This window comes from Cheilinus undulatus, linkage group 21 (genome assembly GCF_018320785.1).
Source record: "Cheilinus undulatus linkage group 21, ASM1832078v1, whole genome shotgun sequence".
Lineage (NCBI taxonomy): Eukaryota > Metazoa > Chordata > Actinopteri > Labriformes > Labridae > Cheilinus > Cheilinus undulatus.
In genome coordinates this window covers 21551686-21840043 of record NC_054885.1, presented here as the reverse complement: position 1 = coordinate 21840043, position 288358 = coordinate 21551686, and the positions used below count along the sequence as shown (strand labels likewise).

The 288358-nt window shown below is 38.4% G+C and overlaps 1 protein-coding gene across 1 annotated transcript; it reads left to right on the top strand.

Annotated features, from left to right (window-relative positions):
• Positions 1-99832: 99832 nt before the first annotated feature.
• Positions 99833-234219, top strand: hs3st4 (heparan sulfate (glucosamine) 3-O-sulfotransferase 4). Its single transcript, XM_041778216.1, has 2 exons — positions 99833-100434; positions 233188-234219. Exons 1-2 carry the CDS (start codon positions 99833-99835, stop codon positions 233840-233842), a joined length of 1257 nt encoding a protein of 418 aa, XP_041634150.1. The 3' UTR covers positions 233843-234219.
• Positions 234220-288358: the final 54139 nt, after the last annotated feature.

Here is a 288358-nt window from a genome sequence, read left to right as displayed (position 1 = left end):
CAAGGATATCAGAAGCAGAGGAGCTAAATCCCTCACCTCAAAGGAATGCAGCAAGTTTGTTTTCATAAACACAGAGTAAACTAAGGGGACTGAACACAAGGTTGTGTGCTATAGAACCAACAATGCTACGACAGAGTAAAAGCCTGCAGGGACCCTCTCCAGGAAGGAGATATGAGAGCAGTGAGCACACACTACTCTTCAGTATGCAGAGGTTAATGTAAGGTTAATGTTTATCAGCAGGCGGATTTGGGATACGTGCATGGTTTACCACACATGCTCTGAGGGCTGTGATATAAAGTTTGCTCATGAAGCAGATAGTGTGGTGCCAACTTGCAGCACAAAGTGGACATAAACCTCAGCCTATACTTGTTATTCATGTTTATGATAGCACAGTTCAGAGTGGTATGTGCGGTGGCCGACAGCGGCAAAGATGCTAATTCACCAGTCTAGAAGAAAAGACAATTTAAAGAACGTGCTTCAAAAAGCTGAAAGAAGCATTATTCATATAGGATAAGTAATACCTGGTGGCCTCTGATATTTTGGGAATTACCCCTAGGTGCCAGTGTTTGTTGCACACGATAAGCAAATAAGGTTGTTAATTTGACCTGGAATTTTAACTTTAACTTAATTTTAACAGATTACAGACAGCCAATTTACATGGACTTGGCACACACAATAAAAAGGTCCAGAAATGGTTTATGATGATCTAAAACACCAACCTACTACTGGCTGCTCAGCTGGCTGAAATGTAGCCACACTTGCTGGTGATTCCCTTAGCATTGCCATCAGCCAGCCAAGGGCCTTGTCTCAAATGAGGTTGTGTGGCTTTTCCTAAAGTTGTGTTTTTTTCAGTCTTCTGTCTTCCTCTCTCTCACATTAAAAACTAGATTCCTTCCTTGATCCTGCTCCTGTGTGCCATCCACTCCTTCCCTCACGTGCAGCAGGTGTGTCAATCCTGCCTGCATGGAGCACGGATCCTGACAGTTCATGTTAAATATTCAGAATAACAGACAATGCATTTAACTAGAGGAACAGTAATATTAATGTGTTCACTTGACAAAGTTATGGTATCAGGGCATGTAATCGGGGACTGAAGCGAAAGGTGCAACAATTTTACATTTTGGAAAAAATCTGTACATATGTATGATTTTTGTATCCCACCTGTTTTGAACCAGTACACCCAAGAAGTCTTCAAACAGACAGACACACAACCAATTATAATAGTTAGATAAAGCTGTTAAAGTGTTCTGTGAGTTTAATACATTTAAAGACTACACAGACCGGTAGAAGTAGAGAACACTGACTGCAAACGTGTATTCAAGCACTCTGCTCTGATTGGTTTTATCCTGTGTTTACATGAGCTAGTCTAGGATCTTTCACTGACACACATGAGTCAGGATTTTGCATGAGGAATCACTGCACCTGCTTTCTCACCAGTGTTACAGCAATCCTCATATTTCATAAATATGAAGCATTGCTCCAAAAAGATTGTATTTTAATTTGCAAATGTATTTATTTTACTTTTGTAAATCAGGAGATATTGGGCTGTTTTCTGGTTTGCTTTCTGTTTCGTATAGTTTTTTGTTTTCCTCTTTTTTGTGTCATGTTTTCTGTCTCACTGATAGACAATAATAATATGATGGAACAAAGTTGATCCAAATCTACATTTCAAACATCTGAATATAAAGTATTAGCTGCACTAACATTAGTTACAGAAAAATAATAATAAGTGAGAGGGCTCTAGAATTATAAATCTTGGGCTTTTTCTGTTTTACCGATGAACCGAACCTTTTTGACATATCATCTTAAGAGTGAGGATTTTTAATGTTGTACTTCCTGATTCCATGTTGAATTTTTGCAGGTCAAAATTCAATAATTATATTTCCATGCATAACATTTCAACATTATCTGTAGAGCACCTTTCATACAAATGAGCATGTAGAAAAAGTGCCTCACAAAGACACAGACAGACGGAGAACAAGAACAGAGGAGCAAACTCTTGTCCTTGATACATTTACTACACACAAACATGATTCACATAAAGAACTATCACTGTTGGAGCACTTATTACAGCCTTGTCTGTGATGCGTATTCAACGCTTTTCTCCCTGGGGAACATTGCTGCGGTTTTTTCAGCTTAAAAGGAGACTGAAATGCATGTGAATGAAGTTCTAAACACGACCCTCAACCTGAGCTTACTCCATGTCCCGATACACACTCTGAAATACAGTTCTCTAGCCCCTATCTTAGTCAAGCTGAACACATCCTATTTGAAGAAGATGACAACTAAGAGGCTCCAGATGATGGAGCTGACACATCCAGAAAGCGCAGCCTGTGATGTCCCCATACTGAAGCTTGAATTTGTGCCACACTATCAGTGTAAGAGTGCTTTTGAAGTGAGTTGAAAGAAGTTAAATCCTGAGACAACTGGGCGCACTTCCTCATCTGTGACCAAAGTTGGAGTGTGTGGAGGTTACACAGCAGACCTAATGAGAATGAGAGTGTTTCACATTAGATATGGATCATGCTGTTTTCATCATACCAGCTCAAAGTGAATGTGATCATACAACAACGGTTAGTCTAAATTGGGATTGAGATGGGATATAACCAGGGACGGCTAGTATAAATGGGCTGGTAGGGATAAGTCCTACCTCTATTCTTGTACAATCAGTGAGAAAATGATTCTTCAAATCACTTCCAAGAAAATGCAATAAACTTTGGGAGAACAACAACAACAAAAAAATGAGTTACAGTATAAACATGTGATTTCTCCAGAGATGTCTGTTTTTCACACCCCAATTACTTTTATCTCTCTATTTACTTCAGCGGTGAAACGAGTGACAAGTGTCACGATCATCATCATGAGATTAATCTGATAGAATTTATTCAACAAAGCATTATCAATCAGAATTAATGTCACCTAATGACAATGTAATATATATATAAAAAAAAAAAAATAACAAAGCAAAGTGTGATAAATGTATAGGTGTACGAGAGAGAGAGGAGACAAAGGATAAGGTGGGCCATGATCTTAAAATGGCTGGATAACGTGGCTTCACATGCAACCTTTAAAACCGTGTGGCATAGAAGAAACTCTAACTCACATGCGGCTACAAACTTGGTATGGTTTCTTGACAGAAACCATGTGACCAGACTTTAATTCTGATGGCAGTCACACTGGTGTTTACGTAAACGAAGGCACAGAAATGGACACAGCGAAATAACTCAACAACACATAAGCAGAAACAACAGGACAAAAAATGTAGCTTTCAACAAGTGAACAAGCTATTTCTACCCTTTCTACTTTTTCTGATCACAGTGTGTGATTAGTCTGGTGTCCTGCTAGGTCCAGGAGTAAGCAGAGGTCAGTCCATCCACAGTTCCAGCAAGTGAAAGGTCATGTGGCATCAGGGATCAATTTTAGGACAAGAACAGAGCTTGTATTGCCCTTCTGGCCACAGGAGAAGAGTTGTGTGTCCTTCTTTGGTAACTGGTGCACTTTCTGTTGATCTTGAAGTTGGGATGTTGCGTGAAATGTAAATAAAACAAGAAGGGGATTATTTTTAAAACACCAAAACCCTGTGTTTAATCGGAAATAGCACAAAAGAATATTTTCAGTGTCAGAAATTTCATGGATTTTGGAAAAATATTTTCTATGCTTGTTTTGAATTTCATTAAAGTACCATCTCTGAAAAAGTTGAACAGTGACAACAAAAGGTAAATGTTTTCAAATGCTTAAGGAAAACCTTCAGTGGTAAGATCTAAGACTTGAACAGGATACTGGCAGATGATTGACGACATGATTGGGTATAATTATATTACTAACTTGTGTGTTCTAAGTCAGTCTGGCTGCAGAATGGAATGTTTTCATGGAGGATGAGCTTTTCTCCTGTAAGCAGACTGTTTACTCACCTTTGTTAACTGTTAATCAGGGTTGGCAGGTAAGGTTTTAACTTTTGGGATCTTTACCCTTACCCTAAAGTAAGGGAGAAGTTTCACCCAATTTTTATTTTGAGAGTTTTAGTGTATATCTTTCGACAGATGTGGTATCTCACAGATACATGCTACAGAGTGAGCATGACCCTGACCCAGCTTTTCAGAAAACATGAAGCAGGCACTAACTATTAAATGGGCTTATAATGTTCCAGAAATGCCATTTTTTTTCCTGCTTGAACATGTGATATCTGAATATGGGGTTTTGATGTGATTAAAATCATATTTAAACAGGGTCTCAACTTTAAAGGACATGGGGTTGTAGCAGTCCTCAGTACCCTTAAGTTCATGCGGTCAGTTTCCACATTGAAAATAATGAGTGGATAATTGGCTTCTTATAGTATGAAAACTTTATTGCAGTGTTTCAAGGTCCAAAATATGTAATGTCCCACTGAGCACGTTGTTCAGGTGGTGTTCTACTTTGCAATGCAGGCTGTGGAGGACAAGAGAAGATGGAGGGCAAAGGAGCAGAGAGGGAGTTTGGAAAGCAGAGTGCAGGAGCAGCACCATAGACAGCTGAGAGTCAGTGGTGCTAATGTGGGGTCTGAGTGTGTAACCTCACTCTCAGTGCGCTCTGATTAAAGAATGATTTATAGGCCTGCTGGAGAGCCCGCTCAGCAATCCGTCTCCTCAATGAGATTTTTTTTTCCTCTTTCAAGGGGTTTGGTAAATCAAGCCATCTCACAGAGGATCTCGGGTGGACAATGTCAATGTGTTACTGAGAGGCAGCCATTAAATGCTATCATCATGATAGCATGAGGGGGCTCACAGGTGAATACTGACACTTGTTTGTCACATACAGTGTTGGCCATGACAGCTTCAGAGGGAATAAATCAGCCGTCGGGCACTTTTACTCATCAGTCATTCTCACAAACTGATCATTTTGCTTTTCCTGGTCTCTAGTTTGTGCATGTTGACATGTTAAAGCTCCTGTCAGGAATTCTTATCTGGCTATGAAACAGACCAACCCTCAGTATGAGCTTAAGATGTAAACGAGACCATTTGAGAGGATGGATATTATTTCTGTATATGTATTTTAGATGTAATTGGAGGGCATATGTCATGTTTTATCCCCTGGGAAGGCAGGGCACCTTAGCATTATGCTATGTTCAGTAGAGGGCATACTGGGAGGGCACCCAGCCATGCTTTGTCCAGTGAAAGAGCATCAAATAGGGCACTTTAGCATGCTTTATCCACTGGAAGGACACCCTACGGAGCACTTTATCATTTTTATGTTCACCGAAAGAGCACCAGAGATGGCATTTAAGCACATTAAATCCATCAAGATAGCAATCTGGAGTGCACCTTATCACATTTTATGCACTGGGAGGGAACTCAGTAGGTGCTTTACTATGTAATGTTCCCTGATAGGACACCAGAGAGGGCAGTCAACTAAGGTTTGTACAGTGGAAGAGCATTTTAGCAGGCAAATGCTTTTTCTATTGAGATGGCATCCTGGAGGCTATTTTGAGCATGTTGTTTGTGCCAGGGTTAGGGTCCAGAAGGGCACTTTTAAAGAGCTTTTTTGACCATTAGGCCATCAGAGAGCACCCTCACTTGGTTCAGTTTGAGGGGGACTCAGACTAGCTGTGGCCAATGGAAGAGCACCCTAGATGGCATTTTAGCATGTTTAATCCACTGGGAGGGCAGACTGGGGGGCACTCTACCAGTTTTTTTTCCCAGCCCATGACCGCCAAAATAAAGGTGCCAGAGACAGAGGGCCCCCACTGTACCTGAAGGTGGTTGAACAGCCATGAACATTCAAGATAAGTTGTGTGCAGACAAGGCTGTCCATAAGGAGGTATAAAGTGGGAGGTTTCTGGGACCCAGCCAAACTGGGACCCATGGAGGACAACAAAATCATGGTCCATTGTGAAGTGAAGCTGTGAAAACTATATTTTATATTTGACCTGAATAATAACCACTCTTATCAAAGAAACAAATCTTTTTTTTATATGTGAAGTAAATAGCCATCTTTAAATGAAAATAACTTGTTAAAAACATAAATTGGTTAAAAATGGCTAAAATTGGTTAATAATCCCTGTCTCTCCTCAGCTGTCCTGTCAATAAAAGGCATGTAAGCTCCATAATTGAAAAATAATAGTGATGTGGTATCGATACATTGACTACACTACTGTGTAAAAGGAAACATGAAAACACTGATAATCAGATTTCCAGTTTATCTAAAAATTAGGAACCAAAAATTCAGTTACAGACAGAATGATAGTCCTGTTGTCTGAGTACTCAAATCCAACAACAGAACAATGGCTACATTCTGATTGGAAGTCATTGCAGAGTACTCTGACACACCATCTATCATTAACAAATTGTCTCCAGACTGAGTCTTCTCCATCAAATGCTGCCACGATGCCATTTGTCCAAAGCCTGCTGTGTGACAGTGATCTGAATCACAAATGCAATGGTTTCTCCTAAAACGAACAGCTTGTCATTATGTGCAATGATCATTATACTGTATTCAGCACTGGTTCATAATATGAAATTTTAGCAACCTGGTTCATGATTAGGCTGCAATGAATTTTGTATTCCACGACTGTCACCTTTTTATTAGGCGAGACACACAACTGCTGTGTGTGAGGTTTCCCAATTATCTCTCCCTGTTTACCCAATTACATTAATTAGAATGCACTGTATTTACATAACCCCTGACAAATAAGCCATTGAGCCAAACCCATTATTAAGCATCTAGGAAAATAATTACTCCACCTACTGATGCCATTGTCACAATGTAACTACATTCAGGAGCAATCTGTTACAGAAAAGTCAACTAATTGACAGCAAACTTGAGTTAAGTTTCATGATTTTTTTATTATTGAATCTCCCCAAGCTCAAATCAAAGCACATTATATGGCTTTAATTTAACATATATCAAACTTGTGACTTTACTGTAGGCGACCTTTTTCAGGCTTCTCAGTCTTAAATCTGATGTAATACCCCGAAGGAAAAATGTGAGACACTTTACAAACTGGTACTGGAGATGAAAAAAGATTTTGTAAATAAATATACAACTGAATATTTAGTTATTTATTTATAAAGTGATGTCAAATATCCAAGAGTCTGGCTGCATACTCTTACTCTCACAGACCACTCATCTCAGAGAGGAAATATATGTAAAAACTTTCTAAATAAAATCGGATTAAACTTCCTTTAAGGGTTAGGGTTAGAGTTAAGGTAAGGGTTAGGGTAATAAAAGGTAAAAGTCCAAAACCTAACTTGCTAAAAACTTTGAATAATGCAGGGTTAACAGTCTGCTTAAAGGAAAAAAGCTTGTCCTCCATGAACACATTGATAACGAGGCTCTGTTAGCTGTGTAGGCTAGGCAAATAATGTAGCTAGGTAGCTAATGTAGCTAACGTAGCTAAAGCTAAGCTCAAAAAGCAGCTACATAAGCTGTAAAACTAACTTATCTGTGCAGTTGAGTTAGAGCTAGCTATGTTAGTAGTAATGTCATGAAAATAACTGCCAGACTTTGGTTATAAATATTTTTTTTTTAATTGAAAACTGGAAATGGGTTATATTGGCAAATTACAGCACTGCCTCTCTGCAATATATAGTGTCTCAGTGAACATCTATGGGAGCAGCTGTCAGAAATGTACTGTCTGCAGTCAGACTCTCCAAACTTCCTCAGCCTTTGTTGTTCTGACCTCTGCATTCATGCTGAAGGGACGGTGCTCTCTTCACCTTTTTTTCATGTCACTCAGAGGCTCAAACATGTTTCATACAGTTTTTTGAATGTAACACTTAACTTTTCAACCATTAGCCTTGCCACCAGGTCAGGGAGGACAGATGGTCCCACTCATTCAGAAATGCTGTTTATAGAGGTGCAGAAGCAGAGCTTTGTAGCAAGAGAACTTTTAGAACCTTGAAAAGCCAGTGGATTTTTTCTGATTCCAAGGCAGTCGTCAGGCAGATCCATCTTGCAGAGCTTAAATCCAAAACACAATATTTCATTATTGAAGAAAGAGCAAAGAAACACACTGACAACTTTTCTTGGTGGGAAATGTGTTTTTACTCATCTTCTGGCTCCACTGATTGTAAAAAAACAACAACAACAACAACAACAGCTGCCTATTACCTCACATAAGATTACTGACCTCGGGTGTACATGGCAGTTCATGTGTTTTGTTGCTCTGCTCGGCCCGTGATCAGGAGGGGAAGTAGCTAATTACATTTACTCAAATTACTGTATCTGAGTAGTACTTGTACTTATTTAAAAGTTGTTTTTAAATCATTTTCTACTACCTAAGTAAATTTTAACCAGAGTAACTGTATTTTTACTTAAGTAAAATACTCTATTATTTTTCCACCTCTGTTAACTACACAGTAGCACATAGAGAGAGCTATGGGTTGGTCTGTGAACAACAGCTGTTGTGCACAGCTACTACAAGAGTGTTGACTGTTCAGTGTTAAACATTTCAGAGTTGATTTTAACTTTATTCTGGGTAAAATGGTCCTTAGTGTCGGTTATTTGACAGTGTTTATCCACCAGTTTCTTTCTTTCTCCAGTTTCTTCTTGTGTGTGGGCAAAGTTCCCCATCATGCCCTTGAGTGCTAAGATGTATTTTGGATGTTTTTAGATGTCCATACTGTATATTTGTGTGTTTAGATCAGGGGTGTCCAAACTTTTTCCATTGAGGGCCACATATAGAAATTTATAACAATGGTGGGGCCACTTTCTTATCTCACACCTTAAGGATACGAACGTTAAGTATTCTTAGTGACATGGCTAGGTAGTTGACAAGGCAAATAGCCGATCAATTTAAGGAGTTTCGGGGGGGCAATCACATTTCACAGGGCCCTGGCTACACACCTGGGATGCTATTGGTGCTGCTATTTACTGTGGTTAACAATTAGGGCGTCATAAATCAAGATATCATTTTTACTTTGGTTGCCAGTGTGTTTACCATTTACAGTGTCATCTCAGTTTGGCAACAAAAGAATAAAAAAAATTAAAAAAATAAAAATACTGTCAAAATGTTTGTTTACAGAATTACCATGGCAGCACTGCCATCTGCTGAAATGAAGAAGTAAAGTACAGTGAAGCAAAAGCTTCATGTTCTAATGTGGGCTATATTTCACTTTATTTTTAAAATTTGCAGTGGGCCTAACAAAAGTGACCCATGGGCCACATTTGGCCCCCGGGCCATAGTCTGGACACCCCTGGTATAGATGTTACCTGTTGTACAGTGATCTATGCTGGTCATGTCTCTGGTTGATTGGTGTTTTTGATAAAAGAAACATTTGCACCGTGAATGAAGCTATCCACTGAGTTTGGCATTTTGTTCTTGCCAGAGGAGACCCACTTCGCCACAGATTTCAACAGTTACTGTAGGTCTGTCTTTTGTAAAATATTTAACACTGAGAAATGTGTAGTTTAACTCTATATGGTGTGGACTAATACAGCCATATTTGAACTGCTATAAACTCTATATATGTTTAATTAACACTATCATTTTTGCTGTGTATTTGACTGTATTATAGAGGTGTGACTTTACCTGAACAACCTGGTTGGAGATCTATTGTCTTGTCGTTCTTGGCCATAAGGAATATCAATATTTTACAGTACAACACTCAGTAACTCCTCAGTATTAAAAGTGCACTTTGGATATTTTTACTTGAGTAGATTTGTAGACCAGGATGTTTGTCCAGTCACCCACCAATATGTTTTTTTCAAATGTTCTGCCCTTGCCAGTGGGAATCCATCTACAACGACAGATGTAAAATATCCCATGGAACTGATATTTAAAAAAGTCTGGCATGTGTTTGGAATCTTACCAGAATGGAGATCTGATCTCAAAACAGCTGGTCAGAACACTGAGGAAGTGAGGTGGTGTTCTGTGGGATGTTTTATTTTGGTGTGATGAACCGGTGCTAAAGCGGAGCATCTACATCTACCCTGGAAGTCCCATTTAAAACCGTTACTCCCTAAAGTATCAGGGACTTTATATGTCAAAATTGTGAAGAACAGTGGGAGGTACATTTTTAAGAACCGAACTGTGACACAAGATACTAGTGCCCTACAAAGAGGATCGGTGCTCTGTATAGAAATCCCTCATCTATTACTATTTGCCTCCATAAGTCAACTGAAAAGTTAGCTTATTGAGTGAACTATTTTAGATTTTTGTCAGTTAACATGACTTTAATAGTTGTTGCATTGGTTAATACATTTCACTTCAGGGGCCTGAATTGGACATGCATGCATGGCTTTATTATTATTATTACAGTAATGCTGATTTTCACACTACAGTTTCATTTTCTTAAGATCTAAGGAAATATATTCATGATCACTGAAAAAGCTAGTCTCAAGATTACAGTGTCAGTAGTTCAAGATCTTAAGGAATTAATCAATATCATGGCGAAAATGGTCTAAAATTAAGCATTCAACAAAATAAATTAAAGCTAGATATTATACTGTATGTCCTTCAGGCCTGATTTATTCCATCAACTCTATCACATATCATACAGATATAACAAACATCTCTACCGCAGCAGAATTAATGCAAATCTGTCCTTTACTAAAAAGTCACACATGCCAATGTGACAGAGGCTTTGATCCAGTCAATAACAATGCAAACAAAGCCAGTGCAGGCTGAACAAAGATGTTCCCACCATGTGCCTCGCTCTATATTTTTTCAGATTCGGCCTTTAACAATGTGGCCCACGTACCAAGCTAACCTGCCTGAATAACAGTTATTAACTTGGGCAGACAGCTTGCTCATCATTATGGCACAAGGAGAGGGCAGGCAATGAATACTTGAAGGTGCTTAACAGCCACAGAACATAATATTTTTCTCTGCTGATTAGCTGACGAAGAGCAAAGACGAACAGTGATGATAATGCCTGAAGATGGCCGAGGCCCTGTGTTAGAGGGGTACGGAGGTAAGCATAATAATTTAATGATCCCAAGCATTATTTCCATCATTGCATATTCCGGCAAAAAACATACTATCCTTGAGTATTTCACAAAGGCAAAGGCTTGTCTCAGAATTCAAATAAACAACAGTTTTCTGTAGAAAGCTGCAGCTCAGCATAGTGTATGTGTGATTAAACAGCCAGTCCATCTCGCATGAATTTAACAGGGAGGGTGTGCAGGATCTTCAACAACAGAATTGTCTTCCTGGAAAAAGTGCAATTATAATATTAAAGCTGTCTCTAGCAGTGACCTTTTTGCATTTGCTCTGTATGCTATTACACTCAATCAAGAAAGGTCAGCAGTTGACGTGGGCCCCATACAAAACTATTTTTTTTTAAATCTATTGTTTGCTGTGTGTATTACTGGATTTCATCATTTCAATGCAAAGCCAAATGGAATCTCCACATGTTTCTAGCATGGTGGCGTTAAAGTTAAAGACATGAAGTGTTATTCAATTCAAGCCCTGAAAGCAAAAACTGACCTAATATAACAAGGGTTGATCTTTTAAAAAGATTTACTGAACTTCAATATGACAATCTGTTAAATGTCAGGTTTTCTGTCAGACTTATCATGTAAAGAATCATGTTGTTGTCCCATGTGCACACAGCACACTGTTACCGAATGACTCCAGAGGACTGTCTGCTTTGCATAGTCATGTCAGCGCTTGAGAAGGGAGCCACTTGGTGGGCAAACGCTGAATTTCTCCTACAAATGACCTGCCACAATGAACAGCAGGAGAAATGTGCAGCACTCCTCATGCTCTTTTTCTTTAATGGTGCACATAGTCCAGACTTGCACTGGCCATAAATACCAATAGCACAGTTACAAAGTCAGGAAAATAAAAATAACAATTCACAAATCACAATATATGTATGCTGTTTGAAAAAGAAGTTTCATTATTGTAAAAAAAGCTGGCAGTAAAAAATACTGTAAAATGTTTCAGGATATCATGCTGACTTTACCATTAGGCTGCACTTTCTAAATATGACTATATAAATAAAAGCTGTTGTTTTTTTAACCATAGAAACAAATAATGTTTTGTCATAATTAACTCAATAAGCCCATGTTGATGCAGTATGAATCATGCTTTCCTGGCAATAATTTATAAAAATAAACTACCTCGGTGTTCCTAGGAAAAAGGTCCTCTTTTTTGGATGAATCATAGCCAGAAATAACTTTTTTTGTAGTTGAACATTTATTATGACAGAATTTTGTGATCTCATTAAAGAAAGACTTAACAACCAGATTTTGAAAATAAAAGTTACAGTCTTCGCTCTGTGACTCAGTCACAAGACTTATTGTTGCTCTCTGTTCCCAAAGTCCGACTTGAAATGGGTAAAAGGAGTTTCAGGTACGTGGCTCCTGCAGCCTGGAATCTACTGCAGGAGACTCTATGTCTAGGGGAGCTGGTCTCTTTAAATCTTCTTAAAAGTAGATTTAAGGCATTGGAGGATGATGCTTCAAGTTGTAGATGCTTTGACCAATGACTTTATGCTCTGTGATTTTCAGTTTGTTTGTCCTGTGTTTTTAACTGTTATATTTCATTTCTGTAACTCTGTTCATTGTGCTGCTGCCCTTCTTGTCCAGGACACTCTTGTAAATGAGATTTTTGATCTCAAAGAGGTTTTCCTGGTTAAATAAAATTAAATAAAAAAAATTAAATAAAGTCCATTCTCTCTGAAACCCCTGACATCCCTGTGGCACATCTCTATGCGTAATTATGTCTTTCAGTGCTGCACCAAGACCAAAAAGCCTGATCTCTCATGTCATAGGACAGCCTGTGTCCAGGTTAGGATTATTAAGATTTATTTTTGGGCATTTTTGTGCCTTTATTTGATAGATGAGGACAGTGGAAAGAGTCAGAAACAGGGACGAGAGCGGGGGAGAGACATGCTGTAAAAGGCCTCAGGCTGGATTCGGACCCAGGCTGTCCACGTACATGGGGCACGCCTTTAACCACCAGGCCACCTGCTCCCCAGGTTAGGATTAAATGTTCAGTTGTAAAGAATTTGTTCTATCATTATGAGAGTAATTTTTACCATTTAATGTGAACTGGAGTCAAATATACCACAGGATTTATAAACCATGTCCAGTTTAAACATAAGTGACCAAGACCATAATTGCGCCTTGTTGACATAAAATTAAATTGTATCCTGAGAGCAGCTGTTTTAATCCCCTACAGGGATAGATGTTTGGTTTTAAAAGGCAAAAACCTCTGACATTCATTAAGGTCTGAGATGCAGAAAACTAGTCAGAGGTGCAGACAGGGCTGGACTCAATCAGAGTCCGCGCAGCTGTACATGGTGGTTAAATTCTTCATCTTAAAAAAAGAGAAAACAAAATTAGACAAAATAGTCCTTCTCCTTTACTCTTAAAATCATCCAGTCTGTATCAGGCTCTTTTTGGACAGCATTTTGTGGAGCTGAGGTGAAGCAGTTGCGCTTTTAACGATGTTCCTCCCGGCTCTGAAGAAAGTTCACCGTACCATATCGAACTCAATTACTGCATAGTATTACAACCTTTCCTCACTATTACTGTAGAAAGGTCATGATAAATGAGTGAAAATGTGTCTTTTAAACACCTAAGAAGGTTAAAATTGATATTAATATATTTTTAAACATTTCCATCTTTTTTCCCAAATGTCTTGCGGGCCACATGACACCTGATGGCGGCCAGTGTGGCCCATGTACTGCCATTTGGGGATGGCTGCCATAGAGGACTTTATCATGTTTTATTCACTGGGAGGGCACCCTAGAATGAACTGTATTATGTTTTGTATCCTCTGAGAAGGCACCTTAGATAGCACTTTATCATGTTTTATCTCTAAGGGCACCCTAGAAGGCACATTTTCATTTTCATACATTGGGAAGGCATCCATAAGGGAACTATATCATGATTTTCTGACTGGAAGAACACCCCAGAGGGCACTTTACGATATTTAATCCACTGGGAGGGCACCCTTGAGGAGCCCTCTATCATGTTTTTTTCCTCTGTGAGGACAATTTATAGTTTTCATACACCAGTCAGGCATCCCGCAGGATACTTTATCATGATTTATCCACTGGAAGAATACCCCAGAGAGTACTTTATCATGTTTTATCCTCTGAGAGGGCAAATAACTGGGCACTTTGCTATGTTTTATCTGCTTCAAGGGTACTTTGGAAGGCACTGTGTCATGTTTTATTTACTGGGAGGCTGCCTTAGGAGGCACTTTATCATCTTTTAGCCTCTGACAGGGCACCTTAAAGGGCACTTTATCATGTTTTAGCCTTTGAGAGGGCACAACAGAGGGCACTTCATTGTGTTTTATCCTCTGAGAGGGCACCTTAGAGGCACTTTATTACCTCCGCCAAGGAGGTTATGTGATTGGCAGGGTTTGTTAGTTTGTTAGTTTGTTCGTTAATTTGTTAGCAACATAAATCGAAAGTTATGGACAGATTTTGATGACATTTTCAGGAAATGTCAGAAACGGCATAAGGAAAAACTGATTAGATTTTGGGCATGATCCGGATCACCGTCTGGATCCAGGAATTTTTTTAAAGGATTCTTTACTATTGGGAGATAAGGCTAATGGCAGAGGTCTGCGCTCTCCGAGTGCTTTTCTAGTTATGTTATATCCTCTGAGAGGGCACCTTAGATAGCACTTTATCATGTTGTAGCCTTTGAGATGCCACCATAGAGGGCACTTTATCGTGTTATTTCCTCTGAGAGGGCACCTGAGATAGCACTTTATCATGTTTAATCCTCTGAGAGGACACCTTAGATGGCACTTTATCATGTTTAATCCTCTGAGAGGACACCTTAGATGGCACTTTATCATGTTTAATCCTCTGAGAGGACACCTCAGATGACACTTTATCATGTTTTAGCCTTTGAGATGCCACCATAGAGGGCACCTTATTGTGTTATTTCCTCTGAGAGGGCACCTGAGATAGCACTTTATCATGTTTAATCCTCTGAGAGGACACCTTAGATGGCACTTTATCATGTTTAATCCTCTGAGAGGACACCTTTGAGGTCACTTTGCTATGTTTTTTTGTACTTTTCAGGTTCAAACCCAATTTTTTCCCGGTTTGGCTGGTTCAAATTTAGGTTCAGGAACCAGAACCGGTACGGAGCCCTGCAGGTCTGAAAGGCCTATGAGGGGGCTTCTTGGATGGCACTTTATCATGTTTCACCCACCAGGTGGCATCAATGAAGGCAATTTAGCGGCACTCTGGATTGAACTTTTAATGTTTTATTCACTGGGAAGGCACCCTGGGGGTACACAACCAAGTTTCATCCAATGGAAGAGAAACTTTATCATACTTTATCTACTGAGACAAGCCCTGCGGCACACATAAGGTGACACTAATGCGAAAATATTATTTACATCTCAGAAGTCAGTTTAGAAATATCAAACACTTTGGTGTGGTAGGTGTGTATCTGATCATCTCTGGCCTAAAATAACAACAAATATCTTGGTCAAACCAATGAAAAGCACTTCATGATAACCGCGAGCATTCAAGGCTTAAACAAAATCAGTAAGTACTCTAATGACAGATGTTTGTTTATCCTTCTTCTTCTTCTTCTTTTAGCTCATAATATTCTACTCAAGCAGCAATCTTTGATGTGCTTATAAACCAAATTTTCAAGACCAATAACTGTAGTAGTGAGCTCAAAAAGTGGTCTGGCCTCCATTATGGCTCAGGCAGTGAAGATGAAGGTGAGGCTTTGTCTGGGAGGGGTGGAGGAAGCTGGTATTTTGCCATCAGATCATCTGGCAAACATTGAAATAACTGAGATTTATTTGACACAGTAATTGAGTCCAGTCGATATCAGGAGGTAGCTCTGGAGAGCAAGCATTGGCAGGGAGAGATTTTATGGTTTGCCAAAATCTCCTTGGAGGATTTCAACAGTCTGTGGTCTGTAAGAAACGATAATCCTTTTTAGTTTTTAATAGAAGCAGAACAAATGTAATGTGGTCATCAGATGTTTAGCAAATCAGCCGTAGAGCCAGACTTTATTGTGACGCTGATCTGTCAGCCTAAGTGAACCAGGAGCTGTTATCTGTGATGGCACTTCATCTTGAACTTTTTAGTGTGGACATGATTGTTACAAGCAGTTTAAAGCTTTGTCAGAAGCATTGCACATGCTTGTTTGAGCTAGCTTTTAATTAGTATGTGACATTATTTCATTAAGATGTTAGCTTTAATGACTAAATATAATGACTGTAGGTCAGAGCATCATCTAGCATTATTTGTTTCCCTTTCTTTTTGAATGTATATGCTGCTTTCTGTCAATAAGATCCACAAAAATTAACTTGCTTGTGCATTATCTGGGGTTACTTTTGCAAATGCACCTTGTTTTAATATTTTTAATGAACACATTAATACCCCACAATTCTTATTAAAATGTATTCAGTGTCAAAGCTTCATAAAGTAAACATGCACCTCCAAACTGAGCAGCAGGGTGTTAGACATGTCCCTAATTCGATTTTTTCAGATCTTTCCTGACACACTAGATAAACATTTTCATATATCTGTTGCACATTCAACCGGGAAAACTCCCATACAGAGTGTTCGGGAAGGGCAGGACTTTTCAGAAAATTCTCAGGGGGTTCTGTCTGCCACATTCATTACGGGCCAATCAGAGCTATAAGACAAAATGAGGTAATAGAAATGTACAGCTCCATTAACTAATGTGAGCTCATTAGTGAGCCGCCATAGAAGTTTAGAAGTGGTGGAGCTTGTTGTGGGATAAAACTCATGCTGAAGCCAGACAGGAAAACTGCAAAAACATATTCTCTGCCATAAAATGAAGCCTAGCATAGTTCACACAGGACATGTTAGTCATATGTCCATCCATAATCAACTGAAGGCCAGCTGATCCCAATTATCGCCTCCCAGCTTTCACAGCCAATCACAACTATTTTTCTCAACAGTGTTGCATTTAAATATGACATACTTCTCACTAATCCTTGCTTATGTGAACACTGATGCATCATGCTGTTGCTGCTCACAAAGCTTAACCTCCTCCACCCCAGCCTCCTCCTTAATAGCATTAGGCATGTTGAACTCTCAATATGAGAGTGCAACATGCCTAATGACAGAATTTTATTGTATTCAATATGCTCTGCCATACATGTATATGAGGTTTCTAGCCATGCACTTCTTGGAAAGTCAAAACATAATGCTTGTTTAACACAGGGAAAATCTTTTCAGCAGACCCTTCTCTGGCAAGTCAAACTGTTTATCATTTTATTTTGCAGTGAAATGGTTAAATGTATGACAAGAGTGTCCCTGACTGTAAAGATTTCAGTGTGGTTCTTTGGTCTGGTTTATATAAAGAATTTTAGCCCAGTTATGTGAAAGCTCCACCAACAGTCATTGTATATCAGCTCACAGTCAGGGCCACCCATAAAAGGGGGAGAGAGGGGAAAGCTGTCTGGAGTTCATCCTTAACATATGCAGTGCTTAACAAATTTTATTGCAGAGCCTAAATACAGAACATAATTAATTAAAATAAACAATGAATATAAAAAGATCTTTTTGAAAAAGTGGTACGAGCCTTTATTATGTATTTCTATAACAAGCACACTAATTGTTAGTCCAGTAAAGTCAGAGTGCCATGCCATGACTTGCATAAAAGTTGGGGAAGCCAAAAAAAGAAAGGAAGATTGTTTGTCAGGACCTTTGACCCCAATAATAGTTTGATTTCAGACATGTTTACTACAATCTTCAAAAGCTGATCGGAGACAGACCAAAGTATCAATAAAACTTTTTTCACTGTAAATAGGATTGGATGAATACTCCACCATGTGTGGTCAAAAAAGGAAAGAGATCATCCCCAAGCCACTTCTGTGTTGTCTTGGCTGTTTGCTTATGGTCACTGTCATGTTGGAAGGTAAACTTTCGGCCCAGTTTGAGGTCCTGAGTGTGGATGTTCATTGAGGATATCTTTGTTCTTTGCTCCATTCAGCTTTCCCTCAACCCTGACCAGTCTCCCAGTCCCTGCTGTTGAAAAACACCCCCACAGTATGATGCTGCCACCAACATTCATCAGTGTTGGGATGATATTGGGAGGAACCTGAGCTAAATAACAATGAAAATATGTATGTCAAAGAGATATTCCAGTTTTTATTTATTTATTTATTTATTTATTTGTGACATGGGACAATGCACATTAATGGACATAGACATGTAAATGTACCAGATTGTAGCCATAGGCTAATTTCCATCTGTAGTCCCCGGCAGGATGATGGTATAAAAAAAAAAAAAAAAAAAAAGTACATTAAAAATCTACATAAGAGTCAGACAACACCAAAACAAGACAACATAGATGATACAGTAAAATACAGAGACCCAAATAAAACAATACTTAGCTTAGGACAGACCAGAGATAAATTGACCATTCCAGTTAAAGTGCATAAGGCTGTAATGCTAAAGTGCAAGTGTGCCGATATATTGCACATGGTCATGAGAAGAAATTGCACATCGCCCTAGGCCCAGTTAGATAAAGTACTGATATTACATAGCCCTATTGCACATAGTTAGCATTAACAGACGTGTTTATGCATATATTATTGCACCAAGAAAACATACATAAGTGCATCTATGTATGTATTATTGCACAAAATATGCATACATAGCTGTATGTAAGTATGTATGCATAGAAATATTGAGATGGTTAAACATGGTCACAATTCTGGTTTGTCCTGAGCCATACTTTCAGATTGCCTTTGAAACTTGCAAAGCTGGAGCATTCCCTGACAGAGAGTGGCAGAGTGTTCCACAGCATGCTTCCTCTGAAAGATATGACATCTTGCCCAAAGGTGGAGCGCCTAAGAGGTATTTTGCAGTCTCCTCTAACGGTTGCTCTAGTCAGTCTAGTTGACGACTCACTTATTGGTTTCTGTTTGATGCAATCATGTAGTGGAGGCAGCGCAAGCCCATGTAAAACTTTATATATCAGGCAGGCAGTTTTAAATTTTTGAAAATTTTCAAAGCTCAAGAGCTTGTACTTTTGAAGGATAATACAGTGGTGGTATGAGAGTGGTTTCCTGTCCAGTATTTTAATGCTCTTTTACACAGGGATTCAACAGGTTTAAGAGATGATGCTCCTGTAAGTGACCAGCTAGCAATGCAGTGATCAATATGTGAGAGTATCACTGAATGTAAAAATAAAAGAGCAGCACCTTCTGAAAGAGATGTTAGAATTTGTCTAAAGTTATTTAGGTTAAATTTAACCTTGTTTGACACTTTTTTAATGTGGCTCTTAAAGGAAAGAGAAGAGTCCAGAGTAACCCCTAGGTACTGAAACTCATGCACGAGTTATAATTCTTCCCTTCCTAGAAATACATTCGAGTGAGACATCTCTTTTGGCTGTTTAGAGAACATCATGCAGACTGTTTTCTTAGTATTTAAAAGAAGAAATGATTTGTTAAGCCAGTTATGAATGTGGCTCATTGCTAAGGTGAGAATTTGACTGGCTTCTTTGACATTTTTAGCTGGTGTAAAAATTACGGTATCATCTGCATGCATCTGAAAGTTAACATCTTGACAGGCATTGGGAAAATCATTGATGTACAAGGAGAATAGGATCGGTCCGAGAATGGAGCCTTGTGGGACCCCCCATGGACAGTCAAGGTAAGGAGATTTGACACTGTTGACCACAACACACTGTTTCCTGTTTGTTGAGTATAATTTGATCCAGCTTAAAGCTTCAGCAGAGAAATTGAGGTGGGTAAGTTTAGAGAGCAAGACTGGGTGGTCAACAGTGTCAAATGCCCTTTTCAGATCCAAAAATACAGCACCAACACAGTCTTTTTTATCTAGGAAATGTTTGGTTCTTTCAAGGAACATAGCGAGAGTGGTTTCAGTGGAATGGTGGGTGCAAAAACCAAACTGCATGGGGTGCAAAGGGGTGTGACTGTTTAGATGTTCAATTATTTGTGTTGCAACCCATTTTTCTATTATTTTAGAGACATCTGGTAGGATACTTATTGGCCTGTAGTTATTTGTTTCTGTTTCATTTCTTGATTTGTATATTGGGGTTACTGTGGCCCCCTTCCACAAAGTTGGGAATACTGCATTTTTTTATGGATAAGTTAACCAAATGTGCTATTGGATATGCTAAGGATTCTTTGTGAGTTTTTAAAAAGTTTGTGTCATATCCGTGATTATCTTTGGCTTTGGAGTTATTCAAAGAACTGATGATTTTGATTACCTCTGGTTCAGATATTTCTTGTATGGTAAAAACTGGTAGAGCTTCATTAATGGGGCTGTAGTCAAGAACTGATGGGACGAATAAATTAATATCAGAGGCATTCTTACCCTACTATACGGCCACCAAAGCCAAAAAGGCACTGCCACCTTTAACAGACCCAGGTTCCGTACATGCAAACTCCAGGTAGTGACAACACTGATACTACCCACCCAAGCAAGACTCCTCATTGCTGTCACAAGAAGACAACTAGTCGTGATGCGGACATCACCCATGAAACTGCAAAGAGAACATGAGAGAAGAGAGTGTGTGAATAAAACAGCAAAGATGAAGAAAGCTTATTATTGAGATAATCAGGAGGATGTCTCTGAGAAACCTTTATAAAGACAGGGAGGTGCAAAAATCTCATTTGGAAAATTTGAAAACAACATGATGAGTTTGACATAAAAACGTCACAGCAGCAAAGGCAAAGTGACAGAAAAGAAAAGTTTGGACAGAGACAGCTATTTATAGATGTCAAAAGAGATAAATTGGCAGTCATAAAAGAGCAGCAGGCCACCTCTGTGAAATAAAAGACAAGGCACAGTTGTCTAAAAAAGCAGCCAAGAAATATGCAGAAGAAGCAAAAGGAGAAGAAGCCTGAAATGCACAAGTCTATTTCTGCTCACAGGGAAATGACAAAACTTTAGAAGGAGCAGAAGAAGGCAGAGAAGCGAGGAAACCTGGAGCGGTGTCAGACCCAGAAGGAGGCGGACAGGTTGTTTGGTGAGGAAGAAAAACAGGCTGAGATGATCAAGGAGCATAACATTGGTATAATATTACAATAACAGGAATGCAAAAATGATAGCTGGTGGGCGTGGCTGTTTGGAAAAGATATAAAGAGAGGAACAGAGATTAGTAAGGTTGAATGGGAACAGTGAGGCTAACTGTAAGTTTATGATGCAGCCCACTAGCCGTCTGTCAGTGTCTTTGAAGATACCACCTACAGTAGGACAATCCCCCAAAGAAAGTGGAGACATCAAATTAACCCTTTATAGGGCACTCATTAAAAGACTTGGAAATGTTTTATTTGAGCTCCAGAATATCCCATGAGTTTTTTAAACTTTTGTCATTTTTCTATATATTTTACATTATTATGGTGAAAATCAAGGTCCAGTTATGGACATTAAAGGACCATTTATGAAAAGAAAGGTTGCCATATAGTGTATGCATGTTAAAATGTTATTTATGGAAAATAAACACTTAGAAAGTCAAATGAGCATTTACTTAGCCTTTAAAAATATTTAAATACAAGATATTTATCTTATACGCATAATCATATTTGAAGTGAATTATGACACTTCAAAGATGAATCCACATGCTGCTTTGCCACGAAACTTACGACACAGAACAGAGCCAGGTCAAATATCAACAAGCCTTCAATAAAATGGCCACAGTGATTCCTGACAGTGTCAGGGATAACAGAATTGTTGAAGTTGACTTTAAATTTAGACCTCTTTTGCAGGCAAGACATAACTGGCCCCAGAATACAGTATAAGTCTACCACTCTATTTGATCTTAAAATTTCAACAGGAAACCTAAAAGAAACAAAAATACTATATTAAAATTGAATTCTAGCAGTGATAAGAATCACAGTAAAAAGTAAAAACTGATTTATGCCATTTAAGTTGAATATAACTGCTTCTGTTGTAAAACTGACTGAAGTCACATCTATTTCACTATTTACACCATTTATTGTTCCTTATATTTCCATTGGAAAACCTTAAAAACCCCACAAATGTCCAATGTCTGAATGAATTTAAACAGCAGAAAGGCTCATGTTAAAAATAAAAACTGACATAAACTACATGAGTATAATTACACTGTTATGAGGTCATAAAAATGACCAAAAATTGCTGCAATGTAAATCATCATTTCTTGAAAATGTGTATAATTAGTAAAAATTACCACTGGAACATTCTTTTTAAAATGTATTTATTTATTTTTTAGAAACCTGTGGCAACATCTTACAACTCTACAGCGTTCTATTATCCTGTATACACTCACTAGCCACTTTATTAGGTACAATTGTTCAATTGCTTGTTAACACAAAAAGCATATCAGCCAATCACGTGGCAGCAACTCAATGCATTTCGGCATGCAGATCCCATCAAGATGACTTGCTGAAGTTCAAACCAAGCATTAGAATGACTAAGAAAAGGGATTTAAGTGATTATGAACATGGCATGGTTTTTGGCCGAGTATTTCAGAAACTGAAAACTGCAGGCTAGTTTGAGATGATAGAAAGGCGACAGTAACTCAAACACTCATTATAACCAAGGTATGCAGAATACCATCTCTGTATGTACACACATCAAACCTTGACACAGATAGACTACAGCAGCAGAATACCACACTGGGTACCACTCCTGTCAGCTCAGAACAGGAATTGGAGGCTAGAATTCATACGGGCCAACATCCAAGCTAAAATTAGACAATAGAAGATTGTAAAAAAAAAAAAAAAAATCCTGGTCTAATAAGTCTCAATTTCAGCAGTGACATTCAGCTGCTGGGTCAGAATTTGGAGTAAACTACATGAAAGCATGGATCCATCCTGTCTGGTTTCAACGGTTCAGGCTGGTGGTGGTGTGTGATGGTGTGGGGGATATTTCCTTGTCACACTTTTGGCCCTGTAGTACCAACTGAGAAGAATTAAGGCAGTTTTCAAGGCAAATGGGGTCCAAAAAAGACGTAAAACTGGATTTTGTGAGTTCTGGAGGAAACAGGAAGTTTTAGACGCTCTTAGCCTCTACTGATTGGTCAGATGTTGTGATGTCACACGTTGACTGATCTCCAGACACATGGGCTGTGTCTGAAATCACTCCCTATTCACTATATAGTGCACTATATAGTGAACACGCCATTTTGTAGTGGTGTCCGAATTCTGAGTGAGCATCATTATTCACTATATAGTGCACTCATTCTATCCCACAATGCATTGTGAAAAGTAGTGAACAACCTATGGTAACTAGCCCAGCAATATTTACCATAATGCATCGCGGTTGCTGCTCTCAAACATGACGGACGAACGAGTTGAGCACAGGAACATACATAAAAGCTTTTTAAAATGCTTTTTTGTTTGTTGGTTTTACCAAATCTGTAAGAAAATATTAAGGATTCAAAACAGAGTAACTTATTCCCCCTATGACAGTGTTTCCCAACCATTTTTCCTGGAAGCCCCCCCCCCCTTCACGCTCCTCAGAAAAGCGGAGCCCACCTAGGACCCAGGAGAGAAGAAAAAGTGACATATTGCTGCCAAAAATCAACAAAGATTTTAATTGTTCCGCTGATAAAACCCTAAAAAAAGGTCCATGCATACTTTTTTTAGCAAAAGACCTTTGTATGAACTACTTTATAACTGCTTTATCATAGTTTTAGTCAATATTTGCAAACCTAATTTTGGCAGCCTCAGAGCAGACAAAGCCTCGCGCCCCCCCTAAGATCTCTGGCGCCCCCCCGGGGGGTCCTGGACCCCAGGTTGGGAACCAAGGCCCTATGAGACAAGAGACCATCGTCTTTTTGCAAAAATAAGGGATAATTAGTGTAGATAATACACACAAAACATGTATATTATTTTGTCACTATAGAGACAACTTTTTTATCTATTAGTATAGCCTATTTAGTTTTTGTGTGAAAATACGTTGCATTTTGTTGAAGTTTTCATTGAAATTCTACCGTTAATTTTGATCCTCAGCCATTGTCAAGGAAATTTACGAGCTGTTGCTGCTAAACGTTTTAATTGTGAGACGGTGATGATGTCATCGTCCGCGGCTGGAGTAGTGTCCGAAATCATTTTTGTTTTTTGCAGTTGAGTCTACTATATAGTCCACTATATCCTGCTCACTATAGAGTGGATAGGGAGTAGGGAATGAGTGTGTCGTTTTGGACTCAGCCATGGTTCTTTGCCCCATAAAGATTTAAAGCTCTCACCCAGCAATCAGCAGATGTTTTAGACCTTAATTGCCAATCAAAAAGGCAAACAGACTTGGTCTTGACTTTTTTCACTCCTTTTCTTAAAGCTTTCTTCAGCTCTAAACTGATTGGTGGAGGGAGAACTGAAGAGGGCATTGGGAGGAGAGGTAAAAAATCTTTAATTGCCGTGTCCTGGAGAACTGAGAACTCACAAGATCAGTCCTAAACATTTCTTGACCGGATTTTTGTCCATTTTCTTACATAAAAAGAAACTAAAAAAAAAAACTCCTAACCTCCCTATGACTGCTTTGTCTGATAGTGAATTACACAACTATCTTCCATATAGACTTCATTGACCTGTAGTGATCATGTCACCTTTTTCAATAAATAGCCTCACACTGCTTCTTTGTCTTTGTCAACTCAGTGATGCTGTCCATCCATCGATAACCTTGGAGCATTGTCAACATGAATAATGTGCTAAATTAAGATCTTTAGCTGGTATTGATTATGAATTTGCCCCTGTCCTTGAACTCCCCCTCAGCACGTCTCTCATTTTATTGCAATAAAAGACGAATACAGTTCAGGTCAACCTCCAAAGAGTCCATGTATTTGTGGACGGTATTGCAGATTGAGTGCATGTCTTCATCCTAAAGCATTACTACCCTTTAAAGACAAGGAGGTGAGTAAAGCATGCAAAGCCAGCGTAATTATCTCCATGCTATATCCCAATGCTGTTGAGTGTGATCCAGCAAGCCAAAGAGAAAGGACTGATCCTCTCAGAGCATTTCAACCTGCAGAAATCTTGGCATGAATGCCCCAGCAAAATGTGGTCAGGAATGTGTGGTCAAAAATTCCGTCCCTGTCCCCCATGGTAAACAAGCTAGCACACATTCATTAATGAGCTCTTGACTGGACCTCAAATGTGTATTGACCTGCTGAGGACAAATGGGGACCATTTCCCTCGATGAATTGAAGCCATTTGTTACAGTTTAGGATTGGTTCTTTGTCATGGCAACCACCCGTGTGTAGTCATGAAATAAGAAATTGCATTTTCTCAACTGGAATTGATTTAAGAAGAAATGTAATGGTTAGGATTTTGACAGAGCGAACAGCCTAATGATTTTATCAAGGAGAACACCTTAGAGTGTCTCTTTCAAAAACTAGAGAAAAAGTCACATTTCAAAAGGTTCATCACAAGGTACCTGCTGTTATTTCGCAGTTGCTCTTCAAATACAGTAAATGGACAAAGTATACTGCCATCTGACCATCAAAGCAACCGGGACTGTGATGACATTGCCTTTAAATACTTGTGCGTAATTAAGCTTTCTCAAGTTGTACCCATTGATTCCATATAGCATTTATGAGGTCAAGCACTGATGTTGGATGAGAAGGCCTGGTTCACAATCTCCATTCCAGTTCATCCCAAAGATGTTTGATGGGGTTGAGGTCAGGACTCTGTGTGGGCCAGTCAAGATTTTCCCACATCAAACTAATCAAACCATGTCTTTATCATCCTTGCTTTGTGCACTGGAGCACAGTCATTTTAGAATAAGAGGGCCTTCCTCAAACTATTGTCACAAAATTGGAAGCATAGCATTGCCCAAAATGCCTTGGTACGCCGAAGCATTAAGATTTGCTGGAGATAAGGGGTATGGTGTGGCTGTAGACGGTTCATCTCCAACGGCCACTCACACAAAATGTTAATCTGAGACATGGTATGTCTCAAAACAGAAGTTACACCCTATTTCCAGTTTTAAATTTTTCTTTTTGTTCAATTGTATTCATAAACAAAGTCTGGATTTTATATTCATGAAATAACCACAAGGAAAATTTGAAAGACTAAGCAACATTTCATAAGTAAAATGCTCACTGGGCTTCTCTGAGAAGTCAGAAATTAATCAAGCACAACATTCAACCACTAAAACTAATTTTTCTGCTCAGGAATGCAAGTAAATAACTATAATTTGACATATTAATCAAGAAATAATAATGTGCTTTACTATTTTTTTAGTTTTTTTGTAAATCAGTAAATTTGAAAATTCATTGATAACAATAATAATTAGATTTTAGCATTAAAAATATAATTTGGGTTAAAGAGCTTTTACATATTGGTGTATTAACCATTGCAGAAACATAAGAAATGATTTTGGTAATTACCAATGCTGTCAATTTAGGGCAGCTGTGGCATAAACCTTACTTTAGTTAGGGTTAGGGTGGTCTAATAAATTTGTTAAGCACTGTAGATACGTAAAAAAAGTAGCTGCTTTGTGATCTTAGCATCATGGTAGCTACATAGCTATGCAGCTATGCCATACATAAGTAAGCCACAGAGCTAAGGCTATCTTAACTATATGGATGATGAAGATAAGTAGCTTACATAGTGGATTTGTGTGCATAGCTTCAGCTATGTCAGATATGTAGCTCCGTAAGATATGCAGCTGTGTTATCTATAAATAAGTTAGCTTTAGCTATGTGAACTTTAGCCAACATAGCTAAAGCTAACTCAGCTTGAAAGATAAGGTAGATACATAGCTGACATAGCTGTTCTGTAAGTTATGTAGCTAAAATGGCTTACACAGCTAACAAAGCTACATATGCTATGCTTTCTGCGTTATAATGTTTTCATGGAGCTATCTTCCTTTAAGACTGGTAACTCAGCTTCATTAAACATTTTGTTACCAGGTTTTGCAGATCATGTTTTTAACTTTTGGTATCCTAGCGTTAAAATCTTACCCTAAACTGATATTTAATCCAATTTTAATTACAAAGTTTAAGCATATTTCTTTTCAGACTTCTTAGATGAGCGGTCTGTAGGAGTGGCTGTCAGAGATGTCCTCAAACAGACCCCTCTCCAAAACTGGAAAACAAGCCGATACCATTGTCCCTCCTCCACCAAACTTCACAGTTTGCACAATGCAGTCAGACAGGTAATGCTCTCCCAGCATCTACCAAACCTGGACTGCCCATCGGACTGCCAAACAGATAGCATGACTGATCTCTCCACAGAACCATTTCCATCAAACTTCCATTGCACAGTTTTTGTGCTTACATTAATGCCAGTGGAAGTTCAGAACTCTTCAGCTATGGAATCAGCAGAGCTTTTACTCATCATGCACCTTGGCAGTTTTTGCCCCAGCTCTGTGATTTTATGTTGTCCTCCACTTCATGGCTGAGTTTGTTGCTCTTAAACACTTCCACTTTCTACTAATATCACTTACAGTTGACTGTGGAAAATCCTGCAGGGGGAAATTTTACAAACCGTCAAAGGTACCACGCTTGAAGACAGTGAGATCTTAGGGGAAGATATATAAATCCCTGTAACTCTGGTTAACATGGCTTTTAAATTGGGAAAAAATAAATAGATAAATAAATAAATACATAATGATATTTATCATAAAGTAGATTCAATTATAAAATTACTTGACTAGTTTGTGGCAAAATTCTTAATGATCAAAACAAATACCAGTTCCTGATATTAAAATGATACCACTGGTGAGAGCTGTCTTTGCTCTGCAGTAATCAACAGGAGGCAATGACCATTTAGAGGGTGCTTATTTCAAGTTGGATTATACTCAAAGAAAGCCTGGCTACATTGATCTAACACAGCCCAAAAAGCCAATGGATCACTGAAACACAGAGAAACAACTAATCTAAGCTTTAACCCAAACTTCAATGTTAATTCAGCTTCATCTGTTACTGATTAAACCAGGCTGATGTGCCTTCATGCTTCACCTTGTGGACTTAAAATCAGGTACATATAAATGTTGGGAAACCAGGTTCCTGGCTACGTATCAATGTCCATTGACCATTGTGTCCAAGTCCACATTATAGCTACCTCTGTCTAAATCATTGTCCTTGATTTAAGCATGTGTTTATATTTTATTCCCTTTTTTTGTACATTTCCCATAATTGCAGGAAGTTGTGTCTCAGATTGTTTGCTCTGACAAAGCCAGAGGCGTTATGTCTAAAAGTTGTCCTCCCAGGAAGGCCATTCTTGGGAACATGATATCTCATGAATGCCCCAACAGGTGTTCTTCAAACTTTGCACCAGTATTCAACCTTGCTCAGTGATGATTTGGTTTGATTTTGGAAGGTATGAATGGAAAGTCATTGTGTAAAGACTCATGTGAATCCCTTGCTTGTGATATCTCAAGAACGCTTTATGGGATTTTCTTCAAACTTTTCACAGTTGTCCACTGTTGTTTTGGAAGTACAGTCAACCTGAATGGGCCACATTTTAATCAATCACACTACCAAAGAAAACACAGTTCAGTTGACTGTTGATTTTAGCAGCAAACATTTATGTCCATACATCTTGGCATATGAATGACAATCCACTCAATATAAGAACTGTTACCTGATTAGATATTTAGATGCATGTGTGATGAATGACATGGTCTTTTTCTAGACATTTAAGATTGACTAAACAACATTTCAACTGAAAATAAGCACATTCACAGACCTTGGTGTCAGAATAAAACTGTTCCAGTATTCATATCTTGAGTTTTACTAGAACTGGATCGAATTCCGTGCACTTAAAAAAGACATCCAGTGTTCATGGCAATCCTATCTTTAGTTTCTATTTTGAAAAAAAAAAATAATTTTGAAGTTTCTATGAACTTTAAAGAGGATGTTCTTTTCTTTCCACTTTTTTCTTTGTCCAAACAGTAGAAAAGCAGACAAGCAGAAAAACTGCTATGGTAAATGGGTCCTCATTTGATGCTCCAAAATCGAACAAGGTTGGAGTTCATGAGTCAAGGCACTTAAATGTGCGACAGTAGTGCTTTTGGTGCACATTTAACCATTTATAACATTAGTTGTACTTCAAACATTCATGTCAAATGACTTTCCACCTGCACTCCAAACTCGTTTTGACTCTGGAGCATCAAATGAGGAAAGTTAGCTTTTCTGGAGCCCAAGCCAGAATCAGTTTCTGATGTGGGTGTGAAGAGGCAGGAAGGGAAACTTTTAGTCAAGGGATTTTGAAGTAGTTTGAAGTGTTGCATGTTCAAATAAAAGATTATTGATCAAATGTTATCATTAATAGCGATGCAAATACTTAGCAACATCATTGTCACACGTGGATCCAGCACATTACAAATGACCTCAGCAACAGCTTATCACGTAACTCAGTTTGATATATTTACACCATAATTTCTTTCACTCCTTTTTTTGTTATTTAGAATGGGGGCTGTAAAAGGGCCTTTATTCCTGCCATTTGAAAATAACATAAAATTACAAATGAAAAAAAAAAATGGAAAAGGGAACCCTTGTTTTACGGGCAAAGGGAAGGTAATCAGGCACTCTTAGCTCCACCCTCTGCACTAGCATGGTCATAAATAACATACTGTATGCTGCTTATGGATGCTGTTGTAAAGACTCAAAACATCATGTTTATTCATGCATGATTGTCTAGACCTTTATAGCCCTCCTGAGTCTGTTCTGCAAACAACTATTTTAGCACCTGCATGTAAGTTAAGCACATTTTGAAAATATGATCATTTTCTATAAGCAGACATTCCCAAAACATGTCAGTCTGTAAAAAGTATTCACCCCCTTTAATGTTTCCTCCTTTGATTTTATACATCAGTCATGGTCAATGTGATTTGTATTTTCTTAAACAAAGAATCTAACAAACAAAAAAACCTCTTTAATGTTACATTGAAAACAGATCTCTAAGAAGTAATGTCAATTGCACAAAAATATGTAAGGTAAAATAAGCAGCTCCATAAATATACACCCTCTTTTAAGTGACTGACCTGATTCAACAGAGGTTGAGTCAGTTGGTGCTAGTAGTTTCACATTTAGTAAAATGGAGATCACCTGAGTGCAGTAATTGTGACTTGAGTGATTGTGGTAGAAAGACATCTGTGTCTGGAAGGTCCAGTCACTAGTTAATCAGTATTCTTGGCTACACCTTGATGAGAAAAGAACACTCCAAGCAACTCAGGGTACAAAAGTCAGAGGATGAATACAAAAAAAATCCAAGGCATCCTCTGGAGTTCAGTAAAATGAGCAAGAAATGGAAGAAATATGACGTGTAAATCTTCCTAGATCAGGCCGTCCTCACAATCTGAGTGATAGTGCTAAAAGAAGAGAGACCACCAAGATATGACTACTCTGAAGGAGCTAAGACGGGAGAGATTCTGCATGCATCAACTGTTGCCCAGGTTCTTCAGCAGTCAAAGCTTTATGGGAGAGTGGCAAAAAGAAAGCCATTGTTGAAGAAAACTCATTTCATTTCAACTAGTGTTACACAAAAGGCAAGTAGGAGACTCCTAGTAAAGTGGGAGGAAATTCTTCGGTATGATGAGACAAAAAATGGTGCTTTTTGCCTTCAGACACCAAACATTGCACATTCCCACTGTGGAGCATGGTGGTGGCAGCATCATGCTGTGGGGATGCTTCTAAGCAGCCCGCCCTGGAGGGCTTGTGAAGGTAAAGGGTAAAATGAATGTGGCAAAATATAGGAAAATCCTGGAGGATAATCTTATTCAGTCTGCAAGAGAACTACGGCTTGGAAGAGTATTTATTTTCCAGTAAGACAATGACCCAAATAATACAGCGAAAGCTTCATTTACTGATATGACTTTGTAGAAATATTTTTTCACTTAGACACTGAGGAAATTTTTTGGGTTTTTTGGTCAAAAAGCCAAATTATTTTGACTATGGTTGATTTAAAATATCATCTAAAGGGTAAAACATCCAAAGGGGTGAATATTTTCTATAGGCACTGCAAACCACCTCTGTGCAGATACAGCAAAATGCCTGAAAAATAAATATATATTTATTTGATTAATTTGCATTTTCTGTAATTTAGTTGAGCACCCTTTCTTTTATAGGAATGATGTTTTAAATGTTTTAAAGACTAAGAAACTTTAACAGTTTTTAATTTATCAACATAACATAGAGAAGCTTAGAATAATAAACTATCAACATGTTTTCAGATCCCTTTGTCTCTGTTTGATTACTGTAAGATAGTGTGTGAAATACTTTTAAAAACATATCAACATCATAAAAACATATTAAGTCTATTTTCCCCTCTTACTAATCAAATTTCAGTTGAAAAGGCAACTGGAAGTAAGCAATTATCTGTGGGGCCCCTGCAGACCCAGAATTAAACCCTTCAGCTGGAGCCCTGAAGGCAACATGTGCAGCGCCTCTCTGTTCAATACCCCGGACAGAGTCATCCAACAAAGCAACACTGACACAGAATCAGCATTACGTTTAACTTTGCTTTGAGAAGCCATTACCTTGGCACGGACTAGACAGCTTTATTTAATCTTCAAGCTGCCAGCTCTGTCCCCTTCCCAGACTGGCACAGCAGGTGCTTGTTCATTCAATCTGTAGGAGCTGGCATGAGTCAGGGAATTTGATTATATCTAGAGGCCTGAAAAACCTGGCAAAGAGCAAAGTTCACACAGATGCCTATCTGCATGAGGACTGTGGAATCAGTGTTCTGAGGCAGTGCAAAAATAAACTGTATGTAAATCATATAAAACAGCTATAACTCATTAGGGCCTTAAGAATCGAGATACGTTTATTGTTTAGGTCAGTAGTATGCTTCCTGTATACTTGGTGTTCAAATTTAGTCCTGGAAAAAAAAAAAAAAAAAACAATCAAAATGTTTGCAGAATTAACACAGCAGCATTGCCTAGCACTGAACGAGTGTAAGTAAAACACAGCCAAGTACAAGTATCATGATCTATAGGCTGTATTTCCCTTTATTGATAACATTGGTTGTGGGCCAATAAAGAACACACTGACACTAACACTGAACCTACAATAAAGCCAAATGTTTGCCAAAAACTGACGAGAGATTCTGGTCCACTGTGGATTGTACCAACCTGAAAGATTTTAAAGATTCTATCAGTAAGTTTAGTACACACTCAGGGAGGTCTTGGCATCATTACCTTGATTTCTCTCGCCAACTCCCCTATTCATATGTCTTAGTTAAATATAACACTCCAATTTCTAGAAAAGTCTGGGCATTCTGTTAGATGTAAATAAAATCATATGCAATGATTTGAAAATCCCATAAACCTATTTTTATTAGCAATAGAACATAATCAATCATCAATCAACCAATCAAACTATTTATATAGCACCTTTCAAACAAATTCAATTACAGTTCAAAGTGCTTTCCAGGGTTGTACAACAGTGATTGACAAAAAGGTAAAATGGTAAAAAGATTTAGAATGATTAAAAGATGAATAATAACAAAAGAGACAGAGATAAAAGACAGAGCAGTAAAAGGAAGACTTTATGAAATAAGAAACATTAAATTTAGCATAAAAACAGAAAAAAAATAATTTCAAAACAATGATAAAAGATTTAACATTCCAAATCATTCAAAGCCTATAAAACTGGACATTAAAGAATAGATGATCATAACTAGAGTTAAATAAAAGCCTATAACTAAAATTAATTAAATTAAATTAAAATTAACAAATTAACATTTAGAAATTTCTATAAGAAATGGAATAAAATAGAACAATGATTGCAATAACCTGTATAGTCATAAAAATTATAAAGTACTACATAAAAGCCAGACTGAATGAATGAGTTTTCAGCTTGGGTTTGAAAATCTCAATATTCTCAGCTCCTCTCAGATCCTCTGGCAGGCTGTTCCACCGTCTTGGAGCATAAAAGCCGAAAAAAAGATTCACCATACTTTTTAGTTCTGCTCTGTGGAACAGCCAAAAGAGAAGTTCCAGAGGATCTGAGGATCCCTCCGGGTTCATAAACTAAAACCATCGCTGATAGGTAGTCTGGGGTGAGGTCATGTAGTGCTTTAAAAACAAATAAAAGAATTTTAAAATCAATACTGAAACTAACAAGTGCAAGGACTCCAAAAGTCTGGTCTTGGCTGTGGAATGTTGAATGAGCTGGAGCTGATTTATGGTATTCTTTGGTAGACCAGAGAGGAGAGCATTACAGTAGTCTAGCCTGTTAGTGATAAAAGCATGCATTAGTCTCTCAGTTTGGCTCAGGGAGAGCAATGGTCTAACTTTGGCAATGTTTTTAAATGATAAAATGGTGTTTTTATGACACCCCCCCCCCATTGCACATGAGCCTTAAAATGAAAATCATAATTAAAGATCACCCCAAGGTTTCGTGCTTCTTGACACAGGTTTGGTCCTATTCAGAGAAGTATGGGGGTCATAAACAACATATCAGATGTTAAAACTGAGACATTATACCAGGAAAAGTAGGCATTACTAATACAAACAGCTAATTTTCAACTCTTGAGATTATTTCCAAGAGGTCAGTAACATGACTGAGTGTGAAAGGAGCATTTTAGAGAAGCAGAGAAGTAAATATGGACAGAGGTCACCAATCAGCAAAAGCTGCGTCTTAATGTTGTGTAAAAATTTCAGCAAAATTTTCCTCAACATAAAAATGTGAAGATATTAACTGTCCAACCATCACCATTACACAATACCATATAAAGATTCAGAGAATCTGGAGCAATCTCTGTGCAAAGGGACAATGCCAAAGGTCAGTATTGGATCTGATGATCTTTGGGCTTTCAGGCAGCACTGTGTTAAAAACAGTGATGATTCTGGACTAGAAATCACTGATTGGGCTCAGGGGCACTTCCAGAAATCATTGTCCGTCAACACAGTTTGCTGTGCCATCCACAAATGCAGATGCAAATGCAAAAGAAGAAGCCATATGTGAACATGATCCAAAAACGCTGCCATCTTCTCTGGGCCAAAGCTCATTTAAAATGGACTGAAGTGAAAAAAAACAAAACAAGGAAAACTGTTCTATGCTCAGATGATTCCAAATTTGAAAATATTTTTTGGAAACCACAGATGCTGTGTCCTGCAGACTTAAGAGGAGTGGAAAAAGCCTGTATCTCTCATGTTATTGGGTTGTGCCTATGGCGTGGATAGTTTACACATCTTGAATGGCACTATCACTCCTGAAAAGTATAGATGTTTAAGAGTGTCACATGCTCCTATCCAGACGGTCTCTTTCAGGGCAGGCCTTGCATATTTCAGCAAGATGATGCTAAACTAAAACATAAAATATAGGCCTCTGAGATTTACAAATCATTGCATTCTGATTTGATTTACATTTTACATAGTGTCCCAATGTTTTTGGAATTATATTGTCCTTTGTTGTGTCACCTTGCACTCACATATGTGATTGCGTATGCCTCCGTTTGCTTCATGAGCGCTCTTGTTAATATGCATGCCTAAATACAGCACATGTCACTGCAGGACAGCACTAGAGGGCACACAAAAGAACTCAGGATATAAACAACTGTCTAATACGCAGGATGTAAACTAAACAGATGAAGAGATTTGAGGACTTTCTCTGCACCTGTATGTAAGTATAGTTAACAGCAAGTATAGTTCTGGGCTGAGTGGGTATTTTGGCTTCCCTTTTGTGTAATAAAAAAAAAGTGTTGTTCATGGCTACTTAAGCTTAAAAGAACTAGTATAGGACACTTTTGTTGTATTTTCCTTTTTTTTTTTTTCTCTCTACACCCTCTAAAACTCCCCTCCCTATAAAGTCACACGCATGCCAGAAATATGTAGGTTATTCCTGTGTTCACAGGGCACTGCAGCCAATGAATAACATGGATCTTATTTGTGTAATCTAGCAGTCACATCTGACCGTTCACCTTGCTGATACAAGAGGCATTTCATTTCTCAGGCTGTAGCAGGTGTAAAGTGCGACTGTGTCTGAAGGCACATGTACGGCATGCATGGGGGTCAAAGGTGCAGGAGCTGAGTGTTTGTGTATGCTCAGACATGGGATTGGGAGAAAGGGAGCTCATCCAGGCTGGAGGGTTTAAATCCAAACAAAGAGAGGTGCCAAAAATGGTGTGTTGGAGTCAGACAGAGAGCTGCACAGATTAGATGGGATTGTGGTCATCTGACCTGCTCTATTGACCCAAACGTGTGCACATAAAGAGATTACATCCACACAGGCTTACACTGTACAGCAGCAGTGTTGCAATGCTCTGCAGTGATACCTAAAGGCACAAATCTATGAAATATTTTAATCCTTTCAGAAAAAGCCACTGGAGCTGTTTGTTTTCTGAACATATTCTAAGCAGCAAGGTTAAGGGGGTTTTACTATTGTATTAGCAACATAGAGCTGTGGCATCAAGGTCACTAAATCGTCGGCATTTTAAGAGGGAGATTTAGAAATAAGCTGAGAATTTGCTCATCATTTAGCTGCAATACACACATGCACGGAGAAATATGATGAATATTTCTTTTGGTTCAGATATTCTGCTTCATGTGTTCTCCCAGCATTGCCTCAGGCCCCATTTCTGTGATAGACAGAATATAAATTGAAAATTTATATTGTCTTCTCCTTTAGATCCTGATTTGTGAAGAGTCGTTCTTTGAGAGGATGTGCTGGTGTCATTTGCTGTACTACTTTTTGAATTTTTCCCCTTGAATAAACATCTCCAGTCCCTGCTGCTTTGCTTTTCTTTTTTTTTTTTCCATGCATTTTTGTTTCTGCAGGTGTAAGTCGGCAAAGTCATCGCCCAATGATTTGCCTTTCTTAAACCATTACGGGCCGTGTCTCTTCTCATTCTGTTCACACTAACAAATTACAGCAGGCCGACACAGTAAACAGACATAATAAGAGGGCTGTTTGTTTTCCAAGCGTCCTCTTCTAGGCAAAGTCACGGCTGCTAAATGTTTGTTGTTGCTATAAGGTATTTCTCTGCAGACTGTGCCTGCAGGTCTGCTTGGTTTGGGCTGTAATTACTCTGTTCTATATTTCATGCTTGTTGGTTCTGCATACAATAGACACTAATCACTGAGCCACTGCACATTTCCTGCAGCTGTAATTGAATAGTGAAAAGGAGCAGCAGCATGAGCAGGGAGACGGCTGTGACTGGAGCGTACTGCAGATGGCAGTAGTTGAACAGGCAACTCCTCTACAGGTGACGAATGAGAACGTAGAGCTTCCCCAACAGTGTAGTAGTACTTTTAATCTAGTTCAGATTTATGATGTCAACATGAGGGAAAATTCTCCCTCGCTTCCAGTCTGAGATGAAATGGAACGCGTGCACAGACATTAAATAAAGAGGGGGGTGTTTTCAGGGGGATGGTGGGGGGGAAGAGGGTTTGCCTTATATTCAGCTATGCGAACACCCCATGTGATTTATCCAGCAACCTTTTAGAAGCCTGACTTGAGGGGGAGGCACGAGGTGAACTGATAACCACGCGCTACATCAGACAGGAAGGAACTGAAAGACAAAGTGTAAATTGCGGCAACTCTGGGAGAGATGAAAGGCCAAGCTGAAGAAAGTTCAAACTGGAACTTAAAACAGGGGCAGGGAGGAAAAAAAAAAAGATGATGAACAGCCAATATAGATTGACTCTATCTTGTGCCTCATTCAACATGTACACCCTGTGGCTGGGTTCCCTCATTTCCATAAAAGTCTAAGGCCTTCATCTGACAAGCTAAAGGAAAGAGAGAAAAAAAAAATTGCTACTGCTTCAAGAGAACACAAAGCATGAAGAATGTTGCATCATACCCTTATCTTGCAGACACTCCTATGTGGTTACACATGACACATCCATTCACACATTATTGCGTCGAGTACGGCCAGTTCTATAAAGCATGCACTGCAAATCACAAAGGCACAAGGAAAGCCAATTAAGTGGGAATTTTTCAGAGCCAACCAGCTTGCAAATGAGGGGTCAACGTAAATACTAAATTTTAAAATTTATTAAAAGAGCCGAGGACAGAGCTGAAGTTTGACTGTCTAATCAGTCACGGTGAAGCATAGCTGCATTGCCCTGCCACCACCAATTGTTTGTTGAGATCAGAGCATGACCTTAATGATCTGTGCAACATTGGGGTGCCGGATTACAGTGTTACTTGAGTCAGGCATGCAGCATGTTATATTTTGATTGTGTGGGCAGGAGCTGATACCCCCCTCTGTGCCCATCCGCTCCCCTCCCCTCCAGGAACCTGACGCCAGCAGCGGGACACTCTAGGGAGGCTTCGCTAGGACGAGGCACTCAGCCAAATAGCAAATGCCTCACGCACACATACACCCACACTCTGTAATTTGTCTTCCTCTTCCTCTGGACGCACCTCATGAAAACAAATGAACTCTCACCTTTGTTGCTGCAGCCAGGAAGCGTTGTTACAGGCAACTACTCATTGTAAGGATGCCCCGGCTGTTATGGCTTCCTGAGCACCGTTCCCTTTGCGGCAGGTCCAGACTTCTCTACGCTCATGATTGGATTGCACTAAAATTGGACGAGGTGAAACTAATAAAATAAAAGTGAATGATACTTTGTGACCTCTGATGTCCAGGGATGTTAAGGCCTTCAGGGTTTGTGGGAGAAATAAAAGACAGTAACAGAAAGCAAGTGTTGGAAATTCACTCGAGGGTCAGAGGCCAGATGCTGCGTAAGCACTCCTGTCGCCCAAAGATCATAAAGCACTGGGTGGCCTATTGATTTCACAGTCTTTATCAGTGTTTCCATGTGGCTGTTGGCCGCAACACTGTGGGATAGACATGTCTGTCATCTTTATGTGTACATTTACGGTGCCCAAGAGGAGCAACGAGTGTTACAACCTCATCTTTCTATTTCTGTCAAGTGTGGAAAGATATTTCATCTCAGTTTTAGTTTCTTCCATGTTCAACAGCATCCCATTTTTAAGTGTATCCATAGACAATGTTTGAATAGATATGAAACAGTCACAAGCATGAGCAAAACATGATGATATCTATACCTAATTAAATGCCAAGTTAAAGTAACTTGGCTAGTTTTAGTTACTTGACTTCAGTGGCCATTATGATAAACCACTTGCTGTATAGTGCACCAAAGCAAAGCCAAAATAACCTTTGAAAAGGGATGCCAACATACTGCACTAGTGACATAATTTGGAGCCAACAATGCCTTTAGATAGAGGAGCTGTGCTTCCAAGAACAACACTGAACAATTACTGTAAAATCTGGAATATATGTCAGTGGCAGTCTAATTTTTATAATCTCCCATGAGGGAAAGGGTTTACACTGTCCTCCTGTGGAACAATTTTCTGTTTCTGTGTAACAGTCACTCTTTTTGTGCCATCTGTTTAAGCAGTAAAGAGTTTGCTAATCTACTAGCTACAGTACAAAAGATGAGATCTCAGCCTCCAGTGATTGTTGTGATACTGACTCACAACCCACAAGTCGCTCTTCGCTTCTCTTCTTGTCTCTTCTTGTCCTAACTGAGGAGTGTTGTCAGTCAAACTCAACGGTAACAGTAACACCAAAAGTATACTCCTCTTTTCCTTTAAAAACACAATTATGACCTAATGAGGGAGAAAAACGGTCAAAAAGTGCCGGCAAACCCTGGTCTATGTTGGTCCTTGTTTTAGCTATATATACTATTAGTTGCCCCCTTTAAGTCATGATTTGAAGCAGATACTCATTGTCATTGAAAGTTTATTGAGTCTTCTTTGTGTTCTCTGACTTTGTTGGGTTTTTTTTTATTTAGTCAACTAATCTAGTGCACACAGTGCCACAGGGGTTGTCAAACAACAAGAAATAATGAGGTAAAACACTTTACGTATGCATCAAATAATTACTTATTACAGTAAGCTTTTAGCATGCTAATTTTATGTGGGAAAGTTTATTTTTCTGCAACTTTTATATATGAAAAATAAAACATTTGACATTGTATGTCCTACGTGTGCATGTGGGGGGTCGTGCCAAAATTCCAGCTTCCTCCCACTGACCAAAGACTAAGGTCAAGTTAAGCTGACTGCTAAATCAAAGTTATTTGTTTTTTCTCTTATGGTCAATTGACTGGCAACCAGTCCAGGGTAAACCCCCGTTTCTTGACCAATGACAGCTGGGATCAACTCCCTCCAGCCCCCCTGCCCCCCATGACCCTGCACAATGGTTTTAATAAAAGATAGATGGAATGGATTTTCAAACATTTGACAAGGCATGTAGGCACTGAGGTCTCATCACAGGCCTGGTGTGCCACAACAGGGGCTGTAGAGGTGGGGAGGGCAGGCAGAGACAAGCTCCATGCATGTCGGCACAGATGTGTCACTTGGCAGCCATGGTCAAGTTCAATGGCATCTCTCTTGTCAGGGCCTTTTTACCCAGGGTGATATTCCCAGAGACCACCAGTGGTTTTCTGGCCCTTGGGACATCCACAGCACAACCAGGAATTTGTAGCAAACCCTACTACCTGCCCAGTACACTTGGCCATGGTCCTTTGCTACATCAACCCTTTAATCTGCCTTTAAGGAGTGGACACTGTTATATATTTTCACTGATTATTACCTCCGCCAAGGAGGTTATGTGATCGGGTGGGTTTGTTCGTTTGTGTGTTTGTTAGCAACATAACTCAAAAAGTTGTGGACAGATTTTGATGAAATTTTCAGGAAATGTCAGAAATGGCATGATCCAGATCACTGTCTGGATCCAGGAATTTTTTAAAGGATTCTTTACTATTGGGAGATAGGGCTAAAGGCGGAGGTCTGTGCTGTTACCACTTTATACCAGGAGATGGCGGACATGAGTAACTTCACTCCTAGCAGCATTTTTGGGTGAGTTTCTATTCAAAGTTTTGGAGTTTATACAGTTTGAAAGACGCACGCCCGGTCAAGGAGACAAGGCGGAACGTAACAGAGAGAAAGACAGCGAATTGTAGTAAGAATACTCACAATGCAGGGAGAAATAGAGGAATATTCACCCTCTGCCATGACTTCCAGTCGTCCAGTGAGACCATGGGTGAGACTGTCAGTGCATTTGTTGGCACCGGCAGGCAATGCTTCCGCCATGACAGTCCACCCATAGCGAAGCCAATGCTTTGCCTCACTGTGTTTACATCCCACTAGGGAGGGAGTAATCGGCAAATGCCGTGATGGGGGCACATGGGGATGGATCCAGGAATGTTTTCAAGAATTCTTCACTATTGGGAGATAGGGCTAATGGCAGAGGTCTGCCCTCTCTGAGTGCTTTCTAGTTTTCCCATGCTTCTGGTATTATGCAAGGACATCCAGAGCATAAGCAGGGTTGGGTCAATCCTCCCTCCCACCCAGTAGTGCCCTCAGCTAGGACTTCTCACCATAACATGCCCAAACATGTCAAAAAAGTTTGCACAGAACTGTATGTCTGTGAGAAATGCTTTGTCCTTGATTTGTTTTATACTTTGATTTTTCTGGTGACCCCTGCACTATAGGGCATCAGGACGCTAGCTAACTGTCGATTTTAAAATGCAGGAACTAGCACATATGCTAATTTAAATGGTTGTCCTAGTGTAGGTACTTACAAAACACTCAACAAAACATACAATTACAGGATGCCTCAAAAGAAAGGCCAAACAATCACACACATAAGCTCAACAAACAGTTAAAAGACAAAATGGACACACATTGAAAATAACAGACTCACGTAAAATACAGTTTTTGAAAGCTAGAAGAAGACAGAAGCCCCCAGGGTCTGGCATCAAAAAGGGAACAGATATTATTCACGAGTACATCAGGCATGTTTTTAACCAATGTTTGATGTTTTTAAAGGCTAAATAGTTGTCACAGTCCCTGATATTTGCTGGTACTTTCTTCCAGGACTGAGAGCCTCTTAAAGACATTTCTCTGAATCAACTTCTCTACCTAGGTACATCAGATTCCCCCCATTAGTTTGTGCTCTTGTGTTATCCTTTTCTGTTCTTTCTGCTGAATAAATTCATTCAGTGGTGCTCATTTAAAACCTTCAAAGCCATCTGCAAAAGTCTGGTCATAGTCAGTGAGAAAAATCTGATACTGATTTATCATGTTACAACAGTGGAAATGATAAGGTTTCCTGTTTGAAATGTGCATCACACTCTAACAGACTCAATCAACTACAACCAGAGTCTGGACTATTAAAACTTTAATTCTAAGAGTCACAGTCAAACAAAACATTAAAGTAGACAAACAAAATGTGGCTAGCTGTTAGCTACCTGTTATATATATTGCTGTTGTGGTTTGGGTCCAGCTGCTCTCTCTGTCAGTTTGATTGTGGTATGGTTTACAGGACACACTGTATTATATTGAGGCAAAAAAAAACAACAAAAAACAAAAAACAAAAAAAACAGGAAGTGGTCCTCCATTTCTGAAGTCTATCAAACTTTAGAGGTGCATTTTCTACCCTTGCCATGGCTGTGTCCATTTTGTGCTCAGCTATTCTAAGTGTCTACCCACTAAACAGGATTTCTGATTATAATAGTGAATATTTAATAACTATGATTTTGAATCACAGTGATGCTGATCGTCTTCCAAGCAGGGTACAATCACTAAAAACACACCTTACACACGGCTGGAGTGGCACTTATTTACATTTCTGGGGTTTCATGGCTCGGACCAGTTAAGACCCACTAAAGTTCCCAGCTTTACTGGAGATGTAATTTCAGCCTTGAAGTATAAAAGGGCACTATTCTCTACAACCTTGTTGTTTATTGTGTATTTGATCAAAATGCAGGTAGGCTTTAAGTTCACAACCCATATTTGTTGTACAATTATGAGAGCATATTTTCATGCAGTGTCAGCCTTTTTCAGTGCAATTGAGCATAAATCCCCTCACCCTGCATGCTAGAAGGCCCTTGCACTGCTTCTGACACAAAAATCAGGTTTAGAATAGTAACAATTATTTTATATGAAATTTTCAAGTATACGAGAGCCCCTTTTGACAACTTAAAAATATAACAGTGTAAAGAACCATGTTTAAGATAAGGAGAATATAAGGAAATAATATGATATATAATTAAGTCTTTTTATCTCATAATAATGATTTTCAGTCTCATTTTAAATATATAAGAGTTGTTTAAAATAAAGGACAGGTTTTAAGTGTCTTGTAGTTTTATCAGTTTTCCCTTTGTACATTAGTTTTCCATCTTTAAGTTAAGTCAGATGTACACTATATGGACTAAAGTATTTGGCCACACCTGTTATTAATTAAATTCAGGAGTGTCAATCAGACCTGTTGCCACAGGTGTATAAAATCAAGCATCTAGTCATGTAGTCGCCAACATTTGTGATATAAAATGAGTTGTTCTCAAGAGCTCAGTGACTTCAAACGTGGTGCAGTGATGGATGCCACCTTTGCAAAAAGACGGTTCATGAAGTTATATCCCTGCTGGATATTCTGCATTCAACTGTAAGTACTATTATTAGAAAGTGGAAGTGCTTAGGAACAACAGCAACAAAGCAGGAGAACATGTAAAGTCACATCTCCAAGTCCAATGCTAAGCTTCAGATGGAGTGGTTTAGAGCGCACCGACACTGACAGTGAAACATATTCTGTGCAGTGACAAATCATACTTCTCTGTTTTGTAGTCAGATGGGCGAGTCCTACTGCATTGTGCCAACTGTGAAGTTTGGTGGAGGGATATTGATAAGGGGCTGTTTTTCAGGGTTTGGTCAAGGCTGCTCACCTCTTGTGAGAAACACTTCAAAATCTCATAGAAAGCTCTCTAAGAAGGGCTGTGAAAGGGAAGGGGGGAGGGGGGCAACTTCATATTATAGCACATGTATTTGAAAACAACCCCATAACAGTCCCTGTTGGAGTAATGGTCAGGCAGCTGAATACTTTTGTCCATGTAGTGTATTTATTTAGCTCTAAAGTATTCAAATCACAGTTTCAGGGCACTGTTCAGCACTTTTGTATGGTAAACATTAAGCTATGTAACCACTAACAATTCAGTGACCTGATTCATTAACTTGGATGTAGGTTTCCACGTCTGTTTTTTTTTTTTTTTTAATCTAACATTTACAGCGCCACCTTTGCCCTCTTTATTAAACATCTTCATCTCTTTATTATCCTCTTGACATCCTTGGGGTGGAGGGATCAACTGTTGTTGAGGACCAAAAATAATTAAAGAATGAACTCTGGACAAACCCCAGAGAACGGGCCCTCCACAGTTGTGATCTATTGATAGTATCAACGTACAGTATGTGTGTCAGTCAAGTATCGAAATAAGCGTCTTATCTGTCAATTTTAACACTATTTTTCAACAAATGTAACTATTTTTCACTTTTTCTTTTCAGTTTTGCCTCTTTTAACCATTATGGCTAGTTTTAAAAGTCAATTTTCATCACTTTTTTCTAACTATTTTTGTCTCTTTTTAATCCCATGCCCCTACCTTTTCTGCACATTTCTACTGCTTTAAACCCATTTTGCCACTTTACAACTTTTCACTTCTTGTTTTGCCAATGTTTTCACCACTTTTAATGCCTTTAGCCAAATAACCCATGTTCACTACTTTTGCTGCCTGTTTTTGCATTTTTTCAAACCCATTTTAGCAGCTTTCTGTCAACTATGACTATGACTATGTTGATGCATTGTTGCAACTTTAAACCCATTTTTGATCATTTTTGAAATACCATTCTTTCAACCTCTTTTTTGACCCATTAGTGACACTCTTTAATCCCATTTCACCACCTTTTCCACCAATTTCTGCCATTTTTGTCTTTATAAGCCCTTTTCACAACTATTTTTGCCAATCTCCAGCGATTGTTGCCTTCATTGACCCAGTTTTAAAACCCCTTTACATCATTCCTTTTACCCTTTTTTGCCTATTTTAACTGCATTTCATTTGTTATCCCAATTTTTGCCACTTTAAATCCATTTGTATGGCCATTTTTAAACCCCTTTATACACCTTTTCTGCATGATTTTGCCACTTTTTACCCATTTTAATTCTGTTTTAAGAAAAAAGATTTACATTTTTAAGAGTATATTTTATGGAATAAATAGAAAAATATTTTTGTTTTGATAAGAGTGGTCATTATGAAGGTAAATAAATGGTTATCGAAGCTTAACTTAACATTGAGGCATGATTTTTTTGACCTTCTGGCCATCATGATAGGGTTTTGCTGGCTTTGGTCAAAAGGGGAAGAGGGGGATCTGGTCCTTAAACTGACCTGATTATCTTGTAGTGTGTACTCATCCTTAGACTGGTTTTAACAATATGTTGTTGTGTGCGACCAGATTTCTTAGGTAAACGGCATGTTTTATTAAACTACCATGCATACAAGATTTGAAAATGTGTTACTTTTATATGGTTGACATTTTAAAGTGAAGTTTGGTGTGTCATTGTTTGAGATTTGTTTTCAAATTCAGAGACAGATTTCTATCAGCAGGTCGCTTCATTGAGAAGCCCGAGCTCGTCTCATTAACGACTGAAACTGAATGAGTTCAATAACCCAAGTTCATCCTTGGGTTAATTATGTCTGCGTGGGTAAATAAATGCAGGTAGTCGCCCCTGTAACCTGCAGTAGCTGCAAAGACTCACCGTGATTGACTTCCTCTGTAGGCTTTGGGGATTAGGTTGACCCTGTAGACGTGCTCTTACTGTGTACTTCACTGGTGTAATTACGGGGGGAACATCACCGCTCGATTTATTGAATACCCCAACGCTGTCATAATTTAATGTAGTGATTAAATGGCATGACTTCTGTTCTGTGCAGCAGCCGAACAATCAAATCCTGTTTTGCACCTGCACGTTAAAACGTCATTGCCATTTAACCACCAACAAAACTATCAGATGAAAGTGTCTTTTCATAAAAGCCATCAAAACGTACATCTACGTATAAAAACCATTACAGTGCTCTTATTAAAGGAGTTTTTGATTGGTTAAAACAGTCTTCTTTCAAACAGCAAATATTCTACAAAGCTTATAAAAGAAAAAAAAAAGACTACCAGCAAGAAGATGTATATTGATTCTTTGTTAATGTCTGTAACTGCTGTTAGGCAGGGCTGCCCACAGAATTGGCTGAAAATCCCAGAATAGGCCCACTCCAGTTGTGATTAATTGATTATATGAATGTATGTTTGTTGGATGTTTAGAACTGATGCCAGCATCCTGGGCAACATTAACTTCATTTTGGTCTAAAAAGTATGTCAAATATTACTGCGTTCTAATGTTGGAATTTTTTATTAAGGCTACTTTAATTTACTTAACCACTTTTCAAAACTTTTCCCGCCCAGTTTTGCTAATTCTTTTTGCCATTTCCAACCCGTTGAGACATGTTTTGATCATTTCCCATATTTTAACCCCTTGTCCACTTTACACCAATTTTTGCCTGGGTTTAGCCACTTTAAACACATTTTGGATGACACATTTTTTTCTTTTTTTTTTCCCCACTGTTTTGCCACTTTCTGTATATCTTTGTCTCTTATTTTTGGCATTTATGTCCAATTTCTGCTGCTTTCGCCCATTTCATCCACTTTTCTCTTATTTTTGCATTTTTTTTGCAAGTATTTAACCATTTTTGCTGCTTTTCTGCCATTTTTACCACTTTTTTCTTGCCTCTCTTCACGATTATGTAAATATTTTGCTTTAAATGTCGTACAGTTTTTTCTGTTTTATTTTCTGGAATCCTGATGTTTGTGTACATGGCCTAGCTTTGAAGTCTAACATTACTTTCCAAATGATTTTGTTCAGTGTGTCCATCCACATTATTAACCTGGACTGTTTCATATATCTACTGTATGAATATATTTCACATTAATCTGGGAAAGATCCCATAGAAAGCATCTGGGAATGACAGAACATTTAAGAAAATTCATAAAAGGTGATTCGACTTTCTGTCTGTTGCATTCATGAAGTGCCAATCAGAGCAGCAAGACAAAACTGTGTTATATGCATGCGCCACTCTTGAGCTTACAGGCTACAGCTTCTGCAAATTGTTAATGTCAGAGCTTCTCTGTGAATAACACTGATGCCAAAGCTGGCTGGGAGACGTGCACCTTTGCTGCTAAGATAAGCTATTGGTGTGACTCTTCCTTCAGGTTTTAAAAAGAAATGTGGTCCAGTTCCTACAGCTACATCTAAACTAGCAGCAACCATGGTAGCAACCATTGGATACATGTACTGTAACTACTGCAAACTCATTCTAAAGCAGGTTGGCAGAAGAGCGAAAACATCTTTTCTGTCATGAATAGCTTAAGTGTTGTTTTTATTCTTTATTTCGTACAAAAATGTCGTCCAGTTCTGGTAAAACTGACGCTATGCTAAAGCTCCATCCAAGCCAATCACCACATTGAAGGCAGCCATTGCAAATGGCTTCGAGCAAATCTAAACCCCACCCATACCTACCACCTAATTCTCCTCAAATGATGCTGTTTGATTCAAATAATGTTTGGTTTAGCACAAAAGTTGTGGATATTAACTTTTCAAGATGGCTTTGCCTGATGACAGACATGCAGTGTGGCAAATCTATCTGCTTTCAAGGTTACCACTTTGTTAACCATATGAGTTATTCTTCTTGAAGGCAGACTGCAACCTGTCTAAAATGCCATATCGTAACAAAGTTCCTTTAACTGGTTAAAGCTCAGCACTTCCAGCACTTTAGCCAAAACACAGAGTTGAGAAATCAGTTTGTCATGCCAAATCAACGTGTACCAAACATCTATACAAGAGTTTAACTGGATGACCCCAAAAAACAGGAGGTTACACTTAAATTGTCAGAAATCAGCCAAAAAACCCACCATTCCAATACAATAAAGCTTCAACACACTGTGTTATAAATCTGTGTTTCAGTGAAGGTGATTTCCAGAGTGAAAGTCACACCACTGCAAAATTATTTTGTGGCTTCTGTAGATTCATTACATAGATCTTTGTGATAGTTGTCTCCTTGACCCTTTCTGAGCTCTATATGAGTAATGGATATGCTCTCGATCCCATTAAGACGGCAGATAAGGCACTTAAAGGCCACTGAGTGTCGACTGCTATCAGATTTTAATCCTCTTCTCCTCTTATTGTGAGCTAGCTCCACGCCTGATGCGCTAACATGGGAGAAAAGATTAAAAGAGTCACAAAAGACAGTAAGTGCTTCTGCTTTGAATGGCCAGTGGATTTACATGTAGATTTTTAACTGCAAGACAGCTGAGTATGGAAACTGTGCTTTCTGCTTTGGCACTAAATCAGTTAATTCATGTCATTTAATGACAGTCATCAGCACAGACTTGTAATTCAAATAGTGAATTTTTTTTTTTTGTCTTTCATTTATCCTTACGGATGCCTTTCTGTCTTTTGTTCTAAGATGATGTGTGGGCTTCACTGTTGGAGGTTAAGTAAAAGGTCAGATGCTATTAAATAGGAGAGAAAGTGAAGTGGAGCAAGTATAAACATAGCAGATGCAGTTATAATGAAATTATGTTGATTGCAATAAACTTTGGATGAAATATTTTAGTTTGGAATAATGGTCTGACAAAAACACTTTTTGATTCAAGTGCCTTAAAACTAAGATTAAAGGGAAACTGACTTCATTCTGAGTTTGTTTCACTAAAAATGTTGAACAGTAGAACTGCTGGGGTGGCTGTGTACCTAAAACACCAGCAGGTAAAACTGATCCATTATTAGAGTGCTTTGATTTTCAAGCTAAAAAGTCATGAATCATCCTACAGTGTAGGCTAGATAGCAGTGCTTACTGTTGTTTCTACCATTCAAAAACTGACAATGAGTTATAATCTCTGTTTATTAAACACTTGTTTTACATGCACTTCACTAGTGAAAAATCATCAAGCAACTGATAAAGAGCTCTGATCCAATACAAATATTTAATCACAGACAATGAGCAGCTGATTAGCCACAGACAGATGATGATCAGATGATCCGTCATCATCAGATTCTTTGTCATTCATGGTGGTATCCATGCTGAAGGTTAGTCTATGACTGATCATAAGGCAGACCTGCCAAACTTCCTCCATTTGAGAATCATTGAGGCCACTGTGCTCTTGGGAACCTTTAGTGCAGCAGAATTTTTTAGTAGTCTTCCCCACATCTTTGTCTTAAAGATTGTGTAGACATCTCAGCAAAGATCCAGAAAAAAGTGAGCTACTTTTCAAATGTTTTGGCAATGTGCCTGCATACTTATGCATACTTATCACTTTTCTTATTTTCAACATATTTGCATTTTTTAAAATTCTGTTTTAACTTTATAATGATGGAGTACTGAGTGTAGATTAATGAGAGAATTTTTTTTTTTCAACTGTAACATCAGGATATAACAAAAAACATTTGAAAAAAGTGAAGGGGGTCTGAATATTGTGTGTATGCACCATATACTGCAAGAAAATGAAGGCCATTGAAGAGATTTATATGGATGCAGCTTTAGTGACAGTTTTATCAGAAGGGAGTAACATTACTTTTTTTCAGTCAGGAACACTTAAATCATACACTGAATAATTTTATTGCAAAATGGATATACAGTTTTCCTTGGAGGTGAAGCCTTCCAAGATACTTCCTGGGTTAGTTAAGCAGCATGTTTTGACTTTCCAGGGAGTGCATGGCTCGAAAACCCCAGATGGATAGATACATTTATGAGAATGTGTATTGAATACAATAAAATTACTTCAACTGCAAATAATCCATAATAGCACGAATCTGAATATGAGAGTGCTACAAGCTTTATGCTATAGGAGGAGAGGAGCATTAATGCAAGCAGGGATTAGTGAGAAGTATGTCATGTTAAAATACATGACATATATATAAAAGAAGGGTGATTGTCTGTGGGAGCTGGGAGGTGATAATGGGGTTCAGCTGGCCGCCAGCTGATCACAGCTGGGCGCATAAGTTTCTCCTTTCCTGGCTCCATTCATAGTGAACAATGATGACTGCTGCCTGTCAACCTTGCATTCTGTAGTTTACTCCATGGGGCAGCCCTCATCGTTTGTCCAATCACCTTTCAGTTTCTCCTTTTCATTTTATTAAAGGTTTGCCCTTCCTAAAGACTGTCTATAGGGTGTTGCCCAAATGGATGTGAAATACATCTCATACCATGTATATGTGAAGCAGTTTGGTGTAAGGTAAGGTCGTGTTTGCATTTGTTTCTTATCAGAGGACTTAAATATTTACCTCAGTCAGTTTTATAAATATCTCTACTAATGCAGATTTAAAACTCATGGGTGAGTCACTGAAAATGTATCTCGTCTATTGCTGACATTTTTTGATATTCAGTAAAAAAGGAATTTTAATTCTGACTTTCAAAAGTGAATCAGTTGGTTTTATTTTGACATTTTCTCTCAGACAGCATCAAGTAATAAAATGAAAACACTGTTTTAATCAGCAGTCCTTCAGAGGTTAACACATCCAAACTGTTTATTTTCCCTTTTTGCTGTGTTTCCAAAAATGCCATATCAGTGATTCATCAGTCAATCTCAAGAAATGTGCTGTTAGAGCCAATAATTCTTGTTAAATAAAAAAATGTTAGGCTCCCTTGAGTGTTTGGCATAGCCTTGTTTGTAGAGTTAAATGAAATGCAGTAAACATGATTAAAATGCCTAACCCTGTTGTTCAATTAGTGTATTGACTTGAAAGATTTCACTTGAATTTGTATGATTTAAAAGCTTTTGCACTATCTGGAACAAAACCAGCAAAAACAACAAAGTAAAAAAAGGATTATTCGCATCGACAACAACAAACCTACAGTAAACACGCTCAAATATTTAGCAGCAGTCTGTCTCTTTCCCCTGCCTTGGAGTGAGAAAGAATGGGATTGGATGTGAAGCAATGGAAGGTCAGTGGTGGTGAGTGTGCAGGTGTGCATGTGTCAGAAGTTAATAGAGGCAACGGAGGCTCGGTAACAGATTACAGCAGCTCTGTCAAAGGAAGAAGGGAGGCAAGGCCTGCAGCCCATTCATCAGCAGGGCCCTGTCTCCTCCTCAGCCTCAGTCTCCTTAAGCCATGTGATAAAGGTGCATGTCAGCTCCTCTCTGCTGCTCAACTGCATCCAGTCCCTGCAGAATCCATACACAAAGGATCGGGTGGCTTCACAGCTACTGTAGCCATAGCAATACCAACACCGCTCCCTGCCTGCTAATGTAATGTATATGGAAGGGGACTGCATGGGATTTTAACTCTCCAAAGTACTTTACTTATTTAAAAGCCATGGCATTCCTACAAATCTGCAGACTTATTTAGACAGTACCTACTGTGTAACACTGCTATCTCTATCTCACTATAGCAGATTACATATGCCTGAGTTTGAAGTATAGAAAATCCCCGATCAGCTTGACTGCTCAGGGGGACTCTGCCATTAATCTTGCCCTGAAATAGATACACACTGTCTTACTCAGTGGTGTTCTTATGGCATTAAAAGCAGAGAGATAACTTCATTCAGGCTAACAACTGCTAGGAAGTGGTTTCTGTTTGACCTAGATTACAACATCAGGGGATATTTTTCCCCCATTAGTGACACAGGCTTATGTTTGCTGTCGATTGGGTGTGTAGGTGGCAGTTGGTTGAGTCATTTTATGAAGGATAAGCCATTCAATAAGAACATGATTCTGTGTAAGAGTTACATTTACAACATGTTAGGGGAGAAGAAAGTCAGATTATCTTTCAAGCACTTAGTTAAACAGACTTTGCAAAGGTTTTCAAATGAAAGTGTAAAATGCTGTGAAGGCTATTAAAGCTTCTGTCAACCATTTTAGTTTGTTGAGAAAAAAAAATTGTGCTGATACACCTTTAACACGTACAAAAACAAACAGCTGAAGACTGACTTTTTCTAAATTACTATTTTAAGTGCCTTAAAAACTGCCATGGAGCAGGTGTTAGAGGCAGACGCTGCACAAACAGCCTTTAATTATGATGTTCTCCAGTAAAATGTCCATAATGTGTGAAATTTTCTTCTGGCCATGACACTCTTGTAAATTACATTATTGAGCGCAATAAGGTTTTTCTGGTTAAATAAAATTGAATACAGCAGGGAGTGTTATTTTGTTAAAAGCCTACTTAGACATTTACAGGACTTAATTAGAAGAGATAATACTTCCTCCTTGTTCCAAAGTGTGAATGAAAGTTTATTATCGGAGCTTTAAATAAGTCAATTAGTGTGTCTAAACAGTCTGCTATGATAGTGTCAGAGAGCGATGTAACGCACCATGATGCAATGCAGTGTTTTCACCCATCATTATTTTACTCTCCATTTAAGACAGACAAGGAATGAGGAAAAAGGGAGATGACAAGGAACCAGGAGTGTCAGACAGGAATCATTCCTTGATTTTTCCTGATCTTTTTTCACTCAAAAGATATTTATCATTTTGCTGGCATCAGGCAAAGCCTTGTATCTCCCAAATCACCACTTCTCAATAAGGGCAGGGTCTTGTTTGACTTTTTTCTGATACTGGTGCCAAACTGATACTTTTACAATGTTACCAGTACCTAAATGGTGCCTGGATCAATACATTTTTGGAGGAAAAAATGTAATGATAATTGCCTCTAAAAATACTTTTGGAATTGCAAAGGCAACATTAAACTTCAAATTGAACAATAAATTCAACCTTAAAGTTAGAACAAATTTATACAATTAAATAATAAAACCTTACCCAACTCTGATAAATTCTATTTTTTAACAAAAACTCTACTTTTAATTATCTAATGATTTGCTTTTTCAGAGTTTGGTTTTTTTTTTTTTTTTTTAATCAGCTTGTCCTACTGGAAATTCTGATGTTACTTGATAATTTAACTACTATTTCTTACTGTTATGTTGTTTTATTTTATTTTAGTTTTTTTTTTTTTTCAAGTAAATTTAAATCATTAAATTAATTATTATACCAATAGATACATATCAACACAAACTTAATTTTCCCCCTGCTCAAATCTGAGCCTGGGCCCCCCAATCAAAATGTCAAGATTCACCCCTGCTCTGAAACTAATGAAGATGCGTTACATATGCCAGGTTAACAATCAGCTGCAGGACAGAGAAATCTGTTGATGGGAAGGAGAGAAAACACTGATGATAACAGAGAAGGAATTGCTTCTCCTTCACCAATCTGATCCACATTGTCCCTGCCTTGTCTAAACGCTTGTATTATATCTTTTCTGCCAAAACAAACTCACTACAACAGCGCACAGCGCTCTCCTTCATCAGAGGGCATTGCCTGTTGATGATTTTTTCTTCCTTCCATCCCTCCACTATTAACATAAACAAATTATAATTCATCAAAAAGAGGGAGTTCTCTGAAACAGGATCAAAATGATGGCACCAAAAATATTATTTTTGCTGTTTAGGAGCGGTATTCTGTAGCACAATTAAAACACTGAAGATGAAGCTTGAATTAAAGCCATCTGTACCTCAGGCCTAAACAAATCAGAGAAATGTCTTTAAAAGATGTTAATTGAGAATGGGATAAGGAAAAAAAACAGCTGTGACACCTTGAAGCTAAGACTCAGGCAAAACTCATGCACCGGCACAGCGTTGGAGACAGTTCATAAAGTAAAGAAAATAAAGACGCTTGAGCAGAGCAGAGATTTACATAGACTTGCATAAATTACGTCAAGTCCAAGGTATTTTGTGCCTTTGATTTGGACTTGTAGGGGGACTTCGTTGGAGTGGTACTTTTGGAGGGGTACCGAAATGTGGCACTGACATCTTAGTTTTGATTCAGTCAGGTTGGAATCATACGTGTTGGCACCAGTGCCACGTTGGTATCAGATTTCAGGACTCATCTCTACTTTTCAGGGGATGAAATAAAAGCTGTATTATAAATTAATTTAATACTTAATGGTTATAGCATCATTTTGGCACCTTTTGTTGCTAACACACTAACAGATGTAATGGTAATGCAAGCATTTGCCACAGGCTAAGTGCTCTTGTGCCTCAGTGTATCTGAACAGCTGTTTGAGTGTGCTGGCTTCATCAGAGGAAACCACAAGTAACTAACCTAAAACTAGTTATTTCAGCTCAGTTTTTCACTTTAACAGCTAGCACATGGTTTTCAAAAGGTAAACAATGTGCAGACTGTACCTTGTCTTATCAGCCATTAGAAGAATTAAGTGACAACCATAAACTTACCTGGATGACAAATTTCCATTCAGCTCTTCTGGTCAGGGTCAGTTTCTTCAAATTATCCTCAGAAAGTTGGAGAAGGTCCGTAAAGCACAAGTGTTCAATATGGAAGGGAACTCTGGATGGGGAGTGATGCAGGCTGCAGATGCCTGCGAGCCATTATTTTCAATCAGACATATCTGGAAGAAGTGTAGTCTCAGTCACTTGAGTTAAAAAGCTAATTTTAGTTTTGATCTGGCTTAGTTTGTTGTTGATATCTCAGTCAAAGCACGTAGACCAAAACAGCTGAGGTGGAAGACAACGTAGTCAACAGCCGAAGCAGATTATTGCCAAACAGAGGCTTTGAGGGTGAAAAAAATGCTTCAAAAGTTTCAGTACAGTGTAAAATAGAGCCAACATTATTGTTTGGCCCATTTTTACATAATGCTTGCTAAAGTAGTATAAAACCCAACTTCAAAAATACAGAATTGTCCCTTTAAGTATTACACCTACCTCCTAGTGATTTCACTTGTCTTGGTGATAGTTCTAAAAGGTGGGATAACTCAGAGGAGGATCTAAGGATCTTACTTGCTGTTAGGGTCAGCAGTGTGTTGTCTAGGATTGATTATTTATAATGAAATGTAAATGCGTACACTCTTGACTGGTTGCCTGCCAATAACAGTGCTGACATAATAGACAACCAAGCAGCCCCACTCACAACTACAGTATGGGCAATTTAGAGTCATTTATCTGACAAGCTGGAGTTCTGGAGAGAACCCACACATGCACAGGGAACACATGCAAACTCCACAGACAGGCCCTGTCCAACTGGAACCTTCTTGCTCTTAGGCAGCGGCGCTCACCCCTGCGCCACCTTGAAACCCCCAAATTAACAAATCAAATAAGTCTAGATCTGAAGAGAACAGCCTAAATCAACTTGGATTACACAAACATTAACCTGTATGTCTACTTAGGGCTTCCGTACAAACCAGCTTTAGGAGCTTTATGCATTTTTTTTATTAATTAGTTCTTTGTGTTCTAAAAGTTTAGAATGAACTTCATTGCCTACCCATGACCCCTTGCAGCAAAAGAGATACAAATCTGCATTCAAGCACAGCTCAACTTTGATGACTCAAGAGGAACTTCTATGCTTCCCACAATAAAAGTCCTCGGGTTTTCAGCACAAGTAGACCTGATATGAAAGATTTAGGGTGAGGTCAAAAACAGGGTTCAGGGTATTGAATCTGAAGTACTGAGTGTTGTATTCAAGCTCTGCATGTCTAATATTGTGCTTAAAACTACTTTAGAATTGGTCATGTAATAAATAAAGGTCAGAATATTCATAAGGATTTATCCTTGCTGATTTAAATGGTGAATGATGATATTTTAAGAACATGACAGCCTTGATCTGCATGCTGAACCCTCATATGTACCAGTCTCTTTAATGATAATGAAAACTCTCAATGTTATTCTCTTTAATATTACATTTTTAATTTGTCAGTGTACACATTATTGCACTTAACTCTTTCTTTCCTGGATCATAAGTAAAAAGACATGTAACGTGTTTTTTTTTTTCTTAAACAGCCGGTTTGTAAAATTACATGCAACTCTTAAGCGACTAGATTGTGCTCAGTAGGACTAGATTTCAGTCATCTTCCATACAGGAGGACTCTTCAAAAAGTCAAAGTTTGTCCACTTTCTCTTTTTCTAAAGTTAAGGGAAGGAAGGGAAAGTGCAATAAATAGTTTATAAATTGTGTTCACACAACAAGTAATGGCATCGTTTCACTTTAAAAAATGATATAACCCATCCCTACGATGTATGATATCGCACACGTTCATCTTGACAGCATCTGAAAATAAAAGTAATAATTTGATTAAAATGCAGCACATTTAACAGATGCAAAGATCTGTAACACCTTTAAATAAAATCTAAAGCAAGACAACATTTTAAGATTCCTACATGACAAATATTCTGTGATTGCCATTCCTGTTGCCTCTAGTCTCACTTTCTTTCAAGAGGATCTGACTGTAGATCTGTATGGTGGGGTGTGTTAGGCTCATGTGTTGCAGACCTCTTCCCCTGGGCAACCTCAACCATGGGGTTAGAAGTGACGTCCATGACCCAAGCCAGAACCACAGTGGCATACTGAATGACACATATTTTTGGTAAGTGGCTATTTTTCACAACAGCATCCTTTTATGAATAATAATTGAAAATTTACTGAGGGGGATACATTTGAATTTTACACAGCACAAACTAAGGCACACCTAAAGAGGGTTAGGGTTAGGCACCTGAACCATAAAAGTTAAGGTTAGGGTAAGGGGGATAAAATAAAAAAATAAAAAATAAAATAAAAAAAATAAGACATCACAAACTAAGGAAAAACCAAAGAAGGATGGAACATCACTTCAAGTCCCACGGTTGAGGTCACCCCATTGTAGAGGTCTGTAACATATGAGCCCAAAACACCCCACCATAGAGGTCTGATGCCTCTCCTTTCTTTTGCCTGCAGCTTCTACAATGACGTCATTGTGACATCAGCACTAAAAGGGTCTGTAGCCTTGTGGACAAATAAAGAGAAAAAGACTTACCTAACTACACAAAAGATATTTTTATTATGTTTTGTGTAGGATACAAGCAGCTCTGACTGAATTCATTCATTTTTTAATTTCGTAAACGGATGTCTAAGGCTTTTAAAAATATGCTAATGCTGTCATTCTCAACTGTGTTTTTCTCATTTCGAATAAAGAGATTTGGATTTGTAGAGACGAGTGTTTGATGACTCACCGGAGTTATTGTACTGCTGATGTAAAATGCTGTCCTGATGATGATATTTGATGCTCTTTTTGTGAGATTGCTTTATTGTGATTCTTTTCTTGAGTTTAATTATTCTGCTCTTACTTTTATTCCATTAGTTTCCATTTGATGAGTTACAAACAAAGAAAACATCTGTCGCAATAACAAACGTGTGATTAGAAGCACATACATCTTTGCTGATGCAGTTAGTCTGAGACATATTTGAATTATGACACATTTGAATGATATGCAGACACAATACAATTTTAAGAGCCACTGATTAAAGCACATATCAGAGCTTTTTAATAGACATATATGGGGGTGTGTCGCTCTCACACATCAGACATTTTAAATCCCTTTTAGCATTGATGGAGTGAATTGAAAAAACTCATCAATATGGATATGCTTTGCTATTTAAAAAAATGAGATCAACCTGTCTGACGCATAATTTCCTCTGTTGTTTACAGACCTCAGCCTGGAATTATTGCCAGATGACCAATGTGCTTTAGACCTTGGACTGTGTTATTAATGCAGCTATTTGTTTTAATCCTCTGTCACCGCCTTTTGCCTAATGCCTTTCCATTAAGCCTGAGAAACATGGAAGTGAAGCTCTCTGCATTTCAATAGCAATGACAGACATGTTTCATGCTTTTACCACCATAAACAAGCAGCACTGACTCATTAACATAAAATAATAGCATTGCTTCTGTCAGCACAGTGACAGCAACAGACGTGGATCTAATATTTAAAGAGCATCACAGTGTCTGGTATGACAGCAGGCTTCAACACCTCATAATGAAACTGTACTTTTCATTCTACAGTCCATTTCATCGTCACCCTTCAACAATGCTGCAGGTCCTTAAGGTGCGCTCGATGACATGTACCACCAGCATGGGGAAAAATCTTGCAAAAAGTCTTGTTAGCTGCATTTTGTGCGTTAAGCACAAGAGGAGTACTTCTCTCTACAACTTGCCAGCCATGATCTAATCCAGCCACATAAATGTGCTCTGAAATGATATTACCTCCTCTACCTAACAACACATGGCCTCAGAGATGCAGCAAAGTAGTTAGAGCAATAGACGTTAGAACAGAGGAGAGGTGTACTATCCTCCAGAGACATTACTCATTTGATTCATAAATTTATTTAATTTTGCACTGATGGACATTAAGCTGGAGGAAACTATTTCTATGATGATAGGGATCAAACAGATCACATGAATTATTAATCAAGAGCCTTTATGTCCCCGGCACCCTGAGGAAAGAGTGGCTACCGCTAACTAAATTCACATCTCATTTATTTTATGGAGAGTTATTACAGTACATACTTGAAATCAAACTGTTGGTGCAAGGAGAAAAACATGGAAATAATGAAAGTCATAGCCCCAGTTTGGGAAAATAAGGCTTTCAATCACAAAGCAGAGATTTACTGCTAACCTCTGGCCAAAATAAAATAAGGATTTGTTCACCTTTTTTTTTAACTCAGAAAACTGTCCCCCCCCCCCCCGCAGCAGGTTCATATAAGGACTTTCTGTTCATTCATGAAAAACATGTCACAACTACCATAAGAAAACATGGAGCTCAAACCTTTAAAAATATAAATTTACACCTTTGCTGTCTGATGGTTCTTGAAATATTACTTCCTCAACTGTAAGTGCTATTATTATAAAATGGAAGCATTTAGGAATAACAGCACCTCAGCCATGAAGAAGGAAGATCCTGTAAAATCACAGTGGGGTCAACGACTGCTAAAGCTCATGGTGTATAAAAGCCGCTGCTCTGCTGATTCCATAGCTGGAAAGTCCAAATCTTCACTAACATTAATGTAAGCTCTAAAACTGCATGGAACTTCACAGAATTGTTTTCTATGGCTGAGCAGCTGTATTCCTGCTTTTCAGGGTTTGGGCTAGGCCCTTAATCTTCAGTGAAGTTATTGCTGCACATTCATGTGGTCTGGTAGGCGTTTACACAGTGCTTAGCAAAATGAACCAAACTGTCTGGATAGTGTCGAGCAGAAAAACATTTGTGGCGCTATTGTCCCAAACAAACAGAGATGAAGAAGATGTAGAAGAAGACAGAAAGGCTCATCCATTGGCCTGAGCAGAAACTGGAAATTCTTCTCCTTCTGCCAGCTTTTTCGCCACATAAACAACGGAGCCGCACCAAATTTATAACATTTTGGGATTTCTGCTTTTGCTTTGGTGTTCACTAACCTGACATGTCAGATGGATGTGTTTCACACATCCATCTGGAAAACCTTCAGTAGTAAGCATTTGGGAAAGGGCAGAGCCTTTAAAAAAAACTCAGAGTGTGATTGGATGAACGTTCTGTCTGTCACATCTCTACGGGCCAATCAGAGCAACAAAACACGTGATGTGGCCGCGACAGAGGTGCGCATGTGCAGCTACCGAGGAATAACGCAAACCAAACACACAATGCAAAAGTAAACACACTATAGACAGGTTAGTACAGGACTTTTGTTGTTTTTGAAAAGAAAACAACTCACTGTGGTTCTCTGTTCTTCTTTTAACAAAGAAACGTTGTAAAGTTCTGATAAAACTGGCCCTTTAGCAGCATCCATGCTAAGCTCTTCCTCCATAATTGCACCGGCCTGTTGTTGCTGCTTGCTTATGTCACGACTCCGCCACGCCTGAAAGCACTGCCTCTCATCGCTGATTGGTCCTGTCACTTTCTAACTGGGCCCAAACTGTTCAGACAGGAGCTTTGCAAGATGGATTCGACAGTGAGAAACAAGGAAATGGGCGTATTCATCTGCTTTGCAAGGTTAGGTGTTCACAAGAAGGTGCCCAGTATGAGCAGCAAGTGAGGCAGTGAGTTTTTCCATCAAGATGTTCTTTTAATATGACAAATGAATCAGTACACAAGAAGAAGGAGAGCCAAAAGAAGAGTGAGGGACTAGGATGTGCTGCTATGGCTAACCAGACACTGACCCAAGGAAGGAAAATGTTTATTTTCACAGTTTTGCAGATGACAATCATTTATGTCAAAGCCAATGGACCAATGGAGTTTTTCCTTAATTAGTCTCATGTAATATTTGAAGTCACACAGCTTTCGTAAGGTAAATTAAATCAAGTTGAATAAGTGATGACATCTTAGTCACACACTACCAGCAGCCATAAATCAGAGACTGGCTGAAGATTATTTGAGATTTACCTTTAGGGAGCAGTTTGAAAAAAAAAAATCCCCAGATCTTTTCTCAGAGAAATACTCAGAAATATATTGAAAAAACAAACCATTTTATCTCATGCTGGTGTAGAGAGGCTCAACCGTGCTGTTACTGGATTTCATCTGGACTGCTGTAACTCTCTCTTTACCTACTGCCGTCAAAAATCAATTGCAGACCCCCAGCTTATTCAAAATGCTGCAGCAAGATTTTTTTACTTGCACTAGTCAATGCAAAGCTGCACTTGCTACCAGAGTATGAAATGATCGACTGTCCTTATTACTATTTAAACACAGAAAAGAAAACCACTGCCCATAATGGACTCTTCACTCTTAATGAGATGGGACACATTAGAGCATGGCATTGTGGCTTTAAGAATGGGAGTAGAGGTGCTTTTGTTATCTGGGGAGCCTGTGCTTTTTAAAGAAATGATAGAAATTTCATCTAGATTTTCCCTCTGAAAACAACTGTAGAACAACATAAAAGGTACAATACAAAAACAAAAAATCAAAAAAAAAAAAAGTAAAAACAAAAAAAAGTAAAACACATAACTCATAAAATTCTTGATTAGACTGTTATTTTAAGACTCATAAATAAATAAATAAATAAATTAAAAAAAAACACAGCTAGAAAGTTTTAACTTGTGCCAACCTTTAATCATGTATTTTTTCCTATGTATACAACCAGTGTCACGGTTTTACTGGTATTGGATTAACTGGTGACACGCTGTTAAGCATTCTACTTTGTTCTCACTTCCTGGTTTTAAGAAATTATTGGTGTCCTATGAGACATTAATGCCGCTTGGGAAGAGTTTGCTGGATCACAAAGTACATTTATGGAGGTGAATACTAAAGAAGGAAGTTAAGTGAGTCTGCAGATGTCTGATTAAAATAAACAGTTGCTCATTAATTGCAAAAACACTTTTCAAGTAGGATTATATGTATCTGAAAGCCAAGCAGTTGAGTTTAAATTCCCTGTTTATCTAACAAAATATCATAAATAAAAGGTCAGTACTTGAGATGTATGTATTAAACATCCTTTTCTTCAAAATGTGATATTTTAAGGTAAGCATGCACCCAGACCCCCCACCATACTCTCCTAAAACACTGTGGAAAACACTGGACAGTGGTTGAAAGACACCTTCAGCAGATACACCAGCTGTAGTTTTAATCGTATGACATTGTGTCAAACTTTGATCACTAAGTTGGTAGGAAAAAGCAAAACAAAAATACAAATTCATTCTTTCATGCTTCTTTTATTTATCTGCCCTGTCTGGTAGGTCAAGCAAATTCACCTGACACTGCTTAGAAACACTAGCATTTGGCTGGTGGCGGGTGCTAATTTCCCACTTTGGTTTACAGGTGTTTATTTTACTGAGTTTCTGGAAAATAAAGTCATTTAAACAGCTGCAAATGGTGACAGATTTGAGAAAGTTTTTTTTTCTCTCTCTCTCTCTCTCTCTCTCTATAGGGTCTATGGAATCAAAGGCGATGTTTGATTTACAGTCTGAATTTAGTTTCTTTTGTTAGGCCCCTTGGCTTAATGCATTGAAATAATCCATTGTTTAAGTGCACAGTATGCATTACACTGACCCTCAGTACAACCGACTCCAGAGATCCAGCGACCCTGAAAACAAGCACTGTCATGGCGATAAAACTTCAGCCTTATTTTCTTAGTCAAATTAGCAGCTACTTTAAATATTACATGAACTTGGGAAGTATCTCATGAGAATTAGGACTTCTTTTGATGATCATACTGTTTCTATTTTTGCATTATATTGTAGAGACATGCACCTGGTGTCATAGTAAAGAAATAACAGTGTGTAAGTATTAGCTCACTGCATTTTAGAGTGTGAGGGAACATGACTTTAAACCACTAAAACAAATTGCTCCTGTCTTACTGAATTGTCATCAGGCTTCATTAGCTGTGTTTTTTCTCCTGTTGTCATTAATATGATAGCCTTAAGAGAACTATTTATATGGTGCAAACATCCAGCTATGGTGGCCCAGCTTGCAGAGGTTGATAAAAGCCTGTGTTGTATTACAATGTGATGTAAACTTGCTGCAATCAAAATTTGTTTTGCCTCATCAACGCCTAGGGCGCTTGGGCCTCAATTTTTGCCAGGGAACCATCACTGCAATTCAAAGGTTTGCACTCCAGACTGTAGAGCTGTTGTTGTTTTTTTGTTTTTTGTTTTTTTTCCCTTTCAGACAGAGTTTGGTGCTCCCCTCGAGTCAGGATGTGGATGGCGCCCTCAGCACTCGTCTGTGATGGTGATGGGAGAAGGCTGATGAAGAAGTACTATGCCATGGCCAGCGGTCAGCGGTGTTTATGAGGAGTGTCATCACAGCTGACAGCCTTCCCACTCTATGATTTATATACTTCCAATTGCAACAGGCACCTGCCGAGAAGTAACAACTCGCCCGCGGTAGAGTGCAGAATTGTTTCAAGCGAGAGGTGTCCTTGATGTCTGCAGACGTAATGACACCGTTTGATGTCTAAAAATTCAACTGCGGGAAAACGGTGCAAACATTTTGCCGGGGACGTGCTGCAGACATGTCTATCATCTGATAAAGGAGCTGTCTTATTCGTGAACGTTCATTCAGCCAGACTGTACACTCAAGTCACTTTTCATTGCAGCTACAATGCCATCCCTCTGCTGGAAAACTTTAGCTTTATATCACAGAAAAATGAATATTTGGAGTGATGCAGATGAACCCTAGTACCATCAGACTCAGCTTTTGCAATGCTGTAATATTCTGATTTGACAAAAAATAAAAAACTGTCAAAAAAAAAAAAAACCCACATAAATCCTTCTTTCAAAATTGTGCTGCCTATTAGGAGGTTGATTTATCACAGCTTTTCTCTTATATGGCTTCCTCCTGCAGTTTGATGTACCATCAAGGATTAAGTAACACACTCACTAGCACTGTAACACCGTAGCATCGAGACAGACCAATATAATTTTCCTCCTTGAAAGGCATCTTTAATTGAAATCTTCGTTTGTCATTTTGGGCACAATCACCCGTGGCACCACCATAAAACCGGCACTGACACCAGCAGAGCTGAAAAATGATTAGATAATTAGGAATTCAATCGGTGATATATTCCATTCATGATGCGTTGGACAGTTACATTCACATATTTCCATCACATTTTTTTCCTTTTAATGACATATTTTTGTTCTTGCCAGGCACAGATAAGACTAATTAGACAGTGGAGAGCATCATGAATTGACGGTGTAGCTCTGGTTGCTTTCATTCAAAACGTGTTGTGAATGTAAAGCTCTGGCAGCCCATTCAAGTTTCCTATGACCTTCAGTGTGCTGCTGATGAATGTTTGGTCCTTTTCAGTTCCTTTTCTTTAATTTGTGCACCATTAAAATAGTCCTCACAATACTCACACATGCAAGTCAAAACGACATGGAGCTGCTGTTTATAAGCAGCACTGTGCAGAACGTTTAGGTATGTTTTGGCCAAAATCTGAGGATAAAGTAAGGTATGCAAATGAGAGTAAGCCCACCTAGGAGCACCATCAAATGGGAAGGGGAATTGGCACAACCCAGGGCATGTTCTAGATGTCCTTGTATATTACCAGGGGCATGGGGAAGTAATATGCTGAAGAAATAGCAAAGTCCACACCTTTAGGGTGGAGTAAGGGGCAGGGCAGCCCACAGAATTTGGCACCTGAGAAAACCTGGAGAATGGGTCCTCCACTGTTATGATTCATTGATAATATCAATATGTGCTAGACAGTGTTGGGTAGCGTTACTTTTGAAACTGACTCATTAGATTACTGCGTTACATACTGAGGACAGTAATTTGTTATGTTACTGCGTTACCTACTTTTAAAACTAATGCGTTAGAGTACTTTTACGTTACTAAATATTAAAACCCTTTAGCCACTTGTTCCAATCTGAGGTTGTAAAAATGACAGATAATGACCACATGTCTGCATTTGAATGTGCAGACTCCAATGCCAACGTACAGCCTAATATACAGCCCATTATCTGTATCTCTGCAGCCTGAGAACACCGCTAACAGACAGGAAAACCTTTACAGCTCTTGAACATGCTCACAATCTGACAACAAGCTGAGCAGAGGCAGACAGAATCACTTGAACAATGTGCATAATGACAGCGCGTAATTGGAACGGCTGCACAGCTGATTCAATAAGAAAAAGGAGCTTTAAAACTTATATTTCACCGTTATGCTGTCCTTGTCCCTTTTATCCAAAAATCCATCGTGATGGGGATAATTCCACAGTGGCCTGCTGCCCTCTCTGTCATCTCACTGGTTCAACAAGCTAACAATGTGCGCATAATGTCACAGAATGTTTACCTTTCGCTGACACGGTGCTACGTGCCAACGTAACTACAGGAAGAGAGAAGGACAAACAGAACAGATGCCTTCCTTTTTTGTCTTTCTCTCTTTTTGAAGTCACGGAAGAAAAAGGAAAATTGGGATTTTTCTTTCAGTAACGGATTACTTTTATGAAAATGTAACTTATAACAAGATTACTTGAATTGTAAAACTAACCCGTTACGTTACTCGTTACGACAAAAAAGTAATCTGAGTACTGTAACGGATTACTTTGTAATGCGTTACCCCCAACACTGGTGCTAGATCAGTAGCATTGGTGCTAACAGTTGTCCTGGCTAACAGTTCCCTTATTTTGGAGCTGAATCGTGTGTGAGGCTTTTATTACCAACCTTATTTACTACTTCTCTTGCCACTTCTGACCCATTTTTGCTGTGTTAACATATTTTTTAGACTGATGACATTTTTACCCAATTTTGACACTTTTAACCCATATTGCACTTGTTCACATTAAGGAACACTGACATTAATTTACTAACTATCTATATCAGTGTGCCCATCTACATTGTTAACATCACCAAAAAAAAGGTTATAGGCATTAGGGGTGTAACGGTATTTGTATTCGTCCCATACCGGTTTGGTGCATGCAGTAATATGATGAATACGTCTGAGTGAGTATTAAAAAAAAGTCGAGTTCTCACTTCAATCCAGGTGGCGGCAATGAGCCTAAAAGCTGCCAGCAACCGTCATTACAGAAGAAGGAGCAGTTAGAAAACAAAAACAAATGAAGAAGAGTGATGGCGCGTGTGGAGAAAGAAGAGCTGCCGGCTTCATTTAAATCCCCTGTATAGCAATGGTGATCTGGCTCTGTGAATCATATTAACTTTACCTTCTATCAGCCTTGGAGGAGTGAGAGAGGGACTCTGCAGCTGTGCCATAGGAAAAGTTATCCTCAGATTTCACACGGCTTTAACCTCTTTATCCTCCAAGATGGGCTGTGAAAAGTTTTTCCAAACTTTGTAGTAGGTCCCATTGGTTAAAAAAGTAATCCAGTGCTGAAGTCCGCGTTGAAGTTGGCAAAAAAATACGCTAATTTGTATACTTAACAAGCTAACTTGTGGTTGTGTGATGATGCGTTCAAGTTAGCTCGGAAATTTTAGTGTTTAAAGAATGGGTATAAATATGTCAATTTGTCAGTGAAAATAACCTAGTTATTCAAAAATGTATTTATTCATTTATTAATATTTTTAATCATTGAATAACTTTTGGAGGGAGGTCGCAGCATTATTTATAATTCAAATGTAATTTATTCAGCCTATTTCTTTTAATACAATTTAATTTAAAAATTACAATTAAATTTTATCTGTTTCAATCACCGTACCAAAAACGTACCGAACCGTGACTTCAAAACCGAGGTACATACCAAACCAAAATTTTTCTGTACCGTTTCACCCCTAATAGGCATTGAATAAAAGCCTATATTGTACTATTATATGTATAATTAAGATTCACTGTTTAGTGCTTTGCTAAGAGTTAATATTGTTTAGGCTTAAATAGAATATGGTTATCTCAGTTTAACTTTATAATGGACCATGATTTCCACCCCTGACCCTTTAAGGTCAGGGGTGGTTGTGGAGATTAAAAATGGCATAGGGCGACATTCAGGCAACTGAACTGAAGGGTTGCTACAAGCCCCTGGTCATGCTGGATGCCCCAAGAGCCCGAAAACCACCAGCAATCTCCAGATTTATCACCAGGGGTTAAAAAAGTCCCTGAGAAAGAAATGCCTTCAAGCTTGAACTCTTGACTACCAGGTGGCACAACATGTGAGTGGACATGTGCTGAGCTTGATTCTGGCCACCCCCGCATGAATCCTTAGCACCCTACATGCCTATAACATTTACACATGACTGTAAGTCCATTTTCTAAGGCATAATGACAATTGATAGATACATTTTTAACCTTTTTTGAACCCCGAATATAGTTTGGTAGAATTTTACTAAGTTTTCATATTCATATTCATTGTCCAGTTTTTTTTTTTTTTTCATTTCTGGGTTACCTGATGAAAAATGTAAAGATGATGGATTTTTGAAAGTAAAAGCAGAGGACAGGGTTTAGCCAGTAGAGGTACTACCCTGTGATAACTGTAGTGCTGAGCCATGAAATTAAAGTAGTTTGGTAAAGTCTGGACAATAACAGCACACTCAAGCCAGGGGAAGCTGCCCCATGCCACGCTGAACATAGTTGTCCCTCCGCTAGCCGGCACTCACATTGCTCCAGGCCCAACTGTAAGCACAGAGGGGTCATCCTGTTGTAATATGTCACTCCTATCATATTATTTTGAGTCCTTCTGGTCAGTTATGGTTCTCTCACATTTCCATTGTTTAAATGATAGTCGAGAGGAAATACAGGTCATGTCAACATCATGCAACTGTGCCTGTTAACTTACATAAGCAACTGTACCATGCAGAAGCACACTTCTTCCACCGAAGCCAGGACCAGCTGTGCTGTAGTTTAATACAGAGCACTCAGTCTATACTGTAGAAAAATGCTGCAAATTTACAGAATTAATTTAACTTATACATCAGTGCAAAGTCTACACAGCAAAAACTAGAGTGTTGACATTTCAGGATTAAACATTTCAGAGTTGATTTTAACCCCGAAGTGTAATTTTAGCTCCTTTCTGAGTAAAATTGCCTTCAGTGTTGGAGTTACTTGTCAGTATAAATGCATTTGACGCAAAATAAAGGAAAAAATGGCATTTCTGTCGGGATCTAACAGTCAAATCTTGAAAGTGCTTCATATATTTGTTTCTGTGAAGTGTTTCATGTTTACAAGGACTGAAAAAAAATTTAAGCATCAGAAAGACATTGTAAAATGTTTGAAAAATGTAATTTGTCCTCTCATATTGTGGACTGGTTTTAATGAGTTTGCCTGATGTTATTTATGTGGACGACTTATTATTTTAGTGACATAAAACCCTGCTATGTAAAGTTGGTTTCCCTGGCAGTGAGGAGAGTTTGACCATAAGCCTGCTGCTGAATTTTAACACTCCATCTTAACCAAGGGGATTTCATTCATGACGTCAGACGGAGCTCGCTCTGTACCAGACTGGGAGTGACTAGGGAGCAGTCTGAGGCCTGTAGTCTGTTTTTGAGGCTCTCCCAGAGGAAGAAAAGCTTCAGCTGTCTTCTTGCGTGACATTTTCTTTTCTATTCAATTCAAAGTCCACAACATGTAGTGTCTGTGCAGCTGTGAAGCTTTTTTGTATCATAAATATTTTTTGCCATATGGAGTTTGAATCCTGCCAGTTACTACTGTGAAAGTTGAGCTCTGAGCTTATGGTGATGTTTATAGTTATACAGTATGGGCCCTAACCCCATGAACTGTCACTTAATACCTCTGCTGATGTTTCATTTGAGCAGTCTTTTCAATCAAAATAGTGCTCCTCCGAGTTAAATTATCAACAGAGCACCACTGTTTCCTTTAACCCTTTAAAACCTAAGCCATTTTTTAATAATTTGTCTGAAATGGGCTTATTAGCGTAAAAGCTAGTAAAATATCAACCCTGTGGTGCAGTTAAGCTCGAAACAGTCTGTTAGAGCTCTAACCCTGCCATTGGTTGCCCAGACCAGCCTCAGAGGGTTAAAGGTATTGAGTGACTTTCAGAGTAGATGTCCAGTAGATCTTACACTCGATTTCTCAGATCAAAACTAGGACAAATATAAGCAGCAAAACATAAACAAGCTGAAGGAAGCTCTGTCCTGTCAGTGTAAAGCTAAGAACAACAAATCACATGGGATATTGCCTTTTTTCAGGAAGTCATTAATCAACAATTTAGAGTTTGTAGTTTAGATACAGTTGTGTATTTAATATTTTACTTTGTATGTCACAAATAGAACACATACAAAATGTAATTGTATGATTACAAATTAAGGGAGAAAAGCTACCTGCCAGCATAACAAGCAATACAGCCATTTGCAATAATGCAATTAATGCGGTAGACTGCAAACATGATGTGTGGCCATGAAACTGCATATCTATACCAGAATTTTACATTATGGTGCTAATTAAATACCTGTCTCAGCATTTTTTTCGCTGATTTCTTGATGGCATCTGCATAATGGATGGCATAGGTTCTTTACAGAAGCAGAGAATTGTAAAAATTGAAGATACAAGGTTTTGATGCTGACAGAAAATCCGTCTCTTTTAAGACATCCAGATCATTAGGCCTAGCTCAGTAGAGCTGGTTGTTTGCCTCCGAAATTGCTCTTTTTTTGGTACCAGTTTGTTTTTTTTAAGTGTGGATAAAATTATGACAAAGGACAGAGGAAAGGAAACTGGCATTCAAGTGGGAGCTAGCTACAGTGGATAACATTGAAGAGCCGTTTCTTTGGACAGGATCATTCCTGAATGGCACATCTTTACTCTGTCTCTTACCCAACAAGTGGATAACACATCACTGTTTCAATCAAAAGCATGTCTGTGACAAAATGAGGATTCTTTATGTGTTAAAGGGGCTCAGCAAACCTCCTCGCTCAGGACAGGACTTTTCAAAATTCTTGTCTCCCTTTATCTGGCTAGATGACTCTAGGAGGTCTGCAGAACTGTGCGACTGGTGATCGCCTCCACACCAGGTAAATCTATCAAACTGTGAAAAAAATAATGTTTTTAGTTAATTGTTGGGATAGTATAAAATGTATGTAGAAATTTTCAGATGATAATTCAGTGTAGAGATCCATTTAGAGCCGTAAAGTACTAACTTTTTATGTTCCCATTCCTTTAGGCTGCCCCCCTCTTCCTGACTCCTAATAGAGATTTGAGATAGTGTTATTGTAAACAACCTCTACAGGTTAAGATGAAAAAGTAAGACTATGCTTTATTGAGTTTTATGTTACATGTAGAGTCATAAAGTTTAATGAGAGGGGCGGTGTAAAGTAAGAGTATTAATACAATTAGTGAATTTCTGCTATAATAAAGTTTTGCCTTTAATAATAAGGAAAATTATCAGCGCTGCTCTGCCTTTAGAGAGATGTTTTGAAAACTTTAGGCTTTCTGTTTTTCAACCATGTCACACTTTACTGATAAGAACTCGGCGTGTCCAGGAAGAAATGGAAAAACCAAACCCGAATCTTTATCTCTGGACATAGTGGATAAACTTAACCTCTGTCTGCCTGTTATCAAACTCCAGTGAGCAGGAACATATTTCTTGTCCATGCGAACATTTACCCTCTGGACCTCTCTGAATGGAGAGCTACTGTATATCCTGATTCTCACATCTGGACAAATGTTCCCTTTGCACTCAGTTGGTCTGTGCTATAATAAATCCTTTAAATTACTCCACACTTGTTCAGAGGGAGGAACATAAAAATCTTTTTTTTTTTTTTTTTTAGTCCACAGACTGTGGTGCAAACAGTACTTTGAAGCAGCATTTAAACATTTACCCTTCAAAAATGAAATATACAATTTCTTAGAAGGCAGTCAATTAAAAAAACTGCATTAATGTGAATATAAAACAGTATAATTTACACATCAGTGTTAAATCTCATCAAGTTAAAGGCTTAAAAAGGATCTGTCAAGGAAAAAGGAACATCTCTGACAATGGAAAGCTAATGAATTTAACAGCTGATCCATTAACAGCTTTGATTCTTAGGGGACTATAGGTGAAGCTTCTTCAGCCTTCAGCATCCTCTTGTGAATCAAAGGGAAAAACACGTGAACTACAGTTTAAGGCTGTATTTGTTGCTTTACAACACTCTAAAGAGGAAAGACTGAGGAAAAGGAAGAGGAGGTGAGCAGAAAGATGAGATTCAGGTTTGCTATGAAGGCCCCAAGGGAGGACTTGAATTTGATTTTTTTCTGATGCCTGCAATAAACTCTGACCCTCTTGTTTTTCCTGACATCTGATGCAACGTGTGAAACTAAATCCCAGCTCAGCAGAGCAGAACTATTGTGGAAACCCGCTCTGCATGTCAGTTATTGGTAAATCAGGTGGAGAATCAGAGACAGCTGCCTCCCTCCGCTATTCTATCTGTGCATGAAAATGTGCAGCACTGCTCGCGGCTCATCTGGGCCTCAGAAAGCACCGTCAGGCCGACATTTAGACAGTTTCATTCAGGAGGAGTGATGGAATTTAAATGGCAGCTGCAGCATGGGTTTTCTTTCCAGCTACGAGAACCTAACATTAAAACAAGGATAAATGGAACCAGCTTTAAATGCTCAAATCTCACTTCATCTGATGTACACAGGAAACATAAAAAACATCCTGTGTACACATATGAGGGACTAAAGCTGCTGCTCACACTACACCTGCTGTGTAAACACAGCCATAGAGTTTATGATCACGCTAACAGCCCTGCAAGGCTACACTTACACACAGCGGTGCTTTGAGTTAAGTGTGAGAACATGCTGTTATTTGTTTGCAGGTATAATACACTTGCTGTGCTCTATTTTAATGAGTTAGCATGCTAACATCTCCCAATTAGCAGTTGAAAATGGGTGTTATTTTTAAGCAGGGTGCCAAAAACAGACAAGCCAGGGAATAGTTAAATTATTTATGGTACAGTCATGGAAGAAAGTATTGGCACCCTTCGAATTTTTTTCGGAAAATATACCATTTCTCCCAGAAATTGTTGCAATTACAAATGTTTTTGGTATACGCAATTTTATATCGTTTATGTGCACTGGAACAACAACAAGAAAATCAAAAAAAAAAAAAAAAAAAACAGACGCAAGGATAGTTGAACGGATAAACATCCTCAGTCAACTTCCACACATCCACAAATACTAAAATCCCTTTTCTTGTGTATAATTTCCTGAATGGCCTTATGCATCTTTGTTTGTAGCAGTGGGGGGTTATCTTTTGTTGGATTGGCCACTTTAAAAAGTGCTACAGGATAAATTTGTTACTCACTTCTTCAGGTATGGCTACACTATTGAGCATGGCCGCATTATTGTTGTTAAATCTCTTTGCTTCCTCAAGTACATCCTGTGTGAAGGCTCTCTGAAACCACTGGAGGCTAATGGCACTGCTATCAACAAGTACCTCATACAACCCAACTTGAAAAATTCTGAAATATCCCTTTAAGATGCATTAAGTCTATTTTCAGCATAGTCACACTTCCAGCACGAATCAATTTGGACAAAGCAGATCAACCCAAACTGGAAGTCAATTTCAAAATAAAACTCCAGGTCCAGATTCATTTATCTCATAACTTAATCAACATAACTCAAAACAGGATGCAAATGAACAGCAAATCAACCCCAGACAGGTAAGGTAATATGCTGTTTGTATGTTTTTCTCTTTAACTGAGCTTTTGATCTGGTTATCCATCTGTTTCTGAGCTGGGCTGAGCTGCTCTCTGCTTCAGACAGGGGCCCTGTGGGCAAGGGCATGCACTGTCTATCAGATCAAAACCATTACACAGACTGAATGCTGCCGACATGGACCCTGTGGAAATTGAAGGTCAGAGGTTAGGTTTTGGGGGAGAAGGGATTAACAGAATATTGTCAAAAAGGCAATATTGTTTCATCGTAGACATTAAAAACAAAGATGCGTGCCTTAAAAAAAAAAAAAAGAAAATAATAATTATAATAATAATTATATATATATATATATATATATATATATATATATATATATATATATATATATAAATATATATATATATACACATATATATATATATATACATACACAGTGCTTAACAAATTTATTAGACCACCATCCAAAGTAAGGTTTATGCCACAGCTGCCCTAAATTAACAGCATTGGTAAAAATTGGTAAAACCAAAATCATTTTTTATGTTTCTGCAATGGTTAATACATCAATATGTAGAAGCTCTTTAACCCAGATGATATTTTGAATGTTAAAATATAATTATTATTGTTATCCATGAATTTTCAAATTTACTGATTTACAAAAAAAAATGGAAAAAATAGTAAAGCACATTATTATTTTTTGATTAATATGTCAAATTATAGTTATTTACTTGCATTCCTGAACAGAAAAGAAGCCCAGTTAGCCGGCTTAAATTTGGGTATAAAAAGGTGGATTCAGTTTAAAATTCCTCATTCCTGCTCAAAATGGTAAAATGTAGAGAGCTCACTGAAAATGAAAGAGCCCGCATTAAAGCACTTCATGATGCTGGATGCTCTCTGCGACAAATATGACAGGTGGTCTACTAAATTTTTTAAGCACTGTATATATATATATACACACATATGATTTTGAGTACATTGCTGTTTTTGATTGGGCCTTTTTTAGAAAAAACTTTTGTGGCCTTTTTTTTTTTCTTTTTTATACCCCAAGTACCCATTAATTGAAGAAATGGTTAGCACTTAATTTTAGTGGGCATTTATTACCTAATAATTTTACAGTAATTAGAAGTGATTATCAGTAAGTACTTTTTTTTGTTTGTTTTTAGCTACTGATATTGTAATAATTACTTAATAGTTTCTTGTAATATTGAAGCAATTCTCTTGTAATTAGGCGGTATTTTACCCTAAACCTCAACAATATTAGGAGAGTTAGGGTAAAATACCAGGTAATTACCAGAGAACTGCCACAATATTAGGAGAGTTAGGGTAAAATACCAGGTAATTACCAGAGAACTGCCACAATATTACAAGGGTTGGGTTAGGGTAAAATACCAGGTAATTACCAGAGAATTGCTACAGTATCACAAGAGTTAGGTTTAGGTGCAAGGGTTAGGGAGTTAGGGTAAAATACTAGTCAATTTTATAAGGAATTAATTGATAATTAATACATTATTAATAGGTTAATACTTCCTTAATATTACTATATTTCAGAAGTATTACTTGGTAAAATACCAACTTTTCACTAGATAATAACCACTATTACTATGAAAATAAAAATAATAATAATGATAATAATTAAGGCCCACTAAAATAAAGTGTAACTAAAATAGCTTTACAAATAGTTTTGTTTATAACAGTGCTGTTTCTGCTTTTTTAATGTATAAGGATATATGCTAGTTGTGATATATTATATATTACTTTATATAACATTTGATAATTGTTGCCATGTCATTGTTTTTATAAATGTATTTTTATTCATTCAACAGATAAAAACAGGTTTTATTTAATGAGTGTGTTGAATAAAAAGTCCACATACAGGGTTTTATCCTTCAGACACAATAAATACATGTAGAATTTTTTTTTTAAGAAATCAGAAAGATTATCACTGAGATTGACATTTCCCCCTAAAACACCCTGTTTTATTACTCATTTTAATCCTGACCAGCTGGATTTCAAACAGGGACAGCAGCATGGTGCTAGAATGATGACAAAAGGATTATCATAACATTACGAGTCTTTTTAACAGAACCACTGTAGGAAATGAGTAATCATACAGTTACACAGTCTGCCATTACAGAAGCATTTGATGCTGATTTGACCAGTCACTCTGCACCTGTTCCCAGCAGAAAAGCATATTACCAGTGCGCTTTACAAGCTGGCTGTGTGCTCAGCACTGGGCTGGAAGCTAGATTATATCCAGTGAGCTGAATAAACACCGTGAGCATCTCTGTCGCCATAAAAACACCATGTTAGTCTGTGTAACTCGGCAGAGGTTTTACCCCTCATTTAATTGTCTTTTAGTTATTGTGAACACAGCAAGAGGGGAGATTTGAAAGACAGCCATTTTTATGAGCTCTGCTTTAAGCCTCTATGAAACTATGCTCTGCCTGTGGCTGCCAGCAGTTAAACCAACCATTATGAGCAGTTTTACAGATCTCCCCGTGTAAAGAAATTTGACTTAACAGCATCTTTCAGAAAATCTTATTTGCACATTAATAATTGTGAGGGTTATTGGCCAAGTAGCCTGGCCTTACCTACAAATCATCACGATGTGGAGGGAGGGAAAAAAGACATTTACATTTGCATGACCAGCAGAATGCAGATGCATTCTCTGGCAGCACATTAGGACTGTTCTCCATTCACTGCACATGGCTCGCAGACTGTATGGCATTCTAATGTGGTCACTTCAGATGTATCGGTGTGTTCTCAGCCCCTGGGTCAGAGTCTACAGGAGAACAAGAGGGGTTTGTTTGTGTAACCTGAATGGAGTTACATCAGCGTGCCAATTTACCATTTAACTCCAAGCAAAATATGATGTCATACACAGCTTACAGAAGTACAAACCTAAAAGTCTGATTTTATTGGTTTAAAATAAATGTCTAATTTATATAGTCCTCTCACACTTGTGTATACTGCTTTATTTTTCACAAAATGTGAAACAAATAGTCTCAAAATTTCATATCTACCTACCTAACAATGTGGCCAGATTTCACGTGGCACTCACCCATGCACCCACACAGGCACAGAGAAATAAATACAAACACACAAAACCACACAGAGAGAGCCTTTCCAAAAATTACTGCCAATTCTGATTCAATAGCTTTGCATCATACACGGCACATCTCTGTAATTACATATATCTTAGTCACTAAATATGCAAATGCTTCATGTTGGAAGATTTCTTCATTCTGGAAAAAGATATCTTGATATACAGCCAATAGGGGAAAAAAGACGTCTCTTGTTCCCTTTTATAAAGTCTCTCGTCATTTTTACGGATCATTCAGACATTTTGAAAGTACAAGCTGCAAAATGTTATAAGTATTCATGCTGTGCCAAGTTTCTGATGTGCTCTGCTGCGTATTTGTTTATGTCTTGGAGACAGAATATGTGATTTATAGTTAGACTGGTGGGGGTGGCAGCAAGGGAAGCTGTTATGTTCTTCCTTTGCTGCTTGTTGTGCGCCGCTGCTGTTCTCTCTCCAGCTTGCTGTACGTTCACCCCGATATGCACCCTCAGGCAGTACGCCTTTCATTATTTCTTTTGAAACTTTCATCTGAAGTCTCTGAGGGATTAGCCCTCTTGATTCCTGACACAGTCAATGAAAAACAAGCCTCATATACAGGGAGGCTTACAGCCAGAGGAGCTCAGCCCTCCCCTCTACTCTTAATGTGAAATGAATAGTTTACACAACAAGTGGAGGCTCCTCACGTTTTCATTCGTGATTACATATTTGACATTTTTTATCAGAGAGGGTATGGAAGGTCAGTGTGGCAGAAAATCATCTTTTTATTACATTGAGGACATCTAGCTGGTGCTTCTGTGGAGGTAAAATTGACTTCTCTCTGATTTAAAGCTACTCATTAACTCATTTTTAACATTTTTATCATACTAATTATCCAAGGACACTTTATAAAAAGGGCAGTTCTAGACCACGCTTTTATTGTATACCCACTATTTAACCACCATTAGCAGATTTAAGCAGCACCTCACAGACAGAGGCAAAAAAGCTTCCTTTTACTGTAACAGAGACCTCAAGCAGAACCAGACCCATGTTAAACAGCCATCTGCTGAGACTTGTGAATATCCAGTCACCTTCCAAGTTTTCTTTTTAAAGGTTCTGCCCTCCACAAAAAAACATGTATTGGCTGTTGCCCAGATTGATGTGAACAAAACATATCCCATGCCATGGAATGTGAATCAGTCTATCTGGTGTGTTAGTTTACAGATTGTTACAACTGAATGGGCAGTCCTGTTCCCCGTGAAGGAGCTACTCCATGGAAACAACCTGCTCACATGCAATACCCAGGTTCCTTTACACCGTTCATGTTTGTCCATTTGAATTAAAAAAAAAAAAAAGATTTCTGAAATCACTTTTAATTTTAAAAATCCCTTATCTCCTGTACAAAATAAATAGCCAGTGTGAATCTTGCAGGCAGTTGCTGTGTCCACAGCAATGGTGAACTCTGTATGGAATGAACAAACTAGCTCTCATTGCTCATATTAAACTGAATGTTTCTCAAGAAAAAACACCTTCATTTTAATAAATCATTACACAAAAAATAATGTAATAAAAAAATCATGGAAATTGATAACATTACATCACTGTTCACACAACCCTTACAGTATCTTAGCTTTGTCAACTTGATGAAAACGTCTCTGGACTTCTTTTCTGTCTTTGTGTACAAGTTTTATGTCTTTAAAGGCAACATATCATGAAAAAACTGCTGTTGGGATTTTTAATGCTAGATTTTGGTTATTGTTAAAATAATTACTCTAATTACAGTTATTAATATCAATAAATAAAATTATTATTATGGATTAATACATAACAGGGTATCCCCCTGAAGACAAGGAACCAAAAAGAAGCAAAAATCAGACTCAGAGTTAAAATTAAAGTGCTAATATTATTATTGATTTATAAATGTTGGTAATTAAATCAACTGAAGGCGTAACATGAGCACATGAGTGTGTAGGTACGATAATCACAGACAACCTTTTTTTAAATATATAAAGGATTTTTTTTGATGAAGCAGCATCAATCATAATCAATAACACCTTATTAACCACAAAAAAAAAAAAAAAAAATTCTACTTAACTACAACAAGACAAAATATTTACAAAGCTAAGTGTGGTGAATGTCTCTGTGCAAGAGAAAGGGAACAAAATCGTTGAATCACATGTGACTTTAAACATGTTGGACTGAGAACAAAGGTGGAGCTGTGTGGCAAACAAATAAACTCTAGCTCAGTATGGTTACTTTGCCACACAGAAACCCAGTGCCAGGACTTTGATTCTATGGCAGTTACATTAGTGTTTGTGTAGGTGAAGGTACTGTACTGGACATAAATGGACACAGCAAAGTAAACGAACAAGCCATAAGCACAGACAAACACGGTAAATGCAGCTTTGAAGAAATGCACATAAAACACTTCCTTCAGCTGTTTCTGCCCAAACAAAGCCTCTTACTTGAAATCAGTGTGTGATTAGAGTCTAATATCCAACTAGAAGTGAGTGAAAGTCAGTCCAGTAATGCGTCTTCCACAGTTTCTTCCAACAAGTCTTTAGCAGCAGAGATCAACTTTCTGATGAGACCAAGGCTCTATTGTTTCTCTGGGGGCAGCAGATGAGTTCCTTCAAAGTCATCCTTCTAATATCTGTAGCGCTCCATGGGATGGCTCAGAGGAAGGGGTCATGAGAGCTCGTCTAGTCTTGGACCCTGCGCAGTTTCTCCTCAGGTCTTGGGAGAAAGTGTCTTTTCACACCTCGATGTGAAGTGCTGCAAAGGATCTTGGGATGCTGAGTACCTCAGTTTTTATGGCACATCATCTGAAAATTTCCCTCCAGACTGCAAAAAAAAACCCCCCAAAAACAAAAACAGACTTCTGCAGTGTTTGGTGGGTCTGTATCTTTGTTCATTGCGTTGGCCCCCAACACTGTTCGATCATTGTGCACATATATTTGGGTAATCCAGTGTTATCAACCTATAAAAAAGGGAAATTAAGCTAACACAGTGCTTTGTTCATGGCCATCCTCTGTCTGAAAACATGAAATGTGTCTGTTTAGAATCTGTGCTCTTTTAATAGTCATAATTGAAGTTGAAAACCTGCACCTCAGCTGCTGTCTGCACCCATTGATCTCCACGCAGAACCACGGGAGAGTCCACCCATTGGACTCATGAAATAGAGGTGCTGGGTAAGAAGGAGCTTATTTGCAATATGAGAGACACACACCAAAACTGTTCTGAGAAAGGCTGATCCATGTTACATTTTGACCAAAGCACATCACAATTGTTTCATTTAGATCAGAGAGGACTGCATTATAAGATGGAAACGTGGTATATGTCACCTTTAATTCTCTTTTTTCAGCTGTCATCCTCTCCCCTCCTGTTAAATTAACCAGACTTCTTTCTGATGACCGCAGATAGTCCTCTAAATCCTGTTATTAGAGCCACACTGAGCACTTTTCTTATTCACGCTGTGTTTTTCTTATCACTTATCTAATAAAAGATGGATGACCATTGCCATGCAAAATCTGCCGGTCAGAATCAAATGTTTAACAGTCATTTTGCAAGATAATGTGGATTTAACCCTATTAAGTCATTCAAACCCAACTCCTAATACACTTTGAAGGCTTTAGCTGCTTTTACTTTTTAGCTTTACACAAAAGTTAGACAGTATTTTCCCTCTCTAGAAACCCCCAGTATGAAACTATACTGGCAGCAACACTTCCTTCTTTTATTCTTGGGATTTCTTCTGTCAGTCTATCACCTTTGTTGTGTATTAACTTATTTATGGTTGCCTACATATTCTAGTCTTTTTGTCTAGTCGTTACCTGCTCATCATTACCTACCTGCTTCTCTTTGTCACATTTTCTCCTCCTATCAAAGCACAGCAGATGGCTTTCCACTGATCAACCCTGTCCTACTCAGGGTTTCTACCTGTTTAAGTGAAGTTTTCTCTGTTTGGTCTCTGTAAATGTTAAATAAAAATGAAGGAAAGTCTAAACCAGAGGTCTTGTTCAATGCATTGCACAAAACAGGGCCTGAAACTGGCGTACGCCACTTCCCACACAACAGTTGTGATGTATAAAATCAAATTTGACAGGAAAATGGGCACCGGTAAGCAAACTCTGACTCATGCATTTGAACATTTTGGAAGCAAAGGAATTTGGCAACGCAGATGATGAGGTGGTGAACTGAAGCCAGATTATATATTGATGCCTCTCACACATTTACTTGAAAAAAAATATCAAACCTTACCAACTGGGTTTGAATTTTTTCATCAAAAGGTAGTGTCAAGGGTAGACTTGGTGCTAGGATTACCCTGGGGATAGCCAAAGCACCTCCTAAAGCCGGGCACACACTGTGTGAGTTCAAGCTGACTGTTGTCATGGTAATTTAGGATGTTGTCTGACAGTTTACAGAGGAAAACATTACCCCAAAGTTGTTTATTCTGCCTGTGTTTCTGCTCTGACTGTGAAGTGTCTGGAGTCGTACGACCAAAATATCTAACATGCCTAAAACTCCATCTAACCAGTCTGGAGCAGCTCATCGGGTCATGGTCGGACCATGGTCGGCTGTCGTATGCTCCTGTACACAGCACGACAAACAAGGACTGATCTGACTGAAAGTCGGACCGACTTCAAGTGAGCTGTGCCACTCAAAATTCGTAGGTGAATCAGACGAAAATCGCAGTGTCTACCCAGCTTACCAAGCAAACAGGCCCTGTGTTTTGATTTGAATTTCCTATTTTCTTATGTAACCACAGTGATTGAGATCAGGAAGTGTCACAGTCAGCGATAAATAGATATCTGTATCAAAAAAAAAAAAAAAAAAAAAAAAAAAAAAAGATGTAGTTACACTTACAAGTATTGCAGTTCATATTTTGTGTATTGCATACCAACCCAGGACTGCAGCAAGACATAAATGCAGATTATAAATGACCAAAAAATTTTATAGATCCAAAATCAGAAAATCCTTATTGCAATGGGAGATATGTGTTTAAAGCCAAAGCAAATGTGAAATGAAAGCAAACTAATCTATTGATAAATATACTTTATGGACAAAAGTATTTGGCTGCACCTGTTTCTTACTGAATTCATGTGTTTTAATCAGACCTGTTGCCACAGGTGTATACAATCAAGCACCTAGCCAAGCAGTCTCCATTTACAGACATTTTTCTCTGAAGAGCTCATTGACTTCAAGCATGGTACTGTGATGGGTGCCACACCTTTGCAAGAAGGTTTTTGAAATTTCATCCCTTCTGAAAATTTTACAGTACACTGTAAGTGGTATTATTTGGCAGTGGAAGCTTTTAGGAACACCAATTCAGACACAAAGCAGAAGGCCACATAAAACATTGTGTGTGAAAGTCACCAACACTGCTGATTCCCAGCTGATGAGTTCCGAACTTCTGCTGGCATTTATGTAAGTACAGAAACTGTGCGGAAGGAGCTTCATGGAATAGGTTTGCATGGCCAGGAAGCTGCATGCAAGCCTCAAATCACCAAGTCAGAATCAAAGTAGATGGAATGGTGTAAAGCACACCAACACTGGACTGTGGAGCGGTGGAAACAAGTTCTGCGGAGTGACGAATCACACTTCTCTGCGAGTCAGGCCCTCCTGCCCAACATCAATGCCTGATCTCATAAATACTCTACAGAATGAATGGGCACAAATTGCCACAAAAACACTCTGAAATCTTGTGGAAAGCCTACCAAGAAGAGTGGAGGCTGTTACAGCTGCAAAAGGGCACAGACTTATCAATCTGATTGATATTTACTGTATTTCTAAGAAAATGCACACTAAATGACAGAAATGCCTCTATGTTACAACAGCTGGATGGACAAGACAATCTTCTAATCAGAAAAAAATGACATGGACATGATTTAAAAAGCTTAGTTTCACCCTACTGTGATTTTTGTCCATCCAACAATGTTACCTTACCATTCCTTTAGTGTCATTTGGGCCACAGCAGGCAGCTAATTTCAGCGAGGCTTTTAAAACTCTCTGTACGCCACCTGCTCGGCACCAAATGGCAGACACACAAAGTTAACGACGGGCTGCATGATGAGCATAGCGGAGCGTTTAGCAGCTAAAGAGCCAGATATTTCCCACAGGAATTCATAGAGACTTCAAAACAGGGTGTGAATGTGTGAAGGGAGTTCATGTTGGAGGTGCTCTCACCAGGTGGACACAAACATGACTTTAATTTCAGCTAAATGGTGCTTAGTAATCTTTGGATGTTTTTGTTGGACCCTACATTACAACAGATTGATGGGTAAATGCTGGGCCCTCCTAAATTATATCACAAACACCATTGTCTTTACCTGCTTTATTTATTCAAAGTTTTGAGCTGTACGGTACAGAACATGAGAGGACAGCATTAACATTGTGGAAGAATCTACATTGTGTTCAAATTTGGGATGGAGGAGAGACCAACACCATGCTGGATGCAGAAGAGCCTGTGCTGTTCTGTTTTCTTGAACTAGCTGTGCCCAGTGCTGTATACCTCTGTCAGATTGTTGTGATAATAAAGAGCTGTAAAGTCTTTATTGCAACTGTTATTCTTGTATTTCTCTGCAGAGGTACAGATTATGGGCTGTAAACCAGTTTTTTCAACAATGTTGGTTCATTTAAAGAGTATTGCACAGGAGGCTACAGGCTGTCTGGACAATATTACCTACATAAATACACACATAATGATGCACAAAAAGGTTTTCAGTTTTTGGCAAGGCCAAAAGTACTCAAACGTTTTACTCTTTCTAGTACGTGATAAGTAATGAAACATAATGCACTTCACCACTGACACCCATCCAATCCCAACCCCCTAATGTGTGTCTGATATGAAGCTTAGCAGAAGTTTAAGTGGGAAGACTTTCTTTTACATTCATCTTTTCGTTCATTACCATGTCTCATTCACATGTTTGCTGCTCTCGTAATCAGCTGATAATGGTGTCTACTCAAGTTCGAAACCAGTCCTGTTCTGCCACAACCTCTCTCGGTCCAATCATCCTGCGACTGTCATATTTAGAAATCTGTTCTCTTCTCCTCTGCAGTCAGTCTGTCATTTCAGTGTGACTGCCACAAACGTCCTCCACCCCACCTCCATTACATCTCATCACTGTCCAGGTCCTCAGAAATCCACTCCGTATCCTTAATCACCACCTCCAAGCCATCTCATCAGTGTCTGGGTGAAGCTCCTCAAAAGTCACTTTTCATGGCCCCACTGCCCCTGGTAAAATAAATTAATATTTATTCATATTGAATCTTTCCTGATTGAAATACAATTAACATCAGAGCTCCAAATCCTACTGAAGATAAAATAAATAAATAAATACAAATCATGGATGGTGTTACTTGTGGACAAAATTGTGGATAAACCAGCATAAAGGGAAACAGGAGCTACTACAAGCCATGAGACGCAAATAAGACATGGATAAAGCTGGTCAGCAGTGACACAACTAAAGCTTTCTGAAATTCATGCTTTTAGGAATCGTCAATGGCACTGGAGGTCCTCGAGAATACATGCTAGTGAAAAGATGCGAGCAACAACATCAAAAGAGTTACAGGGATCCTAAGTTAAGAGTGGAATATTCTATGTACAAATTTCATCTTCAACAGAATGTGACACTGTAAAAACAAATCAAAAATAAACTTTCTTATAACTGCACACTATTAAGCATTGGTAAAACATTAGTATATACCTAATAGGCCTTTGCAACAAAACAAAAGAAAAAAAAACATTAAACCAGAGGAGTGTGCCTTGCCAATATGTGTATCGTTGCAGATGTTACGAAATCAATGTGGCCAAAATGCTGTTTTAAAATACGAAACATCTATTTTGAAGGTAACATAAAAAGCCCAGCAGATGGCAGCAGTCATAGAACTGCCTCACACCCCTTCTCACACTAGGAGAAGTTGGTACGAGTAATGGTAACATAGATCATAGTGTCTTACTACTGCCAGCAAGACTAAAAGCAAAAAAACTGGATTATTATCAAGTTAGGAGTTGGATATGTGCCAAAAATTTCCTTAACTTCTGATCAGGTGATCATAAGCATCACTTTATGTTTTATTTGTAAAGACTTGAGCTGAACAGCAGCAGTGATAGTGACTTAAAGCTGCTTCCGACACTGTGATGCTGGTTAATAAAGAAACAGTGATGCTGTATTATGCAGCAAAGCAAAAACGCATTCATACAAGTTCAAGTGGGCTTATAGGAAAGTGAAACCAGAACTTTATAATAAAAGTATGGAAAACAACACCAAGAGAGGCAACAGAGAGGGTCAATTTAGGTTCATTAAGTTAAATATTACTGTATTTTCATTCATTAATGGTTGAGTAATTATAAATAGACTATTTTGATTAACTTGGATTTTATTAGATTTTTAATTAAGTGTTTAAAGTGTAAGAAATTCAAAACTATACTGCTTCAGTTATCATCTACTATTAAGACACGCTGATGTAGTGAAGTCTACGTAGGACATGTTTATAATTTGTTGATATTTGTTGATATTTGTTGTATCGTGATTCATTCATATAATTAGGCTGTAGGAAAGCCCAGCCCCATGTTTAACACATACCGCATTGCATAATGAATTTATATACTTATAAACACAATTTTATGGGATTGTTTATACATTTTTAAACCATCAGTAAATACTTAACTCATCATCTATAAAGCATAATTAACTAATTCATATTTAATTATCAATACTGCTATATTCTTGTTTTATTGTTTGTAAACGGTGTAAATGGTTGCAGGGATGAAGCTATGTTTATAAATGTCATACAGATTATTTATTAATGTTTTGATGATTTAAGCTTGACTGATGCATCAATAAAACATGTATAGCTCAGTTTTACACTCAACTGACACATCATTTAGCTTATTTTAGATGATGAATTAAGTATTTAATGCTTTTTTAATGCTTTAGTAATTCTTTATTAATGCTAACAACTATGTATTATTATTCAATTATTTTCAAATTGAGGGCTGTGGTATATTTTGTCAGTTTAGACATCCTTTTCTTTTGGGAAAAAGAGAGCTATACTTTTAGTAAACTACAGATTTAATTGACATTATTATGCTACACTTTGTTCACACCTCACAGAGCTGTTCAAAAAGCTTCAAATACAATGTTTTTTCCTGTTTTTAATACTGAAAAAAGTTGGCAACGTTTTTCAAAAGCAACATTACCCATCACTGATCAACAGTATTCAATTAAAAAGGATCTTCTTGTTTTAATAAATATACATTATTCATATTCATATGTAAATTAATTCTAGGTATGTGTTGAACATTGTGATAGTTAATAAAGGTTGCACAGGATGCCCCTTCCTCTTCATACTTTGATGATACATCGTTCAGTGATCATTAGCTGTAGTCTTACTGGTCCTTTAAATTAGAGTAAAATTTATGCTTTTGCTTTGATGGCTTGACAGGTACATTACCAAATGCATCATTAAGACTTGTAATGTAAAATACAAAGTTAATCAGCACTGTTCTCCTCACCTTGGCTCTATTATCAAACTGTTTATTGTGTCTAAAGTCAAATCAGAGTCAAAACCTGGCTAATAAAGCAGATTCTGACTCTCTAATGATTCATTCCTTTAATAAAGCAGCAGCACAATTGTCAGCAGAATTAACGTTATCTTAATCATGTCTGATGATGAAATGTTGCAATGTGGACTCTTTGCGCTGTAAAAACTGAGTTATTAAATCTGAGCTCCTTTGGGTTTACACGGCGTGTAATGACGCACTCCCTCCTCGTTCTCCTTTGAGCTTACTTTTGTCAGCAGTTTCATTACTTTGCACTTTGCTACTAAGCAGGTGGAGCTAATCTATCTAGTTTGCCCTTCAGTTATGGTTTACTGTCCAGGGTACTGGACACAAGTGTCTCCAATAATCCCTTAATTAGGCGATGATGGACTATTCATTTAGTATGCAAAGCTGCAAATCTCCCCATCCACTGAGCGGAGCCCTCTGCAGTCATACGGAGGCCAACGCTAATGATCTCAGCAAGTGGCAGCAATCCATTGGAGCGCTGCAGCAAGTGCACATTAATCTTGCGGGTGATCCAGTTGATGAATGACCCTGGCCCAGAAGCCCTGGCAGATCCCACCTTAATTATGCTGAGGGAGCCACACCTGGGAGGCACCGGGGGACGTCTTGCTAACTCAGGAGCAGCAACTCGGGAGAAGGCCTGCGGCGCACAGGCAGCTCGTTCCAGTCTGAAACGCCTTGGGAAAAAATCTGACTTTACAGCAACTCCTCGGAGGACATTATAGCAGAGACTGACTTCCAAATCACAAACTGTGAAAAGGGCAAATGGATGTCACCAAATCCAAACTCTTTACATGGATAGGTCATCAGAGAAATGCATATTTGTGGTTTGTTTTAAGCCAGTTCACTCAAGACATTCCTGTTTCTGTAGTGACGCCTCCATCTGAATATATTCCCCTCTGCTCTAATTGTAGCCCCCGTTATTTGGCTGCTGTGCTCTGACATGTTTAAAGGAAGGAAAAAAAAGGCTCAGCAGGGCCAAGTGTTGCATCAGAGTAACATCAACACCCTAAAGATAGCACGCTGGCACAATGGGAGGATGAGTAAAAAAAGAAAATATGATCAAAACGCATGAGTAAACAATATGAGGAAGATGGGAGGAAAAACAGCAGACCCTCTGCAAAATGTTTGATGTGGGAAAGACACATTACAGAAACACAAATTCCCTTGTCTTATAGGGCATGTTTAAGGTCAAGTTAAATGAGCTCTATCTTCATTTTTAGATCAAAATACAGTTTTTTTTAAAAGATATTTATAGTGCAAAATGCTGTGGAGATTTTTCAGGGGTTTACCTTCCTGGCTTGAGCATAAGGTGTCGAGGCTGTTGTGGCTGTGCAGGGAAAGTGTGGGCGGGGGGAGCAGTAGATGAGAGTTGGAGATTAGGAGAGTCTTGAAATGAGTTTTTGCTCCAAAACAGAGTATTGGTCATTTTGTGCAGTTGGAGAAAAACACTCTTGCATTTTGCCCTTGTGAGATAGAAACTCTTTTTTTTAAACCAAATGCTTAAGATGCCTCCAAAACTGCACCATATCTATGTGGTAAATATGCCATATGATGATGCTCTGCAGCTACTGTCTGAGGGCATCCTGTCTGATCCTGCTGGGAATCACTCGTTGTATGTGAGCTCCGGAGTCGCCTTGATTTATACCTTCTTCATTTTCCCTCCAGTAATGGTTGACTTGCACTCATGTCCTCGTAGGATGCTATTGAACATATGACCCTTCATAGAGGTTATTGGATTCCCTGCACAACAAACTCCACAAGGAATAATTTGTCCTTTTTTTTCTATTGCAGGGAAGCTGGTGTGATGCATCTCAGAGAAAAATGAGTGAAAATTATATTATGTCCTGTCAGAAATGAGATTCAAGAACCATCATTGCTTGGTTTTAATCATACAGGTTGAATCTATCTATCTATCTATCTGTCTATCTATCTATCTATCTATCTATCTATGATCCATTGATCCATGTATCTACCTATCTATCTTACAATACAAGTCAGTGGTCGCATCCCAAACACCCAACAAATTGGTTGAACTGCATCCACGTACAATAAAGTTGGGATTCAAAAGGTCAGCTGGAAATGGGACAAAGCCCAGAGGAGTTCTCTTAAGGGCCAGCCGAGGTTTAATACACATCCATCACTTTTTATCATCTAATTAGTCGACCATGTGGCAGCCTGGACAGCATTGGAGGGGAGCAGAATTATCGATCAGGTAAAGGATGGTATCTATCATTGCACCTCAGCATTGACACCGCAGCCATTTGAAAACAGAGGGAAAGACAATATGACCGCAGCGAAGTACGATTAGAATCAGGAATGCTGCTCCAAACAGTGGCTGTTAGTTCGTTAGTTCTCCTCTGTGGGGCCATCGACTAATAGACTCACTGCTCTGACTTTGCAGTGTGATAACTATACTGGGGAAACAAACAAGAAAAGTTTGGAAAAAATAGGATTTGAAATTTAATAACAAAACAATGTATTGCTGTAAAAGGACAGTAAAGCTAAAGCTAGAATTTCTCAATTAAGGATCATCGCTTTTGACATGCATCTTTGACAGTGATAGTGAAAAAATACTTTGAAGACTCTGGAAAGGAGACTTTCTTCATCAAGCTTTGCCATCGCCAGCTCTACCTTGCATGAGTTCTGTGATCTGGCTTTCAAGCCACTGCTCCCAGTGTTTCCGGAAATTTCAGTCCTGGTCATTATGGCCTAAACAAATTTAAAATAGTTGTCAAATGTGATAATTGCAGTCACATATTAAATGTGTGTTTATTGAGCTTAAAAAACTTACTGGTATACTATTCTGGAAGAGGAGCTTCTATCCTGATGTTTCAACTCCCTTCCCACAGTGTCCCTTCATTTTACTTTTTTCTGGCTGCATTGTGGTGATTACAGCTGCAGTGCTCAGCAAGAGCTGACTTTTCATGTAAAAATTTGTTTCTCTTTCCCACTTTCTCATAGGCAGAACAAGACATTCTTAATTTTCCATTGACAGTTTTCCACTTCTGCCAAGGAAATTCTTACCTCCCTTTGGGCTTGAATTCTCAAAGTAAGCTTATTTTTTCTTACCTTAATGTTAGCTGCAGCAGGTGCCTCGGGATCAGCCGTCTCGTCTTCAGGGTTGGACTTGGACACATTTAAGACAGGCTTCAGTGGCAAGTCATCTTCATCGTCATTGTTGGACTGGTTTGGCTTCTGAAAATATTTCCACAGTTTTGCCATGCTGTCCTCCTGTCTTTCTTCTTGCTTGTTGTTGTTGTGGTGTTGGGAGCCTGCACGGCTAACATTTTGCAATACACAAGTCTCAATACAGCCCTAATTTGAATGCTACATAAAAACACAAATAACACGTATAAAACACACCTTAATTGTTTTCATAGAAAGTTACGTGGAAATCTATTTTAACCTGTTTAAATAGAATTCAAATTGTGCTATTTTCACAGGACGCCATGTCCTGAGGTCGTCCAAAATTTCGGATATCAGAGGAAAATTCCAGACAATGACCAGCATATGCTAGCTAACGGAAACTCTGCTGTGTGCTCCGAAGGAGGGGGAACATACTATCTCATCACTCTTTAATTCTGCCTGTAAAATAATCCGTGGAGAGCGATGAAGTAAGAGCCAGGATAGAAAACACAAACTTCATTTATCACCACATGTAGGACATAGATTAGCTAGTTTGGCCTCACTCTACAATCAAGAAGATTTTTTTTCTTAAGATTTATTCTTAGTGAAGGACTAAATTTAAGAACACCCCAGAGCACTCTTATGAACATTTGAGTGCTGATATGACAGGATAAAATGTTTAATTTTTGCACTCATTAGCACTGGAATATGCTAATGAGTAGGTGTAGAAGTTTAAGAGGGTGTTGTGAATCCCACAGGTTTCTCTCATACATTTTCTTAAGAACAAGTTTAGGAACAATTCTAGGAAGATATTAGTGAATGAGACCAGTTGTATTTGATGACCTGGAATTCAATTTTCCTTTCTACATAGTAGAAAATTACTAGCTAGTAGCTATTGTTATTTAGAGAATGTCTGAGAAGACTTCATTTTCATGCACTGGAGCCTAATGCACTCTCAGAATCATTGCATTGCATTGCATTAGTGACTGCCCCTCCTCCCTTACTAGAGCATTATTATTGTTTACATGCAGCCCTTATGTCATATGAAATGTGGATTGAGTTCAACATTTGAGCTAGCAATGAAAATGTAATGCTCTAACGAGGACAGCTGACAGGGAAAATCAGACATACAAAGAAGAATTGAAAGAAAGCTGTGCATTCATCTAATCTGGTTTCATGAATGCAAAACCAGTGTGTCTTATCAAGGAAGTCTGTATGAATGGAGTATAATAAAAGACAGCATGACATCAACAAAGCATTGCACCATTAAAGAGGCCTTTCTGCTCCTGAGAGAGACACGAAGGCACAAAATTGAAGTTCTAAGCCTGTAATTATATATATTCTGCAGCCAAATTGTGTAGTATAGGTTTAAAAAGACACACTGTCTTGCACTTTTTTTCAGGTGATTCTGGTGATAACTGCTGCTGCTGCAGCCTCAGGTGCTGTCTGCTGTCTGCGGTGCTGCGTTCCCCTTTACTGGGCCGTGAATGTCACGTGTCTGTCACTGATTGTTATGCCGTTGTTGTTAAGAAGAATAAATACCAATTTCACAAAAAGACACTGTCAGAATTATCCTGCGGGCCAGTTTTGGTCTGTTGGCCGCCAGTTGCCAACCCCTGCCCTATACAGTAACATGAAAGCAACCGAAAATGCTCCGCTAATGTAGTTCAGCATAAGTTCAAGCATGAAGACTGTTTCATTGCCATCCGTTTCCTCCTGTTTACTAATAATCACTGATTCATGTGTCTCTCTTTCCCCTCTCTGTTTTCCTCCACTGGTAGTCTGTTGTTTAAGTGCAACCCCTGCAATCCTCCTCCACCCCAGCCACCTCCATCACATCTCATCACTGTCCTGGTCAGCCTCCTCCAAAGATCACTCCTCTTCTTAGTTAACTCAACTTTAACCACTTTAACCTATTATACTGTCTTCTTAAGAGAATGTGATGTGAAATGAAAAGAAGTCTGAAATGGACTATCAAAGACACCATGATAATTAAAACTTTAATGGTGTATGTGTTGACACAAAACAATGACATCCACATAATGTTCCCTGACTTAAGACCACTAAAACAACAGGCTGAGGTACAAATGACTCCTGCAAAATGTGGGACTTGAAGACATTTTCCTCTAAATTCAGCCCACAAAGCTTTCTCTGCTGTATTTGGGGCAGCCTTTAAAAAAGGAAAGGCCGGGCTGTCCCAGCTTTGATAAATTTGGTTTCGGAATTGTGAATTTTATCACAGGTTTGCTCTTAAATTGGGGACACGACTAAAAGCATCTCCTCTAAGATCTGGTATATGAGAGCAAACAAATCAATACCGTCAATCTCAGCATCAATTAGTCATTGTGACAGGTGACCCTGCTGAGGTGTGCTGGCAAGTTCAGCAATTCATAAACAGCTAAAGTGACAGATTTGTTATCCAGTTTCAAACAGCCCACTCAGGAGTTTTCATAGCTATGCAAAAATTACAAGAGGAGAGAAACTGCACATGTAGGTGCTGCTGGATATGTGCACCTTCTGCAAAACTGAGCTTCTAAACAGGACCTCAGATGTTTTCTGGTTAAACGGTTTATGCAAGTATCAGACAAGCAGCTAAACATGCAAAAAGCCCTCATCAATGCTAATTAGTGTTGTTGTAAATCACAATCATGAGAAAGTGTACATTGCACAGGAACAAGCTTAATAGCTAACAAATCATTACTGTCAACTTGGACAATTAACCATAATTTGTCATGACTTGAGATGCACTGCCCTGTTTGACCTTTAGTTTTTCTCTCACTTTGGTCTAAGACACAAAACATACTCTACATATAAAATGTATTCAACCCTTTGGATGTTTTACCCTTAAATTGATTTTATAAATCAATCATGATCAACATAATTTCAAAATTAATGTCAAAATTAAAACCGATTTCTATGAGGTAATGTCAATTAAAAAAAAACACAGTGTAAAATAAATGACTGTATAAATATTCACCCCCTTCTGCAATCACCTGCAATCACAGCACTGAGTCTTTGCGGACTAGGCTTGCACATCTGGACACTGATATTTATCTCCATTCCTCTTTGCAAAACTGCTCAAGCTCTGTCAGGTTGCACATCGATCAGCTGTGGTCAGCCCTTTTCAAGTCCAGCCACAAAATCTCCATCGGATTGAGGTCTTGGCTTTGACTCAGCCAGAACATTCACCTTGCCTTTAAACCATTTCTGTGTAGCTTTTGCTGAATGCTTCAGATCATTGTCATATTGGAAGATAAATCTTCTGCCAAGCCGTAGTTCTCTAGCAAACTAAACAAGATTGTCTTCAACTGTGGCTTTGTCTTTGCCACTCTCCCATAAAGCTTTGACTGGTGAAGAAGCCAGGCAACGGTTGTTGTCTGCAGAATCTCTCTCATTTCAGCTACTCCTTCAGAGTAGTCGTAGGTGCCTTGGTGGCCTCTCTCACTAGTCCTCTCCTTGCACGGTCACTCAGTTTTTTTAGGACAGCCTGATCTAGGCATGTTTACACATGGGCTATATTCCTACCATTTCTTGATAATAGATTTAACTGAACTCTGGGGCAACTCTGTTCAGTGCATTGCATTTTTTTTTTTTCTTTTTTAATCTATCCCCTAACTTATGCTTTTCAGTCACCTTTTCTCTGACTTGCTTGGAGATTTCTTTCAACTTCATGGTGTAGTGGTAGCCAGGAACACTGATTTACAAGTGACTGTGCCTTCCAGACACAGGTGTCTTTGTACTAGAACCACTTGAGACACATTCACTGCACTCAGGTAATTTCCATTTCACTAATTGTGAGACTATTAGCACCAATTGGCTGGACTTCTGTTGAATCAGGTAGGCATTTTAAAGGGGGTGAATATTTATGCAGTCACTTATTTTACTTTACATGTTTTTTTTTTAATTACATAACTTCATAGAAATTTGTTTCCAATTTGACATTAAAAAGGTTTTTTTGTGTGTCTAAAATATCCAAATTATTTTGAACATGATTGATTTATAAAATAATTGAAGTGTAAAAAATCCAAGGAAGTGAAAACGTTTTACAGGCACTGTGTGGTACAATATTTACAAAACATATATATCTCATAGTAAATTAAAAAAGTTCAAACCTTGACATAAAAGTCAATATTAGCATGTTAGCTCCTTTTTTCTGCTCTCACCAACCATTCCTCCCCTGTCCCCACCAACACACTCCAATCCCCATCAAAATACACAGTGCATACCCAAAGTGCACTGCTGCATAGTGGGACACATATTTGCACATTGTGTTTGTGTTGATGCATCCCAGGTTTTGTTTATATGCACGGCCCTAGGCTCCAGGTCCCTGGATACGCGGAATTCATGTCTTAGCTTGGCCCTATGCATTAACCAGATTTCTGATTATGTTTGGTACGCTAACGGAAATCTAAAAGCCTTCCTCTGAGGTTTTGTGTGATACCGATCCAAATACATTTTCCAGGCCCGGAATATCCGACAGTCTTTATTGGTTGGCTGGGTGTAAACGAGTTTGGTAGAACTAAATGTGACATTTCTGGTTGGTATTTCTGTAGACTTCCTTCATTCTGTTTTGCAGTGCTCAGAGACACATTTTATGAATCTTTCCACAACAAGTGAAGGAGTCTTTGTTTTTTCAGTCTTTCTGTACAGACATTTTCAAAGAAATTCATGAGCAAAATGCCTTCAAGTGTCACTCGAAGGCATTTTGCTCATGCATTTTGTTATCTTCATTAAACACAGACACCATGAGTCTAGACTCCACTGAGGCTGAGCCAGCTCTGCACAGTACTTCTATGCCAAGAATAAAACCTATATGATCATAACAGGTGAAAAATGTAACCTGTATATTTTACTTTTATTTGATTTGAACATCTGCTACCTTTTCAATGATTGTAGCATTGACTTTTTTTTTTAAGATGAATAACAATCAATGTGGATTTACTGTGTGTGGAAATCTGTTCCTTGAATTCATACAGCCCGTTTCTAATGATGTGAGCTTCTCAAACACTGTTTCAAATAAAAAGAAGTCTAAAGTACTTTATTGTGGTTTATGTGGTTATTTACTTATTAGTACGGATGCCCTGAGAGGACATACAACTGTTCATTTTATTTTTTCACAAATTATTTACTCAAGATCACAAATAATTAACCAAATTAAACCAGCATTAAAATGTCAACCTAACAATATAGATAACAAGAGAAATAACCAAAATTCCCTCTTGGCCCAAGAAAATTAGGTAAACTAGAATCTTAAATGATTAAAAAATATTTAAGACAAAATAAGTGACTGCATAAACATTAACCCCCTTTAAAGTGAATGACCTAGATCAACAGAGGTCCAGACATTTGGTGCTAGTAGGAGCTAATTAATGAAAAGGGGGGTTTACCTGAGTTCAGTGAATGTGTCTCAAGGGATCATAGTATAAAGACAACTGTGTCTGGAAGGTACAGTAACTAGTTTATCAGTATCCCTGGCTACCATTACACCACAAAGACAAAAGAACACTTTTCTTCAGAGAAAAAGTCATTGACAGTAAAAGTCAGGGGATGGATACAAAAAAATTCAACACAATAAGGGGCACAAACACATCATCCCCACTGTGAAGTACGGTGTGGCAGCATCATGCTGTGGGCATGCTTCTCAACACCCCACCCTGAAAGGCTCATAGAGGTAGAGGGTTAAATGAATGTGGCAAAATATAGGAAAGGTCAATCTAATTTAGTCTGCAAAAAAACTACGGCTTGGGAGAAGATTTATTTTCTATCAATGACCTGAAGCATACAGTGAAAGCTACACAGAAATGGTTTAAAGACAACGAGCACAATGTTTTGGAGTGGCCGAGTCAAAGCCCAGACCTCAATCCAACAGAGAATTTGTGGCTGGACTAGAAAAGGGCTGTTCACACCCAATCACTGTGCAACCTGACAGAGCTTGAGCAGTTTTGCAAGGAAGAATAGAGATAAATATCAGTGTCTGGATGTGCAAGCCTGGTTCAGATCTATCCACACAGACTCAGTGCTGTGAATGCAGCCAAAGGTTCATTACTAAATACTGACTTGAAGGGGACTTCTAATTTTTATATGTCACTTTTTTGTATTAAATATTTTTTTATTTAATTGTTTTCTGTTTTTACTTTGACACTAAAACGGTTTTGTAGTAGTTGTTTTTTGTTTGTTTTTTTTAATCAAAAATGGCAAATTATTTTGGCCATGATTGATCTGTAAAGTCAATTGAAGGGGTAAAAAAAATCAAAGGGGACAAATACTTTTTACATGCACTGTATTTGTAATATATTTTTTTACTCATTTGAGACTGAAAACTTGTATTTTGCACATTTACATATCATAAGCTATTTTTTTCTAAGAGTTAGTTGCATTCAGGTCCTTCTATGTTTTTTCCCTTATATTTTATTTTCAGAACTCCTTTTTTATTGTCTTGGCTCTCTCAATACTGTTACATGCTGAAGCACCTCAATTAATAATTTACTTCATTGTGAATCTGAGTTCAGTTTTCCTGCATTTGGGTCTTCCATATAAGGTTTGTTTTATTCAGTTATTCTCTTTTATATACATTGACTATTTTGTAATTTTCAGGGCCCCTTTAATATTCATTTACCAAAAATGTTACAAGTCTTAAGTGTCTTTTTATGACTTTGTGGCCCTTCCCTTATTCAAAAGTTACAATACCAGTCTGAGGGAATATAAATAGCATAAATAGCATAAAATATGGATTTTGACAACCTAGAATTTAGTTTTACTGCATTTAGGTTTTACTGGAAATGTGTGTCTTTCATGCTTTTTTGCATGCTCCCACTTTTTCTTGCCTGGGATCTCCCCAAAGTCTGTTTTAACTAATGGATGACAACTTGTATATTCTGCTGCCTGTTAAGTCGTCTGTGCTGTCAGCCCCACTGAAACAAGAGTGTTTGGTAAAGGCCTCTGTACTGTGACTTAAATCACACTGAGTAGTGTAACACTGCCAACCTGCCAAAACCTCCCTACAACGGCCGTTCATCTCAGCTCAAGCAGACAGGCTCAGACTGTGGCAGAGTTCAAAATGAGGTCACTGCATATTAGCAGAGTCGATTCTCAAGGTAGCATAGCTTCAGAGTGGTGACTTTATTGAGAAAGTATAAGGGGGCTGATGTATTTTGCATTAGCAGCACAGTAACTTCATGTTTTGTGCTTCTGAGAATGGGGATGGGGAGTCCTTGGGTTTCATCAAGTTGGAATATTTTGTTGGAATCAGCATCATAGCTTTTAACTGGTTTTATCTTAACTTTCTAACAGTTAAAACATATAGATATTTAGCAAGCACCTCCCTCACATGTGGGGTTCCCCAGGGGTCCATCTTAATCCCCTTCTGTTTTCTGCTCATTTAACCAAGTGTATAGCGTTGGTTCAGGCAGACCATGGAGACAAGCGCTTTACGTGTGCGAGATCAGCTAATCTCACACAAACCCTTATCAGCTGACACTATAAGCACACTACTGGTTTATCACACTCATGCTGCCCTCCTCCACCCCAGCTCCTCCTTCGTTCTGCTTCATACTTAATCAGTGTCATTCTGCTGTCATTGATGCCTGCTCTGCTCTGTGTTTTTGCTGCTTCTTTTCCTGCCTTAGGCTTTCCTTGTAGGCAAAGGAAAAGTAGGAACATGTGCTGTTCCTGCTTGATGCTTTCAGGGAGGGAAGGGATCCAAAAACAGCCACACCACCAGATATGAATAGTAGCAATAAGTGCAAATTAATAACTGCTGGTGAAAAATATTCATAACCTTGAATCATATGTGTTTCTTGCCAAAATGGTACCCACTAAACTCCTTTTTGGCTCGTTAATCAGAATTTTCATGATCACTGTTACTCTAATGATACCTAACTATATGTCCCTTTAAAGTCTAAAGAAGGTGACATGTCTGCATTCTTATCTTTCATAACTGTCAGATGACTGTGTGCCTCTGTTTTATCTTTGGGCTTTCTCTTTGCTTTTTCAAGTTACTTAACATTTATTTCGTTGTTTACTTTTATGCATTTCATCTTACTGCGGTTTTGAACATCTTAAAGCTCACATCTTTGTTTTTTTTTTTTTTTACCTCATGTGCCTTAATTGTCTGCCTGTGAGGCACCTTGTAACTCCGGTTTTGAAAGGTGCATTATAATTAAGCTATTATCATTATATGGGCTTGTTTTTAATGTCATATGGTGATGAATCAGACATTTAAAGAGCTCTGCTCCAGCGCTAGTCCCCACCATGAAGGCAACTGTTGGTGTTTTTATAAAATGCAGTTTAGTCTTTAACCTCTGTGCTAGCTGCCTGCAGGCTGTCCTGGCTGTATCCCCAGCACAGTGCCACTGAGAACAATGCACTGAACACCACTTATTGTGTAGAGCTGGCTAGTTAAGTTTTAAGGATGAACACTTTGTTTTTTTAGCTGATGATTAACAGTAATGTAAGATACCCACTTTTGATATCAAGAATGACTTATTTTAATATCTTTGTGGCTGCATACTGAATGAAGGGAAGAAATATGCACCTTAAACATAGACTGCACCAGAGTTGACTTATCACTGCAGCTTCCTCTGAATTGCTGTGAGGTGATGTTTCTAACAAATGAGATGAATAATTTTGCATTAACAGTGAGTGGATATTGTCAGGATTGAGAACAGTAATTGCAGTGGAGCTGCAGACACATCGAATGGCTGAGGCACATTTTTAATTCCAGGTGTAAATGTAATATGGATAATTCATATCTGAATACAATCTAGACACGAGGTGAATGTTAATGTGAGTCTGCACTGAGGCTTTATGAGACTCTCTGACTTGTCTCATAGTGAGGTAGACTGTGAGGCTGTGCAGGAAGAAGGGTTTGTTTATGACTTATTTATATGGAATAAGGACTATTGTAAAAATAAATTGGTGCTGTCTAATTTTCAGAGGTCAATTGTTGTTTTAAAGACCTGTTGCCTTTTTAAAAGTAGAAACAGCTCATTTATGACAAGCCATGTAAATTATCTTCTCAATATAGCAGCTGTCAAGACTCAAACTGAACTTCAATAAACTCCATTTTTCCTGAGTGACTGCTTGTTTGTAAATGCAAATAGACACAATCTGAGCTCTCAGCTTCCACTGGGGCCGACAATGTCTGAGCGATTTATGAATGGCTCAGATAACAGACACAACAAAAGGGAAGATAAATCGGGTCAATATATTTTCCTCTGCTGCTCTGATAATAATTTATCATCAGTGTTGAGTGGCGGCGGCCATCTTAATACCACTTCACTTGTGTTTTTCACACTGCTGCGAACACTCCATGGCCCAAGTGTCTGGGCATGCTCAGAAATCTCTGTCAGGGTGACTCTCAGACAGACAGACAGGTAGGGAAGTCTGATAACAGCGGAGATTTACAAACAGGGCAGTTCCTGTTAGAGAGCTCTCTGAGTCTCAGAGTGGCAATTTACGAATGCAACAATTTCAGCAAACCCATTGAGCTCTCCCACGCTCTCTTGACTGCCAAACACCCAGTCACCATTGTGCTTCAAACACTTGTCTTCCCCCACACCCAATCACCGGCATCACTTATATACAGGTCTGGTTTGCAAATAACTTGATATTTCAGACAGAATGGGACAGAAGATTGGAGTTACACCTGAAGTCATTCAACAAAAAAGAAGACGGCCTGATATTTAAAACAATATTTTGTTTCATGGTCACAGGAGGCCTGAGGTCAGGGTACCAAACATAATAAATAATAAATGATACCACAGCCATGCTATTATTCGGTACAATAATACTACCTCGTAATGCAACATAACACATTATCCAACATAACACTGCATTATCCAACATAACATAACACATTACTTTAAACTAAATAAAGTAAGGCAACAAAATGAAATGCAACAAACGTAACCGAATATAACATAATGCAACATAACACATAAAAAGTTAGTGAAATATTAAGTAACGAAACATAACATAACATTACGTAACGTAACATTATGTAATGCAACATAATAAATCAAAATATTGTAAAACCTTACATAAAAAAGCATAACTTAACGAAACATAATGTAATGAAGCAGCATAACAAAACGTAACATAACAAAACATGACATAATATAATGACATAAAATAATGTAACATAATGTTACATACATAATGTTACATACATAACGTTACATACATAACGTTACATAACATAACAATACAATACAATACAACACAAGAACTTTATTCATCCCCAAAGGGAAATTCACTCGTCTGGGATTCTCATCTGTTTACTGTAGAATTATAAAGTCTAATAGCCGATGGTATGAAAGATTTTCTAAATCTTTCTGTCCTGCAGCGCAGGGATAGGAGCCATCCACCACCGTTGTTTCTTTGCTCACTGAGGGAGATATGAAGTGGATGATCCATGTTTCTCAGAATGGCCTCCACCTTGCTCAGTGCGCGTCTCTCCACCTCATCCTCCAATGAGTTCAATTTGATTCCAACCATGGAGCCAGCTTTTTTAACCAGTTTGTTCAGATGCCTTGCATCCTTGTGTTTTACACTGCCTCCCCAACAGACTGCAGCATAAAACAGAACACTTGCCACACCAGACGGATAAAACATCTGCAGCATCTTACTGCAGATGTCTATTTATCTGAGTCTTCTCAGGCAAAAGAGGCGGCTCTGCCCCTTTTTGTAGATGAAGTCTACTTTTTTAGACCAGTCCAACTTACTATCCAGGTGTAACATTAACTATCCATTATACCATTACATAACATAACGTTACATAACATAACGTTACATAACATAACGTTACATTATATAACGTAACATATCATAATGAAAAATTACATCATGAAACAAAACATAATAAAACATTACATAACATAGCAAAACATAAATAACAAAGCAAGACATAACATAACATAACATTATGTTACATAACAATGTTGCATAATATCATGTTACATAACATAACATAACATTACATACGTAATGTTACATAACATAACGTTACCTGGGATAATATTACATAACATAACATAACATAACATAACATAAAATAACATAACGTAAAATAATATGATGTTACATGACATAATGAAAAATTACATAATGAAAACATAATGCAATGCAATATATTGCAATAGAACATAATGCAACATAACCTAATACAGGTCAAACATGCACACTGAGATGCTGCTTGGCCTAGCAGGTTTTCCCAATGGATTGGAGCTTTGGTCCTTGAGCTTGACTATTTTCATAACAACAACATGACATTGACAAATTCTCTTTAAGTATTAACCCACATTAAACAGTTGCTTATTCTCTTGAACACTGCTTTTTTAAAGCTCTATTTTGGTCTCCCACTGAGTCAAACAACTGGCTGCCCAAATAAAGTTCACCAGCAAGTAAGAAGGCTGTGTAAAGTGGATTTTTACATTTTTCTTTCTCTAGCTAAAAATATTCCTGTGGTATTATTATAGTTAATCCTAACATAACCAACCCTAACAGCTAAAAACAAATGTGATAAAGCCTCTCAAGAGCTTGCTAAAGCTAAGGGAAACTACAAATCTGAGTCTTAATGGAGACCACTTTAAAACAGAAATGTAGTAAAAGAGAATATTAGATTTGATTGCCTTAAAGTCCCTATGATGAGTTTTTACAGGGTCATGAAACAGACTAACATTAATATTGATGTCTCTCTTTGATTTTCTAAATTAAACAAGACTTTGAGCGACTAGGTTGAATGTTCTATATTGTAATTTTAATGGGTCTAACCACAAGGGCAGTGGGGGTAGCTGTCAGATGAGATTATTTGACACAGCTATTTAAAATTTTAACTGAATATATTTATCATGAGTGATGCATGTGGCTGCAAGGGAAAATTACTTACACATGTAGAAGACAAGATTCAAGATGCACCAAGTAAAGTTCCTCACAGGAGCTTTAAGCTGAAAAAGCATCATCTATTTTTTCCTCTTAACTGGTAGCTCTCAGGGGATGACAAATTTTCTGGTTTGAAAAAGAGCTTTATGCTATATTGTTGTCCTTTAGTAACACTACAACACTGTCACACAGAGGCTGTCTTTGTGTCAGCTCAGGTTTGCATGATGAACCGGGAACAGACACTTGCAGGGAGACCCATTTAGCCATGCTACATAGATATTTCTCTACATTATAAACACAGGACTTCATATGTACAATGTTGGATTAGTGAAGTGCCAACTTGCATGAGCCATGCGTTTCAAATTATTCAGCACCCAACGCGTAGTGTGTCGCTGGCCCTCCTGGTGTGTTGGAGGTGTGTGATGTATGAGATCCTCTAACACAAGGAGACGTTTCAGCAGCGTGCAATTTTAAATCCCCATATTGCAGCAACAAAGTACAAGTTAAGGTCTGGTGAATGTGCACATTGCTAATTATAGGCTGCAGCCATGTATGATAAATCCAGTGTATAAGATGTGTAAGCATTGTCAGTGTAATGCAGGCTTGTTTTCTGCATGTGCACTCTCTTGCGTTTGGAAACATGGAGAGGGGAATTACACCCCTCATGAGTCATCATCACAATTCCACACACGTTGCTGCTGATTATTCAAGTTCATTCATACAACCTTCTGTTGCATCTATCAGGATAAAATCATTTTTTTACTCTTGTAGACCAATTTATGCAATGCTCTTTAGAAAACCAGCAGGGTGCAGACATGAGCTTTCTGTAAAATGCAATCTCTATCAAAATCAGCTCTCCGAGATGGACTTTTATTGGAAACTTTCTCCACATTCTTACATAAAAAACAGAATGTAAAAGGATCTCTAATATCCCAGCTTTGTAATGCCCAGTTTCTGCAAGCTGAATGAGGAAGGTCAGGATTCCAGGGGAGGCTTTCAGAGAAGGAAATCGGACGTTTATAACCCTACTTGTGCACGGATAGAGAGGAGGAAAAAAAGTGGGTGTACACAAGTTGTGCTGTGTGGCTCCACAGAGCTTCAGTTCAGATGAGCTCACCCAGCCGATGCGCACATCATAGGAGCCGAGGAATGTGAGAAGAGCGCGAGCACGGCGAGCTGCAGAGGGGAGTGTGGATGTGTTTTTGCGCAAAAGAGAGAAAAAAAAAAAAAAAAGGTTGGCCACTTTCTACGCAAAGTCCACAAAGAACGAGGGAGAGCGTAAAGGATTGTTGGGACTCAATGGATCTGTAGGGCTGACCGGATGGATGTGAATCCACTCTTGTTTCGCACACTGGACTACACGAGAGGAAGCCCACTTTAAACACTCTGCTCTTCGTTTTCTTCTTCTTTATTTCTTTTTAAAAATGCCAGGGTTTCCTTCTTCACCACTCTCAGTCCAGTTCAAGCCAGGCTGCTCATTTGGAAGGACGCCAGACCTCCAGCCTCTCAAATCTGCAAGTTCAGTCCAATAAATTGTGACATTGTCTGTCAGCCTTTGGAATAAGAAATCGATACCGAAGAAAAGGGGACGCGAAATTCTTCCGGAATTTTAACGATCTATCGCCCTGGCTATCCTTATAAATATGCGATTCAGCTTGGAGTAGCTTGGTTCGGTCCAGCTTCAGGCTTTTTTTTTAAGCTGGAGCGGCGCTGATAGTGACTGATTATTGCTGTTGATTTTTTGTCCATGCAAGACTCGGGGTGGAAACATGTCTGGCCACTTCTTTGAGGGGATCACTGCTATCAGAGATGGCATTTTGGTCCAGCACTTCGGTTTTTACGTCTAAAGTGCCCCGGAAAATCTTATTCATGTTCACCCTCTCCCTCTCTGTCACCTACTTGTTCTACAGCTTGATGAGCTGCTACAACTCGCTGCAGTTCCCCCTGCAAGAGAACTACGCGTATCAGGGGAGGCTGGTGACGGAGGAGACAACTTTTGTGACATTGAGGGAGAAACTTTACTCCGCTTCCCAGGGCTTTACCGAGTTCACCGAAGCCGAGGGGACCACGGCGGTGACCGGAGCGAGGGAGCATGCTGAAGCCGAGCAGAGGACCGTGGAGTGGATTAGGACTCAGGCGTCTCCGACCAAATCTGCGGCGGCGGCGATTTATCACACCAGCGCGCAGGAGAGGGAGCACCAGGAATTCAGCACCACGGACAGCGAACTCAGGGTGAACTGCACCATGGATTACGGAGTTAAGAAACTTCCCCAAGCCATCATCATCGGGGTGAAGAAAGGGGGGACACGAGCCCTGCTGGAGGCTCTCAGGGTGCACCCCGACGTCAGAGCCGTGGGGAACGAGCCCCATTTCTTTGACAGGAACTACGAGAAGGGGCTGGACTGGTACCGGTGAGTTATCAGCTGTACCTCAAATTTCTTATATTTTCTCACTCTTTGCCATCTATAAATCGTATCATTTTATTTTAAGTGAATCCACATGAAACTTTCTTCCAACTTGCATCTTGAAATCGCTTTTGGAATATAATCCTTCAAAATAAAACAAAATTCTAGAAAAAGTTTTGCACGGCAGTGCAAACTTTTTGGTCAGTTTCGACTTCAAAATCCATAAAGAACCATTCCCAGTCGCCTTCATTGATTTTCTTGGCAGAAAGACAGACAGCTTGGGAAATATGGGATAATGTATCCAACGATCTAAAACTCATAGGGGTTAAAAAGTGCTGCTTAATATCCAGATATGACTCAGTTTCACTTTCAGAGCCTGCCATGATTTGCCAGACACAATACCAGTCATTTATAAACTGTATAATGCAAAAAAGTTGGAGTTGAAATCTGCACACAAGCCTATATTGAGCACATTTTAACATAAATAATAAACAAAAACATACACTGACTACAGCAGACCTTTCTGCCACAGAACCAGCTCACATGACTACTTTAAAAACAGTTTGCACACATTATAAAAGCAGAAAAAAGACACTTGGAGGGGTGTTTATGTGTCTGGTTTAAAATCACACTTTATATGACATGTCTGATAAAGCTATGTGCAGGCAAAAGTGATTCATAACCAAATTTATGCTCATAAATGTAATAATAAAGCAATGATGCTATAAAGAAAATATTGTAGCAACTTTTTTGGTTGATTATGGCTTGATTTGACTTTCCTCTACACTCATCTGCATGTTCATTTTATATGATACCTGTTGAACTGCATAAAAAATATATTCTTCATATTATTTGTAGGTTTGTGCCTTGTTTTTGTCTTTCAGTATCCTTCAGAATTCAGCAGCAATTACCAAAACACCATCTATACTTGCATTATAAATTACTGCACATAAAACAGAGCTGTCTGTCTCCGTTGTTTACACCGCCATCCATGTGTGTGATGGTGACTCTCACTTTGCCAGCCTGACTGCTCCCTGTTTATTACAGCTGTGTTTATGGGAAAAAGAGGGGAGGAAAAAAATCAATCTGAGGGTTCATTCATGGTCAGTTGGTCATGACTGTGTTAAGCGTTGTTCTCACATAATGATGTTTGACTCTGGGAAATTATTTATTTTTTTAAGAAGTCAATGAGCTGATGATGAGAGCGCCGCTGACTCAAAGTCCCTTCTGTTTCCTCCATGGATCCGGGGCTCTGTCACGCCCAGTGTTTGGGTTTTTTTTGGGAGCATCTGCTTTCATCTTTGCTGCATAGACATGAGCTCTCGGCTGTTCATTTAGCTTGTGTTAATGCAAGCTGTTTCATTACGCTGTTGGTGAAAGGCTCATTAGACAGGAGGATGACATGCTTACATAAATAATAATAAGTGTGCTCGTGGGTTTCAGGGGCCCCTGAGTCGAGCAAATCCCTGATGGGGCCTTCATTTTTATAACTGTCCTAGTGATGCATACAGGACAGAGAGAAACATGCAGGCCCATGTAAAGTTAATTGTAATAATCATGATTTGAGAGCAGGCACTTGTGTAAAAATTCATTCATGCCACGTTTGTTTGTTCCTTTCTTTCTAAATGATGCATTATACTGCGTCTCTCTCCCGCTCAGGCTAATGTGCACTTAATGGAAGTGAAATTATGATCAGTTACAGATGTTTGCAGCTATTGGACATTGGTGGAGTTGAATGGGATCATGCCGTTGTCTCATAAAAGTGTGATTCATAAATTTGGGGCCTGTCTTGGTAAACACCTGCTCCACATTGTGATGGATGTGATAGACGGCGTATCCCAAAGGCATTGCATAAGCTCTTACATGTAGGAAAAATGCAGGTGTTCCGAGCTCTGTAAATCCAATGAAATGCATATTTGCTTATTTATTTTGTCCTCTACAAGTCATCCTTAACATTGGTTGTCTTCAGAAACAAACAGATTGTTTATTTTTGTTTTGAGGGGATTTCTTTTCTGCTAGTTTGTGTGACTCTCTAGAGGAAAGAAACCAAGATGAAGGGAACTTCTGTTGAGTTTTTTGCTGTGAATTAAAGCCCTGCCATGAAGTGAAATATAGATATACGCAGTGTGGAGTCATTCAGGCTAGCCTGGAGCCTTTGCCTCTGCAGAGCTCTGTGGTTCACTGAAGGTCATGGGTAGCAGGGTTAGTCCACAGTCAAATCTTTAAATACAGAATTAGTCTTGGAATGTTTTTTTTCCAGCTCCTCCTGCTGTAAAATACCGCTTTTCTCTGTCCAAAAGCTTTACAGTCAATTCTTTCTTTTCCCCTTTCACTTCTGTAAAGCTGAGCCAAAGTATCATAAAGAACCCGCTTCTTCCAAGGATGTTATCATTACCCTGTCTGACATGGTCAAACAGCAGTGACAGCAGCAGAAAACAGGTTATGTACGTGTTCTTTTTTGTAGGCAGCAGCAGCAAACGCCCACTCCTCTCTAACACTGACTGTGTTTGGAGGTGAAACAACCGGAAGGCTGCTGCTGAAGTGAATAAAAGCAGAGATTTGCAAGTTCAGAATATGTAAGGTTGGAAAGAAACAATACTGAGGAATTTTTGTAATCAACCAAGAGTCTAGTATCGAGATATTTGAGGAAATTAATTTGAATGGTTGTAAGATGAAAGACCGCCATGAAGCAAGTCCAAAATGAATGTGATTTAATCACAAATAAGCAAACTAAAAAAAAAAAAATCTTAATATGTTATAAATAAGTGACATTTAGCCTGATCAGCAACCATTATTTAGAGGGATGGTACTATTTCTGAAATAATATAGGCTATATTCCGTTAAGATAGTGCTAGATGAGTGCTGTTTCTGAATACAAAGCTGTCTGTGTGAGTGAAATCATCAAATCTTAAGTGTTTTTTATTCTACTTATGATTAAACCAGCATGTTTGAGATTATATCAAGCAGATGTATGCTGACTTTAGAGCTACTTCTGTATTTTTGATACTCCGTTTCCAGCAGTGACATTCCCGAATCCTTTCTCCACCTCTTTACACTCCTGTATGGCCTCTGAGTCTGCAGAGTGCACACAGCCCTGCAGTTTTATGCATGTAGATGAGAATTAAAGGGTCATTGCTCTATGCTTTTTAAGAACATAGGTACAAGCTTTCAGCTAGAGTTGAAAATATTGTCTAAAATTGACATCACAGGTGCTTGCTCCTTGCAGTAATGGTATTACACCGCAGTGTTAAAAAATTAAAAGGGATAGCACAATTAAATGCATGTTAAGGTGCTTTGACACCTGCTCTCCCTCAAACAAGCCTGTGATGGCACACTCACTTCAGTGTAAGATCACAGAAAATAGTTGTCAGTGACTGCACTTGTAGTGTTAATGGTCAATTCTTTCCTGCTGCGGTTTGTCAAGCTGCTACTGACAGCTCCACATTTCCTGATGTAGCTGTTAATGAGAAAAACACTAGAACATGTTAACAACTGTGGATTTTTGTTGCCAAAGACATACCAGAAATATCATGCTTGTCATTGATTTGCTTTAGCAAAGATTCTAGTGAGTGTACGGAGCTAAATTGTTTACAGCTGCTTCTCTGACTTTATTAACCCTCTGAGACCGGTGTTGTTTTATACGACAATAAGAGACATAGCTTGTAAAAAGTTACATAACTTTTGAACCATGAGCCACTTACATTTTTTCTATCTGGAAGCCCTCTGTTTTTCCATTCTAATGATGACATCCACGTCTTTGTAGCTTTTACGGTAGCTTTATTAGCAAGCAAGGTCTTTCATGATTAAATCCACCCAGAAACTCTGATATTGAACATCTTTTTTTTTATCCATTTTTAATGCATTTTCAATCATGTCTGCTGCTAGCTTGGCATTAGTCACCATATTGTTTTTCCAAAATGGATGTCACATGGGCTGTGACATCGAGGGCAGGCTCTTCCTCGTCATGTCATGCAAACAATGCATGTGTATCAGTGTTAATTTTGTCGACCAAAACTATTTCTAAAAACTATTTCTAAAAAGATATCTAATCTTATGACAAAGAATAAGACTAAAATTTTCAAAAGCTGTCAAAATGAAAACTGATATATATATATATATATATATGTACTTAAAAACTGGAGGAGACAGGCCTGAATGAGTCATAATGGAGACAAAAAGAGACAGAGAGCCTGTGACGTGGCCCTCTGTGTCTCTGCAAACAGGAACTGCTTTGAATAATGGCTTATAATTGACCAATATTAAAAAGTGTGAGGTCTTTTTTCTTTGTTAAAAGGTAAATATATTAAAAACTTTTTGTCCCAGAATGATTTTTTTTTCACTTTTTGGTCCCCAAGGGATAGGAGAACAAGTGTGAGCAAAAAAGTATTAGTCATTATTGTTTACTGTGTCACATAAAAATCTTTGCGCTTTAATTTCAGTTTTGTCTTTACTTTTGTCTGTATAGTCCCATAACTTAAAAAAAAAAATCAAGTGACATTAGCATAACACAAATATTCTTAAAGCCCAGGTTGTCCTGAAAAAGGGATGTAGCTTGACTGGCACCCCAAGGTTTAAGTTTTACAGACTTAAGACATTAAGGCCAGGCAAGAGAAAATGTACAAAAAAATAGCTCAGAGGGTTGAAACCAGTGGTTCTCAACTAGCCATAGGACCCACAACCACCTTCTTAAAGTGAAATCCAGACCCAAATTTCTGATATTTCTCAACCATTAACATTCATTACATGAAAAAAGTTGCAGTTTAACCCTAGATGGAACCAAACATATTACTGAACAAAGAGACTGGAAAGAACTAAAAGAGGACATGCATGCAAACATGTTATATCACTCTGTTTTGCTGTGGTAATGTAGATATTTGGTGTTTTTAAGATCTTAAGAAATTAAAATAAAGTCTTGGGGAAATCAGCTTTATTAAGAATATTTCCAAAAGCCATAAAATATATGGAAACTTGGCTGCCAAGAACAGGACTATTAAATCAGTTTATAATGAGGGCCAGCTCCCAAATGAAGGGCCTGAAAAATTTTACATGACATACAGTTAGTATGATAATTTTATACCTTTTATCATGCCATTAGTAGGGATGCTGATGTAATCCTATAGAAAAGGGTGCCTTAAGCCCCAAAATCTTCTCACAGCTAAAAGCAGAGCCAAGTGGTGTTAAAATTGGAAAGTTGTCTTAAAATGTTTTCTTAAGTTGTATTCCTTGCACACCACTATGCCAATGGGCCTTACACAAACAGATAAAAACACATACTGCTCTATCCATTCCCTGTACAACTGCCTGTTCTCTTAGTCTTTTGTTGCTGTTATTTTAAGTAGGAGACACATTTTGTCTGGCTTCCTGGCCAAGAACATGTCTACAGGTGCTGGAATTTGTGCATTAAGGTGCTGGAGTGGAAGCAGTGAATTGTCAGGCAGGTTTGAGAGGAGATGTAAACAAGGATTACTGAAGGGTGAGCAAACAAAATAGGATATAAATGTAACAGATGTTAATGAAAATAGAATAAAACTTGCACTTTTTTGTTAAAACTAATGTGGATCATCTTTAAGCATAAGTACTCTTCTTAAAAGGGCACTAAAATGACCTCAGGAGCCTGACACAGTCCTATGGCCTCCAGCTGAATAGCCTGCCTCTAGAAATGGGCCTAGGCATCATTTATTTCCACTGAAAACAGCTCTTTGACCCATGAGCTGAGAACCACAGGTGTAAACTTCTGTACTATGAGTCATGCAGCGCTGGGCTAGAATAAACTGAGTTGATTGGTTCCAGCCACAGAAAAGCCGGCAGAGACATTCTCCAATGCATGCTCTCTCGCTTTATCTGGATGTTATTACTGACATCAACCTTGGACAGAAGATAACACACATTTTAAGTGACTGCTGTGCTTTATGTTCAATATACTGATACAAGCTGGTAATGTTTGGTTTGATTCATGTCTGCTCTAAAGTGTGAGAGCAAAACAGCTGATGATGGGACTCTCTTTAAGTTCTTGTCTGGCTCATATCACTCTGTAACCTTATTTTTATTTATCCATCCCATCATTGTGTCTGGTATCTGTGTAGGTTCTTATTCATACAGGTCAAAGTTATCCAAAACTTGGTCTAAAGGGGGCAAGGGGCTCCCAAACTTTCCAGCCTGTGACCCCCAAAATAACAGTCCAGGGATCCCCACCATCCTTGGGGGTGGTTTCATTGTACAACATTATTGTTGTAATTTTAGGGTATCTTTTTACACATCAACCCTGTTTTAAATACAATTGAAGACATTTTAGCAATATTTTTGCAATTATGGATAAAATACACCACTTTAAATAACTGTAATTTTCTCTTTGTTTTTGGAAAGCTTCCCATGACTCCACCTCAGTGTCTGATGACCCCCTGCGGGTCCTGATCCCCACTTTGGGAACCACTTGTTTAAGATATCGGTAGCATCGGTTATGGCTCATATGTACATTATGATGCATGCATTACAACTGGTGATGCTGGTGTTACAACAATCCATTTCATAGCAGAAATAATATCAGTGATGGTATTGATACTTACGTACCATGTGAACATGGCATTCACTAAGGAAAGCATACAGGTACAAATAATTTATCAGTTACCAGTGTGAATCTGCTTTAGCACATAATTACCAACTTAAGCACTACTTCTGCATGTCTATACTTGCATGTCATTGTGCTTAAAACATTGAAATGTTGAATTTTGTGTTTTATTTGTAATTCTGTTGACACCACCTCCAACAGCATTAAGCAAATGAGAAAGAAATGATGAAGGTGGTAACACTCACCAGTTTTCTTTTTATTTTGGGTGTAAATAACACAGACGCTTCCAGAGTGTTTTATATATATATATATATATATATATATATATATATATATATTTGAGAGCTCTGTGTACTTGTTTTTTTTTTAAAAAAAAAACAGAGTTCATATCCATTAAAAGTGCTGCACAAATCCAGCACGCATCTAAAATTCACATCAGGATCCAAAGTTTATTGAGCGTCTGCTCTGAGCCTGAGAAGACGGGCCCAGATTGGTGATTGGTGCTGCTTCCCCATTTTTTAGCGCTCTTGGACAGTTCCTGCAGTGTGTTTTGGGCTTCCTTGAACAAGCAATTAGCAATGTAGTGCCATCATTAGCGTACACAGAGGACTTTGAACAGCCAATTGGTGCTTCTAATGTTGTCTCTATTTTCTGAGTAAAGAGGATGAGCCACCGCCGCCAGGGTTTAACTTATGGGTTCTCCTGAGCGTGCCTCAGCCTGGTGCTAACGCCCATCCAGGGATAGAAAGCGTTTGATGCATTATGACCAAAACAGCAAATGTTACTTGAGCTCTGTGCCAAAATTTAGGGAATAATAATATGCCTCATAAATTGTGCTGAAGGATATTATTGATTATCAGTTGTACATGAAGATTTCTTTCAGGGAGCGGCCTAATTAGGGCTTATTAGGGAGGCTTTCTGCTCCGTTATTGCAATTTTGTAAAATGCCAAACAAAAAGTGTTTAGATCAGTTTTAAAGACAGTGTTTGGGTGGGAAAACTGCCAACAACCATGAACAGATTACCCTAAACTGCTGTTCCAAACAAGGACAAAGGTTTAAGGTATCCGTATTAATACCTATGAAGGTAAATTTGGTTGATACTAAGTGTTCCTGGTACAAAACAACTAATAAAAGCAACTAATTTACAGTTTAAGGCACATCCAGACAAAATAGACAAAAAGAAGCTTTCAAAATGACAAGAACATAAACATCAAAAAACAATATGCTTGCTGTTTAAAGATTTGTTTTTTTCTGTTTTTAAGTGATTTATTTTTACATTACAGAATGTGAAAATTCAATTTTTCAAAGCATTTTAACATCTGAGTCATTTCTGCAGACTAAAAGTGGCAGTATCAGCCCACCATGCTGCTAAAACACCATTGTGAATAGTGTCAGATTGTTCGTTTTTAGATTAATTCCACTTGAAAAGCACGTGTGACTGGATCAAATAATACAGCGGGAGGCGTGAGTTTTCTCATCTAGTGAGACTCAATGGATCTGTGCTCTGCATTGATGTGTGAACCGGACAGTCAGCAGAGTGGGAGCAGTTCTATCAGTCCTTTGCAGGAAGGAAGAATAGCTTTCTCCATACTGAAAGAAACCGATGAGGAGCTAATGGTTTGAGAAATATGCCCTGGAATAATGAAATTTTGTCACAAAAATGCAACTTAGGGATTTTTCATTGTTAAGGCTTGAATGTATCCTAAAATGCCTCTCTGTCCCATGAGAAAGAATCCAAAATAATGAAAAATTGATGTGTTTGTATTCTGATATTTTGCTTCAGCACAATCAGCTTGTGTGTGTCTGTGCCAGGGGTGCAAAGTTGAACAGATACTGGTGAAAAAAAATCCATACAAGAGTCAGAGACACAGCTACATCAACAAAGAAGCGCAGAAGCACAGATCTGAAATGAATTCAATGTGAAATTCATCAAAAATCAATGTGGCTGTGAAACACTGATCTTTAAATTTGCAGGAACACTGCCTTTGAGTTCTTGTTCTGCCTGCGAGTGTGTGTCTAAGTGTGTATCATTACAAACAGTACTTACTTCAGAAATCCTCTTCCTGAAAACAATCCAACATGGAAGAAAGTCTCCTTCATGTACCCACTGGTAGAAAGCTTCCCAATGCTGTTTTATGATAAAAGAACAATAAAATAATGAAACGAGTGAAATACGGCTGTAGATTCAGGTTTAAAGCACCTGTAAGGAACGTAGGGTTTGAGTCATATTTGGCGCCCCCTGGTGGATATATTTTAAACCATATATCATTGCTGATTTTGTCCAGTACATGTGTTAGTAGTTTTATTATTGAGGCTGTGAAACAATAAAAAAATCTCATCATGGCTAATCTCCTTATTATGCTGTTAATTTCAAGTAATCTCCATTGTCATTAGATTTTAAAGTTCACTGTTTTGAAATTAAACTATTTTTGTCTCATTCAGGAACACTTCTGCATTCATGGTTATGGAGGAGAGTCTATGCAAAACTGTGATATCTGACATACCTGTGAAATTCCATCCCTCCATGCTCTTTTTGTCAGGAATGTGCCCTGAGAACATTAAAAAAGTTTAACCTTTGTGGTGGATTTGGGAGGGATCATGGCGGTGTGCTAGCTTAGCAAACAATCTGCTAACTAGCTAACAGGCTATGACGAGTCATATATTTAAGGGGTCAACTGATACTGTTTTTTCAGAGCCGAAACAGCCAGATTAGACCAGTCCAATAACTGACATCTGGAACCTATTTGCCGTTATTATAACATACATAATTTACTAAATGTGGAAAAAAAGTGGAATGTCATGATCAAAAAAAGCAGAAAGAGAAACAATTTAGCCCCATCTCTATCAGCGTGAAAAACACAGAGAACAACACGGAAGCAACAGGAAAACAGGAAGTGATTCCACATGCTTATTGTGTCAATAGCACCCAGGCTTAAGTGTTGATTGGCTACTATGTGATAATTTGCCAATTACACTTTTGTATGCAGGACATTTGCTGAGGCTGAGGAGAGTGAAAATAAAGCTAGTTGGGACAACACCACTTACACTGGAGACAAAGTAGAGTATTTATTAATTTGATTACTGGTAAAATAAAGTGCCGATAATTGTCCACATGCACACTATCTGCCACACACACACACACACAAAAAAAAATGGCCCGGGTTTGAATCTGGCCTGAGGCACTTTATTGCATGTTTCTCCCCTGCTCTCGTCCCTATTTCTGACTCTATCCACTGTCCTCCTATCAAATAAAAAAAGCCACAAAAATGCTCAAAATAAATCTTTAAAAAAAAGTTGAAAGGCATGATAACATGAAAAAAATTAAATGTCTCAATGAGTTAGCTTAGCTTAGCTTAGCTTAGTTTAGTGGGTTTGACCAATCACATGCCCTTTTCAAAGAATTATTTCTCAAAATGTTATACTTCTTTTTTCTTGGCATACAATATTAGTCCAGTTGTTGTCTTGGTTACATAGTTTTCTATGTTACGGAGGTTCCTGTGCTATAGGCGGTGTTAACCATATATTTACAGATGTAAAGACATCAGTTGCATATCTGAGTTGAATTGAGGGTGTTAATTGTAATCGACTTGCTGTTCGGATAAAAACCTGCTTTTATTTTGAAAGAATAGAGTGGCAGCTGGACAGCTCAGTGGTTCACATTGCAGACTTTGTAACAGGAGACTGGGGGTTTGAATCCCACACTACGACTATCCAGTGTGGGCTGTTGGGCGAGGTCCTAAATGTCCCAGATGCACATGGCTCTGGAAAAAAGCAGCTGCTAAATGACATTGTGACATTGCAACAGTAAAAACAAGGACCTTTGGGTAGATTGAAGATTATAACATGAACTTAACTGTAGAAAAAGGAACTTGGTATAGACTGACAGTTAATAAGGGAACAGCATAAAGTTGAAATTTTATAACAGAAAGTACAGATGAGGTTTGACTTGCCACTGAGCTGTCTGTGAGGTTATTAAGTGAAATCAGACACTAATGTGTGAAAGTATATGATTAATGTAATTTTGAAAATAAATGAATGCTGACAGCCTTAATTACTAGTTTATTTTATTTTTTAAATACTTCCTGCTGTCTTTTACAGTCAGTTTTATCACTTTCTGTGGAAAAGGAAAAAAGGTTTGTCCCTGCAGCATGCAGTTCTGTCTGACATGTGCCCCATAGTAGCTGTTAAAAGCATTTAAAGGAAATATATAAAAACAGTCAATATAGTCAGCCTGTATGCTCATGCTCTGGTTTGCTTTGCTTGGTCAGAGTCAACAGTATTAACTTGAATTCTTCAAAGCATCTCAATCGATAACAAAAATTTTCTTAATAAGATGATATCGATCATGGTGTCATTTTTAAAGTTATTTTAATAATTTCTTCTGTCATTTATTGACTCAGGATGTCTTTGGTGACAAAAACCTAAAGTGGAACACTTCTTTGTAAGAAGAAATCATATTTTTCTGTATTTTGCCTTTTATTTTCTTTGAATTACTTTGTCTACACTGATTAAACTACACTTCTGCACTTAACATGTGAAGTCTTTAGCAGTACAGTACGTCTTCTAAATGTGGAATATACAGGTTTCCTCATAGAAGCCCATGCATTATACATTTGCATTTACTGTTTTCCTTTGATGACCAACAATTCAGTCAGAAACACTTGTCATCATTTTACCATTTTATTGCAAAATGGATACACAGTTTTACTCAGGGGATAAGGCTCTGCTCTAAAGATGCGCTTTGACTTTTAGCACATGGCTAGAAACCCCCATATGGATAGAAACATTAATGACAGTACGTACTGAATACAATAAAATTAGTTTGAAAGCAATTGATCCGTAGTAGCATAAATCTGAATATGATGGTACAACAAGTGTTATGTTATAAAGGAGGAGGCTGGGGTGGAGGAGGTTAAGCTTTGCCAGCAGCAGTATTAATATACGGGGATTAGTGAGAAGTAAGTCATTTTAAATATGCCAATGTGATGAGAGAAAGAGCTGTGATTGGCTATAGGAGCTGGAAGGCGATAATTGGGATCAGGTGGCCACGCTGATCATGGCTGAGCATATGACTACCGTGCCTTGCAAAAATACATGCTGAACTTCATTATTTTGTTGCTTTCTCTAGATCTAGGCTTATTTGTATTATTTCTTGTTATGCACATCTGATTTTCAATTGTTATTCCAAGATAAGGTGATCAATAAGGAGATGTATAAGTAAAGGTCTTGGGAGAGCAGCTAAACATGGGGCTTCCATATTAAAGCACCCATACACGTCCTTTACATTTTTTTTACATGGTGTGTGTTATCATTCCTGTATGTAAGATGAATAATAAACACAGTTTAAGTTGTTTTACAGGGACAACTATAAGCCCCTCTAACACAAACAAATTCTTCAGCTATACACCTTACTAATTTAAAAGTAAAATATCCATCAGCCGCCATTTATATAGAGTTACTCTTATGTTCAGTCCATCACTGATCACCATGTACTCAAAAAGCTGTACATTTCTCATAAACCCTTTACTGGCTCTTATGAGAGCATAATCTCTAACAATACTTTGGTCAGGTTAAAAATAAATACATTAAAGGTTCTCAGTGTGAAAGCCTAAGCACCTACTCTGAGTAACAACTTGCTCCGTCAGTGAATGCACCACACCTGCCACCTTCTGTAACACCGAGTCGCACCGCAGACTCTGTGGGCATGACCCGGTGTTAAAGGATTTATTGCCATGCTCACCTGTTTTTGAGGTGAACACATCATTTATCAAACTCATAGCCACACAGTCAGGACTTGGCAGCACTAAATTGAAATGATATTTTAAGAAGAAAAAGTAACAGCATGTAACAACTTTATTTGGAGGAAGTTTCCTTTACAAGCTGAATGACAAAAATCTGCATATGTGTGTTCAATTTGAGAGGAAACAACCAATCTGAAAAGCATCTATGCTAAATGCTGCCTTTTCTCCTTTGCTTGGTATTGTTTCAGGAGATAAATCAGCTCACTGCAAACAGGAACCAAAGTTCTGCCAAAGTTTGCAAGCTGTAATATTTCTGTGTTATTAAAATGACACTTTAACCTCCTTTGCAATAAAATCTGAGGGGATGTTCCCATAAATCTTTGGAGTGGTGTTCTTATCCTCTCAAGCCTGCGTCTCTGTGCCGAGGCAACGAGCCTGTGATAGCTTCCAGCTCGGCGCTGATTAGTCCCAGCAGACACTGTTTTGATTCTTGCTTACTCCAAAACTCTGTCACTTTTGTTGCAGAGTTTTTTAAATCCTCTTTTTTGATGCATCTCAAGATTAGGCCTATTAAAAGAAAGTCAGAAATAAGTCTTGCCGTTCCTAAGGACGTCTCTTTTAGTTGGGGTCGTAATGTTCTCTAATCAGTAGATCCTACACAGCTACAAAACTTCTACTTCAGCCAAGGTCACCGCATTCACTCCTCACCCATCACAAAAACAGATCCTTTCTTTTGCTCTGTATTTTTGAAGAATTCACACCTTCTTTTGTGAAACATTAAAGTCTATTCATGGAGGCAGTGTCAGCGTATCATCTGATTCAGCTGCTCGGGGACTTTAGAGGAACAGCATGTACTCACAACACAGGCTTTTGTGTACCTTCAACCTCCGGTCGTAAGACAGGGCTGCAAGGAGGTGTGTAATGTAGACACGGATCCACTGCCGAGCCCAGCAGCACAAAGTCTAAATCCAGCGTTTATCCCTTGTTTAGCGCTACTTTCCCTCTCTCAGCTGCTCCACGGGCAGCTTAGCCCCTGACTCATGCCACCTGACTGGGAGCCTGCGACTCCTCTCAGTGGGGAGATTGGGAAAAAGAGCAAGGTGGGCCAGATCCAGGAGACGGGCCGGATGCCATCCCTTCCAGCTGGGGCCTGTGTGTTGCCGCTGCTTCTGCTGCAGTGGCTCCCTGTCCTGCGCCTTCCTCGATGTGGCAAAAATCTGCCGACGCCTGATAAGACGGCGCCAAGACTCACAAGGACGCACCTCCGAGTGCTCCGATGCCAGTGCTGCAGTTGTGGAATTAAACTTTTAATTAGCAGCATACCTCTGTGCTGTGGAGAGAGTGGACCGCTTCAATACAGTCTCTCATTCCACACCCTCTTTCCACTTGATTAAACTCCCAAGCATCATGGAGCTCCGAGGTTCCAGCTACCACAGGAGCAATCATGTTTGTTTCTTGTTGGAGCATCTCTTTAGGTGCAGCATAGCATAGGGAAATTACTCATTATGTCCTTCAGCTAGACAGGGGCAGCCTATTTCTCCAGCTCCTCCTCACAGACAGTATCACACAGATCAATGTGATGAAGGGTAGGCATGCTGCACACACATGTTGAATCACTGATATAATGAAGTCATCTTCTCTGTAAGGTGTCCTCTTCATGAAAAAGGCATCGCTCAGTGACTTTCACAAATGCAGCTGCATGTAGAGTGTAATAGCGCAATAGTGCTAAGTGTTGGCACTTCCATGATAGTCAAAGAGTCGATGCATTCACAATTACAGTATCAAGTTACATGAGTCAGTAATGGTTTACATGATGTATATTCATTTGTCAGTTCAATATTTTCCAAGTGTGGTCATGTCATGCTATATATATATATATGCTGTCAAATTATTTTAGATTTTAACTGCAATTAATCTCTGAATTTCTATAGTTAATTGCAATAAATGTCATCTTTCAATTGTTATTTGGACTTCCACCATCAAACTTTTAAACTGCATTCGTTTCATTTTGGATTTGGTCAGTCTTATATGAATGGATATTTATACAGACCTGCTTTTATTTTGAAAGTGTATTAAAGAAACTAACATCTTAAATATCTCACTTAGCTATTTGTTTTATATTATTAATTCAATCAGAAAAAAAAATAAAGCCAACATATCACTCAGAGTTTTTAAATGTCACAGCTGAGTTGTTCTGCCAGTTAGTTCTGTTGGGTTGAGTTTAGCTAGCTAGTGAAAGCTAATCACCTGGATCAATAATGCTTTATACATTTTCTCAAAAGGTAAAAGTGTTCCAATAAGGTAAGAGATACAACTATGGATTAATGTGAACATTTCAATAGCAAACACATTTTGTGTGGCATACAGTGCCTATAAAAAGTATTCACCCCCGAGGATGTTTTACACTTTTGTAAATCAATCATGATCAGAATAATTTGGCTTTTTATTAAAAAAATGTACAAAAAAACTTTTTGATGTCAAAGTGAAAGCAGATTTCTACAAAGTGATGTACATTGAATAAAATATGTAATGTAAAATAAGTGACTGCATAAATATTCATCTCCTTCAAGTCTCCATCAGGCTGCAATTTGATTCCATTCTTCTTTTCAAAACTGCTCAAGCTCTCCCAGTGTGCATAGGTATTGGGTGTGAACAGCCTTTTCAAGTCAAGCCACAAATTCTCTATTGGATCAGGTTATTGTTTTGCTGGAAAAATAAATATTCCCTCCAGCCGTAGTTCCCTCACAGACTAAATAAGACTAATTTTACCCTCTACCTTTACAAGCCTTCCAGGGCCAGCTGCTAAGAAGCATCCCCACAGCATGATGCTGCCACCACTATGGGGATGGTGTGTTAGTGATGATGTGGTTTTTGGTCCATCTAGTCTGATGACCAAAAAGAATCATTTTGGTCTCATCAGACTAGAGAATTTGATCATGGAGTCTCCCATGTGTCTTTGGTGAACTCTAGTCTAGATTTATTGTGCATCCTCTTCAACATGCCTCTCTCCTACCCAGGCAACAGTTGTTGGTATGCAGAGTCTCTCCCATCTCAGCTGCTGAAGCTTGTAACTCCCTCAGAGTAGTCATAGGTGTCTTGATGGCCTCTCTTCCTAGTCTCCTTCTTGCACGGTCACTTAGTTTTTGAGGACGGCCAAAATTAATTGAACTCCAGGAGATGTTCAGTGTCTTGGAAATGTTTTAGTATCCATCCCCTGACTTATACTTCTCAATAACCTTTTCTCTGAGTTACTTGGAGTGTTCTTTTGTCATTCATGGTGTAACGGTAGCCGGGAATACTGTTTAACCAGTGACTGGACCTTCCAGACACAGGTGTCTTTATACTACATTCACTTGAGGCATGTTCACTGCACTCAGGTGATCCCTATTTCACGAATTGTGAGACTACTGGCACTAGTTGGCTTGTCATTAAAAAGGCTTTTTTTTTTTTTTTTTTGGTCAAAAAAGCCAAATTAATGAAATGGGTAAAGCATCCAAGGCAATGAATACTTTTTACAAGCACTGTAACTAATAGAAGAATGTTTTGCAATGGTAATCTCTACTTTCTAAGCACCATCACAGATTTCCTTAACTCTTTCTAGTGTTATATTGATGAATCTCAGGTGAAAATGACCTTTTTGTGATCCATAAATTCCAACTGAGTTTCAACAAGCCGAGCTACACAGCGTCAACTGTTTCACCACAGCTGATTAACAGATCCATTAAAGCGCTATTCCTCTGATTTTATATTCTCTGCTAATATGATAGATCAACACTATACAGAGCAAAGTGCTGGATCACCTTTCAGGAGTTTCTTCTTCTTTTTTTTTTTTTCTTTCAGTGGTATTTTGTTTTGGCTGAATACGTCTTCCTTTTCATCCCATTCCAGGATTACAGATTGGTTTGATCTTATTTTAGGGACTTCTATTGTAGCATGAGAATTATGGAAGTAGTAATACCACTCTATCCTTTTAGCATATGGAGAGAGTGAGGGGAAAAAAAACCCTCTTGAGCAGTTAATGGGTATAGCCAATTTCATCCTGCCGTCAGTCCTGTTCAGAATTCATGTGCATTCCTCCTCTCTCTCACACACACATCTATTGCTTTCTCTTGCCCTGCTGTAGCTACACTCTGATGCTTTCAAGTGGAAGTCTATTTTACTTATGGTTAGAATTTAATTCACCATTTTTTCCCCCCTTCCATTGCTATGAAGTGGCCTCGGGTTATGGTTCACCATCAACTCTCATATCCACTTTATTTTTGTGTCCATCAAAAGAGGCTGATAAAATTCAGAGCAGCCTTCTCCTGCATTTTTGACAGAGCAGAGGGGAGGACTTAGACTTGTGTTTTTGTTCCACGACATGGACAGATTGTCTGAAAATGAAAGACATAGCTCCGGCTTTTAAATTATTTATTTTGGTCCCGAAAATAAAGTATAAGCTGAAGTCATTTTATGCTCAAAGGGATTCATCTCTCCCAAAAGATTATTTGCATGCAAGAGAATTGCCGTGATGTGCCTGGAGTCTGGAGGAACAATGATTCTGTTTGTGCCGAACGCTGCTTTACAGACGTCTTTAAATCTCTGCAAATAAGACTACCTTGGGACAAACACGCATGTCAATCATACTTGTCAAGATTCCAATTTTCCTTCCACATCTCCTGGAGCACTTGCGCCCGCTCGTGCTCCTTATTGGCTGCGAGCGATGTGGTCTCATGACACAAGCTGATGCATTTGTTCAGTCAAAGGGAAAACCCTGACAGGAATGGTCATGGAGCCAAGATACAGGGACTGCTGGGAGTATGTTTCAAATGTGTGTCCGTGAGCTGATAGGTGCCTCTGTACTGTGTTATGCTGAGGGGTGGGGGGAATGAATATGTTTGCCATTCCCACTAGTATAGGCGGTATTATCTTATGACTGCTATTCAGGAGATATATGCAGAAATACGCAGCATATGGCTTTTTTCCATCAAGGAAACCTGGTCAGTGCATAAATTAGTGCATTACACAAAGACACCACTTCAGTCCTTTTTTAAAAATGGAAAAGTTAGGACCATTTATAAGTTCGAGGTGGAGTCAAATGCACTAATGCTCCTCACAGCATCTCCACTTCTGCAACAACCTGACAGACTTAATTCAATTACGCCTGTGTGATGTGCTGAGACTCCGGAGGTGCGAGCTAATTCCTCTGTTTACACCCCTGAGTCACTGTCACAAACAAAGGCAAACACATTCATTGGCTTCCAGGATCTTGTTTGCTGTGATTGTCCCATCGCCTTTGAAGTTTCTCATCGCTTTATGTTGTTTACTTATTCATGCTCTTTCTTTCCCTCAAATCACCATGGGGTATTCCGTTAGAATAATTTTAGCACAGTGTGAGACAATGTATGAGCCGAGTATTAGATGTGTAAACTGCGCTCAACACTCCTCTTACATACTGTAGAGACTCAGCCAAAGTGGATCCACTGCTGCTTTGCAGAGGAATTCAAGGATCAGTCAAATCATGAGTTCATAACTCTGTGCTGAAAAGAGTCACAGAACGTCTTCATATGTGGTGTGTTGAAAATCATTAACACTCACTTTGGCATTTGCCAAACTCCCCTGAGACTTGGATTAAACCAACGAGATTCAAAAGGACACTTTTAGGGATTATGCTAATTGCTAGTTGTTTTATCAGAAGGTGATTGTTTACCCAGGATAATTTGGCTTATTTGCTTAGGAGATTTCAGAGAGAGTTGACGTGTTGTGACTTTCTAATAAGAGAGTTTGCTGCCCTCAACCATGAAGCCATTTCTCCCCTGCTGGAGCCGCTCTGTGTGACATACTGTATTGTCTTGTATAATGCAGAAGGCATCCACACAAACATGTAAACAATGAAATAAATAACTACTCTTTAACCCTCAGAGGGTGTATTAGCCATTTTGTGGCTTAATTTTATTTGTTGTTGTTTTTTCCTTACCCTGCATGCACATGGAGCACACTGAGATAATTGTTGAGGTTTAAGTAATCAGTTTGAAATGTAAGGTTGATTTGCTTTTTGGATATTTTTGGGAGTTTACGTAGCAGGGATTTTCATTGGTATTTCAGGGAATTTGCTCTGATTTTTTCCACCATTTTCATGGAATTTGGGGAAAAGTATTAGCCATTTTCTTTAGAATTTGCAAAGAAGTTTTGCTTTGTTATTTGAATGATTTGCTTGAAATTCTTCAGGAACTTGGATGGTGGAATCTTGGAGACATTTTCAATAACGTTTTCTGGCTTTATGGTAAAGTTTCACTGAAATATTATGGGACTGTTTAAAAATTGTCTGTGTTTTTAATCATGGTACACTCAAAAAAAGGGGAGGAAATTTTAAGGTAGGGTCATTGATTGGGGGGGTAAGACAAGGCAAGACTTCAGTTTCAACATATCTGGTTCTACTTATTCCAAAATAAGTCAGAGAAACTAAAAATGCTTTCCAAACAAGAGGTAATGCTAACAGCGTACATTTTGGAGAGTATGGTTTTTCAGTTTTTAAATTTTAATTTTACAACCTGCAACAGGTCAATGTTAAGCTCTGTACATGTTTTTTTGTATTTTCCCAGGATGATCATGACAAAATATGCCCCAGTTAAACCAGTTTTTCCAGTGTGTCATCAAATATCAAATATTTTCCCATATATATGCTTTTTTTTCTCCTGGTTTTCTAGGGTCATTGTTATGGAAAAATAAAACATTAAAAATCAAATGATATTGCATTAAAATCAAAGTTGTTACTAATTATTATTAAAATATTCAAGGTTTTAATATACCACTTTAAGGAAAATCACTTTGCATGTTAAATTCCTACAAATAATAATACATTTTTGATATTTATGATCAGGTCTGCCTTTACACTGTAAATGTAAGAATTTATTAAAATCTTACATAAATAAATGCATAAAATCCACAGTGTTAACATATTCAAGGCTGTGATAATACCCTTCAAGGGTGTGCATGTCACAAATGAAAGATATGAAACTTTGTGTTTTTTATACTACAAACATCAGGGTGTTGCATGTAAATGGGCATATAAAGAGTTAAATCACACAAAAAAGTTTGATATTAAAGACTGGTTTATTCTTCATTTATATATATATATATATATATATATATATATATATATATATATATATATATATATATATATATATATATATATATATACCACTTAGGGTCACACTGAGTTCAATATTTTATTTTACACCATTTGAGGTATAATCTTTAAATTGAAAAAGAGCTATCACAGTAATTAGTAAGGCTGGGCAATTAACCTACATCTAGATAAATACATAGTTTGTCCCACTGCAATTTTGAAATTGCAGAGGGTGCAATATCTCTGGTCTAAAATGGCAAAATATCTGTGTCATAATTTAAGTGTTTTTTGAGTGTAGTTTAAAAATACAGCTTTTTCTTGTTTTTTATATTTTTTATCATAAAATAGATGACACTAAAATTATTTTTCCATTCAGCGCAACAATTCATATCCAATCTGCAATGAATTGCAAAAATTGCAATTAAATATTTATTTCAAAATTGTTCATCTGTAAAATTATTTATTGGCAGTGTTTGTTAAATACTTGACAAACTTATAAAATAGTTGCATATTAAATCCCAATGTTAAAAAAAATAATTGCTATTAGATTATTTTCTCAGATTGTACAAAGGTGCAAAAAAAGGTGAAACTGCACAGATGTGCAGTAATACCAGTGCGTATTAGCAGATTCAGCAGATTTTTAAAGCTCCTGTGAGGAACTTTTGTGTTGTCTTGATTTTAGCACCCCCTGTTGACAAAGTGGTAATAGTCATCTTTCTGTCAATCCTGTCCTGTTAGGGTTAAAGTAGTCTAATCTGACAAAATTCTTATCCTGCTGTCTTTAACGAGTCAAATGTAATGGAAAACATAAAATAAAGGCTGTTTGAGTGTGCTGTTGACCCGTCTACGCCATGGTATCGTTAAAACTAGCTCAGGCCATAAAATATGACACTATAGAAATAATTAATCTTTATACTGATGGCCTTGGCTTGCTTATGCAATTCATTTACAGACATCTGTGTTAATGTCAGTGTGTTTTATAACCCACCTAAAATTCCTCACTTTAGCTTTATGTATTGCTTTGTTCAGGGTTTTCTAAACTGTGCCAATAAGATAAAATATCAAAAATGTCTTGTGAGCCTTTAAAAGTTGTCTGTAAGCAACATCTTCATCACCGTTGACATAAAAACCTGGGCTAAAATCCAACATGTCTTTATTTGAGGAGACCGTCAGGGACAAAAGTGTAAAAACAGAGCAGTCTGCTCTCAGGCTGCTGCAGGATTAAGATCCTTGACTTCTTCTCTCTGCTTCTTCTTTTCATAAAGAAGTTCATGTGAACCGCACCGGCTAAGTCATTGCATGCATTTTAAGTACGTCCATGGCAAATCTCCCGACAGTCGCTTTCTACTCTGATCGACCTCTAGTTTGTCTCATGTCTACAAGAAAGGAGGAGGCAGAATCCTAAGTATGAATTGATTTTTGGAGCGAGCATACATTTACTTTTAAACACCTGCAGTACACAGCGGGGCTGCGCGCTGCTGCAAACAGGCCGTCTTAATTGATTTGAGTAATGAACAAGGACGCCCTCTCCGTCTTATGACTCAAGGTCACTGTTGCATCGTGGTCCTTAAGCTGTGTCCTCTTGTCTTTATAAAAAACGACTGAGAAACCATGAAAGTATATCAAGGCTGAGGTGAGAAGGTAGCTGCTGTAACTAATGGGTTTATTTAATTCAATTTATGGCTCAGCCGCTGCATCATATGAGACATGCTGGTCACTGGAAGATTGAGGTTTCTTCATGAAAGAAAGAGAGATTAACCCTCGTTTTCAAAAGGGGCAGAATACACTCTCATGTCATGCTGGATTTTCGTGCCCAGATAGCTGGATGTATAAATCTGCAGAACTAAATGAATATAGGTTTGTGGTGAAATTGGGGCTCTCAGGCTTATTTCGTACAAGCCTGCTAATCAGCGTCACACTGTGGCTATGCTCGCCGAGCTGGGAATGTGCAGTAAATGAGAGCTTTGTCAACATGTCCACTGTTGGATGCAGGAGAGCAGCGTCTTTAGAGCATGTTGACCAAACAGATGTTTAACATTCACTGCTATCTATCCCATCTATTTTGTATTTCTATGGATTGAGGATGGCATTCTGTTTTCACCCTCAGCATACTGCAATAATTAATTAATCCTTAATACTATTATGCTTGCTACATGTCAGACCATATCTGCCTCTTAACACATTGTCTCCAATTAACATTTCCTAAATTTCTGATACTATCTGTAGAATACAAATGAAGTCGTCCCAGCAGCAGCTGCCGGCTCTGCTGCTCAGAGCAAGTCGCTCTCTCTTAAATTTGATTTGTAAAACACCTCATTTTTACAGGAATAAACACGCACGCTCTGCACATTGGGTAAACTCAACAAAGGCTTCTGGGTTTAGAAAATTAATGTGCCATGATAATTAGTTAAGCAATGCCAGAGGAGGGAATTTCACACCTTGAGTTTAATATTATGGAGCGTAATTTGTCTTGGTTGTAATGTGCATATGTTATTTCATGGTCTTGGTGTTTGTATTGTCACATTTGAACAGATGGATCATCACACACTGGCACAATAGCAGCTGCATATTTCAATGCATCATTCATTTGTGTAATTCTTGTCTACAGGAGAGTTCTTATGTGGAACTGCTGCTGTTTTGTTGGGGGCTTTCTGTGGAGTATGTATGGTTTTTATTCTCTATGTACCTGCAGGACAGTGTCTAAAAAATCTCTCCCACAGGGGCGTTAAAGTGAATCTTTCTTTGTAATATTGTGTTATGTCTCATGCATAGTTTGACCATTATGATTAAAACTCTCACTTTAAATCCTGCAGAAGCTCTGCACCATATAGGAATGCATAATAAATACTAAACGTATCATGACTTATTGATAGTAAAACATACAATCTGCATGCATGCATTTTAATTAGCCTGGAAAAATGATGATGCAGTCAGAAGAAGCTCAAGCTAGCTATCAGCTCCCCCATGTTAATCCATGCCAACTAAGTGGTTGGAATGCTTTTTGGGATGGGCGTGCTGCAAACAGGTGTTGTGGGAAACATGAAAAAGAGCAGATAACAGTGTTCCCCATTCAGGTGATACTCTGGTATGCTGACCAAGTATATCTACCTAAGCAAGAGACAGACGTCAGACATCCCTTCAATAAATGTCCAAATGTGGTGTGAGCTACTTATGCTGTCATGTTTGCTGTAATGTTGTCATGCACTACACTCCTTTTTTTTTAATGATGATTGTTGATATGTGTGACATCATCAATGATAAGCCTTCACACTGGAATATCAAATAAATGGTAAATGGACTTCAGCTAGAGTAGCACTTTCCTAGTCATAACACTTTTTCCTCCAAAGGTCACACTTACCCATTCACATCTCATTCCCTCATGGCAGAGGATGCTTTGTAAGCATCCATGAGTATCAAGGCCGCAGATAAGGGGGGATAAAGGGGAGAGCTTTCTGGAACACAGCCAAATTGGGGGCCCATGGAGGTCAGCAAAATCATGGCGCATTGTAAAGTTAAGCTGCGATTGCTTAATTTTATATTAAACCTTAATGGTAACCACTCTTATCAAAGCAACAAAAAATAAAACAGTTTTATTTATTCATGCTGTAGCAAAACATAGCCATTTCAAAATGTAAACCCCTTTACTTAAAATAAAGTTACATTTTTATTGGTAGTGTTATTGAATTAGATGGGCATACTGAACTAAACCATTAAGGACATTAATGTCAGGTTACATAGCTTAACCATGATGTGCACAAAGGCAAAATAATGGGCAAAAAGTGGCAAAAATTGGTTGAAAGTGGTAAAATTGGTAAAGAAAAAAAAAGTGGCATGAAATCGGTTAGAAGTGGAAAAAATGGTTCATAAGTGTGAAAATTGGTTAAAAGGGGCAAAAAAATGGCAACAGAGGGCAAATAGTGGCATTGAGTGGATTTAAGTTAGCAAAAATGGGTAGAAAGGGGCAAAAAAGTAGCAAAAATTTGTTGAAAGTTGATCAACTTTGGAAAAAATGGGTGAAAAACTGTAAAAATGGGCTAAAAGTGGCAACAAGGACTCACAAAAATCTGTGAAAATGGAAAAAAAAATGGTTTAAAGTAGCAATAAGAAATGGCAAAAATTGGCGAGAAGTAGCAAAAAAATTAGTTTAAAATGTCAAAGAGAAGTGGCAACAATGGCTGAAAAATGGCAAAAAAAATGTGTTAAGAGAGGCAACAAGAAGTGGCAAAAAATGAGCGTAAGGAATTGTGAAATGGACTAAAAAGTTGGACGAATGATTTCCACTTCAGACCTAACACATAGTTTTTATTTAATCTTTTCAGCTCCAAAATGAGGTAACTGTTTGTCACATGCTCATTCTGGAAGGAATAATCTGGGTTTTTGTTTTCAGGGGCCCAGCTAATTCTGTCGACAGACATAATTGGTAATAGTTAATTATTTAATCCCATTCATACAAGGGGTTAAATAGTGTTGACTGACAGGGCTGACAATGATCACGATTATTAGTAGTTCATGAGACTTATAACTAATAATAAGAGCCAATATGCACCTACAGTAAAAGTGTGCCACAACTGTCATTAAACTCAATATTATACTAACAACAGCAAAAGAGAGGATGCAAACCTGTTAAATAAATAAACGAGGCAGCATCATTACTAATTACTAAAGATGAATGTCGCTATTACTCATATGAGGATCAGCTGATCAGATAGAGTTGTGGTTGGAACATCAACAGTGGAGCGTAAAAGACAACAGACTACCACTGAAAAACACAGGTAATATGAGCATCTTTATAAAACTTACTACTGATGAATATTGACAACATCTATGGAGTGAGGTGGGGGTGAGCTGCTTTGTGTCAGAGAGGAAAAGTTATGTCAGTTAACTTATCAATAATAGGGAGCCACCCCCCCACCACCTCCCACACCCATGTAAGACATCATTTAGTGGGAAATACAACATGAACTGTGAGAAATTACTAGAAAGTACTTGTAAATTCTGTATTATATCACACTTCATATCGTTATCTCAGTGAAAAACATTGTGATCACAAATGGCATATTTTTCTTCTAAGTGTTCACACCTGGAGTCTGGAGAGTCTTTATGTAACTTACATTAGCATAATGCAATTACATTTGCTTGGCATTATTCATAAACATCTAAAGATCTAAAAATATGTTGTTAAAATCCACCTCTACAGGGTGTTTACTGCCCCACTACTTTCAGTGGAATCATTAGCTGATCCAGTGTTGAGGCTCTGGAGCACTGCGTCCTTCTATCCTGCCAGCTAGCTGATTGCAGGTAATTGACTTCACCTGGCGTCCCAGGTGTGCACCACTTCCTGATTACATGTTCTGAGCAGAAAGCAGCAGGCGCTCAGGTCCAGAGGGCTTGGATTGAGAAGTATCTTAAATAATCATTTCTTTCCAAACCAATTTTCTCTAATTGCTCTCCAGCAACATCAGCAAGTGTTTGCTTTTAAAGAACTTGGCTTAGTGTTACATTTCTTCACAAAAGCAGTCAGGTCAATGTCAATAAAAAAATATATAAAATTCCACTTCTTTCATGCTTTTCATACTTTGGTCCACATAGGACTGTCTGCAGAGGCGTGGTGGCAAATTATTCACAGTAATAATGAGACAGTGAGTTGTGCCGACACTTTGACATGCGAGAGGCTGTGCCCCCTGCCCTGCATAAGTGCTAACCCACAGAGTCAAAAATGGCTCTTTTTCTCCACGACTTCAGGGCTTTTTGTTTCCACAGTCATTTTATTCCAACGTGTGAAAGCTGAAAATCATGAAAAGCACAACACTGTCCTCACAAGTTCTGTCAATTTTTGAAAGTCTGCAGAGAAATCGTGCAGTGAAAATTAATGTAATCTTGCAGGCTCCCGTTGTTTGACACAATTATGAAGAAAAAGAATGTCAGCTTTTTGGAACTAAGAGCATGGTAAACACTGAACGATATGAGACCAGCTACTGCCAAGTGTAATGGAATATTCATGGTGAAATGTGAGGAATATGAAGGAGTCTTTTAGACGAGGTGAAGAGGTACAGTATATAAACAGAATATAAAGGAAATTTATATCAGCATGTATTCATTTAAATGCCACTCATAAACGTAGGCAGCCTTGCAGTCCTTTATTACAGAATAGCTCCTGTGCTGTGGGATGATTGAATATACGATGATTAATGCCATGCAGGAGGACTTTTGCCCTTGTTATTTTTGTTCAATCTGAAATAAATTTGCTGAAATTAATTATATTGAATATAAAGATATGTATTCCAACAAAACATATTCTGTGGATGAATGTCAAATTCAGAGACTTCGAATGCTGCCTTAATAATGTGCAAAACAAATAAAGCAGCTATTTCTATTTTTTTTTGCATAAAATTCTGCTCTTTTGAAGCATAGTTTCTTCCATACAGAAAAAGGACAATATGTATCATTCTGGTTCTGGCTGGGGTAATGTACATCATGTCCCACCCCATAGTCCAGGTTGCCCAATTGCAGAGGTTTGCAACAGATGAGCCTAAAATGTCTCACCATAGATGTCTGCAGCTAACCTTGCAAAGCAGATGGATATGCCCATTTCCTTGTTTTTCACTGGCAAATCCATCTTGCAGAGCTCCCATCTGAACCGTTTGGGCCCGGTTAGAAAGCGACAGGACCAATCAGCTACGAGGGGCAGTACTTTCAGACACAGCAGAATCGTGATGTAAACAAGCAGCAGCAAGAGCTGGTGCAGTTATGGAGGAAGAGATTAGCGTGGATGCTGCTGAAGCGCCAGTTTTATCAGAACTTGTCGACATTTCTTCGTTAAAAGAAGAACAAAGAACAGCAGTGAGTTGTTTTCTTTTCAAAAACGACAAAAGTTGAGTACTGACATGTCTAATTGCCATGTTTCGCATGCTGTGCACGCACAGCTCGATAGCAGCTAAGTCACGTGTTTTGTTGCTGTGATTGGCCCATAGAGATATGACAGAATGTTCACCCAGTCATACTTCAAGGACTTTTCAAAGCCTCTGCCTTTTCTCAAATGTTTCCTATTAAAGCTTTCCCAGATGGATGTGTGAAACACATCCATCTGGTGTGTCAAGTTAGTCTGCAGCCAGATCCTCTTGAAAAATCCCTCCATGTCTCTTCAGCTGTCCTTTCAAATAAATGCAAAAAGCCCCCAAATAATCTTTAAAATTATTTATCATACTTTAATTGTAATGTGCTTCGTGTTTAATTTCTCTTTTATATACTTTACCAATGTGGAGATAGGAAGCCCAACAACAATTAAAGTTAGAGAAAAACTTCACCAATCCAGTGCTTTACAGTTTGTGGCATTCATCAGAGTTGTCAAAAACCACATTACGTACATGTTTGCTAAAACTTGTAAATATTGCTCTCTGTTTGTCAATTTCTTGTCTGTTTTGGCTGAGAGAGTGGGCCGATCGCAGAAAAAGGCAAGCCCTCTATTCTGTAGATTCTCCTTAGGTGATATTTGCATATCAGGCAAATTTCTATATTGTTATAATGCAAACCAAAATGAAAATCAGGCTGTGCTGCTGAGATGTGGCTGCCCCAGGCCCACTCTGAAACAGAAGTAAATCCTGAACCATAATTAGCTGTTTGCCTGTTGAAAGAGATGACTTGGGTTTAAGCTTTATTTTACAAGAAGTTACAAGTAGATATTGTGGCATTTCAGTATTTCACAGTTTTATCTGTCACTTTGGTATTTGGTACTTTTAAGTTAAACTTTGATAAATGTTTTAAACTTTTTTTTTTAATAAATCTTAATTTAAATATGCAGAATCTATGCACTCAACATTGATTTTATTTTTCACTGTGTAAAAAAAAGCCTCTTCGATAGTAACACCTATGCTAAACATACATGAGCTATATGGAGCGCTGGTACTGTGAGAGTAAATTAAGTGTTAAGTCTTGTGCAAACAGTGACAGACAGATCAAGTAAATGTGGGTGGGAGTTAGGAGACCATTTGAAAGTGTGGGAGCTGAATCTTTAGTCTCTTTGCATACAGTGACAGCTCTGTGAAAAAAAAAAAAAATCTCTACAGTAAGTTCATGATCCAGGCCACAATCACTGAGCTGGTATAGAAAAATAAAATCTGGAGTTTAAACTTTTGTCTGATTTTTGACAATCTTGAAAATCAGTGTTGTTATAATTATCTTGTTTTGTATGCTCTGAAGACTACTATTTTTCCTGCTAATTCACTACAATGGTGATAGGGATGATGACCCTGTGATAAAAGCTCTTGTGTTTGTTGTTTTCTCGGGTGAAACAAACTGATTTTCAAGTTGCTGTCCAAGGAATGATCACAAACGGTGTCCATCACCCAGCAGGTTGGTTCGATACGGAGAGTGGGCGGAATCTGAACTGTTTTCTCAAATCCCAGCTGAGTTGGGAGTCAACGGTTACTACAGCAAAACAAACAAAGAAAAATCAATGACTGTGGAAGATAAAACTTCAAAAACAAGTGTGAGTCTATATGAAGAAACAATTTGATGTTTGGATGAAGACGACCACTCAGAACAATAAAAGAGGAGGGTGTTTGGATCTCTGCTAGGTCAAAATACATTACTATTGGTAATGATAATTCACTGAGATCTAATAGACCTTTAATTAAAGTGCTTAACAAAACCATTTTTTTGGCTAAAAAAGGCATGATTCAGAATTTTCAGCCATGCTATCGACTAGCCTTTTATGCTTCTGTGTCTAAGGGACTGCCTTTTCTTTCTGTCAGTAGGTTTACTAAATTTTGTTGAATTTAGTTGAAATTCATGGCTTTTACAGCATGGAAACCCTGAAAGATTATGCATCGATGCAGGGTGCTTCAAGATGTCAAGCTATCTAGCTCATCCTATCAGGATAACAATACTTGCTATGATAAGCTGACTTCTTAAAAGTTTGGTCCTTGTGGTCTCAGGTTTTGTAATTGGGTTCCTGTGTTGGCAGGGAACTCTTGGGTTCTTATGATGGCATAAGATGTTCTTATGACCTCTTAGGATGTCGTTGTTCTTAGACGTCTAGGGATGTTTTAAAAGCAGGGATGTTTTAAATGTCGGTTAGGCTTTTGTATTGTTTAGGTTCTGTTACCTTAAGGGTTCTCTTGATGTTATTTTGCTGTCTTTCTCTTTTTTTTTTTCCTTCGAGGAGGGGGGTCGACTGCTTTGTTAACCTTTGTTTTTAATAGCACTATACCAAAAAAAAAAAAAAAAAAAATCATTATTTTTATTGCATTTGACTTTACACCTCAGTGCGAACGCACTTCTGCACTCAAAATGTTTAGTATTTAGTGCAGAAGTGTGTAATTCAGGGCACAGTTTGTTTTAGTTAGCTAGCTAGCTATGATGACATGAGTTTACCTCTAATGAGTTTAACAACAACACATTTTAATTACATTGAATCAACATTAAATTCCACTGGTAATAAAAAAATGTTGTTGTCTGTTGGAATCCATTCAAACAGTTCCTAATGTTCTCAGATGGTAGCCTATGCTTGTAGTAGAAAGCTAAATAGCTAACTGGTTTGTAAGCTAGTCTGTTTCTTTAACAAGTGATTCATCGTCATTTCACATCTTTTTAGACCTATTAGCAGCATTTAAGTTTTTTACATTTAAAATCGTAATTACTTTGGCTATTTAATAACATTACTAGCATCTGACGGCTACAAAGTGGCTAGAAGCTAATGTGGTAATGTTACAAAATACAAAAAAGGGTGTTCATCTATTGTTAGCTAGAAAGCTGCTATTTGACATCAGTTAATGGGTTGTAAAAATAGTTTACTTTGAAATATAGCCATATTCTACTCACTATCAACTCTTTTAGTTTCTCATTAATTGAAAAGCATTTTTACAGCCTAGCCTACACACTAGAATAGCATTTCCCAACAAATGAGCCTTCGGTGCTGGTGTAATGTCTATGGCTGTCATGTGAATAGAAAGATTTTGAAGAGGTTTCATGTAACATTATGCCTTCCCTTATAAAAGTTTAATAATGTTGGCCTTCCTGTCTTCTCCATCTGTCTGAGAGAGGTCTTTGGGCTTGATTTCAGCCTCCTTTTTCCGCTGTTGTGGTTTGCGTGTTTGTTTGTTTTGGAGCAAGTTCAGCGCCTTAGCTGGCCTCTTTATTACCACATTCCCTAATGCCTTGATTTAATGCACTCTCAGAGGTCAGATATTGTGCTGGCAGCCACAGACCACTTCCTTCAACACCACCCCATTAATAACTGCAAATAAATCAGGGGCGCACAAGGTGAATTTCCTCACTTGCATATTGGAGCTATTTGGGAGTGCTATGGGGACATCTTTATTACATGGAGGAGATATTGCCAAGCATCTGTTTACACCTCAATCGCACGTCCAAAACGGGCGGTCTATGTCCAAATTAATTAAAGGTACTATTCCCTGTGGTATACTTACATTTGCATTCCATTAGAAAACCTCAGGGGGCTGCAAATTGATTTGAGGAAGATTCATAACAGGCTATAATGTTCACTCACTCTGCAAACTCCTGCAACAACCTGTTTGAAATGAAACAAAGGGGAAAATGAGTCACTCTGGATGAACAGTGCAGTGCCAGTGATTTGTGTTTGCTGCAGCCTGGTTTCTAAGCATGCATATCATATTTGGATTCATGCATGTGGTCAGACAGAAGAATAATTACCTTTCCAAGCAAACATATATTCTTTTATTCAGCTGCAAATATAGCAGCTAAACCCCTTTGTGTCTCCTGATATAAGACATTGAATTGCACCAAAATAAAAAAAAAGCATGCATGGGACGACGCTTCCATGCTTAGACAGTCATTTATATTGTTTATGTACCATTAATCTCAGGCAGCATTCTTCCCTTCACTTTTCACATGAAAGCATAAATTGCTGCAGGCTACTGTCATGCAACAACAGCTCCTACTGTCCACACTTTTCGCCGAGACGCAGGCGTCATATCCACATAACTGCACCCTGAGAGGGAAAAAAATCACTCTAGAGGAAAGAATATATACGTATGACACCATGGGTCATGGTTTTGGGATTTTTATGATACATAATTATGATTTTGTAGTATATTTTGCCTAGAGAAGAATATTAATTATACTGAAGTAATCAAAGACTCTGCATTAATTACATCCCCTGAACAAAGGATTCTTTGTGATGTTGAAAAACACCATCAAAGTTACTGCAGGAACTTAATGCAAATAAGATCCTTGAGAGATATTTGTGCCTAAGTGTGTATGTGTGGGGGTGTTTGTGTGGCTGGCATAAGGATAGTGGGCTCTATGGAAAGTCAATAACTCTGATGAATCCTGCTTTTCTCAAAGAAAACCAAACATGTTGGTCTGCCCAGCTGAATAATCAACATCATTAGGCATTCTATTTTTTCTCCCCCTGCTATTAAAAATGAAGAAGCCCACTATAGCTGCAAAACTTGGCAGCAGGGGCTTTATCTTGTTTCACAAGGCAGCCAATGAAACGACTTGGCGGGGGCGGGCATTCTCTCAGATGTTAAGATGTATGAATTATGCACATAGCAGCTATTCCAATATTTATCACTATACGTGATAGTCTTTATTGCGTAGAGGGAAGCAGGTGTGATTACATGGAGTTGCAAACATTCAAGTTTCAAAAAAAGGATCCAATTATCATTTTTTTTTCCTGTTGTTCAATCACAGTAATCTCATTACAACCCTGCAGTCAGCTTAAGTGGATGCTAAGAATACAACTGAGAGAGTGCGAGTGAATGGATCTTATGTTTTCACTCCCATGCTCAACTAAATTATGCACTGGAGCATTGTTTATCCATCAAACCAGGCCCTGTTCCAGCAATCCACTCACAAAGAAATTCAGAATTAATTGGCAACACCAAAGAGGAGACAGAGCAAACAGGCAACTTTTTCCCCCTCCTCTGTCCATGATGCAAATATCATCCACTGTGGGAATAAAAAAAGGCAAGAGCTCGCCTTGCCCGCCTTTTATGTCTCGTCCCCTCTCGGTTCTTATGCCAAAACTCAGTGGAGTCTTTAACCTCTCCACCCCCGGTTCCCCACGGCTCTGGCAGGAATATCCTGACTAAAACGAATGCAGTAGTGAGCGGCGATTGAGAAGCTCAATGAAGGATTGTGAATGAGCGGTGTGGTAATTGGGGTCTGCTGCGGTTCTCCATCCTCCCTCTGATCTGGGGGACAGGAAGGGAATGGGAGTCAGGAATAGGGAGGGAGGGTGGCGGGTCTTACTCAGCAGAAGAACCTATTTGAAGTAGTGACACACAGCACCCTTTACCTTCTGCTCTTATAATAGCCCTTTAAAGAGACTTGCTGAGATAGATTGCGTGTGGCTTACCTATTTTTAAAAGTTACTCTTCAGCTGCGCTATCAGCAGAGTGCTGTTCAAGCTCTGAGCCGGGAGACTTGGGGGGGGGGGTGTTTACCCATGAGCACTCAACACAGTGACACATGCTTTCACTTTGACTAATAAATCATTGAAGGTCTGATGTGCATCGATGGGAATGCGGTGTCAGTTTTGATACTTGATTAGCATTTCTGTCACTTCGCCTTACGTTTAACATAACTCCAGCTGTGCGACTCAATTCACACTGCCCATGGGCACCACTATGACGAGCCATTCCTCAAAATGACAGCCTGTCATTGCAGCGCTTCCAACAATGTGTAATTTCACTGAATATCAGAAACAAATAAGATGCGTTTGAAAGGGCCATTTGCATTACATTTGCAAAAATTAAATACAACAAATAGAGCCTTGTTCTTGGGAATAAATACTCCTTTAAATCTGAGCTTTTATTATAGATCCAGATAGACATAATCCATTGAATAAAACTCTTTGAATGTTATAAATTGATTAAATTAATTTGCATATTTTGTAGAATACTGATCATAACTGAGTCCAGTTAACTCTGGCCTCAACACGAGAACAGGGAAAATACATGACAAGGGCTGGTTTATGACTGACTGTTCAAGGTTTTCATCCACCCAACTCTAGTTTTACCATTAAGAAACTACATTTGACTATTTTAACTTCCCACTTTATTGCACTCAAACCATCTGGTTTGGGTCAGGTCAGACCTCTAATATTATATATGTATAAATAATATTTAGAACATAATACTGTACATACTATATCTCTAGGGCATCTATGAGGTCAGGCACCGATGTTGGACCAGAAAGCCTGACTCGCAATCTCTGTTCTGGTTCATCCCAGGGCTCTTTGCAGGCCAGTCAAGTTCTTCCACACCGAACTCATCAAACCATGTCTTTACAGTCCTTGCTTTGTGCACTGGGGCACAGTCATGCTGGAGTAGAAAAGGCCTTCTCTAAACTGTTACCACAAAGTTGGAAGCAAAGCATTGTTTAAAATGTCTTGTTATGCTGAAGCATTGCTTGGCATTGGAGTTGTGAGGCTTATATGCATACTGCTCGGCGTTGAATATCCATTCAACGAAGCTCCTGCCACACAGTTTTTGTGCTGTGATTGATGCCAGTGGAAGTTCAGAACTCTTCAGCTATTGGATCAGCAGAGCGCTAGCAACTTTTACTCATTGACCCCGGTCTTCTGCAAGTTGTTGTTGTTCCTAAACACTTCCACTTTCTATTAACATCACGTATTTATCTGACTTTATTGGCCCAGTCTAGTGGTAGATGGCTCTCCACTGATGTGACCTACACAGAAGGGTTTCTCAGTATAAAAAAGGAAGATACCCATGCCAGTTAGAAATGCGTGAAGTTGCACTGGTTTTCCCATCTTTCAGATTTTTTTTAGCACAGACAGATGTGGAAAATGGCTTTCCTTGAAAGAGTCTGGTGCAGCCAAAGGTTTCTGCCAGTTCAAAAGAAAATGGGAACTCACCTTCAGTCATGTTTATTTCCTTCATTCCTCTCAATGAGTTTGGTACTAGCCTAAGTTTTATCATGTTAAAGAATTAGTTGTATCAATTAGATCAGTGGGTCTCAACTGGTTTCCTCAGTGAGAAATTCTGACCAAATTTCTGATATTTTTTCAACCAGTCAGACATATTTAATGAGAAATAGTAGAGTTTGGATCTCGTACAGTTAAAAATATGAGACAGATCAAATAAAAAGGACAAAACATGCATGTTTTATTCAAGTGTCAAGGACTTTTGGCACATTTTTTGTTTTCAGGAACACATTCGCAACCCACTGAAAAGGTCTCAACAACCACTTTTGGGTCCTGGCCCACCAGTTGAGAATCACTGATTTAGATACTACCAGACAAAGGTTCCCTCTCTTTGACTTATCTGGCTGTCCACCATCGAGTTTACCTTTGCCTGAATTTTCAGAGGAGCCTTTACCTTGAAATATAACTAGACACTTTCTGGTGGATTTGTGTTAACATTAAAAAATAATCTTACAAAGAGTAAGCTCCAGACCTGCTGTATTAAAAGGAGTCCTACATAGTGTTGATGTGATTTGGTGCTATAAAATACAAATGATCTTTTGGCTGAGAGTGAGCCAATTATTGTGTAACATGAAAAAATCCAGCTCTATTCCTGTCACCATGCTTCTCCATCCGCATGTTTGCCTCAGTTTCTCACGCCACTCCTGGTTAAATATAGACTCTCTAGCATGCCAAAATCCCTGAAGATCAGCTGTTTCTGAGAGTCTGGTACCAACCGTCATGACATGTTGAAAGTTGCAAATCACACGTTCTGCCTGTTCTAGGCTTCAATGCATTGAACCTTTTAACACAGCTTCCATGTTTAACCCTTGTGTTTTATTTATATACTGTGTGACTCATTGATTAGAGGGAGACGTTTGCATGCCCAGTAATGTGGAAATTACTGCGTGTATGATGCAAAATAGCATGCAGTATGAGGTTCACAACTCCCCTCAGAGTATTATGTAAACAGCATGCCGCTGTACAGATATGGGAATTAGCATCCTGCCTTAGCGTATGGTAACCTGTGCTGGGCTGAATCCTCCCCATCTGTCAAACTGCACCATGAACCAATCTGTATGTGACACTTGGTCTTTTTAACAGTAACATTTTAATGTTTCCTTCTCAATAATGCTGACAAGCAGCCCACATTCATCCTGTTGAAGAGATTTTTTGTTTTTCTTTTAGTGAATATTTCAGAAGATTTTTAATGAACACTATAAGTGCCATTTGAGCGGAATAAAGCCTGAATTTAGCACAAGCAAAAAGCATGGGAAAATAATTTGAAAATACAACAAACGCCCTCGCACCAAAAAAGACTCAGTCGCTCATAAAATAACACCCACACATTGTTGACCCTCTTTTTCAGAGTGAACATATATTGCATATTGCACTTTGAAAAACCATTTTATTTAGACTTTTTCAACAATCTCAGTCAAAGTGGCCGTGACCTTGGATCCAACTGTAGATGAATTGAGATAAGTGTCTGCATAGGCCGCATTTTATGAGCGCTGTTAATATGGTAAAGAGAGAATATAAAGCTCCATTCTTGTCTTTGTTCAGGTGGGCTGTAGTGGACTGTATGTGGGTGATAGTGGTCACTGTTTACAGTAACACAGAGCAGAGCCAGAGGTGCCGATGGATTTAACCCTTTCATAGACCATAGCCAGTTCTTTGTAAACTCAATCAAGTCTGTAATCAAAATACTGGAAAGAAATCTACTGCAAAATTAACTTGAGGGTCTTCACAGCTACCAGGCAGCTCTGTGAGAAATAATAATGTGTGTATATGAACAGCATATGTAAGTTAAATTGTTAAACTGTTAAATCGTCCTTTATTTGCTGAGGACACGACTCTTTACTGCTCTGGTAAAGATTTAGAAAAGCTTCTGACAGTGGAAAAATAACTGAAAGTACTAAACAGTTGGATATCCACAAAAATGTTGTTTATGTTTTTGTGATTTAACTTAAATCTGGTAGTTAAAGAGTTGCCGTTTTGTGGAGATAAGATAAGATAAGATAAGATAACATGAGATAAGATAAAATTAATAGGGATCAAACAAAACATAAACAGCAAAAAAAAAAAAAAAGATTTTTCTTCATCTTTGTTTGTATAGCGCCAATCCATAACCAAAGTTATCTCAAGACACTTTATAAAGAGGGCAGGTCTGGACCGTACCCTCTGCTGTGGCCTATTATATTGATATTAAAGCCTATACCCTATTATAGACCAGCGTTCATCACAATGTGCACAGCATGAGCAGTATTTAGTCCTGTTACAGTGGTGACAAAAACCTTCCCTAACTAAACGGCAGGACTGTTTAGCAGATCAGACTCATGTTGACAGCTCTGCTGAAGCTTCACTGGAGTTGGAAAGGGCTAGAAGGAGGGGAAGATGTAAAGAAAAGCAGGAAGAGAAGATAGGGACAAGAGAAACAACAAAACACAAAATGAAAGACAAATTCATGACAGTTGTGACCATGAATGACGGCCTAGTGGTTGGGTTGTGTCTAAATATGTGGGCAGCCCCGGTTCAACCCTAACCCAGCCTGTGGCTCTTTCATCACATGCCATTCCCCACTTTCTCATCCCTTTTTTCTGTTTCAATAAAGTCAAAACAAGCCCCAAATTAAAACTTAGGGAAAAAAACACATGCCACCTATTATTAAGCTTAAGCTCAAACCTACATCATTTTGATCAATTTAATTCCTCCAATTTTTATTTTTTATTTTTCATTTTTTGAAGTGACTATAATGCACTGATATTGTTTCCTTAAGGAGACTGATTTTTTATGCTGTGCTTGTCAGCTCAAGAGAAAGCCACAGATATTCTTATTACAGAAACAAATGCTGTCAACTAGCGTAATATTAGATATCCTTCCATAAGAAATACAGAAGGAAGTATAGATAAATATTTAGAGACAGCTGTTTTAAAGCAAAACACATGGATCTGTATTTTTGCCCATTAAGGAAGTTACTGCCTTATAAAGCTTGTGAAACATCAACGCTGGTGCACAGTCAAGCTCCAGACATCCCTCTTGAATTATATGTGAGGCCGGCAACACTAGACGATTTTTAAATCTGAAACGATTTTAAAACCGTGGGAGACCACGGACTTCAAGACAATTTCCAAAGATTTTTCATCTTTAATCCTCCGAACGCACACACTAGACGACTCAGCCAGACTTTCAGATCACTGGAGACCACACACCTGCCAACCTGCCTACGACCTCGTGTGATCACGTGACTTCAGAGAAAAAAACAAAACACAGATGTCTGGCGATACCGTGCTGTCTCTCCACAACAGGCTGTCCTGGCATGCGTTACAGGTGTAGCAACATAAAACAAGGGAAAGACTTGGGATGAAATCATGGCTGGAATTAAGTTAAAGTTGTGTTCATGGTTGTGAGCGGTGAAAGTACGTATGATCTGGCTGTGACGCTACCCTGTCTGCTCGCTCTCATTGGTTTTTGTGGGTACTCCGACAGCAGCACTACAACCTAGAATTGTAAATATCAAACATGTTTGATATTTACGATTCAGGATTTTGGAGGCTATGACGCAATTTGGAGCAGTAAAATAATTGTGTTGACATCACACACATGCAGACTACTCAGACAAACAGTCATTTGCGACGAGGCTCCTCTCGGGATACGCCCCCACGATCGTCAGGGGAGGCCCAAATCGGGCTTAAAATCCTGTAGTGTGTGGCCGGCCTTACACACAGTAAAAAATGAGTTTGCCTTTTTTTTTGCACAAACTTGTTCTCCCATCTCTTGGGGACTAAAAATTGAGATAAAAAATGTCACAAAATTTTTTAAAATCACAATTTGCAGTTTGAAACAGCATGGCACAATGACACAACAGCCTACAACAGGTTGACAGCCACTCACCAAATATTTCTGGCAAAACAATATGGCAGTTAGCCTAGCTGCTGTTAGCAAAAAAAAATTATCACAGTGGATTAAAATGAATAAAATGCAGTTCAATACGGAATGCACTGGTGTAGTTTTGATTCTTAAAGACCCGGGAGAGTCACCCAAGTTCCAGGCTCACGAGGAAAGCTTCTGTAAGAGATTTGAAGGCATGGATAGCATCATTGGAACAGTGCAATGGCTAGCTTCAACAGGAAGAGGCTATGTTTATGTTTTAAAGGTTATTTAACTTTTGATTACCTGTGTCATTTCTTATTGCTGGGCTGGGAGGATCAAAGCTAATGGCTGCTTTCTTTCAAGTCATTCCTAAACCTCTCGCCCCAGTTTTTGACTCTACCCATGGTCCTATCTGAATAAAGGCATCAAGGAGCAAAAAAAAAAAAAAAAAAAAGAATAAATCCACGTTTCAGTGTGAGGAGTATCCAGATGAAGATTTTGGTGTATATAAAAGTCTTCGAACAGTTAAGTCTTAATGAACAGAGTAACAACACTAATCACAAATGCCAGTGTTAGCACACATGATGCTGATGTCTTATTGCTCTGGCATTCAGTTCATAAATGTTCTCATCAGTGTGATTACTTTGATTCAGTATCCTCAGAACTCCGCTGGAGGAAAAAAAAAGATCCTCTTTTGAAATGCTGAGCTGATCAATGTGTGAGACACAGTTTTCCATAGCAACAACAAAGCAGAGTTCCTCACTCTGCTAGCCAGCTAATCAAAATCAGCTCTTGACACTGCACAACAGATTAGCCAGAGAACTACCCTTGAATCAAGGAAAGTAATGAGTCTGGCTGTGCGCGACAATATTCAGCTGAAGAATGTTTCATGTAATTTGCCACTCTCTGATGGCGGGGAAATAAGGCGGGATATGAATGCAGATTATGCTGAAAAACTGCAGGAATCTCTTGTATGGTGATGAGAGGATACCGAGACTTTTAAACCACTGTGCAGTTGAGTAGCATTCCCACATAATATTGGAACAGATGAGTGATCAGATTTTGGGAATTAGCATAAAAAGTACTCATTTAGAGTGAATCAAACATTAATCGAACTGTTAAGTGCACTAGATAGAAATACAAGCTAACAGCGCTAACAGAAAAGTCAAAGTGTAGGTGTCTCTTTGAAATACACACAACCATGATCTCTTTTAAAAATACACTCAATGGCAGAACAATTTCTCTGATTCATGTTTTGACATAATTCATATACTTCTTTCTTTTCCTAATGACACTGAGGCTAAAAATAGTTTGAAAAAACTTGTTTCATATCAGTTTGACACTGCTAGTCTGGTTTAATCATCCATCCTGTCTTCACAGGACACATTTGTGTTTATTGTGTAAATCAGTGAGGTTGTCTAAACTTAAACAAGAAACAGCTTTTTCAGGTTTAAAGCCTTTTATTTCCTTAAATGTTCCACATATAGTTCCTGTTTCTTAAGGCTCCAAGAGCTTAGATGTGCGAGCAAGGTATAGGTCAAAAAATATACAGGAAACTTTTTGTTTAAGCCTTGAAGATAAAATAGAAGTGAGCCTCAGAAATTACTTTGGATTACACAACATTTTTATTTGAGTTTGCTTGAAGCTAAATGTTTCTTTCTTTTAATAGAACAAGAAAAGGGCAAGGTTAAAAGTTCCTGTGAAGAGTTTTAAGCTTGACCCAAGTTAACACTTTAGTGTTCCCTATGAAAGCAGAAACATCAGTGAAAAGATGTTTTAATCCTTATCAGAAGAAGTGCCTGCGATTGCTGCCATTGGGTAGGTGTCAAACAGGGCATGGACAGAAAACAAGTACAGAGCAATATCAGAAAAATAACTGCTCTGTTCACAGGGGCACCAACATCAAAGCAAATCAAAAGATCCTCATAGGGTTTTGTATTACATCCACTTTATTACCTAGACTGTTTACCAAATGGAGGCAATGGGATCGGTGTCAGATTTGATAATTGCTCAATACAGTCTGGCTGCAGACTGCCTCTGCAGACCACCACTGTCATGTCTGTAATGTCTGCAGCATCCTCAGACTCCAAGCTAAAGATGCACACAAGTCATTTTTTGCAAGTCCAAGTCAAGTCTCAAGTCTCTGGTCACAAGTCCAAATCAGTGTCTTGTTTATGTGTCATTGTTATGCAGCATAAAAGAAGAAGGAAGAAAGGAGAGCAGCCGTTGGTGTTGCATAAAAGACGCTCAAACCGTCAAACGGAAGGGGAGGAAAGGGGAAAAGAGTGACAGGGGGACAAGAGATCATGACGGAAAAATTATAACCGAAGATTGTGCAGGAGTCTCAAATCACAAGTCGAGTCTCGAGTCTTTTGCGCACGAGTCCAAGTCGAGTCTCAAGTCCCTGATGTGTGCAACTTAAGTGCAACTTGAGTCCAAGTTGCAGACTCTAGTCCCCATCTCTGCTCCAAGCAGACTCTAACCTCTTCATCTGCTCAGATGGGCTATGAAAAGTGCTTCCAAACTTTGTAGAAGGTGAAAAAAAAAAAAACACATAAGAAAAAAATTAGGGCTGAAGCCTGTGTTGAAATTGGCAGGATAGATGTTAATACACACACTGAATGAGCTAACTAACATGACATTATAATGTATTCAAGACCATGTGGGAAATTTGAAAATTAGAGGAAAGAAATAAACTAGTATTTGCGTTACTGATTAAATCATTTTTGTATATTTGAGATCTTTTTGATAGAGGTTGCAGAATTTTTCTCTATTTAAATATAATACTGAAATAGTAAGGAAAAGTACTGAATTTTGATAATTCTACTCCACTTCATCTTTAAAGTTAGTACGAACTATTTAACGTTTTAAAGCCTGGTACCTCAAATAAAGCTAGAAAATCCTCTCTTTTTGGCACTGAGATGTTTATTAAACCTACAATATAAATCAGAAATTGCTATAAAATTTCACATAATTATTTTTGTATCACATTTGATGCATCAAGCATTTCTTGTAATTGATAATCCACTGAAGGGTATTTTTGTCATTTATCAGATTGTATGCACAAGGTTACAAAGGAGATTATTGATTGTGTTGATTGGACAGAGGTCTCAGAAATTCATGTACTAGATATGACACAATTGGCTTTAAAGGGTTGATAATTACAGCGGATATCTCTATGAAATCATGATTGAATACAAGATATAAGAAATCAAAAATGTAAATATACTACATTAGATGCCTATAAATGCAGCTGGGAAAATATTATAATAGAAACTCCTCAAAGGTAACCCTTTACCATTGATAATAAAATTACTAAAACTTGATATTAATGACATTACTGGCACAATGTTGGCATAAATTAAAGACTTTTACCTACAATTAAAGTTGTAAGAAACAACAATCTTTTAATTCTTTTCAACTTTTATTAAGAAATAATGAATCTAGTGATGGTTTGACAGTGGTATAATTATCAGTGATATAATTATCAATGTTTCATAATCTAATAAAAACATATATTAAAAATTTTCTTTCTGTGTAAAGTGAAAAAGTCGTCTACTATCTCCATGATTATTGACATGAGTGTTAAAGCTCACTGCACGCGTCTGAGGTCAGTGGATTGTTTTTGATTTGCTTTCAGTCGGTCAGAATCCTCCACGGGGCTTGACCCTTGCTTTAAGGCCTACGACCTACATTGTATTGAACACAGCCCATCTTTTTTGTCTCCCCCTCTGAAGGCTTCTGACTCAGAAGCATAACAGACACATTTAAAAACAATGTTGGTAGTGGAATAAAAGAGCTCTTGCGCATGGTTTCCTCTTTCTTCCATCTGCATTATAATGATATCTTAGCATGTCCTTTGTTTTGGACACGGGTCTGCATCTATAGACTAAAACACTTCATTTAAATTGTGGCTGTATCGCAGCGGCCAGCCTGTGAAGTCAGTCAGGCTGAGATGAAAGCGCGACATAGCTTTCAAATCTTCTCATCTTTAGAACAAAGACACATCAGACTGCAACACAGAAGACTGCAGTCTGTGTTAAATCAGAGCGTCTTTGTGTTACAGCAGCTTGTGCTGTCCAGACTTTACACACTGAAGAGCATCGGATAATTAATCTGAAAGGATTGAAACCATTGCAGAGAAGCTAAATTACATGATTAATTAAAATTTATGAGACAAAATTCATTTTTACGAAGTCATGATAGTAAAGGCCTCCAACTGTCTCTAATGAAAATCTTGAATGTCAAACAGATTCCTCTTTACCAGTTACAGCGTCTTCATGCATCTGTTGACTGAAGCAACAGTAATAGCATTTTAGAGTTGCAGCAGTACATCTAACCTGCTGTTCTACTCTCTGACAGGTTTACTGGCACAACTGCATCAGCCCAACATATGAAAAAGAGCTGAGTCTGCCTGTTAGGGGTCTGATTTGTCTTAGAATGATGGACCAGACACAGATTCACACCTTCATCTATTGAGAGAGAGCATTTTAACTTCCTCTCAGGCCTTTCTTCAGCCTGCCCTGCTGCTCACACATGCTCTTGTTTTGACTGGAGCAAAAGAAAGGATTCGTGTAAAAATGTCCAATCAGGAGAGTTTAAAATACAAGTGAAGAAATATTTATTTTGTAGATATTGATGAAAGAGAATTGTGGACCTGAGCTTTGAAAATGTGATGCTGATGACCTCAAAGGAGGTGGCTGGGGTGGAGGAGGGTTGCTGAATGGTCCTGTTTTTGGAAAAAAAAAAAATGTGGGCTCCAGCTAATATGAGAATAATGAATTCATACTTCCATCATAAATAACTTATATAGGATATTAGCATAAGTCTTTATGTTAAGAATACAATATAATCTATAGTCTTTACATTTAGATTTATAAACTCTGGTCCGCTCTTAAGATGGGGTCATAAAAGCATGTTTTGACTTGAAGAATCAACCCAGAACAGAAGACGGACAGCCTAACACTGCTCCAGACTGAGAGGAGAGCGACTGTAATACCTCCTGTTTCAAGTGTTACTATTAATGGAGTCAGACAGTGATATGCTGGTTTATGGCACAGATTGTCTGCTCTCTTTTGACTGTTCACGAGACCTAAAGAGATTAAAGAAGCCTAAAATGTCCGGTAGACTATAAGACAAATAAAGAAATGTTATAAGTTCTATTTCTAATCTGACTTGATTTCCTGTCAAACATATCAACCATTATTCTTACATTTAAAAGCAAAAGATGAACACCTGTCTTTCACAGCCTCCAGTCATTTGGGCATGTGCAATGCTAAGTTATTTTTGTGTTTGTTCATGGTCAGCTCTTGAACTCACTCCAGGTTCATACAGTTTAATAGTTTGGAGGAAAATACTCCTTTTCCAGTTAACCTTTATCCCAATCACAGTGATCTAAAATTATTTCCTATTGAAGAAGCTAAATATTTAATTTGTTTCCTCTCAAGTTCAAGATTATTTTCTCTTAAATCTCCCTCAATACTTTCCAAGTAATATTAGAGTGTACAAAGGCTCTTTATTAATTACTGAAGGAAGCCTGTCTAGTTTATGTGTAAAGTACATTAATAAAAGAAAACGCTTGTTCATTCAGGAACACTCATCACATATTTAACCATTTATTGCAAAATGCATATACAGTTTCACTTGGCGGATAAGGCTGTTCCCTAAAGATGCTCCCCGGGTTAGTCAAGCAGCATGCTTTGACTTTCCAGGGGGTGCGTGGCTTGAAACCCCCATATGGATGGATATAACAATGCCTATTGAATAGTTCAAAGAAAATAATCCATAATAGCATGAATCTGAGTATGAGGGTGCAACAAGCTATATGCTGTAAAGGAGGGGGCTGGGGTGGAGGAGGTTAAGCTATGCAAAAGGCAGCATAGTTCATCAGCATATGCACCATGCTCAGCATTTTTAAATGCATGTTGAGAGAAAGAGCTAAGAGGCAATAATTGAGATCAGCTGGCCATCAGCTGATCACGGCTGGGTGTATGATTACTATGAGCTGTATGACTAAAGCTCAGACCTGGTGTTGGATTTGAGCGTATCGTACACTCACTTTCAGATTGATAAATGCCAATTGGGCATTGTTACTGACTTAAAGCTCCTGTGAGGAGTTTTAGCAGATTATGAAACAGAATGAAATAAATATTGTGACTTTTTGTGACCTTCAAAAAAAAACAGGGTAGGGTAGGGTGGCAGGGTAGGTGTTGATCATGTATAAACCACCTTTGTTAACATTTTACATAATAAATATGCAAAGTGAGTAATTTGTTTGATGTTAAATGACCAGATGAGATTTCTTGGTCTGGCAACAACACTTACACAGAGTCAGGAAATGGCTGAGAGGTACCACTTTGTCCACTGGGGGTGCCAAAATTCATAGATACCAACTGCTAGCCCCTCAAACAGGCTTTAAAGTTGTAATTTTGTGTTTTGTTAAAATAATGTCGCATAGTGCAAGCCCAAACTGCATGAAGATTTGTGTTCAGTCATTTTGCTCTTTACTGAACCATCATGACCATCATAAAGTTGCATATTTGTATAGCTTATCTTTTATGTTTTATTGAAACTGTGTCGATTGCATTTTCCCTTTTATATGAAATTAATTTGACTTCAACCAAAATATCATACAATCAATAAAGTTCCCTAAAGTCAGCTTGGTGGGTCTTTGACCAGTAAATGCAAGCAAAGTCAAAGAAGTACCAATGAAAGAGAAAATAAAACACTTACCCCATATCTTCACTCTATGTCCTTTATCATTTAAATGGAATATAATTTCATTATTGAATAATTTATTTCTAAGGACAGCACAGCTGTAGAGCTGCAGTGCCAATTTGGTCACTGCTAATAGCACTGAAGGTCATATATTGGGAGTAATTGTTACTCAAAGTCTTTGTAATGAGATTGTTGAATAGCTAATTAAAAATCCTTGTTATAGAGGTTGAGATATTCCTTTATTTACCCTGCTCTTTATGGACTTCCTTTGCTCCTGACATTCTTGAAAAGGTACACACACAGACACACACAGTGCAGCAGCCATGTCTGCTCACACGTCATGCTGGTTTAATAAGAGATAGCATAGAATTAGAGAAAAGACAATACTGGGTGTTTGCACTCCCCCATACTGGGGTAATGGCCTGGGGAAGCTGATTAAATACCAGGAGAGCTGCTGTCCGACCAGCTTAATCTGGACAATACAGTATGTGGGTGAACGCTATTCCATAGTGTTCACACCCGCCTTTACTGAAGAATGAAATTAACCACACATCCCACACACTCAAGTCTTCTCTTTCTCTGCAATTTCTTTACACATCAGCTGTCTGACTTTGTAATGATATAAACGTTAATAAAGGTTTTACGTGTTAACATTACACTTTGTGCTATTTAGGGAAGAACAGCCAATAGACACCTAAACCTCCAGGAAGAATCCTCAGGTCTCTGTTGGCAGCTATAGAAGCAGTGAGACAACAGTCCCCAGGTGGAGGTGTGAAAAAGTGGGAGGGGATGTGAGGATCTGAAAATAAATCTTCTGATGAGTAAAACGACAGAGTGAACAAATGTGGAGGGCTCACCCACTGTATGTGACTTTCATCACAGAGAGCGTGTGACGGATGATGTTCATTTAAGTAGTTGTGTTTCAGAACAGAAGTGATAATTTGATATTAAAGAAAGTGACAACACTGCTGTGTAACCATTAAATTGTGTAACAGCAGCTTTTTAGTTCTTTAACTTTTTATGTTGAACTTTTTAAAGAGGTGCTTTGGTGCAAAATTACATATGTGTTTCAAATATCATACAAGTCCTTGTGCAACAACGCAGCAAACCCTGTTAAAAGTCACATATTTGATTAAGGTTTCTTATGATACTCTCAGTTTTTAATGGCAGGAACGTGGAACATCAAAATGATGTCTTTGTTGTTTTGTGTAATTATCTTTACTGTGCAAATATGGACAACACATCTCTGTCTCCTTCCATTGTTCAAAAGTGAAACCAAAATACTCAAAAAATACACAGAAGGGAGCCTGTTTGTGGAGGAATTGGTGCTACCCCGCCCCTTTAAAAAGCATTAATTTCAAGCAGACCCTCAAAGTTAGTGAATTTTTAAAAATTGTAATATATTTTTGTTACACTTTCTCAAATCTTTTCTTCTGCACCCAATCATTCGTCTAAAAACATAGCAAAGGTCCACATTTCTTGATAGAGCCACCAATCAGGATGTAGCATCCCTTCTTTTTATTCCATCAAAGAACTTTTTAAACAAAAACACTTTGATATTAATTAATGTAATTAATGATACCAGGTTTGAGTGAAGTTTTTTTTATAACATTTGTTCCATCTGTTAACACGGAGGAGACACGGAGGCATTTCCACAAGAGTTTGAGGCATTTTTGTGGGAATTTGTGCCCATTGATTCTACAGAGCGTTTATGAGGTCAGGCACTGATTTTGGATGAGGAGGCCTGGCTTGCAATCAGCATTCCAGTTCATCCCAAAAATATTTTATACACCTGTGGCAACAGATCTGATTGAAACACCTATATTCAGAAGAGGCCAATTACTTTTGTCCATATAGTGCATATTTTATATTTAAACATAAGTTAATGATCCTCTTAATGTTCACTGTTCTTTAGATGTATACAGTGTCCAAAAAATATCAGCTAAAGTATCAGGTTTTCCACTTCAGAGGTGGAACCCTGAACAGGACCCAGCCTTTGTAGCCTTCATAGTCTAAGAAGATTGCTCAGATCTAATTGAAATTCCATGTTTGCCTTACCAGTTGTATTTGATTTCTAAACAGAGTTCCGAGGCCCTTTGTCATTTTTTACATTAATAATTGATACTGGGAGGTTTTCAATAAAGTGGAAACCAATTTCTAACATTTAAAAGTGTTCAAATGTAACAAAGGCCTTGTCCTCATGGAGACAAAAACCATATATATTGCCGTTTCATTTTGGAAAAGTTTTCTCTAAAGACGGGATCTTTTCAGGAAATATCCATGTAAACAGGGAACCACTGAAATGACTGAAAATGCTGTAGTACATATGCCAAGCCTATACATGGCACTGTAACGCTGCCACGGAAATGCACCAAAGTAGAGGAAGAATATCACAGAAAACTAACACAAACTTACATTTAGTTGCTCTTCTGGTTGTTCTCTGCATTGGATTTAAGAACATCTGGTGTGTGCGTTTCGCAGTGGTGGTAAAAGAGCATTAGATTTTTCTGTAAAAGCCACAACAAGCTCAGTAGCTTCTGCAGCACGAACACAACCCTGTAGTCCACTATTATTGTTTTGGCAGAACCAGCGCAGGCACCTTAAGGGCGCTAAGCTGTGTGTGACGTAATCGTTTCACGAAAGATGCCGATAACAGTCCACACGGAGACAAAACGGTATTCGTTTACGGATTAATGCACTCTTGGACCCGGTTTCAAAAAGTATCGTTTACAGTCACCCGAAACGCCGTTTCCATGTGGATGAAACGCCAATCCGACAAAAAACTTTTGCGTATACACCTGAATTTGTTTCCATGTGGACACAGCCAAAGTCAGCGATGTACACCACTGAGTTTCTTCCCCGGATGTAGGACTTTACAGCCAGTTCCTTTACCGAGCCAATGGGGAGTCATTAAAATTTGCAAATCTTGTCATAGCTTTTGCTACGAACTTGAAGCAATGACAACACACTTGTGCCCCACTTAAAGAATAAGCACAAAGTGAAGTGATACATTTACCCAGTTAAGTCTTAGTGGAGCCTCCCAGTCAACTGTGTAGGCTGATTTGCTGCAAGAAGCCAGTGCTTCACCAGGGTCATCAAGTCTGAACCCCCCTTCAGTCCCTCAACACTTCTAGAGGGCTGAACGGTGACTCTAGCATACTTTCAGCCACAGAAAAACAACTTTTCCTGGCACTGATATTACACGTGAAATTGCAAAGTGAACACAGCAGAAGAGGACAGAAAAAAGAGAGAGGGAGCAGGGACAGGGTGAGACGCCCTGACTGGGGCCAGCACTCGCCCCTGCCCGACTGGAAAGAGACTCTACTTCCCCCTACTCCCTCATTTTTGGAGGGAAGAGAGAATAGAAAAAGATAATAGAGTATAAGAAAGGAGAAGGACAGAGTAGCTAAGGAGTTACTATGGCCCCCAGCTGGCATTATTGGTCCTCATCCAAATCCACTGACTGGTTGGAACTGCTTCATCTGACATCTCCTTATTAACAATTTTTTCCGCAAACTCTCTCCCTGCACTCCTAGCTCTCTGTACTCAAACAGCTGACCTTAAAGCCCTTACGTTTCACTTCCACTAGATGAACCCTAACTTTCCATCTTCACTGCCCAGCTTCTGCCATAAATTCTGCTTAGTCAAACTTTTTTCTTTTATACACAAACTCATACACTGGGGAAAAGCAGGGCACTTTTGTTGGACACTTTTCAAGGAACCATTAAAACAAGGGAACTTTTAGCACTCTGCTTGACTTAAGGATTTCAAATGGATCCTATGAAGCATTTAAAAGCTTACTATCATAGGAAAATGCCCACTGTGACAATATTGTGAATGTAAGTGGGATATTCAATGCCTAAATTCAACATCCTGTATAATTTCGTGTTAAAATTCATCAACTGCTTAATTTTGCTTCTCTAAGACAGAAGAGAGTGAGGTAAGCTGGATGATAACAAGAGAAAAAGTCTTCTCAGCTCTACCAAGTATCCTGATAATCACTCCAACCCCCTCCACCCCACATGCACTTTTTTTTAATCACTTTAGCTCTGACATAATATTGTGTCCTAGACATTATATAAAGTGAAAGTGAGAAGTCACACCTGTGCCCTGCAGGTAGCAGAAAAACACTTCAACATAGAGACAGATATTAGGAGTAGATTGCTGGGAACAAAGAAAATTAGGTGTGCATCACAACAACGCTCTTCTTTCTTTAATTATTTCTGCTGCAAAGCTCTAACTATACCAGGTCAGATTACACAAATCCAATAGCTTTGTAATCACGACTTAAAAGTTGGACAATTATAGCTATTCTCTCTTTTCAACAGTAACAGCTGCATAATCACATGTAAATGAGCTTTGGGGGGCTGTTATCACTTACCTATGTGAGTGGCAGGTTGGAATCACAGAGGGGCAGTTTAACTCTCCGCTCACTTATTGTGCCATTTGGAATAACACATCGTAATGCACAGAGAAGGGTTTAATGCACCAAACACTGCTTAAGGTTAAAAAACATCTGGGGTGTGATTACACAGGCAGTAACACCATGTTCTCTAAATAATGGAAATCTAATGGTAGCCACAGTTTGGTTTTCAGCTTAGTTTGGTTCCCTGGACATACAGAGGGTGAAAGAAGCCAAGGAGTGTGATCATTTTTACTATCTTTTTTTTTTTTTTTTTTTTTTTCGAGGGAAGGGAAAGTGAGACCTGGTCTGGTGAATGCAAAGCAAGTCCACTTTTCAGTTTCTCCACTGCTTTACCTCCTGGCGATCACTTATCAGCAGGCAAATCAGCTAAGTCGTTGACCTCACGCCCTCTGGCTCTCATTAGTGCGGCGTGTGACAGTGATGGAAGGGTGGGCTTGTCCTGGAGTACGCCGCTCACACAGGGAATACATAGGTCACAACTAGTGGGTGGCCAGATTAGTGTGTACCACCAAGAGCTTTCTGGTGTGCTCTGCCGCGGGCAAGCTTTCGCCTGCCTGCTTTCCAAAAAAAAAAAAAAAGAAAAAAAGAAAAAAAAAGATTATTCCACCTTTTTTCTCTTCCAGTTTTTCTGTTCTCGTTACCCAGGATATTGGAGGGGAAACTCGAATTGGAGAGTGGCTGAGCTGAGTGATGTCATGTAGCTCAGGCAAGCACTCAAGGCATTATGGGTCCAACGTGCTGAGTGCACTGAAATGAAAAAGGATCAGCTGCTGCTGCTTCTCTGGCTCTTTCTATAGCATCACAGGCCATGCACAGTGAGGCGTCTTTAAAGAACCCCCTGGGGTCATGATGACAGTGAATATATGGTGTGGTTGTTAAGCCAGGCAAACAGGATAGTGTGCCTTTTGAAAGTACAGCAGGAGCTTTGATTTTATGAGCAATGACCACAGAAGAGAGAGGCAGACTCTCCAGCTCCCCTCTGGTCCCAAGAAATTCTGAGTTATATATATATGTACTACATAGTAACATCAAACTTAAGATAATTTATCTGGATCATTTTTTCCCATTCACATAATGAAATACCAGTAATTGGTTTTTGCAAATTGTTTTGCATTGTAAATAAATATTAAGCATAGTGTAAAAATATCTTGCAAAGCAATTACATCAAATGATCACTTTTCTAGTGCATAGTCCTCTCTAAGCTTATATGAACTAACTTATAACCTTAGTGATTGCTCAAACATCAGAGATTTGAGAATGACACAATGCTAACCATTAGCATACTGAAAAGCAAACACAATGAAAACAGACCTGATGATGATAATACAGGAACATGTATGCAAAAGAGGACTGTCTGAACAAGTTAGCTGTAAATGCTAAAGACCTCTAAAATTAAGCTAAAGAACTACATTTATAATAATGCCTCAGGCTAATATCATTCACAATGATATTAGCTGCTGGCTAGCTGGAGATGTGCTCTGACATATTTTCTGATTTCTTCCCAGAACTTTCATACTTATGATATTTACATTGTTCAGACTGATGTTGGCTAAGGGTAAGCCTCAATGGCGCAACAATGCAATGTACAGTAAAAAAATATATGATGATTACAGGTGCTGGAAAAAATCAATGCACTTCAGAGTCGCACATGTTGGGGCGCAAATGGCTGGTTAGGTTCGGGTTCAAGTCCGACCTGCATGCCTTTCCTGTTTATAACTCTATCCACTGTCCTCCTCTCTAAAATAAAGGTAAAGCCCAAAACATATCTTTAAAAACAAGAGCTGCTGCGTTAGCGACAGCATTAGCATTAGTAATGCTAGCTGTCAGCTTCTGTAATGTTTTCATCAATGTGATATACTGACGCACTGCCTGCACTGTAATGAAGCTGTTAGATACTCACTCCATCCTGTTATTCCTGAAGAAACATTTTCACTGTGGTTCACTACAATCCCCCTGGTGAGAAGGTCTGACACGTGTGTGCTAAGCGTGCTAAGATGATACAGCGTAATTTAGAAATGGCTTATTGATATCAATCCACCCTTTTTCTCATTCTAAATTTTTGTGCTAAAATTCATGGCTCTACCACTGTTTAAAGGCTACTTCCTGTTTCATGGCAAATGGAAAAAAAAAAAAAAGCCATGACTATGTTTTTTGATTTGCCTTACGTGGCAGTTGTAAAGTGGCTACAACAACAATGACAGACAATTAGTTTTCATGTTGATATTATATTTGTGGGAAATTATAACGTTTGTGGGATAATTAGGTTAAAAACTGCAAATTTGTGTTGTGTTTGTGGTTAATACGTTTGTGGGCAGTTATTATGTTTGAAGGTATAACAAACCGCCTCTTACCTAGTACCACCATAAACAAGCTGAACGTCTTTCATACGTAAAGTTACAAAGCTGGTGTTAGCAAAAACAGTGTAAAGGCTAACCATAAATGTTGAGACTTAATATTTTAACAGTTAAATGTGGCCTTATATTCCTTAGTAGCCTTGCCATTTAGCATGTCAATATGAAAACAACATCTGAACTTACCACCATTAGTGTGATGCTTAAAATGGCACCCTCAGGCTTACGGTGATTGGTGTCTCTGCTTTCCATTAAGCACTTGATGCCTTTATTTTTGCAAGACATTGGATATTGACAGTTCTCAGGAAGACTGGCAGCAGCAGTGATCAATCAGGTCATGTGGTGTCAGGGGGAAACAGCCAGTCCTGGAGGCAGCCCGTCCATCAGAGAGCATTCCAGCCATCCGAGGACACACAGTACTACGCCTGCCCCATCTCAGCACATGTGCATAAATGAAACGCTTGTTTAAATTAGTTGGTGCCTCCTTGAAGTTGATTCAATTTTTCAGAGCGCTTAGTGTCATTAGAAGGTGGTTAAATAATGCAGCAGGTACACAGAGAAGAGGAGGTTTTTGTGCTGCCACTCAGAGGATTTGCAAACATCTCTGAAAGATTTAGCAGTACGCTCTGAAGCTTTTACATCAGAACTGTTTCAGCCGACTTCACAGGAAGCTCAGCCTGCCATCGGTTTTTGTAGTTTATGAGGGGGTCTCTGTTTGGTAGGGGGGCTGTTAGGGGAGATCTAGCTTGAAGTTTAAATGAATAATCAAAAGATAAACCTAAGAGAAAATGCCCAAAAGTTGCTCATAATTACCCAAACTTACTTCACTCACCAACACTTTTACAGAGCACATTATGCAGTAAAAGTTGTAAACTCATTTTGGAATTAATGCTGCGATCATTTCACTGATTTATCCTTGCAGGAGGACGGAGGGAACATATGCCTCTGCAGGTGGTGTTTGTTATGAACCCGCCTAGCAGCACGACTATAAAACTAAATCCATTAAAATTGCCTCACTATTTTCTCAGTATCGAATGAACACATATACAAGCACCTTGTAGTTGCAGCTGAAAATATAAACACTGGCAATGAAGAAATGTTTTTGTATTTTAAAGGCTTTTAGATCCTGTATCTCTGCCATTTTGGACTACATTCAAGATATGATTCTTCCAAACCTAGAAAGAGACACTTTTCTCTAAACTGTTTTCACACTGACGGCTGGTCCTTTGAAATCTATTAATATTTGAACAACTCTTAACATTTTTATGCTTAAAATCTGCGTGTCAAATTCACATTTAACACTCAATAAGTCATTTAAAAAGAAATGAATGCTCACCAACAAGGGGCCAACAGACGACAGCAGGCCAAACAGATGCCGACAGCAGGCTTGTTCTCATTACTTGTGTGATTTTGCATTTTTCTTTCTTTCTTCTCTAGGTTGTAATATTTTAGTCTTTGTGGTCTTTATGAATTTACAACATACTTGGAAATAGAGCTTCTTTCATTGTGACTTATGCCATGTTTGATCATTTCCAGAGCACTTCCATTGTTTCTGAATTCCCATTGTTTCTTATTTTGCAGCCCATTTCTTCCAATAATTGTTTTGGCTCCTGTAACGTTCTGCAGAATTTTAATCTGTACACAAATATTTATAATAACACCAAGAAAACACCTGTTCTTGTCCTCACTTGTAAGGAGTGGAAAGAATAGCAGAGATTAATTTGCTTCTGTTTTGATGTTTTTCTAAATTTTCTTAATTCTTACCATCTGTGTGGACTTTAGTACAGTGCTGATAAAAAGTATTCATTGCCCTGGTAGGGCCCTATGAAATCCAAATTCCGTTTTAATTTTTTGGAATTCTGTCTTTTAGCCTTTCCGCTGATTTCACCATAAAAAGAGTGTCTTGTTTATGTAAATGAAAGAAATGTTCACTGATTAAATAGAAATAACCTTAAATTTATTGAAAAAAGGCCACAGTTGGCCCAGGAGCCATTGTTTGGATAACCCTGATATAAAATAATTATAACCAGTGTAACAGCCAGATATTTCCAACATTTTAAGACACATCCTTGTGTATAATCACATTCTATCTGATATTTATAATGTAAATGAAGAAATCCTTCCCTTCTCTCAAACACAGAGTGATAGTGACTTAATAAGAAAGTAACATTAAAGTTAAAAGGTTCAAAGTAAACAGGTTACCTAAACTTTTCTTTACTCTCTCAGTATGTACAAGTCCGTGCAGTTTGATGCTGCATTGTTCTACTCCTGACTGTAACGGTTCTCTCCTCATCCTCCATCCTCACTGTCTGTCCATCTGTCTCATATCAAAATGGTATGTTAATGAAGATACATATTGGCTCATTAAGCAAACAAAGGGAACTACAGTATCTACGGGAGGAATTATTGAGATAATTGATACTCGAATGTAACATCAGACTACAGGACTTTATATAATCTCGAGTCTGTCCGACTCAAGTTTGAAGCCCTAACCCTGACTTCAGCTGTGAGCCTTGTGCACAGACACACTTCTTTCTCTCCATGACTCTGAGGTGAGGTGAGGTAAAATAACCCGTAGCACAGATGAGTTTTCTTAAAAGTGCAGCATTAAGTCGCACTGTACTGCCCTGTGTTGAGCTACGTGATGTTTGCTGGTGTTTTGTGCAGCCGCTTTGACATGCATTATTGTTAGGACAGGGGCGGGGGGAGTGTTTGTGAAGTGAGACACAAATTGTGCCCTGCTTTAATTACCCCTCGGAACATATTCCCAGATATACGCTCCTCTTTCTAAAAAACACTCAGCATTTCGGTCAAATTCATTCAATATCCACAATTTTCCGCGTTAAATTGTAAATCCTATTTCTATTGCCCAATTCCGTGATTCTGTCTAAGATTCCATTAACGTGGAAATCATAGGGCCCTACCTTGGATGTTTAACTCTTTTATTGATTTTAAAAATAAATCATGGTCAGTATAATTTGGCTTTTTTGACTAAAAACCCTCTTCAATGTCAAAGTGAAAACAGATTTCTACAAAGTAATATCCAGCCAACTGGTACTCATAGTCTCTCAATTAGGACCACCTGAGTGCAATGAATGTGTCTCAAGTAACTGTAGAGCACCTGTGTCTGGAAGGTCCACTCACTGGTTAGTCAGTATTCCTGGCTTCCATTACACCATGAAGACAAAAGAACACCCCCAAGCAACACAGAGAAAAGGTTATCAGAAAGTTTAAGTCAGGGGATGGATATAAAAATGCTGAACATCCCCCGGAGTTCATTTAACTCCCTCATCAAGAAATAGGAGGATGACGGGAAATGTGTAAATCTGCCTTGATCAGGCGCTCTGAAAAACTGAGTGACCATGCAAGAAAGAGACGAGTAAGGGAGGCCACCAAGACATCTATAGCTGCGTTTCCATTACCCTTAGAAATGCACAAAATCTAAATAAAAAACTGGTAATGGAAACACCTGAATTGCGAAAAACCACTGTAATATTGCTGAAAAGGTTTTACGCTCTCATGAGGAGATTTTTCAGATGTTTCCATATAGAGATATATCGCAAAAGTGCAATGGAAACACTTTTTACACATTTACAAGTCACCACATGACATAACGTATGGTGTCACATGACCAGTTCACTCCTAGACAACATGGCGTAGTACGTTTGGACAAAAGAAGAGACGAGACTCTTCTTAACATCATACATAAACCCATAATGTATACTTGGCTTTTGCCATCCATACGGACTTTGCCTCTCAACTGCCATTGAGAATTGCGAGGCTCATGCCCAAAACTCCCTTCAAAGGACACACAGATGTAAAAACTATCCCTTTTATTTTGCGAAAAACTGTAATGGAAACACAGCTAATGACTACTCTGAAGGAGTTACAAGCTTCAGCAGCTGAAAAGGAAAAAAAATCTGGATACAAAAGTGCATCTACCAAATACTGACTTGAAGGGGGTGAATATTCATTCGGTCATGTTTTTCCCATCATATATTTTTGTTTAATTGACATAACTTCTGTTTTCATTTTGACATGAAAGAGGGTTTTTGGTCAAAAAAGCCAAATTATATTGACCATGACTGATTTATAAAATCAATGAAAAGGTAAAACATTTAAGGGGGGATTAATTTTTATGGGCACTGTATTTGCTTGTGCATTTTCTTCTATTACTGGCAATCAACTCTTTCTTTTCTAATAATTTTAAAGGACTAGGAGAAAAAGTCATGAAAGTTTAAGGTGTAAAAATATCATGGAATAACAACCTTCATAAAATGTGCGGTCTATGTAAAACCTTCCATTTTACACTTGCGGTGGCCTTTTCACAGCCTCCTCCCTGTTTTCCTGGGATCATTTTCCATGCTTGTATGTTGTTGCAAGCCCATAAATGATACATACATGTGCAGAGCTGCAGGGGTTTCTTAATAGTGACCCTGCATCGCCTCACTCCCAGTACTGGAAGGAAAGCAGAAAAAGAAAGTGGCAGCCTGTAACAGTGTTGACATTTTGGAGTGAGTGATCCACAACAGATGTCTGTTAATGGTGTGTTGTGTTTCATGATGTTTCCTTCCAGCCCGGCTCAGGTCAGCTGAGCCGCGCTCCTAGAGGTGATGCTTCACCGAGCTGCACAAATCAGCTTTCCATTTCAGCCTGCATGAAAAATCCCGCTTTAAAAATGGTTTCTCGTTGATAAGTGGCTGCTTCCAATGATGGAAATAGGAGTCATAACTTCCACTTGCATGAGTGGCAGTCACACGGGTATTGTCTCACAGTGCCATCATTGTGAATTAATGCTCTGCTGGTGCAAATTGTGCACCGTGTATCCCACCTGCAGAGTGTTTGGTAATCAGTGCTTCGGACGGAAGAAATGGGAGCTATTAAATAGAATCTAACAGATATGAAACAAAGAGTTCTCCTGCTCCGTCCACCCTTTCTGAAAAGAACAGTTAATGTGAATATGACCCTTATCATAATATGTTTATGCTCCCTCATTTATCATGCTATAAATATGTATTTTGTGATAATAACTACTATGATGAAAGAGTGCTGTTACCGCATCAGCAGAAAACTGTGACCCTGAGGTCTATTTCCCCAAATTTGCAAAATGACAAGATATGATTTGCAAAACTCCCACACTGGCTTGTTATTACTAAATGTTTAGGGAACTTTGTATGCTTCAGGTTGTTCTTTTCATGTCCTTTAGTTTGGACCACTTTTTTGTAGCCTGCATTTGTGTATACTTTTGCAGAATTGAATTATGGAAAGCCTTGCTGCATTTCAGACTTTGAGGGTGTTTTGCTGCTTGCATGTGCTGCGCGTGTCTGCTCTGGCTCCTGCCGGTGTGGCTTTCACAAAGGGCGCAAGTTTGCTGCGTGTCAGCTGAATCTCCCTGCTCTCAAAGCCCTGTCCTTTTTCACAAGTTTTACCTGAACAAACCCCCCTACAAGCTTCTTGATTCTTACTCAGTTGAATCTTTCAAAAAACAGTTAAAAAAAATTCTTGTTCAGACAGGCTTCTGAATAATACTATGCACCCTGTCATTATATTGTAAATGACTTTTATTTATTCACCAGTAATTGTTTCTGGTCAGTGTTTTTAATATTGTTTGTTTGTTTCTGTTTCGTGTGTGTGCTTCGTTTGATGTAAAGCATTTTGTGACCTCTGTCTGTGAAAAGTGCTCTATAAATAAAGTTTACTTACTTACTTACTTGATTCAGCGTATAGAGGAAGTATGTTGGGAACTATTCAAAATCAAATATGGTCCATAGCTGCCCACAGTGTGAGGAAAAAATAGGCGAGACTTCAAATCTCTAAACTCTCCGCACCTGAGTCGCCTGAACTCTCTGCGCCTGAGCACGTGTGCCGCGTCTCAGGCAGTCTGAAAGCCCTGACTTGTTAACATGCAATCAAACTGAAAAATCCAGGCATGTTGCAGCCGAGACGCATGTGTCACGCTCCCAGTCTGAAACGGGCTTAACATTTCTTGCTTGATACAGTCAGTTATCCTTACAGTTTCAGAAGGGTTTTCATCAACAGACTATCCTCCAAAAATGTGGCTTTATTTTCAACAATATAGAAAACTTGTTTTAAGGCCTTGACCTGGTAAGAAAAAAAAAAGTCTTTGTCTAACGCAGAGGTCAATGGATGGGTCAATCAAAAAGGACAGTCATTCAGAACCAGCATCCAGAGTGTATCTTTAAATCAGTGTTAACTAATTCAATGTTACATACACATCTTAATTAAAGGCCTCCTAAGAACCTTTTTTTTTAATCAAAATTTCTGAAATTATGAAGGCATCTTCCAGTGGTGGACTCAGGATGTTTGAGGGCAAGGGACGAAAATGATAAAAAGGGCACCTGCTGTATGTGGTGTGGCACCAACATAAAAAAATGATGGTGGGGCTGTTAAACAATCAAAAATGTTATAGCAGTTAATTGCATTTAAAACGGTTTTTGTTTGATTCTGGATGTCTTTTTTTTTTTTTTTTTTTTTTTTTTTTTTACTGTCTAAAACAAAGTGTAATTGACTTCCTGTTTGGATACAGCCTTGGTCTTATATGGAAAGAAAACACAGTGCCTGTAAAAAGTACTTACCGCCATGGATGCTTTACCCTTTATTTATTTTATGAATCAATCATGGTCGATATAATGTGGCTTTTTTTTTTTGTTTTGTTTTTAATCCTCATTAATGTCAAAGTAAAAACAGATTCCTACAAAAGTATTGTCAATCAAATTAAAACGTGTAATGTTAAATGTAAATATTCACTAATGCTGGACTTGCATGAGCTTTGCCATTTTTGTTTCAGAGCTATAATTCCACTGTTGCCACGCAATAGGAGAGCACAGGTGGACTGCTGGTGATGTTTGATTGCATGTTGCAGAAAATGAACTTTAGGTTTATCTTTGCTGCATTAAGGTTATTCTTAATATCAATGATATTGTAAGGCTTATTATTGGAAAAAATACATTTTAACTATTGTGTGATTTCTCTTTAAATTGATGAGTAGTTCATCAGCAAATTATTGTCTGATCCAAACATTATTTTTTTAAATCTCCATCGCCTATAATCAGTAATTCAGTGTTTCAACACAATACATAACAACCATTGCCCCTTTCACAGAGACATGCTGGCTGACTCCAGGAGTGTGTGTATCATGTCTGTGCATTCAGATTCAACTTCACTCTGACTCTAGAGAAGGAACAGTGAGAAGGGAGATGCCTGCCAATTTTTTTCTCACCTTCTCCACCCACACACACAGGTGCCCTGGGCAATATCCTGTGTCGCTCATACCACGAAACTACCACTGGGTCCCCCGAGCTCAGACAATCCATGAATATGAAAGCCTACCTTCATTATTATACTTAATTTCTGCCATTTATCCTCTGGGAGAAGGTTTGACCCGTTGTTGAAGAGCTTCAGATAAAGCTAGGATAATGAGAAGAAGATCAGCATATGGGAGTAACATGTAGAAGAATTCCTACTCCGGCTTTTAGGCTAAATAAAGCTTTTGTGCAAAACATTGACTCTAAGCGCATTAGTCAAACTGCTTCTTAAAATGAATATGTGTGTTGCTCTGATTTCTAATTGTTAACATGTTTAAGATTGCAGCCTGAGTGTCTTTCTTGCTGTCTTGTTGTGTGAAAAGAATTCTCACATTCACTGCTTCCATGCATACAGATAAAAGCAACGCAGGACATTACCCCACCAAAGGTCCAAAATACTAATTACCTGCTGTTTACTGGGCTTTGTACTCCCCACCTTTTCTTGGGACAATCAATAATTACACACAAAGGCCAGGGGAATGAAATCACCCCGATAACCATTAGCATGAAACTAGATGAAGTTCATTAGCCATTCTGCAGGCGTAGTGGGCAATATCCAATATCGGAGACAACTAGCTCTGTTATCCCTTTGTCTTTTGTTCTCAGGCTGTGTTCAAGGCGCACAAGATGGTATTCAGTGACAATTCATTACAGCCCACAACATGCAGGATAATATATTACCTGCAAACAGCAAGATGAGCTGTTTTTGATACATTTTTATGCTTTCTTCCTTGTGCATTCATTTTCCCTCTCTTGCAGATCTGATGCAGCATTTTCTTTGACCTAGAATGACATAATATCTGCAGATATCACGTTTAGATATAGAACAAAATGTACATCAGACAAGTACAGGAAGCAAAATGTAGTTATAGTAGTTATTTTTGCTTACAGTGTAAGGTGAGGCTGGTTATTTTTTGGTCGTATGTTTTAATTAGGATCGGACAAGATCACAGTTATCACCTTTGTTCCTGCAGACTACCTCAGAGCATTTAAAGATTTAACATTTGTTTTTTTTAGCTTTAACATAGCACATAAAAAACTAAATATGTACTTGTGTAATGACTTCCTAAAAACTGGAGTGAAGTCTAACTCCCTCTGGGTTTGTGTCTCAGCTCTGTGTTCACACTGTCAGGACGGCACTAGAACCCTGTGTGGAACCGTTTTCCTAATCTGCTTCCACTGAATATCTGACCATTACTGCCCCATCCCACTGTGATCATCTTCCACTCCCACTCACATGTACTGTACATGTTCATGACTGTTCATGTGAATGCCCAGACTAACAAACATTACATTCAACTCATGAATACTGATAGTGTTGTGTTCACTTTAAATTAAACAAAACACACGATAAATGATGTGCTTCACTGTGCCTGAATGGCACGAGAAGTGACAACTCAAAGAAATAACACACACCCCTGTCAACTGATGGCTCCACACATGTGGATGAAGCGTGGAGCAGCTGACAGCTACACACTGATTCAACACCTAATTACATGGATAATGTCAAAGTTATATTTACAAGCTTTATTTACAGACCTGTTTTAATGAAGCATGCAGAGTTGAAACCGCTTTCTTGATAGCTGGAAAGTTTGTGTGTGGCATTTGTAAAATTTCAGCAAAATATACTCTTATTTTGAATACCTCATGAAAATACTTTTTTTACATACTGAGAAAAGTAACTGATGAAGCTACTACTTTACTGGCTGAGAAACAAACAGATACTTTTGTGTTACCAGAATAAAAACCAGTTGAATATTCACTCCACTTCTCTTTTGTCAAAAGGCACACAGCCACATGATCCTCTGCCTCTGTGTATGTGGACTCTACTGTCATTCCACAGCCTAGTTTAAAGCCTATAACCTGTGACTCCGCAGACTAATAACAGATTAACCTGTGTGATAACCTTTGGCAGCTGTTAAATATGCTCACAATCCACTAACAAACAGGGCAAAGGAATATAGTATTACACAGAGGCTTTGTGCATTATGCACAAGCTGAGCTGATTCTGAGTGTCTCGTTGAAAAAAGCTCTTTGGCAAAGCTGGCAATACAACAAGAGGTTTTTACATTTACATTGTGCTATGATGTTGTAAAATCATGTGTAATGGGAATAATTCCACTATTTCCACAGTTAAATGCCCTCCTCTGTGCCATAACACTTGCTCATTCAGGTAGCTCACACTAACCCTCTGTGTGCACATAGCTACATGCAAACAGGAAGGAGAGAAACAGAAACTGTGCTGACCCCCCCCCCCCCCCCCCCACACACACACACAATTTTTATCCTTTTTTTAATGTATTTATTTATTTATTTTTATTTTGTGTTGACAAAGGGGGAAGGGGAATAGGGCAGAATTGAAGTACTGGTCTATAAAAGTATTAAATTTAAAGTTTACTTTAAGTATTGAGTAGATACTAAGGCTTGGAAATAAATTTTAAAAAGAATGGATTACATTATGTCCTTCTGCAGAAGATGAAATACTGGTCTATAAATCATACTGAATTTGGAATATAAGTCAAAATATTTCAATTAGATATTTTTTTAGAAATCTTTCAGCCCTGTTACTGACTTAACGTTTAGTCAACGCTTGTTTGGCAGAGCCTTGTGCTGTTACGAACAAGAATACACGTTGAACTGACTTTTTAAAATGGTGATGTGTATCATGTAGAATAATTCATTAATTGTGTTTGTTGAAAAATACCTAAGGTGGGGAATTTAAAAATTGCATTAAATTGCATTTAATCCCAGTATTGGAAAAAGAATGCTCCAGATAGATTTTCTTCCCAAATTGTTCTGCCCTAGTGGCTTCTGAGGAGTTGCACAGTTTAATATGTTCTTTTCTTTTTGGCAAGAATAACAAAAGAATGTCGATCTCCCGCCAGGTTGTTCAGGTAAAGTCACACCTTTATTTTAAAGAGAAGAATCCTTTTCTATGTGCAACTGCGTAGTCAACAGACATGGAAAGAAGAACAAAAAATGACTAAATTTTGGTAATTTGAGTAAATGTAGGTAGTTACTTTCCACCTACAAAAAAATAACTCATGACAGATTGCTTGAACTGGAAAAAAGTAATCTGAGTATTCTAATGATGACTTAGGGTTTTTCCCAATAAAAACAGCCAAATCACATTAAAATATCACCTAAACACTGGAGGTTACTTAAGTCTGATGTACCAGTGAGACATGTGTCTTGTGCATATGTTTTAGGCATGTGGGCTTAATCAAGGGGCCTGACGTGCCACACCTGAGGCCAGAGTTAAGCTCAATATATGCTGACACTCATATTTGTCACTTGGCAGCCAAAGTCAAGCTTGATGGTAATTATTTTGTCCAGACCTTTTCACCCCAGCTAATACGCCCAGAAAAAAAAAAAAAAAAAAAAAAAAAAAAAACTACTTGGCTACACTCAAAACCTTGGCATAGTTTTCATTCAGTCATTGCTCAAATTTGCTAAAAAAAAAAAAAAAAAAAAAAAAAAAAAATCTCCCCTGTTTGACACATTTTGGAATTCACTTTTCTGCATTTAAAACTATTTTAGTTTTGTTTAAGATTTTTTTTTCTTTTTTTTCAAATGAAACTAAGGCTAGTTGACTTCCTGTTTGGATGCGAACCAGCTTTTATTTAGGAACCAAATTAGGATACCTCAGATACATTGAAGTTTATGATATGAACTGATCACAGAAAAAAGGAACTTGTCATGGATTCAAAGGTTTTACAATAACGGCGTCTCTTGTGGACAAAGCTGCAACTTTTATGTCTTTGCTGATCTGTCTCACTCATGTTAGTGTTTATTGTCTTTGGCAGTCAAACATATCAGTCATGCTCAATCTTTGCTATGGAAAATGTGAAATCCCCTTGTTTGACACCAACACCATCATACAGTGGTGTCCTAGGGTAACGAAAATAACTATAAAGACATAATCAGTGATGCTGATCAGTGATAGTTTTAGATCATATAGAATATTTGTACTAAATGTATTCATTTCCAGTTTGTTTCATACCCAGTATAATGCTCCTCACAGGAGCTTTAAACCTGTGGTTTAATTGTGTGCCTTTGTTCTGTTTTTGTATTTGTTAAACCAAAGATGTTGTGTCTGAATGCGGATACTGTGTACTTCCCTCTGCCTGGACATGTTATTGTGTGTCACACCAGCCTGCTCCGGCTGCCTGCCTGCTCTAACATTACACTGCATGACTGGCTCCCTATGGCAGATCACCAGAGAGCTGCTTTCAAGCCGGGGATGGACAACACAAAGGGACCGAGCATGCAGAAAATAAATAAATGAAGAGATAAGTTAAAAATTTACTATCTCTGCTTTTTTTTTCCTCCCCCCAAATGACCAAGGGGCCTTAAACAAGCACTATAGGTGGTGAAGTAGGCCGCTGCGCAGGATCACTTGAGCCTCACTTGTTCTTAGCCGAGCAGAATGACAGCAAACAGAGGTGAGCACTGTACATCAGCTGCATGACATTTTCTAGTCAAAGGTAAACTGCTACTGTCTCTGGTTTATCACGTGTGTATTATTTATTTTTTACTGCAGCGCTTTAATGAGCCTGTGTGGGTGCATTTACATTGACTGAATATTTATATTGAACTACATCCTTGTCAAAATATCTGATTAATTAGAGTAATTATATGCACACGCTGCTCATTAAATCAAGTAAACTGGTTCAACTCATAACAGAAACATTGAACGCGCTCATCTGAATCCTCTGAAAAACATTAAAGAACAAGATCAGAAAGACTGAAGAAAATGTACCTATAAATACAAAATCTGACAATTAAATAAAATACTTTTTTTTTTAATTGATTGAGAGAAGACATTGCAAAGTAAAACACCTTTTGGTTAAATTCCCCCCATGGCTGATAAACTTGGCTTCATCATCACATCATTACACAGCTGATGATGTTGATGATGATTTTAGCTAGTGTTAGTTTTTTTCTTAATTCGCAAAGATGAATAACAGGCAGAAAATGTTTCATTATCACAAAACACAAGATAAATAATTGACACACAAAACATAATATTAATTTTATGTCATTATTCTACCCAAATAATTAAGAATACGTATAAAATAACAAGCATTATCAAACTAGAATTACAATATAGGTTTATAAATACCTGTGTGTGATTGCATGGGTCTTAAGCTATATTACTAATGATGCATTTAGGTTAAAATACATTTAACCTAAAAAAAAAAAAAAGTCATAGAAATAAACCCTTGATGGATACAGACCTGCCCACAAAAGTGACTGGGCCCCTGAAAAGCCAAGTTAAAAGTACCCTATGGCAGGGGTGTAGCTAGGGATTTAGGGCCCCCAGAAAGAGTATTACACAGGGGCCCTCTTACCTAGCTAACCAAGCAATAAATGTTGCATCATTTTTACAAATATCTCTGTATTTTAATGAAATTTGAACCATAATTTCCCCATTTATGTGGAACATTTTTACTATGGTTAAATTAAATTTACTTTCATATTTTTGCAGCGCTGGACAACACCATTTGGATATTTTTAAGGAAGGGGCTGGGGTCCCCCAGTACTTTGTTTTATTCTGTTTCATAAAAATTTAATTCTGTTGGCCAATTAATTTAGTTGCTTTTGATTCAATAATTACACTAGTTACTAAAAAAAAGTAAATAAAAAACACACTTTTCATTGCAGGCCTCTCAAGGGCCCCTCCCTACTGTGGGCCTGGCAATCAGTACCCTTTTCACCCCTGTGCTACACCCATGCCCTACGGTGTGATTTATTAATATCAATGCATGTCTGCAGGATCAGTAGCGTTGGTGCTTTAATCTCCTTTTGAAACTGAAACAAGTTAACATGCGGTTCAGAAGTTCCCTTGAAAGATGCCTCACTTTTTTCTTTCCTCTCTGACTTTTTCTCTTTCCATGGCTAAGCTATGAAGTCTGACATCACAAGCCAAATGGTTTTGTTTATGGGCCTTCCAATATTAGAAAGGTCACCCACAAATAAAGGGGAAAATGCCTGATTCAATTAAAAGAAAATATGTTTTACATGTAACTGAAACCCCAATAAATAACATGTTTAATTCTGTACTTTGATAAGAATGACTGGTGTTTAGGTTCAAAATGTGCTATAGTTTCTGGAGCCTAACTGGCACATTGCCAAAGACAGCCTTCTAACCCTTCTAAGTGTTATTAAAATGCCATTATTTAAAACCTCTCAAAGACACTTAACCCGAAGCTATTTGCCTGGGTGTGATCATTTTCCTGAAGACTCCCTGCCAGACTTGTACATGTCAGAGAGAAGATAGCCATATCTCAGAGCCTTATCTCAGTCTAACAGCTCATAACATCGACATCTGGGAGTTAAAAGTTTGTGCCTCCAAACGAGCTTTTTCCCCCATGATCACACAAGAGAGCCCCTTAAACAAAATTGCCTATCTGTGGTTCAGTTTATTGTAAAAACAATTCCAACATAACATTTGTCTCAAGAAGAAAGACAATGCTTTTACCAAAATGTAGCTTACTAGCTAATGTCCATCTGTTGTCCCTGGGCAGATGTTGCCCTCATAAAGCACCATCTTAACTGCTGTCCTCCTAAAATGAAACCAGGAAAAACTTTTACATTGAAAGTAAGAGTTGGATAACAAGTATAAAACATAAGCAGACAATTAAAGATGTAACTCTTCATAAGTCAGTCTGCTTTAGCATTCATATACTTAAGTTGCTGCTCTCCACACAGATCCTCTGCTGTCTTAAGGGATAAAGACATTTTCTGTACATAGGAAATGCTCGACTGGTTTTCTTTTATCCCTCTCTCCTCTTTTTTTTCTTTAAACGCCTCTAACTCCTGGCAAAACCTATTGGAAAGCAGTATCTGTGTAAAGTGTTAAATGTGGAGAACGTGTCTGAGAGAACCACATGTCAGGAGTAGAGAGAGGAATCTTAATTTATCACAAGGGAAGGCCTTTTCACCTCTTTATCAGCCGCTGAAGCCATATCGAAGAACTGGTACTTTATGAGCAGAAACTTAAGGTGGGCATAAATCATTTTTCAGTCATAATCAATGTTACATTCATTTTCAGACATTCCCTAGACAAGATGAAGTCTTCAATATCAATCACTTCCTTTATGTATTACTGTTAGAATCTTTGACCAGGCAGTTTAAACATCAGAGAATTATTATAAGTGTTAGAATAAGAAACACCGGCCTCAGGGCTTTTCCCGTATTTGCATCTGTTCATGTGTTGAATAAAGGAAGTTGTCCTTTTGATTGAACAAACAGAAAAAAAAGTACTAGATCTAGTGTTAATATTTGTTAATATTTAATAGAAAATAGAGTGAGTGAGTTACAGCACAAGCTAGAGTCAAAACTAATTGGAGGGTGTGACCTGTGGGCCCTCAGGTGTCCCGCATACAAGACATGAGTCTGTGGACAACATCACTGCAAGGGCTTAACTGTTCTTACACATGAATTTGGTCTTACAACCCACTTACACGGTTTTAAAGATGATTCAAACATTCAGCAAAGTTTTCTAAGAACACTTAAAGCATATTTGAGAAATGATATGATGTGCAAATGGTTCTTTTTGCACTTTGTCCTCACCTTTTGTTCAATCTATGCTTCAAACCTCAACATTTTCATTAAATAAATTTGAGTGGTTAAAAAATGTCTGGAATTTGAATTACAATTTCTCCAAAGGAGGTGGTGGTTGTTTTTGAGCTTGACCATTTGGGAACCAATGTTTTAGCATAAATTAAACCCAGTTCTACACCCACTTTTGAACTATTTAAACATTTCTTATACTTGGAGTCCAGTGTGTGGTTGTTGTTATGGTTTATTTAAATTGGGATATTACTGACATGTCATTACTTCTCTTCTCCCCCCTGTTTGGGCTCTGTGTTTACTCACAGCCCTCTAGTCTCATGCCCTTATATGGGCATGGGCAAAAGAGGTGCTTAGGAAAAAAAACATATATGTGCTTTTAGATTATGAGGACATGGCATTTATAGATTAAAGATAGGATCAATTCTGCAGAGGTCAGCAAAATCATAGTCAACTGTAAAGTTAAGCTGTGCAAAGCAACAACAACAAAAAAAGGATTGCATTGCTGTAATATAATATAGGCTTTTACAAAATGTAAACCCCTTTACTTAAACCAGAATTAGTTAGCCAGACTTCATAAAGAAAACTTTGATAGAAAGAATGAGGTAATTGTGAAAGGGGACAAAAAGTGGCAAAAACGAGTAAAAGTGGCTACCAAGGTGCCAGAAATGGGTTAAAAGTGGCAAAGTGGCAAAATGTTGCATAAGTGGCAAAAATGGGCTAGGCATGGATGAAAAGGGAAAAATGCACAAAACATGGCGAAGAAATGGCAAGTGTGACTAGTGGCTAAAAAAGTGGCAGAAATTGGACAAAAAGTGTGTTAAAATTGGTTGAAAGCAGCAAAAAGCAACAAAAATTGATCAAAAGTAGCAAAAAGTAGTAGAAAAAAAGGGTGTTGGAGGGTAAATAATGAATTATAATTGTTTATTCATTATTTTAGTAAGAATAAATCATTTTAAAATCAGACCTCAGTAATAGTTTCACTCACTACTGATGAATGTCAGCACCAGTGCTACTGATCCAACAAACATGAAATCATCTATAAATCACAGCTGTGGAGGACCCATTCTGTGAGCAGTCCTGCGAACACATCATGACTCTTATGTAGGTTTTGCTCAGAAAATTTAACAACAAATTTAAATAAAATCTAAAAGAAAATATTAGTGGATGATGCCCATTGTTGGTGAGCGCTGCATCCTAAAAACAACCACTTTGAACTTCCCCATCTTTATGTTTTGCTACTTTTATTGAAGGAATGTCTTCAGCTCACATCACAATTATGTTTGTTTCCAGGCTAGACACACACAGATTTGCTCTACTGAGCTTTTCTTAAATGGACTGTTTTTTTTTCTGAAAAGGAAGGTAGACTTTAATTTCTTCTCACTGGCTGTTTGTAAGAATATGAGTAATATTGTTTTTTTACTGGTTTTAACTGTAACAATATTACAGATATGAAATATCTTACACTTCAGTGCATTTTATCTACATGGTTCTTCACTGCCCTGAAATTTAAAACTGATGGAGGGAAAGTTAGTCACTGTACTGTTGTTTGGAAAGTAAAAAAAAAAAAAAAAAAAAAAAAAAAAAAAAAAACTAGCAAGGACAACACCAGCAACAGGATGCAATCAACATTTATTTAGTGATAGATTTTTTTTGATGAAATTATCTTTGTACTTGATTTTCTATGTAATTGTTTGGGGGAGTAGAGGATTAGATATGAGTTTATAGTATTTCTATAACAGGTTTCATGTGATGTAGCATTTCTAAAAGAAGAAATGACACCACAGAGTAGCCAACATGACTCTGTCCCAACTTTTTTGTAATGAGTTGCTGGCATCAAATTCAAAGTGAGCATTTGATTTCTGGGTTTTGATGTTCTGTGTTTCATACAGTGTCCGGTTATTTTTGGAAACAGAACCGTCATAGGAAAATCAACAATTTTGACAAAAATAGTGTTTAAGATGTGATAGAGATTTTTGGTATAATGAAATTAAAAATGTCCCAAGTTTCACTTGTTTGACGTGTTTCAATTAGAAATTAAAGGCAACAAAAAAACCCTGATGGAAGGACACTTTTCATGTAAACAACCACACTACTTCTCCGGTGGAAATATATCACTCCAAACAGATGTCCATCTTTCCCCCCAAAGGCTGTTTTCCTAGTTCTAACTCTGCTTCTAACTTTCAAAGTGAAAAAGATAATTTAGTGAGTGCCAGGGGAAGCCTCGCCTCACTCTAGTAAACCTGTGTCTTTCAAGTCTTCTCTCTTTGCAGTCTCTGCAGTAAATCAAATGAGCAAACTTCTCTTTTTCTCCTCTCCTGAGACATATTTTGTTTCACATTTTTTTGAAAATCACTCGGTTTAGTCTGGGGTTTGAGAGCGTTGTTTACTGCAACAGAAACACTTCTTGGGAGGAAATCTGTCAAGAAACAAATGTGCAAACTTTTAAGCAGAATTTAGAAACCAAATGTTTTTTTATTATTATTTTGGCTTTGCTTTGTGTAGAAAAAGCTCCTGACATCAGTGCTTTGGGTGTTATCATTGATGGCAGGTCGCAATGACCACAGATAACCTTTCAGCTGTCCATGTCTGCTTGGACACTTGATGAGAGACGGAGAGTGTCTCAAGAACAAGAAGCCGATGTTAAAGTGCTCCGTGTACCCTTCTTCTGACACTATCTCAAGTGAGACTTACTGCAAGTGGACAAGAACAGCGAGCAGAAAACACGGCAGAAAAGGGAGAGATAACATTCATCAAGGAGAAAAATAGGAGCCTCCTTCAGAGTCGTTCATCATCACCTCGCCGTGCTACTTAGAGTCCAGACGACACTGATTACTGTTTAGTAAGAGTGTTTGAAACCTGGGACCAGAATAATTAAATGATTCTATCTCTCTATCAGAAAATCCCTCCAATTTCTACATCACTGCAGAGTCACTGAAGTAATGTACAAAGCCTTCGGGTGGAATGTGGTGCTCCGTTCTGGATGCAAGAACTCCTGGCAGCCTTGTGTTGCATACTACATAAACAGTGTTTCATATTACATGTCATACAAGCTCTTCTGATATTTCCTGTCAGTATCTGCAATGAGTCTAAGAAGGATAGAACTTTTTAGTATAGAAGAAATCATTTTTATGAAAAACAGCTTGTAACCATGTGATGGATATGAACTTAACCACAGACCACCATTGTAGAAATGTTACCCCATTTTAACTTTCCTATCATTGTAGAAACACACACGAGGTGGGACTGATGCCTTTAGCCTCCTGGCAGATTACAACAATGCACCCAACTGTTAGTCAACATAACTACACCCTTATTATGCATAACTCTAACTTACTTACTTCGGCCCATTACCCCTACTGAGGTATAGGCCGCTGACGGGAGCCCTCCAGCATGTTCGAGCTGTACCTGAGGCCGGGTATATAATGTGCGATTTTGGTCAGATTGTCGTGCAGTGTACAGGGGTATACGGCGGCCAACCATGGCCTGACTATGACCCGACGAGTATCTCCCGACTGGTTGGATGCATTTCTGGCATGGTTTGGTCGTACAACTCCAGACACTTCAACGAAACGAAACGCGAGCAGAACAAACAACTCTGGGGTATTGTTTTCCTTTCTAAACTGTCAGGCAATGTCCTAAATTACCATGACAACAGCTGGAATGACTTTCCGATGCACCTCCACTACAATAAAGGAAATAAACGAGCAGGAAATATTCCTATCCACGGACGTCCAGCCAACACAGATGATGATGCTGTTTGTGTGTGTGGGATAGAGAGAGAAAGATAACAGGAGAGAGAAAAAAGGAAACTCTGCAGATTTCTGTCACAGTCCATTCTTACCTCTCTCGTATAGTGTGAGCTTGTAAATCGTGCATCGTGAAATCACAGTGTATTCCCGGCTTTAGTCTGAACCTCTGGTTGGTAGTTGGTGAGATCCATCCTTTTTCCTGTGAGCTTGGAGGTCTCCTCCCATGGTATTTTTGCAGCCGACCTCTTTTCATCTTCCCTTGTGGATTCCAGGAAAAAAATCACTCTGGTTGTGATTGTTGCTGGTATTCTGGGCATGAAAAACATTGTCTCCTCCTGTTTTCATTCTCCAGTGGTTATTGGTGGGTCACTGTAAAGGCGTGAGCTACTCAAAAACATTGGTTGTTGGACCAAGTACTTGTGCTGTCAAATCGAGCTTTTGAACTTAAGTCTTAACTCACTTATGGAGATTTTGGAGCCAGCCTCAAGTGGACACTCAAGGAACTGCAGTTTTTTTGGCTTCATCTATCATCACAGTAGGCTTCTGTTTTTTCTCACATGTTAAGTTAGACGTAGACACAATTAGTTTGAATGTCTGAGGTTTGAGTTCAAGGCAACATTGGCCTTACTCATATGGTGGCAATTTAACTCTTATGTGATGCTCATGGGAGTTCAATACTACTATGAAGTCAAACTGCTGTTTACCAGGTTAGAAGTTAAATTAATTAAGTCTAAGACATTAACCATAACAAGTCCATGTTATGGCAGTATAAAAACAACCAAAAAAAGCTTGGGAAAAAGTAATGTTGGCATTCATTACATATCAATTGCACTTTGAATATTACAGTATGTGTGAATAGTGCCAAAGGTGTTCATGAGGCTACAAAATATTTACTTCTACCTTCCAAAACCTTCATTGTCCACCACTGACAATAGCTGTACTCTGTGGTGATATTTTCACCAATACCCCTTGTGATCTGTTGAGCCCTCTAGGATTGTGAACGCTTCCTTACAAGTCTTTTGGCCTGGCTGGATTCCACAGCAATGTGGCGGGAGTGTTCGGGTTAACTAAAGTGAAAACAGTGTGCAGTTTGAATTAATCTTCAAAGCCACATGTGTGAATCATATCCACTCTGGAGGGGGCTCACCGTACAATGAGAAAGTTAAACATAACCCAAATAATGGATGAGAGAACAACATCAAAACTTTAATTTTGAATTCCACCCTCATAAATTTTAAGGCAATGTTGTCAGGCTTAAAGGGAATGCAAAACCTCTGTCGTCCCACCGAGACATTTTCGTGCAGTCGAGTTCTAAAAAATGTTATATGAAAAACTGTAAATATTTTATATAAGAGCACGAGTTTGACAGTTATTGAAAACTTTTAAACCCATTTGAAGACATGATATAAAAAGACCACATGTCTTTTAATTCTGAAATCTCTCGAGACATGGAGGAAAAGCTGCACTTCGATCCTGTGACCTCATTAATTACTTGAGCACGCCCGGCCATTACCAACACAAACATAAAGAAACACCAGTCCTGACCTGAGTGTTTCCATGCCATTAAGCATCCTGGGGATCAGAGAGGAGCGTCTAGCAGCCCTTTGCTTTTAGCGCCTTTTCACCCTGGGCATATTGCTTACAATGGCAGAACATGGTATTTTTTTTAGTCCCTGTCTTTTTCAAGGGATATTTTCAGCCGTTTGAGATGAAGAGTCTTCTGTAAAAATGTTCTCTGTCCCGTAACAGCTAAAACAGCATCATAAATAAATAACGCCACATACTGGTTTGCAGTCTACCCCCCAGTCCGAGGCAAAACCCCTGTCTTACATGCTCTTTCTGCCGAGATGACTATGTAGGAGCACATCTTTGAAGCTGAAGTGAGTTGTTTTGAGAAGCAGCTAAGATTGTTTACTTGCTCACCTCTGGTCTGTGTTTATCCATTCAGTCTCACTGTCCCACTCGGATTAGCTGGAAATCTATGTGCCAGTTTGAAGAGGGGTTAGCCTGCTTGACAGTTTTTCTATCTCTTTTTAAAATGACAAATGCACACAAAGATTCTGGAGGCTAAACTTGGACTGTTTGGCTTGCAGTTTCCCAGGTAATTAAAATAGGAGGGCAGCTAGCTCCCTAATGTCAGAGGGATTTTGTTATCAGCTCTGCGAGGAGGTACAGAAAAAGAGTCTCCGAGCACCATAGTCTTAACCGTTCATATCTCCCTCCTCACACTCAGGCTTGAGTTGCAGTTTTCAGACAAGGTTGCCATCCCGGTGCCCATGACTCGATCATTAGAAGGTCAGACGCACACAAGACGAGACAGATTGTGCAGCCACCTCTCAACAGGACTCATCTCATCTCGTTTACAGCACAGTGGGTAGCTTTCACAGTGCTATGCCCAGGAATGTGACATGGCTAACACTGACAACTGGAAATGTACATAAAACGCAGCGAGAAGCCCGGAGTTCCGTCCTGCCTGGTGGAAAAAGATCCGTTTTGAGATGCAAATTTTCCTCCATCTCACATTTCTGACAGTGTTGTCACATGGCTGGGTTCTGCTCCTGAAGCTTTCAGCCTAATGATGCTGCTGCTGATGAGGTAGAGTTTGATGACACGCTAGTTAGTGTTCACATTCTGTAGCACACACCACGGAGTGATACAGAAACAGTTGATGAAAAAAAAATCTCACATAGGTTAACCTACAGGGTAGAGGCTGTTTCACCGAGGGTTGTCAGTAAAAATTATCCTTAGATTTGCTTGGAACGGGGCATAGCAGAAAAAATCTACCCTTAAAAACTCTCCTGGGAATATTTCACCAGTTACCTTGTAGAAAAAAGAATAATAAGTGCTTGGCATTAGTAGAGCCCTCCTGAACTTTTCCATGTTTTAGTCATACAAAATATTGTAACATGCAATAGATAATCATTGTGATACGATACAATATGATGCAGTGTGATATAATATGATACGGTACACAACTGCATGCAATCTGATACAGCACAGTACAATGGGCTACGATAGGATACAATACACAACAATACCGTGATACCATATCATGCTGTTTGAAACAATGTAATGATATGATATGATATTAAACCAAACAATACAGTCTTAAACAATACCTGCCATCCAATCTAAAATGATACAACATTTAACAATATGATATGATACAACACAGTAGAACAGGATACAACATAATACATTACCATATCCTGCAATGTGATATTATATAGGATATAAAGTTATTAAATTTGTCCTCCATGTTGTTTTGTTGTTTCTCTTGTCCCTCTTTTCGTTTTGCTTTCCCCCACCCGCTATCGTTCCTACCCCTTTCCAGCATGGCTGCACTGCCCTGTATGATATGGTACTGCATAGTATGATATGGTGCTATACAATATGATAGAAATAATATGACACAATACAATGCAATACGATATCTTTACTGTTCCCATAAGAAAGTATATCTTGGCAACCAGAGCTGATCACATGTAAGCTGGTTCTGCTCAAGATTCCTGCCCCCTTAAGGTTACTCGCCACTATAGGCTAAATACTGCCATTGGTAGATGGACTTGAGCTTGTATGGTGTTTTCTTGCCAGCTGACTACTCAAAGCCCACCTATAGGTTACACCTGCCCATTCACAACCTTTCACTCTACATTCACATGCTGATGGCAGAGGTTTCTATGGCCATCAGTATTAGCTAATCCCATTCAAACACATCCATACCAATTTAAATGCCACTGACAAAGCAATGGGAGCAAATTGGTGTTAAGTGGCTTGCCTAAGGACACATCCACATGTGACTGCTGGAGCTGGATATCGAATCCAAAATGTTCCCATTGGGAGATGACTGATTCTACCTACTGATCCACAGATGCACCAACACTGGTGTTGAGCTTATGGTGATTGGCAAAGGTCTTTTTAATAATAGGCAATATCAGAGAGTTTGGTATAGACCTGCCCTCTTTGTAAAGTGTCTTCAGATAACTTTGGTGATGAATTGCAAACAAAGATTGGGATGATATGATATGATACAATACAGCTTAGTAATGATGTGATATGGCATTGTGTAGTGTGTTACAATACAATACAATACGATATGTTATGATGTGTTAAGCTATGATGTTACATTAAAATACAATATGAGACAATATGTATGATAGGATTAGTACCATACAGTACCCTACAATATGATACAAAACAGAATGGTCCAGTGCTGTAGTGTATGACATGGTATTGTAAAATACGATATGGTGCGATACAATTGGTTAGAAACCAGACAATACCATAAAATACAATACATTTATTGTTTCCAAAGGAAAGTCTACCTTGGAAACCAGAGCTGATCACATGTAGCTGCCTTCTCAGTAATTTAATTAAATGATAAATAATAAAAAAAATATAGCAATAACAAGCATTTTTTTTTTACATTTAATATAAGCAGGAACCACACACCAGAAAAATTACATATTACCCATACTCTACATTTCCTGCATGAAGCACAACAGAAATGAACACCTATCCAAAGCAAAACTAGCTTTGAACAGTTCATCTGGTGATCTTGTGTGCACAACAAAGCTATGCTTTTGGAACAATCTTGTTTGATAATTGGACACCTCTGTGTCCAGCATGAATTCCAGGTTGTAACAACTGAAAAAAAAAACCTCTATCTATGGCAATGTGTGGAAAAAATGGTCTCACGTTATTCCAGGTATCTGGTCATGTACATTACAGACAACACTGAACATATAAGAATGAAAGTTATTGATGAAAATAAATATTCAATAAGGAAATATCAACTTAAAACAATTAAATGACTACTTGCAACAGTATATACATATTTTAATGCTTATTTATGTCTGTTCCTTTTCAGTTATCAGCTCTAACATCTCCTGGTTGAGCTGTATCGTTTTCTCCTATTTTCCTGTTATTTCTCTTTGGTCACTGTTAGTGGGCTCATACTGAATGTGCTCCCCTTCTTTCAATGAGTCGTTATGACTGAGGTTACAAACCATACTTTGCTATTCATACAAGCCGTCTGGTAAGAAATATCCTCTGTAAAATGTTATTTGTTGAAATAATTCAACAATTAACACAGGCGATAATGAAACGTAACATGGAATGTGGTAGCCAACAATCAGGAATAAGTATTATGGAATAAAGTGAGACAGTGAGTTATTGTAGTTTAGTGTGAATCAGCCCTTTAAGCCAAACAGGTTTGAGCAGGTCACAACACCCTTGAAGATTTTCAAAGACACACTTGACTGTGTCTGCAGTGATGTGGGTGCTGTGTCGAGTGTGCGGGGGAGTATACTGCAGTGTCGCACAGTGGGACTAAAGTTCATCAGCTGTGCATCTCAGGGACTGTTTGATATTCAAACTTTGTGCTTGATTCAATAAATATTGCTGAGTATTTCCCTGACAACTCCATGTGAAGGATGGACAGTGTGTCAGACTGCATTTGTGGAGGCAAAGCTGCATAATCAAACCTGTCTTTTCAAATCTACAGTGAAAATGATGCTGTTATTTATAGCACTTATAATGCCATAAAGCATCCTAAGTGAGTGTTTCCTCATCTGACCAAGTCTCAGGCGGGTTTTAGTTACTGTAATTCATGCTGCATTTTATCTGGACACTGTTAATGAAGCACATAACACTGCACTGTGTTAACATGGTGACTGCATGGGCTCAATTAAAAAGCGGAGTGTCATCTGCAAAAGTGCTACATCACCAAGAACAAAAAAGAAGAAGCAGTGCTCTGTTCCTGCATACCTTTGGGGAGTAATTAAAGTGGCTGCGTATGAAGTGACTAAGTGTTTAATTATGTCGGTTGTACACTGCGAGGCACTGCTCCTTCTGGCTAAATTGATGTTTAAATAAATTTATAGTCCAGTATTTAGCAGACACTTTGTGTTATTTCTCAACCCTTTGTTTCTCATCAATTTTTCATCCCTGTGTCCAAGTCTGCTTTTTATTGTCTGGTTCGCTCCCATTTTTGTTAGATCAGCGTGACACAAACTGTCCTAAATGAATGTACCATTAAAATAAAAAGGGGTTTCAGAGAGATATGTTGCAAGCGAACAAAAAAAATACCTCCTCTGCTCTTCCAGCTTTTCTTCCCACGACCCTCTTTTTCTGTCTTCCCCTGCTTTTAGTTTTTATATGAAAACCCCCCCTCCTCTTCTGTCTCTTCCCGCTTATAAAGCTTTTAAACAAGTATAGCGCCTGCCCAGGGCACGGATGGCCCCACGTGGGAGTCGGGTTTGGTGACCTCAGGTGATTTTAAGCACCTGGCTCTCAGAGGAGACGTGCGGGGAGCACAGCGTTTTTTTTTTTCTTTTCTTTTTTTTTTTTTCCAACTTTGCTTTTAGACAGACGTGAGTGAGCAGCAGACCCACTTTCCTCCGACTGCTACTGATGAATTCTTTTTCTTCTCAAACCAGTCCCACATGAGCCTTTGATCACTGTGTCTATTTTTACAGTCTTTCATTGTCACCAAGAAGTAAAACTAATAGAGACACATAAAGACACCATTATTTTATCTTTCCATTATTTTTGCAGTATGTGAATATCTTAAGCTTATCTAGGATGTTTGACATCAGCATGTGAATTAGTGATGGTATATTTGTCTTATTTCCTGTCTTGGACTGCTTTCAGGGCCTGTTTGAAGCCAAAAAGACAGATCATCACAGTGAACAGCACATGGCTTATTTAGGATTTCCATCATTTCGATATCATGAGGTTGTTTCTTGGCATGCTGTTTGCTGCTAATTGCTAATTTTATGTATCTGGCATGGAATCATATCTGCTTTACATTTCCCAGGATGCATTTGGTCATACCTCATTTGGTTTGAGGACACATAGCACGCCCAATTAGCTTGTCTGCTTTAGCTGTCGTTCATTTTAATTATGATTATTGTCTGTTTCAAGAGTGTAAAAAAGCACAAAATTCCTACAAACTAATGATCACTCCTGATATTCCCTCCCTGAAGAAAATTTCTCAGTTGGAGCTGAGCATTACGCCTGACTGCCTCGCCATACGTGCACTGACAAAAAAGATTAAGATGTCATAACTGTCTGTTTTTACTACGTCGCCATGCTAAAGCTGCATTGGCATATCAAAGCGGTCAAGCGTGGCATTAGTTTCCCAAATTCCCCCTGTATTTGTGGGGTTTAAGGGATTACAAGGGAGAACATGGCTCATTGCTGCTCTAAAAAAATCCAGATTTTGAATTGGTAATGAAACAGCCTGTTTTTAATCTGTTTCTACTAATCTTTTAAGGTGTACTCTCCTCCAAAACTGTTGGAACAGTGAGGCCTTTATACTCCTGTATATCTGCTGCAGACTGAAAACATTTGGGTTTGATATCAAAAGGTGAATATGAGACAAGAGATCAACATTTCAGCTTTAACTTTCAGGTATTTCACATCTGGATCAGATACACAAATGATAAATTAAATTATATATATATATATATGTTTACAAGTTCTTTATTACAAGAATTCGAACTGAGAATTTCAGAGTTTGCAAAGTCTTAAAATTTGACAATAGAAATTAGAATTTTTCAAGTTTTTAAAACCCTACATTTAAAACAGTATTCAGCCAGAATTTTACAAGAAGTCAATTTGAAAATAGTGGTTAGATTATCTCAAAACTTCTAAGCTTTGGTTCAGATACATTCACAACTTCCTATGAGTAAAAAGTTCAATTTTTTTCTCATAAAATTAATGATTTTTTTTTTTAACTTGAGAATTTCTACTTTTGTCTTGAAGATTAACAATGTCTTTATTTTTTTATTTTTTTCAAGAGTAGCTGTAATACACTGTTGTAATGATCAATAGTTTATACGTACATCTAACCAGATGAAGACCCATTGAGATCAAGATCTCTTTTACAAGGGTGACCTGGCCAAAAGGTAGATCTTATGTCAAGAATAATTGTTTGTAGGCATTTTATGTTGGAATTTTTTCAATCAAAATCAATGTTTTCTTTTTCCAAGTGGGTCTTGGGGGGGCTTAGCTTTTCTTAGATACAAGTAGGAGGGCCCAAGGAAAAAGTGTTGGAAACCACTGACTTAGGAGATAGTATTATTTATAGCAGAACATCAAATTTTTAGGTAAGCGAAAGTATTGGAACAGATAGACTTAAAACAGATTAAAGTGAATGAGACTTAATATTTATTTGCAAATCCTATGCTTGCAAACCATCCAGCGCTATTTATTGTTTGAATCATCAGTGTAACAGGACACACCTGGGCAACAAAACACACCTGTCAGTCACATGTTCCAATACTTTAGCTCACATAAAAACAAAACAAAAGGTGCTATCTTCTACGTTGGGGGAGAGTGTATGTATCCCTGGCAAGACCCCCACTCCAAAAAAATGTTAAGCTGTGAGATTTTCAGTCAAGGATTACAAGCCAGTGTTTGTAACAAGTCTTCTATCCGTCTAGACAAAGATGATTTTAAAGATCATAACAGTCAAAGTTAAAAGCAAAAAGGGTAAGCCATTAATTCATTACTCATCTGTATGACACACTCATTTCTTAAATGGTGAGAAAAAGATTATTTCCATAATAGCACAACTTTAGAGGAAATTATAGTGTTTCCCTTCAGTCCTTTGAAATCAAACCTTTCCCTGATAAAATATAAAAATACATCACTTTATGTACATTATCCTTCACAGCCAAGCTCATAAATAAACTCATGAAGGTTTACAGCTCCACAACCATCCATTAAAAGCCATCTCCCTCTCTAAGCTATTGCTCATTAATGCTCAGTGAAAATTTTCATAGCGTTAGCATTTAAGCAGCAGTTAGCAATTAAGGCCAATGCAGGGACAGGCACAGCAAAGTAGCTGGAGGCAATGAGAGGTGTGATACGTCGCTTCAGTCTAATCATAGACTGTTCAGGGTTGATGTTCTTGTAAATAACCAAATAGTTCATCATATTGATCTGCTCCTCATTAACAGATTTACTCCGCTGGGTACTAGATTCCATTTTTAAGAAGTGTTGCTTCTCTGAAGTGGTCTGAATAAATGTCTGTGTGTTAACTGTTTCTTAAGTCCAGTTCATTTCTGTATCTTTATTCTGACAACATGGCAGTTCCAGAAATACGACTGTCAAACTCCACCATTCTTCTTTAGCTTATTTGTTATACTGTATGTTCAGGCTGAATGATTCTGAAAAGGAAGCATGGCAGCATTGCTGTATCCTTCAGTAGTATTCATTGTTTAAGGTAAACTATGTTGAATTTGGATGAAACAAAATGAAAAAAATAAAGAAAAGAACTTATTTTAAATTGATCTTTTAGTTGAGTGCTTACGATATCTGAAATATTTCCTAATATTTATAACAGTTCCTGAAGCCACAAAAACTCTTGATAGTTGTAACAGTCCAACATGTTAATCATGGCTGTGGAATCTAGGGGTGTGACGAGACTCTTATCTCATGAGACGAGACGGGACGAGATTTACATTTTTTTTTAATTTTGGAAAAAAATAGAATAAAAAAAAAAGAATAAACATTGTTTACAATACTGAGATATAAAGAGCTGCATCAGTAAAATCAAACTATTTCTTATCCTCTTTAAGGACATCCATATTTAAAATACTCAAAAGAAATATTCCTGTCAATAACACATCTGCTGTAATGTAGAGAAATAGATTATTTGATCGTTTTTGTGTGTTTTTTGTTCATATGAGCTTTGACAGTGTTGGACATGATGCACACATGAGCGTGTGTGTTAATGTGTGTGCGGTGGTGAGCGAGTGTCTCTGCTCTGCTTGTCAGACAACAAGCAGGGCGCGTTTAAATGGGGCTAAAACTGCAGTTTTTGGAGATAATGGACTCTATGGCGCTGAAAAGAGAGCTCGTTTCGCTAAGTTTACCGCTGAAGTATACAACCGCCTGTTGCGCTGCTTATGTTAATCTTCTGATTATTGATGATACGCGCAGCCAACAGCTGATGGATGTGTGGCTGACAGACGGTGAGACGAGAAGGAGACATGACAAAGAAGTACGGAAACAAAGTTACAAACTCACAGATACCGGGACTAAGATCGAGTCTGCGCACATACACAAACTAATTTAACACTATATTCTCCTTACGGAGACTGCACAGCAGCAACATTTCATCATTTTGGACCGTTATGATGAACTTATTACGCATTGGCGAATCATGTGCGGGCCCCAAGAATCGCAAGCGTAGGAGGAGTTGGGAGATGGAGTGTAATCTGAATAGGTCACGGATCAGCTCAGTTTCTTCTTTAGCTCTACCACCAACAGTTTTAAAGTGTCCAGGGCATCTTTGTGATCTTTTATGACTTCCAATTAGGTATTGTTTTCTGTAAGGAGAGCTGCTGCTCCAAGTGTCTGCGCAATATTGATCTCGCGAGACAGATTTTTCCTTGACGAGAAATCTGGTGACATGTTGATCTCGCAAGATCTCATGGCACGAGATCTCGTCACACCCCTAGTGGAAACACTAAATCTTCTCTGTCATAAGCTGCACATTCTGTCATCCAACTGGAGCTAATGAGTAACTCCAGCCCTGGCCCTGACCCCACCTAATGTTGCGGCCCACTAGACATTTCTAAGTTAAGAAATGCATGGCTCAGGTCCTTCCACCTCCTGTTTTTACTTCTTATTTTGGTGTGAGGAAAAAAATGTAAAACTGTTTTCATCAGATTGTGTTTAATACATGATTTTCACATAATGAGGAAGGAAAAACTAAAAAATGTCCATCCTATTTAATGCTGCAATTATTCTAAAATGCTTTGCAAGCCGCCAACAGTGTGAAACAGGAAGGCCAACAACTTTTCCCACTTATTTTGTGAAATTCATCCTTAAAATAAAATAGAGGTTAACTCTAGGGATGCATGATAAGTTTGTTTTGAACTGATAATCAATAATATCCTTTTCCTGATGGACAATAACTGATACAATTTTTTCAACTGTTGATTTTAAAGGGTTTCTTTTATTTATTCATGCACATCTATGGGTAAAAGAGGTTTATATGTTGTGAGCAAAGATATTTATGACCAGTTATAGCTGACATCAGTCGTAAACATCAAAAAAACAGCTTTGACTTTACAACTGTTATTGATCCCTCTTTTTTTTTTTTTTTTTTTTTTGCTTTAACTAGAACATTTCTGTACCAAACAAGGACATCATAGACTAACAAATGGCATACTTTGGATTTAAAGAGTTAATTTTTATAATTTTGCCATCAGTCAAATTTCAACGTGTTGCTGTCAGATTTGACATTTCAGTCAAATAAACAAGCTTAGCCTACACATGTCAAATCATTCCCTTTAAAGATAGGCAGTTATCAAATAAGTAGAGTGCATGCCTCAATTAATAATGGAGGAACTTAAATCCTGTTGCACATGACTGCAGATAAAACACACCAATGATAACATGTTGTCATGCTTAATAAATGTAGGTTTGGGGGGCCAGCCTCTTTTTTTACTGCACAGGTCAGAGCTAAAAGAGAGTTTGTGTTTTTCATAAAGATTTAAAATATGCACTGACATAAGCATTATTAAAGGTAGGTTAAAAAAAAAAAAGTCCACCATTAATTCAAAACAATGCTGTCTGCTTTACTTATGATTGTTCAGCAACATCAATGAGTAACTTAGAGAATGTTCTTTAATGACAATTTGTATTTTCGTCATAATTTCCATCATCACCGCTAATATTAGTGAATGAAGCGTAACTTCCCTGCCATTAGATTATAATGGGATAAAAAGACTGAGAGGGAGAGAGATCTGCTGATGTATTGTGCTTACTTTAATCATCAAATAGCAGCCATTCTGAAAACTTGTGTCAGAAAATAATTGTTAACAAAGATCTACAAATGCAAAAAATATACTTATAACTTTGTCTACAATTCTGATCTTCAACCTATGTTTGAAAGCAGATGTGAATTAGCAGTGCTCAAAAAACCTGGGCTCCAGACTCCAAATAGGTCTTAACAGGCCCACTACCTTTGCATGTTGCAAGTATCTCAAATCATACTGCAAGGTTTCTGATGAATTCCTGTTAACATTTCACAGTGCTTTACATGGAAAATGGCTTACTAAAGGAAAACAAATTAAAACAAAACTAGAATCCTACCCTAATATTAGAAAGTTTACCTTATTAACTTTCTCTGTGTTGATGATTGGGTGCACCAAATTGAAGTCTCGACTAAGGTGCCAAAATGGCTGGAGCCAGCTCTGTGCATGAGCCTTAGACTGAAGAAAATTGACACAAGCTGAGGAAAAAAAGTATCGTTTGTTTTTTTTTAGATAGTTTTTTTATTCATTGTGATTAAGATGATTTATTGTGAAACTTTGTATTACAGCAACAATAAAATGGCCTTTAATTGTGGATTCCCAACTTTAATGAATATTTGAATCTCTTTTCTCTGTTCTTCAACTTTGTGTTTTAATTTAAAACAGCAGAGCATTTCACTGAGAACTAGAAAAGCACTCAGAGAGCGCAGACCTCCGCCATTAGCCCTATCTCCCAATACTAAAGAATCCTTCAAAAATTTCCTGGATCCAGACAGTGATCCAGATCACTCCCGAAATCGAATGAGTTCTTCCTTATGCCATTTCTAACATTTCCTGAAAATTTCATCAAAATCCATCCATAACTTTTTGAGTTATGTTGCTAACAAACGAACAAACAAACTAACAAATAACAAACCCTGCCAATCTCATAACCTCCTTGGCGGAGGAGAATTAAACAGTGTCTGGTAGCAGTACTGCAGGTGAAATTAAAGCTCCTTTAATTGATACTGAGGTGTCAAAGATCAGCAGCAAAACTCACTTACAGCTCAACGGACAAGTCATCCGGACCTTGTGTTATTTAACTTTTACCTTTTTACTGTTCCCTCATTTTCTTTTCATCCATAACAAATGAAGAATTCCTTTTTCCGTGCTTAAGTTCATGCCATAATTTTCATTCTACCTATCAAAGCAGGTCTGTATCCAAATAGGAAGTCAATTACCTTAAGTTAAGGACACTATAAAAATATACAATAACAAAAGAACATTTTTAAAAGCAAAAAAAGCTGAATTCTTAAATGCAATAAAAAGGGTGCGATAATCTTGATTAACTACAGCATCCTTGGATTTATTGCAATTGAAATTGAAATCTTTAGGCAGCCCTAGATTTTACCCTTACTAAAAATATAACAGCTAACAAACACATTCTATAATCAAAAATTTAAGGTTTAGCTGATTGCGATAGCTTGTCAAATATATAATTATATTTTCATTTATTCTTATATACATATACCTATATAAAATTAAATGCAATATCTAAATAATGAATATGTCAGAATATTATGAGGTCATAATCTTTTCATATAATTCTTTGATGCCGTGTTGCTGCTTTCCATTTTTTATTTATTTATTTATTTATTTTTTAACCAGTTCCATGGCAAACATATTAATGAGTGTTCAAAAAGCACATACTTCAACATTTAAAGGACATATTTAAAAAGAAAAGGTATAACTTTGTCCAGATGGATGGAAAGTTCAAAGAGACAATGAGCACTTGCTGAAGTAACTCAAAAGTCTGTGCAAAATTTGTTGCTTTTTCATCCTCCTGTGACTGAATATGAAGACATTTTTCGAATATTCTTGCTAGCCAGAGGATAGGGGAGGGCTTTTTACATCACCAGGAGATTGAATAGTAGAGAATAAAACTCCTGAAGTTGTACAGGCAACATGTTTGTTATGCATATTTGTTAATAATTGGATTTGGAATAAATTTTCAAAAATAATATAAATGCACATATTTAAAGAAAACAATGTAAATTCATTATTTGGTACCTTTTAAAATGCAAACTGTCATTAGAGTATTTCATCGAAAAGAATCATTTTGCAACCTTTGCACCTCACATCTGCTGATGTTTTCATGGCCATGAAACACATGTATATATGCATCTGTTTTTGTTTTCTTTGTTTCTCTTCATATCTTTTTTTTTTCCTCCAGTAAACAGATGGCCCTGGTGTGATCCTTTCTTAATGTTACCATGGCAACCACACAGCAAAAAGGTGCAAACTTATCCCTCAGCCAGGTCTTGGTGAATATGATATTGGAGCAGGATTTTATATGAAGGACACGGACATGCAGTATATTGCATTTCTTTTTTATTTAAACATCGCCACACTTGTCAGCAGACATGTCAGTACTGTGCATTCACACGCCTTTTATCATGGCTGCCAGGCACATTTTTTCATTTTGCCGTGCCATTTAATTTCTGCCAGATGATGTGATAAGAGTTTAAAAGTTCTTTTGACAACACCATGATGGATGAGAGGAGTAAATAAGCCCTGAGGCCCTCTTCACATATTAAAGTGTGATATATACTTACAAAGGAAAAATTCAGACTATAGTCACAGGGATGATCAGTGATATCACCAACTTTTGACCCTAGGAGTGTCACACTTTAATTCCAACCATGAGTCTCTGCAGCTCAGTCAAGTTTAGCCATTTAAAGGCAGATATTTCATCAGTTCTGTTGTTTATTACAGCTTTTTCTGTGTTCAATCAATTGAGCAGATCTCCCACAAATATTCACGCCTTTTACTGTCATCACAGTAACAGAAAAATCAATGCATTCACATCTATTAGTGTCACTGCCGCAGCGGATTATTCACTTACACCAATTAGTGGACTGAGAGGGAAATGGAAGAGGCCCATCAAACAAAAGCAGACGTCTAACAGCTCCACGACTGAGAGATGGTTTTAAGTCGCAGTCTTGGACGTCAGAATGAAACATCAAAGAGCGCAGCACGTCACAGGGAAAAATACAACTGCAGACAAAACCTTACAAGAGTGCGTGCAGTTTCTAAAGCACTCTGCTTACCCTATCGCTCCCCTGCTGGGTAATGTTTAAGGTATGCACTATTCTCCCTGAGATCATACCCTCTCAGAGGGCCATATTGTTTTGCTTGAATAGCTTGCGTCTTTGTGTCTCCATCGCTATGTGAACAATCCATTACTTGGTCAAATGTTTTGGAAGAGAAGACAAACATCTATTTTTAATGATATTGTTTGTTTCCGGCTTGCTTTTTCTTTCCTCCAGAGTGCAATCCCTGCTGCGGTACTGTATCTATACCATCCTGTAATTCAAATCCACCTGATTTTTTATGTGTAAATCTGTCTTTTAATGTAGCTGAGTGATTAACCTGTAAAGCTCCAGGCAGAGGGAGAAGACTGTCTTACAGAACTGACAAAAAGCATCAATAATTCAGTATCTGCTGTGTTGACTGCTACAGGCTGGAGATCACTGTTGCATTCTTTGTTTGGTTGTATCTTCAGTAAACAAACTCAGCCTTGCGCAGTTCATGACTGATTTCACACTAAATAAGCTTTTGAATCCCAAAAGTCTAATTTTTCTGACGAAAGACAAACTATTATCAAACATTCAGGCCTGCAAAGCCGTCATTTGCAGCAATACTGATTTGATTTAGGTGCTCACAGAGTGGGAGCCAAGAAAATAGAGCAATAAAGCACAGGAAGAAGTCTAAGTTGGGGAGATTAGTGCACTTCAGCAGAACTGTCAAATGAATCCTTGCATTGGTCCAATCAATAGCAGCACTTCATTTAAATATCGATCACTTCCTGTGTAAACAATCTATAAGCCTAGCACTTGCTACTTAAAGCTCCCGTGAGGAGTTTTTAACTGGTTGGCAAACAGGCTGAAATTAATATCGAAGCCTCTATATGGGCTTTAAAATCAAACCAGACTGTGATGAACAATGGTGTTTTTTTGTAAAAAGTTGTTTTAGATTTCTACCAAACAGATGTCAGATGGTAAGTGTCACTTAAAATGGTTGACAGCATGCTGTCTTAAAAAGCCTTTTAAAATACATTATCCATGATGAAGGTTCTGGATGAGTGTTGCTAGTCAGTCCAGTCCAGTCCAGTTACCAAGTCCATTCCTTAAAGTCCGCCTTTGTTTCTTATCCTATCTCTACATACAGAGTCCCTACATGGATAGGCATTTTCTTCCTCTACATGGTGGCAGTGGTTATATTAGAGCCATTTCACTTATTTTGTTTGATTATTGTTATTATTAATAATATTGTGTAAGGTCCAAAAAATTACTAATGAAATTAAGTTTAAGTCTAACTTTGAACATGTTTTAGGAGGTGCCTCTCCTCCCAGGAAATGATATAGAGGAGCGAGGGACAGGTGTGTGGAGTTCTCTCTTTTTTTTTGTTAATTTTCGTTTCTATAAGTGGAACTGGGCTCAAGTTTTAGGTGTTGTGGACACTGTATGAGTAAGATCAATAAACCTGTGACAAAGGCAGTGAGTCTTTAATTGGAGCACGTCAGGACTGCAGGTGTTCCCTGCATGAAGAAGGGCGGCTGTCCATGGAAAAGCCACCACAGGTTATAATGGTGTGCTGTTATGTGTGAGCCTCTGAACGAAACAAAAAAAAAAGCTGGGTGAAATCGAGTCCTGCATGCTGGAATAGCTAATCTTGAGAACCAGGAGAATTCCTGGTGGGCTGAACTGATCTTAGGTCTGGGAGGGCCACTGTACAGCGGCATTAAACACTTGCCTGGAGGGGGTGGCTGGGAAGATACCTGGAGGAACAGGGAATTGGCCTTGAGCAGGCCTGGACGATGGCTATCAGGAGGCCAGAGTGGCACACGTGGGGCTATTTGAAGGATAGGACAGTAGATAGAGTCAGGGAAACTGTAGGGGAGGGGACACAACTTACATTAGAGGAGCCATAAGTTGGTTTCTACTGATTGGTGCGGTTCAGTTTGAAACGGCATTTTTGTGTGATGTCATGATCAAAGTTAGAAAAGGGGGGCGCAGGTGGCCTAGTGGTTTAAGGTGCACACCATGTACGTGGAGGCCAAGGTTCAAATCGGGCCTGTGGCCCTTTCCCACATGTCTCTCCCCAGCACTCTCATCCCTGTTTCCAATTCTGTCTACTGTCCTCCTCTGTCAACAGAGGCATACAAAGCTGAAAAATAAATAAATTAATTTTAAAAAGTTGGAAAGGTTCCAAAAACACATTCCATACCATTCAACTCTTTTGGCATCCATCTGCAGGGATGCCCAGCTTACCTATCCATCCCAAAAAGGTGAAGTGACAGAAACAATAGGTCTTTGCATTGCATGGGCTGCAAAACATGGCAGTCTAGTGTATGAGGAGTGAGTGAAAACAAGAAAAAAACTGACTAAATCGCTTAAATAAGGCCCTTCATTTCAGTGGCTGGAACAGCGGACTTGCGCTGCCCGTGACGTCAGATTTAGAGTCTTGCTGGTGAGGGTACGAGTGTCCATGGAAACGCAAACTATTTTAAGGTTTAGTGTACCAAACCATACCAAACTGTACTCAAACTGGACCACCTGATGGAAATGCAGCTTAACTGATTTGAACATGCGCCACCTATTTTGGGGAAAAGAGCCACCGTTTGTGGGATGCACAGATAAAACCACTAGGCTAACAGCTAACATTTAATCACTTAGTGAGTTACCGCTCAGTATTTTCTTCATAAGCAGTCTTTTAAAGTGCCGTGTATGACATTTGAAATTATAGGTTTAATTCAGTCAAGCTTTTTCAATTATCCCCCACTGATAAAACTAGCAAAAATCTTCCCTGCTTCCCTGACAGAAAAGTAATGTCAGAGAAGTGTAAATATGTGATCACCTCTCACCGCTCATTAGTTCAGGAGTGTGCAGAGCAGGAACTGAGGGCACATGTTATATTGGTCTTACTACTTGGTACAAATTGTACAAATTTAATTCACTCTGCCTGTGTCTATATTAGCAGTGTTAGCAGTGCATGTTAAACCAAGATTAATCAAGTACAAGGCTGCCTGGTTCCCTAATTAGATTCAAACATGGCATTCTTCTGTTTCTGGTATTTTAAATTTCACTGCTAAGACATTTTTAAATGTTTACACCCCTTACCTGTTAAATTTCATGCTGGAAGACAAAGAGAGCAAAATAATTGGAGCTAGCGGTCTATTTTGATGACAGTTGTTGAACAGTGGAAAGGTCACACAAGGTACTTCTGTGTTTTTCTCCCTCATAAAGGCCACTTGTTGTACAAAATGAAGGGCACCAACTGACGAGGGAGGATAAAGAAGTGGCTCAGAGGTCACAGGATGTGCCCTCACTGTGATATGTACATGCTATGATTATAGGAAGCACTGTGCTGAAAAGGCTAGACAATCTTTGAGGCTGCAAAGGTCAGGAGCTTTGATTTGAGCTAACTGATGTCATGCGCCAGGTCTGCAGAGCTCCTCACTCTCACAGAGCTCACAGACCGAACGGCTGACTAATTGCTACGAAATGGAAGTGACCTGATAACCCAACATCTCTTGTATCACTTTCCTGGCATATTTATCTTTAATTGGCTAGCATGAAGTTTTACATCCTGATACACCTTGTATTTGAGGTGACATGTATCTCCTTTGACTGACATTTTTCCTCAGATTTTACACAAAAAGCTGGCCCTATCAACACATCTATCAAAACACTTCTGCCTGTGCAGGTAATAGCCTTGCCGTCTCCTTTGTGCAACCTATGAAATAGCTCTTGTGTGAAGAAATGGCAGCCATTTAGACACGATTTATTCTAATGTTAAAGTACAAGTAGTTTTGGCAAGTACATGGGAGAATGAAAACGCAGGATAACCTTTAACAAAACGCAGACAGATTTATTTCCTCCGTGGATAGGCTGAATGACAATCTGCTAAAAACATGGCTGCAAGACACAAGCAGAAGCATTTGTCCTCCTTTCCTACCATCATCCTCTTACTATGCCTTGACAGATTTAAAAATACCCTTGGATTTGTAATTGTTATGCATAACAGGAAGGCCATTTCATCTCTTTATGTGAAGAGAGCTATTCCCTATAGAAATCCTCAGTCTGTTGATCAGTCTCCGCTGACTCCCTCGTTCTAATGACTATGAAACTCTCTGACATGTTCAGTCAATCTGCTGAAATAACAAGGTAAGAAAGTAATGCGCAGTACTCTTAGCTTTGGCAGAGCGAGCTTCTGCTGTGGTGCTAATGAGAGAAGATACATTACTCTTAGACTGTACGAGAGGCAGCTGGTTGATTAGCGCAACAGCAGTCACCTTGGTCTTGAAGGTGCTTTAAAGGATGCATCTCTGGGTAAAGGCCATGACTATTAGCTCCAAGAGTAAAATATCGTATCCTGCTTTTTTCCAGAAGTTATTCTTTCATGTTTTTTTGTAAAATCATTTTTTCCTTTTTTTTAAATTAGACCTCAGACATAATACAATGTCGTGTTCAAATTCTGAGACTGAGAGGGGTCTGGTTGAAGACCACGGATCTCAGCAGCCACCACTACTGTAAGACACACACATCAGTCAGAACGGAAGGGAATTTACTTACAACTTTATTCATACTCAAAGTCTGACAGTTACATTCATGATATAACCATACTACAAATATAACAGACTAAGCAACATTTATTTATTTATTTTTTATTTAACTTTTATTCAACCAGGAGTATTCCCATTGAGATACAAATATCTCTTTTACAAGGGAGTCCTGGCCAGGACAGCAGCAGAAGTTTCACTCATATGACATGAAACAGGACACATAAACAAAGGTTACATCAATCAACATATCAGCAGCTTTCAGCAGAAAAACATGTGCGCACACTGGTCAAATGTTGCCTAATTCTAGTTTTGAAATCTCCTAAACTAACACAACGCTCAATTTTAAGATGACCCTGTAACTCAGACCAAGACGATGGAGCAAAAACATTAAAAGCTCTCTGACCAAAAACAGAGCTAGTTTGAGGGATCTCAAGATAAATCCATGAGAATGAAGATTACAGCTTCTGACAGCTTTTGGAGTCAGTAAAGAACAAATGTAAGAAGGTAATTCATGTAAAAAAGCCTTTTAAAGAAAGATTTACCAATATTCTATCCTTCTATTGTATAAGGAAGACCAAGTTTCTCATACAAAACACAATGATGGGTCCAAAAACTCAGACCAGTGACAAATCGCAAGGAAGCATGGTACACTGAGTAGCTTGCATTTACAGAACATCTCAATGATCAACTACAGACAAAAATGTTGCTTGAATGAGCAACGGTGTTTGTTTTGATAGAAGAAACACAGTTTCACCCTCAGTTTCTTTGCAAAACAATCAATGTGTTGAGTGAAAGACAGATATTCTTCAAGCAAAAAGGCCAAGATATTGATATGAAAACACATTCAATTGCCTTTTTGTTTAAAGCAACTGAATGTGTTTCAAAAACGAATCAAGGTTCCAAGTCTAATCTTGGAATAAATTATGTATAGACCTGTTTTACAATTTGTTGCATGAACTGTAGCTCACTTCAGCTAAAGCTAATATAGCTTTACTAGCTACGTAGTTTATATTTCTATCCAAGGCGTAAGCCAGTGTAGCTGTAATAGCTGTAGCTAAAGCTAACAAAGCTATTATAACTACATTGGCTTATGTCTTGGATAGTAAACTGTTTTTGCTTCATTTTGATTTTTTGTGCTGTCTTAAAGTTAGGGTAATTAACCTCCTGTGTGGATTTAAACCTTTTAGAATGACATAGAATAAGGAACTTCAGGTAGATTGAAGATTGTGATATGAAAATGAGCATAGAAAAATGAACTTGTAATGGATTGAAAAGAAAATAAGGGAACAGCAAAGTGACATGTTTGATATCACTAGGTGCAGATTACTTTTGAGTTATCCACTGAGCTCTCTGAGTTTTTCATCGTGTAATGAGTAGGGCTGTCGTGATATACTGATATTGATGATAATCGTGGTGATAAAAAATACAATTTCAATATCGTGTTAAAAATGTGCAAACGGTAGTATCGTGTAAATGATCCAGTGCCACTTGAACACAGTTTGTTTTTTACATCCACCCCTGTTTTCTTCCACCCTGCTTCATCTCCCTCCTGTAGCACCCCAACAACTCCTCCCCCTTCCTCCTCACACAAAAACACTGACCCTCCACAATGACACAGCTGCTGCAGTACCTCCTTAGACAGGTATTTTGAGTGTAATTCATCTGCCAAAAGAGAGAACACAACATAAACAAAGTTAAAGATATATTTGATTAATTGTCCCATTATTATTTAATTTTTTTATTGAAATCATGATAATATCGTTATTGTGACTTTTTTTGCCCACGATAATCGTGAAGTGAAAATCTGATATTGTGACAGCCCTAGTAATGAGACACTCTGGTGGACTTTTATTTCACTCTGGCTGCAGGGAGATGATACAGTGGCTTCATCAAAGTGTGCTGAAAGTGACAACAAAGGAAGTGATCAATTCCACCAATAAGGACCTTAATCCTATTGTAGCAGCATAGTAGTCACATGTCCATGTGTCATAGGGCCAGATACTTAACTTCCAACTGTTGCATCAGTAGCGTGTGGATGTATGAATGAATAAACACTGATGGCCACTCTAGCAGCCTTCACCACCTGTGCGTGAATAGACGGTGTGACCTGCGGTGTAAAAGCCCTTTGAACAGTCAGACGACTCGAAATGCATTGTACAAGCTCATGTCCATTTATTATGTGCCATTAGAAAAGCTAAGGTCAAGTGTGTGACTTCGAAAGTAGCTGGGCCCAGTGAAATGTTTGTTGAAAGCTAATACGATAAAATTATGTTACATTAAAGTCACCCAGCAGCAATGATATCAAAAATGAGAGCTGAATATTTAAAACTCAAGTTATTTCCAAGAGGAACATCTTTACAGTTTAAATATCTTTATTCGGGAACAACTTTATGTTGATGGCAGCACAGAAGCAACATAGCACTTGCTGTATGTATGTTTTTAATTCAGTTTATGGTCATTCCAGTGTCATTTTTATCCTTACACAAGACTGAAGAGTCTTATGATAGTCTGATGTCACTGTTCAGCTCACTGAAACAGGGTTATCCATGACGTCAAATGATTAATTTTCCAGTGACATAGGCCATGTCAATATGGCTAAATGCTTACAATTTCCTGTTTGTTCTCAGTGGAGATGACACAGCTAAATGATTTTGACACAGATAATGAAAGCAGAGCAACGCCACAGATTTAAGTGTCAGCACAGCTGTTAATTATTGAAAGCATTGTCCCCGGGGGGATATTGAAGAAGACTACTGTTCAGCATATTTTAGGACAGCTTATGTTAATTGAAACAAAACAGTGACAGCTAGCTTACTGCTACACCCTTGCCAAGAATGGTGATTGTCTTGGCAGATGATGTTTTAAATTCAAATCAAATTCGGAGGTCACAAGAACAACTTCATTCATGTTATCTTACAGACTTGGCAATGTCTGGCTTGTATACATAAAAGCATTGCATCAAATAAAAATGAAACATATAGAAAGAAAAACTTGTATATAGAAAAATCTTCTGTAGGAGTCAGGGGCCCCTGCTGTAAGAGCTAACGTCGTATTGCTGCTTTAGTTGAAATTGCCAAAAGGAACAACAATGATGTGTCCTGACAGGTATTCAGAACAAAATCAAAACTACTTCTATTACAAACAGCAGTGTAGGCTTTGGGGTCTGAACACAGCTCATTCCAGCTGAGACAGAGTGTCAGTGTCACAAGCAGATTGGGCGCGGAGGAATATGTATGCAGCCCACAGCCATGTGCTCCTCTGTCACGGTCAGGCCAGATGACAGCCAGACGGGACACTCTGTCATTCAGCTCACAGCAGAGGTGGAGGATTGTCTGGGGCCAAGGAACACGCTCTTGAAATACAGCAATAAGGAGCCTCATATCATCAAAACACTACAAAACCTTCACTCTGCAAATGAAAGTTAAAAAGTTTGTAAAGAAAAAAGCAGATTACTGGCACACTAAGACCATTGAGAAAATAAAAACGCGCATTCCAACTCTACCTTAACCCGTTGTGGGGCAAGGAACCGTATATGGTCATTTGGGTCAACTTCCTTCATGACCTCCCCACAACACTTTGTGATTCAGTAGAACAAGTATAATGTTTCTCACCCAATCAGCATCTGACCAATCAGCAGTGGCCCAATGTCTCTCAAACTTCCTGTTTCCTCCAGAACTCGTTAAATGCAGTTTTACATCTCTTTTGGTCCCAAACAAACAGCCCTTCAATCATAACTAACCATGATAAGTTGATGAAACTTACACATTTTAAAGGTGAATAGTAGTGCTAAATGTCATGATAGGATTTGTTTGGGTCTGATTTCTAGCAGTTACGGCAATTTTAGCATGAAAAATTAAGGAACCATTTTGGGACATACACCCGTTTAGGGGTGTAAAATGTCGTCTATATTAAGCCATCATATGGCCAATTAATCAAAGACAAACTAAGGATATGTTTTTTGACAAATAACTCATTATAATGTAGGATAAATGAAGCCTAGCATGAATTCATGCAGGACACGGTAGTTGTTCGCCTCGCCATGACCAGCTGATTGCCAGCTGATCCTAATTATCGCCTCTCAGCTCCAACAGCCAATCACACTCTTTTCTCTCAATACAGCAGTTTATCTAAATATGACGTACTTCTCGCTAATCTGTTGCTACTGCTGGAAAAGCTTCACCTCCTCCACCCCAGCCTCCTCTTTTATAGTAAAAGCTTGTTGCACCTTCATATTCAGATTCATGCTGCTATGAATTAATTTGTTTTGAACTAATTTTATTGAATTCAATATGCATTGTTATAAAGGTTGCACTCAGGAACTTTGCACCTAACAATGGAGTCTGGAAGGTTTAATGCCATTCCAGAGGGGGACAGAGTGTATTTGGTGTGTAACTTTGGGGAAGCTGATACCACAAGTGTTTAATGGGGTTGAGGTCAGGAATGCTGGCAAGCCATTCCATCCTCTCCACTTCCAAATTCTGGAGGTAGTCTCTGATGAACCCCACTCTGTGGGGGTGAGCGCTGTCATCAGGATAGACAGTCTGTGGAGATATGGGATTACCACTGGTCTCAGAATCTCATATCGATATCTTTCTGCATTGAGATGGCTCTCCAATGATGACAAGCCTTTTTTTTCCAGTTAACAGCACAAGAGTCAAAAGCAAAATAAGCTGTTTGACACTGGCAGAGATTTGGCAAATTTTTCACAGGTGCAACCCACATACTCAGCTTTGCAGCTCATCCCACACGTGCATGTTCCCTACACATGTGGCACCTTTTTAAAGAGAAATAAACAGACTTTTGAACAGTATACGAACTTTGGTCAAGAAATAATCTAACAAACACAAAATTCCTCAACTGGGATGTCTAGCAGTAATATTCCAGGGCTTAAGTTTTGAATTTAACTGAGAACTCTGTTAAGAGGTATACAAACCTACTTGTTAGGCATTTTTATTACCTTCAGCATTCAGAGTGTGCTTGCTCACCCTCATGCCTTTAAAGATTTCCAATGTTTGTCAGCACCTTGGGTTTGGCCCCCAAAAGCTCTTTTGATATTTATCAGGATATGAACTGAGTTATAAAGAAAACAACCCCAGTTTGATTCTAGCGTGCTTTCTCTTCTTGTACAATAAACACAGCTGAAATGTTTGCCTGTGTCAGAGCACTTTAAGAACCTAAAAAATAACAGGCTTTATCAGCAGTGTCAATAATTGTGGTCATGAGATGGTTTGCCTGTCACAAGCTGCACATTAAGTCATCATGAATTCAAGGCAGGCGGAAAAAGACTTGAAACATATCTTTATCTATCATATAGCTTTCTTTAAGACAGGATAAGTGAGTCTCAAAAATGCCTGATGCATCTGTTTAAGGACCTTCTTGTTTAGGCTGTAGACGGGTAGAAAGACATGTATAGAAGTGCATTTATTTGTTGACGTGATTTTATCACGATGGTACTATATCATTTTTGCTCAAATGGAATTGAGCAAAAAAAATGAAGCTGAATGCATGTGAGGCTTATCTTAACTCCCTCTGACAGGCCTGAGGCTGGTCACTTCAAGGCGTTTTGTCTGAGATGTCAACATCCTCAGCTGTGAGAAATAATGAACATCCAGAAGGAGAATAAAGCATCATTTAATAGCCTTCTGTCTCGCTGAGGTAAAAGTCAATGTGGAGGCTATTTATAATGAGGCAATCATCAGGTGGACCTCGTGATAATATTGTTTCTCATAATGTGCACTGAAATTCTCCCCTGGCTCACAAACCCTCCCCCCCCAAAAACGAGCTGCAGAACTCTTCCTGAGCTCGTTACAAGCAGTAAAAAAAAAAAACACTGCAGAGGCATGCTGTGTGTGTGAATACTGACATGATTCATGCAAATTGCCGAAGGTTGTGCTCACGACATTCAGCTCGGCCTGTAAAGATTAGTGGTGTTGACTTGACAACGTACATTTTAAATGTGACCACGTGATCCGCTAAGCAGAGGATTAATTGGGGAGAAAATTCTTTCCGACAGGCTTTTAACTGCTACGCCGTGATATAAAAACTGTCCATTAAAAGCATTAATAACTCTATACCCCCGTTTGAGTTCATCTGAGATTATCCCAGCTGAAAAACACTCTTAGTTTTGGAATTTTCTTCGAGACACAAGTGGTGGCGGAGGCCAACTGTTTGAAATTTCCTGTTTAAAGCGTGAAGCATTAATCCTTGTTGTGTGAAAGATGACTGTGGTGTGTAATGATATTAATTACAATAACATCTGCTCAGAGAAACTGGCAAGAAATGATTGAACCATGAATCCACTTCCTCTAAAATGGAACTCATTTTTTGTTCTGCAAAACAATAGCATGAAGAACAGACAAGGATACTGTTCAAATCTTGGCTGTCGCTCTTTGAAGTTCAAGATTAAAGGCCAAACTAATGTGGACATTTGCACGTTTTTTTCTAAACCTTTAATACCAAAACTATAAGCGATAATCTGCTGCTGTAACACTTTCTGGGAAAGCTTTTCACAAGATTTTTGGAGCTGGCTGTGAGGATTTTTTTTCCCAATCAGCAATGAGAATTGATGTTTGGAGATAAGGTCAGGCTTACAGACGGAGGTTTCTGGTTGTGTCAAAGAGGCTGGATGGGGTTTAGAGTTTCCAGTCATGGGGATCTGATTTTGTGCATGGTTGCACAAAGTTTTGGAGCAAGGAATTGTTGCACATGATTGCTTGAAAGATCAGTGTCTTTTAATTGTCGAAAAAAAAAAAACCTCTCAAAGCCTTTCACTTTCGAATTCTCAACTCCTTTTTCATTTTGTGTCTAATGAAAGACTTTTGGATTCTTTTTGACCTTAGAAAAACAACCTTCCCCATTAATGTTTTATTGCTAAAACATTCTTTCTGATTCTCAGAACCAAATGCTCAATTGTCTAAACTAATTTAATGAATTAGTCCCCCTTTTGGCAAAACCTTAAATACTTTTACCTAGCTAGACATAATGTCAAAACTTGTTTGCTCATTTTTACAAAACTCTAAACACAATGTTACTCTCTTAAAGACATTTGGATGTATGAAGAGTGAAAGTAACAAACATGAAATGATCAAAGAGGAAGTGATACAAACTCGTGAATAATGAAGTGAAATAATGCATTTGAATAAAAAAACAAAGTGATAAAAATGATAAAAATAGTTGCTTTTTTTTTTTTTTTTTATTCATCATCTATCATTAACAGCACAAACATTTTCATTTATTCCACCCAAAGTTTGGGCCGGGGCCCACTGTTGAGCCCCAGAGGGACTGTAGGAGGGTTGGGAGAGATCATTTACAATACATAAAAATAACATTGCATCTTAAATGATCATAAAGATCATACTTTATTAAATTTTATTATTTTAAGATTCAGGTAACAAAACACTTTCAGAAGTTTTAACTTATGTCAACTCTTTATCATTTACTTTGGCAGTGTCATGGTTCAACTGGTGTTGGATTGACTAGTGACACTGTTCAACATTCTACTAAATTGCTCACTTATTGATTTAAAGAATTTATCAGTATCTTCGGAAAATAAATACTAAAAAATTAAATGTGTTTTTGCAGATGCCTGGGTCAAACATTGTAAATGGTAGTGACCCATTAATTGTACTTTGTGTCCCCAAAACATGTGAATATCTCTGAAAGCAAAGTATTGCAAGCAGCAACCTCTTGTTGCTGCTTGCTTAAGTCACGACTCTGCCACGCCTGAAAGCACTGCCCTCGTGTCACTGATTGGTCTTGTCACTTTCTAACCGGGTCCAAACGATTCAGACAGGAGCTTTACAAGATGGATTCGCCAGTGAGAAACACGGAAATGGGCCTATCCATCTGCTTTGCAAGGTTAGCCACACAGTGTAGCATGCCAGAAACTTGTAAGATTGTTTAAAGGCACAAGACATCAAAGACTTCAAAAGTCCAACACAGTTTTTTGAGACAGTAGAAAGACAGCATATAAAGTTATTTACAAAAAAATGATACATTTGCAAAGAATGCAGTTAAATCAGTGGCTTTGGATAAAAAGCAGACATGGTTGGGGAGCCCCACCCTGGTGTAGTCTACGTCTGAAGAGTTTCCAAAAGCTGAGAGAGCAGCGGATGTTTTCTTCTTCCTCAACTGAAAGCTGTTAACAACTGCTAGCTTGTTTAGAGGTTTATGATGATATGCAACTGTGCAGTAACAAACAGGAGTGGGGGGGATTGCAAAATAAAAGCCTAGCTTAAAGATGACTGTGTAGACCAGCTTTCTTTCCAAGTCCCTGTCCATTCGATTGGATATTTGATCAGCCAATCAATATATAAGTTCAAATTGTTGGATCAGTACACTCCTATTTTCATTACATTTCATAGAAATCTGATATCTATGCCCATTCTGTCTTCCTGCCATGAATTTACACATAGAATAAATAACAAAAGTTATAAGCCAGCAACTTCCCTTTATATCCATTCTTTTTATTTTTTATTTTTGGCATAATTGAGCAGATGCTGCTAGAATACAGTTGTTTACATGTAAAAAAAAAAAAAAAAAAAGTGCTGGATAATGATGTCTTTTATGTCACCAAGTTTCCATTGAACTCTCCAAGGAAAGTCTGCAGCCATGTGCACTCATGGAGAGCGCACAGGAGTCCACACCAGCCCTACTTATTGTACAATAGGATGCTACTAAGCCCTCACGCTCTCCAAGTCTGTAGAGACTCCCAGCCATCCTGATGGCTGTATCCATTCCTCCTAAACTCTCTGCACCTGTGAATCTGAACGACTATTACAAGATTAAAAGACTTGGCTGCTAACAAGAGGCTCTGATAGCCTCTTGTTCGCTGCTTTTGTCAGCTGTTGACTGAAGTATAACCTTTTCAGAAGTCCTCTATTCTCTTACTGCTATCATGAGAATATATGTGCAAGAGTCATTAGGCAATTAATTTATTGTATAACTTCACACACTCTGGTGTCCAACTGGGTTTACAACAGCAGACTGACAGTGAAATTATCTTCTTCAAATGACAGGAGTATTATGGGAGGTGTCCACACCCACTGCAGCAAAACATGGAGAGTTCAAGGGCTGGTCGGCTCCTCTGGTACACACCAAAGGCTGTTTTTTTTTTTTTTATATTCTTGGGTGATGAATCAGTAAAGACCCAGTGGTGGTTAAAGATTGAAAAGTCACGCAGGACTCACTGAAGGAAACCTGAACACTGACGGAGATAGACGACGATTTAATGTCCAGTTTTCCTCTGTTTTATAGAACTGAAACTAAAAAACGAGCCTGAGATTCAAATGTGGGCATGAGTTTCTATACACTCTTTGTAATGTAGCTTCAGCGTAAGATATCTTGTGTTACGGTGGGAGAAGCAGTAAAAAGCCCCGCAATGCAGTTTGCTCTGCCAAATCGTCTGATCACAGAGCTTAATTGAATACTGATGTGAAATGCAGACAGCGAGAGATAGCAGAGCAGGTTTCACAAGTAATTAAAACACGCTACTCAGCCCATATGGATAATTTGCTTTAACTGGTTTATCCTCTGTGCTCTGTGCTGTACCTGCTTTAAGTGTTGCTCATTGATAAGGGAATTTCATGGTCAGCAATATGTTTGCATCACAGCAAATGAACGCACACCTGCCAAGTACGCAGCTTTATCAGCTTTATAATTTAAAAAGTTTTCACTGGACAGCCTTCCAAAGTGAGTCGTGTCCCCCCATGGCTCCAGGATTTGAGAAATAAGTGTATAAATTTCTGGATAAACTTGGTACAAGAACAACAGGAATGAAAAAGTCAACAGATTGGTTTGCAAATATTACTCCATCAGTTGATAAGTCAGTGCTTTGGGGTGGTGTGGTGCACAGTGTGTCTCTCAGCGCATTATCCAGTCAGCAAGTTTTCTTTGGCAGAGATGTGGGCTAAACAAACACCCAAGCTGTGGCACAGCTTTGGTAGTGATGGATGTCAAATTTGCAGCCAAGTTGAACCAGAAAGCCCTTTTGAGAATACTTGTTTTCTCCAAAATTATGTTCTGTTATCCATCATTTAAAAGTAACTAGTGAATGATAGAGCTCAGATTCCTGTACATAAATAAGAAAGGTACAGCATCCCTGTCTATTTCTTTGGTACAATTAAGGCAGTTTCACTTGTTTTCTTTTTATGACAGGCATTTTAATGTCTTTTTCTTTTAATGTCTTTTTCTTTTATTCTCGTGGTTCTTAACTGGTCTAGTGTCAGGACCCATCCCCACCTCCTTTACAACAAACTAGGACATCTCAGGCACTTAAGCACTTACCAAATGTTGGGCTGCCCACGTATATGGGACATGCCTTAAACCACTATGCTGACCGCGCTCCAAAACCAGATGTTTTAAAGTCCCTATTAAAAAAAAAATAAAAACATAATATTTTGTGTGATGTATGACCGGCCACTGTGTTATGAAGCACCGGCCAAATTTCAGTCATGAAAAACATCTCTAAGTTTATTAACTTAAGCTTCAAATCATAAAAAATGAGGCAGTGAAATCCGCTCTAGCGTGGTGTGGGCGTGTCAGTTGAATGAGCTGAAGCCACACCCACTCGCAAGGAATTCGATAGTTTCAGATTACAGTTAAATAAATAAAGGTTACAGAGTGAAGTTGGGGATTAAATGTACTGTTTTCTGGCACATCTCTCTCTGTTTTGATGCTTTTACTGATCCAAAGACCACCACAGTAGATTTGGCAAACTTGCCTCACAATGAACAAAATTACAGCATTTAGCTGACATTTAACTTTTAATGAGGGCAATGACATCAGCCACAACGGACTGGATTTTATATTGTCTTAGCCCTAGGGGGGTGGGATAGTTCCCATAGCACCCTGTGATGTCATGGGGTGCAATGTTGGCCCTGCCAAAATAAAAGCAAGCTACAAGAGTGGTAAAAAAAACTTTCTAATGGTCTAAATCTAAAAATCAGTCACACATAGATCTATAGATCTCAGTGTTTTTACATGTTCACAGCAATATTATTCCAATGAATCTAGTGTGTAAAAGTTACAAATTTTGGTTAACCCCCCACCCCCTCAAAAGAAAAATGAAAAAAAAAAAGGTGATTGTTTTCCTTTTTTTTTTTTTTTTTTGTCTTGTTCTTTGTTTTTGTTTTCAAAAAAATCTGTGGATCCTTTGTGTTATTATTTTGGAAAATCTTTTTAGTGGCCCATACACACGGTCATACATTTGTCATGCCAAAACCTTGTATCTCCATTTTTTTTATTAAATGTAATTTTTATAAATGAGTGTTAGTAGTCAACTTTTACGAGTGGGTTTGAACCAATGTTAAAGCAACAAAAAGTGTCAAAGATTTTGACCATGACCATTCAGGGTAAATTAAAACCTTTTTTTTTTTTTTTTTTTTTTTTTTTTACATTCCCTGAAAAGTGATGATTTTGGAGATACAAGATTTTGGCCCAACTCTTGTACATTTAAGTTAAACAACTTTAGAGCCGACAAGGACCTGTGCCCCCTTGAGATCTTCAGCGCTTCCCCTAGGGGTCCCAGGACCCCAGGTTGGAAAACGCTGTTTTAGAGAATCTATTTGCATGGAGGTTGGCTAAACATTGTCATCTGTATGCAGAATGATGATAAAACTAAAATGAATAAATATGTAAATGTGGTGTTAGAAATAAACAGTGCACTTGTTTCCTCAGCATCACCTAAATGTTTCCATCATAAAAAGTAACATAAACTTTCTAACCCTTTGCTTTTACTCCTCATAGGCTATTAACTTTATTCCTCTGACTCTGTCTCTGACTGTGCAGGTATAGGGAAAACACACACACTGAAGGCCTGACTGTGTTGAACCATTTCTAAACCAGCTGTGCCAGTAAATTGTCTTGTGGGGCACAAAGCTCATGCTATCCTCTGGACCACAAATGTGTCAGCTATCAGTGCAGCTTTCACGCAAAACATCACAAGAAACCCAGTGTTTTTTTTAATTTTTTATTTTTTTTTTAAGTTTCATTTCTCTGACTTGCTGTCACAGAAAATGTGTTCTTATAATGCTCAGAGCAGTCTGTGGGCGCAATCAAGTGTGACTGCTCCGGCTAAGGAGTTAATGATTGGCCGTGTTTGAAATTCATTCTTTTTTCTTTACTCCACACCCAGAACATGCCCTCCTCTCCTGAATGGTTCTGTATGCAGAATACCAAAACATCACCAATCATAGTCACGGAGGCATGTTATTATGCATGTTAAATCCCTGTAACACATTAAATATTTACATAATGGGCATCATTGTTTTCCACTTAAAAGGAGCACAGAAAATGAAAGCAACATCAGATGATATTGAAAATGTCAAAGCAGCATATTACATTTTTATTTGTTTTGTGTTCCAAATAATTGAGCATAAAAATTGATGGACTGGGGCACTGGATAGCCCAGAAGTCATGTCACGTATGGGACGCTCAGAAGAAATAGTCCTTGCATGGTTCAACTCTGACCCTCAGCACTTTACCATGTGGCATTACCCATGGTCTCATTCCTGTTTCTAACACTATCCACTGTCCGCTGCATTTAAGGCAATATTAAGTGAAAATATTGTTAAAGCCACCAAATTCAATAAAGAAAGCAATGGTACCGTGGTCAGAAAAACGTCCTATAGGGGCGCAGATGGCCTAGTGGTTTGGTCGTGCCCTGTCCCAGGTTCATTTCCAGCCTGTGGCTCCTTTCCTGCATGGCTCACCCCCAAACTCTCCCTGCTATTTCCAACACTTCCACTGTACTCCTCTCTAAAAAAAAAAAACAAAAAACAAAAACAAACAAAAAAAAGGTCCAAAATATCTTTAACAAAAAACACTCTATTCTACTCTAATACTTCTATTTTTTAAATGAATAAAAGCGCTATTTTATTTTTACCAGATGTGGATCAACACCGCATCAAAATTTTTTGGGGTTTTTTCTGCAGTGAACAGACAAATGTAAATGGTTAAAGGACTGTACTTACATGGAACTTCCACAGGCTAGGCAGGGCATGTTTATTTATTAAACACCAGCCAGACATAATCAAATCATGTGCTTGACGTATTTATATGACATATTTATTTATATATTTGCATAAGCAAATATGAAATATTCAATTAAAAGTGTAAAAGGAAGAGAAAAAATACATTGTCATAAAAAAGGCATTCAGATATGGATTATATGGATGCCACCCCTCCAGGTTTGCCTTTTGACCACTCAAAGCATTTTAAAATGACCTTTCACATTCACCTAAACCCTTAAATTCACTGATGGCGAAGTCTGCAGTGTGAAGTGCACATTGGTGCCAAAAAGCCAGTCTAATTAAAGCTGGCTGCAAAAACCGAGGAGTCTAATTAGCTACCACATTCGAGTTCCTTGTCTGTTCATTCATACTTAATAAGAGTGATTTTTTTGTCATAACCCATATTTATTAAATTTATACTGTTATATCAAACTTAACTTGAAAGTTTTTGTCACTGAAATCTCTACATTAAGGGTGCAGTGTGTAATATTTACCCCAGTAGCATGTAGTGCAACAAACATGCTAAACCAGTGGTTCCCACACTTTTCTTATAGGGCCCCCCTTTGGCAGATGGAAATATTTTTAGCTGGCAAAACGTGGCAGAACTTACATACTGTGCATTTCAGATAAGAGCTGTGCATAAATCAGGGTATGGCTGATCTGCCTTGCAGGTGTATGCTTGTAAATGCAAGGAGGCTAGAGGTCAACCTCTTTGCTTTTTTCTCCTGCCATCACTGGCTTTCAAAACTCCACTTCAAAACCCAGCGGGTGATGCAACCTACACTATCAATGTTTCACAGTCTATGACGAGTAGAACCTACCAAAGTAAGGCTGGCATGCAGCCTGAAGAGGTAGGGATTGAAAAGTCAGTCTTCAACTTGAGAGTATTGGCAGTACCACCGATCCACAGCCACTGAAGTCGAATCAAACATTTGCTTCAATAAATTTAACAGGTAATTTGATAAAATGTGCTTCTATATTCTTCTATTGACATGTATTTGATCGTCACACTTCCAGAAGAGTCGAGAGTATGTGAGGCCAACAATAGAAAAAAGTCTTTAGAGATTATGGTTTAATATTTGGTTTTATTCTATCTATAAACATTTGACACATTTCTCTTTAATCTCTCCCTTTGGCAGCTTGGATTATACATGTTATCTCTGAGACATTATCCTGCATTTGTGATCTGTGTGTTTACGGCAGATCCACTGGCTGTGTCAAACTACCTCTGCTGTGGAGATTAAGGGTGTGTACGGGGGCTTTACAGGAAGTGCTCAAACAAGCTGCTCAAAGGGCTGAGGGCTATACCCAGATTCATTCAAGTATTACATCCTCGTATCTCCTCCCATCTTGAGTATTAAAAACCAGCGAGACGTTCAATGACTTGCAACAGCCATTTCACAGCCGAGGTGTTGTCTGTCCATCTTCTTGACGATAAAGAATATCTTTGTGTTTGTTTGGGGGCTGTAAGCGGCAGAAATAATGCGGAACAGCCACAATAAGCAGGTTAGAGGGCCTACACAAGGTTCAGTCAGAGTTGGTGTTTGTGTGTGCTCTTCTTCATGTCTCTCTTTCTATGTCTCCCTATATTCAGCATGAACTGTTGCAGAGCAAATTTCTCCTCTATACACAACCTTAGCCAACCTTTAAGAAGTTTGTCCAGGAAGCTCACATGAACTCACACAGCATCATCTATTTAAGGCTAAAATTGTACTTTTTCATCAGTTTGAGGTAATTAAAACTGTGCTCTTTCACAGCGATGACTGACTTGGCTAACCACTGGACAGGATGGTTGGTTTTGGATCATTAATGGTTTTGAAGACAGGCTACACAGCAAAAACTGGAGTGTTGAATTCTCAGTGTTAAACATTTCAGTGTTGATTTTAACACTCAAAGTGTTATTTTAACTCCATTCAGAGTAAATGGTCTTCAGTGTTGGAGTTATTTGACAGTGTTAAATCAATCAGTGTTATTCCAACACTGTAGAGAGTCAGTTGATCCAAGCCCCACCTACTGCAATTTCAAATCTGGGGGGCAGAGTTTTCCCATCATGCCTTAGTGCAGAGTGTTAAGCTGGGTTCAGATGTTTTTAGATGTATTTAGATGATTAGCTGTGTTTAGATGTTGCCTGTTGCACAGGGGTCACTGCTAGGATTCACTTGCACATGTTTCTTGAATTATCTTGAGTTCCTAAGTTTTTGATGCATAAACACTTTTGCACCATGACTGTAGTTGTCTTCTATGTTGGTCAAGTCTTGGCTGTGGTGACAGCTTTCTTATAACAGTGGAGTGAGGGCAGATTGTTGTCTTAGGACAAGCTTTGACTTTGAGTCTGCCTCTTAACTCTCTGGTTACTGTCAAATACCTCACAACGTGAAATGGCAGTTAATATTGTCAGGTGTGTTGGATTACCAACACCCATTTTGTGGAACTTGCATGTCTGTCTTCTTGTTATTATGAAGTTGGTGGAAGAGCAGCAGTTGCTATCCACAGTATTTCACACCTGCTGAAATTAACTGTAATACACTCCTTAGTGTTAATTTTTTGACACTGACACCAATGTCGAGTACTATCAACACTACTCAGTGTTCACCAGTGTAAATTTTTGACACCATACAGTGTTGCAGTAACACTGGTTCAGTGTAAAAAAAGTAACACTTTGAAAAGTGTTAAATTAACACTCAAAAGAGTGGACACAATACACACTTTTTTTGCGTTAGATTTTAACACTCTCAGTGTTAATCTAACACTGGCGATTTTGCTGTGTAGCATTTGATCTGGTAATGTTTGATGAACCTGTGAACGTGACATGGGCTTGATGGCAGCATGTGATGTCAGGTGATACTCTGCATGGGGGTCAAGTTATCAGAATTGTACTTACATACCCAGAAAAAAAAAAAATCTTATAAATGCATGTCTTTGTTTTGCATGTTTTTCTTCTCTAGTCCTCTACTTTGTACTCACATCCAGATCATTTTGGTTCAGTCAGGAGCACTTGTCATACATTTTTACCATTTTATTGTAAAATGGATATACAGTTTGTCTTGGTGGTGAAGGCTCTGCTCAAAAGATGATCCCTGGGTTAGACAAGCAGCATGCTTTGACTTTCCAGGGAGCGCATAGCTAGAAACCCCCCTATGTATTTTGTATGACAAAATTAGTTCAAAAGCAAATAATCAAGAGTAGCATGAATCTGAATGTGAAGGTGCAGCAAGCTTTATGCTATAAAGAAGGAGGCTGGGGTGGAGGAGGTTAAGCTTTGCCAGCAGCAGCAACACCACTGTGTTGAGAGGAACAGCTGTGATTGGCTGTGGGAGCTGGGAGGTGATAATTAGGATCAGCTGGCCATCATCCGATCACGGCTGGACGTATCAGTACTATGTCCTGCATGATCTCATGCAGCTGTTAAAGCGAAGCCTAACACTATACAAACTAAGTTTGTGTCAGTAGACAGGGCTATTATTGGCTTGTGAGCCAACATTACCAGCAACGTTAACTTACCTGGTTGGCACTTGTTTCGCAGGGATCCCCTCCTCATCTGGCAGAAAGGGTCCAGAGGGCTTTGCCCTGCTGCCTTCGTGTGATGTGCAGCTCATCCAATGGCTGCAGCAGCATGGATCTGGCACAGGCCTGGATGATAGCCATCAGGAGGCATATGCTCACATACCTGACCTGACCATATTTTTAGGATTCTTTTTTTTTTTTTTTTTTTTTTCAGAACATCACACACTTGAGTCTTGCACACTAGGTCTGATGTCCTTTATTTTTATGAACTGCAAAAATTCATAGAATGTGGCAAATTGCTTTGTACTGTGAAGAGAAAGAAGAGTGAAAATGACTCTTTGCCTCCTTTAAGTTCCTGTGAAGTAAAATCCAAGATTTGTTTCTTAACACACTAGATATGTTGGAATCAGGTGACTGTAAACAAGTGAAAACGCTGACATCTATATGTGACTGAATTTTGGATTTGGACTGTTAGAAAGTTGTTCACCTCTTTCCTGGCTTGGTTTTATTTGAGCAGGGCAAATATAGGAGCCCATGATATCACCAGTCTTGATGGGAATCACCCCACTATTGTAAGGCTACAACGGTTTAAAATCACTGAGCAGTTCATCTCAGTTCAGTCTGTTGTTAGCCGATGTCACTGCCTTCACTGAAAGCTAACAGCCAGCTTTATTGCTTAATTTTTCTTCATTCTGAAGCTTAATTTTATAAACTTAGAATGTTTTTCATGGCTGAAATTTGGCCTGGTGGTTCATAACACAGTGGCCTATCATACATCCATCCATCTATCCCTTTTCTATACAGCTTATCCCATTGGGGTCACTGGGCCTGGAGCCTTTACTAGCTGTCATTGGGCGAGAGGCGACAGCAAACCTAAAATAGAGATTTTTTTAATATTTTACAGGGATTTAAAGTTTTGTTTGTCAGAATACATTCATATTGGTTCCATACATTGGTTCTCAGTTCTCCATTCCATATCCTACTTGATATCTGCCCTGAACAGTGGTTGATCCCAGTTGACAACATGCTACCATGAAAGAGAAGAGTCACACTTGCTTGTGTTACAAGCTAACCATATTAGCAAGCTGCTTTAACTCACTGATAAGTTTTAGAACGCCTCCGTCCACATGAAAAGGCAAAGATTTTGAGACACGTGGGCTTTACAAGTCTTTGATTCAGTGAAAGTGGGAAGGCACTCACTTTGCTTTGATCCTGATGGTTATGAAATATACATGACAGAAGGGAGACATTTAAGGGAGTGGTTTTATTGTCACTGTTTTCATGATTTTTTTTTTTTTTTTTTTTTTTTGCCTGACAGCTCAGTAACCCACTCACACTCTCTTCATCACAAACTTTGCCTGTAATCCCTTCAGGTATGAGACTCCAGGAGGAGAGGCAACCCAATGAGATTAAGGTGTTAGATTAAATCTAACAGTGATTAAATAACCAACCATTATATGACTGTAGCAAATTAATTTCCCCAGTGTGGTGTCGGCCCGGCTTACACAGTGTGAGCTGCTGATAGTAGCTGCAGTCTCACTAGCTTTTGGAAATAAAACAGCTTTAACCTAGTGGCTGCCCCCTTTGTAAAGAAGTCACATTGAAAATAAAACTCCCCAAAGATAAATCCAACGATGCCAGGAAAAATCTGCATTTGCATTCCTTAAAATGACACCCTAAGAGATCTTCATGTCAGATATAAGAGACAACACTCATGTGCATCTATGAGTAAACACAGGACATCTTGCATAAAAGAACCATTTCTGTTTGTTCCCCTGTCTGCAGTCATAAATATAACTGTCACTCAGCACATTTGAGTCTGATGCAAGTGTGGCAGATGGGGTTGTTAAGCTTGTGTCAAAAGAAGGCACGCTTAAGGCACTCTGAACTGGTCATAGCTGGCATTTATATGGTGAGCAAACTGAATATCATGCTGCAGAAACAGCCCTGCTTTTATGCACATAGATAAATATCTATATATGACAGCAGCTCGCATGGCAGGTGAACAATTTTTTTTTTTCTTGCACCAACTGTCTGAATTGAGCAATCTCCGCCAGCTAAAGCACAATTTGGATTAAGCTAAAAAGCCCCACTGATAGGTCAGCTTAGCCCGTAATGGAGCAGCTTAGGCCTTGTCTGCGTGATTATAACATTCTTAGCAGCCTATTTCCATGCATCCAGATGTTACAGCACAAACATCACTGCCTTCCTTTAAGCCTAACACATTTTTAGATCACAGGGACATAAAAACATCACACTTTTTTTTAACATCTCTGCATTTGTGATATACTTGACAATAAACCTAATTGCTGCCATTTAAAATTAATGTCTAAATACTCTTTTGTAGCTATAAAAGAACTCCAGAAATACTCATTCCACTTTTGTTTGTCATGTTGAATTAACTGGAGAAGTTATTATCTCAGATATGATTTTGCTTTTTTATCTTTTTGTATTGCACTCTCAGCTTTAACAAGATTTTTAGTACTTTAAAGAGGCCTGTAATTTCAATAGTGACAAATGAAGGACTATTTTCAGTAAATTGATATGTTCCTTTTGTATTCAAGCTTGCTTGTTGATGATAACACTTAATGATTCTCAGCAGCAATCTCAGCGCAATCAATAAGCAGCTGCAACAGGCCAAGACGAGGTTAAAGGTTTTAACGGTTCCTAAGTGCTCTTGTCAATGATGGAAACTAGTTGAAGAAGAGATTACCGAAAAAAAAATCAATCTTTTTTCCTTGCAAATGACTGTCCAGATGTTTGCACCAACATGTGCATGATGGTTTAGGGATTTTACAATGCATTCTGGTTTAGAAAGTCAGTGTTTCTTCAGATCACACCCTGCAGACTTAAATCTCCAGTGCACACTACTATTAATAGTAAAAGGAATCAGCCATCTTTTTGTGTTTTCTGTGCTTGATTTCCTGCATCATACAGAAGTTTTTGCTTAGAGGATTGAAACATTAAAGGGAGAGTTTATGAGCGTGGCATGCAGGCAGCATCACTTTCCTAGCAGATAGCTGCAGGGCAGCTTACAGCTTTATGAATGCACAACATCCAGGAGGCAGTAAGATAAATATTATACTCTGGATGCACAACGTTAAATAAGGGAATTACCTGCATAAGTAATCTGAATAATCTGTGGCCATATCTGACACTCAGACACACCTATCACAATCGTTTCTGTGGTTTTTGCAAAGGTGCGAAAAACTGCCAGTTATCAATCATATTGACATGGATAGTAATAAAAAAAAAAGGAGTTTCACAGCATAAACTAGCCTGTGCTCATTAGCAAGTCTAATTTTGTGCAGGCGCAAAAGTTCAGGCTTCTCACAAAAAAAAAAAAAAAAAAAAAAAAAAAAAAAACATATGTAAGACAGTATTGTGTTCACATGTGAAACTCTTTGTCATAGAGTCAAAATAAAAGTATTCTTTACAAACAGGATGAGCCACAGCAATGCTACACAGGGATTTAAAGGCCTCTGCACACTGAGTCCGTTACTGAGCAGAAACCTTCGCCTTTCATTATTTTTTCAGAAAATATTCAATTTTATGTGACTTTCTGCATCCATCAAAATCATTTAGATGGTGATTATTGATTCTGCATGCCTCCCTCCCTTGTTTCAAAACCTCACTTTAAACACTGTGGTTAGCTTGTGTTTTATAAAACTCTCTGTCAGGATGAATGGATCCGTATTTAAAGAAGGGACAGAGCCAAAATCTCGCAGTAGGAAAATATCTGCCACATTCTATGAATTTTCAAAGTCAAGGTAAATAAAAACGCATTGGATTCAGTGTGCAAGGTTCAAGTGTGGGATGTTTTTTCAGATAAGAAATCACAAAACAAACAAAAAAACCACACATCTAAAAACTAGGGTTGCAAGCAGCACTGAAGGGCCCTCACACTCCAACTGTGAGATGGACTCATGAAATTCCACCACCAGATCGCTATTTCTCCCAGGGGAAAGTTTTGTGAGTTTTTGAGCATGTTATGGCCCCGAAAACAAGCCGCGAAGTGCCAAAAAAATAAAAATAAAAACAAGAATCCCTTGCATTTCAATAGGGTCCTCACCGAGATTTGTTCAGACCTTAAACACATTCTACTGATGTGGTCACACATATCTGTGAAAACAAGGTCAATATGGATCTTTATTATTTTCTTTTCTATTTTGGCCAAAAGGACATGATTCTACCTAAAAAAAAAAAAAAAAAAAAAAAAAAAAAAAAATCCGGCAAGACCTCTATTCCCTAGATCAGTGATCATCAACTGGCCACCTGAGGGCCACGTCAGGCCCCCCACATCTTCCAATCTGGCCCCCATAACGTTAGTAAATTCAGAAATATGCAGCTGAAAATTATATTAATGTTTAGCAGAAATATTTTTATTAAATTCTCTACAGCTAAACCCCCCCCCCCCAAATAAAAAAAAAAAAAAAAAGTTTGGGAAAAAACAAACAAACAAAAAAAACCCCACCACATTGGCTTAATGTTTAGTCCGTTTTACAGAAATCCACCTGTTAGACATTTATTAGGAAATGTAATACATGATGAACACAAACTTATTAGTTTATTCTTGATTTTGAAAATTGACTTTTTCTTTTGGCTTCGGGCATTTCTCTACATGAAAATCAAACCTGAAGTCCTATTTCTTGCACAGATTTTTCACCAATCAGGACTCAGTATATTAGAAGAAACTAAGTGATTGAGAACATAACAGCCCCAGAAATATTTAGCTAAAATATCTCCATCGTCCCCTTGCGGCTGGCTACAGTGTAGGGACTGACCTTACTTTTAGAGGCTAAAAATTTCATACATTTAGAAGAAAAAAAAAACACGTTAAAGACGCTGTAAAGTGAAAACAAATGTGTATTTAGGTTTGGTGTATGACAGGTCACTGTTATGAACCCCCAGGTGAAGTATCAGTCAAATAAAACATCTCTAGGTCTTTAAATCATGAAAAATTTGGCAGGAAAATCTGCTCTAGGATGGTGAGGGCGTGTCTGTTGAATGAGCTGAAGCCACGCCCACTCAGGAGAAATACGTTCCCTTCAAATAAAAGAAAAAAAAGCTACAATCTGAATGGAGGACGTGGAAGACAGCACTCACACCATCCTGCCTCTTGACCTAACGTTGACCTTATGACCAGAGCACAGCTGCCTGGCTCTGTGCAAGATTTCTGGTCTGTTATGATACTTTGAAAGATCCATAGGCCACTGTGGGTGATAGATCTGGCAAATTCACCTCACAATAAACAAAAAACAGCATTTAACTGACTTAACTTTTAATAAAGGCAGTGACATCAGCCTACAACAGACTGTATGGAGATGAACTGCTCCGTGATTTTGTGTCATAGGGTTAGAGGGGCGGGGTCATTCCCCACACATATTTGCCCCGCCCAGCCAGGAAGGAGGTGAAAAACTTTCTTATGGACTAAATCCAAAGTTCAGTCACGTGTAGCTCTCAGTGTTTTCACATGTTTACAGCAACAGTATTCAAACATATCTAGTGTGTTAAGACACAAAATTTGGATTTCACTGTACAGGGTCTTTAATTGGAACAAAATGTCTGTTTATTTTAGTTTATTTGAAATTCCAGCCCAAAACATCCACCATCAAGGACAAAGCTGGCCCTTGTACAAATGTAGTTGACCCTCCCTGCCCTAGATTCTGGGCACGAGATGCAGTTCTCACACAAACGAATGAGAACCAAACAGTCATGCAATTGAGACAAAGCCATCACACACTCAACCTGAAAGTGGAGGAAATCCCTGAAAACACAATATCTATTACATTTTGTTTGTGTCATTCCAAAACCTTGTATCAGCCTTTTTCAAGATTGACATTTTTTTTTTGTCAAAAAACAGTACTACTGGTCACCCTCTACATCTGTTAGTAGGTTTTTACTAATCTTAAACCAGTATAAAGTGTCTGAAAGATGCTGACAATGCCCATTCAATGTTTAATTATTTGAATTATACAGTTTTTTTAAATTCTATGAAAAGTGGTGATTTGAGAGATTGGCGGTTTTGGCCTGACGCCAGCAATTTTCTGGAAATTATGAATCATGTTTGCTGTAGTCAACAACCGTAACGTTTACAGGACATTTATCACACTACTTGGATTATTGAATCTTGCATTTGTGAGCTAATATTACATGAACAGGTGTTGCACATCTTACCTTTTTTCCTGGCTAAGAGGCTCAGTTTTTGTTTATAATGAATGACAGTGACAAACATGAACATTTAACAAAAAAGAAATCTGTTGATCTCTTCTGTTGTCTTGAAACATTAACTGATGCTAAATTTGAGACACTTCTGAATTCAGTACTGTAACCAGACTTCTCCGACTGTCCACCATGTTTTCCTGCTTTCTGTTCCCCATCTCCTCTTCTATTCTATGGCTACAGCCAACATCAATATTTTACAGTGAGTGCTGCCAGATGACCTGCCATAGCAGCTGAGAAGAATCTTACCTATGCTACAGTGCTTGATTGGTATTTCAGGTGCATTACCATGTTTTGTCTATATAAACCATACTGTATGTTAGAGATGTTTGAGTGAATACAGAGAACGGCAGCTGAAATCTCTCCTACAAAAGTAATATATATTTTTCATCTCCTTTTTTTTCCTGTTTTTGTCTTTTGGGAGCAAAACATTTTTGAGACTCTCTGAATATGAAATCAAAGTATGACACATCCCCGTACTGTATACGGGAGATATATTCATATAAGATATATACCTGGGAGCTAGATCATATTTTAAAGATTAACACATAGCGGCAGCGCTCAGGAATAGTCAGACAGCTTCCTGACCATATCAGCATGCAGCACTGTAACTTCTATGTGATTCACATCATGTTTAAATTGAAATACACCGTTTGCTCAGGATCATAAATATTATGCTGAAATGATCGAAAGTCAAACACCAGCAAGCGTCCACTATAGCCCACTCAGAAAAGGAGAGAAAATCATTGCAGTTTGTCACATTTATTCGCTTGCCAGTCGCAGCTGTAAACTGCTGACCAAACACTTCACACACATTTTGCTTTTCTGGACTCATTTTAAAGCCCTTCAAGTTGTGCCACTGTTTAAATAGCAGGATCAATACACATCCGGACTGATATTTTATGTCTGTGTGCTGCAGCATGCGTGGCCGTTATAACGAGGAGTCAAACAGGGGTCACAAAGCATCACTGGTCCTGCTGCTGCACAGGAATCCAATGAGATTTTTATTCAGTTATTACTCCACTGCGGCTTCAGTTAATCAACCCAATCATTCAATTTAGAACAAAGACATTATAATAGACAATTTGTGAGCAGGTAGATTCAGGCCTTTAGCATTATCGGTCTTAATGGATGCATGACAAAGAGCTAACACACATCATTACAGGATCTTCCTAGCCTTTTTTTCCCCCATTACCAAATGATTTAACAAAGTCCGTGCTTCTGAGCAACACCTGACATGATCTTAGTTCTGACTTAAACACAGTCACTGCTCACTTAAAGTGAAAATTGCATATTTAACACATCCAAGGGAAGGTTTCTCATCTTATAATACACCTTAGGCATGAAATAATCTTCAAAAAGTGCTAAAATTAGACACACTGATATCACTTAGCATATTTAAGAGTATTCTTAAGAACATGGTGACAGAGGCATGTGTTTTTTTAAAGTGAATATGTCTGTCTACTGTTCTGTGATATTCCTGTTTCACCTCTCCGAGTTGCTGATTTTTTAAGTTTGTGATTAAACAGTAAATTTGGCCAGGTCTGTGCTTTACAAGAAAGCTTTGATTTCGTCGAGACTTTCTTGTGAAAAAAAGGAAAATAGTGGAAAATGATCTCTTTGGATGGCAGTTTTGGGAACAGGGTTGCATATACCATGTTATGAAGAAAAGACAGCATGAACGGTCAGTGTGTTTTTTGCAGTTCCATTTCCAGGTTGAAACTGGCCTCAGCTTCAGACGAAACTCCTTATTCTGTTGGTTTTCTGTTTGTTTGTTTGTTTGTTTGTTTTTTGACAGAAAATTGAAAAATTGAGCCGTTCTTCCGTTTTTTGTTTCAGTCACAAAATTGGAAAAAAAAAAAAAAAAAAGAAAGAAAACAGATTAAATAAAATGGGTCCAAGGTTGTTTTTTATCAATTCCATTATTTTTTGCTTGATTTAATGCAATTTCTGATTAGAAGGAAACCATGTGCCCCAATGGGAAAGCTGAACATTTCAAATAAAAGCCCTCATGTCAAATTTAAGCCTGCATAGCCATCCACTGTGTTTTACAGTATAATAATAGGCCTATTTGCCCTATGCAGTGAATTGAAAATATCATCACTGGTAAAACTACTGGTGATATATTGATCTATATTAATATAAGGAGGAAAATAAATTAAATAAACAAGCCTAAAGCCTGGACTGATTGAGGTATTTATCCATGCACACAGCAGGAGTCAGATTTTCAATTCATGGTTGTATTAGTTTGTGGAAAGGTTTATTTTAAATCCTGTGTACAAGATAAGTAAATAAATAATGAACATGGAAAACAAACAAACCAAAAACAACAAGCAGAGGATAGTATAAAACACAATGACTGGCTATTATTTTGACAAGGAGGCTTTTATTTTGAACAGTTCACTTTTCCCATTGGGCCACATGACTTCTTTTTCTTCAAATCTTTTATTAAACAAGGAAATTTAAAAAAAAAATGGCATCATTTGAAAGAAACGTTATGATTTTCGTCTTTTTGTGATGGACACGGCTCATTTTGCCTTTTTTTGTCCTTCAGTCCTGGTGCTATTTGGGGCGTGTCATCCCCCCACTCTCTCCCCCTTGTGTCTTTAGTCCTATATGATAAAGACAAAAAGCCCTAAAGGCAATCTTTTGGTGGGGTGGGGGGGGGTGCTACCATACCCTCCCCTTGCATCTTTATTTATGAATCCCCTTCATACTCAAAAACATGCAGCCCAGACTGCTTGGCAAAAGAAAAACAGGAAATAAGAAAAAAACATACAGTAGCAATACATACAATTAAAACCATTTAAAACAACAAAAAATGTATTTAAGAATTTAAAGGAAAAAGATAATTGTAATTGAAAGCTTTAAAGCATTCATAAAAAACAATGTTAAAGTTTCTCCATTCTTTTTCCTCATTTGGATTCATGACAAAGTACAGAGACTCCCTCATGTGTATCTCACTGGGAATTCCAACGTAGGTTGAAAAGTGTCTGCTAGCAAAGAACTTCTCTTTTCTTTTTTCTCATTAGTATTATCACTATAATTGTTCTAATTAGGAGAGAGAATTGGTTGTTCATATCCTTGCAATGAAAAGAGTCTCACTGAAGTATGTCATCATACTTTAATGACATTTGACTTGCATCAAAATATAAGCGCAGTGAATGAATATCCCAGCTGCACTAATTTTTAACGTAAAAAAGCAGCTAAGTCTGTTAACTTGGATTTTTTAAGCTTTTTTTGCACCAAGGTAAATAATTCACGTTTCTTTAGAACAAATCATTCAAAGCATGAATTCTAGAACACAAGATATGATGATGATGATGATGATGATGATGAATCACAATATAAATGTGCATGTTGGCCAATAGTAACTAATGTGATTGATTGATACAGTCTTTGAGAACAGTCTTTAACAATTTTGATCTTAAATGGACATTGTGTTACTTTTGAAGTGATATGAGGTACTTGGTAATAGTAGCTGGCCTCTAGGGATTTCGGTGAGTATTGCCCCTTTAAGAAGTTCAGGATGGTTGTGTTGGCAGGCTTTGGTAAATGAATTGTAGTGAGTATTAGGCAGGGTTGCCAGGTCTGTGTGACAAAATGGCTGATCAAAACTAGCCCAAAACCAAGCCCAATGCTGAAATTCAAAATAATACAGTAAAACCTCTGCCACACTACTGCTTGATTGCTCGCAGACATTCTGCTTCTCTTTGGGTGGCGTGTATGTCTGTGTGCCATGTTCCATGTTTTCCTGCCTCTCTGCTGGTTGTTGTAGTTGCACTTGAGTGTAAATAGAGTAGTTTGTTCTGCTACAGAAATTAAATACTCATACACAAGACCCAAAAAATGGGTCTGCTCAACCCGCGGACATAAAATCTACCCACGGCAGTGCGTTAAAAGTATCCCAATTCCATGGGAAAACTGCAGACCTGGCAACCCTGGTTTTAGGTAAAAATGGGCCAATAAACGATGTTGGTTAAAATGTAGGCTCTATTGAAAATTTTTGAAGCATTTTATTTTTCAACCAGAAAGCCTCTGTGTTTGGCACTATTTTGCAATGCAGCATTTGGCTACGGGTCCCTCCGCCACAGTTACCTGTAATCTCCTGATAAGATGTTTGGGCATGAATGACCATTGCATACTTCTTAAAGTTGCAACGCTCACTGAAATCACTGGAGGCTAATGCCTATTGTTGGGTACCTCACACAATCCAACTCGAAAAACATTGATATATATCCTTTTTACCATTATCCTCAGCACTAGTAGAAAAAAACTCTCTCTTTTAAGTCCTTTGAACTGGAAGAACAGCATCTAAAGAATGCATTGATTTTGACACTAAAATGGCACACATTAAAATGATTTTGCCACAGATTTTATCATTAATTGACACTTTTTTTAAAGGCACTGTACATGGAAAAACTGGCCAGATATTTGAATTCTAGTCACACTTTATGTGCAGTGCAAATGCCTGGTTGATCAACTATGTCAACTTGGAATACGCCCTTGCTGACATTTTCCCACAGCTTTATGGCACACATCACCAATTTATGGCCTGTGAGAAATGGCAGAAGTAACACATTCGCCTGCCATTATTTTGCTCTGATATTCAACCTGACATTTTGTTACTAACCTTAAATCTCCAAAGACAAAAAAAAAAAAAAAAAAAAACTGCTGGATTCTCTGATCCAGGTCCTGGATATGTGCACTAATGCCTCAAACAGAAAGTGGCGAAGAGTTTGTGCAGCCTCCCTCTTTGCGGTGTCACACTGACCTACAGCTCCATAATGAATTGGGAAAAAATGGAGAAAAAAGTGACTGTGAAAGGTAATTTCCTGCAAAAGGTTCATGCTCATGTGTTTAACTGATAGTGCTGCCAAAAAATAACCTCTTGGGTATAAAACAGGGGATGAAAGACAGACAACCTCTCTCTCTCTCTCTCTCCTGTACGCCTTTTACAACTTACTCAACACACAGGAAGAATCAAGTATCAATACATCACATTTAAAATCAATTTCTGCAATATGTTGGAAAGGACAAAATCAAGGACAGATGTTTTTTAATTTGCTGTCTTTAATGACCTTTTTAATTCATTTTCTTCTGATGATGCCTTCAGCCATATGGTGAGAAAGCAGTCCCTATCTTCTGTAGCCACGTGTTTATCCAGGCAGTAATTGATGCCCTTCAATCTTGTCGTGTTGTCAGCTACAGCAGGCATCGTGCAGAGGGAGACTGGGAATGAAAAATGCAAAAAGCCTGGGATCATTATAAAAAAAAAAAAGGTATTTCATACCCTGCTGGGCTTTAGTTACCTCAGACGAACCCGTTAAATTCAAGAACGCCTTATCAAATCTCATGAATATGTCATGAAGAAAATTAGCTTGAATGAGCATTATTCGTGTAAAACAACTGTGCAACTTCACATGTGTTGGGCAGACACTGAGCATTACCTGCCTTTAACTACACTGAAATGACTGGATGCTGAAGTTTCACACATTTCTTTCCTTCCCAGGCACAGAAATCTATCATGTTCAAACTGTCATATTAATTGGTCATGCTTAACTGAGCCAGATCTGCAACGTTTCCTCGATGTAAATTTCAGCCTTTGACTCTGATGTACTCAGGTGTGACTTCCAATTACAGCCGGCTATTTTTGTGCCTTTTTTAAACTAAAACTCATTTTTTAAGGGGGCTGGCTACAAAAACGAACATTATAGTGATACATGCAAAATTATGTGATGAAGTCAACCCATCTTTCACTGAAAGACAACTGTCAGAATATTTAGGTTAGCTGATTAAGAAGAACTCCATGGTGTTTTTTTTTTCTCTCTCTCTTTCAGATTAAGGCTCCTGTGAGTTTTTCGCTTCTTATGGGATGGATTGAGATTAATATTGAGGCTTCTTTAAAGGTTTAAGAAGCAAACAAGATCATCCATGACATGATTGATGATGCCATTAATATCTATATTGTTTCCTTTTTTATGCCAGGAATCACTGCCACGGGGTTTAACAAGGCAGATTTACAAAATACTGAAGATTCATCTTTTCAGAGTATATCCTCGATAGCCAATATTCACAATAAACAGGGACGATGGGTGTAAATGGGCTAGCAAAGCTATAGCCTTCCTTTACACTAAAGTGAATTTCTAAAGATGCAGAAGTTTTCTAAATGGGTTTCTTACAACCCAACCACATACATTCATTTAGCCCAGTGGTTTAAATAAGCGATGTCCCAGGTGACCATTTTCCTATACAGCTAAACATGCATTTAAATTGCATTAAACTGACTTATCTAAAGTGGAAAAAAATGCACAGAAAACCGACAATGAATCACATGTTTGTTGTTGTGTCAGTGGGTTTATGATGTATGGCCTCCATGCTAAGTAGAGTGTGGCTAAAGTTAGCAGCTAGCTCAGCCAGCCTTCATCTTTGTGAGTTCTAATGTGCTCATTAACCTTGCAAAACAGAAGGATATGCCCGTTTCCATGTTTCTCATTGGCAAATCCATCTTGCAAAGCTCCCGTCTGAACTGTTTGGGCCTGGTTAGAAAGTGACAGGACCAGTGAGCAATGAGGGGCAGTACTTTTGGGCGCAGCAGAGTCGTGACGTAAGCAAGCCGCAACAATTGGCCGGTGCTGTAGACATTAGCATGGATGCTGCTAAAGCGGCAGTTTCATCAGAACTTGATGACATTTCTTTATTGAAAGAAGAACAAAGAACAGCAGTGAATTGTTTTTTTTTTCAGAAACAACAAAAGTCGTGTACTGACATGCCTACAGTCACCGTGGTTCACATTATGCAGTTCTGTATGGAGTTTACTCCTTTGGTAGGGGGTGCAGCTACATCACACATTTTATTGCTCTGATTGGCCCGTAAAGATGTGACAGACAGAACATTCATCCAATCACCTGTTTTTTTTTTTTGTTTTTTTTTTTCTTCAAAGGTTCTGCCCTTTCCCAAATGCTGTGTATGAATGGTTTCCCAGATGGATGTGAGAAAAAAATCCATCTGACGTGCCAGGTTAGGTAATCAATACTTTGGCTAAGTATAACTTTCAACAGCCTACAACTTCATTTCCATTGTCTAGTTCAAGATACTACCATACCATGCTGCTCCTACTAGATGCTAAACATCTGTTTACATCTGGGAAAAAGGTGGTGGGAAGGCAACAGCTACTGATAGCTGTCCCCTTGATTTGCTTATCATTCGGGATACATTCTTTTTGCCAACTTTTCACCAGTTACATAGCTGTTGAATTACAAAACCCATACATGCTGAGATGCTGGCACAGAAATCTACGGAAGAGTATTAGGGCCACTGAAAAAAAAAAAATTGAGACAAAAGTTGTTTTTTTTTTCACTTGTGAGAAAAAAGTCAGAATTCTGAGATAAAAGTCAGAATTCTGAGTTTAAAGTCAGAATTCTGAGATTAATCTCAGAATTCTGAAAAAAAATAATTGAGACTTTTTTTTTTTAATTTTAAGAATAAAGTCAGAATTCTGACTTTTTTTTCTCAGAATTCTGACTTTAATCTCAGAATTCTGACTTCTTTCTCACAAGTGAAATAAAAAAAATTTCGTCTCAAAATTTTTTTTTCAGTGGCCCCAATACTCTTCCGTAGAAATCTGTTTGACATCTCTTAGCTAAATCCATACGTGAAGCAAGGGGTTGACTTATGGGACTCAAGCCTTGAATGTTTTCTTAAAAGCCCTGCATCTTTCAGATTGGTTAAAAGTAAGTTACTTGCAAAAAAGAATAAGTGATATTGAAAAATGCATAGTCCCAGTTGTAAAACTTTACAATGTTCACTTCACCCAGCAGATATGGAAGCTCCTGATCATGGTTCAGGTGGGTGATTTTTTTTTTTTTGTTTGCTGGTGAAAAGCTGAAAGAACTTGTCTGTGATGTCATTGTACAGGAGACAGGTGGTTAGAAAGTGAAACTATTTTTCCACTTCCTGTTGGCTGCAGTGGGTGCACAGTCTTACCTCTCTATGGATCCATCTTTGTCCATGGGGTCTTCTTTTGATGGTGAGGTTGTGTTCTCTTTTGCTCTCTCTCTCCCTCATTTTCAGATTTATAGTCCAGTAATGGCACTTTCTATTATATGTTAGCACAATGCTCACCCCTGACATCCCAATTATAGAGCATAACTCAGTACAGCTGGTTGTTCGGCTCCCAAACTGCCCTTCATTTTGTACCAGTGTGGCTAAATATAAATTAAATAACAAAAATAATGGAGAAAAGAACACTGTGCTCAAAAGGGAGCTAGCTACCGCAGCTAACATAACAGAATAGGCTCATTCATGGACAGCACATCTTTACTCGGTCACTCACCCCATAAGTACGGCGGCGGTAACGGCAAGCAGTCTGCAAAAGACAAACGCACTCAAAAGCCGTGTTTCCATCAGGGGGTCCGGTTTGATTCAGTTCGGTTTGGTATGGTTTGGTACGCTAAACCCCAAAATAGTTTGCGTTTCCACAGACACCCATGCTCTCACTTGGGTGGGCGGGGCTGTGAAAGCATGCATGTAAAGTCACAGACAGCGCAAGTCAGCTGTTCCAGCTGCAGAGTTATAGAAAGGATGAGAGACAGAAATCAGTCGGGAATAAGCAGTAAACAGCTTTATTTCAGCTGAAAGTGCTTTTAAAAAAATAACTACATCTTAATGATGTTAACCGCTGTCAGTATAGATCCTCAGCTGATGGAATACATGTATAGAGACGGTTTGGGTCGTAACGCTACGTTAATATGTAAATATATCTAGTTTAGAACAGTTTATATGACTAAATATGAAAGTTTAGAGCTGTACTGTGAGAATTTGCCGCATTCAAAATAAAGTTAAAGTTCAGCTTGTGTTAAAATCAAGCTAGATTAAGTCAGAAATCCGGGGTGCGCTGATCTCATTTAAAAATAGTCTGCAGCCTGAAGTTTTACGAGCCCGTTCAACAACCACAGAGCGATGTTTTCACAGGTCATCTAACGTAAGACGTAGATTAATAACTAGTTACTGATGAGAATGAACTGTTTAAAGGCTTCATATTCACAAAACTTATGCATTAATTTAGTTTCTCATCCATCGCGGATGGATCAGGCTGATGTGAGCCTTCAGGTTCTGCTTTGTGTTCTTAAAATCATCCAGCTAAACATCAGGAAACTTGATTTGTGGCCAGACATCAATATCCATAGACTAGGAAACAGTTTGGATCTCCGTCGAGTCCAAATATTTCCCATTTAGGCAGATATTGGTCCATTTTTCTCCCATTTTCGCCCGCTTCTCACAGCAGACTTCCGTCTTTGAAGCCCGGAGGCGAGCAGCTGAGTCGTGTGCTGATGTGACGTCAGTGCAGCCCCTATTGTTGTGTGTGTAGCTCCACCTTTTTGGTACAGTTAGGTAAGATTGGCAGCCCTACGGAAGAGTGCCAAAAAGTGGGACGATACGGTTGGCTTTTTTGGGACCCTTTCTCTATGGAAACGACAAAAAAAGCGTGCTGTACCGCACCGAACTGAGCCACACCGCTCGGTGGAAACGACCTATAAATGACACAAAACGGCGACAGCGACTGAAACATGACGGACGAATGAGAGGAGCACATGAACACATATAAAAACTTTATTTAATACTTTTTGCTTGTTGGTTTTAACCAACAGAGAAAATTTTAAGGATTTAAAACAGAGTAACTCTGAGGATTACAAGACATGAGATCATCATATTTATGCAAAAATAAGTTACATTACACACAAAAATGTACACTATGTTGCCACTAAAGACACAAGCTTTTTTATTTATTAGTATCTTTATTTCTTTGGGAAGTACATCATATTTAGTATCATTTTTCAGTGAAATTCTAATGTTAATTTTTGATCCTCAGCAGTTGTCATCGAAATCTACGAGCTGTTGTTGCTAAACATTTTAATTTAGAGATGGTGATAACATTATTGCTCACAGCTGGAGTAGTGTCTGAAATCATTTTTGTGTTTTGCTGTTGAGTCCACTATAAAGTCCACTATATGCTGCTCACTATAAAGTGGATAGGAAGTAGGGAATGAGTGAGTGTTTTTGGACTCAGCCAGATTAATTTATTTATTGGCGCTAGTAAATCATGCAGTTCTTACCGCCCAATCCATAAACATAATCATGTTCATTTCCTGCTATCCCAAAGACCGATAAATAAACCCGGTAGAAGAATATTCTTTAACTTCTATACAGGAAAATTTTCTCTTTTTGATGATAAGCGTGAATTATTATGTGACTACTGAGCACATAAATAGAGAGAGTCAGTGTGAGTGAGTCAGTTTTGATCAACAAGAACAGCAGAGCTACTCATTACGGAGTCCTTCTTATAAACTTTTATTTCTGTTTTCATGGGGTTTTTGGGTTTTTTGAGCTCTGGTCTTAAACTTTTGATCTGAACAGCTTATTCCAGTTTAATTGTTGTTTTCAATAAATTGCTCACTCAATTTTTTTTTTGTCTCACTATCATTTCTTCTTTTTGCATTTTGAAGTTCTACTTAGAACCTTCTTAAGATCCAACAGTGCAAAATGCAAATTCTTGCAATGTTTCAACTGGTCTTTAAAGTTTGATCAGGAGTGTATTATGTTAAAAGGGCTCAGCTAGCCTCTTAGCTCAGCACTAGACTCTTATTTGCCTCCCTTCATCTGGCTAGTTGAGGCTAGATGCACGGAGCCCTGCAGGACTGAGCATTTTTGATATTGATCGCTTCCATGACTTAGGTGAAAAACATTTTCTGTAAAATGTCAGGATCATATTAAATGGACATGAAAAATGTTTCATGAAAGTTGCAGGTTAGAGGTCCCTTTTGAACTGTGAAGTACTAGTGTTCCTCCGTTCACATTCATTCCTAATGGCTGTCCCCCACTTCCTGACCCCCAGCTGACATTCAGGATCATGTGATTGCAAACAACCTTTGAGATTTAATAGTTACTGCTTTGTCTACATGGAACGCCAAAATCAGCACAAACATCATGAAAGCTTCATGGTTTCTCTCCAAGTTCCAACTTAGTGTTTAAACGACTCTGACAGAGGCACATTTTTTTCTTGTGTGTGTGTGTTTAGACTTCTTGTTTTTGTAGTGGCAACATCAATACAGAAATATTGAGGGCAATTGTGATCAAATTGGATGAGCATAGCCTCAAGTGCTCTCATCAGCTCATCCAAGGGATGAAAAAAACACAAGAAACAAACAAAAAAAAGTAGAAACTCATCTTTCAGAAGACTGTCAGACTGCTGTTGTTTTGTAAGAGAACAGATGAGACATTATGTAAGCATTTTTATTTTGGGTTTAATGTTCATACTGTATATTTATTTCTATGTTTGTGAAGAGAAATCAGTACTTTTTTAAACCCAGTAATGCTTAAACTGCTCTGATGTTTGAAAAAAAAAGCAATATCCTCCTTTGAGGCTCTGATTTAAGATAAGATTGCTCCCATTTTCTCTCTGGACTTTAATTCAGTTAAAAATAGACCGACTCTGCAGCTCATACTCACTGTTATGGACTAATGATGCCGGATGGTAGAGCGTTCCAAACATCCCCACAGTTTCCCCCTCATTGTGGCGCTTTATTTCATGATGTTTTATGTCCAAAGGGCGTCTGAACACAGCGTCAGATCTCAGTGCTGCAGTCTGGTGATGTGGGGGAAAAGAGGTACCTGGCTCGCCCACTGTTGGAAGTGGGACGGTCTTTAGGGGATCTCGGGAAGAGAGCGGGGAATAAGGTTTTGATCAGGACCAGCTGTCACTTCTGTCCTCAACAATTCTGTTGAAGCCCGCATTCCTGCTAGAGAGTTGTTATAATGCGGCTATTTAAGGAGTGGGAAGGATGAGTTGTGTTTTAATTAGTCTCACTGTCTCCATTCAGAAGACATGGTTTACCTGTGACTAGAACTTCATGTCCCAGGAGAGACACACAATGATAATGTAGATTAATAACTTTATTAATTCATGGCACAGACATTTGGCTTGCATCCCAGCATCATAATAATTAATAAGAAATACAAACATGATTGTGTAGGTGTGATGATGCACTCTATGATCCATCAGTGTCCAGGATACTGGGGGTGGTAGAGACCGGAGTACAATGCTACATAATTTTAACTGTCTAAAACAGCTATTGATTAAGACTCTGGTCTTAATCTAAGACTCTAATAACTCTGGTGCAGGTCTATTAGAAACATCAGCTTTGACAACATGGTTTTGAATCTGAGGTCGTCCTCATAACCAAACATTTTGAGACTAAAAGAGTCCCAGATTAATAATTCTAGGTTTCCCTCATTTGTTACTTTTAACTGGCAATAGTGCAGCCTATAGTTTGTTCCATCTGATATTATTTAGAACTTGCTGTGATAGTTTGCTCAGTCTGTGGTGAATTAAATATTCATAAAGAGAAATACCTCCACAAATAATACATACAGTCAGCACTGCGTCATAGTTGAGGCAAGGGTATCCCATGGGGGCAAATGTATTTCTTCTTGTATGCAACTCTGCAAACCCACAGATTCAAATGTTGATGCTTACAAACTAAAATGTTCAACTCTGAGTCATTACTAGTACGGACAAAAGAAGATGCAATAATAATCAGACTTTATGTTTTCAAAGACATGTCAATCACAATTATCTGGGTATCTCCAGAGTGGCCACGCCCACGTTTGTGTGAAAACAAGCTGCAAGAGTGAATGGCAAGAGATTAGGAAACAATAGCATTATGAGATTAAATGCTATTGCATTGTGTCTGTGCTTGAAATATAAACAAAGCCATGATTTAAGACACGGTTCCTACACACTTTTGAAAATCACATTTAAGGCTATGTAAGACATTTACCTGAACTGAGAAAGATTCATAGCTCTTGTGGTGCAGCAGATGGTCAAAAATTAAAGGCATGTGAGGTTTATTGGTACATAGAACCAGAGCAGAATTTTCTGATTTAATGTAGTTTAAAAAATGTCAATTGGCTTAGAGCAAATTTGATGATTTCTGGCACATTTACTGGCACTTTATAATCAAGATGCCATTTAGTAATATTTATCATAACATATTGGTTTAGTTGTGCTGAGCCGCTTCTTAACAGTTTAAGTATTAAAAGCAGAATATTGCTTGTTGTTAGGGAAGACCTATCAAAATTAGGGTGGGCTGCACATTTTTTTTTTTTTTAAGTGGGCCACTTGTATACCAGATATCAAAGAACTGGACAAGTGTTTCAGAGTTTATTCAATCACAGCTATCGTTAAATAAGATACTGCACAATATACTTTTTTAATACCTGAAAAAATAAAGACTATCTAAAGCTAACCTTAGATAAAGCCAAACATGAAATTGTATAAACAGATTGGACCAAACTAAGGGGATTCACTTGTAAATGTTGTGCAGGAAGACTTAACAAGTTGTGTTCACTTTGTAATTCTGCCTGTTGCATTGCTTACTCTCTCTCCCTGCATCAGCAGCTGGTTTTATAGGATTTCTCTTGTTTTGTACTGTGTTTATTAATTGGTGTGGTGATGCATCTCACGGTAAAATGATCGCTATTTTCTCTTAAATATAGAGAGGCCATGACACTAAATGTCAGCGCCAAAGAGATATTTTGAGTCATTATTCTACCTAGAGAGGAGAGGAGATGCGAGAGTGACTATAAACACATGGAAAGAGGCTGAGACACAGGTTATACAGGAAGCAGTGCTGTTACACGGCAACGTGAACAAGCATACACACAAAAAGAATGATTTAAGTCGTAAAAGAAAGAAAGATTGGATTAGAACACTTCTTTATCAATGTTCCTTCTAGAATTTAAGAACTTTCACTGTTAGACCTTTTTAAGACCTTTCAAGGCCTTAAATTTCAAATGCCCAATTGAAAACTTTTCAAGGATCCCTGGGAATCCTGATGACATTTCTTTCTTTTTTAATCGTCTATTAATGGTGAAATAAGAGCTCAGTGAACTTGGGCTAAAACTAGCAAAGGTTAAAAGGCTCAAATGTGGGAGCCATGTTGGGCTCCTACCGACTTTACGTAGGAATTACTCTGTGACAGCATCAGCGTAAGTCTGCCCTCCTAAAAAAAGATTCTTCGCACATTCACTAACATAGTAATGACATTTAAAGTTTAGATTCAGCTCATTTAACAAGGTTAAACTAAGCAAAGACAGTTTGTGACGTTTGTTTATGGCATCATAACATGGAGTCGTTTGCCAAGTTTGATCGAGAAATTGAACAGACACTCATATACATCTATAACTGTTGATTTTTTATGTAACAAACCCAATACTGGCACAGAAACGACATACTTACTATGCGTAATTCGTTGGCCAATGGATTTGAGCTTTCGCTAAGTGTTAAAAACCTAAACTGCGCAGTTGTTATATTTTAACCTTTCAAATCGAAGACCTTTTCTTTTCCAATTAACCACCATTCATTATTAGCATTTGCTGCATTAGGTTGATTTGGTTTATCTTTTAGACCAATTGTTCTCAAATGGTGGGTCAGGACCCAAAGGTTGGTGGATGTACAACAGCCCTAAGTCAGTGATGGGCAATTTTGGTCTCAAGAGGGCCAAATTCATTTTTCCTCACTGCCAGGGGCCAAATTTATACAAATTGTAGAATAATCTGAGTTTAGCAATTGTTTAGCTAAAAATACAGAGAAAATCAGCTTTCAACAAAATTTATATTGATATTTTTAATTTCAAATGCAAACACAAATACTTAAGTAAATGGACACAACTTTGTAATTTTATCTTATTTTACTGACATTTCTATTTGTTTTAACAAATGCATTTATTCAAATACTTTATTTACAGAAACAATCACTGTCAATCATACCTGTGATTCTGGCAATGGACTACAGTTAGACTAGTAATCAATTATTTCTAAGGATTTTTTCTTACTTTTAGTGTCATATTTCTTCATGTTTTCTTCATGGTTACAATGTACTGAGTAGCCACATTGAGTAGGAAGGCTGCCAGTTGCCAATCCCTGCCCTAGTAGACGGTACATCCTTCCATCCTTCCTTATTTAAGTTTAAGTTTTTCCTCAAGATTTCAACTTATTTATCTCCTTATCAAGACAACAAAGGTAGTTTTCCCATAATTATTAAAAAAATCTTCAAGAAATGCCCAAATATTCATGCTGTCTTGGGGAAAATAGTCAATTTAGGGTCCATACTAACCTTTCTTTTATTAAATACATTTAAATGGTTGAACTTTTGAAGAATTTGGTTTGTGATTTCTCATAAGAAGATGGTGATGGGTCCTGTTACCTGACCAGTTGAGTACCACTGCTTTAGACCAAAACGACCAGGCCTATTTTGAGTATTTTGAACACGCTGCTAAAGGACTAGCCTAAAGTATTGGAGAAACACACGGAAATAAAAGTGACTCACCTCTAGGATCATTTTTCTGCATTGGGTCTAAAGGTCAGGTTCAGGTAGGAAATACAAAACATATCCGCCTCTACTTGAGCCTGATCTCATTCCTGAGTATACCAGCAAACTCTGTGTTTGTTTTGCACCTTAACCGTGACAACACAATGCCTCCCACTCCAAACACAGACCCAGTAAGACCCTTTGCTGTGGCCTGTGGGCTTGTTGTTTATGTGTGCCAAACATGTACGCATCCACTTGTTGAGAGCTGAGAGAAGAATGATTCATTTGACCATCCTTTCTCTGATATATATGTATCTTTCTTTCTCCACATCTCAGTAAACCAGTGTCTTTGTTCTTGGTGCTGCTGTAATCACAAACATGTCACTCAGGTTGTAATAATGGGATTATTCATTGCAAACTGACCGCAGTATCTCTCACTTCAAATGTCCTGACTGACTGTTGTTGATGAATAGCTGCTTACACCCTCGATTGATATTTGCAATGAGACTCAGAGTTACACCTCAGTACAATTACCTTTTGTCATCCGCTCTATTATCAACATGGTGTGACAGTGAAGGCGCCGGGTTACCAGGAAAACATCCAAACGGCTTTATGAAAGAATATTTGTCCATGAAATAGCTGGAGCATTTATCTTTTATCATTAAATCCTGAATAAAATATGTTCCTTGTGCAAAGCAGTGATGATTCACATGAGCAATATTGATGGAAAACCAAAAAGTGACACATTTTTCTTATTCACACCTCCATATCTTGATACATTGTGTTTTGAGGCATTGTTCAAAGGATCTCAGCAGTAGTCGACACATCCGTGGCTCCCTCCGACATGCTCTCTCCGAGGACTCAGAAGCTTATTATGAGTGGACTCCTTTTAGAATAATTGATTGTATTTGACATGACATGGAGGAAGCTCGGGCGGATTGATACTCCGCAGCAGAGCCGTGATCAATCCAAATGAGAGACTTGGGGGGAGCTTTTATTTTCTCTGCCAGACTTTATTAAGGAGAACTTCTTTTCTTTGGAGAGACGCTTTTCCTTCAGAAACAGCTTGGACCTATTAGTATTCGTATGAAGTGAATTAGCACGATTCCTCACCTCATCATGCCTCAAAAGATCCTCCGTCTTCACTGCTTTGACAGAGCAGAAGGAAACATGGTGTAACATGTTTGGGCATGTTCCCGAGCACTTTTCAGACAGACATGATTATCTGTGAAGGTTCATTTCTGTCTTAGCAAACACATAGATTCGCTGTGAATCACTGTACTGCACGTTCTGTGTGATGAATCCACCTTTTAAGATACGGCTGGACATGCTGCCTACCAGAATTTTTATGTGGAGTGGGTGTGAAATGAAATTTCCTTCCTGAGTTATAGTACATGACCTCAGTAAGACTGGAGAAATTTAGTTTTAAAGGTTGATTTTCTACTGTTATATTCATCTCTCTGACTCGGATAATGTTTTTGCTACATTAAATGGATGGAAGTAAACGATTTGTTCGCACTTTTAAGAATTTTTACAGCGCAGAGAGTAGAAGGAGCAGTAGTTGTCACACCCTGCCATTAGTCTGACAGTATTACATTTTGCATCTTAATGCAAAAAAATATATTTTTGAAGCCTGAATGAAAAGTCACACTTAAATCATTGGACAATTACATATAGTACTTTCTTATCACTTCAACAGCTGAAGCATTATCTATATTTAGAGCAGACATAGCTGAAACAAGTTGAGATCTTGTAGTTCACAATACATCTTGTCTTAAAACAGGCGTGGAGAGAGAAAACACAATAATAGTGTTCAAATTCTGCTGTCGTTCTGATGAATGACACAAATAACACAGCAAAACTGATGCATCACATAAAATGGCACCATGCTGTGAAACTCCAGACACCAAGGCATTAATAACTTAGGCTAATAAGCGGTTTTGAAATCCTGCTTGTCTGAACAGAGAGAGTTGTAATGACCAAGAATTTGAATAAAACTCATATTTGAAGACAAAATGCTGAGAGCTCAATGCCTTTTAAAAAACTGTGCTTCAATGTCAGAAACACAGGTTGTAACTGTTTATTCAGACATTTTTCTTATGTGTGCTATAAATGTATTTAATAGATTTTTTTTAATCCTTTGATTTCAAACTGCATCTTATTTTTACCCCAACATCAGTGTCATTTTTAGAAGAACACATTTTTGTGACTGTTTGGCTTCAAGATTCAAAATGTAACTAAAGCATTCTGTTGGCCACTCTCACAGACCTTTCATCTGAGACGCTGTATATCTCAGAAAGGAAGCGCCGTATTTTGCCGGTACAACACATTTCCAGTTTTAGATTTTGTAATATTTCGCTATAACATTTGTTTGCTTTAGCTTCTTTAGCTTTGGCAAAATCTAACATAGCTACACTAGCTAAGTAATTAGAGTCAAGCCAAAAAAGCAATGTGAGCTTTAACAAACATAGCTTTAGCTAACATAACTACGCAGATAACATACCTACATACCTGCTATGTGAGCTTAGCTTCAGCCACGTTTGCTATGTAGCTTAGCTTTGGCAAAGTTATCTTAGCAAACATAGCTGAAGCTAAAGGAGCTATGTAGATAACAAACTTATGTAGCTTAGATAGCTACTTTGTGATCTCAGCTTTAGCACTGTAACTATAAAAAGTTATCTTTAGCAATGTGAGATTAAGCAAATGTAGCTAAAGATAATTTAGCACTGTAGATACATAGCTTATGTAGCTTACATAGCTGCTTTGCATGCTTAGCTTAAGCTATGTAGCTACTTTATATATAACTAAGTTAGCTTTAGCAAGATGGGCTTTTAGCAAAGGTAGCTAATGCTAACAAAGCTATGTATATAACGTACTCACCCATAGCTGCTTTGTTATCTTAGCTTTAGCTATGTCAGATATACATGAGCTTCCAAACATTTCTAAAGCTGATGGAGCTGTGTAGATAGCAAACCCACATAGCTTGCATAGCCACTTTGTGAGCTTAGCTTTAGCTGTTTAGCTCTGTATCTATAACCAAGAAAGCTTTAGCAAACATAGCTTAAGACAACTTAGCTACATAAATGAAGTACATACATAGCTTATGCAGCTGCTTTGTGAATGTACTTCATTAGCTTCATTATTGACGTAGCTACGTGATCTACGTAACTTATGCAGCTATGCTGGCTGCGTTAGAATGATTTGATGGAGGATGAGCTCTATAAAACGTTTTGCAATTAGGTTGTGCTTGTCAGGTTCCTGACTTTTAACTTTTATATCCTAATCCTGGCATCTTAACCTTAAAAATGCCCTCCTTTTTGAGTAAATCTTTGTAATTCCACAGCATGCACAGCCATTTGTTTCGAGTATATGCCAGAAGTGCCACTCTGCTTGTACAGGGTCTTTTTCTAGCTGAGCTAACTGCCAGCATGTGCCAATCCATATATAGCAGATCCCCCTGTACAGGAATGAGTCAGTCAGTCAGTTTCAAAATGAGCTAAACTGTGGTGTGCACAGAATGCTACACACAGGGACTGTGGAATTCATGGGTTATGGATCATATCTCTCATGAGCTGTGTGTACCCTTAAATATACCGTGACCTGAGTGTATGTTGTGTAAATATGAGTATTGTTTCTCATCGTATCCTAGGTTTAGTGTAGTCTTATAATGCTTATAGAAATCCTTATATACATAGCACACTTGTCTCCCCACATATGTTTCCACTCAAATAAAGCTCCACACTTGTGTTGCAACACGAGAGAGTGAGTGTTAAGTTGTATGTTCTCAGTCTCAGGCAGTAAACAGCAGATGGTTCGCAGGGCCTCTTTAGCACTATGGATTTCATTTACCTACCCACCTGAATGACCTGCGTTGAGCTGTGCAGCTGATGCAGAGAGAAAAAAAAGCTCAAGTTAACAGTTTGCTCTTGTTTACTCCAGTTCCCCAACACTGCAAGGCCAGAGGAGTCGTTCTCCACGCACAGAGAAATTAGCTTGTTTATCAGCATTTTGATTTCCGTCCTGCTGACATTTTAGACGTCCATGATCCATGACTGATTCCCAATCAGAGCCGAGCCTCAGAATCATAACAAAGCATTTGGCTTGGGCTGTTTCCTTTGTTTTCTAATTAAGTGTTGGATGATTAGCATTAAGCCAAACAGGGACAATAGCATCTTATGTTAAGGTAACCTTGAAAATTACACATCTGTCCTGTCAATTGGATATGCTCCAAAGATGCACAGCACATTATGAGAGACGTTGCAGCTCATGTTCAAACAGTATGTTTCAAGGTGATTATCTATGGAGCTTTTTTTTAAGCATACAGTGGAGTTGGACTGTCAGATAACCAACTTTTAAAGACTGCAGTCCTTGAAAGGTTAAGAAAATCTTTTACCATTCATTAACAGTAGAAAGAAATTGTAGAAAAAGATTGAATATAATGAAAACTAATACTCCTCTGGTCACTATGCTATCTAGATATGTTTAATATCCCATTACAGGCCCAGAAGTAACCACAGTTCTATACTGTCAAGAGACAAACATAATCCGGAGGGAAATTACCCATCAGGAAGGCAATACTGTTACTGAGATGCAATTACCAGGCCACTTGTGAGACTTTCAGGACTGGTATCCATGGGTGCATGGCTGTGTGTGAGGGTGGTCGATATGTGCATAACAGCTCTTATGTTTTGCAGAGTAAATTGGATTCTTTGCCGGAGAAGAGTTAATTTAGAATATGTCCAAGATGCAAATGATTGATGTGACTATATCGTTACAACTGTAGGTTTGGGGTGCAGGGCAGCCTGATGGAAAGAAAATACAGCAGGGAAGAAGGAGGAAGGAAGGAAATGGGTTTTTAAAGCAGAATTATGGAGGGAGCGTGTGCACTAAATCTGGCGGTCTCCACGTGGAATATTTTGGATTTCAGCCAGCTGTTTATGCGTTAATTCCCAGGCTAACATTACTTAATTTGGGGAGAAAAAACCAGCTTGGATTCAGTCTCACTTTACATTATATTGTGGCGCTCCTGCGCTCCTATTCGTGAGTCATTAAATACACGGTGTGTCTCACACAGGATTTAATGTACCAATTTAGCACTGAATCACATAGCCTACAAACAAAGAAAACGGCACGGATTGGAATGAGCATCAGTGTAAACATTTGATAAGGATTTGCTCAAGGCGCATGCTATGCTTTATTATTGATATGAAAATAGAACGTGTAAAAAACAAGCCCTGCCTCTGTGCATGTGATATACTTGCAAGTGTCACATCCTACAACTCATTCTCACATTAGTTGCGAAACTTGTGGCAGTGGTCTCTTGATGAATTTCTCAGGTGTGCAGGGAAGATTTCTTTATCACACTAAATCTGAAAATGAATCAGCTGCCTTCAATGGACAGTCTATAACCTTAGACATTGTTCAGGGAGGAGAGGAAAAGCCCCGCCTGCAACCACTTGCACTGGAATTGTGTGTGCATAAGGAATAAAAGTGCCTGCACAGAGTGTGAGCCATGCATGCATAATAAATGTATGACAAAACAATACCCCAGGCACCCCGGTATTAATGATATGCAGCGCACTCATTATTAAAGTTCCAAAACAGCTCCTGGAGTAACACAGATGGAGTCAATTAAGCAATGAGCATACTTGCTTTGCCTGCCGTTTCATCTCCTTTCTTTTATCTCTTGAATATTACTCCGTGGATGTAATTAGCTGTATGTTTCTCCTTGCAACATAATGTCCAGTGATAATAACAGCTATTTTCACTTGTAATTTCAAATAATGTACTGCTTAATAAATGTACCAAATTTGCTCGCACTGTGTCCTTGGGTATTTCATTTGCACCATGAGAGGTGTGGAGGATGAAATTGTGCTAAGCTGATTTTTTCTCCCTCTTTCTATTTCTGTTTGTGTTCCCAGAGACCTGATGCCTTCAACGCTGGAGGGGCAGATCACCATGGAGAAGACACCCAGCTACTTTGTGACTAACCATGCCCCGAAGCGCATCCACACCATGGCCAGGGACATCAAGCTTATTATCGTGGTGCGTAATCCTGTCACCAGAGCCATTTCAGACTACACGCAGACTTTGTCCAAGAAGCCTGAGATCCCCACCTTTGAGGTTCTGGCTTTCAAGAACCGGACGCTTGGTTTAATCGACGCCTCGTGGAGTGCGTTACGTATCGGAATATATGCGCTCCACTTAGAGAGCTGGATGCAGTATTTCCCTCTTTCCCAAATGCACTTTGTGAGCGGTGAGAGGCTCATCGTGGATCCCGCTGGCGAGATGGCCAAAGTGCAGGACTTCTTAGGCCTCAAGCGCATTGTCACAGACAAACACTTTTACTTCAATAAGACTAAAGGATTTCCTTGTTTGAAGAAGCCAGAGGACAGCAGCACCCCCAGATGCCTGGGAAAATCGAAAGGGAGAACTCACCCTAAAATCGACCCGGATGTGATTCGCCGGCTGCACAAGTTCTACAAACCCTTTAACATGATGTTTTACCAAATGACCGGCCAGAACTTTGAATGGGAGCTGGAGGAGGACAGTGAATCACGCAGCTCTCAGGACTAAGCAGACTGCGGCATGGCAAACGGCTTTAGCCACACCACCAGCCTTCAAAATAAAACTATTGTCTCGCTCCGTCTACAGAGAGAGTGCTCGAGCACGCCAATCAATCATGGCCGTCTTTGCAGTGTCTGTATCCATTAGCAAGAGTTTACTGACATGCTTTTTCTCTCCCTTCAATACTAATGTGGTTGATGATGGCGAATCATTATTGTACATACCAAACATAAAATATATTTATATTTGTGAAAAGGAGATGATTTATTCATTTTGTTTTCAATGCATAGAGCTGATCTAAAAATCCTGTCGACTATGGCAATGCATGCGATGAGTTAAGTGTCCTTACCTCATGAGCCCTAAGGGCAATCTCTGCCTGTTTCTTCTCCCTTTACTTTACCGCAGTTTGTTGCCCTCACGCCCACTCACCAGCACTGAGTACAAAAAAGATATTCTATTTCAATGTCTAAGGCCATGAACAGCTCTGTATTATGTCTTTTCACACTGTCCTGCTGCTTTAGAAGAGAGAGAGAAAATCACAGACATACAGTCCAGTAATCCTTTGACATGTGTTCATCCTTGCGTTTATCCATAATGTGAGTGGAGACAATCCTTTTTCTTTTTTGTCAGTCTGAGTTTACCAAAGTGTTAATTTCCTCACTGTCAGTATTCTGGTTGCTCTGCACTCATTAATTGCACACATATTCAATAAGGGAGCTGATGTACAGTGGCCATCAGTCAATAATTGGATTGTTTCGCTGCATAGCTGCACATTAGCATACTGATGACCACGCACTCAGATGTGCTGCAGTATCAGTGGTTTTGGCATAATTTGACAAATGAATCCATGTTCTACAAATATTACGGGTTAGCTTTGGATCAAAACAATCCTGCAATCCTGACAGAAACAATTTCCTGTCACCGCCCAAAATCCTACCCGTTAACTCTTCCAGTCCTTGACTGTTTGCCCGGCCACCGCCGCCCCCTCTTGTCGCAGTAATACATGTCAATGAGGGTGAAGAACAACAGCCCAGGACGGAGCAGAAGTTTGTTAACCAACATCTGCTGCCACGCGGTCTTCTGTCGTTTGAGATTAATGGCGTGTTAAATAAACCGCTGCTGCTGGAACAATGTCAATGTCAGAGAGAATTTGCTGTGAAGGAAAAAAGCTACATACATGCCCAGGTAGATTACAAAGCCATTACTGTATGTACTTAACTTGAATGAGATGATGTTTGCCAGGGAAATGTGCTGTAACCAGAGGTTTACTACCAAACACATGGGAATGCTGAAACAACAGGGTTTTTCTTATTTGTGAAATGCTCCTTTGAAACATCATATTTCTTTATTATTCATTCTGCATAAGTGCGTCTGTCTTTTGTCTCTGGACTTTTTCATCAATTGAGACAATCAATACAGTCAATGAGTCAATAAATACAGTCTGCTCCACATCACTGCTTGCTACAGCTATGATGCATTGCTCTGTTAATCCTCCCTGTTCTCCGGCCATGGATGGCTGGATTGGTTCACTCTCTGCGGACCTCTATGTCACCCTTGGGAGGCCCGACACCAGCAGCTACTTACACAGAGCCATTGATTCAATCAAAGTAAGCACTATACTGCCCTTTGTAGCGCCAAGCCTCAACACTTACCTCAAAGTCTAGAGTCACTACTTCCACTTTGAGGCGTTTTCTGTGCAGCCATCTGTTGGTGTTTTCCTGACAATCTCTCTGCACTTTTACCTTTCTTTCTCCCCTCACAAAACACCTCAGATATTCTGCAGTTAGACGATGTTTAACAAAGATGCATCAAGACTTGCTAATCATACATTTAGGAGTTGTTTTTAGTCTTTATTAATTCACATTTTCCTCCCTCAAGCTTAAGAACAAGAATAATCCAGCCCTCTAACCAGACAGTCCCTCCTACTCAGTGTACGAGCACTCAAAGAAATCCTCAAAAGGAAACCTACAGAGTTATTCGGCACACAAGGACTCCATTTTCCATCTATAAATATGCACCCTGCTGTCATTTGCATTTCCAGGATCGCACGCAAGAGGGGATTCCTCTCCGATGTTAAAACTTGGATCCAACCTCTCATTAACAGAAACATGCAGCACCTTTCTCTTTGCTTCTTGTTTTGGTACAGGCAGAGTTGTGCCTGTGATATTTCCCATGTGAGTCACAGTGCATGAAAGACATGCTAAGCCGTCCTTCATGTGTTCCTCCTGCTGGGGGTCATGCTGCGCTGTACGGTTCCTGCGTCAAGTAAAGAAGATGATGAACAAGCATCGCCGCCTTATCAAGCTGTCACTGCTAAAGTGCCACCACTTCAAAATAAAGTACAGACCCATATTTGTTAGTCATTACTGACAATTTGGCAACAGTAATTCATGGCGTAAAAAATACCTGGATGCACCTCAAAGTGCTCCGCAGTAGAAGCTGCGGTTGGTAAAGGACTTTAATTTGTGTTTGAGAGATTTGAAGTGTTGCATCTAGTCATCTCTTACATGATCTATAATTAAACACAGCTGAAAAGATGAAAAAAACGAGCTTGCTTTGAAAAGTGAAAAGTCAGGCTGGAGAAACATAAATGTTTGCAAAGGGAGTGAAGCCTCCATTAAGACCAAGCTAATTGGTTTTTCACTTCATTTGACTGAAGGATTAGAAAAACTGCACAAACGGTGTCAACTATGTGTGTTAATCTCTGAATTACATACTTTTATATACACTTACTATGGAGACAGAGGACTGCCGTGAATATTATATGGACATTAATAATGTTGGAATATCAAGTGGAATAAATAATGGAAAAAAGTGACAAAAAGACAAGAAAAAAAAAACTTATAAAAGCGCAACTGTGAGCAAACTTAGGCAACAAGCTGGCCCAAAGCAGGCTGATTGACAACCTGGGTATTAAAGGAAAAGTTAAAATAGTGATAAAATATATTAATAGATTCATCCATTAGCTACACTGCACACCCCATTCGGGTATGTAGGCACTGGAGCTAATCCCAGTTGTCATTAGGAAAGAGGTGAAGTACACCACAGACTGGTCACCAGTTAATCACAGGGCTGACACAGAGAAACAAACAGCTAGGCAAGCTTACATTTACACCTACCGGCAATTTAGAGTCACCAATTAACCTAATGAGCATGTCTTTGGACTGTGGGAGGAAGCCAGAGCGAAACCCACAGGGAAAACATGTAAACTCCACACAGAAAAGCCCTGTCCAGCTAAGATTCAACCAGGAACCTTCTAGCTGTAAAGTAACAGCTCTACTTACATAGATCTGAACACCGTCAACTCAAACAAGTCAAAAATACTCAAAATAGTTGTTGACATTAATTACATCTAAAGGCTCATTTATGCTTTACACACACATGGAAATTGATCTGTGCGTTTTGAACTTTACAACAGTCAATACCCTCATACTGATGTGCATCTATTATGCTGCAGTGGACATTGAAAAACTAATACACTAGAGGTCCACATCTCTTACCGAGCTACTCTAAAGCTGCTCCATCTGTCCCATAGAGTGAAGAAAAAACAGTCCATCTTCTGCTCAGTTGTGCTCAGTTAGCGGTCCTTGTTTGTGCCGAGGTGAGCCAACATCATTGATATGTATTTTCTACTAACTCACTCATTATTCATTTACATCTACTTATAAAACTCAATTAAGTTATTTCAAGTGATTCATCTTGGTTGTATAAGCAATTCTGGGTTGAACTGTTGACCTCATTGCTCAACACTGCCCCTCCTTTGGGGTGGTATTGTAAAATTTGATACATCAATAAGCTTAGAGAGAACGTACAAAAACCAGATGAAATGAACGCAGAGTATGGGCAGAAAGGTCAGTCTGTATCTGCATGTGGTTCAAACATGGAGCATAAATAAATAAGCCCTTAGTTTCTTTCTTTTTTTAATAAGTGCATACAAACTTGTGCAAACAAACAGACAATGGGTTGCAAATTGTGGTGTTGATTTATAAATTTGTATATAGAATAAATATAATAAGAAAATAAAACAAGATAGAGAGATAAGAGCAGAAAGACAAAGGAAAGGACAAACTAGACAAAACAGTGTAGCAACAAAAGGATCTTGAATGAAACAGAACAGCATATTTGGCAGGTATTTCATGATGTGTTTGTTATGGTATTTTGAGCCCTCAGGTGGTGGATTTTTCTTTTTTTTTTCTTATTTATTTAATTTTTTTTTTGAGTATGACTCAATTTGAAATATATAATTTACATTGTAATACCAACAACATCAGAGGCAACTGATTACGTAAAAATGCCAAGTAACACTCACTAAAAAACAATTTGTTTAGTAGCAGGTAATTAGCAATTTAAAGATACATCAACAAACTTTATGTGTACATTTATGTTAACTTTCTTAAAGTTAGACTACACTGCAGAAACTTTTCTACACTCAAAAAATCTCTTTCAGTCCAACTCAAAACAACATGTTCAAGTATTTACATGTTTACATGTTCTCCATCCATTAAAATGATTCTTGTGCCTTTCAATTTAATCTTGAACATTAATGCCACTCATGTTAGGCCAGCTAAAGTGACAATAACTGAAAGGTGCACACTGAACCAGGAAGTCGTTTTCATCATGTTCAGTATACCCTCTAGTATGCCCTCAGTATACCCTATTCACAGGGAGAACTTCCCTAAATGAGTAAGTAACTTCACTCATGGTATAAAAATATCTAATGCCCGAGGCATTCTGGTAACTGTGCAGATTAAGAAATGAATGTCAAGCGATTTGAGTTCAATTACGAACAACTCTGGAAGTCACTGAGTATTGTTTATTAAAACTAAAAATATGTTAAAAATGTAGTCATCATAGATGTTTAAGTTGACGCAACTTATTTTTTAACAACCTTCAGACTTATAGTTAAAAACTGCAAGGTGCACTTTGACCCAGAATGTGCTCTTCCACAGAGTTCAGTGCATCATCCTTACTATGTTGGAACCGGTCTACACAGGTGGAACTTCTCTAACTTCAGTAACTTCACTCATGGTGCAAAAGTATCTAATGCACATAGGCATTCCAGAAAAACTCTGCAGATTAAGGGATGATTGTCAGATAATTTGAGTACAATGATAAAACATACTTAAAGTCATTGACTACTGTTTTCAAACTAAAATGAGATCTATCAACTCAGAAAAATAGAGCTGAAACAGCTGTTTTGGTTTTTTAAGTTAACACAACTCATTTTTTTCTCAACCTTTAACGTCTCAGTCGGTGTATTACATATAAATGCATAAAAACAAAAGTAACACATATAGCTCTTCGGAAACTGTTGACAAGAATTATTTTCCCATAAGTTATATGCAATTTTTGGTTTTTCCAATTGCATGTGTTTCAAAGCTTCTGTGAAGAAATTTTGCCTGGTTTGAAAAAGCAAAAGTATTTTCTCAATTTTTTTTTTGTATCATTATCTTCTGATAAGTGATGATGTAATTTATTAGTTTATGTAAAACAACTTTAAGGCAAGACTTCCTTTTCCATGTGGTGTTTACGTCTACAACATAGATGCTGTTATTTCTTTATCTGAATCCTCTCTGTTCACCTTTCATTTCCAGTTTTACAGTGGACGGAGGCTTTTAACATATTTATTTAGGGGGTAAGCCTTAAAAATAAGTACATTTCAGTGTTGATTTAATCATGATAAAAGGAAACAAAATGTGGTGAAATGAAATCAATTTGTAAAAGAAGTCAAATTAAATCAAGTTGTCCTTAAGAAGAGAGGAAAATAACTAACAATAATATTTTTTCTTTCTTTTGTGGCTTAAGATTAAATGTTCTATTCATACTAGGTTGTACTTTATACCTACACTTTTATTCAGATATCTCGTAAGAATAATGCAAGCTGTATGTTATTAACACAGATAATGTCTTGTCTTTTTGTTGTTTTCCAAGAAGAGTCCTCTGCTTGTGTAGGTTGTTTGCAATCACATGGAATGCCCGTTGGTGGTCAGGAAGTGGGGGGCAGCCGCAGGAATGAATGGGAACAGAGCAAAGTTAGTACTTTACAGCTCTATGCTGCAATTATCTTCAGAAAAATTCTACATACATTGAATACATTGAATACACTCCCTAAACTTTACAAAAGTGTTTTTGTGAAGTTAACTGGGATAAAGGAGATCAATATCACAATTACTCCGTCCTGCAGACCCCCTAGCATCTACCATTTAGGCCGATGAAGGCAGACAACAGTCTTGAGGAATCTTGCACTGAGCTAAGATGCTAACCACTGGCAAAACTGTACTGAACCAAACCAGACCACTTTGGGAAAATAAACCATAGCATTGGACCCTTGTCCAGGCTTTAAAAAGAGGCTTTTTCACATGCCTGCTGCTGTTTCTCCATGAGCTTGTATTTTTTTTTTTCTTTTTAATTTTTGACTGAATTTTTCACAACTATCAGGACAAAAAATAGCCTAAGAATTAAGAATGTTAACATTTTTGTACTTTGAACATTTTGCATAGTTGTAAACAGCTCAAACCATAGCCTTTTTGGCTGCATTTCTCTGTAAAAAAAACTCTGGCACTTCTGCTGTGCACTGTTGTGAGTTATCATAATAGTGACATGCTGTTATGATAGCTTGCTGATAGGTGATTGCTCAATACAGCTTAAATTGAATGCACTGCAAACTGCAACCAACCAAATGAAGATGGTTTGCTGAATTTTGCATGAAAGAAATTTAAAGTGAGATTTAAATTATAAGTTGGAGTGGTAAAGCTCAGCAGACGATTTTCATCTGAAAACACCTCCAACATGTGTGATGGACATAATTAGCGAAGAGAAAAGAGGTACCTCAGGGGGCGCCAAAATCCATGCACACACAGGAGCTATAAATAAACTTAATAATTAAGAATTATTTAATCAATATATGGCATGGCATTGCAACTATCAAAAAATGTGGACATTTCACAAATATGCTTACTGCTCTAATGTAGTTTTGGAGCCTTGGATTCACTGTTTTTCTCCACTAGCTCCAATCCAAAACTGAAAACACAGAATATGAAATGCAACTCTCACAGAACTCTAATATTGATAATCCCAAAGTAAATCAACTATTTAACCAATCTGAAATTGTATCTGCATGGACGTGTTCCAGTGATGGCTGAGTCACTCACTGAATTTAGCTGCTACATGCACACAAATGTCTTTCTCTACTCTAAAATTTGGTTTCTGGATACTTTGCTGTCAAATGCAAGAGAGGGGGAAGGAGAAAATGAGGACAATGCATGTAGTGGTGCCTAAGGAAAATCTGTACCCTGGTGGCTGAACAAAGTGAGAGCCACAACTCAGACATACATCATTATAATGCTCATATTTTGCAGAATTTTCAGAATTTCAGACATACCTGTGGTTTGGGAATGTTTGTGCCTTGTCCAGAGACCAGAGCCGACACCAGGAGTGATAATTTCATCTGCTGCAGCTTCCTGAAGCAGGAACTTCCTCTTCATCCACCTCAGAGGAGGAAAGCACTCATAAATCTGCACTCAAAACATCTTCTCTTCTTCAAGGGTGATTTACATTCCCAACTGGTGTTCAGAGGTTAGCCAGAATTTAAGTAATAAGTGCAAATGCATGCGTTAGAAGGCCTCTTTGAGCTCCAGGAATGAAATTATTACCGCTTCAGTCATAAATCAAAGAAAAGTGTTTGAAAAGAAGGTTAAAATAAAATTTGACAGCCAGAAGAATGGGTCAGCTCATTATTGCAAATGAAACACAACAAAGTCCAGCTCACTTCTTATTAGCTCCTATTTTTACCTCCTCGTGTTGTTTACTATTAATCCACTTTTCTGTGTTGTGTTAATTAATGAGCTGCTGCGTGTTGGCTGTGTTTAAAGGTCTGCCTGAGCAAAGATAATTTAAAACCAAAAAAAAAAAAAAAAAAACTGAAAAGAATCCACTCAGCGTCAACGCTCACAGTTATCATCTAATCACCAATTAAACCGTAATCAGTGAAAGATAAACCTGTTGATAATGTAGACCAATAAATGAGGCATTCATAATTAATGTATGTTTAATGAAATCGGCATGAAAATCACATTGGTTGCTCACACTGCGCTATGTTAATGTGCTGTAATCCAGTCGCTGCTGAATAGTATTAACCCAGAAGACGTCCCCCCTACCCCTCATGCGTTATAATGCAAACAACAACAACAACAACTCTTTCTCATGCATGCACACAGAGGATGGGATTCTGTGAGATGGGAGTCTTAAGAAAATGTTAATGCATGCATATTAGTGCTGGCGTGTTCAGTGGGAAGTTTCCCTTATGTGTGAAGCAGCAAAACAACACAAAAAGCTTTAAATCTCTTCCTGTTCTTTCTTCAACAAAAGATTGATGGAAAATTACCTTACAGTGTGTTTCAATAGGATTATCAACATAATTGTAAATGACTCCCAAAGAGCGACAACTGAACTGCAACTTGTTTAGGTGGGCACACAGGGGTGGTTTTAGTAGATTGGAGGCCCCAGGCAAAGACCAAAACTAGGCCCCTCCCCATTTAGCTGAAGGCTATAATAACAAGATTCTAGTACGAGTCTAATGGTACTGATATCTGTTTGATACCACAACAAAGATAACCAGACATAATATCAGACAATGTTTCATTTTTTTAAGATATGACTTTAAAAACAACAATAAAAAACGGTTAATTTCAGTAAACACTGGCCTCCTCAGCTATATATCCCTAAAATTTTCCTTGGATTAGTTTCTAAGAGAAACATGGCCTTTTTGGTAGCGTTGCAGAAGAAATTACGACTTGCCCCTCAAGGGGTGTTTTCTGGTGCTGTGTGACATCATCTGCAAAAAGTCTATATATGTTGCAATTTTTAAATAAAAAGAATATGATTAAACCAGACAAAAGAAGTGCCCTTTATGTAGATTTATAAAATTCAAATAAATGTTGTTTTTGGGTCTTTTTGTCATTTTTGAATTTGGACTATTACACTACAGCCTCTTGCAACAGCTTCAACATATATGCAGAGGATGAGGATAAAAAGAGACAGAGCAACTCCTTAATTCATCAACTTACCAAATAAATCCTCCACCATGTTCCTTAAATGTTTTCAGCCGTCTCCAACAACATTCAGTTTAGCTGATTTGACCAGGCCCATGAGTTTACCTACCGGTTAAATGAATGCTTACAGGGTCGAGCTGCTGTGACCGTCACACTGCAGCACAATTAAAGCTGTAAAATAAACAATCGACACATCCTTGCCGAGATCAGTCCGTTTATTAGCGAGCACTGGGACGAGCCTCACATGACTTAGGGTCTGCCTGAAGGGACCGGTGTAATGATGGTAGCAGTGTCGCATGTAGCCTGAAGTAAGGAGGTGGCACAGACTCTGCTCAGAGCTCACTTCTCTGGCTTCTGGTGGTGATTTCAGACAGATTTAAATGTGCATTCGTCACAGAAATTAGGAAAAAGAAAATAAAAGATTTAGGTTAAAATCCAAAGGAAAGAAGCAGCAGTTTGACATGCACCGGTCACCTGACTAATGCATGTCCTTGCCATGTGATTATTCTGATGTGCACATTGCCATCACAGTGACTCAGACTGTATTTTTCTTTTTTCAAACTGAGCATGATTTGATTCAAACTTAAATTTATTCTAAACTTGATCCTTTAAAATGATAGAAAATCATTTAAATATATTTATATCTGCTAATGCATACACATAGATATTTGTATCTCTCATATACATAATGAAATAAAATGCTTACAAGATATCTGCATTTTGAGTCATTTGAGTTTATAAATTCACCAGGAAACCGCCATGTTTTGGTCCGCGCTGGTGCCGTGACGTCATCGTGCCATCGTGATCCTCACCATTCCTATGCAGTAACGTGTTTCAGACTGGCAGCCAGTGTTAGTGCTGATCTCAGAAACGCAGCATGTCTCATGCACGGAGATTTGTAAAATTTGAGGTTCCTTCTATTTTATATTTGCACCAGGAGCAGTTATCTGTATCAGTTATCTTCTGGTTTCCGCCTTTCAAAGTAAAAGTCCACTTTAGCATATATATGGAGAAATTCCGTTCGTATGTACATAATACTTTTATTTTGACAAGCTCCCGGTACGCTTCCACTATACATTGAATCCAGACACTTGAAGGAGGTTTATTGAGGTAAAACACTGGAGGAATGACAGTGCTTTGACAGCAGGGAGACAAAACCAACATGCAGCAAACTCATGGCAGCAACAGCTGCAAGCAGAAAAAACGTCTGAAAAATGGTTACTGCTTAGCAATGGAGAGGAGCGCTGTGGAACCGCGAGGTCACACTCTGTGACGCAGACCAAAACATGGCGGTCTCCTGGTGAGTTTATGAGCTGAAATGTACTCAAAATGCAGATATGTGGGATATTTAGTGAGTTTTTTAGTTTAAAATACATTTGAGACATACAAATATCTATCCAACAAGATGAACTTGTCTGATCATGCAGGGTTCTTTTTAAGAAATGTTTGTGAATGAGGCCCAGTATGTTGTAGTTGACTTTATCAAGATTATAACATTAGCTGTGTCTTGAAAATGACAGAACTTGTGTTTTTGGTTAAGACACATAAAGCATAAAAATAAAGTTAAAAATGAAGTTTCTGCAACTCACCACTGATTCCCTTCTTACCTCAAATGAAATAAGACATAATAAGCTCCTTTCATTAAAAGCTCCTTTTAGACTATCACACATTTCAGGGAGCCGTCTGGAATTATTTAAGGACTTGTTTAACATGAACTCCTCTGTAATCTCCATCTGTTTTTTTGTAACATTGTACATTTTTAATATAAAAACTAGTTTCTGGAATTTGCCACCATGCACAGATTTAATATCAGACTGATAATTGCAAAGTTTTGTAATTTTTAGACGAAGCAAGAAATAGTTTTCCATAATTACTTTGACCCAGCACCAAGAGAACAGAACAGAGTCAAATAAAACATTTAGTGAGTTTATCTTAGTATAAAAAAGACAGATTTAAAACACAGCTGACATGAAAGGATTTGTACCCTCCCTGCAGCTGAAGGATGCCTTTCTGTTGCTGTATCTCATTCATGATTTGTGCCGCCTACTATGCTGGACCACATTATTCTTGGCTGAGCATTCTGTAAGTAGTGAGTAATATGCTGCTCAGTTCTGCCCACCTCTAGTGCAGTGTTCATGTAGGCAGCTCATTTTAATTCTAGTCTTAGTTTTAGTCTTAAAATTAAAATAAGCATAAGGTGTAGTCCCATTTTAGTAATCTCTACCCTTTATACTTTAGGTCTTTAAGTCTAGTTTTAGTCAACAAAACCTCAACATTACCTCAACCGGTACTCAACATTAACTTTAGTCCTTAACTTTTAATCTTTACTTTTAGTTCAAACATTTATTTTCATTGCCTGAATCTGGTGCCAAATCATACTAGTGTGTTCTAAACATTCTGCCAAATTTGAGATCCCTGCTTTCTAAGAATGTATTGTGTTTTGATGGATTTACCCACAGTGGAGAAATGTTTATTTATGTATTATTTATTTGTTTGTATATTTATTATTTTAAACCACAGTTTTAGTCATCAAAGATCTATTTTTTGCTATTCTAGTCTTTCTCATGAGAAAAAAAAGGTAGTTTTAGTCATACTTTAAGTTGAAGAAATTAACATTGCTCTGCTCTTTCTTAACTGAAATCTTTTTAATACTGCACTCAAGGTGTATTCACTAGTGTTGTCAGTTTAAATAAATTAGTTTACCATGAATCTCAGTACAATTAAGGTCTAAAATTAACACCCAAATTTTTTTATTATTGCATTTCATTTTCTTTTTTTTAATTTTATTGCATACTTTTCAGCATACTTTGCATAAGCCACAAGAGCATCTCCCTGCAGCCATGGTAAATAAACACTTCACTGCTCCTCAGTGTCCCTTTTCATTAACAGAAAAAGAATAAAACATCTCAGAGACAAAAAACAAACACTTCAGCTTTTTTTTTTTAAAAACTCCCTTATTTCCTTTTCAATCCATAACAAGCTCCTTTTTTGTGATGGAGTTCATGTAAAATCTTAATCCACCAGTAGTTCCTTATTATCTTTCAAAATAAAAGCAGATCTGTATCCAATTAGGAAGTCAATTAAACTTAGTTTAAGACAGTACAAAAAAACAATAACAGTTTTACATGCAAAAAAGTTGGACTTCATAGTGCAACAAATTAATTGTAGCTAAGTAACAATTATGACTAGTCACATGTACAAAATGTAAATTTTGGCAAACTTTTTATCATTATTATTATTATTATTATTATTATTATTATTTTACCAAAGAGTGCTTTTAAGATTCATGGAGGGAATCTTAAGAAAAAAAAAAAAAAAAACAACGGCCACTGCAATTTAAAATTTGGGGGCATGTGTGGGTGGAATTCCCCCCTCATTCCCTTGGGGCTGATTGTTTGGATATATTTAGTTGTGATTGGATGTTTCCAGTGGAACAGTGATCCCTGGTGGGGTTCTTCTGCTCATGTATCTGGTTTGTTGTTGTTTTTGTATGTGAGACACGTTTGCACCATGAGTGAAGTGACCAACTGAGTTAGTGTTCCCCCTGTGATTTTTTTTTGTTCCTAAAGGAGGCATGGTGCATATTTTTCACCAGTATGCGTTGCCTGGCTATAAGGTTGACTCAGTGCTTTCATCATGCCAGAGGAGACCCAGGTTAACACAAATTTTCAGGAGTTACTACAGCTCTGTCATATGGTAAAATAATTTTAAAACAGCTTTAAAAAAGTAGTTTAACTATATTTAGTGTGGAGCAATATAGATACTTTCAAATTGTTTAATTTAACTCTCCATGAGTTTAATTAACACTGTCAATTTTCTGTGTATGCTACTTTATTATAGAGATGTGACTTTACCTGAGCAACCTGGTTGGAGATCCATTTTCTTGTCTCATTGTCTCATTCTCTTCTTACCAGTAAAGAAAGATCATATTTTACTGTACAGTTCATCTGTATCTAATTACTATTAAAGTAAAATTTGAATAAAACAATTCTTACTTTTAATGGAGTAGATATATAGACTAGTACTTTCACTTTTACTAAATTTATTTTAACCAAAGTAACTGTACCTGACTTGTACCTCAAAAATGGTATTGTTTCTTCCGTGAGTCAGGATGGATAGTTTTGGAACATTTGAGGAAATCCCTTATATCATAAGTACAAGTGAGGAATGCATGCGAGGCCTTTGATTTTGACCTCCTAAATCCACTCAGTTTGTCAGTAAGTCATGGTGGACTTCAGTGCAAAGTATGAAAGGAAATCCCACGAGGCATTCGTGAGAAATTTGAGACCTCTATGGTGGGCGTTTTGGACTAATCTGTTGCAGACCTCTACAATGGGGTGACCTTGGCTGTAGGCAGGGAAGTGGCATACTAACCTTTGTTGGGTTTTTCTTAGTTTGTGTTCTTAGTTTGTATTTTAAATTTTATCCCCTTACCCTAACCCTAAGCTTTAGGTGTTGGGTACCTAACCCTCTCTTGGTTTTCCTTGGTTTGTGGTGTGTTAAATTTATATTTATCCCCCCTCAGCCCAAAGCGCCCAACTATAGAGCTCTGCAGCCAGATCCTCTTGTCGAGATATTGTGTTCACAAGCATGGGCTGAACATGAGACTCAACCTGAATTCACAACTCCTCCAGCCTTGGCTATAGCCGGAGTGGAGGCATCGGTGAGTAAGCTGGAGTTGAGCAAAGCAGAGCTCCACGTCTCTACTGTTACCTTATGTTGTTTTTTTTCATTTAGAGCCACCTGGCAGCAGAATTTAAATACTGAGAGTTTAGATAGATTTTTTTGGTGCAGAGACAGAACAAAAAGCATGAGCAGATATGTAAATCTACTGTATGATGCTGATTATCGTTTTCATGGGTCAATAGTTACCTAGATTTCTGAAGCAGTCAAAGTAGCTCTCTAGAGAGAAGTTCCTCAGTAGAAAACTTGTGGGAATTAATGTCTGCATGTAAAAACTGGGAAACCTGACAAAGACATGTTGCATTTAATGCCCTTTTGTTTCTGCAGGGACAAATCAAATATTCTTAGTACATCAATCCAATCCTTCAGCGTCCTGCTAATCTTTGATACCTTTTAACGTTTACTCGGCAACACCTGTTCTGCATCTTATTTGCTCCTTGTGTGGCATATAAAGTATCAGAATGAGGATCAGAAACCTGAAGGACAGCAGCCCTCTAGGAGCAGAGTTGAGCCTCTAGGCTGCAGGCCAGAGCGGGGGCTTGTCATGACGCCCAGGCTGGCAGGAAAGGCGCTATAAGGTGGTCCTGTGTCACCTTGAATAATGGGCCGTCATACAGCAGTGGTGTTTAATTCTTCAAGGTCTACAGCAAACACCCAGAAGAAACAGAAAATGTGCACATTTTTGAAATCATACTCTGTTTATTTGTTTAAATTCTGATAAGATGAGCCCTCTGCAGCCTTTATGAGTGGCTTACATCATACTTGGATGTTTCAGATTCTTCTCCAGAAGCCAAGCCTCGGCGTTAATGAACATAGTTAGAGACTTCTGAGTTGGCTGAAGGACAGCGAGATATATTTATGGGCTGCGGCTTCGGAAAATCCAAGCCAAAGGACAAATAAGCAAACAGCAATGTCAGGAAAAAAGTACATTTTTGAAGCTGCTACTTAAAAAAAATGACACCAAATGCAGCCTGTGCACAAACAAACAGAGTGAGCTGTGTTGTTTGTTGAAAAGCTGTGAAGGAAAATAATGACATTTCTTCTTAGGACTGAGAATATCAGGAGACATTTGGTGAATATTGAAAAACAGGGGAAACATTTGCATAAGTGACTCATTCAGAATTGTAAAGAGAAACAAAACAAATCCTCGGATAAACCAGATGTGATATTAGAGTTTGGTGTCAGACGAAGATTAGAGATTTAATGGCACAAAAACAAAAATATTTCTAAGACAAAAGCAGAATACGGTGAAATAAGAGGAGGGAAACAAACAAAAAGGCATCTTAAAATAAAGTGCCATTTCTAATCTTCTGAAAAAGACACTAGTTTCCTTAAATTTGCCTTCCTTAGCTGTGGGAGCTCACCCAGTTTAAGCACGTCAGTTCAATTTCACTAAATGACAGAGTCTGATATGCGCACTGAAACTCGAGTTTGACCTCTCCATGACCTTTCTGTTTCCTGCTTTTAACTTTTAAACTCTTTAAAAATGAATTCACCTTTCCTCACAGCAGCTTTTCTTTTTCTTAAAAGCTCTTTATTATGGATAGAGAAGAGCAGACAGAGTGTCTGCTTCCCGTCACAAAGCGCTGCCACAGCTCAGCTGCTGCTCTGCCACAGTGCCTGTGCTCTGTTACATCATTTACATAAATACTCACAATAGGATGAGCTGCAGCAGGCGGAGGAGCCAGCATCTCTCGGCATCACTGTAGATCTCTGTTTGCATCAAAGTACAGTACTGGTACATAAAAGATTTACAAAACGTTGCACCACAGGGAGTAATAGCTAAAACACAGTCCAATAAAAACCATGTGACAGTGTTTACTTTGCAGCACATGTTGGATAAGTTGTTCAATTTAGCCAGCTAAATATGAACATTGTCAAAGCTAGTTGGCATCAGAATCACCAGTGGATAAGTAATATTGTCGAGGTGGTATAAGGAATTAAGAGGCCCCAGGCAAAGATCAATATGAGGCCCTCCTTCTCCATGTTTATGACTGATTCTTATCATACACGATATGGACTTAAGTATTCAGCCGCCTGACCATTACACCCACAGGGACTGTAATCCCATTGCATTCAAATACATGTACTTTAATATGGAGTTGACGCCCCTTTTGCAGCTATAACAGCCTCCACTCTTCTTGGAGGGCTCTCTTTGGGAGTGTTTCTGTGGGAATTTCTGTCCATTAATTCTTAGAGCATTTATGAAGTCAGGCACTGATGTTGGATGAGAAGGCCTGACTCACAATCTCCATTCTAGATCATCGCAAAGATACTAAATGGGGTTGAGGTCAGGGCTCTGTGCAGGCCAGTCAAGTTCCTGATTGTGCATAAAGTTGTGCATGGAGCGGAGTGGATAAGTTGGGGTGGTGTAAGGAATTAAGAGTTAAGTGTCAAGTTCTTCCATGCCATAACCTGCATTTAACAGCTATTTAACATATAAAAACAGAAACACTGAAACAGCTTTCTGACTGTGCTAAAGTGGGACTGAGGAAACATACTTCTGTCTAAATCGGATCCAAGTCCAGTGTAGAAACTGAGCCTGAGTTCTTTGTCACCCTGTTATTGAAGACACATTTACACAAGACCAGTACTCAATATACACCTACATTTAACACAAAGACAACAATAGCACTTAGCTTCACGTTAGCTCTAACTTAGCCCGTTAGCACATTAGCTACTACAATAACTTAAAATAACCTCTGCTGAAAACACCAATGAATCGTCCCAACAAATATCTAACCAGTGCTTCATTATCAAAACATCACCTTCAAACTCCACATTACAAATAAAAATTGGGTCTTACTGTTAGTTGTCCCATATTAGTCCTCATGATGATGTAACTGTAACCTTTGCTAAAACAATAAATCTAATCAACATGGTTTCTTTGGCGCGGCCAAATATCCACTATGGATGGTCCTCTCATCTATAGCTCTTCTAACTCAGCCGAAATTACATTGCTACTATAGGCTTGATTAGCCAGGAAACCCTGAGCTAGTACTCCCAGCTACAGAGAACTGAGATGGTGCTCTCACCACCAGCCCAGACGACCCACATCTTTTTGTACGACATGATTCTGTGTTGAATACAGTTCCACTTCATCTACAACTCTCTGCTCAGCCCAGGCTTGTCCTTGTGGCTCAGCTATTTATAGTTTCCTATGTTTTGTGTTCTTTATTATATGTATCAGTGACAAACTCTAAATCATAATCTTGCATAGTTTTCAGTCCCCCAGAGATGGGCTTTGTTTGATGCCATCCACGTTGACCACATGAATGTTCACCACCTAAATTAGCCATGTGCTGTGTTGTGTAGATAAACAACCTCAGTACCGAACAGGAAGTAGGTCTTCTACAGGAGGTAAAGCAATATACAGTATGAGATTGTTCACTATATACTTATTTGGTTAACATATTTTTCAGGTGGTCATTTTGGATGTTAATGTTCTTATCTGCCAGAAATCCACCTTCAAAACCAACCAAAATCAGGTACCGGTCCTTCTCTGAGAACTCTCCCCATCAGCTGCCACTGGAACCTACAGCTGAGTCAAAGTAAGCAAACCAGTTCTTTGGTTGTGAATAAACCACATCAAACTGGTTTAAACCCTCACCAGAAATTACAAAAAAATAAAAAATAAAAAGAAGCTGTGTTGAGGTACCAAAAACAGCTCAGACTTTGCATTATCAGCCCAGCATAACAGAAGCAACCCAGCACTTTTTTCAGTATGACTATTACCATTACAGGACTGTTAGATATTAATAACAGCTTCAATAGAAAAAGACATAATGCACATAAAATTTGATGTCTCAACAAAAATATAAATACTTTCTTTCTTTTTCTTAATTAAAGACAAGTTATAAAATTGAATAAAAACTCCACATCATTGCTGGAGGATGAGAAAAAAAAAATAGAAAACAAAGTCAATGACAAAAACAAGAGCAGCCTTGTTTGAAAGTTGACTAGTCAGACACTTGTGTTATGAGGAGGTGGACTGATCTCATCTTAGAAAAATCAAGGTGAGCAGCTTTCCTCTCTTGTAGACATTTGGTTTATCTTGATAATCCTGTGAAAAAGTGTAAAGCACGATCCAGCCACAGCCTGGCTTTAATAAGAAATTTCAGTTGGGTTGCAGATTCAGTTTGACTGGTTAACTTTGAAGTGCTGTTCAAATGACGAATTGATACATGAATCAACTCATCTCTAGAGTCCTCCCTAAGTACTGTCTGACTCCCTGCCAATTAATAACCCAGTACGATTTTCTGCAGAGACATATTTCATGCGCATGAATCACTCCTGAAATTACTGTGGGGACCTGCTGGTAGTTTAGCTCCTCAAGACTGCAAAAACAGGCCAGTGCGAGGAAATAACAAGAGCTAATGATATAACTTTGAGATGGGGAGGAAATTTGTAAAAATAAGACCTAAATATTGCAGCCTTTTTACTTTGTTGGCATCCTTTGATTCTTCATATAAAATCCCTGTATTTTTGATGGATCCTTCCACTTTATATGCAAGAATAAAGGACATTTCTTCCACCCAAACAACCTCAAAGGGGGCATTTCTCCACACAGGCCATCTGGTCAAGGGCTTCACCAACACATGCATTATTTTTCAAATCAATACCTCCACATCCCAGAAAGTCCTGCTCTGACAGAAGACTAATTTCGTGATCAATCCATGCAGGTAATGATCTCATTAATTCACTGTTGATGCATTTTCAGCTGAGTGGATATTAACCTTTTGCCAGTAATCATTAATTTTCTGTGGGGAGAGGTGTGGTATGTTGTGATTGGAGCTGCATAAACAAAACAATTAATAGGCGCCTGACGTTAGAGGTCCTTCATGATGTCCGGCTGACATCTTACACCCAAATGATCGATTCGAACAACCACCACTAGAGCTGCTCTAATCTTTCACCTCACACAGGGTATGTTTTTACCCCAGAAGTGACAGGAGGGATTATTTGTGTTGTTTTGTGTAGTCATGCATGTATTTTGAGGACAATTATCATGCTCTGAATATTTAACTATGCAGCGCGTAATCAGGGAAAACTGTACAACACATGGTCACTGTTTCCACTTCACCTCAGTCTAAACTGACACAATTACCACGATTAACAATCAATTAAAAGCACATGTAAAGTTTGAGTTGATTTATCTTAATCTTTTCTGAAATGTTTAGAAAACAATCTGGACAATATCTGTTTCAAAATGTATTCTATATTCTGAGGTTTACATTACCTCACCGATGGTAGAGGATGCTATGTTCAGTGTCTATCAGTATTAACTATCAATACACTGGGTATTTTGCATATTCTCCTGACCATTACACCAACAGGGACCATGATAACATTTTATTCAAATACATGTACTTTAAAATGGAGACGGACCCAATTTTGCAGCTATAGCAACCCCCAATATTCTTGGAGGGCTTTCCACAAAATTCTGAAGTGTTCTATGTAAATTTATGCCCATTTATTCTGTAGAGCATTGACTAGTCTATGCACTGATGTTGAACAAGAAGGACTGGCTTGCAATCTCTGTTCCAGTTCATCTCAAAGATACTTGATGGGGTTGAGGTCAGGGCTCTGTGTAGGCCGGTCAAGTTCTTCCAACCTGAACTCATCAAGCTACAGTATGTCTATATAGCCCCTTGCTTAGTACACTGGGGCACAGCCATGTTGGAACAGAAAAGGGCCTTCCATAAACTGTTGCCACAAAGTTGGAAGCACAGCATTGTCCAAAATGTCTTGGAATGCTGGAACATTAAGATTGTCCTTCACTGGAGATAAGCAGTCTAGTCCAAACCCTGAAAAACAGCCTTATACCATTATCACTCCTGCACCAAACTTCACAGTTGACACCGTGTAGTCAGGAAGGTAATGTTCTCCTGGCATCTGCCAAACCCAGACCCATCCATCTGACTGGAAAACAGAGACGCATGATTCGTCACCCCACAGATCACGTTTCCACTGCTCCACAGTCCAGTTTCTGTGTGCTTTACACCACTCCATCAGACACTTGACATTGGACTTGGTGATGTGAGGTTTGCATTCATGCTGCTTGGCCATGGACACCCACTCTGAGAAGAAGTTCCTGCAGCACCATTTTGTGCTTACATTAATGCCAGTGGAAGTTCAGAACTCTTCAGCTATGGAATCAGCAGAGCGTTGGCGACTTTTATGCACCATGCACCTCGGCTGAATTGCTGTTATTCATCTTACTGCAAACGTGGCATCCTCACAGTAACAGGCTTAAAGTCACAGAGCTCTTCAGAATGACCCAATTTGTATCACAAATTTTTGCAAATAGCAAGGTGCTTGATTTTATACACCTGTGGAAACAGGTTTGATTAAAGCACCTGAATTCAATGATTAACAGGTGTGTCCACATACTTTTGTCCATATAGTGTATAGAGTGATTCATAATACAATGACACAGCATCTTCATTAAAAGGATACTTGGCTACTCTGCCTGTGTTCTGGACAGAGTATTTGAACAGGACAGCCATCATATATGCCAATGCAGTTACAGTTGGGGCTTTTTCCAAGGTCAGGGGCTCTGTCAAACCAAGGGTTTGGGGACTGTGTCTGCAGCTGTATACTAGTGGATGTAGTAGTTGGAGCAATTTAAGAAATTACTGTCTTAAGTGCTTAAGGACACAACATCTGCCTGTCAGAGCAGGGGATCAAACCCTAAACCTTCCATTTGAGACAAGCAACTACCACTGATACACAGCTACCCTGAAAATATTACTCTCCGTGTGTCTTCTACTATGTAATTTGTTTTTATGTTTACAGAGATTTTTTTCTTCTCTTATCCAGTCTGAATCCTCCTTGGTTCAGATTCAACCTAATTTTACTCAGAAGTTTTCAATACAAGTTGATTATTCCCATGTTTTAAAATTATTTTCTTTTCCTTTTAAACAACCTGACTACAAGAGTTGGTCTTACCTATAACTTTACATGACCTTCTAACAACTGTGGTCTGGGCCCAGGCTATCAGACTAGATCAAATTTTGAAACCAAGCTCTCCAAAACTAAAACAGGTTTACAAAACTGCATAAAATTAGTTAAATGAGGAACACTCATCATACTGCAGTTGGCACCGCTAAAAAGATGCTTCCTGGGTTTGTCAAGCATTATGCTTTGACTGTCCATGGAGAGCATGGCTAGAAACCCCCATATGGATCGATACATTTATAACAATGCATATTAAACATAATAAAATTAGTTCAAAAGCAACTGATCCATAAAAACATGAAACTGACTATGAGGGTGCAATGAGCTTTATGCTATAATGGAGGAGGCTGGGGTGGAGGAGGCTAGCAGCAGCATGCTGCATCAGCATTGAAGCAAGCAAGGATCAGTGAAAAGTCATATTTAAATACACCGCTGGGGTGAGAGACAGGTGTGATTGGCTGTAAGAGCTGGGAGGTGATAATTAGGATCAGCTGATTACAGCTGGGCGTATGACTACCGTGTCCTGCATGAACTTACTCTAGGCTTCATGTAATGAATGTCAGTTTTTGTCCAGATAACATCACACTTGCATATTTTGTAACTTCTGACTTGGGTTTGATCTGAAATATCAGCAGTCATGCTAGATTAAAGGAATAAAATAATGATTTTAATGTATATCAAATAAAACATCCAACAATATGAAATGTCTTTATAATTAAATACTGTCACTGGTGGATCACTTTGACAGAACTGGAAGGCTGGGGTTTTGATCCCTGTAGAAGTGTCCTTGGGCAAAACATTGAACCCCAAATTGCTCCCTCTGCTGCATCAGTGGCATATCAGTGAGTGGAAATGAGATTGTTTAATTCAGATGGACTTTTAACGTAGCATCCTCTGCCAACTGGTAAAAGCGCTTCGAGTAGCCAGACGACTAAAAAAGTGCCGTACAAGCTCAAGCCCATTTACCGTTTAAAGAAAGACGACTGGGCCTGTTAGTGATTTTTAAAGTGATTGTGATTACAGTTGCCAGAGTCACTCGAGTAATATTTTCATCCTGTCTGCAGCCTCTCCTTGTATCTCTCCCTGACAACGCACGTCACTCTATAAAGGACCAACATTTATGTCTATGGCTCTTTGTAGAGTGTAGAGTGTAGAGCTTTTTTTTTTACATTTACTGTTTTTGCTTTCAGTACTCCTCACATGAGCCTTCCTTCCTTTAGTTTATGGGTTTCCGCAGCAGAAAATAATGCTCATTCTTCTTTTACTGACTGCTCTGAAAGACAGCGACAACAGGAGTCCAGTAAATCCTCCAACAAACAGAGTTTTACAGGAACAAGAAGAATGGAAAAAGGTGCATGGAAGCGTACATGCTCAGGAAAGGCTGATACAGTGTACAGTCATCACAACAAACTGGTTAAATGTGGAAGTTTGAAGGAGATGAAAAAAAGTAGTGCACATCTCAGTTAGAATCCAAATGAAGTTTACTGCTCAAACAGTGTTCGTGTGGAGGAAGTAAAACTCTGCGTAGGTAGAAGAAAGGAGTGAGTGTGTCGGTTTACAGCGAGACTAAAGAGAGGCAGAAACTTTCACACTTCAGGGAATCAACACCCAGTGGCCCATTGTCTGGCACTAATGAGGCTATTTTGTGCGAGGGAGGAGTGTCACAAGTGTATGAATTCATTTTCCTGACTAGAAATTTGGTTATGCAAAAATGTAGAAATGCTAAATGAGAACTACTTTCAAAAAGTACTGTAAGAACTGAGACAAGATTAAGGCATAAATCAGGTTTTTCAGATAAATGTTGGATTAAGCGATTTAATATTGTTTATGGTTCGAGTAAGAATAACTTATTTAGTGACTTACGGAGTGATTTATTTTTGTCATTTGTTCACTCAAGTCAAATGAATCAACCTTATGAGAGCCTAAAGAGGTTCAAAAGATCATGAAACTTTGCAAGCTAAGCAAAAATAGTGGACATTTACCTTGTATGGGCCATATAGTTTGGTTTTATCAAAAGCTTTTCCTACAAATTTACAATCAAGTACTATGTCCATTAAACATCACCCACATGCACATGGTTTTTTAGGAATGTATTGATCATATCCTGGGCTACAAATAGAGCTATAAGAGACATTAAAGAGGAAATATTATTTGTCTGGGGGTACAGAACTTAAAGGGTGTGGCAGTTCTTCAGAATTTCATGTCATGGATTTGTAGCATTTGCCAAGGGGCACGCTTTGAATGACTCATCATAGGGGTTTCATCCAATCTACTGTGAAATCCAGAATATAAATCAACCTGGTATATAAGCAACAGTCCCATCCATCCTTCCTTCCCATATCTGAGGTCAGTTGCAGTGACTGAGCAAGTCAATTCAGGCATCCCTCTCCTCATCAACACTTTTCAACTCCTTTCAATCCCCAGGCGTTTCCAGACCAGACGGGATATCTAATCCCTCCTACGCATTTTGGGTCTTCCCCAAGGTCTCCCCCCCAGCTGGACATGCCTAGAAGACCTCCAAGGTGTAGCGCTCAAGACCCACCCTGATAAGAATCCTGGACCTCTCCAGCTTTGCCCAGCCACCAGTTATGAGAAAAACTAATTTCAGCTGCTTGTATCTGCAGTCTCATGGTTTAGTTCATTATACAGAATTTATGTCCATAAATGAGGTTTGGGAGGTAGATCAACCAGTAAACTGAAACGTTGCCTTCCATGTATACAGTCATGGACAAAAGTACTGGCACCCCTGGAATTTTTCCGGAAAATACACTATTTTTCCCAGAAATTGTTGCAATTACAAATGTTTTTGGTATACACCTGTTTATTGCCAATCAAAGAAAAAAGACAAAATTGACATAATTTTACACAAAACTCAAAAAATGGACCGGACAAAGTCATTGGCACCCTCAACTTAAAGAGATACTTTTTGGCAAATTCGCCCATTTCCATAATTCCTGTAGTCTTAGTAATAAGTTCGTTACCTTTAGTTTTCGGTGCAAGCTATTTTTAGATCGCCACTGCCATGTTTGGAGCCACCACAACTCAATGTAAGCAGACGGTATTTTTGGCTTTCCCTCATCAAACTCATCAAATACACATTCCAACAACTCCAAAACGCTCTCATGGACAAGTTGTGACCTGTACATTCACCACGCTATAAAATAATAACGTATAATTATGTAACATTACGACACATGAAGTAAATACTTGGAACTACTTTCTTGAGTAAACCACTGGACAGAGATACACAGTGCAGCAGCCATGTCTGGAGTGTAGTTACAAGTATTTGCATTTAGCTTTAAAACAACCCCGTCTCGTAATGTTCCATGATTATTTCATAGCGTGGTGAATGTACAGGTCACAACTTGTCCACGAGAGTGTTTTGGAGCTGTTGGATTGTGTATTTGATGAGTTTGATGAGGGAAAGCCGAAAATACCATCTGCTTACATTGAGTTGGCACAGCAGCTCCAAACTCGGCAGCGCCGGTCTAAAAATAGCTTGCACCGACAACTAAAGGTAACGAACCTATTACTAAGACTATAGGAATTATGGCAATGGGTGAATTTGCCAAAACGTTGAAGTATCCCTTTAATATTTGGTTGCAGACCCTTGGAAAAAAATAACTGAAACCAATCCCTATAACCATCAACAAGCTTCTTACACCTCTCAACTGGATTTTTGGACCACTCTTCTTTTGCAAACTGCTCCAGGTCTCTCAGATTTGAAGGGTGCTTCTTGCAACAGCAGTTTTAAGATCTCTTCATAGGTGTTCAATGGTATTTAGATCTGGACTCATTGCTGGCCACTTCAGAACTCTACAGCACTTTGTCTCCAACCATTTCTTTGTGCTTTTTGAGGAATGATTGGGGTCATTGTCCTAAACACCCATGACCTCTGACGCAGACCCAGCTTTCTGACACCAGTCCCTACATTACAACCCAGAATCTTTTGATAGTCCCCAGATTTCATGATTCCTTGCACACAGTCAAGGCACCCATTGCCAGAGGCAACAAAACAACCCCAAAACATCCTTGAACCTCCACCATGTTTGACTGTAGGTACTGTGCTCTTTTCTTTGTAGGCCTCATTCTGTTTTCTGTCAACAGTGGAATGACTTGCTTTTCCAAAAAGCTCTACCTTAGTCTCATCTGTCCTCAAAATGTTCTCCCAGAAGGATTGAGGCTTACTCAGGTACATTTTCGCAAACTCCAGTCTGGTTTTTTATGTCTCTTTGTCAGCAGTGGGGTTCTCCTCGACCTCCTGCCATAGTGCTTCATCTCATTCAGATGACGACGTATGGTCTGAGCTGACACTTTTGCACCCTGAGTCTGCAGGACAGCCTGAATTTGTGTGGAAGTTGACTGAGGATGTTTATCCACCATTCCAACTATCCTGCGTTGCATTCTTTTGTCCATTTTTCTCTTCCGTCCACGTCCAGGGAGATTAGCCACAGTTCCATGGTTGTAAACTTCTTGATTATATTACGCACAGTGGACAAAGGGATTTCAAGATCTCAAGCATCACATGCTGGAAATAAAATGGTTTACCCACAGTTTTAAAAGGGTGCCAATAATTTTGTCCAGCCCATTTTTTGAGTTTTGTGTAAAATTATGTCAAATTTGTCCTTTTTTTCTGATTTTTTGTGTTGTTCCAATGCACATACAGGCAATATACACATGTATACCAAAAACATTTGTAATGTAACAATTTCTGAGAGAAACGGTGTATTTTCTGGAAAAATTCCAGGGGTGCCAATACTTTCGTCCATGACTGTATCTGGCACAACACCTGCGGTAATGCTGACGCTACACCAGTCTACCTGGCAATCTCATATCCAGAGTCAGTCTATGCCACCGGGTGTCAGTCTACAGCCTTTGCCTGCTGCCCAGTGCACTCTGCACTCAGCCAACATGCCCATCCCTGCAGGTGGTGAGTCCAAAGGGCATGGCATGTCACCTCTCAGGTTGGGTTTACCCATGGAGAGAAGCCTGGCCACCAGACACTTACCTGCTCCAAGTATTATCTGTTCTGCTTATCGAAGAGGATTCTCGGTCTCCACACACTTTATTTACTTAAAAGCAAGCTTCCTGCTTCCTTTAAATGCACAGAAGAGTAAAGCAGTAATTGAGGGGTAAAGCAGTAAAGAAGTGGTGCTAACTCCCACTGGTGTGGTTTGTGTCAGTTTATATTCCAGCAAGTTCTGAGAGGTGAAGCCATAGGGTACACAGTACACAGGGATGTTTTTTAAAATCCTGTTAGGTGTTGTGATGTGATGTTAGAAGCACTTTATAGGCCTACTGGTATATGCCTCACCTTGGTTTAAAAGTCGTCCTGGTATATAACTCACAGTCAACTTTTTAGCTGAAGAAATAGGTATTAAAAGTGTACATAATCAGACCAATCAAACCTTGACTAGTTTGCCAAAAGGCATGTAGGAGACTCCATTGTCAAGTGGAAGAAAGTTCTTTGGCCAGATGAGACCAAAGAAGTGCTTTTTGCCCATCAGGCAAGAAGTCATGTTTGGCTGACACCAAACTCTGCACATCACCACAAACACACCATCCTAACTGTGAAGCACAGAGGTGGCAGCAACATGCTGTGGGGATGCTTCTCAGCAGCCGGACCCAGAAGGCTTGTAAAGGAAGAGGGTAAAATATAGGAAAATCATGGAGGACAGTCTCATGCAGTCTGTAAGAGAACTACGGCTTGGGAGAAGATTTATCTCCACAGGACAGTGACCCAAAGCATACAGCCAAAGCTAGACAGATATGGTTTAAAGACAACCAGGTAAATGTTGTGGAGTGGCCGAGTCAGAGCCCAGACCTCGATCCTAGGTGCAATCCTAAGGTGCACCTATTAAAAAATGACTTGAAATGGGTGAATATTAATGCAGTCACTTATTTTACATCACAGATTTTTTGTTTAAGTAACATCACTTTGTAGAAATGTGTTTTCATTTCGATATTGAAGTTTTTTTTGTTTTGTTTTGTTTTGTTTTTGTCAAAAAACCAAATGATACTGACCATGATTGATTTATAAAATCAATAAAAAGGTAAAACATCAAAGGTGGTCAACACTTTTCCATGGCCATTGTATCATGCTGTTTGAGCTGCTTCTTGCTCTTACGATACGAACAATATGGACCTGGCCCTCTGAACTTTATTAGTCTTTATACTTAAAATACTTAGATGTAGCCAGTGATTGCTTTGAGTATGTATTTTTCAAGCTATTTTGTTTCATGTTAATGCTGACCTGAAGGGTGGTTGATGTCTTCTATTTTTAATGCTCATGGTGCAAGACAAATTCCCCATGAGGAAAAAAAAGTTCATGCTTTTATTGCTTCCTATAAGTACCAGCATAAGAAAAACATCCATAAACTTCTGTAATAATGCAGAAGAAATTCAACTTGCATTGTCAATCACCCTTCAGTTATGAGTTATATTGAGAGGTCTTTGGATAGAAAAAACTATCGGTGAAAAAAGATCAAAACAATGATGAATGTAATGTTTAGTAAAGATCATTCTGGTGAAAAATAAGAGTTTTAAAGATGGATTGATGGGGTTTTCTTATCATCAAATTTCCCTCATCTGAAGCTCAGGGATGCAGCACCTTTCTATCATGTTTGATTGCTCACTTGTCTAGTAAGTCATGACAACGGTGTACGTCTCCTGTCAACATACATTTTCCCCTCTAAATGTTAGTAAATGATATCCTGTCCGCTCCTGCAGCTGCATTGCCTCTGTCAGTCTGCAGATAAAGTTTGAAGGAGTACATTTGACCCAACATGTGGCAGGCATAAATCTTAGGCTGATGAACAGCATCGTGAGTTTGAATGCAAATAAGACTGGATTCATCGTATTTTGCCTTGAGAAATGCAGACAACTCACCTTTGAAACGTGCATTTCTCAGATGAGACAGCTGCTGTGATGACCTTAGTATAAATGTATCCCTGCACCTCACCGTAGACTTTGATATGTCTCATAATTTACACTATAACTGACTCCATTTCAGACAAACTTTTGAAGACCAGACAGCAGTGACTGTAGATAGAATCCACAAGATAGACTAGACGAGAGAGAGAGAACTATTTAACCCACTGATAAGAATGGACCAAAAAACGAAGCAAACTGGAATGCAAATTGCCCTTGGATAGGGAACATGCTGCTGCAGAATACTTGGGCACTTTGACTGATCCATGGCTGAGGAAATGTCTGACAATATACTGACTCAGACAAAGCTGGACCCCTAAAGAAGACAGACTGTACACCCGCTGCAGCCAACAGGAAGAGGAAACAGAGCTGCACTTTCTAATCACCTGTTCTTTATACAAGGAAATCAGTGACAAGTTTTTTTTCGCATTTGACCAGCAAACAAAAACGTTAACACAACAAAGTCTCAACACCACCATGAACAGAATTGTCTGCATATTTAAAAAAAAAACAAAAAAACAAAACAATATTATAGAGTTTTTACACTTTTTAACAATAATTTTAAAGTTTAACCCAAGTTTTTTAAGTTTATAAGGTTCTAGATGAAGATGCTAACATCAACACAGGACCAGGCCACAGTCATCAAACTATACCGACGGGGGCAGCAAACCTGGATTTGTTAACAAATTGCAACTAAGCTAACCAATGCAATCGCTAAAGATTTCAGACCCATCAACAGTGTGAAAGACAAGGGGCCTCAAGGCTAGCAGTTTACATTCACTTTCCAGCAGAAATTATTTTGCAGTTTGCAGTTTATGGATGTTATTGCTCAGCGAATTAAGATATTGTATTTTACAAATACAATATTTACAAACCATTATAACTAAGCTGAGATGTTAGGTAAAATTTAAAAACTATAGTTTACCACACCTGACTTATTTCATATCCACAGGTGAGTAAATGGTAGTATTTTAAAGGTGTGTGTGTAAAATTGGAAAATATGCGACATCTAATCCAGACTGCTGATGCTTACCTCTGGTGTTAACCGTGTAACCAGCAGAATTTAAAAAAAAAAAAAAAAATTCTGTTATTTGATCCATTCTGTGGTGCTGTAGAAACATGCAAGATGAAAAAATTTTAAGATGGCGGGGTCCGTGGAGGGGACCCTCTGTATGTATTGAAAACGCCAGATGGATTTGTTTCATCCATCTGGAAAACCTTCAATACTAAGCGTTTGGGAAAGGGCAGAGGATTTGAAAAAACTCAGAGGGTGACTGGATGAATGTTCTGTCTGTCACATCTTTACGGGCCAATCAGAGCAACAAAACACGGGACGTAGCCATCACCAAGTGCGCATGTGCAGCTACCGAGCAATAACGCAAACCATGGTGACTGTAGACATGTCAGTACACGGCTTTTGTCTTTTTCAAAAAGAAAACAACTCAATGCTGTTCCTTGTTCTTCTTTTATCGAAGAAATGTTGTCAAGTGCCAGAACTGGCGCTTTAGCAGCATCCACGTTAATATCCTCCGCCATAACTGCACTGGCGTCTTGTTGCTGCTTGCTTACATCACGACTCCGCCAAAAGTACTGTCCCTGGACACTGATTGGTCCTGTCCCTTTCTAAGCGGGCCCAGATGGTTCAGACGGGAGCTTTGCAAGATGGATTCACCAGTGAGAAACACGGAAACGGGCGTATCCGTCTGATTTGCAAGGTTATTAATCTAAGATAATACAAATATAACAATTTTATGGATTCAGGTGATTAAATACTAATTTTAATAGATGTATTTATATATTAATATTTTATCGTTTTTATACCAAGTTTGTTCCATTAAATGCTACTGGGCTAAAAATGACACACTGCATCTTAATACGTGTGATTAATCATAATCAATCAGCATATTTATGTGACATGCTTTTTTTAATCAATTACCAGCAATAAATATTCTTTTTATATTATTATATAATATAATAATGGCATTACCTTTGTCTTCGATGACAGCATATATGGACCAATCAAAAGACAAATAAATGAATAAAGAAGATTTTGAGAAAAAAAATAATAAATTGAGCTTGTAAACAAGAATGAACAAGAACTAAAACTTGGAATTCGTCAGAGTATGAAGTCAAAAATAGCATACTGCTTGAAAGAAAATGAAGCTAAATTGAGCCATTTACCTATTAATTATTGCCTTTTAATAAACATGGAATTTTTTTAAATCAAGTAGGTTAAAATGTATGATTTAAAAAGCAGAACATATATTTCTTCTCCATAAATTTAAATTATGAATCAAATTAACACTCAAGAAAATTGTATCTTTTTTGTATTTTTCAAAAATTGTCAGACCTTTTTTTTGTTGTTGTTGTTAGAGTGGCCCTAATATCCCTTTGTAGTCTTTACTGTAGTGGCTGTCTGGAAGTGCATTACCTCATTTGGGTCAAGCAGCATTTCACAATAAAAGCACCCAGGGCAGAGACAGACATTTGGGCTCGTTCAAGGATTTCTCCAAAGTACATGAGGGGGTAATGCTTTTAGTGTGGTTGTTAGCAATCCCTCTTACCATGTAAGGACAAGGTTTAGATCTCTTTTTTTTCTCAGATAAACAAGATAACAAATTAATGTTTACCCATAACGACACCAATGAACACAGTCACCAAGTCTGACTGTATTCATTCTGTCTACATCATTAAAGTTAAATCAAAGTATGTAGGTCATAAGGTGATGGTGGTTTAAAAACCATGTTACATTAGGAAACATTAAATGAGAGAATTACAGCTCAGTAAATCAGCACTTCATGCCTTTAACTCAACCTTTATCCTTGACCTTAAATTCTAGCCTCAATGTTGAACACAGAAGCACCTCTTGAAGTGAAGTACCTGCAAACTAACCTTGTTTTTGTGAAGTATTTAAATCAGACTGAGCTCCAAAATATACAAATACAGGAACAAAAAGTGAAATGCTCCAGCTCTCACACGCTGAGCTTACTAAACATGCAGAAATGTGTTCACATGTACACAGACCTGCTACAGAATTGGCTGATCCCCAAAGAACCCAGACAATGGGCCCTTCACAGGCGTGATTTATTGATGATATTAATGCATGTGTGTTGGATCAGTAGCATTGGTGCCAGCGTCCTGGCTTACAGTTACCTCATGTTTGAGCTTAGAAGTGTGTGTAAAACTCATTTTGTTCTGACATTGTAATTATTAATTCGTGCTACTTTTTAACCCCTTTGCACCACATTTTCTGCACATTTTTGCTACTTCCTTTATCACTTTACCCATTTTTGCCAGTGTTTTGCCACTCGACAGACATTTTTTTGCTATTGCTAAATGGCACATTTATCCCTATTTTTGCCATATGATGCCCATTTTTGCCGCTTTTAACTTATTCCTGTTTTTTTTTTTTTTTGCCCTTCTTTGTAAGTTAATTGCCATGTTTTACCCTATTTGACAGTGTCTTGTCACTTAACATCCATTTTAGACTTTCTTTGCCTTTTTTTGAAACTTTTGCCACTGTTGTTATCTCTTTCCACTCATTTTTACCACTTTTATTGCCAACTCTTAATCATTTTCTCCCATATTTTGCCCAATTCCACCCTTTATTGTTAATTTAAACCCATTCCGCCCATGTCTCCATTGTTTGCCATTTTTTGCCACTGTCCTCTTCACATTTTTCCACTTTAACCTTCTGTTGCCACTTTATGCTAATTTTTTTCTCCCTTTTTTGCTACATTCCCCCAATTTTGTTAATTTTCACACATTTTTGCCACTTTTAACCCTTTGTATGCAGTTTCCACTCATTTACACAATGCATTTGCCACTTTTTACCCATCATTATTGCTGTTCATCCTTTTGTTTGCCATTACTTTTTGCCTATTTTTGCCTCTTTTTATAATAATTGAATTATTTTCTGTGAGAGTTGTCTGTTTTTTCTGCTTTATTTTCTACCATCCTGAAGTCTGACATTACTTTCCTAATCATTTAGTTCAGTGCACCCATCCACACTGTCAACATTAAAAGGTAAATATATTTAAAAAGGGGGTTTATATATTTAAAAAGGCTACATTTGTACTACAGAATAAAAAAATACAATTATTATTTTGTTGCTCTGAAAGGAGTGGGTATATTTCAAGTTAAAAACAAAAAAATGTTATCACAGCTAGTTATAATGGACCATGATTTTACTGACCTCTATGGGTCCCCAGTTTGGCCCAGAAAGCTCTCCCCTTCATCCCCCTTATGGGCGACCTAACATGAACATGCAGTCTGCTACTTTCCCCAGACAATTATTTTTGGTACATTTTTCCCCCCTTTATAGTGAAACCTCACCCTCCCTCTTTACTTAACATCTCTGCTTTCAGTCTCGGCAGTTGTCGACTTCATTTTGAAACTCACTTTAAATAGAAATGTGTTTTCATTGGAGCAAACAATCGCTCTGATTTAATCTTTCAGAGGGTGGCAACACGTCAATATGTTTGTTCAGTGGACTGAGTCTGCTGCAACCATTGCATCCTGATGTTGACAATGCATAAATGATGCACGACTCAAAAGTTATGTCAGGTTCTGGCCTCGAGCGATCCAACTCCTGAGCAAAACAGTGCTGACCAAAGCCGCAGAGGAAAATAAGGGCTGTGCATGAAAACATTGTTAGTTATGCTGAGTTATAGTCATTTTGGCATCATGTGTTTTAATGAAATGACTGGAAGATGCAAAAGCAGCTTCATACAAAGCTGTTGTGTGCACATGTGTGTTTCTTAGACGTATCCCCTGGAGAATTTAAAGTTTGAGCCGGTTTAGTGTAATGAACCTTCCTGGGATCATGCTGCAGTGTGCAGGTATATCCCCAGCCGGCTGTCCATGCTGTCAAACAACAAGCGATATGTTAATGTCTTCAACAAATAGGACCGTCTCCGTTAGCTGAAGGAGCCAATTTGTGTGTTTTTACAGCAGAAAAAGCAGCTCTCAAAGACTTAGTATATAATGAAGAAAGAGGAAGAAGATCCGTGTTACCGCTGAGATTTTGCAAACATATTGATTCTATATTTTCACGGGGGAAAAGAAAAACTTTTGGTAGGTTCAATTCTTTTTTGAGCAAAACAACAGTTTGCACTCTCTTCTTTCATTTGAATACTAAAATAAAAGGCTTATCATTTAATTGAATATGAAATTGACAGCAGATAGTCAGATGAGAAACACTGTGCAGACGAGGCAAAATAACAGCATCCCATGAGGGTCTAAATAGAAAGAGGCGGATGGGATTCAGCTGGGTTTTTTGTGATGCATAGCTGGTAGAAACTCCACTGAGGAAGATTCATTTGTTACAGAAAATATGTGGCTGGAGTGTTTTCCACAGTAAAACTGCAGTTATGTACCTCCCAATTATAATTTAGATGCATAGCTTTCAGAGTCTGAGCCATTGATCTGTTGCAGAAGGAGGAGATTTGTTATGCGCAGGCTAGCCGGCAAAGAAATCCTCATTCAGAGCATGAAAAAACACTCCTTGTTGTTTCACTGATATGCAAACCAGACACACAGCGAGCAGAATGTGTCCCTAAATTGAGCCTAAATTCATTTAGAAGAAGTCAGCCTGCAGTGGACTGAATATAGCTCGGTGCTATGACTGAACGTCCAAAGGCATCCGCAGTGTTGTGACTTGAATCAAATGGAAGCCCCGGGCCATGCACAGACAAACTAAAGCATTTTGAAAACCATTTCAGCTACTAAAAAATGGAAAAGGCTTCAACATTGCACCTCAGAGGTGTTTTATATCTGACCTCTTTTTGGAAAAGGCAAAGAAAACAGCAAATGGACAGGGTCTCCTTGGGACAACAATGCTCTTTACCTGAAATTATGTCTTCATGCACATAAAGAAAAAAAAGAAAATGCATTGCTTTGGCAGATTTTATGCTATTTTCACCCTGTAGGACACAATTAATAATATCTCTTTGACTCATGATCCGGTAATTACAACCTATGTTGGTGTCTCCCCAGGTAAACAAATAGTCAGCAGGCTTTTCACCTTTCTATTTTAACACTGACTCCCACACACACGTTTTCTAATTTTACATTTGTTTCATTTGGCTGTGAATCAAACCCCAGGAATCCTCCTTCAGAAATCCACTTCCTGCTGACTGGTCCCACAGATTTTTGTCAAAGTCATCAAATAGCTGCAAAAAGATCTCATGTGCCACCTGTTTTTACCAAAAACATGTTCACACCAAAGAATCAAGAACCGATGGGCAAAATGAATGAATGTTTCTTCTCTTATCACACACTTCATTTAAAAGAAGATAAAGGAGAAGCAGAAAAGGTAAAATAAGTATCAGAAGAAGAAGACTAACATTCAGGTACTACATGTGCACAGTAATCTGCATGCAAAGTGCACTCTGGAGCACTCCCCTCTCTCTAGTGAATCACTCCTATTGCACAGCATGCTCTCTGGTCTGTCTTTGACATGTATCAGAATTGCCATTTTACTCTGTTCATCTTGAGATACACACTGTCTATGCCAATCCACGTCGCGAAAATCAACCCAAACAAGAACGAGAGTGCATAAAGCAAGTGGCGAACATAAACAACAGCACAGTTGGTTAGCAAGTTAATCCTGACTGTACTGATCATCCCCAGTCAACATTAAATCACAACTGGTTGCACCAGACAGAGGGTCTCCGAAGTAATATGACGCCATGGATGACAGATTTTGCTTCCTTTATTAGAGAGATAGGACAGTAGATAGAACCAGACACAGGGATGAGAGAATGGGGAATGTAGATGCTGTGATAGAGCCACAAGCCAGACTTGAACCCAGGCCGCCTTCATACATGGGGCACGACCTAACCACTAGGCCACCTTGACCCAAAGAAGTTAATATTTAGGGAGGAAATGTTTCATACTACAGCCGCTCATCTGCCCTGTAAACACAAGAGGGCTCACACTGTTACATTTTGTGCTGAATGTTCATAACTCAGCAGTTATTCCTGAAAATAAGAAACAATGAAAGTAAAAAATAGAAAAATATAAACCAGGGTCTCCTAAGTGACAGTCACCTACTCTGAGCTACTGGATTAGCTAATGACAAAGGTCTAGTTTTCTTACAAATAGAAGAAATGTCTTGAAGTGGTTGGAAAAACAAAACACTACTTACATGCATATGAAAAAACAAAAAGTCTGGTACAGCACAGACAAGATACATGTTTTGAAACCTTGAGAGGCCCTGGTATCAGGGGCAGCTCCTCCTTCTCCTGAAAAACACATAGAGCAGTGTAAATGTGCACAGACATGGTCATGTGACACAGTTTTAATCCCAGAAACCTTGACTTGGCATTTCACAGGAGAAAGTAACTCTAAAAGGGAGTTTTTTTTTTTTTTGTTTTTTTTTTGATAGACAAAATAAATCTTTCATTTGTGCTATGTTCCATCTTTATTTACTCAGTCCCAGTAACTTCTACAGAGATTTTTTACACACCTGCTGGAAACCTTTAAAGAGTTGTCTTTAAATTGATGCCAAGTTAATTCATGTAGACCCTGTAGTTGCAGAGAAATATTCAGTTGTGTTTATGTCATTTTCTAGCTTGAACACTGGAAAAGGGCCTAAGGATGGAAGTGTTTTAATCATTAGTTACACTTAATAAAACAGTTGGTTCAGTCAAACTGACAAATTCATGAAAGTCTGCTGGTTTTCCATCTTAAATTTCTCAGTCATGAACTTAACAACAACCTCTGGAGCATCCAAAGTGACTAAGCTGTCACTCAAAAACTTCTTGGCCGATAGGGACACAACCCAGAAAACCCCGCCCACACGCCACATTTGTGTTAGACAAAGCAAAAACTCAAGGAGCACAAATAAAGGATCAGTAATTGTAAAAATTGTAATTGTGTCCACAGGCCCTGCCACTGGCTCAGCTCTGTTATTTTTTCATTCAGAGGTGTGTTAGGCAAGCTTGTGCATGTTTGTTTTCTTAACATAGACATTTCAAATATGCTGGGACAGCTGTTTAATGGACACTTGGATAATGGATGCTTCTTGGGTAGTGTATACTAACGTAAGCTGACCCTGATGTTGAAGATGTGAATTGAAAAGGTCATATGAGACAATTTGATTATTTTCACCAGGATCTGGTGATATCTCTTTATGATAATTCTTTGTTGAATTTAATGCATTTTGAAGGCATTCCCGACCATGTCAGAGGCACCCCAGGGTGCGAAGGCACACATGTACAAGCCCTATTTTTTTTCAATGCCTGATTATGATCTAAGAAGGAGAATAGCTGTTACAAAGTGGCAGCACCAGCCTGGTCCACGTCATCATGTTTTCCTGCTTGGTTTGTGAAGTATATTGGGTGCTCGCAGTATACAATAAAAAGGGCTTAAATTTCCAACGTGAAAGGTTGCATGCACTGGATGATAGCGGCAGATGCACATGCAATTAAAATGAAACATGTCTTTACATGCTGTTCTAATGACTGTTAGTAGGCATTAAAAGCATGTCTTATACACCAAATGTTAAGATAAGTCTTGTTTACTTTGTTTATCTTGTTAGCTATGTTCATCCAATCAGTGCTAGTAGGCTCATAATTCATGAAATGGGGATTACCTGAGTGAAGTGAATGTGTCTCAAGTGATTGTAGTATAAAGATACCTGCGTGTGGAAGGTGCAGTCACTGGTTAACGAGTATTCCTGGCTACCACTACACCATGAAAACAAAAGAACAGAAATGGAGGTAATACATCATACGTGTAAATCTGCCTAGATCAGGCTGTCCTCACAAACTGAGTGACCTTGCAAGAAGGAGAGTGAGAGAGGTCACCGAGACACCTATGACTACTCTGAAGGAGTTACAAGCTTCAGCAGCTGAGATTGGAAAGACTCTGCATAGAAGTGTTGCCCGGGTTCTTCACCAGTCACAGCTTTATGGGACAGTGGCAAAGACAAAACCACTGTTGAAGAAAACATATATCTTGACTAGAGTTTGCCAAAAGGCATGTGGGCACACAGGTTGTGATGGCACCAAAGTAGTGCTAATTGGCTATCCAACAAGATGGTATGTTTTGTTGTGTTTTGAAGACACCAAACACTGCACAGAACCAAAAACAAGCAATCCCCACTGTGAAGCACAGTGGTGGCAGCATCATGCTGTGCCTCGGCAGCCGGCTCTGGAAGAATGAATGTGGCAAAGAATAGGTCCAGGAGGACAGTCTGCAACTTGGAAGAAGATTAACCCGAAGCATACACAGAAATGGTTTAAAGATAACATGGGGAATGGTCTGGAGTGGCCGAGTCAAAGCGTAGACTTCAATCCAATTGAGGATTTGTAGATAGATTTGAAAAGGGTTGTTCATGCCAGATCCCTGAGCAACCTGACAGAGCTTGAGCAGTTTTGCAAAGAAGAATGGAGTAAAATTGCAGTGTCTAGTTTGATTAAGAACAAAATCTAGTAAGAAGTGACACCTACACAATGTAATCACCGTTAAGGATGAAATATAGTAAGAGAGATTTACAAATGAGAGAAGCAGAATCAATAAAAATCAACATATATCTCATCATATTTAAATGTGGATAGAATGATGAGTTTAAGTCACACAATATTAATATTACAAGATTAATTTTGTATCTTTGAGATCCTCACTTCTGTTCAGACATGCCACCCCTGTGTCTCTGGTAAGCACTGAGAGTGTGTTTGAGTGAACATGAATGTGTAAATGTTTAAATTTGTCCGTGAGCTCAAATCAAATGTTTGTGAAGGAAGCCCAAAAACAGTCCGTCTGTTGTTTGTGAGGCTTAGAGACACGAGTGCCGAGCTGCTTTTTAAGATCCAAAGAAAACCGCTCTGCGCATACAAGAATCTGTTTATACCGCTGCTGCTACAAAATAATATTTGATTTCAAGTCAGAAGGTTTTATCTGCCGTACAAATCAAGGTTACCCTGAGCGACAGAGGATAACTCATCCAATTTCTGAGCCAGAAGCGTCCGCTCTCAGGCTGACAGTAAGATCAGCTCTCATTGGCTGCGGTGTGATATAGATGACGAGGTCAGGAGGGGACGACGGAGGAGTCTTAATTAAAAGTCACTGGTGATAGGACCCAAATTCAGACTGTCCGGTCATTTCTTTAGTGACAAAGAATCATTACATTAGATGTCAGAGTGGATCAATATTCTGACAGGGTGAAGTCCCCTCATTCTCTTCTCCCTCCTCAGAAACCTGTGCGCTGACTGCAAAACCTGAAGCAGAAAGCAGGCTGAGGTCAAAGATTTGTTCAAATCAGCACCTCCAGCCCCGCAGCTAAGACAGGGGGAATCACTCTTCGTTTGTTGAGGCAGACTGTACAAGCGAGGCATCATTAAATTCCTTCTCACTGCTTATTGTGCATAATTCATATTCAGCCGTTGAAATATGAATGTTGCTGTGTTGCAGAAACTCTGCCAGGCCGAGGCACAAGACCAAACCTCGAGTGGGATTTCAGGCAAAAAGAAAGGGGAATAAAAATGTGAGGACTCGCTTGGACAGTTCTGGATCACCTGCAGCAAAAATCTATTTTCAGTGTTTTCCTGAGAAACAGTGGGAACAGATAAACAAAGAGGACTGTTTAATTGGTAGTTGTGTGAAACATTCTGATTTTACAGTGGGGATCTAATGTTTTATATCAAATCCACTGTGGAAGAATTGTTTCCTCATCGCAGGGACAGGCAAGTGAATACATGTCTTCATGCCAAAAAAAAAAAAAAAAAAAAAAAAAAACATTCCACGCTCCTGCAAGGAAACTCTAGATTTATTTAATCACACCCGCCTTGTATAATAAAAGAAAACATAGCTGTTTGGTAAGTTTAAACGAGTTGAATAAATCTATTCTGTCAGACCAAAGACTGAGAAAGTAGTGCAAAATGTATTCCAGCATGTGAAGTCTTACCATGAAAGAAGGCACTCCTGACCTTGGCAGAGGCAATATTAAAAAAACAAAGTCTGAGAAAGAGAAACAAATTCAACACTTCACTCTTATTTAAGAGTTACATGTTTTCCCTTGTGCTGTGACTTCTGTCAAGGAGTGCCTCAGCAAATTATACTAGTCAGAACCACTGGTATTTGATAACCTTGGATTAAAGTCAATTACAATATTGAAAAGCTAATTTGTCCATCTATCCTTCCTTGCATTTCTTCAACTTACCTTGGGTTGATTTGCAGTAGCAGCAGGTTAAGCAAGTAAATCCAGACATCCCTTTACCCAGCAACATTTTCCAGCTCTTCCTGGGGAATTCCAAGGTTGCTGATGGGACATATATATTCTCTGCAGGGAATAGTAGCCCAGGGGTCACAGACCGACCCTTTCGCAGATTGTTACCGTGAGACGCCGCATCTGTCAGAATGGAAATACATGCTAAAACTTTCAAAATAAAATCAGATTAAACTTTCAGTTTGGTGAGAGTAAGGGGTTTATACCAAAAGTTTAAAATACGAGCAGCAAAACTTAATTATAAAACATTTACAGTAATAAAGTCAAGTAAACTGTCTGCTCAAAGGATAAACAGCAAATGTAGCTTACATAGCTCTGTTAGCTACGTAGATAGCAGTGCAGGGCTCACATAACCCTCAGCTACAGTACTGAGCAGAAGTTTTATGCATGTAGAGCGCTAACAGTTCTCCCAGGTCCTGATGTTCCACAATCCTGGGCTGAAGAGAGGAGGGAGAGCAGCCAGAGTCAGTGTCAACACATTTGACATGTACGTGTGTCGCTCAGCAGCCAAGGTGGAGCTTAACAGCATTTCTTTTGTCCAGGTCTTTGCACCCCTGGTAATACGCCCAGCAACCACCAATAGTTTTCAGGTACTTAGAACATACACACGACAACCAGGGGGTTGTGGCAACCCTCCTACCCGCCCCAACAGTACCCTAGGCTATGTTTAAGCGTCACATCTACTCATAACTCTGCCCTAAAGCTGTGCTTTTTGTTTTCATCAGATTGTTTTCCCATGCCCTTGGTAATGAACAAAGACATCCAGAGCATGACCTGGGTTGTGTCAATCCTCCCTCCCGATGTGGCCCTCAGGTGGGCATACTTGCCATAGACGCCTTACTTCAGCCTCAAATTTCGACCCAAACATGCCTAAAACTTCTGCAGTGTCCTGTAAACTAACAAAGCAAACATTAGCTACAAAGCTATGTAGCTTTGTTATCTGCATAGTTTGCGCATCTACGTTAGCTATGTTGGCTAAACTTGTGTTGCTAAAGCTCACATTACTAAAGCTAACTTAGCTACAGTATATTTGCTTACAAAATAATGCATATTGCTTGCTTAGCTATGTTAGCTTTAGCCAAAACTAAGAAAGCTAAAATGAGCCACTGTTCACCTATCCACTTTTTAAATGTGTCTTTGCATAATTTTTATGGGATAGACCTATGACCTTTTTTCCTGTTTTATTTGTGAAATTTTGCATCATTAGTAATGTTTTTCAAGGTGGGTTTGTCAGGAATTTAACTGTCAGAGATTGTTTATGAATTTCTTTTTTTTTTTTAATATAAAACTAGAAAAATATTTTGTATTAGCAAATTACTGGACTTTCATTCTGATCTAGGTGAAGTATCACATTCTGAGCGTGCAATATTTAATAAAGCTGAGTGAACAGTCGGCTCACAGGAAAAAAGCTTGTCTTATATGAAAACATTCTAAAATACTTATGTAGCTCTTCGACTAAGTAGATAGCAGCGCAAAAGCTCACAAAGTCATGGATATCTATACTAACAAGGCTAACATTATCTATGTATGTTACATGGCTAGGTTATCTATGTAGCTTATGTAGCTAGGTTAGCTTTAGCTTAAGCTTAGAAAGCTACAGTGAGCCTCAGTTTGCATATCTACTTTAAAATGGGTCAATGCCTAACTTTTAGATTTTGTTTATGAATAAAGTTTAATTTAAAAAAACAATCTAAAAGTAGGAAAATACGTTTGTAGCCTATTGGGTATTTACAAGAGGGGCCATGTATGAAAATGAGGTTTCCATTTACTGTTTCACATTAATCTGCCAGCAACATTCAAAAAAAGCTGTTTGTGATTGAACTCAGTTGCTGGTAACATCATCAGACTGTCTGATTTGAGCAGAAACAGCTCAGTTCAGACAGTTGCAACTGTTGCCAGCAATGTCTGAAAAGTCGCAAATACTTGGTTTGGTGTAAAGCTAAGCATGGGCACACACCTGAAAACTCAGATTTTGATCTCTTATGTTAGCAGTGTAATTATTTTGGTACCCAGGTGAGGAGGATGGGGAAAAAGACTAACTGGTAAAATGAATGCTGTGCCTCCCGGCTCGACTCATCTTAACCACAATAGTCTGGTACAACAGCTGCTGATGATACTGATACTTATGATGATGTTACTATGTTCTGGCAACAAACTATAGCTTCATTCCAGCTGGTCTGCGGCTGTAAGTTGCACCAGGGCCTGCTGGAGGTCCCCAGTTGAAGAAGCCAACCAAATCACATCATCTGTTCCAAACTGTTCAGTCCCCAAACCAGAAGTCAACTTTAAAATTCTGTCCATGAAAAATCACAAGTAGAAGCAACTCAGGCAGAGGCCATCCTGCACCAGTAGTGCCTGTCTTAGTTTGTTCTGGATGTCAAATTTCTGAAAAATGTGTGTGACGTGTTAAAGAATATATAAATTCAAAAATCTTGATCAAAGCAACCTTGTAAAATGAATATTTGTAAAGGGGGAAAGGGTGTTGGTAGACTTGAAGTCTAGTTCACTCTCACTTCTCTTATCAGGAGTATCTCAGGATAAAGAAGGAGATGTTTAACGAACAAATAAACAAACATAATAGCCTAAAAAAATACATAGATAAATAGGGAAGAATACAATCTGTCCATCAGCTATCAGCAGACGGACAAAGTCAGGGACTGGCTGATGAACACAGTGGAGCATTTAGCAGCTACAGAGCCAGATATGTCTCTCAGGAGTTTGTAGAAAGCAAGCCAGAGCTGAGAGAAGAGTGGAAATTGGACTGTACATGAACAGACAGGGTTTGAAATAAATGCTGATGCTGTTCTGTGTCTGTTGGATGTGAATGTAGACAAATGTTGGCTCAAAAATTAGGATTTATAAACTGATAATATGCTGCTGCTGCTGTTCATAAAGTTTGTTGCATTGCTCCCTGGTGGCCTAAACAAATTGAGTTATACAAGTTTAATGCTTAGTTTAATATTGCCTACATTTAATGTACTCTAGCTGCAGATCAGAAAGAGGTCTTTCTTTAGAATGAAGATACAGTATAAAACTACAGCTTTTTTATATGAAGATGACATGATTAATGTGATTATTTTAAGTCTGCCATGTAATTTGTGCAGAAACATTTTATGTTATTATTCTCAGGATGCGTTAAGGGATGAAGAGTCACTCACTTGTAGCAAAATGTGCTAATAACTTTATGCTGTAATAAAAAACAAAACAAAACACTTGTTTGATTAAAAGATTTTATGGTTTTTAAAAGATTTAAAAATGATCTAATTTTACCTACATGGGAGGAATGGTACACTCCATTGCGTTAAAGAGGATGTGTGGGCTTGGTTGTTAAATTACTGTACTCTGCTGTGCAAACTATTGCATTATGCTGTTAGATCAGTTGATTTAGCTGTTGAATCAGTGCACTTTGATTGAGTGTATTTTGCTAATTAATCAGATTTTTAATGGTGAATCAGTGCACCTTGAAGTTAATCAGATTGTTTTGAGGATAAATAAGTATACTTTGTAGTTAAATCAGTATATTCTGATGGTAAATTGGTTGATGTTGCTGCTTAATCAGATTATTTTTTTCTGTCAATCAGTACATTTCGCTGCCAGATTGGTGTACTTTACTTTCAAATCAATGTAAATTAAGGTAAAAATAAGTATATTTTGATTTAGATTAGTGCACCTTGCAGTTAGGTCATTGTATTTTGATGATAAATCAGTGCACTCTGCTGCTCAACCAGATTATTTTTATGGTAAATTGGTGCAGTTTGATGTTAGATAAATTTACTTTGCTTAAATCAGTGAATCTTGTTGTTAATTCAGTGTTCTTTGCAGTTAAATCAGTGTATTTTCTGTCAAATAAGTGCACTTTGCTGCTAGATCATGACATGCTGTCATAATCATGACATGACACCTGTCATTAACATGAGTAGGGCTTCATGAATGTTGCCATTAAGTGTCATTCGCTAAATTATGACACCTTTACCACAAATGTCAAGCTATCGTGATTATGCCTTCCGAAAAAAAAAAAGTCAATTTTGTGGTAAAGGTGTCGCAATTTAGCGAATGACACTTTCATAATATATTGCAAACTCAAAACTGAAATCAGTGTTAGCTAAATTAAACAAATGGCAGGTAAATCAAACACTGATGAGGTATGTCCATCTCCTCACTTCTCCAGCTGTCTTGGCCCTTCTTTGCTGGGTTCTAGGTGTGTAGGTCTTGGTGTGTGGATTTGTTAGGGTGGGTGTGTCTGGGTGTGTGGGACTGGGTGAGAGGGTGTGTGGGTTAGGGTCTAGGTCTGTTGGTCTGGGATTTGTGTCTCTGGGTGTGTAGGTCTGGATTTGTGGGTATTTGGGTCTGGTTGTGTGGGTGTCAGGGTTTGGGTGTGTCTGTGGGTCTGAGTTTGTGGGTGTGCCACTGGCACAACTTAACCCAAGCTCTTCGGCACAAATCACCCCATCCCCACCATTTTGAAAAACTATCATGATCCAACAGTTCAGAGCTAACATCATGCTAACTGTATAGACTCATTGTGTAGCCTACTGAAGCACTAAAACGTGTGAAATGTTTTTAAACTTGTCTTTAATTGTTCAGACACAACAATAGAAATTTTACTTTGAAAGGCATAAAACAGTTTTTTGAGCTAAAATGTGCTTACCTCTCATGGCATGTGTCTCTCTTTTATGCAGGATGAGTAAAATGTGTGGCTCTTCAAAAATATGTGGTCACGTGACCAATTTCTTCTATGGTTATCTATAAACAAGGGGTGGCACTACTTTCCCATTGGCATACATCACCCCACTCTCCACTACTCTGCTTTTAAATCAGAATACATTGATGCTAAGTCATCATTATGTCTTGCCTTACACAAGTGCACCTTGCTGTTAGATCAATGTATTTTGATGATAAATCAGTGTATTTTGAAAATAAATTAGTGTACTTTGCTGTTGAGTCAGTGTATTTTGATAGTACATCAGTGTAGTTTGACGTCAGATTAATGTACAGTGCTTAACAAATTTATTAGGCCACCACCAAAGTAAGGTTTATGCCACAGCTGCCCTAAATTAACAGCAGTGGTAATTACCAAAATCATTTTTTATGTTTCTGCAATGGTTAATACACCAATATGTAGAAGCTCTTTAACCAAAATGTTATTTTTAATGCTTAAATATAATTTTTATTGTTATCCATGAATTTTCAAATTTACTGATTTACAAAAAAACTTAAAAAATAGTAAAGCACATTATTATTTCTTAATTAATATGTCAAATTATAGTTATTTACTTGCATTCCTGAACAGAAAAATTAGTTTTAGTGCTTGAATGTTATGCTTGATTCATTTCTGACTTCTCAGAAAAGCCCAATGAGCCGGCTCAAATTTGGGTATAAAAAGATGAATTCAGTTTGAAATTCCTCATTCCTGTTCAAAATGGTAAAACGTGGAGAGCTCACTGAAAATGAAGGAGTCTGCATTAAAGCACTTCATGATGCTGGTGGTCTAATAAATTTGTTAAGCACTGTACTTCGCTGTTAAATCAGTCCTTTTTTCTGTTAAATCAGTGTGTTTTGCTTTAAATCAATAATAAATCAGTGCCCTTTGCTGTTGAATGAGTGTTTTTTGTTGAGAAGCCAGTGTACTGTGTTGTTAAGATGTGTGTGCTTTGCTGTTAAATATCTATCCTACTGATACAATCAGACCCTAGAATTAAGTAAATATTGCTTTTACTGTTTATTAAACTGGCTATCAAAACAACTACTATGTTACTATAAATCAGTCCAATGTACTTTGGTGTTGACATTTGTGGACTAAATTTCAAAATAATCTCTTAGAATTGTGGCACTTAGATGCTATTGTAGTCAAATTTGCTGTCAAATTTGCTGTTAAATTTGTATTCCTTGAAGAGTTTTATTTTTTCAAAGTTGATGTTCCTTTTTAAAAACTAGTTAAATATACTCTCGCAGGAGTGGATCCACAAAGATTTTTTGTGCTGAGGTAATAGCACCAATTTAATATCTGGTTTTATTTGATCATGAATTGCAACACTTTTACAGTTTGCACTGGACTTTGTGGATTAGTTGTTATTTGTAGTGAGACTGATCTATAAGTGGAGCAATTTTGAGCTAAATTTTTGAAAAGCTTTCCTCTTACTGTTCGTTTGCCTACATGTACTAAACTGGACAAGAGCCTGTTTGCTGAGCAGTTTTTGTGTGCAATGAGCATGGATTTCCCTGTTGCATTATTTTTTTCTCTTTTTGCACAACTTAAAATAGGCACCAAGTGGTGTTGTTCTTTGGTGTATCTGCCCTTAAGTTAGCATTTTTTGCTTTTTAAGTGGTACTATTTGACATTAAAACAGTAGGTTCTTGGATTTTAAAATATCTGTGAAAATTAGTATACTAGCTTTTTTTGCTTCTTTGTAACAAAAAAGCATCAGCTAACATTTTACCTATGCTTTTGTCCAACTTTTTTTTTTTCATGTTTATGTTCGTCACCTTGTTTATTTTTCTCTCTTTTTCCTTTTCCTTTCTGATTCTGTGAAACAGAATTTTAAATGAACCAGACCTCTTTCTGTGGATGCATATGAAGGCTTTCAACCTCCACAGTCTGCAGCCATAGCAATAGTTTGCTGCAAGGATGGGAGACAAAGCTATGAAAATAAAGTATGATGTTCTGTGTTTCTTCATATTTTCCCATGTATTCCTTGTCTCTTTCCTTCCCCTTTTCCTGTAGTGATTTGTCACATCTTCACTTGGTGCTCTGTGCTTTATTCACTGCAGGGATCACTTGTGGATCAATATTATGTGGATGTATTCTCGCCTCATTCACAAGGATCTTTCTCCCCCCAGCTTTGCTTGCATTTAGGTGAGCTGCTCCTCTTGTGCAGTGATCCCTACAGAGTGATTCACTGTCCCATCTTACAGCTACATCCTCCCAAATCCCTCTTTGTTGGCCTGCCTTCAACCCCCCGAAACATTATCAGTCTGCAAGCATCCTGTTCACCATCAAGCACGAAGCATCATTTACGGAAACATTACATTTTCCAGCTGTTGGCACTTTCCGGCGCAGAAATGAAAAACTTCCAAGAATAAAGTGCCACCTGTACCCGCAATAATGGTCTGGAATTTTATCTTTGCAGCGTGATGGGAACAAAAGATTTTAGAGATTCATTTTTATCACAGGCTTATATTGAAGGAGCCCTCGTTCACTCTCAGTATTACACCGCCAAGGTTTGGCGAGTCTTTGTGTGTCCATGTGTGTGTGAGCGGTCACTTAGCAGTGGCCTTGAGAGCAGGTTACTGTCAGGCTGTAGCACAGTATTAATGATGCATGCGCAGGTTGATCCTATCTATGGCGCTCATTCATTTTACCTTTCCTGTCACAACACTGTAGAGAGTGTATGTAATGAATAATATACCAGAAGACTAACAGCGGGGTAATTACAGGATAATGAATGCACCTGCATTTTGTCCACAATGTCAGGAAAAAATACACTAAAGGGAGCTTTGTGCTTTATAGCCAGTTGCCTCTTTGTGTTTTAATGTATTCAGCAGGGCAGTTGTCATTTAAAACAGCATTTTTCAGCTCACTGCCACGCCACTGTTATTTAAAATGATGTATTGCTCTTGTAAACACTCTGCAGCTTGAAAAAATCCATTTCTGTATTGCAACCTTTAAGTATTGATGAATAGGTTGTAAAAGGGTGACCAGAACCTACAGCAATCTGTGCAGTAGCAATACAGTAAAACCATATTGACAAAGATATTTAGTTTTATTTAAAGGCTCTGTCCTCTGGGGGTTCAGGTCACTGGACTTAATAGAAAGGTCCTCAATCCATACGTCACAGCGCTAATGTCTAACATAAACAAAGTCAGCAGTTTAACTAGTAATTAAAAACACCTACGGTTAAATTAAACTCTCGTCAGATGTACTACAGGTTGATGCAGCTTTATGAAGATGGAAAAGCATGGTTTGATCACTGCATAATAAACAATCACATAAGAAAAAGCCTGTCTCATGTATTAGATAATGTTGTAGAGCTCATAGTATGTGCATTAATACCATGTTATCATGTTTTATGATTCTGACATTTTATAAGGAGAGATTTTGGCCAACCTTTTGAGCCCTGAACTATTCTTTAACCATTTTGTCTCGCCTGGATTTTTTGTCTTATAAAGCTGGTAAAACATCCACCTTGTGGTGCACAGTCAAAACCTAAACATCCTTTTCTCAGGACAACCTTGGCTTCAAGAATATGTGTGCTGCAGCGATCACCAAGGTTATTATAGATAACTCAAACTAAAACTAAAATGTAAAAGGCATTTTAGTGAACTGAAACAAAAAAAAAAGATTTCCCTTAAAATTGGACAGATTGCAAAAAAATTGCAGGTAGACTCCAGAAGTGTCAGCAGTATTCACATTCATTACTCAGGTAGAAGTATAGATACTAGGGTTTTAAAAGACTTCTGTAGAAGTATCAACTCAAGCTTTTTACTCAAGTAAAAGTGTAAAAGTACTGGTTTCAAAACTACTTAAAGTATAAAAGTAAAAGTAATGTAAAGGGTAAAAAAAAATTTGGATATTCAAAACCAAAACATTGCCAAATATTCTGTATCCAGGACTTATATTTTATTGTCAAATGAATCAGGTATGGGTACCATTTAATTTTACTAGAATCTTGCTATTTTTGGTAAATGGGGAGGGGCCTCATACTTGTCTTTGCCTGGGGCCTCCAAATTACTAAAACCGCCCCTGCATGTACACCCAATCTTGGAGAGTGTAAAAATGGCCTAGTTTGATTGTAGAAGTCTCTAGACAATGGTTCATTCTAGGTCTTGAGGTGTTTTCATTTATAAAATTTGAATAAATCAGATTAAAAGTGAAGAGTAGCCTGTTTGAGTTTTTTTTTTTTAAACTGATGTTTATGTTTTTTTTTCCTTTTGATCTCGCCTCTGACTGGCTGATTATGTACCATTATTCCCAGCAGTTCCTGTTTGCAGTGAAAGTGTCTCTTTTTCTCTCCATTATGACTCTTTCAGGCCCTCTCTTTCATTTCTTGAAGTGTTTACACATGCGCTGTTTAGCAAAGCATGACGTGACAACAGAACAGCCTGGCAATGGTCATCACAACCTATTTGGCATCTGTTTCAGGAACTCAAGATGGTGGCTAATGCTATGCTAGTGGAAGAAACTATAGAAAATGGCTTAAGAAATGGATAAAAGGGCCTTCAATAAGAGAGCTACTGTGGATTTAATCTTTAAAGACCCTGGAAAGTCACCAGGCTTGTTTCAGGCTTGCTAGAAAAGTTACTGTAAGGGCTACAAAGGTGTAGATGTCATTAGAATGCAGAGGGCTTCAAGTGAAAAAAAGTGACTACGATTGATTTAACTTTTTATATCCTGTGTCTCTTCTAGTCGTACACAACAGCGTAGGTCTCAGGGGGTAAAGAATAAACACAGTTTATTGCAATTCTTTCTTTTGTTTATTTGCTTAATAAGTAGTATGTTATTTTATTTTGTAAAACCTCCTAATGCTTCCTGTCTTCGAGGTCTACTTCCTGTGGGGCATGTCTTCATGGAGTGCACACATGGGGATGCAGTAAACAGGCAACAGCAGCTGCCAATCACCTTGTTAAGCTGGGTTTGATCAGGGAAGAGAGGGAGAAGAAGGTAGGAAGAAGTTTATTTATATTTGCCTTTAGTTTACAATATCTGGGGTTATTTACTTATTTTTAATTTCTCTGTATTGATTGCTAGTATTTTGCAAGGTGTTGATTAATTGTAAATATTGTTAATTTGTAAATGTAGGTTAGTATAAACAGATTTCTCACTGAAGAGGAGAGAGGCCTGGTGAGATCAAAGAGGGGGAAGGGTTCAGGTAGAGTGGGCCTCTGCTCAGCACCTGTGTGAGTGAGTGGGTGCTTGTGTGAGATCCTGCAGTCTGCTGCTGTAGGAGGGACACAATGGATCAGTTGTACATTTCTGATGCACTTCATTAAAAACAAGAAAGATTCAGAGATCCGAAACCTGCTGTCAGGTGCCATCATTCACAAAGGCTTCACTTCTGCCGGTGTTCATCCGAGATTAAGGTTTATTACCAACAAAAACCTTACAGCCCTATTTTTATACTATTTTATTTTTTATATGACTCTGGGTTTATGCAAGCACCCCTAGAGCATGTGGCACCCTAGCATTTGTCTGTACTGCCTATGCCACGGGCCAGCCCTGCCCTAAAGAACACAGACTGCAGCCAGCTGGAGGTGGAAACAGAGTTGCACTTTCTAACCTCCTTTCCTTTAAAAAAGTGCATCAGAAACAAGTTCCTAGCACTTTTCACCAGTAAAAAAAAAAAAAAAAAAAAAAAAAAAATTCACCAGTATGAACCATGAAGAGAAGCTTCCATAGCTGCTTGGTAATGTGCAACAGTGGGCAGAAGCTGCAGCACATTATGTGAGCTGTTGCAACCCAACAAGAACCCCAAACACCACACCACCAACAGAACTGTCTGCACATATAGAAAATAAAATAAACAGAACTTAACTGCTTATGCTTTGCTATTTTTTTATTATATGTGTTTTTCATGCTGTATGCGTACCTGACATTGTTTCCGAAGGCAGAGATTGATGAGTAGTGAACCATCACACATCTGTACTATCTTTGTTGAGAGATGCCTATGCAAATTAGCTACTGTGACTGAACAGAAGAAAACACAGCATAATGGTGGCAGCCAATACACTACTCATTAACATTACCTCAGTTGTAGATGTCCCTGTGGGGGCTCTTAACTTGTGGAACAAGGAAGCTGAACCACTGGAAAGACACATCTCCTGGGCCATAACAAAGATCCAGGCATTCTGGGATTTGAATGCTACCGTCAAGTAGTAATCATTTCTTATGACAAGAATGGACTTTAATGCTACTTGAAAGACAGGAGTACAGAAAAGTCATATTGCTTTTGTGACTATTTGTCTTTCAGATTTATTGTATTCAGTAAAACATTTTACTTTTCAACATGTAAGTGGTTATTTTACAACAAAAACTGAGTATGTGCACTTTTCCTCCTGCTATATGAACGCTATTTTTGTGTGCACAGCATGAAAACTGTTAATGATTCAATAGCAGCAATTCCAGTACCACTGCATAAGCTCAACAAAAGAGCAAAATCCCTGTGGCTTCTTCAATCGATGCATATTTTATTTTAGTGCAGACACTGCAGCCACAGTCGCCATCATAGTATGCCTGAGATGGCTAGATATGGACGTTTTGTGGCCTCCTGTGAACATCTCGCTGCATAATTTGCCGCAAACATATAGATCATACAGAAGAAAGTCACTGTATGCAACCTTTGTGCCTATGGATCTGTCTAATAGAGGGAGAGTTAGCATCATTACCCCTGAGTGCAGTCCCTGCTACACTCCAGCCACATCAAGCGACTGCTAGGGAACTGAGTGTTTGGCTCTGTACTGGAGGCACAGTGTGCTATTCATGTTTACACTCCCAATGATTTAATCCCAGTCAATAAAAAATGATTTTTTCTTCTCTCAATCTATTTTCAATCCACTCGGTTCCTGCTTTTCCATCCCTCTTTTTGTCTGATATACTGTGGCTAATCCATGTTTGTTAGATTCAGAGAGGACTGACAGGCCTGCTTTGTGTGTTGCTGTGGGATTAAAGGGATACACATAGGGGCTTTAAATAGGCGCAGATATGCTAAATACCTAAATATAATCCATGTATTTAGAGTTTTATGTTTGTTCAGATTCAGCACAAACACACATGCAGAATATATGCATGTGCTTTGTTTTAAATGAAAGTCAGCAGATGTTCGCTTTAGCTTTGTTTGGTAGAGTCTGATCTTATCACTGACAGTGATGCATGAAAAGATAGTTCTGTCTTTGAAGTGGGGTTGTATGAAGCACTTGTCAATAGTAATTGTTTTGGCCACAGGAGATGTCAGTGAGAATGGCCCTAGTTTTGAGAAACTGGCCTGATTTGACGATTCTTTCAAGGATATGAGATTCACTTACAGAAGAAGTACAGTACTCTGCAGAACTTTTAGGCATGTTTGGGCACAAATTTGAGGCTGAAGTAAGGTGTGCATAAGCCCATGTGAGGGCACCATTTGTTGGGAATGAGGATTTACACAACCCAGGTCATGCTCTGGATGTCCTTGAATTTTACCAGGGGGAAGGGGAAATAATCTGTTGAAAAATAACAAATTCCACACCTCTGGGGTGGATTAAGGGGTGGTTGTGGAAAGTATGTATGGCTTAGGGCACCGTCCAGGAGGGTAGTAAGGTTAACACAAGCCCCTGGTTTGCATCAGCTGCCAAATGTGTAGAGATTGACTCTGTCCCCAGGTCCAGCCCCAGGTTCAGGCATGTCAGGCCCTGTGATGATTAAAAGAAGTTAGTTGAACAACTTTGTTTGGTAAGATTTGAGATTTTTGCATGCTGTGCTTTGAAAGAGTTGCAAATACCTTGTTTTCTCTGTCAAATGTATTCAAAAGAAAACTAAAATTAAGAGAGAGAATGCTCTTTAAATGTTCAACCTTGTCATGTTTATTTAAATTGATTTTTATAGTCTTGGTCTTGTCTCAGTTTTGTCTTAACTCGGTCTCAGTCTTGACTCGGTCTTGAGCCCCAAAACTCTTGGTCTCATCTTGGTCTCAGTGCACTCTGGTCTTGGACATTTCTTGGTCTCGGATAGTGTGGTCTTGAGTAAAACACTAAGCTGAGGCCTCCAGTTTATTCTGCACCTCCAACCAAAGATGGTGCTAAATTTATTTTTCTATGCCCCCAAACTGAGCAACTTCTGTGGCAGCCGAGATAGACAAAACAGCTGTTCTGTTGGAGAAACACTCATCAGGCATAGCAGTGGCTTAAAGTATTGTGTCAATTGTTCTGGCTTTGAAAGATATTGAAAGTATTTTGGGTAATGTAAGTAACTAAGAACATAAGTGTTATTTTTAGATTGAATACAGACATTTCCATTCAAAGATTCTACATATTTGATCTATTTACTTTGGTACACTATCCCTCAGGCTTATAATGATTTTTAAAGGCAATCAAGAATACCAGCTTTTCCATGTAATTACGCTGTTCAGCTCTGGGTCAAAACCTGCTTCACGAACTGTTAACCCCTGCAGAACATCAAGACCAGTCTGGGCCAAATAAGGAGTATAGAGCAGAATAAATCAACCCTGAGTGACACTGTCTCAGTGGAATTAATCCAATTTAGAACAGTTCAGCTTAGTATCAATGCAGTGGGACTACCATGCCTGCATGTGTTTTTAAAGTCTGGTTGCAGCGAGACTAATCTAGAAAACTTACTTTCTTTAACATCTAAGATGCTGTAGGGTCCACTGTGTGAGTGATTAGGATTTTACCTAAAGCATTAGCGTTCAGGAAGTTGGGCAGCTCTTGATAGTGAGTTATGCAGACTGCAGGCATATACAATGGTATCCTTTATCATCAGATTCAGATAAATCCTTTAGTCCTGTTGTTACCTGCCAGGATCTCCTGTGTTCTACTATTGATAAACATCACTCTAATATCCCTTTAATGCCAAACCATACAGTGGAGTTTTCTGTCTGTCAATCCAGCATGAGTCACAGAAGTTAAAACCACATTAATTCAAATTCAGCAGCTTTACTGTCAAAAATGTCATCTAAATATTAGAACCTGTTTGTGAAGATGGGAAAATTGTCTTATCATAGTATTATACATTAAAAGAGCATATTTGGTAATATGTTTCCTGTCTGCTGTGGCATTTAAGCTTTAGTTACAGTTCTATAGGAACTGTGTTCGATCATCTCACCCTCCTTAGCTCCTTCCAGCTTCCTGTGATTGCATTAGATCAGCTGGAAACTACTGGGACACGGTGACTGAGGACTGACCTTGTCCAGGACGATCTTTCAAAGTTATCGAGCCAGGCTGATTATGACAGTTGAGAAATGCTGGGCTGCAGCATGGAGGATACATCACTGGCTAAAATTGTCTTCATATTGACCTCCTTGAAAAGAATGAACTCGTTCTCGCAGTGGCCAAGGCGGAGATCCTAAGAGTTTGGGAGGGAGAGTGCCCAGAACAGCTGCTGAGTGTTTTTCTGTGCCTTTCACTGTTGAATTTTGAGGTTTTTGACCACCCATTATCAGCATTCAAGCATGAGAAAACCTAAAAACATCACACTTTCAGTATTTAACCCATCCATTTACTGTTATTTTTTTTCTTTAATATTGACAGAACAATGTTTAAAGTAAATGTGCTACTGTCAAAAATGCAACCAAGTCTAATGAGTGTTTACCTTTGGCTTTGGGAATGCAGAGTTAAACAAGGATATGCAGCCTGTCATCAGAGTGTTGGCCTTTAAAGTGCATTGTTTGTTAGCACTGGCATGATTTCCCTGAAGTGTCAACAGGATGGTGATGTTGCTTATTTGCAAGTGGGCGAGGGTAAGTACAGAGAATGCAGTCTCAACGTGTTCAAGTTTGATGAGTCATTATTTGTACCCACATATATATATATATATATATATATATATATATAGTTTATTTCACATATAATCTGTTCAGCAGTTTGTGAAGGAACTGCAAGACTACCTGCTGCTTTGCCCTTTTAAAAAGAGAACAACATATTTCATGTGGCAATGCACTAAGATGCTTTTAACAACCATACATTCAGAATCTGGGGGGGATGGATCACTGGAAAACTCAAAATATGGTGTGATACATGATAAGTGGAGTAGGATCATCACAATACAGTGATCCTGCAATAGCTGATATATATTACCAGCTATCTACTGTATGATATCAAATTCCCCTACAAGGTAAAGGATTAATGTATTTCGTTAATGTAATGTTATGTCACTCCTTATCATGCTTAATCTCTTAGCTTCTCACCGCTCTCAGACATGATCCCTCAGTCAACTTCCTCTACTTTTATCCTGCTGTTATACTCTTCTTTGGCAAATTAACATCTGCGCATGTCACCCATATTTATATCAGATGCACCACTATTAGAAGTCATGAAGTGGCATATCAACTTGGCAGAGAAATCTATTTAAGGCTCTTTTAAATGTACAATATATTGTTTTCAAACACAGTCAATATAATTTGGCCTTTTTTACTAAATAAATTTTCCAAAAAAAAAAAAAAAAACTATTTAAAGTCAATGTGAGAACAGATTTCTCCAAAGTAATTCCAATTAAATAAAAATATGCAATGTAAAATAAAATGCAAAAATATTCACCCCCTTTAAAGTGACTGACCTGTCAACAGAGGTCTAGCCAACTTGTGCAGTGAAGTGAATGCATCTTAAGTGGTTGTTGTATAAAAACACCAGTGTCTGGGAGGTCCAGTCCCTGGTTTATCAGTATTCCTGCCTACCATTACATCACAAAGACAAAAGAACACTCAAAGCAAGTCAGAGAAATGGATACAGAAACATTTCCAGAGCACTAACCATCCCTGGAGTTCAGTTAAATCCATCAAAAAATGGAAACAATATTGCAAAAGGCATGTGGGAGACTCCATGGTCAAGTGGAAAAAAGTCATTTGGTCTGATGACCAAAATAGTATTTGGCCGTCAGACAATACGGTTTGTTTGGCGAACACCAAACACTGCACAGCACCACAAACACAATTCCCACTGTGAAGCTTGGTGGTGGCAGCATCATGCTGT

Excerpts from the sequence above, each read along its gene's own strand:
- hs3st4 (XM_041778216.1), top strand. The coding sequence starts at position 99,833 with ATGGCATTTTGGTCCAGCACTTCGGTTTTTACGTCTAAAGTGCCCCGG. Across the intron at positions 100,435-233,187 it reads AAGGGGCTGGACTGGTACCG|AGACCTGATGCCTTCAACGC; the intron begins GTGAGTTATCAG and ends TTGTGTTCCCAG.